The sequence below is a fragment of the Bactrocera neohumeralis genome, chromosome 2 (genome assembly GCF_024586455.1).
Source record: "Bactrocera neohumeralis isolate Rockhampton chromosome 2, APGP_CSIRO_Bneo_wtdbg2-racon-allhic-juicebox.fasta_v2, whole genome shotgun sequence".
NCBI lineage: Eukaryota > Metazoa > Arthropoda > Insecta > Diptera > Tephritidae > Bactrocera > Bactrocera neohumeralis.
The window spans coordinates 91,551,343-91,813,982 of record NC_065919.1 but is presented as its reverse complement, the minus strand read 5'-3'; the positions used below and the strand labels follow the sequence as shown (position 1 = coordinate 91,813,982).

Here is a 262,640-nt window from a genome sequence, read left to right as displayed (position 1 = left end):
TGGGGGCAGAAGCAAAAGTCAAAAGAGAACAAGTTACCGACTATTGCTTTGGAATCGTTGAAGAACTGCGATGAAGACCTATACCCCATAATTCATAGTTTTCTTCGCATATTCTGCACACTTTCTGTGACGAATGCGAGCTCTGAACGCTCTTTTTCGACACTTCACCACATGAAAAGTTGAGGACGATCATGCTTCAAAATAGACTGATCGGCCTGGCATTGCTGCACACGCATTGAAGTCACTACAGAAGAAGTTCTCGGAATATTCTCAAAACTTGGCTCATGTCATTTTGTTTTGTGAAATCTTTCTATTCAATACATGAACTCACTACAGCATTATACATTGGAATAAAGTATGTCACCCGCTCGTCTACGATTTATATTGTGTTTTTTTCAATTTTCAACCATGATTTTAAACTGTATAAAGATCTCTGGAAAATTTGATGGATGGAGAAACTTCCCCTCAAAACAGGACGTTAAAAACCACTTAGACCAACCAGTTTTTTCCTGCAAGCGGCAAAAATTTTATGAGCGTGGAATCAATCTGTTGTCCAAAAGGTGGCAAAATGTATTGGGTCAAAACAAAGAATATATAATTTCATACAATTTTTTACATAATAAAAAACCGTGATTAATTGTTCCAAAACCAAAACTTTTGGTTTTTTATTTAGTATTGATTAGCTGCTAACTTTTACATACGCAGCCATTTTTGAAGTATGTAAAAAATTAGAAATAGCAGTAACTCACGGTGTATGACGGATTAGATGCAACAGATGTGTCGGTAGCTAGTGGAGTGTGGAAAATATTTAAAAAATTGGGTTTATAGTAATTATAATATTTTTACATAATTATGTTAATTTATAATTATAATTAAAGTTAAAAATTTTGTTGTTATGGCAAAATAAGCCACTGGGATTTTGTATCTTCTAGTAAATAACACCATCTGCTTTATTTGAGTTGATGGCAAGACCGTTTACGACTGTCCAAGTTTTTTAAGCAGGTCATTAATGACCACGACCCATAGAAGAGGAGAGAGAACTCCACCTTGTGAAGTTCTCCTACTCACATTTCGTCGAACACGTGCGTTTACCCATTCCGTTTCAATCACTCTGGCTCACAGAAGTTTGAAAATGAGATGTTTGAGATTTGATTCAACCCAAGACCGTCCGGAGCAATTACGACTGCTTCTGGCCGGACGTTATTGAAAGCTCCCTCCATATCAAGGAAGGTCCCAACAACGAAATCCTCAAGCCATGACACATTAGTATGCAGTGTCCACTGACTTGCCTTTACGATAAGCATGTTGTGCTAATGATAAATAATCGCTCGGAATGCGCCTCCTTATGTACCAGTCCATCAGTCTTTCCCAAGTTTTTAGTAAGAAGAAGGAGAGGCTAATTGGCTTGACATACTTAGCCTTAACGTGGGAGCCCCTACCAACCTTCGGGATGAACGTAACTCTGTCGCGTCTCCAGGCCCCCGGAATGTAACCCAGTCTTATGCATTTCGTATATATATGTATGTATGTAGGTGCTCTGAAATCGATCTCGTACTGTACTAAATACTCCTATTTTTATGTTGAACGAGCTCTTTAGTATATTTTACATATGTAAACAGATAAATAAAATTATGATACATATGTATGTTGACTGAAAATACATTTGTATTATTAGTGTTACGTAAAAATTTAGAAAAAAATATTTTTGGTTATTGAAAAATCAAAGATTCGTTTTTCATATGGACACTTCTAATTTTATACGAGTATATGTACATATACATACATATGTATATGTAAGAACATATGTACATATGTACATATGTATTTATTACAGCATATGGAAAATGTTCACATAGTCTGCGCCAAGCTAGCCAGTATGAGCGACATACGATTTGGTTTGCACATTAGAGCGGGTCGAATTTTTTTTTCTATAAAATCATGTATGCTGGAAATGTTCTGAGGATCATTCTGAAAAACGTTGCCTAAGATAGTTTCAAAAATCTGAACAATCGGTTGTATAGGACATACATACATATGTAATTTAGAGTCCGATCTGACCGAATTCGAAAATAATCAATAGAATATCAAAATGCTCCTACGTATTCAATTTCGCTCGGATGCCTCAAAAACTGACGAACAAATTTTCATGATCTCTAAAAAATTTCGCCTTAAAAATCGATGATCAAAACTGGTTTTAGACCCATAATCACTCAGGCAAAGTTGTTCAGAATGATCCGTAGAACATCTCCTCCATACGCAAATTTTCCGTTTTCTTTTGGATCCGTGTAAATCGACCAACTGTAATGTATGAGTAGCTAATAAAAATGTGCATAAACGCGTCTTTGTTATTTGGCTAAACACATCAAAAAAGCGTCAACAGTAAGTGTCAATTGTCCATGTTTATAGTTTTGTTTTGTACATACATATGTACATACATACATATGTATGTATATAGGTTACGAATTGTTGTATCGATTTAAGTTTTTCTGTTGATTACCAACGATATACTTACACAGAAAGACATTTAATTGTCGCAATATTCTTAAAAAACACATCAACTCATAAAAACAGATACATACATATGTATAATACAGTAGGTATTTGTTCGTAGCGCTTGGAAACAGGCGCATATCTACTGTTGCGCATACTTAACCTCATTTACTGTTGCTAATGCCCCGTCAGTGAGTGGCATATCTTTCCTTTGAGAAAATGGCCTCAAGTCTATTTGAACATTGTTTAGAGTTTTTTGGATAAATTATGCCAACCTTTATATAGGCTGCATTAACATAGGAACCGTTGTGCGTCCAGAAAAGCAAAATCTGGACAGCATGCTGAATATATGCACAATTGGTACAGAACATACATACATACATATGTACATATGTACATATGTAACTGGTTGACCTGTTTGCGCTAATAATAAATATTGATACGGATGCAGGGATCTTGCTTTCAAGACTTTTGTGCTGATTTCGTAGAGGACTATTAAGGTATTAACAATTCTGTTATACATACTATATGCAAATAGATTCTCCACTGGATTCAGTCTGAGATCACATTTTTTCAAAAAGCAGGGTCGGCCCGAGACAATTTACCGCTCTAGGCAAATGCCAAATTTTTCGCCCCTTCTAAGCCTATTATAATTATTAATACAATAAAAAAGTTAATTATTTAAATATTTTCTTTATTATTTGCCTCTAATTTGAAAAAAATCAGAAACTGGCATTCTTTTTTGACACATTGTAGAGTGCGGGTAAAGTTTTGATAAGTTTTAGTTTAGAAAAACAGCATCCTCAAGTGCTGAACACATAGAACACAACAGGCAGCAACAGCACGACAGTGAACTGAAAACGTCGTTGTGCATCTTACTACATGTACATTTGTGAGAAGCAGCAACAACACAATGGCCGGCATGTACACAAAACAACGCAGTTGTCCATTTTGTATGTATACAATTTCGTTGTGGCCATACTAATTCCTTTCGCTTCAATGAAATTTTAATATTTTGTTCAAAGTGAAATTTTTTATGCAAAAAGTAAGTAAATATTTTTGCTTTAAATTATCAATTGTTATTACAAATGATATAATTGAGCTATAATAGAGCTATTTTATGCTTTTATTTGTAAAATAACTTCAAGTTTGTTAGAGCTGTGAATAATTTTACATTTTACATATTAGTGGCATCACCATCTACCTCATCTCTCTATCTTCCATTCTACTGTCAACTCTACTGTCGTCCTACTGTCGTTGGCAAATATACGATTAAATTGAAGTTAGCGAGAGCGACAACTGTCGGCCTGCAGTCGTGTAGTCGTGCAGCTGTGAAAATAACAGTGTCCATAAGAACGTGTGTATTTTAATATTTGACAGATGTAGTTTGCAGTCTGTCGCGCTCTATGTGTTCAGCACTTCAGTAGTTACCTACACAAGAAGTGTTAGCAACACCCATATTAAGGGGATATACACGACATATGTATGTATGTACATGTGTGCACACCGATCGTAAAAAATCAAACATTTTCGCGAACATGGATCGGTATGCGCACGAACCCATACACTAGTAAACCGCAATCGCTCACATACCGATCGAACGCACATGTGTGTCGTGTATGGCCACTTTGAATAAATCAGTTTCATGAACATACAAACATATGTACATATGTAAGTATATCCGTCAATTTGCCGTTAGTTAATAACATTTCTATCTTTTTACAATGTTCAAAAATAACTGCGTCTGTAAAAGTTTGCAACTGATCATTATCAAACAAAAATTCAAATGTTTTAGTAATTTGTCTCAACTGGTTGTATTTTTTATCGACTGGAGACAATGCAGCTTGAATAGCGTAAAATTATAAAGTAGTTTTAAAATTTTGCTGAACGGTTTTTTATATTTTCTCAAGCGAACTGGTGCTGTTTCTGACTCATATCATCAACTCATAGCAACTTATGTCATGTAACAACAACCGCAGGTTACTATTACGTAGGTTGCCTACTACATTTCGGGATTAGAGAACAAAACCAATATTGATCATCGAAAAACGCTAAGATTCCAATTAATAAATTAATCCATCGTTAAGGGGACCATGGTTTTGGCATTGAGCTTAACCCTTTCACGCTTATGACCTGAGCCACCTCAAAAGTGTGAACGCGGCCGCTTTAGCCATTGTTTTATTGTTATCCTTTGATCATTGAGAATTGTTTACGCAACGCATATAAAAGTGTTGAAGAACTTACACTATATTAAATTATATTTACGATTTTTTTTAATATCACAGAAATTATAAATACAAATCTAAATAGTCATGCGCATCGATAATTCATTTAAAAAGTTTTGATTTAACATTTGCGCCTTCTCTATTCATAAACATTCTCTGACAAAGCATGCCACCCGACCACGAGAGGTTTGGGCAACATAAGAGTCCGTGTGTGAAGTGACAATGAACGGTTAATCCAATAGTGGATGACTTATTATTACGGCTATCCGGATACTGCGAATCGAATATTATTATTCGGATTCCCTATCCGGTTAGTCGAATACCAAGAGCTGTAGTTGAAATCTTAGAAAAATTTACATTTGAATTATAAAATCAAAACAACACAAAAGAAAACACTTGATTTTGTCATTATGGATTCAAACAGTTTTGAAAATTTGCTGTTTCCGCACTATGGACGCAACCTTATATAATTGAATCATGTTTTTACTGTTATGCGCTAGTGTACGTAAAAACAAGAAAAAATTATGGCTGAATGACTAATTCTTACAGAACTTTTGCTACGTTTTGCTTTCACAGGAAACTTCGATGTTAACTTTTGTATAACTGCGGTCACATCGAAACGCTATACGCTTTGCCAAGAAACAGTCGCCATTTTCATTATGTGTAACACGGAATCTTCATTCTGACATATCGTCTGCTTTTTTAGCTTTGTTTTTAAAAAATGAATTGTCAAGCAAAGCGAAGAAAGTTTTATGTGAATGTTCCATTATAGTTGTCAACGCTCTCAATGGAGCTTATCGAATTTTACATTTCAACTGCTATCGATATTTGCGATAATAATAGTGCCATGAATAATGGAACGTCATCTGCTGTCAATGATTATTCTTAAAAGAAGAAGAAAAGTGCTACAATTTGTGATATTTATAAAGTTGTGCATAAAAATAATTAATTAAATTTTGCTAAACTGATTAAAAGTAATATTGCATGGCCTCCACAATACCAGAATGTTCGATGTTGAATCGTATGTCTTTAGACAAATGGACAACAAGAGAACAACTATGCTTAGCATCTGCGGTATCATGCAATGGTGATCAGAACTGGATGTCAGTTAGTCGTAGCCTTAAACATGTTTGTGGAGATGGGACGGTCATCCGTCCTAGTGACTGGTTCTCTCAAAAAAACTGTGCTGCACAATATGGTTTTTTGCTAGAGAAAATAGAAACGCCGAAATGTAAAAAACTATCGTATGAAAGCTCAAGTCCCTCTGCTGAAAGTTCTTCAGCGGAACTTATTCTTCATCGGTTAAATGAAGACCGACAACATGAGTTAAAGGCGGAAATTCAGAAGGAACAAGAGGAATTCGCTGAAATCTATAGAGAACTTAAAGCATTGCAGTCAGGATTTTTCAATGAAGAGCAATTACGAGAGATGTGGTGCGATATTGAAATCCAGCAAGAGCAGGAGCGCGTAGAAGAAATGAAAATTGAAAATCAAATACGTGAAAGAGAACAACAGAAACCGGAAACGCAATGCAGTTGGAATAAGTTATCCCCGGTAGGAACACAAAATATTTTACCAGCACATCGCACGACTGATACTACTTCAGTGGATATGGATGTAGAAGACATAACCGGTGCATCGAACCCAGAACAAATATCTACAATTTTCAATCAAACGAAACAAAAACAACAGCCAACACAATCTGGTATTTCACCATTATTATCATCTTTGTTAAAATCACCTACACCTGGCACCAGTTCGCCTACATCTATGTCCACAAACACCTCAACTAGTGCAGCGAATAACTCCACTCGTTCATCTGCGCCCACTATCACTACGCTCTTAACTTGTGGGTCCATACCGAATAAAAACCAGCCTGCTATTACTTTAAAATCAAGTATACCCCCACAAAAGGCTGCACAATTGTTATCAAGTCCGATTAGTGGTCCGCCATCTATGTCGTCAGTACCCGTAACAAGTATCACTGGACAAAATTTATTGAGACCTTCACAGGCTGCTCCCACACTTTCTATGTTGTTAGAAAGGAATAAAGCACTAGACATTACGGTAACTAATGCCGAAACTCGAAATGCGGAAACCCTCCAAGCCGGACTGAATGGAGCTGATAAGTCTCAAATAAATGCAGTTCAAAATCAAGTATCTGATTCTAACAATGATGAAGTCCCTATGGAACTTGACGAAGATCTTACCACTCATTTGAGTGATTCTAGGAACAATGGAAATGATTCTGATGAAACCGATCCTAACGAGGAACAACAGTTGCTTGAGGTTTTCAAAAACATTGGGAACATTGATGAATTGGATATAGATGTATCTGCAGTTATAGATGGTGAAGAAGTCGATTTTCTCAAAGACATGGAGGCTGATTCGCCTAATGATATGAGGAACGATGAAGATTTTCAGAATAAAGATGATACACCAGTGTCAAAACTAAGGAATGTGGCAGAAAATGTTTTAGAGAGTGAGAGAAAAAATAATGATATAAAACCTCTTGATGACAAGATATCCTCCAACGAAGTGATAATAAGCCAGGTCGAGGAAATCAATCCCACTATAGTAAGTAATCAACGGAAAATGGAAACCACATCAAGTGATGACTCAAATGACAACATTCCATTAGCTGCTGTTGCCACCCTAGAACAAAGAGCAGTACACGAAAAAGTTGTTTCCAAAGATAAGATGGGTTTGGAAATAAATAATTCATATAAAGATGATGGAATTGAGTCCAGCAAAAAGTCAGACTGCCAAGAATTCAAAATTTTGCAGACGACTTTCGAAGAAGATAATAAAGAACACGATAAGTTAGAAAAACAGTTGGCCGATTTGGTGGGGGAAAATGAGGGTGAGGATACAAAAAACTTCAATGACGATGAAAAATCAGCCGCAGCAAGTGAATATTCTGATGTGATAGTCATTCCAACCGATGATGATGATTCTAACGGTCAAAAAGAAAAACAAAACGTTGAAAAATCCAATGTAGATGAAGAAGCAGAAAAAATTAAAAAAGATTTAGAAAACGATGTAGGGACACTGGGTAATATACAATAAATAGGAACATTTTTCAAATTATATACTTGTCTTTAAATAAAAATATTTTATGTATTTCAGAAGGAACGAAAGATTCGACGGAACATGAGGAGGAATTGACCGAAATGGCAATTAACAATTCCCGTATTGGCCAAAAAGGGGCTGTGCCTATACCCCCGACCATATCTATAGCTTATACCGATGAGGAATCTTCTACCACAGACATTAGTTTTGTTAATCGCAAAGATGATAACTTAGGAAATACTTCAATTAAACAGAGAGAAACTGCCCAAGCCCGTAGAAGTTTAATTGAACAAAATCGCCAAGATCAACATAGTAAAACAGACGACGAATCTACAACACAATTTTCTTCATCTTCATCGTCCTCCGTTACTTTAGCGCGACCTCCAATGCTACGAAAATTACGTGATCGTGATCGCTCCGAAAGTCCTATGATCGATGGTGATGTTCATCCGATGAACAATAACGCTAGCGCATCGACTTTAGAAAACTTGAATAACCAAAGACTTCGGAGGCGATACTCATCTACACCTGTTAACGACAGCGTACCAAATTCACCGGCCTCAAGTGATCGCGAGCGAGAAGATTCCGAATCACGCGTTTCGAAAAAGTCGTTATTAAGTATTTTTCACGCACTGCAATACAGTAAAAATGCAAATATTCTGCAGCGCTCCTTTAATGAAGATGTCCAATTCAATGAAATTTGCTTGCGACCATTAGATATGGTTTCTATTAGAAAATGCATTGAATCCGGTACCATACGTAATGTTACCGAATTGCAACGCGATATTATGCTAATGTGTCAAAATGGATTGATATTATTTAAGCAGGATACCAGCGGGTTCAACGCAGCTAATGCTTTTATGCTGGAATGCCAAGCTATACGTGAGTTTGTTGCAAATACGAATATCACCGATAACAATATACCAGTAAAAGATAGTAAAGACGGAAGTAAAGTATTAAATATAAGTGGAACAGGCTCAAAATCTCGAAGTGGATCTAGAAAAAGTCAACGCATCTCCTAATAATATACTAATGAACTAAATAGCAACAAATCAACACATTTCTATGAGCATTATTTCACACAAATTTATAAAAAAAATTATCAATAATTTAACAGAGTTTGTACGACAAATCTTGTCATATGTTTAATTTTTATTTCTTTGTTTAATCCTGTTGGAAATATTTATTTTGAAAAATATAACAATTTTAATATTTACTTATTTTTTTCAGTATAACTTTTTGTGTCAAAGTTTTTTTTTTAGTACTAAAGACGGAACGAAAATTCAATCCATAGCTCTTATTGTTCAGCACCGTTCAATGCTGCCTTTTTTCAGTACCAGAATACCAGCAATTGATTTATATAAGTTTTAAGGACTGTTAAATGAAATATTGAAAACACGCTTTGTGAATGTATTATATTATAAATCTAAAATGAAAGTAATAAATTTTGAAAACGCCTAGCTTTCGAGCTGAAGCATACCGCTTTACGTCTGGGACAGGTAAATCGTCGTAAACAATGAGACAATTGAATATCACATTTACACAGTCGCGCTGCACATGATCTTGGGCCTCCAAATTCACCATGGTCTAAAGCGCATAATGGTTTTCGTCGATAGCACTTCCAAATGTAGGGTACAAAATATTCTAAATAGGATATACAATTACTGTTTTCGTAACATATGTCGTGGATCCTGCAGCAGTTATCTATGCCATCAACAGGAACACCAGAACCTGAAAATCCACAGTAACAACCGTATCCTTTATATACGAGTGGCTTACAACCGGTGGCACATTGAATGATGGAGTATAATGTAAGCACGTCGCGTTTTGTCCGACCGGTTAAATTTCTGTAGAAATTAAAAAATATGTATTTATAAGCAGTGTACAAGTAATTTTTTTATTTTAAATATAATTTAATATTTTTATTTGAATTATGTATAATATAAGGGCCATCATTAATGAGGTGATTTCATTTGGGTTTGAGTACAATACAAATCTACTTTGATAGCAACAGATTATTACATACATACATTCAGTTTAGTAACGGTATCTCAACTTTAATTATCATTGTTTAAATTATCGGACGCAGCCAGGCTAAATAGTTACTCGAGAATTCCCTTTTTTTGTAAAACTCATATTAATTTATTGTGTAAAAAATCGTACATATATTTTATTTTAGATTTCAAACCAAAACAAGGGAAACTTAATTTCAGTTGCACCTAAGCTATCATAAAAATCAAAAATAAAAAGTTCTCCTACAAGAAGTTGATTTTGGGTGGTCAGTTTAAATGGTAGCTCTGTACAGTTGCGTGCAACAAATTAACAACGATATTAGATAAATCAATAATATGTTGATTAAAAATCACTGGATCGAAATCGTTTTTAGCACTTAGTATTTTTGGAAAGGTTTTCGGAATGATCCGTAGAACATTTCCGCATAAGTGATAATTTTTCCGATTTTTTTTGGCTCTCTGTAAAGCAACCCGTCTATATGTAAATACACGATATTATTCTAAACTCACTTAAATGCCCATTTGACGGAGATACCGAAAGGATCATTAACGCGTGCAATATATACGTTCTCATCATCGGGGTCCTTCCCTCCATTCTCCAACCCTAAAAGGATATCGCTGTTTGGATATGCCTCCTGAATATTTGGCTCAACAACCGCTGGAGCAACAGCGCCAGACCAACCATCCAATCCTAGTGAACTCCAAGTATTTGCACTGCTTTCGGCACTTACTTTAGTTGGCTCCAAATTATCCAGACTTTCGTTTGTAAATAAAGTGGACCGGGTTTTATTTAATTGCGCGCGCATGTACTCCATTGTTAAATTAGGAAAAACTGGGTCAACTAAGTCACTACGCCGCATCGTCAATATTGAGGAACCGTCCTTTACACTGCCGTCTGGTATTTTGAATTGAAAAGTAACATTGGATGAAAGCGCTACGGGCTCGTACATCTGGGGTATAATACGATTTATGAGATTTGTATTGTTTGTTATGGTTTTGAAAGCATTACGAATGTCACTCAGAATTATAGCGGTAGTTGTGTGTACATTTCGCGCTAATACGCCGTTTTGGGACGGACAATTTTGCATTAACAGCACCACAAACTGCATCATAACACAATTTAACTTCATTATATAACTTACATATGTATGTACATATGTTTATGTCTTAATAAAATTAATACATTTGTATGTATATATGGTTGATTTAACGTAGTTGATTTTCGCGGACTGCTAAAGGATTGCTGCGTCTAATTTCTTACAAGTTTACTGTTAAAGTGAAGCTGGCGGAATAAAACTATTTGACTCATTAAAGTAATATAGCCAGCAGCAAAATAGTGTAGAAGGATTATACAACAAAAACAAAAAATAAGCTTTGATCCGAAAGGTAAAGGTAGAGAAATTACGGCAACATTCGTATAGAGGTAGTAATGGTAGTTATGTATATATATGTATGTACTTATATATTTGTAAAGTTATACACATGTTGCATCTATTATACATGTACTTATATATGTATATTTTATATTTATACTCGTACATGAGCATATTTACGTTTACGCTTATACAATTGAGCATAGTAGAGTAATATCAGCGTCTTCCACCAGTCCGAACCCAGTCTCATGAACAACACAAAAATTGCACATAGGCATACATATGTATGTATAAGTATACTAACAGGCATATACTATATATACAAATGTATGTATGTATGTATATATATATAAAGTTGGATGAATAAAAATACGCAAGTAATTAATTAGAGCCGAATTATTTGAAATATGCTCATTGCAGACAATGGATATAATTTTAAACAAGTAAGGAAGGGCTAAGTTCGGGTGCAACCGAACATTTTATACTCTTGCAACTTGCAGGAATCAGAGTCAGGTAAAATACCTTAAGGTGTAAAATGTCAACCAGAGGATCGGAATCCAAGCAACTTTATATATTCATATACTATTTACAACTCATACACTGACCGACATATTCGGCATAAGATTAAACCTTATACGAAGTAAATGGGAGTTGGGGTAGTATCGTCCGGATTTTATCTATTAACTTTTATCAGACAACATACTAAGAAGTATTCCCTGTGTTTCATTAAGATACCTAACATAAAATCACCAATTATTTGGAACAAAGTCAGCCGGATGTTCGAAAAAGTTTTCGCACACAATCCATATTAGGCATAAAAATACGCTGTTACGAGTATAAGTATAAGCATCTCGGATTATTGTCTCTGGCGTATTTAGTTATTGAGTTATCGCGCTTTTAGTAGTTTTTAACCGTAACGTTAACTGGGAAGTAATCAGGGTTATCATCCGATTTCATCCATTTTCACACTTTCGATAGGACTTAATCTTATAATATTTGCGTTGGGCAAATTTGGTTGTTGTAGCTTTAGTAGTTTAGGATATACATATGTATGTACATTAAACTTATTAGAAGGCGGGGCCAAGCCCACTTTTAAAAAATTCTTTGCTCACAGATACCCCTTGCTACTACGATTCTCTGTGCCAATTTACAGCTTTATATCTTAATTTATTGCTTGATTATGGCACTTTATAAGTTTTCGGTTAATGGCGTTTTGTGGACGTGGCAAAGGTCCCATTACGCCCATTTTCGAACTCTTAATTTTTTTTGTACTAGGATGCAAACCAAGTTCTATCGAGATATCTCAATTTTTACTTATGTTACAACTTGCACGGACAGACAGACAGACAGTCGCCCGGATTTCAACTTCTCTTGTCATCCTGATCATTTATATATACATAACTGTATCTCTCATTGTTTTAGGTGATACCTACAACCGTTAGGTGAATATAACTATCTGCAGCAACAGGTGCAAGAGTATAAATAATAAAAGTATATATTCGAGTCTTTAGAGATGTTGGTAAAAGGTGTGTTACCACTTGAAGTTATTTTTTCTTGTATCCTAAGCATATGACTGATTGTTAAGTCGAATTTGTGGAAGTTGAGTTAAAATGTTCAAGGTCATTATAGGCATGGTCTATCAACATCCTATCCAAGATCACAAATATTTAACAACCAAATCGACAAATCTATAAAAAAATTGATATTAGGAGCGTGCGACTATGAATTAATAGACGAGCGAAGCATAAAACTTTATATTTTGTACAAATTTAAAATGATTTTAAATTTTACATTTAATTTATTATGAATATTATTCAATATATTGCGTGTACTAACAAATGTATAAAGGACTAAAGGCAATAGCAAGAAGACATTAGTCCCGAGAATAATAGGGTTCGATAAGTTCTGAAGTTCTTCTCTTGATCGGCATGAAAAGGCTCAACATAGGCTCCCCAGGTTATTCAGTCTTGGTACCGATTGTATAATAATATTTATATTAAGGACACCTTGAACCATTTATTACAGGATTTTGCTGGCTAAGGTTTAATGTTTTTAATAAATCAAATTAATCAATCAAGATATTGCCAAGTACATACCACTGTGATCAAATTGAAAGGTTTTTCATTTTTACGATTATTCATTTTAGAAAAAAAAAAACTAAACGTATGGAATTAGGGCAAAGTTTATTGAAGCGTGAATTTTTAATTTATACTTTGCGTGTTATCAGAATCGGTAAATTTTTTTTCGCCACATTTTCAACTAATATCGTTCCGCAACCACCGCATTCGCCTGATTTACCTTCGTGTAACTTCTGGCTATTCAGCAAATTCACATGACCACTCCGAGGAAACCGTTTTGACTCAATTGAGGATATAAAAGCTGAATCGAAGAAGGCGCTGATGGCCATCACGACGGAGGATTTTTCCAAGTGCTATGATGACTGGAAAATTCGTTGGCATAAGTGTATTGCAGCGGGAGGGGATTACTTTGAAGAAAATGAAAGGGACAAAATTCACCTTTCAATTTGATCACAGTACTATATACAGTTTAAAATTAACGATGAAGAAAAAAAAAAATTGTGACACAAAAATATATATATAATCAATTTTAACTTATTTCCTTATATTTGTAATGATAAATAAATAAACAAATATGTACCAATTTAGTCGACAACTTCTTGCCATTTTTCCGCCAGAGACATTATTCCATCAATGTAAATCGAAATTTCGACATTTCCAGAACGGAAGCGAGCGAACCGTCGTTGTGCTACACGAACTGATACAGTCTCCGTAAACTTCACAAACATCATTGGTGGCTTCCGTGGCATTCTTCCATTTTTTATACAAAAATTTCAAAATATAGCGAATTTCTTCATTATTTTTACTCATTTTTGAACAGCTGTAACTTTTTTTCAACTTCCCCAAATTTAGTTTTTTTTCGTTAAATGAAGCTCTTACCTTTCCAACAGCATATGGTATGACACAATGTGATTGATAGCACTGGCGATATACGACTGCAACATCATTTGTTCATTTGTTTCCAAACTATCCCTAAGACTGGAATGAAAAAATTGATATCTTTACAAATTGTGGTCTAAATACAAACCTCCCTAACGCGAAATTTTAAGTTTATGACGATTTATTTTTGCCCTTGTAGTAGTATCGAGCACAATCGGAGGGCGTGGTTACAATTCCATTGCATCCATTTTTGCAATGAAAGTTTAGAACATATGTATAGTTTTTCAATTTATCACACCTGTAAGCTATTGGAGGGCGAAGCCATGTCCAATACTTCATTTCCAAAAATTGTTTTATTACAAATATACAAATATCCCTCCCAGCAGGTACATTCTGCACATAGTTTATAGAATTCATGCACATAACATGTCTTATCGCCTTGTCAATTTATATCGTGTAGTGTAACCCCTACCTGTCTATTGAATTAATGGGTAAACGAATACCGTTACTTTAAAAATCTTGCAACTCTGACAGTGACATGCGATGAGCGAAATAGGGAAATGATTTTCCTGCAAGTGGAAGTTGAGCGTAATTGTTTAGATTTTTTATTCTCATTTTAGAAATATCAGCACGTGCATGATACAGAATCTATATACAAGTGTGCATTGTAACTCCAAGAACATTTACAAGGCTGAATTGCGAAAAATTTGACATACACAATATACAAGCCTGTTATAACTATTATAGTGCATGTACTTGTAAGCGCGGGAAAAGTGCAAAGTTGTGTGAGGTGTTCAAGTGTTTTTGCGGTTACATTGTGGTGATTATAGCTTAATCCGCCTTGTATTAGGAATATTGGTTGACAATAGTGTTAGAATTAAATTTAAGGAGGCAGATACAACATGTTCTACTTAATCGGATTAGGACTTGGTGACCCGACTGACATTACAGTGAAAGGCCTTGAAATTGTAAAGCGCTGTGCACGAGTTTACCTAGAAATGTATACTTCCATACTTGGGTGCCCGCAAGAAGAACTGGTAAGTGAATTTGTTTAATTAATTATATATGTATATTTTCTTAATGATTTGAAATTTTGTACATATATAGGAAGCTTTCTATGGACGACCTCTTTTGTTAGCCGATCGGGATTTGGTAGAACAAGGTGCAGATGAGATATTATCGGGTGCTGGTGAGGAAGACGTGGCATTATTAGTAGTTGGTGACCCATTTGGTGCAACTACACATACTGATTTTATACTCAGAGCCAAAGAAAAAAAAATACAATACAAGGTCGTACATAACGCATCCATTATGAACGCTATAGGATGCTGCGGTCTCCAACTTTATAAATTTGGTGAGACAGTGTCGATACCTTACTGGGATGAAACATGGAAACCAGATAGCTTTTATGACAAAATTAAATTAAATAGGCTGCATAATATGCATACACTATGTTTGCTGGACATCAAGGTTAAAGAGCCAACCCAAGAATCGTTAATGCGTCGGCGAAAGGAATATCAACCACCACGTTTTATGACTGTGGCTGAAGCTACACAACAGTTAATGACGATTGTAGAAAAAAAAGATGCACTGGAACGTAACACGATATTAAATGAATTGTCGCTCTGCGTTGGACTCGCTCGAGTTGGTCATGATAGTCAATCTATAATTGTAAATACATTACGCGAAATGAGTCAAACTGATCTCGGTGGTCCTTTGCATTCATTAGTGATACCTGCGAAGGAAATGCACCCACTCGAAGTGGAATTTTTGCAGCAATATACCACATTGAAGTTGGAGGACTATAATCACTGAGAAAATATTTTGGTACATAGAAGATTTTTGGAAGTTAAATTTGTTTACCTAAAGTACAGCATTGTGATTATATATTTTCAAATTAAAAATCTTTTTTGTACCACCACTATCCGTGTGTAAAAATAATCAAAAGCAGATCCTTTTAAATGTAATTAAATATAAGAAAGTCAATTCATTAAATGCTATTAAATGGCATTTCACTTAGTTGTTTTTTATAATTATGTGTCGTATTTTACGATGAACAATGTTTTGCGTTTGTTTAAATTAATTTATGTAAGCCTAAACGTATTGAAAGCACTGTTTGAATAGAGGAGTGTCTTCTATCTCCTCTATATAATGTAATTGAACAAATAATAATGATTTTCCTTTTTTTAAAAGCATCGAATATTTGTTTCATATATGAAGATAATTTATTTTACAGCACAAAATACTCGGATTAATTTAAAAATATAAACCACGAGCTCGTCTTCCAGATCCTTGGCGATCATAAAGTACATTAAACTTGTTGACAAAATGGTTCATATCGTTGCAGCCTTTGGTCATTGCGCCCAAATAGCTAATAAGGGCGACATCGTTGCATTGAGTGTATAGTTCTTCCTGGAAAGCATGACCTTTCATAACAGGTAATCGATGACTTAAGGCATATGCATCGCGCAAAATTTCCTGATTTGCTGCCACTTTGCCACTTTCAACATCTTTAATATATTTTAAAACTATTTGTATTCGTTTATTTAACATTTTAATAGCGCTATCTTGAGCCACTAAGTGTTCTGCTACTACAGATTTTTCTCCAGTTTCATTAGTAGACATACGAGCCACATGATCAATACCGATTCGCTCAGCTTCTTCTGTAGCCAATGTGTAAGTTAGTGGAACAAACAACATTGTAGCTTCTCCCCCTACCAATTCGATAGTGGATTCATATAACTTTAACGGTAGTTGGTCAACACTACGTGACAATGGGTTCAATTGCAGTAAGATGGGACATTCATTTATCTCTGCCATTTGCTTTTGAATTTGAATGTCAAGGAGTGTGGGAGCTTCATCTGTAGTATACCAACCAATAAAATCTAGATCACTGAAAACCTAATAAATAACTATATTTGAAAAAATCTTTGCTGATTTGCCATTATTAACATATACCTGCTTGAACTGTTGCTCCTTTGTTTGGTAGTATTCTCGGTTGATGACTACGTCTGCCCCCACCCTGTCCACTCTTAATTCAAAGGAATTCATCACTTCTATATTGCGACCTTTTTGTTTTCCTATCAAAGCACCAAATACTTGACAAGTTTCACCCGCTTGTGCACGAATACGGGTCCAGTGCTCGGAAATATTCAATATTACCAATGGATGGAGAGAGGCGGTGACAGATGGTGTTGTTCCCGGACCTGCCATTATGCTCGTATTTGATGCTAGAACTCTACATTTTGGATGATGGCTGCATGATGGTGCAAGATTTAAATTAGCTTCCGAATCAACGTCCATTCGCTCCATTTTATTGTAGTATATATTTTATTCGTAGAATATATTTGCAAATTTGTTTCTCGCTTAGGGTAGCCAACTCCTCATTTCAATTTATCCGTTTGAAAATTTATGAACATTCCCAACAATTATTGCCAACCAACGCTAAAGATTTATTGTTTGATAAAACTACTATCAATGGCAATATATTTGGAAGTACAGTTAGCAACTTGGCTCATTCATTAATTATGTGGTGTTGTAATTTTCAAGAATTTTTAGCTAACTCTTAATGAGAAAATCAGAAAATGAAATGCCCGATTTCAACGGCAAAAAAAACTTTTTGAAGAAAAATTACTTATTATTTTTTTTTTATCTTAAACGACGATATTATAACAATTACAATAAAAAATTATCTATACGTATGTATATGTTAAGGACATACCTACTATTTCTTAGTTTCCTCGTATATCAACATCAACGCCGACGGAAACTCTACAGTCTAAATTTTAATTTTATTTTTATTTTAATTTATAATTATGAATTAATGTTGAAACTTCCAAATTAAGTTTATTGCCAACAACTGTTTAAAAAAAATCCGAAATGTCTAGATAACCATAAGCAGTTGGTTATCGTGATAACAACTATTGATTGTGAAGACATAAAGAAATGGCTAATACAAACATTTACCCAGTAAGCAATATGTTTCCATTCATTAATTTATTTATTTAGCTAAAGGCCCGGGCAGCCAGTGCTTTATATCTATAAGTGGAACGATTATTTATAATTATTTCTCTTTTAAATAAATAAATAAATAAAATAAAATTTATTTATTATTTCGATTCTAATTTTTAAGTTCAGCTTGACATAGCCAAATATTTCTAATACAGTTTTCACAATGTGTGTATGATTTTTTATTGATACCCATGATTACGCTTAATACAAAGCTAACTTAAAAATATTGGAGATTGTACGAACTATGACTATACAGTTTTAAAAAAATTTTCTCGGTAATATTTTAATTCTTCAATGCTATCTTGTAAGTCTTCTAAGCTTCGATGCAGTAGACGTTTTTCGGGAGCCGATTTTATTAAGTCGGATCTCCATCGACGGCACAATTCCTTTATACTTGAGATATCGATAACACGGTAATGCAAGTAATTATCAACGGATGGCATGTGGTGACGTAGAAATAGCCTGTCCATATAAATAGAATTACCAGCTAATGGACATTTACCCTCAGGAACATGTTTCTGTAGGTAATCCAAAAGTATCTTTTCCGCACGCTCTGGTGTGATATTTGATTCCAAGCACTTTTTAACTAAACCGGATTCGTTATGCTGCTTCACGCACCAGTCGTTCATTTGCTCGAAAACTTCTTTGGGATGTTTAATAGCAAAGCACAAACCCTCTGTTAAAACTTTTAAATCCTTGTCGGTAATCAAACAAGCTACTTCGATTATTTTGTCAGAAATCGAGTTTAATCCAGTCATCTCGAGGTCCATCCATACAATTGAAGATTTGTCAGCTAACAATCTTGGAACGTTCTCCATATTTACAGACAATTTTGAAAGTTTTGAGTGATGATTTTCGCATTGAAATTTTGAAACCCTTGATGTTAACGAAGGAATACATCCACGTGAAATGAATTTTAGCATTTTAAGAATTTAATCAATGCAGTGTTACGAAATATGTATGAAAAAGACTTGAAGAAAATGTCAGTTTGGATAGTTGCCAATTAAACCATATTCAATAATGACAGAGACAACATCCGACAAAATAACAACTATGACGTCAGAAAAGGAAGATTTGGATGTAATTTGTGAAAAAAAATTCTGTTGAACTCGAACAGTAAGGTTTAACTATAAATGTTGGCACAATTTTATCACATTTTTTATGAAATACCAACGTTCATGAAAATATAAGCGCAAACTTTTCTTCGACAGTCGGGTTTATGTAATTGGTACGGACACGGATTTTTTATCCGGCCAAGCAATGTCACCTCTGCTTCTTCAACAACAACAACGATGAGCAGAACTTTTTTTCAAAACATATCTTGGGGCAATCAATTGTTTTGTTCCTGGATAATAATAAATAAAATTTTATAAACATACTCTTCAAGTTATCTATCGGTGAATCACCTGTTAGTTACCCAAAAGCGCTACTAGAGATTGCTGCTAAGATTTTGAATAGTTTCTAAAGGCCCAGTTGACAATTCTAATAGAAACTCATGTTTACGTAGGATAGTTACTCTCTTTCTTACACAAGGACCCTATGAGTTGCAGGGTGTATATGTCTCATTTTTCTGCGCTAATTCTTTTAATATATTGAAGTTTGGTTAGCTGTATCAATTTTAAAATGTTTTTAAACTTCGTCCTCACCCTGCGTTATTATGACATTTGGTGTACGGATTTTGTGGTAAATAAATTTTATACTGTAAAATTAATTGTATGCAAGTGCTTACTTCCTTGAAATATAATAACAAAAGGATTTAAAAATATATTGTCAGTAAATGCGTCCTTAATTTTGTGATACCTAATTGTATAAATAAAAATGTCTTTTAATGAACGCCCCACCACATCGAAGGATACTTCATTTGACTCTTTCTATACGGAGGTAAGTATATGCTTGTAAAAAGCGGCAGCTGAATACCTATGCTACATGCGCTCTTGAAACATAGTAGCAGGAACAAGGTTGACAACAAACAGGATTGTTGGATATTCACTATTATTGTTTCATATTCTAACATATGTAAACAAATAATTCAAGAATAATAAAGCTTGAGAGGATAACAGTAATGAAAGTTGGAGGACTTCATAGAATATCATATATATTTGTAATCAGGGATTAACATAAAATTAATAATATTTTGGACATTTCCGCAGGTTAAAGAAATAGAAAAACGCGATTCTGTTCTAACCTCTTCTCAACAAATTGATCGTTTACTTCGTCCAGGTTCAACATATTTCAATCTCAATCCATTCGAGGTACTACAGATAGAGCCTAGTGCTACTGTTGAAGAAATAAAGAAACGTTACCGCACACTCTCCATACTGGTACATCCGGATAAGAATCAGGATAATAAAGATCGTGCCCAGACTGCTTTTGAGATTATAAATCGAGCTTGGAAGACACTGGAAAATGATGTCACGCGAAAAAAATGTCTCGATGTTTACGAGGAAGCGAAAGAAAGAACGGATCACATGGTTAGAATATATATATTTTGTGTAAAAAATTGTATTTAAAAATATTTCGGAATTGCAGATTGCAGAGAAAAGAAAGAAGCTTCGAAAGGAGAGTAAAGGTTTTGAAAACATCCCTGAAGATGACCCTGATAAATATAAACATGCCATATATGTGATGGTTATGAAATTGTTTGCTGATATGGAACGGCGTCGGCAACAATTAGATCAACGAGATCAAGAAGAGCGCAAACGTAAACGCGAAACCGAAATTGAGGAGGAAGAAAAAAGAAAAGCTGATTTAGAATGGCAGAAGAACTTTGAAGAGTCGCGCCAAAGTCGTGTAAATAGTTGGCATGATTTTCAGTCCGGTGCCAGCAAATCTAAGAAGTCAAAAAAACAAAAGCGTATGCATGGAATGATTGTTCCTCCCAAGTTTAAGCCTGAATCACGATAAGCGCGTATGCAAATGCATATCTATAGCAACAAACTTTATATCATTATTTTTTATACTTCAAATTAAGTTCATAAATCAAATAACACGGATTCCATGTGCGAAGGCTGAAAATATGTTATATATAACATGCCTTTAAATGAGAAATAAGTGTTCGGAGTTCGGTTAAGTTGTCATTTAGTTGCCGCTCATTAAACATACATATGTAACTAAAAATAATAAAATTGACATTATTACATTTTGTAAAATACAGCCAAATGGATATATTTTAGAGCAACAAATTATTTATAATATATGAGTTTGTTTTTTATTATTAGTTAGTTAGTTATCAACGATGATATAACCCGAACAGCTCACTTTCCGTTGGGAATCACAATGCTGTATACAAGCTGGCAGTAAACACTATGTCTCTTTTAATGGCAGTTGATGCTTCTTCCATTTTGCTTTGCAAGACGGGATTACCTATTCGTATGGCTGCAGTTTTGACATCACGTAGGGTTTCATCCAATTGCTGTATACATCGCACAATTATGCCTTCTTGAACTTCAGTTAACTTCATTATTTCGGCAAACGGCTAATAGAAGTTATAATTAAAAATTAGAAAATTTTGGAAATTTCGTGGTTATAAACTAACTAAATAACTAGATATTAGTATTGACCGAAAGGCAATAGCAATTATAGAAATTTAAAAGTTATAGGTTGCCTTCATATAGACATATGATATTAAAATTAATCACCTTGTTGCGTGCCCATTCGTACACTACTTCGAGCAATCCAAAGTTCAGCCGATTTTCGGATTCTATAATTGTCTTATTTCGTAGTTCTTCGGCTAAAATAGTGTCGTTGATTTCTTCGAACTCTTTAACGCACTACATAAAAAATATTTCAATTGTAGGAAAATATATCAATTTAATAGTAACTACTCTGACTTTTTTTAACTTTTCTGGAATCACCGGCTCCCCTTGGATTTTTCCTTGAAATACTAAACTCGAGAGTAATGCGGCGATTTCAGCCGGTTCAAGATCATTGAACATGTTACATAGTATTAGTTCTGTTATTAACAGCTCGTTCTGTCCCATTTCACAAGCAACTTTTCCTTTCAGCGTGACTACAACAATAAATACATTAATATAATTTAACTATTTATATTTTTGTGTAGAAGCATATTTAATAGTATAATACTACTCACCCTCGTCCAAGTCATCAATGTATTTTAGTGCGCGTAATACTTCCAATTTGTTGCAATAATCTGGATAAAGTGAGAGGTTTTTAGTAGAATTCTTAAATTTCAATTCCTCAATACGTCGTTCCAACACTTTACGCTCGTAAACTGTAGCGAATTCCTGTTCAAACCCAGCAATATTTGTATGGGGTAGCAATGTGTGTAGCTGTTTCCACAAATGTTCTGTATAGCGAATTTGAACCAACTCATTTTCTTCACTTATATTAACATCTTTGGAGAGGTTAATACACTTAACCGCATCGGTGTTGTCAATGTAGTTTTGATTAAGTTGTTGTAATTCACTCACCGCCTTAACGACAGTTGCGCCCGGTGGGGAGTCCTTAAAACGTTCGATTTGCCGTTGTTCCCAATTGCGAATTATAATGTCTCCATCAACTTTAATTGTGCATTTTGTAATTTCAACTATATCAGCGGCTTTTGCATCAATTACACAATGGCCACCAATGCCTTCGGGCTGAAATAACTTGTTCTGTGGGGTCAGCGACACTATTTTGTAGTACATTTCTCCTCGATGAAAGTTATTATCCTTTAAAGAAAGTGTCGTAACAGTGTGATAATCTGTAGGAAAATGTGCAGTATACCTTTGAATCACTTGAAGAGAATTGGTGGTCAAGCACCAATAATCTGTAGACAGTATCTTTTCCTGGGGTAGACTTTATGGCAAGTAATATACCCAATTTGTTGTAGTGTCTGCCTTGGGTAACCACAAGTATACGGCCAACCTTCAGCTCTTTCGCTATTTTAGGTTGAGATAGTAAATATTTCTATAGAAAAAGGTAATGTTAACAACAGTAATGAAGAATATCTTAGAGAATCTTACCATGATACGCTGTTTTTCAATAATATATTCTTGGGCGAGATCATAAAAGCGACATAGAGGCTGTAGTTGTTCTCCCAGTTCGGGTAGTTGAGAGAATTTATCAATCGCAACTTCCAGTTGCTTTTGCTGCATTGGTAATTGCAGTTTTTGATTAAATTCTTTGAAACTGAACTGTATTATGTCCTCAACTTTAATGCTCTCAATGCGTAAACAAGTAAGAATTACAGCATATCGTAATATGAATTGTGACTGCAATTTTTCTGGTTGTCCAAGTATCATGGAGCGTAGATCCATCGAAGGCGGGACTTGAGATTTACACAATAGTATAACAGTACCATTTTCATCATGACCTCGTCGTCCGGCACGTCCAGCCATTTGAATATATTCACCAGGTTTTAGATTACGCACTTCAAGTCCGTCATATTTACGATGTGAGTCAAAGATCACAGTACGCGCTGGCATGTTAACACCCATAGCAAATGTTTCCGTAGCGAACAGTAGTTTAACTAAACCCGATTGGAAAAGCATTTCAACGATTTCCTTCAGTATGGGTAATATACCACTATGATGCACACCGATTCCGCGTTCCAATGAATCCTTCATGGATAGAACTTGTGGTAGTTGGCGATCTGGTGGCTTTAGTTTCTGTAAGCATTGTTGGAAAAATTTCTGTACGGAACCCTTTTCACGTGCAGTATTTAAGTCAACTGATTGTAATGCCTAGAAGTAAATAACATGTGCAATTTTCAAAAATATAGGAAATATGTTAGATGAATTATAGTACCTGCAAATTAATATCGCAGCGATTACGCGATAATGTGAATGCTACTACAGGCATTTTGTTATTACGCTTCAAAAAGTCTATTAGCCCAATCCACATGTTCTGATCCTGTTTAGCGCTAACGAAATTTTTTGGCGGCCGCACACTTTGTCCCCCTTTTGATTTGGCCTGCATATCTTTTTTGCGTTCTACTGCCTTTACATAATTTTCTTGCATAAATTTACCGTTCCCGTCGACCAGTAGGAATATATCATCTTTGCTTTTACCACCACATCCAGTATAAATATAATGCATTAGAGGAACAGGCCGTTTAAGCGTACTTATTACAAACACTTTCCTTTTCTTGGTACTGCCAACCCAGTCCGCTAATTCCATTGTATTGGGTACCGTAGCGCTTAGCATTATTATATTAACATGATCTGGAAGTAATATTATAACCTCTTCCCATACATGCCCACGCTCTGGGTTGTTTATATAATGCACTTCATCGAAAATCACATATTCGAGATCTCTGGTTATTTCACTACCACAATAAAGCATGGACCGAAGAATCTCAGTAGTCATAATAAGACAAGAAGCAGTGGGATCAATCTGCAGGTCACCCGTAATTAATCCAACGTCCTTAAACGTTTTTTTAAAGTCTCTATATTTTTGATTGGACAATGCTTTTATTGGAGAGGTGTAAATAGTACGAGTTAAATCGCGCTGCGATAATGCTATTGCATATTCCGCTACAACTGTTTTACCAGCGGATGTGTGTGCTGCTACAAACACATACTGTCGTTCTTCTAATTTAAGAATAGCTTGCTTTTGGAACACATCTAACTCAAAGGGGTAAGTCATTGCGGGACATGGAATTTTCTTTTTGAAGTCCGTAATAGGATGTGATATGTCAACCATTTCCGCCCATTCGCTTCTAAAAGTGGATTTCGAGTTTGTATTTGAAATTTCCAAAACTGGTTTAAGGTCTGGTCCCATAATATGCTCTTCTACATCTTTAAATTCTGTTGAATAGTTGAATGTATCTGCGCTATGCACTTCCGTTGATTCTTCAGTCAACTTCAACCATTCCTGTACATCCATGTCCTTTTCCAAATTTTCTAAAAGATTGACATTTTCATTATTTCTTAAATTTGCAACATCTGAATTTGACTGTATTCTATTTTCTTCGAATATATAGCCTTTGGGGAAACCAGGTGGCACTGTCAGCAGTTCTAATCCAATATCGAATTCAACACCTAGCTTTTTTATCTCTCCAGGTGGTTCATCAAATCCACCCGGCCAGAATGGAAAATTCATCGATGAACCTCGAATGGACTCTTCCAACAGTCCAGGTTCTCGACGCATTGAGGTGGAATTGCTTGCGTTGGCACCGACATCTTCCAAATCTATCTCATCAAATTCAATTATCGCACCAGTGATATAGTCGCGACGTGGCACTAATTTGGTGCTGGCAGAACCTTTTGGTAAATGTAGCAAGCGTGTTTCATTGTAACGTCGCGGAATGGTGTCCGGTAAAGGATTATTTATTGGTAATTCCGGACAAATAATATAGTTCTGTAATTTTTTAATATTTTCATCCATTCTACTCGTTAAACTGGTTGACATACATATATGCACGTATTTGCGAATGTCATGTGGAAGCACATTCAACAATTACACTAAGCGACAGTATTATGGAAATGTACTTCGAAAATCGCTAGCTAGCAATGGATGGCATGAAAACTACTTATTTAGAATCAATTGCTAAACATTAGAAAATTACTTTCCAAAATATTATGAGTACGTAAGAATTAGCGCTAAGAAAATAACATAGCTTTTAAACTGTTCACTTCACTTTATACAGAATTCATTTGTAAGATATCTTAATAAAATATAATTTCATTGGATACAATAGGCAAAAAAACTAAATTTTGGCGATATTGCCAGTCTTAAATATTAAAGAGAGAAATCAGTAATTGAAAGAACTAAATTGCAAAATGATCAAAAATTGATTTTGCACACTCCTCCATTTCTTCAAGACTTCCTTTTCTTTTAACCACTCCCTAAACTGCTTTTTAGAGGTCAGGCGAGCGTTCATCACTACAAAAAATTTAAACTTTCACTTACCTGCCTTCAATATCATTTTGTTCGCTTATTGCGGAGGCTTTATGTATTTTATCGATATACTAAGAAAAGTTGAAAAGTATAATAATAACGACTATTTGAAGCAAAACTAAAGTAGTTTCTTTTTCATTTGATATGGCTAATATCAATTCCTGGCACTTTCCATCTTATTTCAATACTTTCAATTACAGTTAGATCTCATGATTGCCATTCATGACTATTTCTACAAGTAAGTTAGTATAAACAGGAGCAAGAAAGTATGCAATTTTAGAACTTTTGTCTACCAAAAAAACTATCAAAGCCATCAATTGAAACTATCAATTTTGGCGGCAACGCTTCTCAGAACTTTTTGACGTAAGAGCCTAGCGCTTGTGTTGTTTACAGTAACTAAAAATATTCATATTTTAAACAACTTTCGGCGTCTGTAACAGTGCGTCGATGAACTTAATTAAATTTTTGGCGCTGAAGCTGCGTCAAGGACCAGTGTTAATCAATAGGAATCGTACATCACTCCAGTCATCATATTGCCGAATGCGACGGAAAAAAGAGCATACATATTGTGACCATCATGGGTGATAGAACAAAATCGAATCGTCGACAAACGCCTTTTATTTGACAATCCGGTGGTCGAACTGAAGAGGGAGTTACAAGGTGGATGATTTGTCGAGTAATCCGTAACAATATGAATAAATCGAATTTGCCCACTTTCGAATAAGGATACCCCGTGCTAAGAGTGGTACAGTGCACACTTAGGTTTATTAAGACGCCTCATTTATTTTACGGTTTTTTATGTTACCTTATGTATTAGTACGAATATGAAAGCAAAAATAAAAGTCGATGATTAGAAACAAAAATACGACAGCAATAATAAATTCTATTTCTCAGTAGACGCCATTTATATGTGGAACAGGAACACTATTGTCCTGTGGTTCGATTCGTCGTCTTGCGTTGGACGAGGATGCGTTAGATGCGATAGCAGTGACAGTTACCTTTTCCGCCTCTATGCGACCAGAGAGAAAAGTGGCTAAGCGTTCCTACATAGATAATCAATATTGTGAAAACTTCCCTAAAAATTTCTGTAGATTTATATGTTACCAAATAGCTATTAGTGATGATTTGAAGACCACCATAGAAGGTCAAGGCGCGCTTAATTAGTGATTCAGCTTCTTGCTTGGACATATTTTTAACCTTATCCAATTTCGTAATGCTAATAATGCGGTTATTCAGAATTATAATGTGATGAACGACCTCAGTGGTGGTGTGGGACAACTTTCTGAAAAATAATAGTGAAAAAGGGAAAATAATATATGAGTAAAAATTATAATATTTTCCCCTTTTTTTTGAAAACGCATCAAATTGTATTATTGTATATTACTTTGGGAGGTTTGAAGCGATGTTTGCACTAAAATTCACAAGATGCACTAAACGTCGAGCTGACTCCCGTGTCAATAAGACAATTAACTGTTCCAAACTGACTGGCCTGGCTTGGTTTTCTGGCTCGTCTTCACTCAGATAGTCCCAAAGTTCTTTGGCTTTTTGTAGAGCCAACTTTGGATCCGTTGCAATCTGCAAAGGCAACAAAAAAGTTCAGCTTTGAAGAAAAATAAAGCAAATGAAACTGGAAAATTACATTGATCGTTTTTGAAGAGTTTCAAGCAACACTTCATTGGCGATGTGAGAGAAAGTCAAGTTTTACAGACTTGTTTTATTAAAAATATGAATAATATATTGCTCTTGAATTAAGAGAAAAACTTGCAACGCAAATTGTCAAAATGTGATAAATATTGCCAAAATATGTCAAATATTCTTGTTTTGTCCGCACTTCAATTTTGGCAATGTTGGCTACACATTTCGGGGGAAAAAGTACTTCCTGAGTAAGCTCTAATGTTTAGATCTTTTCATTAAGTCACATTGCAATCAATATTCATGGAATACGAAGTGGTCGGTTGTCACAGTGTTTTTATTAATTTTTGTGTTTTCTTATCTTTGAAACAGCTTAAAATATTAATCATAAAAAGCTATAAACTAATAATTTACTTCCAAGCAGTTAATAATAATTTGTATACAAGAAGTTATGAAGTAGTTTTGCTTTTAGAAACTGATTTTAGTTTTCAAAATTATTATCTTTATACATACATATGTATATAAAAATTACGTGTCACGTAAACTACTGAACAGATTTTAGCAAAATTTAGCACACCGTGTCCAGTCTGAAGCAACTTAGAAGATACGATAGTCAAAGCAATTCATAAATAAGAAATACAGTGAAAGCTGTATTAAATGGACGCTCTATTAAGGGGACATATCCATTAACATATTGACCGTCCCACAATTTCTTGATATTTATTAAGTACAATCTATTAAGCGGACAACTCTAATAACGGGACAGAAAGGCTGATTCGTCAGTGTCTGCTTATTGGAGATTTAACTGTATGTATTACATGTTATGTAATACAGCTGAACTTCCATAACTCAAGCTCTTGAATTAGCAACAGAAGTCAAATTGCAAACAAATTTCCTGCCATAACTCAAAGTTTTTTTTGGATTATGGTGATTCGAGTTAGGGATGTTCAACTGTAATTATAATTTTCAGTAAAAGCCAAATCTTTAAGGCCATTTTCTCAATGTCTAGTTAGCAGCCATTTGTCAGTTAAGTTCTGCTAAACATAACAAGATTCCTTATTTCGTTAAAGAATCTTCTTTAACTAGATCTGACAGATGCTGTCACAGCTGTTTACCTAACTGATAAAACAGCTTTAAATTCGTTATATTTTCGATTGACAGTTAGTATGAACATATCAAAATTTAACCTCAAGAACAATTCCCTGGATTCTTATACCAACAAAAACGTTTTCGCCTTTATTCGTAAATGAAATTTTCCCTGTATTGAAGAGTTTATTATATGAATAATAGTCTAAAATGTAAACCACAGCAAGGCGTGGCCGGATCCACTAGTTTACAATAAATTTTTAATTTATATGAAGAAACGACATACTTAAATAACTCAAGCCCGTTATAAAAGTTGTAAATTAGAAAGCCAAAATGTTTTCAAAAATCGCTTTTAAAAATTCGAAAAGTGAATGAAGTGTACAGTGGGTTGTTCTTCCCAAAGATGGGAACAAACTTCGTGACAGTGTTATGAATGATATGAAAAAATTGATTTATTATATCTGGAATTGGACGATCTAGGGCATCTGATATGTAAAAATTGAAATGAAGTGGTTGAGTGTTCAGGGATACAAACTATATACATGCATTAGTATGACAGATCACGTGGGATTTCAGACATCAAAGAGAAAGATGCTCAGTATGCTTTGACATTTCATCATGAATAGGCAAATCATTGAATTTTATTACCAAAAAGTGTTCGGTTCGAAATGTGTTTCGCGCTTTACGTCCGATTTATGGTCTACATAATCGACCAAGTGAGCAAACAATTAATGCGATTGTGACCAAGTTTCGCACTCAGTTTACTTTATTGGACATTAAACCAACCACACGAATGCGTACAGTGCGTACAGAAGAGAATATTGCGTCTGAATATTGCAAAGATCTTGGTGTAAAACCGTATAAAATACAGCTCGTGCAAGAACTGAAGCCGAACGATCTGCCACAACGCGACACAGCTCGCGATTCTATGGCCATTTTGAGGGCGGAGTCATCTCAAGAAATGGACCCGTAAGTTGGCCACCAAGATCATGCGATTTAACGCCTTTAGACTATTTTTTGTGGCCGAAATGCTCGAAAATGTTGCCCAACATTGGACTTTCCGAATGGACCACCTAAGACGCAGCCGCGGTCAACATTTAAATGAAATTATCTTCAAAAAGTAAATGTCATGAACCAATCTAACGTTTCAAATAAAGAGCAAATTTTATGCGTTTTTTTTTTTAAAAAAGTTATCAAGCTCTTAAAAAATCACCCGATGATTGGGAGTGAGGGAGGGCGGTGTGAAAAGAGATAAATGAATAAATAATTTTAATATAAAAAAGAAATTTCCATTGCGCTTGTCGCACTGTATATGGATCGTGATTTTGTCATTTGACACTATGATACCTATTCTTCTTGATGACCTGGTAGGGTTAGCCCCGGCAATATGTCGGGAATGAGTGAGATTTCTTGCAAGAGGTATTATATTTGAACGCTTACCAACTCGGCTGCATAGATGAGTATATTAATGGCTTCTCTGCTTTGTTTCTTTAAGGCTCTTGCTTCGGCGAGGGTGCGCTGGGTTAGGCGACGCTTAAGCTTGCGTGAGAATCGTTGACCGTGATGTATTGCCTTAATGGCGCCTTTCTCGTTTTCAGCGACAGCACTCTTATCTTCATCGGCTGGTGCTGAAATGCATATACATATATATATTAATATATATATATATATATTAATGTTTAGCATCTAGTTTTTAGGTTACGCGTACTATAGAATAGTTAAACATTCATGAGTTGCACAAGAGATCATCTTTCACCTTAACGAATCTCCTTGAAACATTTTGGAGAGACTCGCTTATCAGTTTAGTGATTTGTTTCTTTATTTGATTTTTCGCCCGAAATAAATTACATTTATGATCTTAACATTATTTTCATGAAGTTAATCAAATGGCAAAACATGATAACCTCGACATTTAATTTAAATATGTGCATACTTATGTATGTTTTACCAACTGCTACGGTTGCTTACAGTGTTTGCAAAATGAGTGTTTATTAATTTATTTTATTTTTGAAATAATGTGATTTCAAGACTATGCAATAATTGTTAACGTAAAAATTGTCTTACCATCCGTTTGATCGCCTGGCAGAGGCACTAAGTATTTATCCACGAATTTATCCCCAACAGTGAAGGCTTCGTCTAGCCGATCCGCTGCATATGCTGTTAGTGAACTTTCCAACACAGTGCTGCCGATCTGTTTGACGGAATCGGCGCGCTTTAACACCGGCCGCACAAGATGGTCCGACATGTATTCCTTTGTATTCCAATACATCTTCAAAAACTCTTTTCATGAAATATTTTAACATTGAATTGAAGTAAATCATTACCATTTCTGGTGGCAAATAAACGAGTGGTATACGCTGTTCCAATAAGTCCAAACTTTTACACATAACGCCATCCAGATGCTTCAGAGGCGCTTCGAAAAGTTTGACTGCCGGCTGCACAGACTCATAGGCGGCAAAAATTGTAGATTCAGCGGTTTCAAAATACCAATTAAATAGCCGATTATTGTGTTTAACTTTGCCATACAGATCCTCGATACGCTTAAAACTTGTCTCGACCAATGGAATGCTGACAATTCTATCGACAGATTCTAAGTGCAGTTTGCTGATTGGTGCATTAGCTTTGAAAGGAAATTATTTAAAGGTTTTGCAAATATATCTATTTCCCATTTGTTTACAACTAACCCATTATGAAAATAGTTGTATAATGGTTTGTTTTTTATCTCCACGACAAAACCAACACATTAATTCTTTGCAGAATTCTTTGTTTGTCACTTTCCGTTTTCAATCGTATATTTCTATTGACATCCGCCCGAAAATGAATCTGTATATTTCTACATGAAGACTAAGAGTCGACTGCTTGGCGTTGTGCTTGCAAGTCGCTGATATTTTATATGAAATAACATTTTCGATCGTTGCTCATTTTTCGAAAAGTTGAACTAAACAGTAATCTTTAAAGATTTGACCTTTAATGCCTGACAACGACGGCGTCCACATCGTAATGCTGATAACAAAGCAGCGTAATTCGATCATTCACTCATATTTTCTTTCCCCTGAGCACGAAATACTTTCACACATACATATGTGTGTAGGTATTCAAACGCGCATAGAAGGATGTCCTATCGCGGTGACTGATCGCGCACTTTAAACTCTCCCGGCGTGTGTTTAATAATGTAAAGAAGCGGGCACGAATGGAATGTGTGTTTGTCAGTCGCGCGCGAGCTTACGCCGCCAACTCAAAGTTCACTTGCTATAAATTAAGAACCGATGCATTAATAACTCATCCACTTAAAATACACTATAACGGTGAGTCAAATATTAACATTTGAACAAAAATCTGAAATGCTTTTTTGGAATTGAAGATTATTGGAGTGTGCAATGAATTGTATTAAGCACAATTAGAAGTCCATAAAGTGTGGGTGTGGGTGGGCACCATAAGGTTTTTAATACTATTCTGTTTCCTATATGTCAGATTAATCTTTCCATCATAAATAGAAGAAGAACTTCTAAAACGACTAATTATGGATCTTGCCGAGATTTTCATCCGCCGCAATAGTATTTGGAAAAGTTTAAACATTTTAAAACGGTTACCAACTAGTTTAGTAATTGAATACAAAAGTAGAGAAAACGACTTGTATATATTGTACATGGGCTTTGTATTCGATCGAAGCTTGCTATATGATCTGCTTGCTTCATTTATTTACTTATTTAATCAACAATTCTCTCATTTCTTTTGTAAGCAAGCGTGCTTATTTATAAATTGTATTTGCGATAAATGCAGTTAATCAGCCAGACGGTTTAATTGCGAACCCCGTTAAAAATCGGTGTATTCACCCACAATATATGATCCATCATTGTATTGAATCTTCTACATATTATGTAAAGGGTTTTCCACTTGGGGCGGGCGGTGAAACAGATATACTGCGCTTTAAGCACGAAAATTTAGTTCAATTTTCAACAAGGTTTTTGTCTCACCGTTGCACACTGGTCGATTTCATGGGCCAAAAATAAAAAATTATAAGTTTTGAAATTTACCACTGTTTGTATCAAAGCTACTTATTTCTTAAAAACCGAACAAAACTAACGGTAACTACATGTTTGCTCTATCCCATTCGTACACGCAACAAAAAGCGAGAGAAGTGAGACAACAGAAACACGCGGACTGTGCAGTGAAGATAGCTTAAAATCGTGTTTAATCCCCATAAATCGAAATGAATATTGAGAAGAAAGGTATATGTTATATAACAAAGTGGTTTTTATATAATAATATGTTGTTTTATTATTTTAAAACAATTGTTTTAAAAGTGCCCTTTTGAGTGGTATGTTTTTCTTTATACATCGATTTAAGGTATACAAAAAGTTGTGATCCCCGTCTCGCCCTCAAATGAATCAAGTTTGTTTATATTAGTTAATGTTTTCTAAGTCTATGCTTTTGATTTCAGCTGCAACCTTTCGCAACTCTTTTTGTTATTCATGTGATTTTTGTATTTACGTGTACATATGTACATATATTCGTGCATATTTTATTGTTTTTTATGTTTTTTTTTTTTCATCATAAAACATATATGTATATACATATTTGAGCTTTGGTTTTCATTTTATCATTTTCTCACTTTTATCAAATGTTGCTTATTAGAAGCTTCGTTAACAAAAAACTTGATATTAACTTTTTACCCTGCTATGATAACATTTTAAAGGAAAAACAGTTATCCTGAGCAAATAAAGGTCTCAGAATCTGATGTTGAAGTTGAGATAAAAAAAGGATTGGACAAATGTAATTAATGAAAGGCATGTATCCTCTAATTACCTGTTATCAATAGGAATATGTGGCTTTGATGGCAATTCTGGTCAGAGGGAATATAAGCAGAAATTTGAAAATAATAATTTCGAAGACAATAATTTATTTGTCACCACATATGTCCCTGTACAACTGATAATAAAATCGCAAAACTGCAGATCTTTGTCCACCCGCTATTGCCGTCCTGTTCGAATTCAATTTCAAAAAGAATCAGTTTAATCAACCCTAAATACACTAGATTTGCGCTAGATCCTGCAAAGGAATTAACTTTAAAATATTCCTGGTATTATCTTCCTTCGTCAGTCCGTAAAATTTTAATTCACCGATGTTATTCAATATGCACCAGTTTCAATTGGAGAGCTCTCAGAAGAATCTGCTGAGTTAAGCAATAAGGACGTTAAGATGTATCGACTCCATCACACACGAAAGAACTAACGGATCGCTACAAATCAGGACTTGCTAAACCTACTGGCAAAAGTTTCACTTTTATATAAGCAGCGGAAGTATTTTTGGCTGCTGATTCCATACAAGACCGACCACTGTGCGTTGCCATCAATTGTGAACGACTCCGAATGTTTTTAGCAATGCCGCAGAATGTTACGCGTCAATAAACATTTTTGTCCACATATATTATATACTTATGAATATATCAAAGTGATCCATATTACCGACTGTTCATCTAAACGATGGCTGAGTTTTCCTGGACATTCTGAGAAGTTTGATATTGCAGATTCCTCCCTCTTGATACAGTTTCAAAATATGTCACAACAGACCACTTGTCTTATTTTATACAATTAAATATAATTTATTCAAATAAAGGGCATATTTCATCTGTACGGTGTTTATTTGACTCAATTGACGAAATATTTACAAAAGGTAATAACTATATTAATTCTCAGTAAGAGCTTTGAAATAAAAAAAAAACAGTAGAGTACCAATATATTAGATATACATATGTATAAAAGTTTGAGTTGAGAAATCAACGAGGCATAAACGTGTTTTATTGAGCTTAACGAAGGGAACAAATTAACGCTACATCGAGTGATGTCTCCCATATGTGTGCAGTACTTATGTCTGAAAAATAAATAAAGAGAAAAAGTTACAGCAAGCGTTACGTTTGAGTACTATTTTAATATTGGTATAATTTAGTGTAAAACAATTTTCTATATCAAGAGTGCCCGTTTTGGATATTAGATTAGCGTATCATAAGTAATACGTCTACTTCATTTAATTTTTAATATACTTATGTGCTTCACATTCTGGCCTGTGGATTGTATATGACTACTTGAAAATTTATATATATTATATATATTTATATACATATATTGATATACTTATATTTATTAATACTTCAGTTATCTAGATATTGTTTTCTATAGTTCTAATATTTAAGAGATAAACACATTAAATATGTGAATACTATAGGATTGTTATATTTGGTAACCTTCTCAGAAATAGAAGGAATACGTAAACGGAATTACCTCTAGAAATCTAATTTTTACTTAAGTTACCATTTGATGGGATGTAGAGACTAAATTACAGTTATGTATGTATGTATATGCTAAAATCATCAATAATTATATACCCAAATTGATTATCTTTTATCCACTTTGTTTTTGTGTAACACGGTGCAGAGGTATAAATAAATGGATGCTAAATTCTGTTTACATTTGTATATATGTATGTAGTACATAGTACGTTCCGTAATTGAGGTGCGAATAAATCTAAAAAGAATCCCCAGAATTAAAAGTATATAAAAAAATTCAGTGTCAGTAAAAGTTCTATATCTCTATATAAAATCCTGGCTGGTGGCTAATATAAATTTATAACCATTGCTGTTAAATTTGGATTACGATTAGTAATCAATTAGATTAAATTTGAAAAGGAATGGTATTGATTACATAATTCTCTTTTTAACAATTCCTGATTATTAATTAATTATGATTACAAATAATCCAAAAATAATTAAGATTAGTTAGGATTACGAGAAAATAATCAAAAGTAATCAAAAAAGTAATTGGCTACTTTCAAGGATTATTTTTGATTATTTTCGATTATTTTTAAAAAAATTTGAAAGCTTATCATTTTATACTTACATTTCGTTTTGAAAAATTTGCATTGAAAGCATTCTGAACAAATAAAACAAAATTAGATAGTTTTTGTATACAAAATAAAGGTGTAATCACTTCAATAACAAAACAACCAATAACATTTTAGTCCTTCCTAAATCAAAAAAAAGGGAAAAATACGTGGAAAAATAATAAAGAAAACAAATACATTCAATTCACAAAAAAACAGTTTTATAATTTACATATAGTATTTACAATTGGCCTTCATTACAACTAATTTTTCAAAAGAAAAATCAGACAATGATTGCCGCCTTGGACTGTTGACAATCCCGGCAAATAAAAACAGTCGTTCAACTGGAGCTGAAGACGTTAAGGGCGTGTTAAAAAAAATAAATGCTCCCTTAAGAAACCATATTTTTGGTAAATCTCGTCAGCACTTGCATTGTCATTTAAATAGCTGAAGAATTGCTGTTTTATTACGGATCGTTGGTCAACTTTAATCTGTTCTTGTGGAGAAGAACTTACTTCAATTTCATCATCTGTAAAGTTAAATCTTTAAAATGAAAAACAAAATAAATGTACGCATAAGCCGCATAAGCTCACCATCACACTGAAATCAAAAAAATCCATAGTTAATGTTGCTTTCTCCTTGAAGAAAGTCCAGGGCTACCTTTAAGGGTAGTGCAATTTGTTTTTCAATATGAATAAAGGTTTAGTGATAGTGACATTTTTTCCACTATCACTAAATTTTCAGTGATAATGGATTTTGCTGTTTAACTACCAATGAAGAAATAGAAACCTTATTGTACTTACAACACTCACAAAAAAATGTACGCAAAAGAAATATTTACTTTATACAAAATGCAGAATCAAGAAGAATGCAACAGGTTATCAATTATCAAATTGATGAACATCAGTAGTAATAACAAAAAGTGAAAAACAACAACTAACATGAAACACTAGTGCCATAATTTCGCAAAAAAAAATAATAATCAAAAACAATCAAAAGTAATCTTTGAAAGTGGTCAAATTATTTTTCGATTACTTTTTATTATTTTTGATTATTTTTTCGAAATTTTTATTAATCTTGACTATTTTCCGATTATCTGTAATCGGAATCAATTTGTAATCTTCCGAATCTGAAAATAATCGTAATATAATCATTACTTCACCTTTTAAAAAAAAAAAAAATCTAATTACTAATTATTATGATTAGTAATCATTACTTAACAGTTTTGTTTATAACATACTACGAGGGGCGTTCCAAAGTGAACAGGAGCGCCCCCTGGTGGCGCCATCTATATGTCGACTGGTGCGTTAGAATCTGCTATCTTTGTCGATTATCCAGTGAGAATTTCATGACATTTCATTGATTGGAGGTGAAGTTATTGCGTTTTAAGTGTCAGTATGTTTGTGCCATCGGTGCGAAAATGAGCTTCGAACAAAGAGTCAACATTAAATTTTGTTTTAAAATTGATAAAACTTTTACCGAAACATTTCAATCGATTAAACAAGTTTATCGCGGTGATTGCCTATCCCGTAGCAGAGTGCACGAGTGGTTGCAACGTTTTCAAAGTGGTCGTGAGGACACAAATGACGATCAACATGTGGGCCAATCAAAATCCGTGATCACCGGAAATTCCATCGAAACTGTGTTACTGACGACCAAAAATTGCTCAGAATCCAACACTCGAAGGACATCTTGTGACCGATTATTTGACCAAAAATCACATTTTAACCATTAACCACTCCCCGTTTTCACCTGATATGGCACTGTGCGACTTCTTCCTTTTCGGAAAAATGCATTTGCCCATGAAGGAAAGCGTTATGCAGACGTAGAGGCCATTCAAAAGGCTTGCAGTGGCATACTGGCATACTGGTGGCCATACCGGCCAACGAGCTAAAACACTCGTTCGATATGCTTTTGGACCGTGCAAAAATCTATATTGAAGCAGAAGGAGACTATTTTGAATAAAATAAATTGATTTTGCCGAAAAACCCATTAGTTCCGTTTTTTTGAGTTCCGTTTTCTTTGGAAAATACCTTGTACTGTGGGAAAAAAATAGTAAGGCTTTTTAATTTAAATTTGTCCCTGAAATCCAATTCATCGAAATATTTTTTTCTAGGTTCCAACCGGTTGGTATGTTTGTCAATGACATCTGTGCCAAATTCCACATCAAAATAATCATAAGTATTTAGTATACGCTTGTCTTTCTGAAGTACACAAACTGAATTCAGCGATTTTTCCGATGAGTGAAATTATTCAACAAAGAAGTTTATTTGGACCCAAGAAAAGTGAAAGCACGATTTGATCACTAAATTTTTTCGAATAACAACGTCGGGTTAACGACTGTGAAACAATGCTTTCCGACTACGAGAATGTCATGAAACGCATTGTAACTGTCGATAAGTCTTGTATCTATGCTTGCGACCCGACAACAGACGATCAATCGGCCAAACATCTTGGCAAAGGTGAGCCGAAGCCGAAGATACCACTTCAAAACAGGTCGAAATTCAAGGTTATGTTGACGGTTTCTTCGATTGTCGAGGTGTGGTGCACTCCAAATTCCTTACGATAGGCCAAACTGTCAACAAAGAATACTATTTGAGTGTTATGCGTCGTTTGCGAAAAGCTATTCGTGAAAAGAGACCAGAATTATGGGTCAACAACTCTTGCTTTTTGCACCACGATAATGCGCCGTCGCATACTGCATTGATTCTTCGTAAGTTTTTCACTAAATTTGCAACCAATATTGTTCCGCAACCACCGTATTCACCTGATGTGACTTCTGGCCTGTCTAGACTCCTAGTCGATCAGGGGAAACCGTTTTGAGTCAATTTAAGATTGGGAAAAACGTTGGAACAAGGGAATTGTGGCCAAGGGGGATTACTATGAGGAGAACGATATAGATTTTGAAGATAAAATTAAGAATTTTAAAATTATGAACAAAGTATTACTATTTTTTGCTTATACCAGTACATACATATGTACATATATCTCTATGAGTGAGAGAAAAAGTTAAATTTTCGAAGTGTAACATGGCTTAGTAGGAAATATGAACTTGAACATTGCAGAAACAATCGTTAGAGGCATAACTCATAATTTGTTGCAATCATTTGTGTACCCACATCCATGGACATATGTACGTATATTTGCATATAGAGCGCCGGCTTTCTCTAAGTGCAAACTGATTGACGGAGAAGTAATATTTGAAAATTTGAAAAATAATTTGAATGAAATGTTTTCATATACTATATTTATTTATTTTTATTCAGATTAATTCGATTGTGGCACTGACCTAGCTAATCCTCTCCTATATAATCCTCTTAATTAATGCATCTAAATACATTCTTGTACACCTATAGTAAAAATAACGACGATTTCAGACACTCATATAAAACACATACAAATACATGTGTAAATGCATACATCCTTGTATGTATGTATTTAACTGAGTGTCTGAATTATTTGAACCCTAATTCAAAAATTGTTTTTGGTATTTTAATGTTTTTTTGAACAAGTCAAGCAAATAAAATACTATTTCTATCTTTTATTGACATATGTATGTATGTAAATATGTAAGACTTTTGTTAAAAGTACATACATATGTTATATCCCATGGTGCCTTACATCCTATTGTGTCTTTTGACGGTTAAATTTGATTTCATTTAATCACAATAAGCGAATTATGACAATATGATAATTTCTAATTCTTTTTAAGGTAATTTAATTAGAAAACAATTGAGCTCGACACTGCTCCTGGCCGTGTGAGTGTATAAGAGAGTCATGCGGGAACGAACGTTTGAGTTGATTATCGGAGTAGTTGTGAGTATAAGTATTTTCGAGATTAAACAGAGCCTCAGTAATATTAACTATTCCTGTTGTAAAGTGAGTTATTTAACTATTTTTCGTGCTCCCATAAGGATATTAATAATGACATTTATGAATTAGTACTTCCAAGAGAGAGAAAATCGAAAGCATTGCAATGAAAATAAAATCAAAATGCATGGGCCAAAGAAGAAGAAGGAAAAAAGATTTCCAAAATTCCCACTAAGTCAATATGGGATGAAGCGTTAAGTAACTGTTAATACAAAAACAAAACTAACAATATACAGTACAAATGACGCAATGAAGTGAAGTTCATTATTTTGGTGATTGTTTTCATTTTGCCTTCGTGTGATTACGTGACGTTGCCTCCGCCACTCGCAACAGTGTCTCCAAGAGACGATGAACTCCCGCTCAGTGAATTCACTGTATATGAGAATGGTAATAACATCAAACAGAAAAGAGCAACAATGCCGCAATGGAAACAAAAGCAAGAACAATAACAAATGAAAGGACAATGTTGCAGCAATAATAGGAGCAACAAATGTTAGCAAAGAAGAAGAAAAATTAAAGGATGAAGATGCACAAGCTGTGGCAGGAGAGGAAGTGGGAACAGAAACTCACTCGATTGATTACATAGGTAAGCAGCATCCCTCTTGACTTCGTCTAAGACTTCATAACAAAATATATACATATGTATTCTGCTCCTACATCTTAAATCCATTGGAATTTTAGTATGCTTAAGTATTTTTAATTGACTTGCGAATGTACACAATGTTCTAACACAATCTTGATTTCATGATAGTTAATGCTCTGTTTTAAGACAGTTAATTAAAAACGCATAAGTCCTCAAAATAAAAACTCTTTCGAAGCGTTTACGAATAATTTAAATTTCGAAAAAAGCGCTTTTCGGATTGCTATCAGCTAACGGAGAACTACCTTAGTGAAGGTATGTATGTATGTCTAAAGCAACTAAAACAATGTTGGTAATATGACAGTTAAAAATTCAGGAGAAGCTCTGGCGCCTACAAATGGCTATCACGTTCGTACAATGGCATTCTGTTGGCAGCAGCGAATACGTACACATCGACGGTACCGTACGGACGGTATATACGACTCGAGGTATACACATGCTTGATAATACAAAGATGTGAGAGTGCTTTGACACTTTGTAGCGAATAAACAAGACAACTACTAAAGTACACTTGAAATTTGTTTTATGAAAATAAAGGGGAAAACTATAAGCGCCCGAAACAGGTGAAAGTAACGTAAAAGTGAAAGGACGTAACCGAAGTAAAGACCGTACCTCGGCAGCGCCAAAACAACAGGAAGGTTAAATTTAGCATACTGTTAGGCGACCAACGAAGGTAACTCCACTTTACTCCTACATAGCCATAAGGCTTTACACTCGTATTTCATCGTTGACGGCAACGACGGTAGACTTCGTAACGCCATTATTCGTCGTATCCTTGCATACTGCCAACAGTATTGTCTTGTGCTTTGTTCGTGTTGCATGTGCGGTTCGCGCGTCAATTCATACTAAGAGGAAAGGGATTTGTGTTCGAAATTTTTTTATTGCTTTGAAAAGGTTTCATACATATTATATATAATTGTGAGCTTTGTTGGTGTGGAGGCTAAGAAAGCCAATTTTTTTGAAGTGGTATGGGCGATTAAATTTCATAAAAAATTTGTGTTCACTAAATGGCATTCGTTATCACAATGTACAAGTACTTTACTGGCTCGTTAATTTAGTGATTCATATATGCATATCCATATGTATATACATACTTGTATGTCTTATATGTGTATCATCTTTTATTCATATGTAATTTTAGTTTAGATTAATTAACTATTGGCCCCTCTGGTTTTTACAAATTCTGAATTAAATCTTTATGTTGGTGGGAAAAATTACCGTTACCTGCTTTTAAATCAGTGGTTTCAATAGCTGAAAGTTATTGTGTGGCTCTGAATTGTTCATAATCAAAATCCGCGCCCACCAATTTATCGGCTGGAAACCAAATATAACTGTAAGTATATTGAATTCCTTTAAAGCATTTTGCAATTAATTTATAAACTCGGGTCGCTTAAAATTGAGTACCACATTGCAGTCTAAAAGTATTAGGTACTTTTATGTAGACAAATATATATGTAATGCTAGTAGCATTTTTTTAAATTGTTCCAGTTTTTAACCATCCAGAGCTCTTGCTCGCAGGTTATGCTTGAGCCTACAAGTCTTCTTTGTGTAGACTTATTGTTGTACTTATTGTTTGTGATGTTGTGTCACAAATTATATTCTGATATTTATACTGTATATAAAACACGAGTCTTAAGACATCGAGACATGAGAGTAGCTCAAGCTTTACGACTAATGATACCTGACGACAGAATGGAACTGCTGCTGCCGTTCTAATACCCAGATTTCACGTGGCGCAAATGAGATACGAAAACCATTCAAACTTTTTTTTTAAATTTTCGTGGTCAATCTTCCTTAGGCATTAAAACGTTCATTTGCGTTGCTCTACATTGCTCTCATTGTGTAGCTGTAATTCACACGTATGTAACGTTCACTTAAAGCCCGTTTTGCGGTGTTTAGGGAGCTTAAAGAAAAACACGGTGGAAGCCTCTGTATTTTCTATTCGCCAAAAGTTTGGTGAGTTTTACAGCGTTCTTACGATTGGTTATTTTTAAATTTTGTGTATTTGTCTGTGCAAAAATGAGTATTGAGAACAAATAAATGTAATATGGCTGGTGTGTTTTTGAATCTCAGGGAAAAACTAACGGTCGTGGAATTCGTAAATTCAGATTGATAAATTAGAAGATGATGGAAACATATAGCATGCCGCTTATTAACAAATTTTTACAAAGCAATAAGGAGTTCTGTACAGGTACTTCAACGTTTGAGAAGTAATCCTCTAATAATCGCCTATGATAATTGTGTGTGGTCATTATCGTCCTTTGCATTATATCTAGTTTGTCGTACTTTGTGTGCCTTTGTTTCTTTTATTCTGTGACTGACTATGACTTATTTCGGAATTTTGTAATTTTTCCAGCATTTAACCTTGAGCACATCCTTCATGTACATATGTTTGCTATTGACTTATCCACAGAACTATTAACAATTGCTTGCGGTTATCATAACTGTCTTTTAGTAGAACGTTTTATGGCTTACTGCCAGTCGTTATTATCCTTTCAATTGTCGCTTTTGTTATTTTCGAAAAGCACATCCTACAGTTATGTAACTAAATATGATGGTTTCGAGAGCAGCTTTACCAGAATGATTGCCACTTGGAGGATGGTGGAACTTTTAATTCAATATGAGAATGCCATGTGCAATGCATCATTATTGTCTTATCTTTCAAACTGATAGACAAGCGAACTTTGCGTCCTTGAGAAGGATATCGCGTATAGACAACTTTAAGTCATTTCCATGAGAGGGCGACTATATGTATAATGAAATCCATATGATTCGTAGTTGGAGCCCATTTTAAAACCAAAAATTTGTAAATATCAAAAACAACGACAAACTGCTGTTTCTAAGCTGTGTTTGGAGTTGTTCCGTAATATAAATCCCGAAATTCACGCCGATATATGACAATGGATAAACATGGTTCTATAATTTTTTCTTGGTAACTTTGTCCTCGACGTCTTGTTTTGGCATGAACATGGAATATTATTCATTCACTATTTTAAAAAGTGAAAAAACTGTATCTGGCTATTTTTGGAGTGCACAGGCCGACTCAGCCGACGCTGATGCATCATTACAATCTCATTCAGAGCAGGTCGCCAGTTTCACACTCATTTGCGACGAAGTTTGACGTGAAACAATTTTCCGGCTTTGAACTGTATTTAGAAGAGAGAGTTAACGCAGATCATGATTAATACTAGACCTTAAAATATTTTCATTAATAATAAAAATCGAAAAAAAAATTTCTTACTTACTGTTAAGTTGAAGCTTCTATCTATCTCTGTGACAAAATTCAGATTCATCAGATTCCCTTAGGGGTATAGGATTCCCTTACAGGTAAGCGCAGAAGGCTAAATGGTATGAGGTGTGTTCAAAAAGTTACGGGCATTTTTGGTCTTGTGAAGGAAATAATTATTCATTCGTCTACATTAATGTTGTCGTCTTTAAAATAGACCCCAATTGATAATATGCATTTATGCCATCGTTTCTTCAAATCGTTGAATCGTTGAAACACTTCTCGATTTTCGGGATAGCCTTTAGCTCTTTCAGCGATTTCCATGTATCTTGTAAAACGACGGCCCTTTAAGGTTCTCTTAATTTTTGAGCCATGTCCGACGAATGTGGAGGCTAGGGCATCGTTACAGCATTGTTTTTGGCCAATAATTCGTCAATAAATCCTTTGATCAATTTCTTTCAACAAACGAAAATCAGCAAACTAATAAAAATAGGGACTACAGACAAAGTAAGCAATAAATATAGCAGAAAATTGTATCATACTTCCGGAGCAGCTATATCAACCTAAAAAAAGTACTGACTATTAGGCTCTGCAAACCCGTGAAATTTTAAATTTTAAAATTCCCGTTATTTTCTGAACGTACCTAGTACATGTGGTGTCCATGTTGGCACGTAACGGGTGTACGAGCACAGAGGCTTGACTGCTTGGGGCTAAAAATAGCTGTATTGCAGGAAAGTAGCTTATCCTTGAGTAAGCTTTCACAATGAAAATAATTTGTGCTACATGGCTTAGCCATTAGTCGTGTGGCTGCTTTGTTCGCTGCTTTGTTCGCTGATTTTATTGAGATTTTTGTTATACCCGAGTGCGACTTTTTTGGAATATACAACAGAATTGCGATTCCTTTCGAGAATACGTAAGTTCGTTCTGCGTTTGCAAATATACATACTTGGAGTTCTATGCAAGAAGGCGAAAGGAGTCCGGCTCAACGCACCTGTAAATTGCTTTTGAAGTGAAATTTCAGTAAAAAGCTTCGCTATTTTTCAATCTTTAGTACTTTAACTGACAAAGCGAAACATACTTAAATCTGTTTGAAGATTAGTATCGGGCAAAAAGACTTCTGTTCAATTTATTGTCGACAAAATAATTTTTTATGATTAGTTTATATAGATAGAATATTAGTTTTTTATTATTTTGTTTAGAAAGTAGAAAAATTGCTCAACAGGTATTTGAATTTATGTCATTATGCTAACGCTGTTGTATACATATGTACGCATATCGATGAATGCGATTAGAAATATTGCTGGGTTTCGTAAAAAAGAACTAACTCTCTCAAACACACACAACTTGGTAACACTGCTTAAAAAGCATTTTAATTATTCTTTGAAAAATACTTTTGCCGAGAAAAATATTGCTGATGTCTACAACCCTGAACGAATTCAAACGAACGCCAGGTCATCCATATGTACGACAGTCACTCCGCAATTTACGCACGTAAGTTTCTTGACTCAGATTTGTCGGTATTGGCATTTCTACCATCAAATTCCATATTGTTCTGTACACTTGTCTTCCATTTCACTTTCGCATACATTTCCCGTAATCTTCTCTTAAATTGTACATATAAACATTATATGTACTATATACATATGTATATGTTACGCCCGCTGTAATAAACATGAAGTCTCCTTAAATATTTAACAAAACTCTGCTATTTTTATATTCAGCGCACGTGCTTGCCGCTCATTTCCGAGGGCTTTAAAACAGATACTCAGCGCACGTGGATGACTTTATGAAAACAGAAAATAGTAGCTGGGCAAGAGTTGTGTCAATTTCACTGTCCCCTACTGAAGAGTTGAATCTCAAAATTCTCAGAGTTTTACCAGTGAAATGTTGATTGAAACACCTACATACATAAATATAGGTAGGTAGGTAAGAGTGCTGTCCCTTCGGTCTCAATTAGCGCTGGCAGCGGCATTCTAAGTAATACACTATCGAGGGACTTTATTTTTATATCACGTTCCATTGTTTTGTTCAAACCATTTGGTGCCCTCAGTGAAACTACTTATCTCAAAAAATCAATTACCACTCACAGAGGAAGTGAAACCCCGTTTCTTTGCTTCCTTCGAGTTCGCAGCTACGACAAATGCTATTGTAGGGTATACCCATTTATCTTTTCTTTCGTGTTTCTTGCGAACACGATATTACTCTGCCTCGGATTCGTCTAGAGAGACTCCTGACTTAGAGAACTCAGTTGCTTTTTCGTTACTGCATATATTTCTTTCACCGGGAACCCAAATTATGGATAAGTCGAATTGTCCTTCCAGTTAGCTTAAAGCCATCTTTGCTTTCTTTGAAATTGATCCTTGGCGACAAGTTTAGTAATACAGCCTATTGTAAATGGTTACTTCCTTTATTCCTAGTTGTTCAATAGAACTTTACAGGCCTTTTCTACAAGTAGTACGTTTGGAAGATGCTAGCTGAGTTTTGCAGATGGAAAGATAGAGAGATATCACGCTCTTCGTAGTATATCTGTGTCCCTACACCCCAGTCTGTTTTGGCTCCGTCGGCATAGATTGAGGGGTTTTCTCCTCCTCTAAGTCTCTTCTCCACCCAAGTCTAGAGGGTATGCTCACCTAGAAATCCTTATTGAAGTCTAAGCTAAGGAGGTTATAGCCTGATCTATTTAGATTTGTTTCGTGCTGGTTCAGAATTTCGCTATGCCCATAAATCTTCGTGTTCCCAGCACCAATCTCCTTAGCTTTTGCAGCAGAAAGTGCTGTTACTTTCCGTACGAAAATGTCTATGAGCAGTTGGTGCAGGAGCATGTTTAGTGCAGCTTTTGTACATGAGTTAAAAGTCCAGGTAACTCCTGCTGCTCCTCGGAATTCCATTTAATTTTCTGCTGTGCACCACATGTTAGGATTGGTCTATATATACTCATATGTAGGGAGACGTTGACATCCTATAGAATACTGATCTTATTGAGTGAGTTGATCTACATTTACATTCTATTAGACCATTTTATAAATGACCCAAAATAATGGACCATATCCACATACCTTACGCTCTGAATTTTATGTTGACTTTTGGGCTATCAATGGCACTGATGCCGTAGTCTTTTCATCTGATTTCATGCGTCTGTGGAGCTGCAATCTGGTACCCAGCAACCAAATTTCGCTGCTCCTTTTTTACATCTTTTGCTATATCTTTCTAATCGTTGTACGCTCCATGTACTCGCGTACATACATATATTGTATTATATCTGTATGTGGATATACATATCGCAAATCTATTTATTTTTTCATCCTCTTCTACTGTTCCAATAAAGCGATTTATAAATTCGTCCATTTTTGATACATTTTTGTCGCATCATTACTATTTATTCTTTTCGATTGAATACTCTTTCTGTGAATATGTGAATATAGGTAGGTACATATGTACATAGAGTGAGAGCCTAAAATGGGTTGCACGGTAATGATAATAATAAATCAATAATTGTTTATAGTATTAGCAAAGGGTTTCTCCCATTTTGTAGGTAATTCTACTTCACAAGGTCAATAAACAATGTGAGTTCTGAAGAAAATACAACTGTAAATATATGTATATGTATCAGTGAAAGATATTAATACTTTCATATAAAGTTTTAGTACTATTTTATTTATTATTTGCACTGGGTGCCAACATGATATCAGGGAAATAGAAGATGCCGTACATTTGAGGCGGTGTGTTAAAGTGGTTGGGCTTTATGCGAGACTTTTTCAATGTTTGAATCCTTTAAGTGCTTTCTAAGACACAGCTAGTGTTCTCTCAGGTTTGAACTCTCGAATCACTTGTCCACGGTGGCTAATAAATGCTTATAAATACGAAACTTTTAAATGTTTTGTGAGTTTTAGAATTGCTTGTGAAATTTTTGGGTACCCAAGTCAAGCTTGTATGTAATGATCCGAACTTTTGAGCCCATTAATGCCCGAGGGAGGATAAATAAAGAGCCAGTGGGTGTTTCAACTTCTTACCTGGTTCTTTCATGATTTTACTATATATGTAAATATTTTATTTCAACTTAATTTTTAATACATATATAAGTATGAGTATTTGTATTTATGAATATCAGTTGAATTCGCATATATTCTTTGAAAAAAAAACACAAAACGAACGCTAAAGATACAAAGTATAATAGTTTGTTCGCTTAACGTACCGCATGAAATATAAAAATCTTGTCAATTTTGTTTTATCTTTGTCATATATGGTTCAATTCTTCCGAATCCAAATTGATTATTTGTTCTGATTACTAAGGATAGCTTCAAGATGTTCAAGTTGCCAAACTCTTTGCTTACAGTTCTTTTTTATTAACGCATATTTATGTGTTCATATTTTTTAGGTCGAAAGAATTTCATACAGAAGAATTTCATTCTTACCTAATATTTTGCTTGATAATGGGTAATAAGGATTTCCGATGTTTACTCATTTAGAATTCGAATTAAAGTCCCACAAAAGGACACTTGCCGAAAAGGAGACAAACAATACCAAATAAAATCAACGAAATCTCAACACTTTGTTTGACACGCTTTGCTTTGATACCACAACCGCCGCACGGATTGTCACCTTCTCGAAACTTTCAAGAGCATCTTTGTATTGTTTGTTTACCCAGTTTTTGCTCGGGAACACTTGCCTTCAGTCTTTCGAGTATTCGTCCATTCGTAACAGTACTTTATTTACTTCTTTTGGGTTGGTGCTTTGCGTCGCTTTGGATTTTCTCTTGATTCAATTTTCGCTTTTTTACGTTGCTTTGTTATTGCTTTTTTGCTTTATGTGTGGGTATACATTTTTTCATTCAATCCCACCGGAACGCGTATTTGACTTTATTGCATTTGGGCCCATCGACACGTTGTCATGTGTTTTGTTTCGTTTTATTTTCTCGCCGCGGCGCAGTGTTTGTTTTCGGCATTTACCGACTATCTCCTGCCAATTCCACTGTGTGCCAACACTTTGTCATCTTTTCAAATTCGATTTTTGTTTTTCCTTCTCACTGAAGACTTTTCGATTGTTGTTGGCGCAGTGGGCCCCAAACGTCACGGTCGCGTGTTTTAATCCAATAATTCCAATTTAGATGTGCTCTGCACAAATGTCAAGCTTTCGGTGGTGCTCAAGTACCTTTATGGAAGCGATTTTTTACAAGCATTCACAATATTTTGGTCCGGATTGCTTAAAAATGAGATATAGGTACACATTCATAAACATATATATATACATACATACATAGGTCGATTTTTGTATGAGGACATCCACCGGACGCTCCCTTCATGCGTTGCCCTATCCTTCATCAGCACGCGCCTGGGACTGTGTCAAGCAAGTTACGATTGCGAAATTTACGATTATCTACTACACTCGGCTGCGCACTGAACTCGTGGAACTACATTAACCAACATTTTGCGGCCTCGTCTCTTTTCAATGTCTCCACATTCCATTTTGGCGTGCGTTTGTCGGGTGGTTGAATCATTTATTGGCCTTTTTTGTTTTGCTTTTGCTCGAAGCACCGATAAACAATGGTTAGACTTTATGTGATGCACATAAATGACATGGTTATGCGGCTATGGAAGTGAGCAAAGGCCAGTGGAGCCAAAGAATATCCCCTGCATTAAGAGCAATAAAATTTCGAATTGGAAACGAAATATTTCAAATTGACAATTAATATTTTTAACTAATAATCCATTAAAATTTACAACTGTAAATGTTTTACTTTTGCAACATGTTGTATATATTATTTGCAACATCAGAAAATAGTCGAAGTGAGTATCGAGTTGATTTAATAGGAATTAAAAGCTTCGCTCATTGTGGATTAAATTTACTTCCTCAGGAAAATCCCTAAGAAGACATGATTGCAGTACCTGCTACTTCAAAATTTGCCAACAACCAACTTAAAACAACTATATGACAAATTACTAATGGGAGTAAAGAGTAAATAATATTTATTTATAAGAGAAATTGTAGTACCATGAACGTTTGGCACCATCTATTTATAAGTGAACATTTTTATGTAACAAAGGACATTACAAATTTTTAACAGAATTGATAATAACTTATAATATATACGCCTTAAAGTTTTTGGATCGTTCTACATTCATATAACTAATGCTAGGATTTAAGTTTGATTGAACTTTTTGTTGTCCTAAAACTTAATCTGGATTAAATTTTATGTATATGTATATCTATACATATGCGTACATACATTCAATGCTCTGAAATCTACGTCCGTCAGGATTGGAACTGGAGAGTAGACCTAAGCAAGCACTACATTACAAATTTACTACTTTCAAACATTGATTGATGAAATACTTAGGCCAGTCGTTTTTCGCTCATTCGTTAGATTTATGAAGATCTGTTTCCATATTCATGGGAAACGGACTAAGAGGAAGCCACTTGGGCTGCTATATTGTATATAATTATTATTAATATTCGATGGAATTGTTACCAAAATATGAAATTTCATAAATACTTAACTTTTTTTGTTAATAAAGTAAATGTAAACTAAAGCCTTTTGCATATTTATAGACAAACAATAAATAACAGCCTACTTCATATTTACGTTGTATAACGAGTTGATTGCTGAGGAGCAGTGCGAGCTGCTATAGTACCTTTATGTCACATCATTGTAAATGTATATATATGTATAAGAATGCCTGTCACAAGTTCAAACTATGAAGCGTTCATTAGCGCTTAAATCGAAAATAAATTGCCCAACCATGAGAACGTACATACCTCGACAAGAGAAAATAAAGCGAGTTTGACAAGAATGGACAAAACGACAAATTGATAGTTTCATATTACCAATGAAGTTTGATTGCTTTGGGCTACCAATTACATGAAAATGAAGCAATTCGGATTTCTCCTCTAGAATATCCAAAATTAATGGGGAATATTTATTTCCACTTCCGAACACAAGTTAAAGGCTATAAATTCTTGTAGTATGTGTAGGAAATTCATGGATGTGTACGATTGGGCGAAAACGCTTCGGAAACGTACGCTAAAATGGTAAGAGTGTATGGTGATAGTGCTCTTAGTCGAGCCCAGGTGTTTCGATGGCACAAAGAGTTTAAGGAGGGACGTGAAAGCGTGGAGACGAGGCGCGGAGTGGGAGACCAGTCGAGGCGCGGACTGACGCGAATGCGCAGCGTGTTCACGCATTAATCCGTGAAGATCGGCGTTTAACAGTTCGAATGTTGGCCTCGGTACTGAGTATGAACCGAAAGATTGCGAAAGCGAGTCAACAGGGTGCGCCCAGACAACGCTCGTAACTGGATCCTTCATCACAACAACGCGCCGTGCCACACCGCCCTCAGCGTGTCCCAGTAGTTTGCCTCTAAAGGGATCGCCGTGTTGCAACAGCCGCCTTATTCGCCCGACATGTCACCCCGTGACTTTTTTTGTTTCCTAAAACAAACGGTGGTCAAAGGAACCCATTTTGAGTGGATTACGGATATCCAGGCGGCCGTGACGAGGGTACTCGCGGACATCCCAGTCGAAGCGTTCCAGAAGTGTTACGAAGCATGGAAAACGCGCTGGAATCGCTGTATAGCTGCCCAAGGGGACTACTTTGAGTGGGATGGCAGAGTTGTAGAATAATTTTCAAATATACGGCTTTTATAGAATTAGTCTCATTACTTAATTGTCATACCACGTATTGTAAGCGCTTACCTCCATTCAGTAGTTGTGTACAAGTGTTTAAGGGTTTAAGGATTTCTGAGTATTTAACTTCAGTACATAAGGAATATTATGGAATTATTATACTTAATATTTTTGGGTCAGAAATGGAAAACATTAATTATACTATACTTACTACAATAATCTTTTGGGACCACCTCCACGTATACGTAACGTGTATATTTTCCAGTAAAGAAATGGAAGGACGATCGTTTGCAAATAGAAGGTTTGTCCGGAAAGTAATAAAAGTGATTTTCTTGCGCCGTTACTGTACTTCGGAGCGTGTGTGCACCGACTGTATTCGGTAGAGGGCGTTCCTAGTTAACGAACGAGTGGCTGGTCAGTTGTCTCCGAGCAGCTGGAGAGTCATAACAAACATTCTCGCTCGACTTTCTGTGAGTAGTGGAAGCCGAAAATGCAGTGTTCGTTAGAGCAGAGGTACACGATTAAATTCTCTGTGAACCTCGGAAAATCTGCGACAGAGACGTTTGATATGATCCAGCAGGCTTAACCTGATGTTGTTTTAGCAAGAAGTGGTGTGTTTCTGTGGTACCAGGTCTTTTTGGAGGGCCGGGAGGAGAACGCTGATGAAGACCGTGATGGAAGACCTGCGACTTCGATAAACACCGACAATGTGACTCCTGTGCGCAAGGTTTTGAACTCAGATCGTCGACTAAGTATACGTTTAATTACCCAGATGTTAAATTTATCAAAATCTGTAGCTCATGACATTATGACGGAGCACTTGCATCACGACAACGCCTTGGCTCACACCGCCTTTTTTGTGAACAACTACCTAAGCAAGGCCGGCATCACAAAGCTTCTGCAGCCACCCTACGGCCCAGATGTGGCCCACCAGGACTTTTTTGTTTCCTTGCCTGAAAAGGCCGATGAAAAGCAAGCATTTTGAGACGATAGAGTTGATCAAAGAAGCATGCCCCTCGGCTTTTCAAGACTATTCCGGAGAATTCGTTCCGTGACGCCTTCAATGCTTGGAATTCGCGCTGGCAAATTAAAACGACTTAGTCCTATTACTTTCCCGACAAACCCTGTAAATTATATAAAAAATGCTACAAAAAATTACAGTTACGTCATTGAGTTTTAAATGAAACAAAACTGTTCAAATGCAACATTGTTCGCCTAAAATATTCTATTAAACAAATTGCGGCAATGCTCATTAACCTTCTCAAATTTCTGAAGCAGACAACGGTTATTAACCTCCAAAAGTCTGATATAGAAAGTTTCTAGGATAGGATTGGGCAGCTATTAATAGGTTGTATCAGGTTGGATTCCTCCTGTGGTAGATGAAGCCCACTCAATTATTTGTATAAAAGACACATATTCTTATTGAATAATAACGTAATAACAGTGATAATTATAATTAAAAGCGGGGACTGAATGCCATTTTTAAGAGTGCATTTACTGCAATTGGCCTATTGTACAAGTGGACCCCTTGTTGTTTTGGCAGTCCTAATTTTTTGCAATAGAAAATGAAATTCTAACTTTTACCATTATCACAGCGGTAGCTAAGCCAATGAATGTTCAAAACACACATACGATAAAGCCGTTTATGAAAGCGAATAATAGACAAAATGTCTAAGCTCTCACTTACACTCGTATTCACAGAACAACCCTGGTGCAACTCAATTAGTTATAAACTACTCTATGAACCGCAACAACTAGTTGTACATGAGCTATGAATTGTCAGCATTTCGTCAGAAATATACTTGTCTAGGTCAGTTTGTAAGATAAGGAAATTGAGTTTCGATCACATTCTCATGATTTTATTGAAGAACACTCATTCACCCACATAACAGTTATTTCTGAACAACTTTTGATGCTTTAGTTTCGGGTGCATGCTTACATAAGTTCACTTATACACACAAGAGCAGTTTTCCGCAGTGCCAGAGCGTCTAAGTGTGTCCAGCACATCATAACCAGGACGAAAAAAGATATTTCGGCATAAGAATGTACGTAGAATACTCATAAACCAAACAAAAGAAAGGAAAATTTTGATAGTACGAGTTAGTACATGCATATCCGAAATTGTAATGTGGAATTTTTGTGCACATGAAAGGATTTGAGACGATTTAACGACGACCAAGGCATTGCTTCAGTTGATTGTGCAGCCAAGGTCGTGAGTGAATGTGATAAATATTTACTTTTCGCTTGGATGCTTGAATACGTGGTGTCCTATTTACTATTCATAATTTCTCAAATAATCGAATCGAAGGTAAGAACGCCGAGAGTAAACAAGTATGTGCACCAGTTTCCGAGCAAGATAAGTATCTGCATTGAAACACGTAACAACTTAAGAAAGGTAAAATAAAGGAAATGCGAACAAAGCAGAATAAGTTCACTGTCGTCATATCTTGATTGTCTGCCATATTGGACACAAGGTCACCTTTATTGGAGTATTTTAAACTTCAAAGCGATCACTTGTTTGCATTAATCAATGGTTCCGGCTTGTCACTAGATTCTATATATTGTAGTTACGCTATGTATACCTTATAATCTTATTCCTTAACATATTCTCTCAAACCTTTTGAGTCTCATATATTCTCAAAATAGCAGATTTTGTATAAGGCGCGAAATCGACCCGTCTCATATCGAAATAATACTGAAATCATGAGAATAACTGTAATGTGATGAACCTGTCTTTTTTTGAGTTGAGTTTTCGAAGTGCTAATAATGATGAGTGTTGAAGAAGAAAGAGCTATTTTCTAAGCAATTTACAATATTAAAAAGCCATTAAAAGAGCGAAGAAAGTTTGTGAAGGGAAGAAAGTAACTTAACCGTTAACCGTTCGACTTCCTCCATAAAGATTATTATTTTCCTCACCTGATCTTACGATTATTTGAAGCTAACTTTGCGCTGCTGGAGGAAGTACGGCTGCTTTAATATTTTTTTTCTGCTGCCGTGATTGGCGAGCGTGTTGGCAAACAATTTAGCAACGGTGCAACTATGAAAGCCGAGAAACGTGATTTTATGCAAATTGCGAGGCGAAAGTTTATTTAATCGTTAGTTATTAGCAAACATTTGCTTGCTGCTACTTTCGGCAATTTTCTTTTGACATTAAGATGAAGAAGAAGAAAATATTTCATAACTTTAATATACATACATATGTATTTGAGCACATATGTACATGTATGCGCGTGGTAACGAAAGTGTGTGGTGGTGTGGTTGTTTACTTTTTGACAATGATTTAAGGATAATGACCAACCCCGTGATGTTAGGCATGCCTTTTCGGTTATGGCGACGTTATTAATCGCCACGTGTGAATTGCTGAAATAAAGTTGTTTTGGTGGCAAAAGAGATATTAAAGTACATATACGAAATGCTTTTAGTTTCTACCACAGTTAGTCAAGGTCTTGAAGGCTGAATTGTTGTATTTTCGCAGCGAGTTTTTGTATCTTATCAATATGGTATCAAATTTTTCATATGCCTTGGTCTCCATTTAATATAAAGTGGTTATTTACCTTCGTATGTGGCAGTCCAATAAACTTACAGACTTATTGCTTAGTTGCCTCATGCCTCGCTAGTTTTCGAACTTTGGCTGTATGTAAAGAGCGTGGCTGGATACTCGTATCATTAGACAGCAATTTTCTGCTTCGTTTAACTACGTGCCCAGTTCATTAGCTTCAAGGTAATGGCACCAGCCATGAGGTGGATTATTATTGACGAACTGGTTAATACAACAAAATCGTTCGCTTGCTATGTGGGCACAGCTTCCTCCAGCGTTATTCAAAAGCAGCTAGATGAATTTAATTATTGTAATAATACTAGCAATAGAAATAGGAAATTTTTGATTATATATTAAAATAGTAAAAATGTTTTTAGCATAACGGACACATACGTGTTTACTGGGTCAGCTATTAGTACCATGATAACTACTATGTAATATCCCTGAAAAACATTCTAGGTGAGCTGCATTAATGACCGGCTATCTCAAAGATCCATATCTGAACTAATCAGCCACGAGCAGAATGCTGTGAAAAGTCTGCAATTTGAACACAGAAGAAAAATGTTAGGCAAGTTAGTCAGCATCGGTATGATCCTTAATTCTATTCCAAGACTCAGGCTGATTGGAAATGTGATAGCTAACATCTGAAATAAATTGATAAACCTTTAATGCTATTTCTAATATATAGCAAAGGCTATCTCTTGCGTCGCATGAGTTCTCCCTCAGTAAGAATCTTACAGCAGCAAAGTGTGGGACGTTATCTTCGTTAATTGCCGAAGACAAGTTGTTCCTTGGACATAAATGATCACAACAATATTATACATTTGTATGATTTCAGTGTGACCACTTGTCATCAAACCGGTTATTCAACAGATAAGTACATATGTACATATGTGCCAGTCATGAGTTGACATCCAAACTATTATAGAAAATGCAAGTATAAGCTAGATTATAGACGAGTTGATATTAATGAGACAATCTCCTTTTTAAATGAGCCTTGCCACAATACTATATCTACATTTTATATGTTATATATTTGTGTGTATTTTTAGTTTACTTACCAGAATATTGAATGTGAGTGGAAAATGCTTCACTGATTAATTTCTCAACAATAGACTATTCATAGCCTGATGTTGTCTGTGAAATTGCCGACAAACACATTCTGTTGCAAATGCGGAGAGAATGTATGTATGTACATATAGTACACACCCATATACAAATTTTTAACATTTGATGAGCATATTATGGACTAAAATGCCGTTAGCTATGAGGGATGCTGCCCATTTTAGAAAGTTATTTATGGCCAGGAAGGAGCTCGCTTTGACAAACTGGGCTGGAAATATTTCAACGTTTCTGACACAAAAGAATAAGACGCTGCTTTCCCTTTAGAAAGAAAAAAAGCGAAAACAGACGAAAGCCGCTCTGGCGCACAAATAATTCCTGTGACTCTGAGGTCATCTTCTCTACTGTAGCAGGAATTTTAGGAAGCCACATTTTTCGTTTGTATTTAAAGCATTACAGAAACGATTTAAGGATTGCTTAAACCAAATAAACTAAGTTGTTAATAAGTCAAATAAACAATTTATAACACGCAATGTTTTTAATAAATTAAATATCGTTTTCGTTTAATATATAATTTTTTTATTTGTATGGATAATTGTTATTAGTTTAGCTCTTTTTTAATAGAAAAAAGGAAATATTTGAATAACCGATATATTATATATGTGTGTTTTGTTTAAAGATTTTAAAAGACATATTTTTACTTAAATCGGATTACGTTAAGTCTAAGGATTAAAATTTCTTACTTTGAAAAGAAAATATGTGGGCAAACAATGCCGTAGACTTACAGCATTTCCTGCATGACCAAGTAACAATCGCTTTCTTAATTCCGCTTTATGCCGACTGTGAACAGCTAGAGGAGCAAATATGCTATTTCCCGTCAAACTTAAATAAAAACAAGAGAAAATGTAATAAAAAATAAATTTATGGCATAACAAACCATCATCAAACTTACAATTATTCAATCGGGAATCATTTTAGATCCAGAAAGATTTCAAAGTTATGTAAAAATATTGAATTCTGGTAAATAATTGACTTCGCGGGCCTTGAATGCTATATCCATACCATCATACCTATGGCGGGTTAAGTTCATAGAAAGCATTCCACTTTTCGTGGGTTAAAATTTCGAGAGTTTACTCTCTCAATCTTCATTTAAATGAGTGGATGTACATTGTATTTTAAAGACGAAAAAACTTTTCCTTACTACATATAAATATGGTTAGCGTTCGCAGTGACCTTGTTCGCCCAACCGAAGATTTTGAATCTTTTTTCAGGTACGTTGAACATGAATATAAACCCCGTTTTTGCCAATCAGCACAATTTCCGTTCACTTCTTTCACGCTTAGCAAGCTTACTGCGCCACATTACGGCGACGTTTAAACGCGAACCAAGTTTTGGGTACAAAATTCGATGGTATTTGGAGCAATCCTCCTGCTTCTGGCCGTCTGTCTACTTCAATTGCTAAAAAAAACAAAGCACAACGTCTGTAATTATATATTTGCTTTCACTTTCAAATACAGTTACCCTACATAGTGGAACCAAACCCAAATTTAAATTCGCATGCGTACATCAGCCTTAATGGTTACAACTTATTATGTACTATATTATGAGAGTTTGATAAGCACCTCGCCGTATTGTGTTGGAATAATGCGAGATATATGTACCTACATTTATATGCTTTGTACATAAATATTATTTAAATAGCATTTGATATAAAACAGACATAGACAGACCAACGCTCGCGGCTACTTCGTCGCATTTCATGCTATATTTGAGTCTTGCATCCACAAATTCGCAGTGTGTGGTAGCTGTAAAAGACGCCATGCCTAGCGAATATTTTATTGGAGGCACTTATTTACGCGGTTAGCCGCAGACATCGTTCGAAATGAATAATCCTCGCAGGGCTTCTTCTCTTTGTCAGTGAGTTTAAATGAATTATTACTTTTTTAGTAGCCAAACAAACAGACGAGCGGTGGGAGCATATCATACTGGAAGTTATACTTACTTGGCGCCCCATCAGTTCCTCAATATTCGCATGCGAATACTGCTCTCCTGCTGTTACAGAAAGACGTCTGCACAGTTGTTCATCCCGCTTCGATCTATTGTTGCAAGGTCATTTGTTATACTAACTATCAGGCTTTGCATTGCGATATATACTGTTCTACATATACAGTGGTTCGAACACGCACATTTACACATATGCTTAAACTGTTGACCCATTTTCGTTCTGAACATTCAATTCGGTGTCTGTTTTGGCGCGCAGTTCAGTTAAGCAAGGCATTACCAATCCGCCTGCGCTGGAACGCTGTTTTGGCCTCCGCTTACTTGACATTCGCCATTTGTTGTCTGCCCTCATCCATTTGTCATTTTTCGGTAAATATTAGCCAGTTAACGCAAATTCAATTCCTTAATGTCGGAATTTCCATTTGTGTTTGAAGATACGGTGCACGAAATTTGGCGGAACAAGTTATTTATGAGAGCAGTTTAATCGAATTATTTGACATTTTACTTGTGAGAGCGTGAGCGTGAAGTTTTTGGTGTACAATTTGAAATCGACTGCGAGGGGTATAATCAGCTTTTCTTTGGGCGACAGTAATAATTACTGCGATTCGTCTTTCTTCTATTTATGGATAAAGTTTTGCTAGCCTAAAGGAGCAGATGCTCTTCGCTAGCCTAAACTCCGTTTATAAATCGGAAAATTTCAATAGTAAATAGTATTTATCCTTTTTAATAAATGACAAGGCAGAAAAAACTCTTAATCGAGAGCTTGTCTGTGCTTTAAAAAGAGTCAATAAGTTTGTCCACTTACTCCAATTGGCCATTACCACAGAAGTGCAAATGATACCCTTTGAGTTCCTATTCCATTCACAGTATTTTGTAGGCACAACTAGTCGGGAGCTAGTTTCTGACTACATAGTAAATAAGGGCGGGTTGTTTGGAAGAGTGCGAGCAAAAATCGTACTGGCTATTGGCATCTCCATTGCACAATGTCAAGTGCGCTGGTTCAATGATTCGATCGGAGTATCGAGAAATTGGAAATTTAGCAAATCTGCTCAATTTTCTGACACGACAAAAAATCTGAATTTTATTTTGTGAAAAGCCGTATGTTCGGACTTGTAATTGTCAAGGCATTGTTAACACATCATCCAAAAAGATGGGCAGGCCTAAAATGCTAACTCCTGAAACAGTAAAGACTTTACGGCATCTTATCACGACTTATGCAGCTAAAAACGCAGTGGAGGCTAACATAGTTTTATTATCGTCTTTAAGCGCTAGAGTATGCATCAATACCATTTAAAGTTCGCCGAAAAGAAGAGGATTCACCTATTTATAGCCTCGCATTTCTTGCTCAAAGAGGAACACCAAAAACCATTGATGAACTCTGAACGCATTAAAGCATTAATTATTAAATGATAAAGGAGGCCCCACAAGTTATTAGTTATTGAACTTCAACCGCCACTTTACCTGTAAGTTCAAATATTGTTCACGTGCGCTTATGGATTTGAACAGAATTTATTCAAATTTAAATAAACATGGCAATCAACCGAAGTGTGCTTTAAAAACTAGAATGTCGAAGCTATAAAACATCAAAAAATTTGTTGCCATATTTGGATGAAAAGCAAGTAGATAAATATGTATATAGATGTTTGCTCCTATAAGTATGCAACACTTGTGTATCGCCTCTCCGTCAATTTGTCGGCGCTTTCACTTATCTGTCGACGATTCACAAAGAGCAGGAAGCATGTCTTACACTTCGACACATAAATATATATATAAAAACACACGTAGTGTCGTAGTGGGTATGAATAAATGAAATTCTCGTAGAAAACTAGAGATATGTTTTATTAATTTCCGAAGGCAGGGTTTGAAATATGAGCGCTTATCCTACTTATTTGCATACCTACGTATTTGCATGATTACATTTGCATAATGAAGGATGTTTTCATGGGGGACCCACTTCTTAGCTTATGCTCAAGTGAAGTAGAGGCATGTCAGGCTTTGCAGAAGTTGAAAATCATTCGGCTCGCGCAAATATCTGTGCCTATGCGCATAATTGTCGAATGAACGGCGGAATGATTTCTGCATTGCCAATACGGCAAATGGAATGAAATTGCAAAGCAAATATCGTTTGGAAAATGATGCCTTTGTTGATGTGCGGGGTGGTTTTGCGGGTTTTGTCTGTTCAAAAAGCAGTGCAAAGATCTGCGAACAGTTTAAACTTTATCTTGCAAAGTGCTTCTTTTAATATTAATTACTTTTCATTTTAACTATTTTGATGTATCATATTAATGGTGGGTGTGGGTCTGATTTTGCTCCAGTATTGTTTTCTTTTACGCAAATTTGTTTTTACTCCGTTGAAAAGTTGTTATATTCAAGCTTCGCCGAATTTTAAATTTGTTTGTAAATCTTGCTTTACACGGGTTCAATTGTCACCTTCGCTGCAACTTGCACACAGATTTCAATTTTATCACAAATTAGATCGACTCATATGTTGGTTGTTGCACTGTTCTTCAGCTGGTGTTCCCATTATATTAATGCCACAGCATGCGCAGATGAGATGAGAGGATAAAGTAATATTTGAGGTTCCGTTCTATTTTGAGGCTAAAAATACATTTTCCAATTACATCCAGGATACGGACATTTCGTTAAGGCCTTCTTTGTTTAGGCACGAGTAATGACTTTGTACGTGCCCGGGAATTTAAGCCAGATAATGTGTGTAGACAGGGGCGCTTTAAATGGGGTATCGTTTTCATTCGCTCACACACCCACACAGCCACACACATAATAAGTGTATTAAAGGTATCTATTTTATTTTCAGGACCGCTTCAAATGGGATATCGACCACCGTTAATATAACTTAGAAATTGTAGTGACTAAAAAAAGACAACAACAACAATAATAATGTCATAAGTCAAAAAGCTTCAGCGCAGTTAGAGAGCAATTTGTATTGTTGCCTCAGAAACCACCAACGTAGCGGTGTCTTCAAATAGCGCAACCATGCATTGGTATATCAGAAGGCCGCCTTTGCTGCCGCTTACTAATCCCGTTCGGTTTCAAAGCACATGGACGTAAGGTTTCGCGCAATCACTATTTAAATTACGCACACAATGCGCGCCGTATGCCGTCAATGCTGTTAATGCCAACAGTAACAAAAGCAACAAACATCAAGACTAACTGAGGCGAGCGCCAACGACCAATACAATCAACGCCAACAGACGCAATGCCACAATCATTAGCCACAACAAGTGCCAACAACTTTGCGCAAATAACTGCGAGCACAATAACGGTGATGGCTGTGACGAACACAAAAACTGTAGTTCTGCTCGCCGTCGCCATGCTCGTTCTGTTTGTGGCCTTCTCAGGGAATGTGGCTGGTGTGGCAGCAGCGGCGGCGGCGGCCAGCAACACGAACGACGAGCACTTAAGAATTATCGCCGGTGCGGATTCTGGTGAAGCGACGGCCACAAAAGCCGCAATTACTTTGGAAAAGCACATTGGTATAACTGCACCTGTTGTTGTTGTAACATCTACGCCACCCTTGCAGGGCGATCAGCCGATGTATTTGGGTTTCATGGCGAGCGTGTTGCTTAATGATGAAGACGGCAATGGCAGTGGCGGCGGTAAGGGCACAGACAGTCGGGCCGGCCTTGGGAGTGCAAATGGTGGCGGCAATTTAGTTCCTATAAAATCAGCGGTGGCAGCTGCCGCGACCGCGGCGGCGAAAGCATTCAACGACTCGTTAGCGTCCGCCGTGACGGCGACGTCGACGGCTGCGTCTGCTTCAACACCCGAATGGTCGACACACTTGGCATTTGTCATATTCAAATGTTGCGTTATTATACTCATTATACTCGCAGCCATACTCGGCAACGTGCTCGTGATTGTGTCCGTTATGCGGCATCGGAAATTGCGGTGAGTATATATTCTTAAATTGTGTAAAAGTGAAAGAGCATCGGCCAAGGGAGTAGGTTGAGTGGAAGTGTTCCTCTATTAACTCCTTAAGTCTTAATGATGGACTCACATTTGAGGTTCAGATGAAGTATCAGTAAAAATATTGTGGGTATGGACTAAGAAAAACCTAAATAAAATTCATAATAATCTCATAGATAAGCTTTTTCCTGACAGAAAATGAGCGTTTTCTAATATATATTATCGCCCAATGTGTACCCAGATATTGCTGATATTGATTTTTTCATAACGATCAGCGAAAATATCGAAACTCTATAGTTGTTTGAAGAAAGAAATTAAGCCATTAATTATGTTACCAGATTTAATGGGGAGATCTAAAATTCATCCAAACTTCGCATTCAGTTGTTCATTAAGATTACTTGTGAAAAATACACTTTACATACTCGAGTACACTGCCCTTGGCCTCTTCTCTTCTTCTGTGGGGCACAATTTATAATTCATAATATATAACTATGTAGCCAAGCAACAGATGCTGTTCTCTGCGGGAGTAATTTAGTTGCGTATACGCCATGAAAGCCGCGCTCATGTTTTCCTTAACGATTACGATTATTACTTTACTAAAATGTTGACTAGTGTTCATGCTTAATGCAGTGATAAAATATAGTGTTACAGAAAATTACACACTTGAATACTCGCATGTTTTGTACACTCGTTCCGATTGTATAAGAGGTTATATAGCCAAGCGAAATAGAAGAAAACAGGACCTAAATACATAAATTTATGTATACATATGTATATGTATATGAACACATATGGAGGCATATATTTTTGCTTTACTTTTCAGAGTCGTGTTTCATGAGTTTGTTATTAACCAATTAGGCATCATCGGGTATGTTGTTGGAAGAACAGTAGACGTAGTTACTTACTTAAACTAAGATATGTATTTGAATCTATGAAACATTTTATAAAACCTGCAGAAAATATGGAGTGTTTAAATTTACTAATTTCCCAAAATTTACCACCCCAATTGTTTCAGAGATAGCCAGCGTAGCCGCTGTCTTTTAGTTCGCTGAATGTCGTCGTATATCTCATACAGCTCGTCGTTCCACCAAATGCGGTATTCGCCGTGGCCAACGCGCAAAGGACCATAAATCTTTCGCAGAATCTTTCTCTCGGAAACTCGCAACGTCGACTAATCAGTTGTTGTCATCGTCCATGCCTCTGCACCATATACATAGCAACACAGGAATAATGAGTGGCTTATAGAGTTTGGTTTTTGTTCGTCGAGAGAGGACTTTACTTCTCAATTGCCTACTCAGTCCGAAGTAGCACCTGTCGACAGGAGTTATTCTGCGTTGGATTTCCAGGCTGACATTATTGGTGGTGTTTATACTTACTCTCGTTCACTGCCAGACTCATTTGCTTTGCTTCCTTGTCCAGTCAGGAGAAAGCAGAACTAGCGGCGCGGGTGTTGAGATCGATGATATTAATATCATCGGCTCTTATAAAAGATTGTACCTCCTCGATTAAGTTCTGCAGCTCGAATTATTTTCTCCAGCAGCAGATTAAAGAAGTCGCATGATAGGGAGTCGCCTTGTCTGAAACCTTGTTTGGTATCGAACGGCTCGGAGAGGTCCCTCCCGATCCTGACGGAGCTTTTGGTGTAGCTCAACGTCAGTTTACACAGCCGTATTACTTTTGCGGGGATACCAAATTCAGAAATCGCTGCATAAAGGCAGCTCCTTTTCGTGCTGTCGAATATCGCTCCATAGAACCTTATACGCGATGTTTAGGAGACTTATCCCACGGTAGTTGGCGCAGATTGTGGGGTCACCTTTTTTGTGGATTAGGTAGAGCACACTTAAATTCCAATTGTTGGCCATGTTTTTGTCCAACCATATTTTACAAAGAAGCTGATGCGTCTCGCTTCCCTCTTGAACCCTCGATATCTATCACATCCCGCACGTGTTGTGGTCGATCGTAACGTTGCGAGGTAGGTAGTCTGTTTTCTCTCCGCTGCGACACGGCACTCCTCGTTGTACCAGCTGTTCTTTTGCATTTTCCGAAAACCAATGGTTTTGGTTGCAGCTGTACGTAAAGAGCTTGAAATGCCGTCCCCAGTTCCCTTATACCGAGTTGTTGACGAGTGCTCTCAGAGAGAAGGAGTGCTGGTCGAGTAGAAAATCGGTTGGCTGTCTGTTGTGATTGCAGCGTCTCGACGTCGAACCTTCCTTGTGTTTGTTGACGTGCGTTTTTTGCTGCGCAGAGGTGGGTGCAGCGACAAGGTAGTGATTCGAGTCGATGTTAGGACCACGGAGCGCACGCACATCTAAAACATTGGAGACGTGTCTTCCGTCTATCACAACATGATCGATCTGGTTGGTGGTTTTTCGATCCGGAGACAGCCAGGTGGCTGGATGAATTTTCTTATGCTGGAATCTAGTACTACAGATAACCATATTTCGGGCCCCGGCGAAGTCGACCAGCCTCAACCCATTTGGGGATGTTTCATTGTGTAGGCTGAATTTACCGACCGTAGTGCCAAAGATACCTTCTTTGCCCACCCTGGCGTTAAAGTCGCCAAGCACAATCCTTAATTCGTTTGCCATGGTCGTCATCAAAAGGAGGGGTCTCTCATCCGAGGCTTGTTGTTCTTTTTCATTGGGTGCGTCTTTTTAAGTGGCGGGTCCCAAACCCAGCGCACAATAATGCGGAGGAGATGTTTCGCCTTCTCAATTTAGTTCGCCTTCAAACGGATGTTCTTAGGCTACCCAGAGGATACTTGGTCAAAGACCGGAAGCCGTGAGCTGCTTCAGCCATTTGTAAAAGAATAGTTTCTGGCCACTCTACTTCTACACATGACTCCATCCTGATCCTCCATTAAACTCCCGTTGCTTAAATTCGCAAGCATTAACATAAAATTTACATCTGCTGGAGGACAATTAAGAAAGGTAGTTCTGTAATGTTTCAACAATTAAAATTAAATAATTTAACTAATTAAGCGACTACTAGCTATCAGTCTCAGTGTGGGTCCACATTAGCTTCAACATGTAATTTAAACAAATTCAAGGCATAAACCTTATGTACCTTCTGAATAATTGGCCAGCTGCCAGAGCAAAAGCCTCATAAATTCTTTAATATCGTGTCATCATTTATTAATGGTATTTGTAATTTGCCATTTTTATACACGCAACCCGAAAATAAACACCTTACTCATCCACACACATATTTGCATGGGCTTCCACGTGTGTTTTATATGTGTGTGAATGCGTTTGAGTGGGAATCCTAATACTAATTAAGCTTAATTTCCCATTTCTGCTTGGCGGCGTGCTTCTTGCTTGGATTACTTCCTCGGCGTCGTGAGCACAACGTCGTTACGGTAAGGTTAAGCACGAGAATTCTGGTGTAAATGGCGCAACAACGAAACGACCAAATTCACTGTGGTAAAAAGTTTTAGGTAACAGGATAAGCCTTAAGAGCTGCTATTTAACTTGTCTATTTGCCAGTTCGTCCTCTATCATGAAGCACGCTTGTTCGCGTTAATGCCAAAGCAAGAGCTGCACTTGCGATGCCTGGGAGTTACATTTCCATTCAACTCTGTCTTCCCACGACTTTTTGCTGTTTTACACTACGTTCGGTCTGTATGCCGCCCGCTTGCCAATGCCCAACGCCACATTAAATGTGTATTCAAATGTCACAATGCCAGATGGTACAAGGCACACGAACTCGGCTGTGTCAATTCAGACACAACTCCTCTTCAGGGCAGCGACCGCCAAAGCAGTTAACACTTTGCTGCGCACGCCTTCAAAACGCCCATTATATAAGTATGTGGTGCGTATACCTGGGGGCATACTTAGTACATCTGAAAGTGTGCATGGTCTTCTAATAGCTTTGGAGTCACCTTTCGGGCCAACAAAGATTTGTATGCTTTCTAGCCGCATACTTATATAAGATCAAATACTAACGCAACAACAATACCGCTGGAACCCGAACGGGATTAAAGACACAATTCATACAAAACGGAACGGAATGACAGCGAATTTAACATTTGCATTTACAATTTTACTTGTTTAATTTTATTCTTGGCTGCGCCCATCCGCCCTCTTTGCTTGTTCGCTTACATACGGTGTTATCCATGTCTGTGCCACGCCAGTGTGTCTGTATGTTTGCGTGCCGTTATCGACGTGAAAATTTAATATCAGTTCAGAAAATTGACAAATTGCTAACGGTGCACACAGCAAAAAAGGGAAATTAAAATAAAGCCAATTGGAGTGAAAGTGTGGAGGAAAAGGCGTTATCTGCAGACGGTTGCCGGTGCGTATGAGTAATCAAGTGTTGAGACAGCAATCGCTAGCCTCAGGCGGAATAACGGCGTATTACGTGACTACGTGTTGTAAAGTTCACGAATTGAAATAAAATCGCCTTAATGTGTATTTTCTGCTTGGATTGTTCAACATAACAAAGCTGGCACATTATTTGCCCACACGGCTGTAATTTAAGAAACCGCGCTCACCTCTTGCTAATGCTTTAGATTTCAATATTATAGACTTCACTCACCAACAATGAAGTATGTTGGATCCTAAGTGCACAGGTGTCATACTATATTAGCAACGAGAAAATACATTTTATATAGCAATTAACAATATTTTTCTCCTTTTATGTAAATTCTTTTTAAATATTCCGTAATTCGTAAAGGATTAGCGGGGATTATTAAATACATTCAACCGGAATCTGTTGAATTTTATTTAAATAAGGTTCAAAAGTGTATCGAAACAGATGTGTAGATTCTAAATAAAAGAAATGCTGACATCTTCACGTTACCATCATTTTATCAAACAAACATGTGGATCGAACTAGATTTTGAATTGCCTAAATTTTGTTTGATATGCAAATAATCAAGACTTAATATTTTTGCCGAGAAGGCCAATAGAAGAACAAAGCTTTCCACGAAATTTAAAGAAACAATTTACCCAACATGCATACATGCATGAAGTCTCGTTATGTGACGTATAAAACATTATTAATTTGACAGTAAGGAACATTTAAAGGGAACCGAATTCCAACCATAGCCATCCATCAAGTCGCTTGTTTAAATTCCGAAAAGAGAAAGTTCGTCTCATTAGCTACTACAGACCTTAGGCTTCAGTTTAGACCTAAGCGTACACACACACACACATAAACAGCCTGAAGGTGCTTATGCTTATAGACAGCGCAATTGCAAACATTATTAGATGTCACTTCTCATGACCGTATTTGTAGTGCTTGCGGAAAAGAGAGCTCAAATCGATGTTTGCGTATTTTGCCAATGGCTTTAGAAATAAGCGCTTATTTACTGGCGCGCAAAAGTGACTACGCGTGATGGCAATAACGGCACCACTTACAACACTAACAAAAGCAAAACATCCAATAAAGGCAATCAATAAGTGACAGTTTTCACCAGCTTAATGACTCAATCAGACAATATTTCAATGTAGCACCAAATGAGCTCTGAAAACTTGACAAATGTCATTGCGTCTCTCTGCACCGAACGCTCCGAACTTTGGAAATTTTGATATTTCAATTCATTTGATGCGTGTTTCGTCTGTCTTGCTTGACTTCGACAACCGTTATTGATCTTAACTTGGTAGCAAATTTAGACGCATTTTCATTCTGTTCCGCCTTCTTCTTTTGTCCAAATAAATTCAACTCTACACTCACATTTCAAAAATATTGAGCCCCTTTCTATTGAATACCTTCATTTTCATTTTTATGTAGCATTACAGATGAAACACTACATACTTTTAAGTTTTTATTTTGCTTTGCTTTCGTTTGCAAATTGAGGTATATAAATAGGTAGCTAAACAAAATAATGTTGTATAATTGACATAAATACACCTCTCATATGTGAAATTTCCACGAAACCAATAAAAGGCCCAAGTCCCTCAAACTCATAATCCACCCAAATGCCTCCGAGATGTGAAACTCCGCCTGAATGCTGATTCGCTTCCCATCGGGTTTGCTATTTTTATTTGATATTTGTTTGCTATTTATATAAGGACATTGCAGACAGATGTATGTATCAGGTGCATATTTACTCATGCAGCGGAACAAGTGAACAAACACAACCGCAAAAAGAAAAAAAACTTTCTATGAGAGGCTGCTGGTTGTGAACTGTTGTTCTTGTAGTGAAGTCAGAAGGAAAATAAATCTGATGCACAGACATACTGACTTCCACAATATATTCATTAAGTAATTTTCAAGACTCAAATACACATTCACATCAATTGCTAAACTTTAGCTAACAAAATTAGGAGAAAACGTTCTCTTCACAGGTGTATTTTGTATTTTTATTGATTTTCTATCACGTTGTATGAATATATGAATTGAGTTAGACTTATTTGTAGGTGCTTTCTAACACTTATCTATTCATACCCTAAATTCAAGTAGGCGAATCGGAACATTTGATCTACGAAATCTGATCATAAATAAGAACGTTTCTTCTACATAAGATCGGAATGTAGATAAATCCCGCTTTAATGATATATAGTATATGTACATATGTATATGACAAAGGAACATAAGCCGGAATTTATTCAATGCCTTACTGTATTTCAAATACTTTTATTACCAGTGTCAGTCACTCGAGGAAGCTGTACTCGAAATTTTCAGAAACTTGAACTTTTTTTGCCTTATGCTGATTTACTATTTGTTTGCTTTGCGTTCCATCCACAGCATTATCACGAACTACTTTGTAGTCTCGTTAGCCGTCGCTGATATGTTGGTGGCCCTGTGCGCCATGACATTCAACGCTTCCGTCGAGATTACCGGGAAATGGATGTTCGGCGCCGTAATGTGCGATGTGTGGAACAGTTTCGATGTTTACTTCTCAACGGCGAGTATTATGCACCTCTGCTGCATATCCGTGGATAGGTAAGTAGCAATAATCAGTTCCCACAAACACTTACATATGTATGGATTGAGGGTTATGACTAGAATTAATGTGGTATTTTACGAGACTATTTGAGATTCCTACCATTGCAGATATTACGCGATTGTGCAACCGCTCGATTATCCACTGATTATGACGCAGGGACGTGTGTACTTTATGCTCTTGATGGTGTGGCTGTTGCCCGCGCTTCTCTCATTTCTACCGATCTGCTCGGGCTGGTACACGACGGAGGAAAATTGGAAATACTTAAAAAGCAATCCACACGTAAGTAACACTTATTGACCATTTATATAAGTACTTATACGAGTGAACCTGAGTGAAAGAAGGATGAGCAAGAGAGAGCATGAAATGCGAGTGTGAAATTGGAAAGCGTATTGAAGGATTGACGGTGCTGCGCTGTCCAGCAGCCTGCCGTCAGTCCTTGCATGAGTGGGTTATTGGTAACAAGAAGTGTTGCCGCAGCTGTCTCAAATGTAACGGAATTTCACATTTTGAATTGTAAGTTTGATTTTGTTGTAAGCAACCTTACCACATCACCCACAGGAGTCTAACTTTAAAAGTTACAAACTCCTTAAGATGAAAACGGATACATTTGAGATCATAGGCCACAAAATTGACCTTATTTCAAAATTATTTACGCTCAAGTGAAATTGGTGGACCTTTTAAGAAAATCTGGTAAATGAGTTTTTAATATTTCCGGTAGACTTTTTATTACTTATACAGCTTGTGTTATTCGTAATTTCATACTAAACTTCATTTCTACCATCCTATTGAGGAATATCCACTGGAAGCCATGCACTTATGATAAACAATTTCGAATTAGTTGCATTTCCTGTTGGATATACATATGTATATTAGGGTGTTTTTTTTTTTTTTTGAAATATTAATTTTTTTCAATCCCATCATGAAATTTCCTTGGAAATACCCTAAACAAAATTTGAGCCCTTAATACATTATTAACATTAAGGACTGGACCAAGGCGTGTAAAAATTTTCCATTGAAAACGCACGACAATCGTGATTTTTTATCTTTAACTTTCTATAGCTCAGAGGCATTTTTTGGCAACTGGCAGCCATCGCGTGCACATATAATAACCTCCGCAGAATAACCACCACAAAAAAACGATTTTTTTCCATGTAATTTATATGGAAAACAGAAAATTTGAAAGAGGCACCTCTTAATATTAATATTAAGAGCTCATCTTTTGAGTGACTTTTTTTTTACACATTTCGAAAGTTTTGAGCCTGTTTTTCAGTTGAAAAAAAGGGTTGCCTCAAAATGGCACACCCTAATGTGTATATGTATATATTATTGATACAGACTCTACGACTATAAAATTGCTTATGCCTTTTTATGTTCTTAACGTGCACGAGTAAGTTACTTAATGTCAATTTTCCTCGTTTTCCACATTTTTCGCTCCAAATGTGATTTTCCGTTATCCTGCCTTGCTGCAGCGCCATTACCGCCAAAGTGTGTTATGCTTTTTAAAATGTGTGTATTACATATTGATATTTGCATTACATGCTCATACTTACTGTACATTAACAAGCAAACTCTGTAATAATTCAAACAAAAATGGAGGACTTCCTGACTGAAACGTAAACTCAACTCGGAGCGGCATCTAGTCGCGGTCTGTGCAACTATTTTACCTCGATACTTCGGTGTAGTGCGTATACAATATATGTACGTGTAATATACTAAAATAAATCTATCATTGAAATAGTTGCTTTTTTACGTACAGATCGCTGGCAAATCGCAAACTTTCGTACATTGCCTTGGTGCTCAAGCACAAACTGTGAATTTTGCATATATGGATGAATGGTATTTATAATATGTATGTATACCAAATGGCTCTTCAGAAAGGATTTGACAAAATTTAAATCGCAAACTGACAATTTTGAAGGCAAACATCCAATACTTTTCACATATGTTTTTTTTTAGGTTAGACTTAAATAAATCCCAGCTGGCTTTTTATCGCCATATTATTAGTGTGATATACGTATGATCCGTTATAAATACATTCCTTTGAGTTGAGTCTAAATTAATTTGAGTTGAAGAAATTTTCCCGAGTGGTCGAATGGGCTAGATTAAATCAATTCTAGAAATTGTTCAATGTGAGTCAATATATCAAAAATATGCAATAATATTGAATGTAAGCTTAAAACCATTGATTGACTCACATTATCAAGAAAGTAAAGGGTATCAGGAATAATAGAATCTAAAACACCTTATTCTTGATTGAGGGTGGGCGTTCCAACGCTTTCTTCTGCGTCAATAACGAAATTTGTGTTAATTTAAATTCGATTACAAAGTTTGCAGTTGACTTATTTTCTTCTTCCTCTTCCTGACATTATGTTAATGGCAAGAGTGCGAAAAATGCAAGCAGTCTAATGCATTCACCTTGAATTTTACCTGTCAAGTAGCCTGTCACAAGAAGTGTCTCAGAGTGGCATTTGAATTTAATTACGTTAGCATATGTTCTTATGTTGGTATGCATATCTTGATTGAAAGGCGTGAAAGGACATCATACTTGGGAGCCTGTGGTGGGTTTGCCAATTCGTAAGTGTATATTTTACCCCTGGATGACTCAGGTTTGCGGCACTGTCTGCACAATATTGTATTCCGGGCTTAATGAAAGATATAGGTCTTTCGAGCAAACTTAAATTCGCATTAAATCTCACTTTCATTGCACTTCAATATCGATGTATGCGCCATTATGCATGGCTCTTTAGATGAAATTATGTTTCCTTTGTTTGCCATTTAAATTGATTATGCAACTCCACACACTGCAACCCACTTAGCGGCCCACAGCCGCATCAACCTAAACATGCGCAGCCACTTGCCTCACTAACTGCCGACTATACGAGCATAGTAATTGCAAATGGCATTGTGAAATTATAATTAGCTTGGCTGACTTCCGCAGCGTGTCAAAATGCGGCGTCGACATCCTGTTGACTCTTTGCGTGTGTGTGTATCGATGTACATATATGTATGCATTAAAATCTTCATTGCGTTTGTTGTTTGCTGTCATTATGTGGAATCGTGGTGAACATATCCTTTTATGTGCGAGTATCTACGGACGGGTGCTTGAGTGTGTGTATTATATCAAATGAAACGGTTGGTTGCCCGAGGCATTTTACATGTATTAGCATAAAGTTGCGCCATAATTAGTTTTAAGTTACGTGTTTCTCTTGACGAAGTTTTGCTTTTTATGGTTTTGCAGCAGAAATTTTGTTTTCCTAGTTAACGCCAATACCTTCTTAGGTGAATTCTCGAACTGGTGATTAGTTATATCCACAATAACTATAACTCACATTTTCCCGTTGATTCTCAATCCATAATTTTGATTAAATTACAATTAAGTTAAGCCAGAATATTTGTTTTTGTTGCATGTGATTCGAACTGATTGAATATGGTCCACCCTTCCAAAATTACGAATGTATTCATTTCTGGATATCCCAAAATGAAGCAAGATTTAAGTTCACCGCCATTTCAATTAGTCTTCACAGTTGACGAAGTTAAAACACGAGTCCAACCATATTTTCAATGAAGTTGTCGAACGCTCCATTTTTTCTAAGCCAAAACTGTCAGTTGTCGACTTTTTTAGGGTTATCAACACTTTACTACACAGATGGCGGCAAACTTATTTTGCAATAATTTAGAGGCACCCTGTTTATTATCAGCACGTGGATTTTCGAGTTGTGAGAATTTGTATTTTTTTAATTTTTAGTCCGATATTTTTTATAATTAAATATTTCTGATTTTTAGTTCTTTAAAAGATGTTAGTTAAATGTTAATGCAATTTAAGCTAAATTTTTTATCTAAATAATAATTGCGTTTAAAATTTGTGGTGTGCGTGATTTAAACGAAGAATGAAGGCTAACAATTTGTGTATACTCGTTTTACACAGCAAAGTTCACTAAACAAACGATTAGCGAGTTTCAATTTAAATTAACTCAAATTCACGCACACGCGTGCTCTCGCGATAAAAAAGCACATCGGCAACGAAATTATCTATTAGCGATTAACTAGGGCTCTGTTTAATTAAGTCATAATTGCATAATGAATATTTGAAATAATCCAAAAGCCCTGACCGCACCACGCACGCAGCCTGGGCTCAGTCACAGCCCCTCCAGCGGGAAATCGTAGTGTTTGCCTTTGCGAAGAACGAATTGTCAATCAACCCAGAGCGCCGAGGCATTGACAATCTCGTGGATGGTGTCGAAGTTTGCTTTAGAATCTTCCAGTGCTTTGTGTAACTGCGACATAGTTCGAATTAATTGTATTGTTCCGACAGCAATTAAAACTTTTCATAGTGCGAAACATTTAACTCGCTTGTGGTTTGCACAATGTTTTAATCAGCAAGGTTGGGGAGGAAGGGAGTTAATCGCGCGAGTGGTAATTTAACTCGCAACTAGAGCAAAGACACTTTAAGTATCATTCTAACAGGTTCACTAAGTGGCAAGGCAAAGAAGTGGAGCACTTTCGACTTTAGTATCAGTACTTTGCTTTGATTTTGTTTCTTTTTGGTGCCTGCCGCATTGCTCTAGCAAAAATACTTAAAATAGAAACTTAGGAAGTTGTGAATTTCAAGCTCAAATTCCAACCACTTGCACTAGAAAATAGTTGAATGTGAAAGTTGATAAGCATGAATGAATGCTTTCTCCGCCCAAACAAGGCGAATTTCGCTTGGGTATTTTCTTCCTTTTTACTCTCCTGTCGTTCGCTTTGTAGGCGCGAAATTCAGAAGAGGTATGCGATATTTGCACCCAATAAATGGTAGCATTTCTTCTGGTGTTTTACTATTTTATTTCTTTTAAAGATTTTCCGGGACTGATATTTCATTGAATATTCAAGCAAGCTGGTTGACTCGGACAAATAAGTGGGCTTGAAAAGTCCGACGTCTCGCTGTGATGAAAATTTTACAACTCCTTGTTTCTTTCTTATGCTAACTGGTTTGTTATTAAATGCACTAATCAAATCATGTGATCTTTGATAAATGACTCTATGTACAGATTCGAGATGCAATAAAATATTATTAAATATTAAATCGCAATGTTTTTGTAGTAGGATAAGCCCTGATAAATAATAGAATATTTTCTTGAGTAAATGTTTGGTGGAGAAGTGCTTCTATCACCTCATCAGCTTCTTTCTCGCCTTCGTTGCATATGCTATGCCTAAAAGTTGTTAAGTTTACAGTAAGTTCGGGTGTCACCGAACATTTTATACTCTCGCATGGTAAAGTGATAATCGAGATTTCATTATCCGTCATTTACATATTTTTCAAATACCGTATTTGTGTAAAGTTTTATTCCGCTATCATCATTGGTTCCTAATGTACTATATTATACAGAGAAGGCATCAGATGGAATTCAAAATAGCGTTATATTGGAAGAAGGCGTGGTTGTTAACCGATTTCACAAATATTTTGTACATGTCATCAGGGTGTTAAGAAAATATTATATACCGAATTTCATTGAAATCGGTCGAGCAGCTCCTGAGATATGGTTTTTGGTCCATAAGTAGGCGACGCCACGCCTATTTTCAATTTTTAAAAAAAGCCTAGATGCAGCTTCCTTCTGCCATTTCTTACGTAAAACTTAGTGTTTCTGACGTTTTTTGTTAGTCGGTTTTATCACTTTTAGGGATTTTCAACATAACCTTTGTATGGGAGGTGGGCGTGGTTATTATCCGATTTCTTCCATTTTTGAACTGTAAATGGAAATGCCTGAAGGAAACGACGATATGTACCAAAAACTTAGTAGGGGGCGGGTCCACACCCACTTTTGCAAAAAACTTACGTCCAAATATGCCCCTCCCTAATGCGATCCTTTGTGCCAAATTTCACTTTAATATCTTTATTTATGGCTTTGTTATGACACTTTATAGGTTTTCGGTTTTCGCCATTTTGCGGGCGTGGCAGAGCCGATTTTGCCCATCTTCGAGCTTAACCTTCTTATGGAGCCAAGAAATACGTGACCCAAGTTTCGTCATGATATCTCAATTTTTACTCAAGTTTCAGCTTGCACGGACGGACGGACAGACAGACATCCGGATTTCAACTCTACTCGTCACCCTGATCACTTTGGTATATATAACCCTATATCTGACTCTTTTAGTGTTAGGACTCACAAACAACCGTTATGTGAACAAAACTATAATACTCTCCTTAGCAACTTTGTTGCGAGAGTATAAAAACCCGAAAGGCTTAACTGTGTATTTTGCTACAACTTAACAGAGGTTCAGTGAATGATTGTATGTAGTTATGGGCGCGTGGTCATTCCATTGCTTTAGTCATTCATTTTGACTTGCCAGTTTGACCTTGTTGTCACGTTGAATTTTCCTCTTCAGCGCATGAAGTTGAATTCGAGTATCAAAAGTGATTAAATTGACGGCAAAAAATGGCAAAATTCATCAAAATCCCTCATCACGTACGAGCAACAACAATTGCCTCACAGAGAGTCGCAGAAAAGGTTTTTAGCTAAAATAATGTTATCGATTTTAGAACATAGTAGAGGGCTGGCTCAATAGGTCAACATGAAAGAGTTTTAAGCATTTTTGGATAATATGAATGATATTCTGCTGTCCTTTGCCATCTCGCTCATTAAATAATTCAGTAAACACATCAATGTTTGTTGTTCGACTCAGAGAGTATGCACTTTTGACGAAGGCAATGAAAGGTGAAGAAAAAGAGCAAAACAATAATGTATAATTTAGAGAACTAACGGCATTTTATTTATCATGGAGGATATTATATTTTGGTGTTTATACCTTCAGTTTCTACATGGCCGAGCTTTTCCTTCTGCTTTAGTTTTCTTCGACAAGCGAAGTGTTCTTCTGGTTTTACTGCCTAGTGGCCGAGTTCAATCATGCTCAGTAGTTTAGCACACGCGCCTCTGAGTGGAATCAACAACTCCAATTATTCGGTTGTGGCCACTGTATTATAAATCTTAAAGTAGTCCAACTCCTCAAAAATAAAAAAAACTGGAAATAGAAGTCGTATTCGATGAATTACTTATGCAGGAGCAAAGGTTGAATCTTTAAAATGTGTTAAATGTAACATTGAAAATCAATTAAAAATTTCTTATGTTCTCAGCAATGCAATGGGAGTTTGAAAGGACGAATAAGTAAAATATAAACCGCAAAAAATTCAATACAAGAGCAAGGCAAAGGTTATAAAAGCGCAATTCATTGTTTACCAATCGTTTTTCCTGCAAACCAAATAAAAGAAGAGAAAAAGTCGTTAAAGTAAATTAAATAAGTCCATTTACACAAAATGGCTCGCCTTAATTAATTCGAACGCACTCAAATGGATTTCGCTCGATGTAGGTATAACTCGATGTGTGGCTGCCAAAAAATCGCTAACCCAAAATCACAGGCGCGTTCGGAAGCTGTGAGCAATGCAGCACAAACTTTTGGAACATCTTGAAAGTAATGAAAATCGACGCTTCTTTTAATGAGCGCAAGAAACGACTGAAATTGCCAGTTATACACTGCGTGCAGCATTCTCTCTCAAATCACTATCAATTCCGTTATTTTATTGTAATATAAGGTTGAATATTTGAGGTGGCAAGTGTGATGTGGCACTTATTTAGAGTGCATCTAGTCTAAGTTAGCTAAATATCTTTGAACATGTTTGTCATCGACAAGTCCGAGTAAATATAAAGGAAATAATGAATTTAGTTTCGCTCACTGAAAGGTCTTTAATTTCCCCACCAGCGGTAAAATTATAAAGAAACCTCATTGAGTTTTAATAAGCACCGTTAGGTGTTGGTTGGGCTTTATAAAATAGTGTGACAAGTATTCATTGTTTTAAAGAGTTGCAACCCTTTTTCTTTGCTGCTCTCTGTATTTTTTTTTTTTGTGTTTTCTGTTAAGGGGTCTAATCCGTTCGCTTCTTCACATCTTCTACACAGATATGCGAATTCAAAGTGAACAAGGCGTACGCCATAGTTAGTTCCTCGATGAGTTTCTGGATACCTGGTTTCGTAATGGTCTTCATGTACTATCGCATTTATCAAGAGGCTGTACGACAGGAACGGCTTGTCTACAGGTAAGTTTTGAATCCATGAAACCAAGAAGTATTTACTTACTTCGTGTCTTTTGGTTATACAATATCTTTTCTGTTATTCATTCCTTCTGTTGAAATATTAACATTTACTTTTACAACCTATCTGCTTATGACTTCGGTATTAGTTAGGCAGTTAATGTATTCGGATTCCTTTTTAATTCGCTGCCTAAGAATTTCGTATCATACACGAAATATATACCTATGTTCTCTATCTTTTGTTTAAAATTATAATATATAAGTGCACTAGTTTTGAGTTGCTTATTTCATTTTTAAGTATCTTTGAAAGCCTAATTCTTCTACAATTCATTAAAGTGTTGTCTTTTTTCTCCACGTTTCAGATCCAAAGTTGCTGCCCTCCTTCTAGACAAACATTTGCAGATTAGCCAAATACCCAAGCCGCGACCAAGTATCCAAGTCGAACAGTCGACCATTACAACAATGCGCCGGGAGCGCAAGGCCGCACGTACGCTTGGAATAATAATGAGTGCTTTTCTACTCTGTTGGGCGCCATTTTTCCTATGGTAATTGAAACAAACTTAATTGATTTAATTGTAATGCAAACAAATACGCTCCTGATTTCAAATTCACTTAGGCCAAGTTTCAATATAGTTAAGATTTGGTATATTTCAGGTATTTAACGTCCACACTTTGCTCTAGTTGCACCACACCGCGCATTGTTGTTGGTATACTCTTTTGGATCGGCTACTTCAATTCGGCTTTGAATCCTATTATTTATGCCTACTTCAATCGTGATTTTCGTGGAGCTTTCAAGAAAACACTGAAGGTAAGTCAGGAATTCCCTAGATTAGATTTTATATGCATATATATGTATATGCTAAAGTACATATGTATATATCGCTTGCCGCTAATAAGCAACACGATCATTTCAGCAAAAATATGGCTACATTCTTATTTAATACCTTTTATAACATATATTTGCTCTATAGAAGGTGATTTAATGCTTTTTTGCTTTCTTGACGATCTTGTGAAATGAACTAATCTAAAATACCTGACATTTATTTGGAAGGACCGTGACTGCCACTGTGGAATAAGTTTGCATACTTGTGAAACTTTACAACAATACCGTTCCACTAATAAATCAAAGGTTTCAAGCTCCGATTTTTTCATCTTTTTCTTTTAATTATAATTTTATTTCAATATATATATATTAAAAGGAAACATGTAGATCTCAGACAAACTCTTGACTTCTAAAATCAGATTTTTTGTTATTACTAATTTTTCATACTTTTAGTTTTTATAAATTTGAAATTGTTAACTCTATCCTTTTAAACTTATTAAGCAAGTGCACAAACATAAAAGCGATTGGACATATTTATTGCCAAAAGTTCCATCAATCATTGTTGGTGGGACACAGATGTGCAGACACAGAAAATTGCATTTGCTTGCATGCTACAAGTGAGGTTCGCGATATGGAATTTCGGTTGGGTAGAGTAGTTTGGCTTAGTTAAGTACTTATACTTCAAGCCCTTTTCTGTGGCTTTTAAAGAAATTACAATTTCATTAACATAAATAATTTTGAGTTCTTAAATAATTTGCTTGGAGTAAAGAATTTGCTGGAATAGGCTCTCTTACTTACGTACTCTTACTCTCACATTAGCCTTTTAATATCATTATTAGTTTAAAGATTAAAAAACTCAAGCATCCGACATACAGTTGTGTAATATCTTTGAATCGAAGCTGTTAGCATTTCCTTCAGCATTTTAGTACTTTTGCTTACACATATTTGCGCTACCAAGTATGCAAGGCAAGCAGCGTTCAAGGTTACTTCATTTTTATTTCTTCAGAGGCATTTCAGCAGTCTTTGAACCATACTGGTAGCTGTCTCTCATATTTCACATAGAAATGAGATTAAAACGATTGAAATTCCATTGAACATATGACCAACGCATGCTTATGCGCGTGTTAGTGTACATATATGTATGTAACACTTTGGTTGTGGGCTCCAAGAAAATGCAAATACAAAATACACTTGTGTGCGCGCAAGCAGATGCATATAATAATTTAAAAAATATATCCAACAAAACATTAAAAAAATTATCAAAAAACTCATCAAAATTTTCCAACTCGCAGCTGGCATTCACATTTCTGATACGTTGCCTCTCACCATCCAAATGCTAGACACAACAACATTTATTAGAAACTTAAGAATGGGTATGCAAACAAATCGAGACATCTTTGATACATACACATGTGTATTACATTTCAAAGAAGTCTTATTTAATATGTTCCAATATTCTAACGCACTTTTGGATCGACCTTAGCCTTCAAAATCTAACCCTCATTCATATCGTATTTACCGTAAACTTTATGTATATGGCTTTCTTGCTTTGCATTGATTGTTGTTGTTTGTACTCGTGACATGACACACACAAACATTGCACTCACAACTTCACATACTTTCAGGCGAATAAGCTCGCAACATGCACCTGCCACTCACTTACGCGCACACAACCATATGCGCATGTTGTTGTACACAAATTGTATGTTGTTGTTTTCATAAGCACGTATAAGCGTTTCACACAAGCGCTTTGTATTTGTTTATTTTGTGTTATTATTCGATTTCTCCACACTTTTAACAATGACATCTTTTATTACTGTGTGCGCACATCCATATGTATGTATATGTATGAGTGCATTTGTGTACTTTGAATGGCTTAGCAAAAAAATGTATAAAAATCTTCTAACCGTTTCCAATATATTGTCTGCTTAATATACATTTATACGTACGTATATATACTACATGTAAATGTATGAATAACATATTTTTGTTTGTTGGTGGGTGCGCGCATACACTGACTGACTATTGAAAGTTTCCGGCCGCGAAGTTAGTCCGCGTGGAAGTCCTTATATTTGATTAAATACATATTATTTACATACATTTTTGAACTTATTGAGGACTTTCTAAAATGTATAAACAACTACGAAATTGTGTAGAAAGTGCGAGCGTGAGCATTCAAGCGTCACTTGGCGTATGCGTTGCGTAAACGGTTGCATGCGGCACAAACATGTGTATGGTGACATGCAACAGTCGACACTGTCTCAACCTTCGTCGCGTAATGCCGCATTACGCTATAACATTGTATTATATTTTTTCCAGTCCTGCTGCCCATATGACCTCATAAATTGTCGCGTCAGCGCGGGCGCTGACCTGCCGCCATACATCAACTCCACCGCCTCCTCCGAAATACACATGAACATTATACGAACTCGTCAATACGCCACGTCGTCATCGAATCAGCTGCAACCGCTCTACCAGAACTAAAAATAAAATTAAGTTGAATAAATTTAACCAAGGAACGAGAGTCCACACAGGCAAGGGAAGGGGGAAGCGAAGCAGAAATAAACTCGGCCATGCCTGCGATGAGCGAAGCTGGCTACCAGGCCAAATAACTCCGCCAAACAAAAATAGCAACCAAAGGAGCTCGAAATAAACAATAATATTAACAAAATAATAATAAATTTTACGTGTATGTGCGTGTATGTGTGTAGTTTGTTGTGAGAAATACCCGTAAGTAGGCTAAACACTAACATACAGACTTCTCTGTAGAGCTTAGCTATTAAGAACCAGAAAACAAAGTAGAAAGCTGAACAAAATAGGAAATACCAATATAGCAAAATAAATGAAAAAAAATAAAAGAAAATGAGAAATAGAGTACTAGGTGTTCTATTTGTTGTAATAAATATTAATTAATGTTTGTATCGGCAGAACATTAAGTTACAGTGTGTTTACGAGAATCAGAGACAACAGTTTAAAACTATAAAACATCGTGACAATCCCACAGAATTGAAAAAGCCTTGAAAAACTTGGAAAAATAAGTTAAGTACATTCTTGAATTATGGCATACACATTAATTTATGTGTGTGCCTAGTAATTAAGTAATTAACAATTGTATGGAGCAAACAATACTGACCTTTGTAAGTACAATTTATACCAGCGCGACTTCTATCCTACATACTTCCAGTATACAAGAGAGGTAGAATTATTGGAGAATTGATACTAGAGCACCTCACTGGTTATATTTAACACTTTTGCAGAGGTTTGAGAAGATAGTAACTTATTTCGATGGAGGGGTTTGTTATACTTTTCATCTCGTTTCAACTTCTGTTGCTCAATGCTCGAACTGATCCACCTGAGGGGATGAAGAAATTAATATAAATTTTTCTTGACTAACTAAAAGCAAAAACGGTAAAAATGGGCACAACACATAGAATTTTTCGATAACAAGACGCTGCGTATACGCAACGGAAAAGGGAACGGATTAAGCGTATGGGTCAGTCTAAAGCCCTCCGGAGCTACAGTTAAAATTACAAGTGAATGCTGAAGCTGACCGAACTAAAAGCTTTGACACTGTAGGGGATTAAACAGGCGAATTTTTTTAGTATTTTACCAAGTGAAGTTTTTGCGCTTCTCCATATTGGAACGACGAGAGTATAGATAGACACCCACATCTCAATTCGATATATAATCAACCGTTAGGTGGCAAAAGCATTGTACTTTGTGCAACATGTTGCAAGAGTATGAGAAAAAAAATAATATATGTAGGAATGCGCTGGTATATAATAAACATATCCTTTGTTATTGAATAATAAAAATAACCTGAGCAAGAAAAATAAATTTAAGTAAGATTAAGAAAAGAAGAGTATTACAAAATGAAATGTGTAGTAAAAGCGATAGACATACATATATGTATATAAATGCCCCAAAACAATATACTTATGTAAGTATATACCTACATACATTAACATATACACTCATTCAAACATAATTTTCTATACGAATGCTTGCTGTATAAAATAACCATTGAAAGCGTCCTCGCATTGAAAGCAAAGTCGTAGAAACTACTTTAAAACTGGTGTGATCTACTTAATAGTCGTAATATTAGCAAATGCTATACCTTTGTGTATGTACGAGCGTGAATTCGGTCAGAAGTTGCCAGTCTAAGACTGGTACTATTTTAGTTCTAGTTTAAATATCTAATTTGGTTTCAGACCGCAATTTGTGTAAATTCAATATTGTTTTATAAATATACTTGGATATAATATTATAACTCGATAGGTCTCCCGACTAGTTTAATTCTTTACTGCAAGGGTTTATTCAATTGACCAGAGTGAAACCCTTTGATGATGGTGAAATAATTAATGAAATGCTTCCAATAAGTATTAGAATTTATGTACTTCGGAATTGAATCTTCATATAATATATGATATAAGTGTATGCAACACAGATTATAAAGATCCGAAAACATTTTGTGAAGCAGTTGGAATAAGGCATCATGATGACAACGCGAAAGATCCATAAAAGAAATTTCAAGAAATTGCAAATTTTCTTCCTTCAAATTTCATTTCTTCCTAAGTCGTAGGAAGATTACTGGTGTCAGGAACATAGTGTGTATGGTGAACTACAATTTAAGGCTGCACAACAATATTAAGAAAATAATTAAAGAACTTGTGCGGTTCAGTCTCTCAATAATAAAAAAATGAAATGTAGTAAGGAAGAGATAAGTACGTGTGCAGGCGATACTCCACACTAGATTCTCTAGTTCTAGGCGGGCGAACATTGCTATTGCACTTATTTATTGTATTGTATTAAGTTATACATTGTCCAGCGACTTACTTTGTTGCAGCACTGTATGTCAAATATATTATATCCAATATTTTTACTTGACCGCAGCTTTCATCATATTTGTGCGTACTCGATAACGAAAGTACGGATCGATGCCGACCTTTTATTCATGAGAGATATCACGTGTCAGAAGTACTATTTGTGATAATTTTTTTTAATCCTTTTTTATGCTATGCTTATCTGTTGTGCCGCTTAGAAATTAATGTTCTTTGATTTTGTGGGCGTGGCAATGTCCCGATTCCACTTATCTACAATACCAGCCACCTCAGAGTGATACGGTTATCAATTGCACGGAGGAACGGACGGTTGGTTTGACAGTCAGACAACATTTGGATATGACCACTATATCCTGAATTCCCCATTTGCTACTTTGCTGTCTGTCTATATATAAGCGACTCTGTGGACCTCTCAGTTTTTGCAATATCGATCTGAAATTTTACACACTTACTTTTCTTCCCAGGAAGCCGCTTATTTGCCGGAACGCCGATATCGGATATTATAATCTATATTTAGCTGCCATACAATCATAACCAAGTTTTCGTATGTAAAGCTTTCTAATTTAACACGATATCTGCACGCTATCGTAGCTTCGGAGCAGCCGAAGTTAGCGTTTTTTCGTGTTATATCTTATCAAGATTAGTTTCAGGTGATACCTATGTACAACCGTTAGTTGTTCAAAACCATTACACTCAATGCGATTTGTTGCGAGAGTATAAAAAAGGCGTTCTGCTGTTGTTGGCGCACATTCGACGTCACTCGTACTTGTAGCTTCGGTTTATTTAGTTCGCTGGCGTATTATCTACTCTGACGTTCTTACAACAATCGTAAAAAAATGTATGTTTGCATACGTGTTTAGCTGTGTACAAAATTAATATAGGTAACTTCGATGCTGTTTGCAAAAAGTCTTAAAACGCATGTCACCTGCGAGGTCGAGGGAGCTGGGGGCTGTCAATGTAAGGTTTTAAATAAAGGCTAAAAAACGAAATGCAAACGAGCTAAATAAAATTGACAATAACGAAAAAACATTTCGAAGGACAAGTCAGCATGCGTATTTACTAATACACATACACTTTTTAAAACAAAAATAACAATAAAAGTAAAACAAAAGTTCGGTAAAATGAAAGCGTGAAACGTTGTGCTTATTGTTGGAGCTTTTATTTGAGGGAAACAATAAACACTCGGAATAAATGAATAAATTTATGAAACAGTCCATAAATAAGCAAACTCGCATGTATATATATATATATATATATATGTACATATGTACATAGACAAATACATATGTTCACATTGTGCATTTGTAAAGTGAGTTTGGACAAGTAATAAAGAGCTAAGTTCGAGTGTAACCGAACATTTCATACTCTTGTAACTTGCAAGGTCTAAAGCCAGGGAAGTAGCCTTCAGGTACGTAAGCCATGTTAGTCATAGGCGTCTAGGGCGAGTTTCCATCCAATTTTATTCCTTCTAAACACAAATATGCGCCGTTATAAGAAAAACACGCTCTCTCAATTTTATTAAGATAACTCACATATTGGCCGATATATTCAGCATAAAATCGCCCAGAAGTTCGAAAATCTTTATGTCGAGTATATGGGAGCTGCTTCTCGATTTGTACAATCTAAAGGAAATATGTAATCAGATGGGATTTAAAACTATGTTATGTAGTCCTATTTTGAATATGGTTTTTGTAGCTTAAGGGGTTTAAGAGGTATTACATTAAACTTATTAGAAGGCGGAGCCACGCCCACTTTTCTAAATTTTTGGCCCACATTTATCTATATCTTAATTAAGTGTTTCGTTATGGCACTTTATAGGTTTTCGGTTAATCGGTTAAACGCCCATCTACGAACTCATAATTTTTTACTAGGAAACACGCACATCAAGTTTCATGAATATACTATATCTAAATTTGTACTCAAGTTATAGCTAGCACGGACGGATGGATCATTTATATACCCTAGCATATATGTATGTATAACCCTATATCTATCTCGCTTAGTTTTCGGTGATACGTACAACAGTTAGCTGAACAAAGCTATTATACTCTGTAGCAACATGTTGCAAGAGTATAAAAACGTGATGGAACAATAAGCAGGAACCAGCTTTTGGACTTCTGGTATGCTCTTTAAGCCTGTTGATGGCAATTTATATTTCACAATTTAAGAAATATTCTCCAATTTAATATATGTTTGTATCCATGTGATAAGCATTGCGTCTCAGTGAGCTTAAAGTGAAACAATTTTTTTCTAAATTTAATAAGTCTAATTAACTTGCATATGACAGAATATGATTTAAAAAAATATTCTTGTCGTGATTATAGCCGAGTTAACAATAGCGCGCCAGTCGTTTATTCTTTTCGCTAAGTGGCGCCAATTGGATATTCCAAGCGAAGCCAGGTCCTTCTCCACTTGGTCCTTCCAACGGAGTGGAGGTCTTCCCCCGGAGGGTACTGCGTCGAATGCTTTCAGAGCTGGAGTGTTTTCGTCCATTCGGACAACATGACCTAGCCAGCGTAGCCGCTATCTCTTAATTCGCTGGACTATGTCAATGTCGTCGTATATCTCATACAGCACCTGTTGGAAAGAGTTATCCTGCGTTGGATTTCCAGGCTGACATTGTTGGTGGTGTTTATGCTGGTTCCTAAATATACGAAACTATCTACAACTTCAAAGTTATGACTGTCAACAGTGACGTGAGAGCTAAGTCGCGAGTGCGACGACTGTTTGTTTAATGACAGGAGATATTTCGTCTTGCCCTCGAATTGCAGTCTTCGATTCACTAAGCATTGGAGAGGAGCAAATCGAACGAACTATTGTCTAACGTAATCTGATGCCTGTGCAATTATGTTCTCTCTCTTTTTTTGCTGGAAAAATACTTGTTAGGACACAAAACACATTTTAGCAACCCTTTAGTTTCGAGCAGCGTCCATACCTTTCATTTCCTACTAACAATTACTATCTATAAGAAGTTTTATGTTTTTTAAATCAATGAAAGCGAAGCTGAGACAGTTGATATACAATTCGCATAATTATATTAAGAATATTTACAACCGTCGACCGATGTCAGGGCTTTATTAGAAGGAGAAAATACAGACAAATTCTTCTTGCAAAAATTTACAAATATTTTTGGCTATTTTTTTAACAGAAATTCCCAGATTAAACATCATATACATACACATGTATACCAATGTATGAAGGTATACTCGTACATTTCTACAGATATAAATAATAGACGAATATACATACATACATATGGTAAATGTGTGCAGCTGAGTGATAGCCATTTGATAGCCAATAAAATGTGTGAACAATTTACCGATTTGTATGTCGATCGTATATTCGACCGAACATTTATTGCCACTGATTTTTATTGGCATTTTCTTCGATTTCATTTCATTAATAAAATGGCATAGAAAAAGGGGGTGAGGGCAGGAGATCGAATGTATTGCTGATTTCAGGTTTAATCGTTAAATAAACAACTTGCGAAGCTATTTATGACACCGCGTTATGAGTGTTGTTGTTGGTGACCGGTGGCACTCAATGAATTTGGTGGAAACATTGCTGTAAGATAATAAGCTAACAAATGAGCATGAAGCTACAAGTGTTTCTAAAGGAGCGCGGGGAGACATTTTTTTATTTTTTGTTTGATTTTAATTAATAATATCTTTGCGCACTCCAGTTGATATTGGTCAATATGTTAAATGTCTTAAGGACCTGAGATAAATTAGTTTTCTGGAGGATAGTGTAAATTTGGATGAAATAGGTTTAGACCATTCTTTAATTCTGCAAACCTATAAAAATTATTCGGTCTTTCTGGCCGACTTTGGACCGTTCATATGTGTTAGATACGCAAGAGAAACACTTAATTCTTAAATTATTGATTTCTGTTAGCCAGTAGTTTTAAAGTGAATATCTCGAATACAAAGCAGAATGAATCTAACTACATAAATACGTGATCTATATTATTAGATCAAAATGATAGAAATTGAAATTGTTGCTTTTTAGTGAGCGCTTGACCGGAGAATATATATGTACATACATAACTAGGTTCGTAAAGTCAGTGCGAAAAGAAAGCTTTGTTTATTCCTCATAGTGGTCACAGTTGGTTACGTTTATACGTCGTCTCACAATCTAGTCTCTATCACTCCCGATTTAAGTTAATACTCGTACGTACCCGAGATGTGTGCAATCATTATGCAAGTTCGGCTAATATCAATAGTTTCATTCATAAGCAATGTCTGTTAAAATAAAGATACTTGAAAGCATTTTATTCGCATTCTTCTCAATTGCTTAACAATGCTCAGCTACACCCGAAATTAGCCCTCTTCGCACTTTACGCGTTTCATACACATTTCTTGTAAATTCCTCGAACAAGTCTCACAAAAAATAGTCTTTATTCTTTAGTTTTATATACTTCCATTTTATTTACCGCTACAAATAGACATATATGTATATATACTCTATGTACTTACTCTCGACAGTGACGCGAAGTAGAAAGTAGGGGCGAATTAAGACATAAGTTCCTTATGTTTATATGTATAAGTATGTAGTATGTATGTATGTAAGTAAATGTGTGTTTGTTAATTGTCAATTCAGGAATTGAAATACTAAGAAGTTTACAATAGAATTAATGCAAACCAAAGACAATTATAATGTAATTATTGTATGTATTGTATGTATTGTAATTGGGCGTTATATATACGTAAATATTAATACGAACGTTGCCAATGCAAATATTGCGGGCATACACGCATACATGTATGTATGTAGTAGATCCGTTATGCATATACATACATATACATTGTATACTTTGTGTAGATGTACCAAGGTGTATATATTATGTACAACTAGGATAAAATTCTATTAAAATATGTATAAATAAAAATACGAATACAAATTATGTCTGACATACAAATATAAATACAACATGAATGAGTTAAATTGAACTTAATGAAGAAAACAAGCACAACTCTACTTTATTTGGGGAAGGAAGCAGTGGCTTAGCGCTGAACCCGAGGTGCTGTCTTCCTTATATGTTACAACTGGAACACTGTGACACAATATTTATTCACCTAACTGCCGTTATGTGCTAAATAATCTGTGTATGAAGGTAAGTTGTAATATGGACCAATGAACTAGGAGCTAAGAAGTCCCGTGTGATTATCAGTGCGAGTTTTGCTGTCCATACGTTTCGCGAAATCTCTTCTGTATCAACTGGTAAGCGTTGTAGACTCTAAAAAGATTTGAAGAAAAGAAAGCGCGTATGAGTTAGGTCTAAGTGATCACACAATGAATGGTGGTCGAAAAGATATTGGAGAATAATACAGTTAAATGTGCTTTTGTGTAAATTCTACTGTTGCACGTACTTCTCTTTCGCCGCTTTGAATGACTTCTTGCGTGGTTTCTTGTCGACGGTGTCTGTGCCGGCTTCGGTGTTTGGCAGATCATTTGGTGATATCATAGTTAGGTTATCTGAAAATCAATACAATTATTAAGTAGCTGCAACTCAGCAGGGTTGTGATGGGTCTCACTCACCGGGATGGCAGAAGAATGCTATTGAGTGGCGTCCTCGCGAACGTATATGTTGCTGCTCCGGTATCACAACACGATGAGGCTGTAATAAAAAAAATTGTTATATTTGTTTTGGTCTCATATCAAAATGTTCTGCATAATTAGCTGTACTTTATTTCTCTCTGATTAAATTATAAGTTAAATTAAGATGAAACTGTGCTTACCAATGCAGGATATCTTTCTTTTGTCCATATTGAGAGGATTTCACCGCAGTTAATCAATATGGCACCGGGCAGATGACCAACGCGCTGCCACTTTTCACTTCCAGGCAATTTCACCTCCAGGCCACCTTCTGAGTCTTGTGCCAATAATGTGAATGTGCCATAATCTGTGTGCGCACCACAACGTATCATCTCACCGTTGGGCAATTGGCGTACAGTGGTGCTCGTGTTCTCTTCATTTCCATCCAGTTCGTTAATTTCATCACGCGGATTCGATTCGGGACGGAAATCAGGCTGATCTGACAAGCAGCGCTGATAGCTGTAAATGCAACTTCCTTTGACAAAGTCATTCTTATCATCGGTATCTTCAATGATGGGAGGATAATACAGGAGGCGCAGTGTGGACTCATTGTCGTGATCACCAGACAGCATGTGTGAGTGCTTCTCGAGGAAGAACGATTGTGGTATGTCGAGGGAGACGGCAAGTGCCTGCAGGATGAAGCGCGAAAGGGCTTTGAAATCCTGTGCCAACGAAGATATATGTTCCGCAAATCCGGGCAATGGCTCTTCAGGTAGATTTGTAGCATTTAGTGTGCATATGTTGAAAGCGTGACGTAATTCGGGTGTTTTGCCATCGAAACGTTCAACGCCAGGACGCACGTATCCATGATTATCATCACCGGTGCGTATATAAAGCTCTCTTACGTCATTCGGTAGATCAACAAAGTCATCTAGATGATCCCAAGCGGTTTTCAACTGAAAGTACAGAGGTAGCAAAAAGATTAAATGATAAGTTTATCCAAATAAAAAATAGCTTATATTTTGTGGCTAACCTTTTCATCGGAAATACCATGATTTACAAGCAAGCAGAGTCCCTTCTCGCTCAAACATTTTTGTAACTGGTGCCCTACTCGATTCACAACTGAACGGACTGGCGCCTCCTCAGTCCCTGTGGTGGAAAAAAGTGAACAAATTTTCAATTATAAAACTATGAAAATAATTGATTATGATGTTGAAGAATGATTTTTATAATGTTTGTGAGAGAACTATATGAACACGATCTTAAGCAAGTCGCAACACGCCAATGACAATTGATTCATATGATGATTTCCTTCGAATTATAAATATGTATGTATTGCTCATGAAAACGTTTAGTAACAAATTATATACATACATATGTATGTAGATACAGAACGCTACACATCAATCAATTTGATCATTGCAGTTGTAGATCCATCAATAGCTCAAATCAATCAAATTACAATCGACAATAATCAATGGCTTTGAATTTATGACATCACGATCTATCGACGATTATTGATTTATGCAGGAACTAAACGTTGAAAACTGAATAATTCGTTACGAAAAACGTTTGTATTTGTCTTTTGTGTCTGGGTTGGTTGTTAAATGTAGTTCACCTACATATTTGATGTTCCTTCTGTTATCAATCGAAATTTCCTTGGGTGCTTTATCAGAGAGTCTTTCCAGGCAACTCCATTTGATTATGTTAATACTATTTCTACTATTATTCTATTAAAACAAAGAGAAAATATCCAGAGAACTGCAAGATATTTCCTGTTATACATATGTATATGTAAATACATATGTTTAAGAGGTACGCAGCCAAAGATAAACGTAGCCACCCAAAGTTGAACAAAGGCCATGACAATGTAGGCAACGCAAAGGAAAATAATCAAACAATCGATTCCCAACGACTTTCGAAGTAATCAATGACGACTTTGTATTGTTAAACTGACTCTCACATGTAGACACACATACACAGACCATACCTACATATGTATGCGTTTTCGCGCAGCTAAAGTGCTTAAAAATTGACAATTTTTGTTAGCATACAACAAAATTTGACTTTTGGTTTTTCGTGCCACGGGCGCCGACAATAGATGTGCCACATATACCATGTGAATGATAGGAACTTAGGTGGGGAAACCAGCTCAAATGAAAAACTGTGTATGTGACATCCAGAAAAATGTTTGTGAAGACGTTCTGATGATTTCCATCCTATGCGAAATAATTTCGAATGCTGCCAGAGGAATTTTCTTTATGGAGCTCGTATCACAAAACTTAATGTACAGTCTAACGGCAATTTGTTTTATCTGACTGGTGTTTTTCCTATTCATGGAGGTGATAATGAACTTGAAATAATATCCGAGGTGCTCCTATTATTTTTCATTAGCTGTGCGAAGATAAATAAGTCAGCAGTTGTTGTTGCTGCTGCTTGCTCTGCCTTAAAATGATTTGTTATTTTGCTGATGTTTGTCTATCTAATAAGCTTTATTTGTTTGTTTATTTGATCTTCTCGTGCGCCTCTCGTTGCTAAGGTGGCGTGTTAACGGCTTTTCGTCTCGCCGAGCTGAAACAGCATTCGAATACCTTCTGTTATTGAACGGAACTGCATGATACATACGTTTTTACATAAATTTTTGTATATCCAGTCAAACAGAAAAGGAATGAAAGTGCTCCAAAAATAAGTTGAGAGGGGAAGTTTCTAAAGCTTACAATGTTTGGCGGTTGATGATTAACAATACAAGGTCCATATATGTATTATTCGTAAGAGCACCAAAGAGAACTAATAGTAGTAGAAAATAAAATGCTTGAGACACCGCTGTCAGTTCATAATTACATAGCTCAAACCAGTTATAGAGTACAATCACCTAACAGTTTTTAGAAGCACACATAATAGTTTCGATTCGACAATAAATAATGGCTAATCAATCCAAACATTTCCAACTGAAGACATCAGCTATATTTGTTATTCGGTCGGTGACTTCAATGGGGCTCGATTTCAAAACTGCGATGGGAAATATCGAAAAAGCATACACACACTCATGTTCAGCAGTAACTACAGTTGTACTAGGAAACTATAGAAAAAAGCATTGGTTGATACAAAGAGAACGTATTTCTGATTACAGAAATTATTTAAAAGTACGCAATACATACAAATTTTATACAAATGTGTGTACATGTGAATACAAAGTACTCGGCTATGTGTGAGTGACTGCGCTGTGAAGTTGGCCTTCAAAGCTTCCATTCCGTAGGTTAATCACACGATAATAGCTGAACAGTTAGCAAGTGCAAGAGTGTAGGTACGCGTGCGAACTGCTCGGCGCGCCGCGTCCCTCGCGCCAACACCGTGTTCATTTCAGACCGCGCAAAGTGTCAGCAAACAAAAGGTAGACTTCATTAGTTTAATATTTTTAAAATTCCTGACGGTGGGTAATTGTTTACGGCAAATATGTTTCTCTTACCTTTTGCTATTTCCAATATTTTTTATCAAAATATTCCTCAAAACCTTTGGTTTATTTTCGTGATCTTCGTTCTCGTGAAGTAAGAGCCTATTTGTCGCTTTATCATTTAATTTATCAATTCGCCATTTGTTGATAGTCATGACTATCGAGTCTTCTTATACCGAATGTATAAGTATATTCATGGCTTTTCGCACCTTACTTTAAACCTTAAACCTTTAGGTAAACAAAACAATTGTGCTCTTTATGAGGCCTTATGAGTGCCATTTGTCCAATTCGAAATCGGTCCTCTAACATTATCAGCACTAATTTCGCTACTTATGCGACGACACGTACTTATGCATTTAGCAGTTATGTAAGTAGACATGGCCGCTCCTCTGCGGCGCTTACGAGTGTTCATACATACCTACTTATTTGTTCACATACTCGCACTGCCGCTCTCGTTTAAATAATTTATTTGCGAGGAAATTCAATTGAAATGCGCTCAATTTGGAATTGAAATTTACATTTATGCTTCTCTTTGTTGCTGTTGTTGTTACTGCTCTCGTTTATCTAGACACAACTCAATTAGTCGGCGGGCAACGCGTTTCCATTTTCATTTATGGTACTCACACATTCGGCGAGCGTTGACTGCAAGCGCGTAACTTATTCAACAACCGACTGACAACGAAGACAAAACAATTTATGCAACTTATTTTCTACAATGCAACAGAGTAAATTGCGTTCGGAAGTAGGTATAACCTACAAGCGCTAACCAAACAATGCTTCATTGAGTTGGATTTGAATGACTCTTGATGCAAAATCAAACAAATTTGAAAAAATAATTACATTTCATTGCTTTTAGGTTATGACGAAACCAACAACCATGACGCGAACCAAGGAGAAAACTACCAGACTCTCGTCTGGAGGTTATGATGCGCCGCGGTGTGCTTAAGACTAACAAAGGTCGATGAAGTCAATGCAACTGAATTCATCTGATTTAGTTTGATTTAAAAATTCACAAATATTCCTAGACAAATATTGAACTTTTCGTGCTTTTAAGAAAACTTCAGTAGAGAGCCGTTCTGATGCCACTTTAATCACACGATAACGGGTATACTTTACACGTTTCATTACCATTTGCAATGGACAAAAAATTTAAAAACTTAAAATTTCAGCGCCTCCAAAATGTGCATGTTAATGGATGCTTCTCTGCTTTAGGTGCTTCACAGAAAGTCTGATCGCCGTTATAATGATAAAATTGTATAAAAAGGGTACACTGAAGTCAGCTGTAATGCATTACGTTAAAAATAATCATAATTGGATAGTGCAGGAAAACAATGATCCCAACATAGGGCCATACTTTAGATTGATCATCACAGTCATCGGACGCCAAACCAATAAAGACTGTTTAGACTTTATTGAAAACTAAAATATAAGAACTCATTTAACGCCAAGGAAAGATTTCATTCGGCTCCTCCAATATGCTTGGAGGTCGCTTACTGTGAAATATGCGGAAATTTAGCTGAAAGTTGCCGTCAAATATATCAGGCTATAATAGATAGAGCGGGAGATTGGAGCAAGTATTCAATAAATGTTAGCTACACAAAAACAATTATTTTCTATAGTTGAACTATTTTTCCAATAAACGCTACCTATACTTTGGTTAACGAAAACGTTATTTTTTATTTTGAATGCGCTGCTTATACTTTTTATATAAGCTTTAGAATTTAGCATTTATCAACCAAATATAAATGTACTATATATATGTATATGTGTATATGTATATGTGTGAGTACGATTTTTTCTACGAACGTAGTCAAACGGAACGGAATGTTGGGACATAAAAAATCGGACGAAGATCGATTGCATTTCCAATGACAGACGAAATGCCGCTGCTCAAAGTGATACTGTCAATTAGGTTGTTAATTTATTTGAAAGTAAACTGCATTATTCAATAAGTAATCATAAAAATTGAACAAAATACTCCAGCACGGACACGAGAACATATCATATGTATGTATGTTTTTGTGTGTTTTGTAGTGTTGACAAAGCCAATAAATAATGGAAAATTGTGAAATTGCGTTTAAAATGATTTCGAGTATCTTTTCCGGCGCTGACGTAGCGCCAACTAATTGCAGCAAATATGGAGTAATGTGTCATCACTGCGCTCACGTGGTAAAAACTATCTCAAATAGATGAGTACAAAGCAAGTTGACATAACAAACGCTGCGGCGGTGATAATGAAATGTCAACAGTGGTTGTGATTAATAGATAATGCATAATACAGAAACCGTTTTTTATTCGAATAGGCATGTTGGAGGCGCAACGCTGGGGACAACTCGAAAACTAAGTATAATAATAATAGCAAGAAAAGGGTGTTGGTGACTCTGACAGGAAGTGGTAAGCAGCCAGCAAAGAAAGCGGATCGTGCGACCAGGCATTTGCGAGGGAAAAGTCAAACATTTGGGCGCCTTTGGCAGGTGAGCCGTACCAGACGTCTAAATTTGTACGCGGGTTTATTGCGCAATAACGTTTACGCTATCAGAATCTGATAACGAATGTCCAAATGACAAAGCTGCCAAAGCACACAATGGCAAAAGCAAATTAATAATACTTATATTATTTATTAATAGGAATGTGAATTAATTTCGCCAACTGTTTGACTTACTGCTAACAAGGGCAACCACAAAAACACACGCCTGAATTGAGGGTAGCCGAGTGAAATATGAGAAATTTGTAATGAATTATGAACAAACGCACGAGCACTTATGAAGCAATGCTGATTAATCCAGATAAGTCCAGATGTTGATAATTTTTCAATAAAAACGCTATGAAACAATTACATGCATTGCATATTTCTAGAGGCGACTGACATTTAAGAAACCTTTGGCGTATGATTTGCTCACAATCGCCAAAGTTCTCTTGTATGTTTGTATGTCAGTCGTCGTAGGTATTTATAATCCGTATCTGATATCAGGTGTCAATACTAAAAATTCCTTAAAACCACTTTGTAAAAGTTGAAAACAATAAATATAGTTTAATATTAAAAAATTATTATATATTTTATAAAAAAAACATTAACAACAACATCCATGAAGGTGATTCAGCACCTAAGACTTGTAACTTAAAATGGTTAAGTACACACAATGGTCTTATGTTTACCTTTAGACTAGACTTTAGAACATTAAACGAGGCAAAAATAGAGAAAATAATTAGGTTCCGTAGCGGATCGGTAGCAAAGATAATCGAGCGATATATGTAAAGAAGTTAAGCAAACAGTTTTTTTTTATTTCAAATTTCTTTGGACACTTTTAACAAATTCAGACGGCTTTGTTCGTTGTTTTTAATTGATTTCTTTTGACTCGTAAAATCTTCGGAAAGTAAAAGGTGTTATTTTAGGATTTTGATCGTTTTGAGGTTACTGGTATGTGGTCATTGCACTCATAAAAACTGCCCTTGACTACATGTTGTATGTATGTATTTAGGAGAGCTATGAACTTAAATTCAAACAAATGAATGCAAAAACGACAATAATATAACCTCACATATAATAAATAGTAGTCACACGTCGGCGACATGTGATGGATGGGTGATTAACGGATGGGTAGTAAATATGCAACAAACATACATACTTAAGTACGTCCACACGAATTTGAGTTTTGAGCTCGTACCTTTATTGCCAATTTACACTCTTAAAGTGTCGCCATGAATTGGACGGACAAGGAACAAAGCTATTAAAGATAAAAGCGCTTCGTCAGCCATTTTTCCAATGATTAATAAAATATCGAATTAACAAATTATACTTCATCAAAATATGATTGAGTGTCAATTGTGGTTTCGAGCTTTGCCGAATCTTACGGTATGGTCGTTAGCCGACGACTTTATTATAGACCACAAAAATGCACACACACATACATACACACGTAGCGAGTCAAACACCTGAAGCAATAAATAACAAATTAATGAAAGAAGAAAACATAAACGCGTCAGAGTAAATACAAATAAAATATCGTCCATTAAGTTAAAAAACCAACGCACACACAGCTATCCCTTCTAGTCGCCAATAACAAAGAAACATTTCAATTTTTGCATTTTCGTTGTCTTCATTGGAATTCTCATTAAAAATTGTGAGGATTTCCATGTCTTATCGAAAAATGTGCGGCATTGAAATGAGGAAAATCACACGCGTTTTCCGCAATTCCAAAGAATTTAACCCTAGTCCCTGTGTGCGAACATTCCTATGAATGCCAATCTGCCGATATTTTATGTGGTTTTATTTGCGTTTTTTCCACTTTTTCATTTTTTGTTCATTCACTTGCTCAGTCTTGTTTTTTATTTATTGTACTTGTGTGTTGGTGTAAAGTTTTTGTTTTTGTTTACTTTGTACAGTTAATGCTTAATTGCACACAGACGGTGATAAGTTAATTGCGGCTAGAGCAGGCGAAATAAAAATGTTCGGTCCAAATTCTTAAATAAAAACTAAAAATTCCAAGAATCGAACAAAACACGCTACCACAAAGCCAAACACTTCACTGAAATGCGAAATATACAAGCACACATACATACATCCATAAGTTCGATATTAAAACAGGTACTTATGAAAGACTAAGATTATAATAAAACTGTATAAGAGGGAACAGTTAAAAATAACCTTTCAATTAAGGAATATACTTAAGTATTTGCGCGATAAGATTAGCTTTCGCATAAAAATCAGAAAATTTAGTTGTTTAGTGGCTTCAAGAGAGTTGGAATTGCGAACAAATCTACGTCAGTTGGCGACATAGTGGCTCTCCATCCTTTACTGAAAGACGGGACCAGCGCCTGGGATCTTCGATGCAAAACGAAATGGTCCCATGTAACATAATATGTGTACCCAGCACAGTATTTTGCTCGCGGGTATAAAAATTCAATAACAAAGTCGTACGTCATCGACTGGTGCAAATACGGCAATAACAAGTTCGTTAAAACATCTTGCTGTTTAACCAAAACAAAGTGAATTTCCTGAATCAGAATAAATGATCGCGAGTGCGCCAGTGCTGTACACTTTTTATACCCCAAAAAAGAGGTGCGTTCTGTGGAATGCCAAAAAACAAAACAAATTTAATTGCACATGCATATGTATGTACATACAAATATTATTTTTGATACTTTCAAACGAGATTTTGCTCAGACTCGGCATGATCGCGCATTCACACTGTTCTTAACAAGCTTGTTACTAATTTGATTCACAGTTAGTAGTTTGACGTTTCTTGTCAGTGAACAACAACAAACATTCCAGGCACGTAAAATAATGATTCCGCCCGATTTGAGAAAAACTAATAAACAAACTATCTGAATTCCATAAAAACTTATCTTTAAAATCTTTTGGTTAACACGATGCAGTTAAATGCATGCCAAGGCCGCAATCCTAACACAGTCGACTGAGTAAGCGGCCGCTCAGGGAAGCCAAGCGCGGCTGGTGACGCATTCACGGCAAAGGCAATTGAATTACCTACGTCACAAATTTAATTTCTACTTCTGCTAATTTGTTTAATGTGAATGCTAAAGCTGGGTCTATTGGTTACTCACATACATATGTGTATGAATAGTGCAACTTGTGTGCACATATACATACATATCTCTGTATATACATATATATTATGCAAACATATATTTAATAATAGATAGCTTTATCAGCCTTAAAATGCATGGAAGAGTGTGTGTGTGATTTTGAGAACAATCGGATCGATGAACAATTTCAGTTGGGGAAATCACTAACGACGAACTTCAATGGAAGCCGCTTTTAACCGTAAGTGGATTTGCTAGTTTCATCATAAAATGTTTTATTATTTTCATTGCAAGTTTTATTTGCAGCTTAATTTAGTTGTTTCGAATGCAAAGCCATGTAAACCCCCTCAAAAGTAGCATCGCTCTCAAATGTGTCAGCTCACGTGTTAGGCAAACTAAGCTGGAGAGTGTGTAGGAGATGAAGGTGCTTCAAATATACTTATATGTACTGACACCGAGTATTTACATATAACTCTGGCATGTATTTATAGAAGTTTATGGCTAAAAATAAATTGTTAAATGAAAATTGTAGAATTGCTTATATAAAGGCAAAGTTCTATAGCGGTTTCAGGAATTCGGAATGTAAATAGGAAAATATTCGTGAGCAATTTTGCTTCTTAAATTGTTCGACACTTGCTTTCAACACGTGTATGAAGAAACACTGTAAAACTAAAACTCAACAAATAAAAAAATAAAAAATAAAAATAATATTGAGCAAGTAAGAAAATGCTAAGTTCGGGCGTAACGGAACATTTTATACTCTTGCAAGCTTCAAAGCCAGGGTAAAACCTAAGGTGTAAAATGTCAGCAAGAGAAATATAATATAAATAACTCATACACTGACCGAGACATAAGATTTTTTAGAATAACGGTGTCGGGAGTAGTATTGACTCAATTTGTAGCTGTTTTAATCAATACTATATCAATTAACATACCACGGACTAATAAAAGCGCCCAATGTTTCATCAAGGTTCCCCGCATACCATCAGCAATCATATAGAGTAAAGTCAGCCGGTTTTCGAAAATGGGGGCTATGTCAAGTTTTCACCGACTTTCTTCCATTTTACGCAGTAAAACACCTTCTCTTATTTTCATTGAGATAACTCACATATTGGACGATATATGAGGTACAAAGTCACAGCAAGTTCGAAAATCTTTATATTAGGTATATGGGGCTCAGGGAAGCACTGAACCGATTAAACGATTTTTGACAAACCGTCGTAATATTATCAGGGAAGGATTATCCTTGAACTTCAATTATATATCTTACACATTGGCCGATATTTTTGGAAAAAGTCAACTATACTTACTGGATTTCAAAAATTCGGTACGTCGAGGCTTGAACGTTTTTTGTTGGATTTTAATAATTCTTGCTCATAAGGGGGCAAAGTTACAGCTTGCTCGGATGGATAGACAGACAGTTACACGAATGACTCTTCATATCACTATCTATATCAATAAGTTGTAAGTGATACGTATAACCGTTAGGTGAACAAAACTATTATACTCCGCAGCAACATGTTGCATGAGTATAAGAAATGTTAAAACACTTGTGATGCTATTATGTATATTCGTAGCTGATCGCAACTTGGCCTCGAATTAAGTCAAGTGGAAGGAAGTGCCAATAACATTTTTTACTGGGTACACAGCATGCAACGCCATACATATGTTTGCTTCAAAAATAAATTCAATTGCCGTGGATATTTGCTAAAAACATAAAACATTCAAGCCAGAGTTCAAGGAGAGAGAGCTTAAAGCCAAGCTGTTTCAGATATTTTTTCGAGGGAGGGAGAAAAGCTCAGTCACCGCAGAAACAAATTAAATAAACAAACTGAATCGTGAAAGTTTTAGTTTTTTTAATATTCATAAGTATTTATAGTATACATACATATGTAAATTGAACTATGTACATACTATATCGAAATTAAAAGAATTAGTTATTGCTTTTGTATTTATTTCGAAGTAGGTCCAAACTGGTATATTTATGGCCGAGATCTGGCAGCTGCCGTCTCGTTGGACACAGAAACACGAAACCCGCCATTTATTTGTATGGACAAATGACAATCGGATAACTAGTCGGCCCGATAGGTCGTACTATTCGTAAGATACTTTACGACATAACTAATTGATTTCAGTGAGTAAGTAGTATATATGTCAGTACATACGCGAATATGTAATAATATAACTAATTATAAATCCATAAATAGCATAAGAATGTATATATGTATGTATGTGTGTAATCAGAAATAGATACTGAATGAGGTTTTGCGTTGAAATGGAATATTCTATTCAAACGATTGATACAAATAAATGGCCCATTGAAAGTGCGGATAGCTTCAAGGTAATGGTGGCAACATGCAATTACAACAACCATACAAGCATGAATTGCTAATATTTTCATATACATACATAAATGCTTAGGTATAAACATAGAGACATACATATATAACGCTTACCGCAATGAGCGAGATCAATTATCGGCACCAGACCCTTGGTCAGCAAAGTATCCACTTTGTCATCATTGGCTTTTGTTTTCAACATTTCTGCTGCACTTTGTTTGTCTGTTTGTGGTTGAGTACTTTGCTCTTGGTGCTATTACGGATGCTGCTGCTGCTGCTGCTGTTGTGCGACGACAATCACCAAACGCCGCTGACACTGGCCCGGTTGCTGGCTGGTTGCTTCGACTAGTTATTCGCTTAGCCGATAATGCGAGCACGAGCTGGGCACATTGACGGGCGCTGAAGAAATGCTATGATCGTTGTAATAATTGCTGACCGCTGCCTTGTGATTGCTCAACTGCACTGCGGATAGTTTGGACGCGGCGCGGCAATTATTGGTGCTGCTTATCGCTGCTTATATTGCAACTGCTGACTTCGTGGAGCACTTTTTCGATTTGAACTGGTGGATTATTGCACTAAATGGAGTGTGTGTGCGTGGTTGTCTTGCAAGTTCTTATTCTTATTTTTTCTGTTTCTCTTTCAGCTTTGTTGTTTTGCAGTATTTTGCCTTTGTTGTATATCAATTGCGGGGCGATAGCTGTGAAATGACGCACACAAATATGTAATCGACGTTAAGAACTTGATTTATTGAAAAATATTTTTGTAAAGTGAATGCAAGAAATAAAATATTGCTAGTAAATAAAAAACACTGACAGTTCGTTGGTGAAAAATAAATCAATTTAATAAGCAGCCTAATTATTGGCAATGCTTGTGACCGGAAAGCAAACTGCTCGGAAATTAGATAGATTTGCAAAAGCCCTTCCAATAAGCGATCGAATTTGTCACTAAAAGCGTTTACGAAGCGTCAACCTATCGTACATACATATGTATATCTTGAAACACACAAACGATGACCTTTCTCTATTTTAAACAACTTGCATTATTTCATTTGAAAATAGTACTGATATTTTGGTTTCACAGTTTTTTACCGTAATCTTAAAGAGGTCGTATGCCTGTTTTAATGATTTTTCAATTCATTGTTAACTCTTTTCGGATATCGGGGTTGCTTTACTGCAGTACCGTTTACCACGCGAGAGCTGACTTTTTACTACTGGCATACGCTCGCCACGAAAAATTCGTGTAGTTGACAAAAATTGGCTTGCTTAACAATGTGATTGCGATTGTTTTATTTCTATTTGTTTATTATCGACTGTTTTTGCCATTTTTGCTTTCATTATCACCAACCACAGCAGAGCGCTCTGTTACGTGCGCGTTCGGCGCTTCGCTACGCGACACAGATAAAGGCTTCGCTGTTTAGCAGCTATGTACATAGATGAAATGCATGCTCCCATACACACACACGCATGTGTATGTGTTTGAGAATGAGCGTTGTGCGAAAATTTCGAGTGATCATCTCGCGTTGCGACACACGGAGCTAGTGATAAGCGAACGCACTCTCGACTGAATTGCTAGGTGATCGCCAATAATTATATGCCTTATATGTATATACTACATACATATGTGAATGTACATACATATGTATGTATGCTTGTGGATGTAAATGTTCATGAATGTACGTGTGCGTGTGCAAGTGCCCCTCAGAGATTAACAAATTGGGCACGGAAAGCGAGCGTTCTTGATGAGCGCATTCACGGGTCGATACCTCGATCAGACCGACTTGTGAATGATCGCCAACAATGTGCTGTTATCTAGCACACGTACACTCATAGATACATATGTAAATGCGTTCGTAATGATTTAGGCGTCTATGGCGGTGACGGTCACGCCAATTCACCGTTTTGCTTATTGTTTTCATTTTAGGTGTGCACATAACATACATACATATGTATGTACATTCGTTGCCTTTTTTGCTTTTAACTTTTCGTATTTGCCCATATTGACACGGTGTTCATTGTCATCTATATTTTTATTCAATCTTTCAATTAGGGCAATTTGTATCCCTGTCACATCTCTGCGGAAACTCAATGAAAAATAATGTTAAAATTGCATTTCTACGGAATTTTTTTTGTACTCAGTCACCTTTGGAGACGTTTCTAACTTAATGCGCTAAATGATAAGGAGCAAAAAGTACAGCTCAACGGGACTTTATGCACCCGAAACAAGGTCGGTAACGGAAAACTTATACATATGTAACCCTTGGATCGACTATCACGTCAGAACTAATAAGAAGGATAATACTTGTAAGTGTTTTTCCAGTTATGAAAGTCAAAGATATTAAATACAAATTCTATAATTAATCGAGTAAAAAGTTACACAGGGGGTTTCGTGGGAGGTCGTGCTTTTCAAATTCGAAACGAACACCTGCTCTTCTGTTACAGGATCCAGGTATACATCAATCTTCTGATAATTCCGTTATGCTGTACATTGACTTCAGTTATAGCACCCTTGCGAAACAGGTTGTGGTCTGGTGGAGATATTTGTTTGACAAATGGCACAAAGAAAATTGTGATAACCGCGTTAGCACATTTACACCTAGGCGTAGAGCGATACGCTAATGAACAAGCGAGTACAATTGAGACCTTAGTAAGTATGAGTGAATATACGAGGTAGTCACTATGTTGATATATACATATGTACATACTTGTATATCTTGCATGTGGTTGGAGCGTGGAAGGCAACTCGATTTTTAGATAAAATTTATATGTACATACATACATATACATATGTACATACATATATTTTCATACATATATTTTCATACATACATACATGTGTATGTACATACATATGTGTTTGTTGATGCGCTTGCAGCAAAATGAAAAAATAACTGAATATCAAATGCTTCAGTTTTATACAGATCTCATTTTACTATCCATAGTCCAAAGAATTATATGGTGAACAAGCGGAATTTTTGTTTTTGTTCTGTTTGCAAGTGAAGCAGTGCCTCTCTACAGGCCTACTCTTCTCATCTTTCAAACCTTTGACTACTTGATTTACAAACTCTGTGCCCAGGTAACTCACGCTGAAAACTCGAAGTTTTTAGAATCGGCAACGACAGGCAATATTTAAGGAACTGCTGGGTGAACCTATGTATACAGGTACATATGTATATGTATGTACATATGTATGTACTTTGAGTCGACTAATGAATTTTACGAGAGACTTTTCACCATAGAAAAACGTTAGAAGCTTTCTCTTTGTGAACTGTTTTATTATTAAACGCATTGATGATGGAATTCAGATCTATCACGACTGCCGTCACTTTATCAAGACAATCAAGATAACAGTGACAACAGTTAACTATCATGAAATAAGCGCGTGTCTAACCATGTTCTGTCATCCTTCGTCTACGACGACGTTCGATTTAAAATTCGTTTGAAGACAGGTGTTTCCCCTTTGTTTTGTTCTGATTATTCTTACAGCATCAACTAAAAATTTACATATATGAATTTCGCTACTTTTTGATTGAAAATAAAATAGGGAAAATAATAAAATCTATTTTGGTTTTGTTTTTTCCTCTCGAAAAATGACGAGGGATGGCCTTAGTGCACAAAAAATGAGTATTATGTTCCAGGGTGAAAAACTTAACCACACAAAGCATTAAGTACTTTCATTGTTAAATGTAAGCCTAGACACAAGTTTTTCCCTGGGAATATACAAATTTGGTTAAAGTACTCGTAGAATATTATTCACATTTCTTGATGCCCAGTAACCGCCCATGAAAGATAAATAAAACTAAACACAATCAGGTTTTGATGTTTTATTTGAAATCAGCACGAATCAACAAATCCCAAACCTAAATATTATCTATAATCACAAATTTTGCTTTATCGAAGGTCAAATACTACAAAATCTAGAAGAACTGTTAACATTTAAGGTGAGGTGAAGTGTAATTAACATTTACACTGTTAAATGCACTGTCGGCCTCTTGAGTCATTTACGGAAACAAATCAGGTAAATTTTGCAACATTGCATACAATACACTCATCCACACATTCATATGTATGTACATATGTATGTAGATATGTGTATATTGCACGATTTGCTTATTGTGAAACAAATTAATCATGAAACATTTAACTTTATTCGTGTCTACAGTTCGAGCATTCGCATTTCGAACAAAGGCGGTCTGTGTACCTAACAGCCCTACTGTACTTATGGAGTGACTGTGGCCGTATCTGTTCGATTACTCAGAGGCGAAAAACGGGCTTTCTCAGGAAAGAACGTTTAAATAAGCAATTCTTTTTCCAAATCGATGGCGAGAACTATTCAATGAGACACCAAGCATGCAAATAACTGCACTTTGTCCACTTTCGCAGAAATCCGAATACGTAAGCGAGCATATGAAAAAATCAACAAAACGAGCAAACGAACACTCCTTATGATCACATTGGAGGGGACCCAACTGAAGGTAAATAAAACCAAAAATCTCCATTAAAAAACACATTTCCACACCGCACCGATATTACTAACGAGCCAAGGAGGAGGGGCAGAAAACGGTTGCACTCCTAGCAGAGCCCTAAATTATAACAACCTATACCAAGCGCTGCGACAACGGTGTGTCTACTGACGGCGTTTTCGAGGGCGCATGAGTAAGCGACTTTCACTGACTGTTCACGAAATACATATGTATGTATCCATACACACAGATTTATGCATACCTATGTACATATGAACATTCATGCACTAAAAGTGTTAATATAATGATTATTTCTGCAACGCTTTGTCACAACTAAAATCCCCGACGCAGTGCCGCCCCCCGGCCATTCAAACTCCTATCCAATCACGCCGCTTCCACATGATATTTATGTGTTGAGCAATCGTCAACTCGTTTTCAGTCTTAAAATAAGCTGCAACTTGGAGCTGCGAGATCCCGGTTGTCGAACAGACTCTTCAGCCACTATCGGCCAGCCGCGTTGTTGGTGGTCAACACGCAGACGTGGCGTGCCAATCGGAATATTTAGTTCAGTATCTGCAGCCGCAACAAAACTCAGCAAACGAAAAAAAAGGAAATGAAAATCAACTCTGACGCCTCTGCTACCATTTGCATGTTTCTACCTGTTACTTCCAAGTAGTACAGATTTAAAAATAGAGTTTCGACACAAGCAGATTATGCATGTAAAAATCTGCAACGCTAGCTATTGCACTTATAGTTCTTTACTTTTCATACTATCTGTTAACACATTTAGTTTGTTTTTGTTCAAATTGTTCGAATTGATGAAAGTGCATCAGCCGTTTACGGGTGCCATTATATGAATTAACCCAAATTTATGCAAACAAAAATGGAAATTAGAGAGAAAAATAAAACTCACTTCACTCCACTCCACAAATGCAAACAAACAAACGACGAAATGACACCAGCAACAACCAGAGGCGGAACTAAGGCGGAACGGCGGTATTGGGAAGAAGGATTGAACTGAAACCGCGAGCGCGATCACTGCGACGGAACAAGATGGCAACAACTGTGGCGCTGACAATGGCGAACTGGCAATTTGAACGTCACGAACACACTGTGAACTGCGATAACGAACAATCCAAAAAACCAATCAAATAGATGGCAGAACGCACTGTACGCGTGAGATTGTTGAACTCGAAGCGGCACACTACTCCACTCTACAACATCGTCCCCAACACTGGCTCCACATGTACGAGGAAGAGCAGCAGCAACAGTTTAAACGCTTCCGTCAAAAGCTGCACACTTGCCATCCCGGTATTTTCCGTACGTGTGCTTATTGCTTCCCGTTATTCTTTTGTTTATTTTGCGCTTGGCAGATCGGGGAGCACGGTTGTATCCGCAATATTTCAATTGATTTTCTACAAGCAATATTTAAGTATATTTCGAAGACGAGTGGCAACTCTACAGATCGAGTTTAATTAAAAGCAAACACATTACGTTTTTACGAAAAGAGGATACGACAATTCCTTTCGTTCGCAACCAAAAAGAAAGAACTTACAAATTTATAGTGTTTATTGCAGATTCATAAGTATGTATGTACATATGCACATATATTCCCAGAAGTAGTATTGCTTGTTAGCAGTTGAAATTTTTTGATACTCTTCTCAACCCCACTGACACAGAGTTGAAAACCGTGATACCCAATTGCAAAACTCCAACCAAATTGCAGTGGGATTGGAAATCGTAAAATAATATAAGAAATACACAATCACAAAATCACACAAACTTTAAATTGTTTCCAAGTAAATTGATTAATAAAATAATAGCAATAATTTTGGGCAATGCACCTCCTGTCCCTCTTTACTGGTGATTGTTCAAACTGTTATACCCTAAAAGTAAAAGGAAAGAATTGCTGAAAATTTGCTTGGTTCCTTCTTAGAGTGACGTAGTTTGTTGAGTTGCCTTAAAAAATGGGGAATTTTGCTTTATGACGTGGTGTAATTCATTCATTCATTCATTTCCGAACTTTCGCTTTTACGATTTTTTGATGTTCCTTCAAATAATTTATACAGTAGAGGCCCGCTAATCCGGACACGGCCTAATTCGGATTCCACTGTAATCCGGACAGGGTTAAAAAATTCAAAATTTCTATTATGTCCCTTGTAATCCGGACCGACATTCTCTATCCGTATTCTCTAATCCGGATCACATATTTATTATTCACTACATTCACTTTTATGCTTTATTGTTTTAAGTTTTTTTTTTTTTGGAACATGTGTATTATTTGTTATAATAAACAAACAGAAATTTATAAATATTTTTTCTAATACAAGTACATAGTTCTGATATGTCTTTGGTAATCCGGATTCCCTGATATTCCGGATTAGCGGGCCTCTACTGTATTTTCGTACAGCTAACATTTGCACCTTCCATATTTATTAACATCTCGTTTGTGTCTTCTCTGTTCATTAACATTCTCTGCTCTTGTCATGGATGGTGTATAGCTGAACTAATCTAAGACACACACAGAGCGCGGATAAGCTCACACCCAAAACAAGAACCAGAGCAGAGAATGTTAATGCAGAGAACCAGAGAACATGAACAGAGAACATTTAAACGTTCTCTGAAAATACGACAATAATTGCAATTCACAGATGAAAATGTCTAGCATAGACAACAATCCACTATAACTGTCAGTTAACACACATGCAACTCTGGTTTTGGTCACATGACCACACGTGACAGTTATATTGTCACTGTGAATATTTCTTTCTAAACTTCAGTGTGAATTTTTCTTCGTACTCCAACGACGTCGTAACGCGCAGCTGACTGTCCTCTACCACAAAAAGTATCTGGCTCCAGTTGTAGAGAAAAATTCTTATTAGAAAACTGTGCGTATGTGGAAAAAAATATTTCATTGAGTATAGTCCAACTATAATCAAAAACTTTTGTTGTTTTTCTTTAGATTAATTGTATAGTTTGTGTGCCAACAAACGATTTTGTGAGACTCTAATTCGGAGTGCAAATAAATTGAGGGCAAAATGTCTATATCTGCAAAACAAGCTAACAGGGAGCACGTCCTGGCTGTTTCCAGGGATTTCATCTCTCAGCCACGTTTAAGTGAGTAAAACAAATATAATCGTGAAGTTTATTTTTTCTAATAGTATGACGGAGCCAATGTAAAATTAGGTCCGCCATGACAGACGAGGAGCTCAGCGAATATAAAGACAAAGAAGAAGTGCAAAAATCGATACAATTTCAATGTAGTTGCATTGAGGGTCTAGTTTTTACATAGCTCCAATTTTTTCCCTATTTTGTTGAAAAGTTCACTTTTATTATGATGAATAGTATCAATTTTGGTCATGGGACTCGTAGTAATGCTGAAAACTATGAGAATTACCATTGACATGGTAAAAGCGATTTACAATTGAAAAAATTGCAATCGGGATAGTCATGTGACATCAATGTGGTTCCGAATGACAGTAACAACCAAATGGGAAGGCACCTGACCAAATGAAAAACAATTGTCTGAAAGTTTTGATACTATTTATTAACATTTTGCCAGTTTAAAAACATTTTAAAACTTTTATCAAATATTAGATTTTATATATTTTGATGTTAAAGAAATTATATTTTACTACAGCATCTTCTAATATTTATATTACCATGATCTGTAATCTAAAACAAAGTTTTACTTTGCGAAAAGCAAAATTAACTACGACTTTTATGTAATTTATCAGTGATTTCATTTTCGCTGTCATTTTCGGTATTTGTCATTCTACTGGTTTTCGTTATTGCTCTGATATACAGTCAGCTGACGTTCAATACATTCTTTATGTCGTTGGATTTTCTTATCTCACCGATAAAATATCGCTAATTAACGTCGTTTCTCTTAGCAGAAAACTGTTCATGTGCCACACCACGAGATCAGTGCATTTTAATGTATATCCTTTTTAATTATTTTTTTTAATCTAAAATGTGAAAATTTATTATAAATTTACAGCCTACAAAACTGTTTCTGGTGTCAACGGTCCTTTGGTAATTTTGGACGAAGTGAAATTCCCTAAATATGCTGAAATTGTACAATTGCGCCTTGCTGATGGCACAATTCGCTCCGGACAAGTGCTTGAGGTGAGCGGTTCCAAAGCCGTCGTCCAAGTTTTCGAAGGTACTTCGGGAATCGATGCGAAAAACACAGTGTGCGAATTCACTGGTGATATTTTGCGTACACCTGTGTCTGAGGATATGTTGGGTCGTGTGTTCAACGGCTCAGGCAAGCCCATCGACAAAGGTCCCCCAATTTTAGCAGAAGATTTCTTGGATATCCAAGGTCAACCTATCAACCCCTGGTCACGTATTTATCCCGAAGAAATGATTCAAACTGGTATTTCCGCTATTGATGTGATGAATTCCATTGCTCGTGGTCAAAAGATTCCAATCTTCTCAGCTGCTGGTTTGCCACATAACGAAATTGCCGCTCAGATCTGTCGTCAAGCCGGTTTAGTTAAGGTGAAAATTCAGGAATTGATTGTGAAAGCATTACCTAAAATAAATATATATAAAAAATTTTGTAGATCCCCGGAAAATCTGTTTTGGACGATCATGAAGATAATTTCGCCATTGTGTTCGCTGCTATGGGTGTGAATATGGAAACTGCTCGTTTCTTCAAACAGGATTTCGAAGAGAACGGTTCTATGGAGAATGTGTGTCTTTTCTTAAATTTGGCCAACGATCCAACCATCGAACGTATTATTACACCTCGTCTAGCCTTGACCGCTGCCGAATTCTTAGCATACCAGTGCGAAAAGCACGTGTTGGTCATCCTTACGGACATGTCTTCATATGCTGAAGCTTTGCGTGAGGTGTCGGCTGCTCGTGAAGAAGTGCCCGGTCGTCGTGGTTTCCCCGGTTACATGTACACTGATTTAGCTACCATTTATGAACGTGCCGGTCGTGTTGAAGGTCGCAATGGTTCCATTACACAAATTCCCATCCTTACTATGCCTAACGATGATATCACCCATCCAATTCCTGATTTGACTGGATATATTACTGAAGGCCAAATTTACGTTGATCGTCAACTACACAACAGACAAATCTATCCACCAGTTAACGTGTTGCCATCGTTGTCACGTTTGATGAAATCTGCCATTGGTGAGGGTATGACTCGCAAGGATCACTCTGATGTCTCCAATCAGCTGTATGCCTGCTACGCTATCGGTAAGGATGTACAAGCCATGAAAGCTGTCGTTGGTGAGGAGGCGCTGACGCCTGATGATTTGCTGTACTTGGAGTTCTTGACCAAATTCGAAAAGAACTTCATTTCTCAGGTGAGTTAACTCGCAATTATATGGAATTATCCCCAGCTAGCCTTTGGAAAATTGTATTGTAAATTGTATGTTATATACACAGGGTAACTACGAAAACCGCACCGTCTTCGAATCGTTGGATATTGGCTGGCAGTTGCTGCGTATCTTCCCCAAGGAGATGCTGAAGCGTATTCCAGCTTCGATTCTCGCGGAATTCTATCCCAGAGATTCCCGCCATTAAATTTATTATCAAATATGTTGCTTTTCATTTTGTTTTTTTGTTTTTTGGGTTTACGTATCCGCTGCAGTTTTAAACGCAAAGCGCCATCAACTTACATCCCTATCAAATATACTATTAATTATCAGATCATATGAAAAACATCGATAGTAAGTTTAACTATAAAATGGGAAAAATGTGAAATATGCTTCAAACTGCAACTGAAAGTGAAAATCCTAATGAAACTAATTAATTATGGCCGAACGAAGATATTTAGCAAAATAGGAGACAATGAATTGTAATTGTGACGCGCTTGATGATTCACACGTCCGCTATGTGTGGCGTTAAAATGTTTTATTACAACTACTTAAATTATAAATGTGTTAGATAAATTGTAAACACTTTGTAAAAGTCATTAAATCTAAAATATTTGCTAAATTGAATGTTATGTAAAGCATAAATACCGATAACACACCTTACACCGTAATAAGAATGTAAATAACTAATTGTTTAGAAAAGGCGAATCACTGTAAAAAACGCAGCATAGATGTGTTACTTCGTGTTTTATCCGTTCATTGTAAGATCTTGTAAATTATATCAGGTTTTTGTGTCTGCTAATTATACTTTTGTTTTATTTCTCCAAAAAACTTAAAGATTTCTCTGAACCTAGATAACGCAGCCCATCACCAGTCGCAGTTGCGATAAAACTTGTTTATTCTCACATGTTTTAGTTCTTAAGTTTTCAAGTTTGAAGTCACAGCTTAAAAGCACACATATACACACTTACATATAGAGCATTCCAACTTAAAGTTATTTTTAATTAACGCAATAATGTTTTGTTCATGCATACATGTTACTCAATGTTCAAGTATTAAAAAATCTATCCCAACTCTACTCACACGCACACAAACCCGAGTTTTTCTTAACAAACCCACACTTGGCGAAAATCTATCGTAAATGTTCGACACAACTCGCCAACTGGCCTTTCAGTGAGAGTTGATGAGTCTAAACTTTTTTCTTGTTTTTTTTAGAGCTTTCAAATTGCTTAAATTTTTTTTTCACTAAGCATACTGTAAAATTTGTTGAAACTAACCTTTGGATGATAATAATGATAATAATTCTTAACAATGTTTGTTGTAAACTAGAACGCAATAGCGGGAGCAGAAATATAGAAAAAAGTCTATAATATATATAAATTTAATAATACAATTTATGTATGTATAAAATAAAATTTATGAAACTATGTATATCAACTACAACAATAAAGTGAGAGACAAATGTATTACTCTGTTAAATTTATGTTTTCATTGCCCATTGGTTTGCTGCTTTTGATGCCCCTTCTGTCGTGGTGCTATAGAGAAATGAAACGTAAAAGCGAAAAAAGTCGTTGGGGAGTTTTTCCGTATTTAAAAAATGCATTGCTTAAAATAACATTTCACCCTCTTTTTTAAATAACGGAAGTTAAATTATAGATTTCATATTTTAAGTTTGATAGATTTCTTAGAAAATAATTAACAGACCTTAGAGTAAGAACCAGAATTTCTTTACAGATGTAATAAGTGCCTCCAGCTCTGTTAAATGTATCATCGATCTTCTCTTCAGAAAAGCACTCGGAGTTTTATATTTTACGGTTAAGGGGCGGACGTTATTAGAACAGTATTTTTAAAAATTAGATTTTGAGAAAAACGTGCGAATCTTTTTGCCTGCGATTAAAAATTTTCTTATTGGCAGCCACAAGAATAGGTTATTAAAAACGAAAATAAAATTTGAAAGAAAAATTTACGACTGATGTGCTAACAGGTCTATCTTCTTGACTGGAGTATACACCGTTTACGCGGTTATAGCCGAAGAGGTCTATGGAGTTTACAATTATTTTTGTCATTTTAGTACATGGTGGTGGTTTGACCTCTACACACCTTGACTACAACACAAAAAATCCTACGACTTGGGACAGTCGCAAAATGACTGCAAACTAGAGTAATTAGAGAGCGTGGAAGAAGTAGTACGTATCTCTAAGAACACATTAATATTAAAAGAGTTAGTAATAAAGGTAATCAATTCATTATATTTTTATAACCTAAATAGAGTATATTACATTTGCCATGAAGTTTGTAACACCCAGGAGGAAAAGTGGGATGTATACACATAATCTGCGTGACCTGCTCGTTTGTGTATACGCCGTCGCTCAGTTTTTGAGATAGCGGAATTTTCCCCTCACTTTTTCCTTCAAGAAGCAGCTCATTTGGAAAACTTACGTCACAAGACAACTTTACGAAATTTTGTATGGATTACTGTTTCGATCGGATTCGCATAAAAATGCAAAGTAACCGATGAAAAATAAATGTAGACAGTTTTATAAGAACCCGAGTCAAAATTGGACAATGGGTGTGGCACCGCCCTCTTTTAGGTAAAGTCACATATCACCTGCTCGCACGATTTCAATCAAGTTCGGTACATGACATTATTGTAACACGTTGGCTGCCATTGCTTAACGCCGGTGATACATGCTAGGCCAGAGCGTAACATGTATTTTTTTGATTGGTGGGAGTAGATCACTGTGATACACTGGCAGCCAACATGTTAATATTCCTAAGTCAAGTTGCCACGCCTACTTCCTACATAAAACAATTTTAAATTTTGATCCTTTCACTTTCCGATATACAAATCATGAAGCAATTAATACTACCTTATGTCCAAAAATTGTACACAACGAACCCGGCCCCAATGTACCGTGGTGTGTTAATTATATGTAGTCTTGATTAAAATTGGAAAAATTTAGTCAATACTACCTCCAACCCCATATACTTCTTACAATGATTTTCGCTATTCTAACCAGTTTTGTGCAGAATATGTAGGTCAGTGAATATTATTTATATGTATATAAAATTGTGTTCTCGAGTGTGCCTGTGCAATGTCAAAATTAATGGAATCAGCCCGAAATTAGAAAGTAATTCTATACCTTTGCCTAAACCTTATATCCGCTGGTTGTCGTTTTCCGCATTAACTCAATACGAGTATATCATAAGTATATTAAATTTAGCCTCTACGGCCGAGTTGATGATATCACATATCACACATACATACCTCATTTGAAGAGACATTTAATATAAATTTAGCTGACGCGAACTAAAATAACTAGTATGTCTATAAAACTAAGCCTAAGTGTATGGCCTTCATATAAGTCAAGAAGTTTAAAAACAACAAGATTTTATTTTACTAATACTAAGTTTTTTTTTAAGTTTTGCCAGCACCTGAAGGAATTTCGCCGGCTTCCTGCAAGTATAAAATGTTCGGTTACACCCGATCTTAGCCCTTCCTTACCTATTATACACACTCTTATGCTAAGAAATGCACTTGTGAAGGCCATTTTAGCTTCGGTGCAGCAGAATTTAACCATTTTCTTTTTTTATTAACTTTTAATTTCACAATCATTAACTAGGCGTATCCAAGTTAGTTAATTTTGATAAGAATATTTGACATAAAACACTCTGATCACGAGATAACTTTTCAAATACATATTTTCTCATTCCACAAACTAAGGTTTTATATTAATTGAGCTTTTCCAATTTGCTGAATAATGTTTAGGCACTGCGAGTCCTTTGAGCTTCCCAATTTAATGCATGCATTTGCAAACCCGTCATAGCCAGTATAATCCACAGCAAATTGTTTTTAACGTTCACACTTGAGGCCGTGGACGAGCAAGGTACTTGGTTTTTGAAGCCAAACCGGCAAGCACATTCGCCGTGATCGCATTCCATCAACTGCTCATCCTCGTCCTCAGGTCCATTGTGGCAGTGCTCATTAAGCGTGCAATACTGGCCGACTTCTGCAGGTGATGTATAGATTAATTGGAGGGATATACATACATCACTCGTATGCAATTTCTGTAGATACTTACCCGCTAAGGGCGTGCAGATTTTTTCCAAAGCAATACTATAGCGGTTTTCCTTGGTCTTTCTCGTCACAATTGAATATTCTACCCTACACTGACATTTGCCCTTCTCACAGGTAGCACCTGGTCCCATAAAAGCATAGCATTGGCTCGCATCTTGACAGTCTTCGTGGAGTTTTCGTCCCGGTAGACATTCCTCCGAAGTGTTTGCACTTACATAGCCCTGTTCGCAAACACACTCGCCTACTTCTGGAAAACAAATTTTGTGCGGTCCGTGTTGGGAGCACCTCATTCTGTCGTCACATTTGGCTCTGAGCTCTTGCGTAATGAAATAGAAGCATAAGAAAGTATATACTCGTATTAGCCTTTTAAAACAATGTCGAGTTATGATTCGCTGCGGTATTGTTGTTTTGATTATAGACGCAGATGCTGATGAACATACAAAAATAAATCAAAACGTTAAGAAGAACCAATAAAAACGATCTGCTCGTTCTTCCTCAAACCTCGAGCATATTAATATTACTGTTGAAAACGTGGGACTCAGTTAATCTACTATAAGAAGTTCTGGATATTGGCGGTGAAATCATGTGATTCTCAAGCTACCACATAATTCACAAATGAATGGATCATATTAATCTCGTCGCGTCAAACTAATTTAAGGCCTTAAAATATTGCAACAGATTATGTGGGTATCTTGAGAATAAATTAACAGTTTATGAAAGCAGTACACCCTTTATACAATTTATACACTTTCGCCTAAGTGAAACAAAATCTATCGCTAGAGATATGAAACTTTATCCTCAAAGCTTTAAAATATTCTTGTAAAAAAAGTTTGCTCGTTCTAGAGCGTTTCCGAATGTATGGTTAGTAAAATAAGAAGAAAATTATCTTAACAATCTACCCACTACATGTACTTACTGGTTTGCGATAGACATATGGAGTCATTCCTTAAAAAGCCAGCGTCGCATGAACAGGTTTTTGTGCTCCCATCACAGTGACTGAATACAGTTGAAAACAGACATTGTTCATCAGTTTCACATGGTTCGCCCAATGGTACTTGTTCTACAATGAAAGAGTTAAATAAAATAACAAGAACATGGAATCCGTTTAACTTATTTTCTTACTCGGTATGCACCGTCTTCTGTCTATTGTGGGTACGTAGTCGTCCTCGCAGTAGCAGAGATAGTCCGCTTGATGACATTCGGCATGCGGGAACTTGCAAGGACAGTTACCACCGATTATGTTATTCGTGTGGAGAATCTAAAAAGCAATTGTATTGCTAGATTATAATCACTGCTTGTACTTACTGAGGCCCCATAAACGTACATTCGGTTCACAGGTAACATCCACATTTGTTTGGTTATTGTAACAATGGCACAAGCCATGAACGCAGGACGATGTAACATTTTCCGTTTCGTAATAATGACAATGCTCATCCTCAGCGCAAGCGACCTCCATTATTTCTTAATTTTAGGAGTATCATAGTTTGAAAAAGAAAAAAGAAAAGACATTCTTAGGTTAAAAATTGCACTTAGGTCATTAGCATCTAAATCGGGGACTCCGTTACACCTTCGGGTATCATAGCTACAGCTTGGCGCAAAACTAGAAAAACTCCAATGAAGATCCAAACGATCCATCCGATTAACTTAACCATTTCAAAGTGTGCAGAAAAGTAATCCTTATCATAAATAAAAAGACAAAACTTTGATGCTTTGGTAAGAAAATAGTGCGATGCCTTGTGTCATGCGAATTCTATTCCTCGTTTTGGTGCTAAGAAACTAATTAACTTTGACAAATGTTTACAGTTATTTACATATGAATATCTATGTAAGTTATTTATGCTTTATAAGCAACAACAAAGTGACTGGCGGACGGTCGATGGGGCATTCGCAGAGCCGATCAGCGATCTATTGCGAAAGGGTCGAGCAGGGATGCTAAAATTCCTACTCCTATTACGCATTCCTTAATATTTTGCTGATAATACAATAAAAAAATGGTTAAATCACTGATATTTTGTCAAAATTACTATCTACAGATTTTCGTTTTTTTAATGTGTAAATAAGTTTTCTATTTGATTCAATCTGTTTGTCAGTTAATGCGATCATTTTGTGGGTTAAATAAACCGTTTCAAACATTACTGCATTTACACAAAATTGGCTGTCAATATCGCTTCAGTAATCATTTCGAACATTCGTTTTTGTTTGTTTTATAGTGAACAGAAAATTTATTGTTGAATTATGAAATTATTTGTGTACAGTTCAGTTGAAACTTCAGATGATGATGAAGATGAAGAAGTGAGTGCGGAGGAATCTCAAGGTGATTCGGATGAAGGAGAAGAAGAAGCCGATTCTGATGAATCCGATGGAGAAGAACAGGCCTCAGACAATACTGACAATGAGAAGGAATCTGGGACAGAGAATACCGCAGGGAAATTGACGAATAAAAATGCAGATAACTCCGAAGCATCCTCAACTACTGAGGTCGATACTTTATTCAAAGGTGTTAATGGTACACAGAAAATCAATGGTATAAAAGAAGAACAACTATTGAAAGGGCCGGAATTCAATATAGCCAAATCCCCAAGTAAGACGAAACCCATGGCGAATGGCGTAAGTTTGCCTGCGCGTCTCAAAAATGTCAGTACCGAGATCATGGTTCTTGCTGCGATAAGAAGTCTAAACGAGCGTGGCGGTTCCTCGGCCATTGCCATAAAAAAATACGTAATGAACAATTATCCCCAGTTAGATGGACCACGGACAATGAAACTGATCAAAGCCTACATTAAGAAAGCATTGGTTAGTGGAAAGTTGGTGCAATCGAAGGGCACTGGGTTGGGTGGTTCATTTAAGGTATCGCCAGGTACAAATCGCTTGGAAGAGCAGAAAGAGCGACAGAATCGGAAAAAGTTAGTCAAAAAACCTAAAAGTGATCAAGTAAGTACCAATGGTTTCACTGGTTTTTAAAAATTTTGAAATTATTTAATTCAGGCTGCTGACAAAGTAAAGAAACCACCCAAAGCGGCAGCAAAAAAAATTGAAAAAGGAGAGATAAAATCAGCAAAAGAAAAGAAAGCAAAAGCAAAAGGTTCGAAAAGTGCGATAAAATTGAAAGACGGAAGTGAATCAACTACGAAGATGCCAAAAATATCCGTTGCCCTAAAAGCGAGCGATCCACTACCTGCGAAGAAAACTACCAAAACGAAAGAAGCGAAAGTAGGACCGCTTGCTAATGCTAAACCGGCGAAAAAAACCAAAGGGGCCGAACAATACAAAGCTCAAAACGTGGAATCCACTACCAAAAAAACAAACAAAAATAATAACCTGGTAGCTCCCAAGTCAGCGACCGCTATAACGAAAGAGGAAAAGGGAAAAACAGCAACGACATCAAAAAAGAAAGCAATCGCCAAAGGTAAAGCTACCGCTATGGAAAATGTCGAAACGGGCTCTGGAGATGCATACGTCGTCAAACCCAATAAGAAGACTGCAGCAAAGAAAGTCAAGACAAAATAACAACTGTATAGAGCGGCGGGATATGTTTATGATTTTCACGGTTTCTCCTTGGGATGAATAAGTATCTATTATGTAGTGTTAACATTATACTTTGTATGTGATTTTTTACTTTTTTGGTTCTACAATAAATGCTCCATTTTGATGAGATTTTTATTAGACATTAATTAATAAATGCGATACATATTAACATGAATTTTGGAACAGGGTAGTTTTCTTCCAAATACATCAGTCTTACAGCGAGAGAGAAGAGACACACAAGAGAATGCAATATGACCCACAGAATTATTTATTTTCTAAACGTATCTTTGCATCTGATGGGCTTATCACAAAGAACGAGTTATCAATATAGTACTTCTTCCTTGAGTCAACTGGAGCAGCTCATCCGTTCGAACACAAACATGTACATGTGAAATAAAAATAAATATTTATCGAAACAAATTCGGGTTTCATCTAGTAGATTTGCTCAAAATATTAAACATAAATAAATATTAAAAAACGTTGCGTTGAAATTCTTAATAAATGTAAATAAATAAATTTTTGTGAAATTCGTAAAATAAAGTCTACAAACAAAAAAATTGAGGAAAATGAAAAAGCATCATAAAAATATAGACAAGCCCAAACAAATGCTCAAAAGTGATCTGGAGTTTTTGAAAAGGCGTCCAGCTAACAGGTCCGCTCACGAATGTGTTCAAGATAACAGTTCGGGCATAACGTCTTGGAGTTCGAATGCCTGTTTGCAATATCGAAAGTTTAGCGCGGAGGCCCTGGTGCTTCGAGCACTGAAAGGTCTCTGTGAGCGCAACGGTTCATCGGTGGTCGCGGTCAAGAAATTCATAATTAACCACTATCCATATGTGGATGGAAAGTTTACACTGCCTGTTATCAGGAGGGTCATTAAGAAAGCTTTGCTCAAAGGGAAAATTGTGCAGTCACAGGGAAAGAACATGGAGGGACTGTTCAAAATATCAGCTGGAGAAATACGTGCAGAGCAGCAACAGCAGCAATTTAAGCACCTTAAGGAATGTATCAAATTAAGAGAGCAGCAAAAGCAGGAATTGGTAAGGCTTTAATATTGTGTAAATAGAGAAAGTGTGCTAGAATAACACCTCCGATGTTTAGCAAAGGAAAATGATGAAATGTAGGGCGAGGGATATTCAGAGACATATAGTCTTTGAAGAAAATCAAGCAGCTCAGCGGAAACGACGAAAAGAAGTTGCGAGTGCGGCCAAAGCAGCAAAAGCCAGACTGACTGCCGAGGCTGCCAGGGAAATTTTGAGTTTCGCTCAACAACAAACGGGAGATTTCGTACCTTCCTTACGGTTGGATGCCGGCACTTCGAAGGGAATAACACAAAGGCCTCAGATCGTTGATTATGCGGACGCAGCCTTGGAAACGGCTAAAGTGATCAGTTCGGAACAATTAAAACATGCAATCATTAAAGCCACCGAATATGTACCGCATATAATAGGTATCGATAATAACTCCTCAAGACGTACCCCATCAATTAGGCACATGCCTATAAAGTATGAGAGAACATTAAGAAGTCCGATATCAAGTCCAGTCCCTGTCACAAGAAAAATGACGTCCGAATACCCTAAGCTGACGGATTTTCTTAGAGACAAAAAGCAAATTCCAGATGTAGCTGTAAACTTTCGATCCCCATGTGCTGAATCAGTGGTTGTAGGGAAGAACCGCGCGGCTGGAGGAAGGAATGCGCGGAAGGTCATGAAACGCACCAAGGGAAGTACAAAAGCCAATACGAGACTTCCCAGATAAGAATTGTTTTATATTTATTTCTAAATTTCGTTAAATTTTTCGAGTGTATTAAAATTTGTAATTGTATGTGGTTCATTTGCTTTGCTAGGATCTTTAGGTATACAAATCTACGAATACCTAGACTATTACACACTTTAATGTGTGGAAAGTATTACTGGTCTGCATTAACACCCTAAGTCATATGACCTCGCCTCTAAAATTTGCTACTGTGCAAAGTGCAGCAATGGAATCCTATTTTATTGTGTTGAAAGGATATTCGACTTTTGGAACCATTTCTTCGGCAGGATTATTTTTATGAACCTAACGTACCTTATTTAAAATCCTCCGATAACAGCATGATATCATCTAAAATGCTTCTTATGTGTACGTCTAAACCATTAATTCGGGTAGAAATTTCATCATTATCCAAATTAGTAATTTTTCAGTTTAAAAGCGCTTGTGTCGGTGGGTTTTGCCCTTAATCAAGGAAGAGGCGAGCAAATGTTAACATTTAAGTAACGGCAGTTACGCCATACTATGAACGAAAACAACAAGGCGGCAGTGATGAAAAAAGGACGGAACCTTTGGCTTGAATAAAAGTCCTATTCGCTAATCTTGCGGATTTGCGTGCCCAATGAAGCTGTGAATAAATGGGTCGCGGTAAATGGAGAAGAATGTTTGCTTTCTTTAAAAAGCAACAGTAAAAAAGAAAGAAATGGAGTTCGAAAGGAACTTTTATCTTGCTCTTACCGTTATAAAAATCGCTGCATGCATTTCATTAAATCCAGCAAGAAACGCCGAATTCTTTGGTCCGATTTAAACTATGCTTTCTCTGCCAGCTCAGTTCAAATAAGTTACAAATATTTTCGTTTAGATTCGAACATGTGCGCAACTTATAGTGGTGCTTCGATGAAAGCCAGTTCTTGATTGCAAAACATCGGTGATTCAGTGTTATTTTGCTTTTTCGTGGTAATATCAGCGATTACTTTCAAGCCCTTGGCTCGGAATGACAGTTTCACATTTGCCAAGAAAACGAAGTAAATCTTCATTTGATCATTGTATTTACAATGTACAATATAATAATAATAAGCTTAAACCGCTCCGCAATCAAATTATAATACTATAAACATCCTTCTATTTATTATAAGTGGTTTGGGAGGGTCGAGGTACCCAGTGTCCCAACAGTTTAAACCAGCCTTGGCCAGTGGGTCCTTTTATTTGCCAATCACTTGCTTTTCACAATCGCTTTTCAGCTGCTCAGTTAGACTTTATTACGTCTTTACATACTTAGATGTGCCGTTATCTGATTTTTTTCTTTCGTAACTTTCGCCATATTTTGCTCCATTTCACGATGTTTAAGTCTGTACATGTGTGGGTACATATGTGTGTATGTTTGTATGTGTTCTACCATTTTCTCCTTTATGCGTCCATTTTGAGTTATATTTTGACACTAACAACATGAAGAGAGTTTGTCCAAGTGTGAAGCGTGCAAATATGACAAACAGCTTAATGAAAAGAAAGTTTCAGACACATTTGAACAAAAAGGCCTGAGGGAGAATTTCCTAAGAATGACACAAAAAGCAATAAAACAAAATGTATGGCAAAAAACTTGGCGAATGAATAAAATTTAAATTTACGCATAATGGCACATTAATCAGTTTTTAGAATAGACTACCACGATGGGTGCCGCTTTGAAGAGCTCTAAACAGCATGGAGCATTCTTTGAATTTCAAAAGTAGAAATGAATGAGATTTCAAAAGACTGCAATTTCTCATTGCATTTGGAGTACAATACCACAGGAATATACTATATTGCCACGGATGAGACCGCAAATAAATTTTCGATTTTCTATAGAGATAGATACAGATATACATACATATGTATGTATGTATCATTCATATTCAGATGTTTGGTGTGCTCGAGAACACAAATTACGGAACAAAGAAAAAAGAAAATGAACCATAGGTGTCTACTAAGCAAACTACAAATACAGGGTTTGTCCGGAAAGTAATAGTAGTGAGTCGATTTAAAAAAAAAATTATTGAACCAATCGTTACAAAACTTTCGAAATAGGCTCCTTCTGCGTCGATGCAGCGCTGCCAGCGCGATTTCAAAGCATTGAAGGCGCCAGGGAAGGCAATCTCCGGAATAGCCTCGAGAGCCGAGGTGCATTGGTTCCCCTCTGTCATCTCAAAATACTTGCCTTTCATCGACCTTTTCAGGCAGATCCATGGCCTCACCTGTGATTACGTTATTCAATAATTGGGGATCAATTTCACGCAAGTTTAAGTTTTCTTGGAACACTTCCACAATGTCGTGAACCACAGATTTTGATAAATTTAACATCTGGGCAATTAAACGAATACTTACTCGACGGCCTGAGTTCAAAACTTTGCGCGCACGAGTCACATTGTCGGTGTTTGTCGAAGTCACAGGTCTCCCAGCATGGTTTCATCAGTGACTATTGCAGAATCACTAGTTAAGAAATCTCCGAAGGTCATACCTTACTTTTTAAAATAAGCAATTCCTCATTCCCTTTGAATAAACACTTCTCTGGCAAAATTAACTCGGAATAAAGAATTATATTAACATCCTTGAATGACAACAACAACTATAGGGGATTTTAATAAAAAACGCCAATAAAAACAACAGAAATTACTACAAAATGCATGAACGTGAGCAGAATGAAGGAAAAAGTTAGAAACTAGATAAAAGCAATATAAACTTGCGACAACGGCGTGCCTACTCACTTTCAACATCATAAAACTTAAAGCGCGCCAGATTATTTGCTTTTGTATTGCTGATAACAACGGCCACGATGACGAAGTCAAGGGCTGCTGTGCTAGCGACGCTGATAATGATAATTATTGCGATAATATTCCCAGCCTATGTCTTTCTTAAGAGCAACGAAAGACATAAAATAGGTGTAAATTAGGTAAATAAATTCATTTCTCGAGGTTGCCTAAGACTAGCCTACCCCAAACCAAAAGTCAAAATATTGAAACACATACATATGTATATAGGGCGGCACAGACGATAGGCTGAACACTCAACCGATTTAAAAAACAATACGCAAAGAGCTTTGCGGGGCAACTATCCCTTAACGGTTATGAAAGCGACGGCTTTCGCCTTGACACCTACGCTCAAAATTGCGCCAAATGCTGGCAGTGGCCTTGAATTACACTCAGCAAACAGTTAATTCAAAGGCAGGCATTCACTCGTCAGTCGTGGGGCTTTTTACTGTTATTTACACTCGCAGTTTAACGGTTTATGAGTAAGAGCGACACAGTTGGAGCGCAGCAGAAATATCTCAATCCTTAGCGTATAACATAGAAGTGTATGTTTGTATGATGAAATAAGGATTTGAATAAATTACATACATACATACATATATCTGAACTTGATCGTTTTGTCACCCGACTCGTCGTATTGCTTTATCAAGTTTTTGAACCGGGCGAGGGGAATTGCAAGAACTTTTTATTTGTCGGATGAAGAAGTTTGGAAGTCGTGTTAGCGTCAGAGGTATTGAAGAAAGTATAAGAGTTTGTTGTTGTTTTTTGGCGTAGGACTCGCTCATTCATATTTAAGAGTTGGAATGATTAAGAACAACATTAAAAGAAGTAAAATGAAAAAATAAATAAAATAAAAAGATCAGGCATGGAGTCATCTATATACAGGCCTGGACAATGATTAAGTCACTAATTTGGTGCACTCTGTGAAGAACATTTGCATACTGACAAGTATAACAACAACAACGCCGATAAGTAAAGAGCGTAGAGAAGAGTATGCGCATACGAACCAGTGAGAGTAAGAGACTCGAGAGTATATGCGTAATTCACATAGTTGGTGGTGGGTTGCGGTGGGTGGCCTGCCACTGGCTTGCTGATTTGCCTGCTGCTAACCTACTCTGCACCGATAGTCGGCTAGTGGGACATGACGAACGCTGCAATAACAGTACGCTGTTATTATCTAACCGATTAACACAGATCCCCAATTTCCATTTCACACCCGAGTCGATGTTAATATTTGTGCCTCGGTCATGCACTTCGGCGCGCCGAGCAACGATTCATCCAATTGTATTAGTGACCTAGCGATGCTGCGCTGCTCGATACGAAGTCGGCCGCAAGCTTCCTCCCGTCAATGTACAGAAAATATGAGCGACGATGAGGACGCTAGCGCTTCTGCCCACGAGTGCTATTTTCTGTTTGAAGCTCGGTGAATTGTTGTGTACGCGTTCGTGCGTTCTGGTTGGTTCACTCTTTCGTTGCGGGCCGTTAGAGCTTGCCAAATGACCTTTGCTGTTATCTAGAGGAATATGAGCGCATGAGAACGTTACTGCACACGTACTCACACGACTAGTGAATTTGTTGAGGTAGGACTGAGTCTAAGAGTTGAAATGTGGTGAATTTAAGAGAAAGTCAATACCAAAATTCTCAAATGAGTTCTCCAAAGTGACATACAACGGTATTATATTGCAAAGCCGATATAAACACATACATACATATATGTATGTATATTTATATACACGTCATTATCGTTACTTTAAAAGAAAATTAACCAGACTTTAATTTTGACAAGTTTACGGGAGATAAGTTTACAGCGAGATCTAGCCCATATATGGATCAACTTTGAAGATTGCTAAATCAATGTTTTGAAAATGCTTAAAATTTAAATAGATCTATAACAAGAGAGTAAAATATTTTCGTTTTATTTAGCAGAATTGATATCATTTGAACTTCAGTTTTTCTCATAGCAGAAGCTAGAGATATTGATTTTTGTGGAATCGTGATCAACAAAAAGTCGAACTCGAATTTTTATTGATCAGCTGCCTTCCATTTTGGGTGGAAATAAGTATGTCTTTACTTAATATTTTAAAGACATGGCATACTTATAACGATTACAATGTTCGTAATGATACATACATACATATGTATAAGTATGTAAGTGGTTCACTCAATCACTCAAGTTATTTGCGATTATGAGTGACTCAAACGGCAGCTACCCACTCAGTGGGTGGCAACGCCGTTGCGCGGAAAAATGTGCATTACTGTCGTACTGCTTATGCGAGGCGCGACGTCTCGCATGCTGCTGCTGGTCGTCGATGTTCGGCTCGACGCGGCGCCTAATAAACATGAAGCAGAGCTCAACGACTGCGCTGCCCGCTTGGGTCTAGCGACAGCCGCTGCTAAATTGGTCAGGCATGCGACAGCTCATTCGTAAGTGAACTGTTTGGTGTGCTGCCACGTCGTTTGCGGATTGCGCGCAATTTGTGTATAACAAACATAGATAATATTCAGTGCAGTAAGATAAAAAAGAAAATATATGTGAAAGCAAAACACAAACGATGTATGATAAGAAAGAAAAGCTGTAAAGTTAAGCGGATGATACAGCACGCCAGTGGAAAGTGAGTGACAGTATTCATAGCGCTCATTGTCGTCCGCCCCGTGAGTCTTGTGTCGAGCGCGGGTAATTTGAGAACGTACACAGAAGTCCCAATTGAACGTCAGTCGAGCAAACAATTAGAAAATTATCCCAACAACCGACAAACTAACTGGCTGTAATACAAATGTGCCGATTGCTTTCGTGCGACGTTGAGCAGCAGCCCAAATGACAGTTAAAGTTAAATAAAACCAAAAAAAAAAAACAAAACAAAACAAAAACCACTTCAACTGATTAAAGTATGAGAAGTGCCATTAAAAAGCACTTTGACGGAATATTAAAAACAAATCACAAGTGGCGAAATAAATTTAATTAAACATAACTAATACGCATACTTCCATATAATAATGACAGTGTCAATGTAAGGTAAACAAATTGTCGAGTGCAAGTAGCTACAAATTATAACTATTATAAGAACAAAAATGCTTAACTATTTAAAAAATAATTTACGAGTTTAGTAATAATAAGTTCGCCAGAGTGTCGATAAAAAAGTAAAACTCAAATGCCGCAAAACCTCCGAAGTAGCTTATTCTCGGCGTGTTGCGTATACGCCCGCGGCACCGCGAGCATTCAAACGTGATGTTTTCCATTTCTAAAGTTTTTTCGATTTGTTTCGGTGTGGTTGTTGTACATGGGTGTTACAGTTGTTGTCGACTCATCTAAGCAGTTCTATTGCAATTATATTTTATGGGCGCCGTTTGTGCGCCGCCGCTCCCGCCGCGTCAGTCCATTTTTGCCATGCAAACCCCCGACTGAGTAACCAACTGCGAGGGCTAGCCGCAGCCACGGCGACACGTGCACTGCAAATATGCGCGTTCAAAATAGTTTATACTTTTAGCACAACGCGCATAAGTTTAAAGTCCCACATTCAAGGAGTTCTCTAGTCAGTCGAATTTCGGGTAAATAAACGTGATTATAATAAAAATGAATCGAAAAAGTTGTTAATCAAAGTGCACTGCGAAAAACTGGCTTCCAAAGAAGACCATTAAGCGGCCAAAAGAAGGTGTTTAGAAAGTGAGTTTCGAGTGACCGCTTTTGGTGGTGAGCAGTTTTGCAAGGCGGCGATTGAATAATTAATAAATAGTGAAACAGAAATTGCAGTGCAATTCAAAGCCCAAGGAAAGAGAATTACCCAAAATGGGTTAATTTGAAAAAATGAAATAATAAATTTGATTCCTATTCTAACAATTTCGGACGCCTCAGTTGCAAGCCGCTGTTGCTGTTATTGCTTTTGTTGCTACATATAGCTGTGCCACATATGTGTTATGTCTAGTACGTCGCCGCTGCCACAAATATCAACCAGTCAGCAGCTGTCATGGTCAGGGCCAAAGCCGCAGAGCAAATCGCGGTTTTTGTAACAGTGCCTGTGGCAGTTGCTCCTGCTGCAACGTGTCATTACTATGTGGTAAATCTGCGACTAGAGTCATCGGGAGGAGACAACTGCTGATGTGCTGTCATCAAAACTGTTACGCAGCTCAGTTTATAGCGCCAGTGAGACTGCGCTCTCACCGACAACTGATTCTGCGGAAGTGACTACAAAGTGAACCCACGCATACATACCAACATTGTTTAGATATATTTACTTACATTACATATTACGTAATGCAACTTTGCTCAACAATAATTGTGGTAAGGGCCCTGGACCAAAGTGCTTTAGCTTGGTGACCCGTGAGTTTAACTGAAATGAGACTGCCTCGGTTAGTACCGGTTGGCGGTACTCGGCTTCCCATGGGCTCTTACACTATTACCACATATTTGAAACCATTGAAACTTCATTTATCTATCAGTGGGCTCGCCACAGGTGGAAGAAAGACCTGAACAAAGACAGGGATCTCAAATAAATATTTATTTGAAAATAACTGGTGGAAACTATGTAACTTTATACAACTTTTGCTTTCACTACTCATGTATTTTGTTATTATTATTAAGGTTTGGTTTTCTTTAGCTTAAGTGGCAAGAATTTAAGGTCATTTTCAATACAGAGGATTCTGGCGCAATTCAAAGGCGCTGGCAAAGAGCTTTCAAGGAAAAAAGAATAAATCTAAATTCTCTGCTCACAAATTTCCAACTTCTATCAGTTATTTTAACGATTTCGTTATGTGTGTCTGTCTGTCAGAGCTTCCCCACACTGGAAGCAAAACACTTGCCACCGTTTGCGTTTACGTTTGTGAGAATTTGAATTTATTAGGCCTTTTCTATTGTATAGTCTGCTTCAAGTGAACCGCCCGCTACATACACACTCGCAGTGGGTGTGTATGTATGCAATGCGAACATAAAAACGAGTTGCCTTTTCTGGTTGTCTCACAGCTGCTGCTGGCTTTGTGTTAGACTTACCCTCTTCATTGGGGTTAAGAAGCTGCAAAGCAGTGACTTTCTGTTCCAAAACCCCCTTAAGGAATTTTCAATTGCACCAAAACGTGGTATTTTTGTTTTTTTATCGGTGCAAATCTGCTTCAGTGAGCAACTGCTGCAGACGGAAGGGATGTCGTTGGCCGCGTCTAATCGGCAATAGTAACGGTTGTTTGGCACGGTTTCACTGGCGGCATGAGCTGAGCGGAAGACCGCGCTGCCTATTGCGAATTTGGTAAAGGTAAGTTGAAGTAACACTCAATATTGCTTTAAAATTAAAACAAAAATTTTAATATTAGAAAGTTTGAAAAAAGATATAAACGACAAAAATACTCTATATCGTGAACCAATTTCTGAAATATCTATCCCAACGCTGTGTTAATAATAAAAAAGGTCTGACCATTGAAACTGTTGTTTTGTTTGGATCGTTTGAAAAATCAAAACAGAGGAATTTACGGAAATAATCATCGCCATAGACTTTTTTCATCAATTGAAACGTTTCGGCAAAAGTAACTTCACTTCCAATCAATGAAATGTCATGAAATTCTCACTGGACAATCGATAAAGATACATAGACATATAGATGGCGCCACCAGGGGGCGCTAGATTCAAAAAGTCCTATTTACTTTGAAACGCACCTTGTTTTTGTAAAATGAAATATAAAGATAAGAAAAAGGCAAAACCGCATTCGATTTGCTTAGTTTTAATGTTTTTTTTATGTTGTTGCGCACATTCACGCATTTTTGGCTCTTGACTGAAATATCGTGTTATGCTTGTGTTAATAAATACTTGAAAGGCTAAATGTCCAGCGCTTGAACCTCGTTAGCAGCGCCCAGAGCAACAACCGTACATGTACTTCATTACACATACACTTACACGGTCGCACATTCACACACACACTTGTAGATGCACAAATAAATAAAACAAAAATGGAGAACGATTGTGGGGTGTCTTTAAGCCGAAAATTCCCGCTAAGGCAACGGAAATTCAATTAGAATTTTCCCAGCTTGAGACGGGTAACTCCTTGGTTCCACTCACATACAAAAACATTCATATGTTTGTGTGTGCACGGGCATGTGTGGTCACATACGAATGTATTGAGCTGGCAGTTTCGCTTTTGCTGAGCGTGCAAATGTTTTATTGAACTCGATGCTGTATTTAACCCGCAGATGTGTTTGCATGTAAATATATTAGAGATACAGGCTGCAGGCTATAACGGTATATATACACATACGAGCGTCTGTACTCCTTTGGAATTTCAGTCGAATGCCGTTTGCTAACTTAATCCTTAAGAGGATTTTTACACACGCATACAACTCAATCAAAAGTCTTAAGACTGCTCGCCCCACCTCACGGAACGTTTGCGCCATTTAGGCAGTGATACGCCATTCTGGCACATTGGACTTGTCGATAAAGCCTTGCCGCCGAAATACTTACATACGTGCATTGACTTTCTACTTTTATGATCCAATAGGCTACGAATGACAGCAACTTGCATACCAAACACCCCACTGCCATAATCGTTCCTCTATTCCCCTACCTCGGCAGGCGCACGGCTACACAGAGGTAGATTTCTTATGAGTTTTGTATAGCACATTCTTTACGTTCGTCGGTCCTCTCCTGCCGGCGATTATTTGTGGCGTTTATTTCGGTTCACACGACCGAAGCTCCATCCACGTTTTTGTGCATGGTTCAGCATCTGTACCAGCTATATTTAACCAAACAAATGCTGCCTAAAAATGTACGGGAATCAGCTGCAAAATCTTCAACTTGAGCTTCAGGTCACCGGCAGCGATGGTGGGTCGTCTGCAGCCTTCTTTAAGCTCCGTTCAAGTCTGCCGATACGTGAGCCTACGAGCAGCTCAGTTGCCTTTGGCCTCGTCAGACCGCATGTCAAACATACCGATGCCGTAAACCACGAACCCTTTTATCGACAATTGCCTTTTGTTGTGTATACGTATGCAACCCTGTGTGGTGCCCGCGGCTTTCTTGCTTATACCCCGACTGATTGGCACTTAGGCATAGTGCATACCTCATTGTACTCGCCGGGTGCCTTTATTTTCCCTAATTTTTTGTGCATCCGGGAAGAATAAATATATAAGAAGGAGTAAATAAGTGTCTGTGCCCTGAATGGTGATTTGGTTGAGTGTATTTATCGTATAATATTTTGCTTCAATTGTATTGAATCGTTTCGCGTTGGACACGAGAAATTCACGGTTTTATATTGAAGGAAAGTGGTTTTAAGTGTGGTAAGTTAAAGTGAATAAAAATATGAAAGAGTGATTGTACGAGTTCAAACCCCTTGAACATAATTTGGGAATAAATTTGCTTTTGAAATGAGGCGTGCTCCAATTCTGGATGAGCAATGGTTCACCTTGTGGTGATCTGGGAAAAGCAAGGCCTATTTGCACCACGTGGCAATTTGTCAGTAAACAAAAGTACAGTCTTAAGTAAATGTAATACTCGCACAAATTTAATCTTTCTTAACAGGCGCCCTATTAAACTACTTAGACGCTTTCAAGCTCAATCTGAAAAAATAATACTCCTAATTAACGATGGTATTAGGTCGTCTGATATACATATATTTCAAGTGCTCGGTCTTCGATAGCATTGACCTTGCTTTATCCGCCTTCTTCAAGATTCTTCCTATTACCCACACAACCATCCTTTAAAAATATTTGATAAGCTTAAGCATGATTTTTCAATATTTTTCAATATTTTTCTCAATAGTAACTACTGCTTGTTTGTTTGATGCTAGGAAAATTCTAAGTTCTCTTAACGCGGTCACACTTTGGCATCCGTTTTACATTTTGATGTAGGAAAATTCATGCGAGACCGAGCCGAATACTCATAGTCCTAACTGCGAGTTAAATATGTGAGTATATACATCAGTTGATTCTATTTGTTTTGAAGTTTGCTTTCAGAAAACTTTATTATTTATTTGTTTTACAATTTCAAGTTGCCACCGCTTCTCCTTGATCGGAACTTTTCGTTCATTTGTATCCACCATATTTACCCCTTTATATCTCGTCCTGCTATAACTGCTTGATTGGGAATTTCGTAGGAAAATGTCGCAGAAATCAAGCAATAAAAGCAAACTATCCAACAACAACGACAGCGTCTACGATTATAAAGTTGAGTCCCCTGGCATCTCCACTTGTACCCCATAGAGCTGGTTAACTGTCTCAAGTGTCGCTTTGCGGTTGTTTTTATTTTATGCGCATTTAAAATGTGCGCTTGTCTCCCTTGACATCGACCCTCCTACTCCAGATGCCACTGACATTTCGCTCGCTTGATATGGACTTTCAGGAATCCGCACTTTTCCACTTAACTGGTGAGTTTTGGCGTAGTTTTGCTTTACTAGATACGCTTTGTTGCAGCAGTGCAGGGAGTAAGGCATTGCGGCGACAGCAGCAGACGACACGAAGCACAATCAATCAAACGAAGAAGTTACACGGCCAGACAGTGGCGCTGAAGAATTGCTGCACCGTTCCTTCTGTTTGAGGACATTTAAGTGCAGAAAATTAATTAAGTGTAAGATCTACAACGGTGTCCTGCAAGAAGCTTCCTGAGAAAGGCAGCAAGAAGTGCAGTTAGTAACGGCTCTCATTTATGCATTTTATGGCACAATACCGATGATGGTGATGGCACTTTGCTTAGCACTTGCCACAACTTTGAGCAAGTATACAGTCGAACCACGTTTATTCTCTCAGCGACGCACGTTAAAGTAGAAGGGGTGCGTGCTGGCCTTTAGAGATTTCAAATCGAATATAATAAAATCTTAAGCCGAAGTGTGATGAGTAATCCTTAGGTAATAAAGCGAGATGATCACGTCAATCAGCGCCTGCCAGACTGATGGCCAGACTGATAAGTTTTCTAAAGCGTCCAACAACAACGTCATCGTTATCGTCATCGTCACAGTGCGAAATGATGTGAGAGAATTGAACTCACTCAAGCAAATACGATTTATTGAGGCCTTGCATTCAACTTGCTACTTCGTGTGGGTGTGTATGTATACACGTTTTAGCAAAACGATAAATATAATAGTTTTTGCCAGAAAAATGTTCAGTTGTTCCATCAAGAAGCGTGTGTCCTTAATATTTTCATAACAACGGAAATACTTAGACGCCATCAATTATTTTACTTTCCCTGGATGAAACCAGACTACTTAGTCATTTGCCTTTTCACTTTTCGCAGGCGATGCTCTCTGGTAATGGTAAATTTAATCATTAATGGTTATGCTTAAATTACAGCCAAACTCCAACAACAGTAATGGGCGCTTTTTGAAGGAATGTTTTATTTAAAGGACTGAGTTTATCTCCGCAATGAATATTTCATTGATAAAAGTTTCAGTTTTGATATTATTTGGTATTATAAATGAACTTAAATACAATTTACATAAACGAGCGAGACACACGTTCTCCAATAATGATTAGATTTGTCAACTATTTCCAACTAGTTTTTTTAAATTAAGGCAATCGTATCAACTCCACTGATTGCCTTAATGTGTATTCGTATGTGTTTAATTACACCCAATTTGTTTATCTCACCATATTTCGGTTTTGTGATTCAGTTTCCGGTTGAAAAATTTGAGAGATATTAGAAATGTATTGTGGGATTAAGCAGGCCTTATGACTGGAGCTTTAATTAAATTCGAATTATGTTGTAATCTGTGAGAGACTGTAGCGAATTTTCTGTGTTTGTGAAGCCTTTAAGTTCCGTTCTGCAGAGTACGATTAACGGTGCGTGGCCGTTGTTGCACATATATAAATTAATTATGTTTTGATTACATACTTACCATATTACCCATTCAAATCGTATTTGGGGATTTCAATCGCACATTACGAGAGTAAACCGATTGCGTGAAAACTGTGAATTGGTAATTACCGAATTTCAGAATTTTCCACTGAATCGGTGTTGCGTATGCCCAATGCAGAATATTTTTATTTGTATGTACCCGAACGCTCTTGTAGAGGTGACTGACTGTAGGTGTATTTGTGGATTTGAGTCGGCTCTTTAACGCGTACGTGTGTGTGTGTTTAGTTTAGAATTCGAGCTAATTTTGCATTTTACGCATTTTTGCTGTTCACGTGTGCATACAAACACATACATATGTCTATACGCACATATTTACATATATGTTTAGGTAAATGTAAATGTGTGGGTAAATGTAAATGTACATGTCATTGATTGCAGATGACAGCGCGTATAAATATGCAAATTAAGAATCAATTATTGCATGCAAATATTTATTTTAATGCAATAGAACTCGCGGATATGCTCGCTTCTTGGCGCTGTTTATTATTTACATACATACATACACACATACATGCTCCTATATTTTTGAGCTTGCGCCCAGGTGGAAGTTTATTAGAAACGACATGTAGGTGTGCACTACATACATATCATCAATTGCGAAACTTATATTCCGTCAATGACAATTTGTGTTGTTGATTTGAAGAACACAGGTTGTATGAAGAGCAGTCTCGATCCTTTTTGCAGTTTGTTTATTATAGCTTCAATGTTTCATTTCTGACAATTATACATCATATTGATACCAATTTCCAAGCTGCGATTGATTGTACTGTTGAGTTGATTTTTATACATAAACAGGTTTCATAACCATATATGTATATACATACACCTGTACTTGAGTTTGAAGTGGTCTTCAGCTATCCGCGTTGAAAAGCACATTTTTTTGGCAAAATTAGATTTTGTTACTCATCAAAGTTACGGTTTAGTACTCTTTTGAGTTCTGAAAACAGGTAAAAGCCAGTGTAACGGGTCCAGAGAGTACGGTGGATGCGGAAGTAAGTTTGTATTTATGCCAAGATGCTCATTGTGGGCTCTCGCGACCCCAGCTTGCACAGATCGCAAGATCAAATATTTAAAGACGAGATCTGCAGCACGTTCCTCAATAATTTCACTTCTATCATTTTAAGGTCATCCAAAATCATTGGCACAGCTTGGATTGTATCTTGGGTATTAGATCTAAATGTAAAAAATGCGGATTTAGTTTTAGCGATGCCCTCTTCAAGGAAGGATACGAACTTTCCACACTGCCTGGTATCCTACAGGCGTGTTTGGAAATAATGGTGGGAAATGGCTAACTTGGGCTGTCGGATTGAACACCAATGTATGAATGTAGCTCACAGTGTGCGTGAAATGCGCATAACAAATAGCTAATTACGTCGAGTTGAAATGAAATTATTCGCATGAATTGCGAGCTTATTTGTATGTTTGCAGCGCCGGTTTGGTGGGCGGTGATGTGTGTATAGTACAAACTCTTCAAGGCCTTATTGCACATGCCCGTGGAAAGTGTGTGTTCAAACTGATTTGAAAGTCGCAGAGGACGCACACGTTCACATAAACATATCTGAGGGCTATATTATTACGCTAACTGGCACATATTTTTCGCTCAAAATGCAATTTGCATAGAATTTTATCAATAACGCCGGCGGATATTTCATTTATACAGTTATACACAAGTAAAAACAGACAGACGAGCTTGAATGCTCAAACAAGCAGATATAAATTTGCAATAATATTTGAAAAATAGGTACAACGTAAATCACGACAGTGTCTAACCAAATACACACACACACACAAGCATACGCACATATTAACCGAGACTGGGTACTCTTGCACATCGCAGCCGCCATGCGAGTTCCAATTTGTGTGTGTACACGCGTATATCTCTATAACTTACAATATCTGACAACCCATCCGGCCCCGTCAAATGTTGTCGCACCATCCACGGGTGTGTTGCGGATTGTATTTGTATAGCCACGCGTACTCGTATTTACGCAAATCTCGTGAAATGAAAACGCGAATAACTGTATATGTACGATGGAAAATATAGGCGCGTGCCCACATATACATACATACATATGTATGTACGCACAGGTAAGCGCACATAAGTCCCGCAGGCTCAGCGGCGCTCTCTGTAGGCCTACATGCGGTTAGGCGGTTCACACAGTCGCCCCAACGCACACTTCGCCGAAAGCACAGGCGTCTGTGTATTTTACACTCTCCGTGTTGACTGGGCTCTGCGGTGTTCCACAGTCATTATGTCGAAATGACACCTTGATCACATATTTATGTTTGTACACCATACGAGTTTTCCCATTTAACGTCTATAGCGATTTTCGAGTGTGAGACTTTAAGGTACAGATGCATTTTAATAGCGCTGCTTCGTCGGTGGGCAAAACCAAAACATGATTTGTAGTTCTAACACGCTCGAGCGATTCACAGCAGAAATAAGAGGAAAGGTCTGCCTTTTCCAGCTATAAGCTGAGTGGAAATTCAGATATCTTGATCTAGCACATGAATTCTTTATATATAAAATGTAGTTTAGTGAGTTTAAATCAGCATGCACATATTCTTAAGCACTATGCTAATCGTTGCTAACATTGTTACATTTATCCATAATAAAGTGATCTTATCTCGATTTGAAAGAGATCCTCAAAATTAAGCGAGCATATTCTCTTTAACGAATTCTTATTTGGCATGTATATATGTATATACATATATGTATCTAGTATTACTGAAACTATTAATTTCTTTTTATCAGCTTTCAATTTATCATTTTATAGTATATAACCTCTGAGACTAAATTTTCCTTTTTGGTTTTCGATGTCTTATTTGAAGCTAAAATAGAAACTTCATTTTAGAGATAAGAGAGTTTAAAATTTCGGCTATACTTGTATAATAAATCTACTTCCTCGTAGTTTAGTAAAGATCAAATAATGTAACTATGGTTGGCATCAGTCTTAATAAATACGTCGTGATCGTGTTTCTGTTTTCAAAAGCAACATTGAAGCCATATTGACTTCCTCTTCTTTTATCACGAATCTTTCATTCACAGAGGAAGAGAACTCTATTTGATTTTCTTACGGAAGCTGTAAGCTTCGCTTATGACTTAAAGGACTTATCTCTTTAAACTCTTTTGAGAATTCACGGAAACTACTTCACTTAAACGTTTGAGAGCTTTTGGTACGACGAATTACCTCAATCTCAAAGCATCCACAATCATTTAAAGTTCAACCTTGAGTCAAAACTTTTATCCAACAGCCCTTTCGTATTCAGTTCAGCATGTATGTATGTATGTAACTATCTATGTATATATGTATTAATTTATATGTGCCTCTGTACATTTATGATGGTTTGTTAACTTTACTTTTACACAGTTTTTCGCATGCTTCCCTCGGAGTTGGTGAAAATTGGCCAAAAGCGAAATCACTTTGTCTGAACAAAACGCATTTTCACATACATTCCCATGTATTTACATATGTACATATGCACATATATGTATAAATGTACTGGCGTGTTGGTGGTACACTTTTTTGCCTCTTACAAATTTAGTATTCGTAATTTTTTGTTGTTCCCTTTATACGTTTTAAGCATCCATTAATTAATTAATTAAAGCCAGTATAAATGAAATGAGCTGCAACTTGTAAATGTCAAAAAGTTTCATTTCATGTGAAAACGATCCTCTCCAGTGAGTGCTAAAAAACAGTGGAGGGTTATGTAAACAGGTGAGTCCATTTAAGTTCGGGTGAGAATTGATAAAAAATATACTCACGCGATAAAAAAGACATAATTATTTTAAGGTCATCTGGAACTGTGAAGTCTAAGCGAATAATTGGCAAATTGAGTCCTCAGGAGCATACACGGTTCCGCCCTATCAGAGGTTTGAAATGAATACTTCGTAAATTAAGGATACTCGAAGTTTGTCTTCATTTTGTATCGCTTCTTTGCATTCCGTAATTCTCTGTTCAGACTTTTACACATTTCGTGCCTCAACTCGCTTAAAAACAAAATAAAGTAACGCAATTTCATCCTCGGTTACACACTAAATATAGTTAAAAAAGAAATAATAAAAACAGAAATAGACTTTCAGCAGAAGGAAAAATAAGCACGAAAGAGAAATCGAAAACTTTTGACAGTTAATTTGTACATTAAGTCATGGGAAAGAGACGAAGGCGTCTGAGCAGCTCAGTTTCGCAATTAGCAAAAGTTGTCAAATTCGAGTCGGCGACATCCAAACCTCCATCGGATATGCAGCAAGGGAAACATTCAGACTCTCCGATTTAATCGTTATTATTGGCAAAGCTCACTTAATAACGTTTACGCTCGGCGAAGAAGAGCTAAGAAAGCGCGTTGGACTTAAACATTTCGATCTCTTTCTTGTCCCGAACACTTTGCAACGAACGAAAATGCTTTAATTCTCAATCCTCTTATATTTAGAGCTAATTAGTATGAAGAAGAAATTTCTCTAAAGTCTCATGTTTTTTTCAAAGCTTAATTATTTTTCTTGGTCTTTCCTAATTAAGCTTTTAAATTGAAAGTATTCGTTAATTACATCGAATTATTAGTTAACAAATAAAGTTTAATGAAAAGCCTCGAGCCTCGGTCGTCCAAGGAGAAGGTTTTGGCTAGTCGTAGTTTACAGCGAAATTATCGAATGGGAAAAGTCATGTAAACGTTCTACAGCCTTCAGATAGGGTTTAAAGTTTGTGAATCCCTTCAGAGAGCTGAACCCCACAAATGTACTGAATTGGCACTACATACTGCCAGCCCAGCTACATCCAAGAACATTTCGATACCGTATGAGAGCTTTCTCTACAGCAAGGCTTGCTGCTTGTTAGTGAAAAGGATGTGAATGCTACAACGCCACGGTATACCAACCCATTTCGCTTTTCGAACAATGCTCATGAGTTTCCAACATCCTTGCTATAATCATATTATTTTATATATTTGTGCGAGTGCTTCTAGAGTCAGAGAGGAATGATAATGTAATGCATATTGTAGAGGAATTATATCGGCCAGATATTGTATCATGTGCGCTTAAAGCTTTCCTGCAATTGCTCTCAGAAAATAATTGAATATCGTTCAGTGCTCGTGTCGAGCGATGGCTATTTGCATATTTGGAAAACGTATGAACTTATATAATTTAGTTAATTAATTTTCGGAAATGGCCAAAGCTCGAATACACAAGCATGTGCTGTGCAAATAAACGAAATTAATTACTAAATTAGAGTGCATTCATGGAGCTTAATGTTGGAATAATAACATAAATGCTCGCTTGGCGATGTCCATACCGCAACGTTCGTGAAACAAGGTGAAGCCGAAAAGTGCAAAAAAAGAAGGAAAATCGTGAAATTGCTGCTGCTAGGAAGGCCACGGGGCGAGCTCTATGGTATTGTGTAACACGGAAGTGTAATCTGGGCAAAGGATGCGCGTGAGGTTGCAGGTTCAGCGAAAGTTCGTGCAGCGATTTGTGGAGAATGAAGCGTTTTTCAAATCGTTAATCTCAAAAGTTCACCTGCATGCGTAATTGAATATGTGTGAGCGGAGAAGGAAGCAGAAAACTATAGCGAACGTGAGAATTCAATTAAAATTATTTATCGAAGTTTAGTCGTCCGAAGTCGCAGCTGCTGCCTTACATTTTAAGCCATCTCGCAGACACACGTGATGACGGAGGGATGCTTTTAGGTTGCACATCCGGTTTTAAATGCCTTGCTTTGGCTGTCGGTGTGACTGAGACATACAAGTGCGATTCAGCCGGCAGAATGCCGCAGCTGTGGAAGCAACGCTTGACGAATAGTGGGTCCGTTGATCGCAGAGGAGATAATGCAACACCGAACAGTGTGGAGCCAGCCCCTTTGGTCACACTACCATTTTGCTTTCGGATAATGCTAATCTGCTAGTTCTCTAAGTCGTCTTTGGGCTTTCAGTTCTACTTTGCGAACACACAAGTTTTAGCAGAAAGCTGCCAATGACACAGCTATCGCTCGTTGTGTATGTTCGCGTTATTGTTGCACTACCACATGCAACCAATGTAGCTAACCTATAATGGCAACACGGACATAACAAGCTGGCAATTGCTGCAGCTGCAGCCCTTCTGCGTGCGTTGCATTCGCCCAGCCTCCGCTCGGTGCTGCAAGGTGCGCTTGTGTTCTCCAGTGGTTGTTAGCGTATTGTTGGTCTCTGTAGTTACTGTTCTAGTTTACTTCTGCTGCTGCTGGTGGTGGTGGTGGTGGGGCGGCAACGTTGCTGGCGCATACTAATGCAAACAAGTTCAAGAGTCACTTGTAGCTGAAGGACGAAATGCGCCGCTGCACCAAGGGGCGGAAGAGGCGGCTCAGAAAATTCAAAGCACAAAGAAGGCACCAGCGTGAGTATGAAGATAACTTGTGTGCATCGGTTGGTGGTTGCGTTGAATTACTTACTGCTGTGTGGCTTAGCAGTTCTGCTAAAAATACGGAATAAGCGAATTTTACGGCAAAGCGAAAAACCGGTGGAATGATATTTACACTACTACAATGGAGCGTAGATACATATTTATGCGAATATTCATGGCTACCTACAGCCATGCAATAATAACTCTATGAGTTTCAAAATGAATGCTGTTTAAATAGAAATTTGAATGCGTTGGTGCTGAATGTGCAGCTGAATGAGCCTCGGGTGAAAATGAGTAGAAAAATAATAGTGTGAAATGTTCTATCAGTGGATGGGCAGGGCCGGAGGAATTTGAATACGGTTACTGAAGATAGAAAATTAAGACCATCCAAAGTGTTGATTCAGTTTAGGAAAAAATTAATTTTCCTCTTCTACGTTTACTTCAAACATTTTCAGAATAAAATCGGTGTCTTATGGTATAAGGTATGAGCAAAATTAGAAGGACTGATGACCTAGATATCCGTTGGATCGTTAAGACTTTACCAATAAAAATGAGAATTTTATTTTTATAACAGAAATAGACTCTCCTGAGTATTTATATACAACTGGAACCACGGAATTATTTTTATTTTCTTAAACCGACTTTAGTTAAATATGCCAACCCGGAAACATTTCGGTGGCAAGTATTTCGCTTTGCCAATCAAAAATTTGACTTTTTACATTTCGTCGCCTTTCGTCGCTGTTTGCAATTCTAATGCGGGCTTTCTTCCAGCGCCCTTTAAGTACTTCGCGGCTGCTGATTGGCGATTGCTTAGTTTCTCCCACTACTTTCGCTTTACTTGTGTGTTGGAGCACTTTTCGTTGTTTGCGAATAATCTGCATAAATTGTCGATTGACAACAACTGCTTTATTGTACATACCCCCTCTCCCCCTTTCATCATTGCAAGGATAATCTTATGTACAGCATATATTACACAAATGTAAATCGACTCTTCCAAGGTTATAGTTTATGGCAGTTTAGAAAACTTTCTGTGGCACGGGGACCCACGGTAGTGTGCTTTTGCTCAAATGTGTGAAGGTATTCTCCGGAATAGCCTTGAGGGCCGAGTTGCATGCTGCTTGGAATCCCCCTCATCGGTCTTTTCAGACAAGGAAACAAAAAAAGTGGGCCACATCTGGGCTGTAGGGCGGGAGAGGAAGCGTTGGGATGCTGGTCTTGGTTAGGTAGCTGTTCACAAGAAAGGCAGTGTGAGATGGGGCGTTGTGGTAGTGCAACTTTCAATCCGCTGCGATGTCTGGTCGAACCCGATTGACCCTTCGTTTGAGTCTCTTGAGAACTTCGAGGTTTGTCCAGGAGGAACAAATTCATGATGGACGATGCCTTTGATGAAAAAAGGGCAATGAGCATCGATTTATTTTTGGATTCTCACTTCCCGCTAAAGTAACACCTGGGTAAGCCTGCTTGATCAGATCATTTAATCACGTACCTTTGATCTAACGAACGCTTCATTTTCGGCTCGCACCACTTTTAAAAACACGTCGCGCGTAAATGTTTGTCTTGACTCTCCAGGTGCTCGAAGACAATTGTCCATTCTCGGAACATCCTCTACCGAATCCAGTCGGTGCGCGCACGCTACGAAGTACAGTCGCGGCGGAAGAAAATCAGTCCTACTTTCCGGACAAACCCTATATATCTTCTCGGGAAAGCATGCAACTTTCCAACTAAACTAGGAAGTTTGTATTTCTTCAACTAATTTGACATGCTTTGTCTCACCTCTTACATTCACTTATGACTCAGTTTTAGAAATCGACATCGATCTCTTTTCAAAGCTTTTCATTTTCTCTTTCTAGATTTGCGTAAGTCGGTATAGAGCCAACTCATCCGAATTTACATTAATTCGAAGTAGAGAACAAAATACCGTTTCAACCACAACAAATCACGACTTCACCTAACCCACCGTTTCTGTTCCTTCACTGCGAAATTACTTCCTATAAATTTTGCGTGAGCTGCGCGGAGCATCAGCGGATGCAACATTTGGGGAATGTCAATTTGTTTCGCTCATATTTTCGAAATTCTTCCTTCGCCCAAACTAGTTAGCGGCAGTAATGAAGTTGACGCGTGGCTCGGCACCAAGCGTTGGCATTGCACGAGCACACCGCTGCGTCGCCCGCTCGTTCCGCCACAAATACGCGCTAAAGTTATTAGCGCTGTTTGTCGGGGTCGGGGCCGAGGTGCGAAGCCTAACAGTTTGCCACAGATGTGCAACAATTCATGTTTTTTGTTGTTTTCAGCGAAGTTCTAGAAGCTCGCATAGTTGTTAGCATCTGGTTTTACTCAGCTCGACTTCGGTGGTGCGGAAACGCGCTTTGCCCGCTAATCGGAAGTTTCAGGACAATTTGTAAAAGTTGTCGCGTCCAACGTGTTGCAGCGTGTTGTAAATAGTTTGCCAACTTTATCGAATGTGTTTTTCGATCGAAATCGCAAGATTAAATTGTTTGTGTTTCACTTGGTCACTTTATACTTACAATGCAGCCCGGAAATATTTAAGGTTGGCCAATATAGATTTAAGAAGAATAATATTATTTTCAGCAGAAGTCGGAGGATACTTACCTGAGTAAATAACTGATGAAATGAAATATTTTACTGAATTGGAATTTAATAAGTTAATGCAGCCGATGGAACCGCCACTCTCTGATTTTGTTGATTTAAGGAATATTTCCATCGTCAGTCGAATTATATTTTTGGTATTTTTCCTTTCACTATTTTGTCTCAATGCTTGAAGAAGGAAATAAAATAAATTTACTTTGTAGCCGTGCTCTTGCAGCGGCCTCATCGCTATCATCATGCGTGCGTGCTTTTGTAACTATGTACATGTAAATACATACATGTTTTCATACATATGTATGGGGCGAAGATGCGAGCGCCGGTAGCCATAAACAAGTATATTTCTTCATTGGAGACCGCACACGCGCAAGTCTTACGCATTTGCACATTTCCTCACCACAAATTTCCTCTTTCGCCAATGACTTATTTATCACCTCACACATTTTTATTGACTTACACATACACCTGCACACAGCACATACTCGACGCTGATATTGACATTCTTGCCATTCCTGCCATGGCTGGGGCCCTGGCCCTTCTTGTTGGTGTGCGCTTGGAACATGTGCAAATGTTTTCGATATCGTTGCTTGTTGTTATTGCTATCATTCCCGGAGCCATTGTTGAACGCAGTTAATACGTTATTTACGATTGCGCCAAAACCCCGTAAACAAGAATACAAAGGGAGTTGCCACGCTTATCGAGGAATAGTTGATTGCGCGTTAAATTTTTGGCAAAATGTGGTAGCGAGATTGTTAAATTTATTATTTATTGTTTTACACTTTGGTATTAATTAAGCTATTGTTCCCTGAAAATTACGGTACCTGTAGTTAACTGTTAGTTAAGCGTTGAGTAAAAAATTATTTTTTTGTTGTATAGAGGTTCGTCAGGAAATCTTAGTAATGACAAAACTGTATTAAGCTTGGATGCTGAATGAGACCGAACAGTCCACAGCATGACTTTGAAGGCAAACATTTGTATAAGCATCAAAAACAGATTGTGAAGTGAGAAAAAAATCCGTTCAATTTTTGCTTACATGAGGATTTTGTATATAATAAGCGCCATTTTCTACGTTTTGCCTACGGTAGTGTGCGTGCGAAGAAAATTTTGAGTTTTAATCTTAACTGTAATCCATACACTAATTCATTGTTATTCTCTTTTCGTGAGTCCAAAGGCTCTTTTTATTCATCTGATAAATTTCATAGTACATAGCTCCATCTCATCTTTTAACTGTTTTTCTTAAAAATCAATTGTATCCTCATTTATTGTTTTGTTTTTGCATCATAAAGTGCTAATGATTGCACCAAATTTTTTGTTCTTAATTTTACTGATATACATATGCATGTGTTTGAAAAATAACTGCCATTGTCAAAAATGTGTTCAAACATACTTTAGTCAGTTTCAAAATCCACTCAAAGAGTGTATAAAATGGGATTTTACTTCGCTGCTGTTTGACATAAGATCTTCCGTACTAAATAATCTTGAGTATGAACTTCTAGTAAGCAGTGGTTTTGCAATTGTTTTAATAATATAAAAAATTTGGTGTTGGTCTGTTGGTGCTCTTTTAGTTTTATATATTTTTGAAATAATATAGTTATTACTATTTTTATACCATGTAATTAATAAATATATTTGCTTACATTTCAATTGTGTTTCTTTCTCAAATTTTGTATATCTGTCTGTTTGTTCCGAATCAATAAAGCTTTTACCACAAGTTGAAAATAAATAATAATTAAACCAGTGGCGGATTCTCCCATTTCCGCCCTTAAGCGCTAATTGGCTTACATAATAATAATTTTACTACTCTGAGAAAAGAGTATTTTATATATTTTTTTAATTACTAGAAATAGATGTTCCCTGAGTTTCATTAAAGTATGTCACATACCATCAGCAATATATGAGATCTCTTTTATGCTGCAAGATGCACCGTTATTTGGAAAACTTGTTTCATCTGTAAATAAATGATGAAAGGTAACCAAACACTTCAGTATAAGTTCTGTGCAAGCGCTTACGTTAAGTCAAAATTACGATTATTCACTAGACTAGATTAAATTCGTATTATAACGTTTTTGGTGCGACGATTTTTTTCCCGCACTTATTTAAATTGACATTCTTTATCTTTATGATTCCTGCAATTCTTTGCGTTTCAAAAGGACATGCTTTAAATTCTTGATATATTTAAATATTTAGTAGGAAAAACAGATCTCCCAAAGGGAACGAGTACTTAAAGAGCTTTGCAAATTTATTGAGGCTTTCTTTGTTAATACCGTAATTTTACTCGTCATCGCAAGCAGCGGCAATTGCTGATGAAAGGCGAAATAATTACGAATGACATTCGAAATGTCAAATGAGGGCTGACAAACCAACTGTCAAGCCTTTCATCCGGCTCGCTCTCCGTGTCCTGCCGTTCTGCCGCCATGCCGCACAAACTGTCTTTGTATCACCCCACTACAAGCCTACTGACCTTCGACGCCCTTTTCATTCTTTCATATGCATTTCTTGTTTTTTTTTTTCTTTTTCATATTTTCTGAGTCCATTTCCCTTTCCTGTGTGAAAGTAGGCCTGTGTATATGTATGTGAGTGTGTGAAAATTCGTGGGCGGGCTGGCTGAACGCAGGCTGCTGGTTGCTGGCCACGACAAGGACATCACGTGCATAAAAAGCTCTCTTTTTAGTGAGATATTTTCACATTTTTATTTGCTTTGTTACTTTTGTTTGGTTGTTTGACATTAAATAAATGTAGCCGCTGGCGTTGGCTTACCAACCTGGTACAACCGTCCCGCAACCCAGCGTTGGTGTGTATGAGGAAAGCGAGGGGAAAGCACAGGTGAATACAAAGGACTGCAACTGAAACGTAATGCGAAGCAGGGGGAGGCGGGGTAGCCAGCATTGTCGGAAAAATGAGTAGAGAGAGACCGTGCGAGAGTGTCGGTAGCCTGATGAGTCGGTGTCATTGATGGAAATTGTGGGAAGGAAATTACGATGCAATCGACACGACCGCGAAGAGATTAAAATGCGAACACACACGAGCACACTTTCACATGCACATGAAAACGCTCTTGTGAATAAGAAGAAGAGGGCAAACACTCAGCATGAATGATGCGAAACTGAAACTGAAATAAAAAGAGGAAATTTTTCGTAAAATATGAAGACTGGTGAAATTGAAAGAGCGAATTATTTAAAATTATCAACAAAATCACCTAAACTGTGTTTTAGTTTTTAAGAAACCACAAATATAAAAAAAGCTCAGCTTGGGCGGATCCCAGTATTGTCTACCATTAAACTACATTTTAGAATTTAGTAGTTGGGAATCATCATTTTATAGTTACCCGGGTGGCATATGTTAGTTCTCCTTTTAAATTTGATTCTCGTCGAATTTTGCTTGGTTAACAATTTTGAAACTCAATATTTTTTTTTGCATTAGCAACCAGAGACTACAAGAAACCGTTTATCCTAAAGTACACCAATGATGCCAGCAACAGCATAAACAAGAGCAATTTCGTTGTGGCGATGTTCTCCTCCCATTGCAACTGTGAAGTAAAATCCCACACCCGGCAGACCCTTTATTCACCTCTACAAATAAGCACAACTACGGCAGACGTTTACGAAAACTGACATTTATTTAATGTACCGCAAGGAATTAAGCACAAAGAAAGAGATGGAGAAGGACAGCTTGAGTCTGAGCGAAAAACCACTTAAATCTCACACACACACTCACGTACAGGTGTAGCAATGTACGTCCGTTGCACATGAACAACAGAATACCGTTACACACGTTTAGCTCAAATAAAGTGCAATACAAATCGGCAAACATGCAGTCGTAAGTGCAGTTATAAGTATACGCGCACACATTCAAACATAGACTTTTAGTGCCGTTGCGTGTGTGTCCCTTAAACGAACTTGAATTTCTAAGCTTCTTGCTATCATTGTTGCCTCACAGCCCGTGTGTGTGTATATATACCCATACATAGGTTTCCAAGGCGAATGAGTGAAATGTATTTAAGCAATTAACTGTTATTCATACCACCTGTACCACTCGTCCCATACTCTTCGCACCACCCATCACTGCTGCTGGTTATAGTTTTGAAGAACCTGATGTTTTTGTGTTAACCATTTCTTAAAGACACTAGAGTGCCGTTTCCTAGTTGAGCAGGCTTTGTCGAAACACATAACACCAACACACCCGACGGCATATGTGGACTTCGCAAACACTTGTTGTTGTCAGTATAACCTTCGAAATTATTTGATCTTCAAAGGATTGCTGCAACTGCTCAACTTTCATTCTATTCAACGCAAATGCACGCCGTCATACTGCCATGATTGCTTATTGTTATTCTTCTGACAACTTGAAGATTTTCCGCTAGAGCGTAGGGAAATTTGCCAGCTTGTTGCCGACATAATGGGGAATACTTGGCTGCCAAGTGCAGCGAATAAAGGTACGTCATTTTAGCATGTGTTGTTGTTGATTGCATTATTCTCTCAGTAAGTATACTGTATGTTAAAGTGTGGGAAAGGTTGTTGTTGTTATTGTTGTACATCTGCATTGTTAAACTTTGATGAATTGTTTGTATTCAGCGCTTGCTTCGTCACGGCAGCATTCGATTCGCTTTCTGCTAGCAAAACAGTTGCAATTGTTGGCACCAAGTGCGCCATCACTCTCCTTACACCGCCGGCTCATCTGATTTCGCGCTCGCTTCTGTAATTTGTTCCTGGCAATTGCTAATTCGTTTTGGGATTTCACTTCCTTTCGCAGCTTTTTGCTTCCGCTTCTCATTTTCGCTGCGAGTGAGTTTTGTAAGCACACATTCATAATTTTCTCGAGCAAAATAAGGAACATAAAAGCGACGTCATTTTCATAACCAGAAATCTTATGGAATTATACCTTTTATATGCCAGACTTAAAGTCTTTTGAATTTGTGACATTTTCTTCGAACAAGTGAACTCCCTGATGGGAGGATACTAGACAATGGAGCAGACGTTATATTGCCCGACCATGAAGAAGTTCGAATAGCAATTACCCGTCAGAATCAACACGCACCACCTCCTCGTCGATTTCAAAGCTGCTTTTGACAGCACAAAAAAAAGCTGCCTTTTTGCCGCTATGACTGCATTTGGTATCCCCGAAAAACTAAAATGGAGGTGTAAGCTGACGTTGAGCAATACCAAAACTCCGTTCGGGGAATACCGCAGTCGACAGAACGATGGTTTGTACGAGACATACGACTTCATTAACATAGTTCAGCGAATTAAGAGAGCTAGGTCATGCCGTCCAAATGGATGAAAATACTTCAGCTCTGAGAGTATTTGACGCAGTACCTGCCAGTGGAAGCAAAAGAAGAGGAAGACCTCCACTCCGTTGAAAAGCCCAAGTGGAGAAGAATAAGAAACTCTTCCATTGCTTTGGTATTTGGGAGTAAATATAATCCGACATGAATGGAGTCAGGTTAAACCTCTGATAATGATTTTCCGAATCGAAATCATTGAAGCATTCCACGGTGAATACTGGTGAGCAAGGCGACGTTATATTGAATAAATTTTTCGCCACTAATGAATCAACGTAGCCGCGAAGTGAGGAGGTAATGAGGACAACGAAGAAACACATTTTGATTGCTATGAGTTTTTTTTGTAATTGCAGTCGCTTGTTTACAGCGGCAATCATGTGCTTGAATGGCTTTGCGCTGCTGGGCGTCGGAAGTCGCAACTGCATAAGTGACGTTGGTTGTCGGAGAATTTCAATGGCGGCAAACAATGTGAATTTGGTGGACGCGTTGATGTTGCCGCTGTGCCTTCAAAGGCCGGTGCTTGTGCTGCCACTCCGGGTATTGCAGTAAAATTTAATTGACTAGCATTGTAAAGATGACTTTCCATCGGTGGAGGGCACCTGCCATTGCTTCGCAGAGCCGCCTTCTTATCGGTCCCGTGTAGACCCGTTGCATGCATCCAGCACCTGCACGAAAGTAATCACACCTCAGTTGGGTCTTTGTGCCGGCGTGTGTTTCGTAGGCTATCCTAACACCTCTATTACAATAACAACGCAATTATTGCGCCATTACACGCACGGACAAGGTGTTAAAACGCGCTGCGGCATGATAAGCAGCTGCAGCGAACACCAGTTATGTCACTGCAAGAGTCAAGCGGCTGAGCCATGGCCATGCGGCCTTGCCACCAGCACAAGGTGCGGAAAATTAATTTGACGAAATTGCGACACTCATTGAACGCGCAATTTGGGTGGCGAGCAGGCGAGCAGGCGCCAGTCGCCTTAGGCCCTGTCAACCAAAGGTATTTTGCATGCAATGCACCAAAGTATCTTGTTGTTGTTTTGAGCAAGCAGCCATTTCATTATGTTTCATTAAATGCAATCCGGGAGCGTGCTAAGGTTATGGATACAGGTACATACACATTGCGCATTCTCTTTTCGTGCTTACAAAATGCTTTAAAGAACTGTCGAGAAAGAAATTACTTCTGGCAATCAAAACAACGGTAAGAGTACAATCTAGGTGCAGAAACATGTTGCTAAGAGTTATAAAAGTTTTGTTCACCTTGCACCATCGGACTACCATTTGTTTCGGTCAATGCAAAACTCCCTTAATGGAGTAAAGTTGGCTTCAAGAAAAGCCTGTGAAAATTACTTGTCGCAATTTTACACTGATGGAATAATGTCTCTAGCGGAAAAATGGCAAAAAGTGGTTGACCAAAATAGTACATATTTGGTTCATTAAAGTTTATTATAAATATAAAAAAATAAGTTGAAGTTTGATTAGAAATATGAAAAGATTTTTTCGACTACAAAATAAGTTTGAACGTTCACAAATAAGTATGAAAATCTTTATTACATTTAAGTTGTACTCATTTTATAACATTTCTAACCTAACTTTTAGGTGAGGTGTTTCGAATTTAATGAAGCTTTTCACTTTTGCAATATATTTCTATAGCATATTGTAGGATTTTTGGCCTAAATTGCGCAATGTTATCTCTACCAAAATTGCATATACTTATGTACATATATTGAGTATAATTCACTTCCCATAATAAATTGAAATGCGTTTGAATTTGTTTAATTGGATTAGCATGACTCTATAAATTGCATAGCTTTCCATTTCGATGTGAATACGAGCGCAAACGCCACGATCGTATGTGGGTATGTGCGAGCTAAAGCGCATTTCATTCAAATTTTCGCCATTGTATTTTAATTGGCGCAATTTTATTATGAGTGCGTTCCATTTCCTACTTTTCGCGCAATTCGAAATTCTCAACAAATTTACATGACAAAAACGCTGGTCCAATAGACAACAAATTGAGTTTTCTTGCTTTGTGGTTGCCTTAATTTTGAGGTCGCGAAAAATTGTGCTGCTAATTTTCAAATTGCTTGCGCTTTTGAGTTTCGTGGGCGAGCGCGGCGCAACAAAGCCGGAGAACGAGCAATCAGCGGCCGCATTCAAGTTGTTGTCAGTGTTGTTGTTGTGCTTGTAAATGGCTGCACCATCTACATATACATATGTAAACTTGTGTGTGGGTTCTGGACTTGAGAGCGATTCGCCGGTGTTTGACGTGTGGCATGCGGCATGGGGCATGGGGCGTGTGGCGTGGCTTTGAGGCTGAAGGAAAGGTCAGTTATGACAAGTTCACTTTATTTGATGGCGGCAACGTCAACAACATAAATTGTGCCGAAAATGGCTTGAGGGTGGGTGGGTAACTCAAAAAATAACGCTTATTCATATATGTACATATGTATTCCCATATGCCGAAGTGTAGGCGGACTTTTTGTGCGATATCGCGCCACGTTGGGGTTGTGACTGAGAGGTGAGAGTCGAGAGCCGTCTCATCCGTGATGCTCAATAATTGGCGGTTTTCTTTTGAAGGTTTTTTAATTGCGTACAATTCATCGTGCGTAATTTATTACGCTACTTGGAGCTGTGCGCGGTTGATCGGGGAACAAGTGACTGCTAGGTGGGAAGTTGAGTATGAAGTGATGGCAATCGGACATTTCTTGCTTGAGTGGAATCTAGCAACGAAGCGGAAGAAATTTTTTTTACGCAGGGCAAATGTGGGTCCTTTAATAAATAAAAATTATCGTATTTTTTCACTAAAAGATTAAAAAATGTCCACATACAATTTTACACTTAAACAAACTTAAATTCATAAGTAAATAGTTTTAATTTAATCCTACAAATCTGAACTTTATCATTGTTACTAGCTCGTACTACTTTTTTCCACATCGGATTAATGTATTGAGCGGGCACAGATGAGGCATAATCCAACTATTTGACACAGTGGTCATATGTATATACCATACGTGGATAAGAGGTGCATTAACTGCCGGTTCTGCGACTTGGAGCCTGAAACCCCGGAGCACCTGCTGATTGACTGCACAGCAGTCTGTAGACGCAGGACTAAGGCCCTCGGATCAATGTTTCTGGATAGGGATCGCATAGCCTCACTAGGCCCTCGGATCAATGTTTCTGGATAGGGATCGCATAGTCTCACTAGCGCCCAGAAATCTATTGAACTTCATCGATGTGCTGGGGCTAGGTGAGTCTATGTAAGTTAGGAGAGGGCACAATAGACCAAAGGTCGCGGTGCATTCCTCATATTAATCAATCAAGAGGTGGAATATAGAAGTACAGCTACAAAAGTGTGAATTTATCAAAAATATTTCTGTTACTCGGAGTCAGGTTAATATCATACTTTAGCTGCAATAATTTACCGATTCTTCCTAAATACTACGTGAATACTACTAGATTTTTATTACAACTCATAAAGTAATAATTACCAACAACAACAACAGTTATCTTTTCATTTTGACTTCCTTTTGCTCATTTGTATACCGTTAACGCGACGTGGGGTATATAATGGAAACTCCAACACAATTGGTCCATGAACTCTTACAAATAGTAAGAAAAATTAATATAAATAATGGCAATAACAATAATAACATTACAAGTACTCGAAAGGAGGAGCGAAAAAGGTGAGAAAATGGGAAGAAGATTCAGCATTTTGATTTTTAACTAAACTTTTGCAAATGAGGCAGAAAAACGCCACTCGCTGGGCAAATGAACGCTGAGCGATGAACAATAACACAGCAAAAATATGAAACTAAAAAAGCAGCAATAACAATGAACAACAATAAAGTGAGTATTAAACAACCTGACGCTGATAGAATTGTGAAAAAGTTAATAATACTCATATACATGTGCATGTGTGTATGTGTAAGTGTGTACATGTGCACTGTATGTCTGTACAATGTGTACATGAAGCGCGCCGCGGGCCAATAGGGCAAAGCGATATAAAATAAAAGCGAAATAATTAAAAAATGCGCATAATTATTATGAAGTATTAATTGAAATGAGCTGAGAGCTCCGGCTCGGGCCGCGGGTACGGCCACAATGGCATCGACTATTTTTCTCCGTGTAATTGCTTGAGAATTGAGAAAAGCGTCTGTTTGCCGATGCTTCTGTAATTGCCATGACCGTGGCCGAGTCAGTGGCGATTGCTGGCTTCTTGTCAAATCGTGGATTTCAATTTGTAACTGTATTGCAATTACAATAAGCTTTTGTTTGCCATTAACTGCAATGGAGTGGTTGGAAGAATGGAGGGTGGGCACTTGTAGAGCGCAATAAATGCTGAGGAATTGTTGAAGAGCAATAGCACGCCGCCAATACAGTTATATATGTAGTTCATTGAATGAAGCGGCGAGCAAAGTGCTAAGTATACATTGATCGCCGAGTATCGCGATTGGTATTATTACTGGGCTACCGATTAGTGATTATTGTAATTTCTACACTAAGTGCAATTGTTTGTATTGTTATGGGGTCATGCTTCCTCCTGCTTTAAATGCGGATTATAGTATGGCAAAGAAATCTTCATTCACAAGAAGTCGCCGTTAGACTTGGAGAAGAGTGAAAGAAAAGAAGAGCGCTTGAAAAAAACATGTGGATTAGATATTTACTTATTATGTATTATATATGTATGACTTCTTTTCTGCAGCATTTCAATATTCGGTTACAAAATCCTTCAGTTATGGCCTATACACAAATTTAGATTAATCTCAGACTTAAAGCAAGAAAGTATTTATTTATTAATGTTGCTACGCTTTACCCTTGCCTATTTGTCTCCAACTCAGGTGTCCATGAACACTGACAATAACAATCGTTTAAGTATTGTCGTTCTACGTTGGCACTTGCCAGTGACGGGTTGTCATCAAAGGCAATTATAAACTGTCAAGTGCCGATTGTGCGGCGAACAATAGATGTAAAGAAATATGTGTTTTGTATGCATAATAGCCGATTGTCGCTAATAAACTGAGTTTAGGGGTTGTACACTTAATTGTTAGATCGCGACATATGTGAGTGAAAATGTTCACAGAATGTCTAGATTTGGGTTCCATTCGTTTTCCAAAAGCTAATTTAAGAGACATTAATCAAAATATAAATCATCTACATACTTTGACAAAAAATGTTTACAAATTGAATATCTTTATCATTACGTAATCAAAAGTTTATTGAAAATACTATTTCTAATTAAATTCATGTTCTCTGGTTATAATTGTCTGGAATTGCTGAGACTTCTATGTTCAATTTTCAAAATTATTGTTTCGAATATCTGTTTACTATTTGAAGCGCCAGCTGCTCTGCATTCGCACCGGCAGCCACTACCTCCTCTCTTCCATCAAGACGATGCCGCTAATATTTAAGTTGATTTATAGACTTTTTCCGGTGTTTTGATTATTTTGATTTCTCCGAACACCTAGGTACATATGTATGTATTCTTTATATGTACGTTAGACCACTGAATTCAAATATAAATATTTTCTCAATTAAACGTTATTGGATTTTAAGATCGTCTGTGGTTTATTGTTTATTTAGTTTTTTTTATAAATAAAATTGCAGCTGCCAGTACGCTAATCTCATTGAGAAGAACAAGATCAGAGACAGATATGTATGTACGAAAACAATTTGTAATATCTGTTATGTTTGATAAAGTTATAATCTTCTTCTCTTCTTCTTTACTGGCGTAGAAATCGCTTACGGGTTATAGCTGAGTTAACAACAGCACTCCAGTCGTTTCTTCTTTTCGCAAGGAGGCGCCAATCGGAGATTTCAGGCGAAGCCAGGTCCTTCTCCGCCTGGTCTTTCCAGCGGAGTGGAGGTCTTCCTATTGCTCTGCTTCCTTCGGCGGGTAATGCGTCGAATACTTTCAGAGCTGGAGTGCTTTCGTCCATTTGGGCGGCATGACCTAGCCAGCGCCGTCTTTTAATTCGCTGAACGACATATATACATATGTCAATGGCCAATTATATTCTCATGGCCAATCCGCTGTTTTGGAGCAGCGAAGTGTTTCAATTGTTGCATTAAACCAAGATGATTACTACTAATAAAGAGTAAACTCGACTAATTGTACCGAATTAACCGCATTTCGCTACAGGATTGCATGGGCAATTGCAGTTGTGCGAACGTGTATGCACCTGCCACATGCTTTCTATTTCGCAGCAAGGCTATTCATGTTGGCATATACTTAGGTAGACAGCCTCATTCATTCGATATTCTCCTCTGGCAATTCCATATTTCATTTTAGACATTATGAAGTTGAATTTTTATTTCAATTTCCAGCAGCACGTACTGTATCTTTGCTTGTAATGGGAGCCACATGCACATTGGAAATGATTTATGTTGTTGCAACAACCACAGAAGCAATACTCATTGGAGTGAGAAGGACGCATATGAGCAAAATTAATGTAAAGCACTTGTACTTTGGTGCTGCATTTTCAAAAAGAATGCCCCAGTATGCGTTACCCGATTTTTCAGAAACTCACGCAGACACTTTGACCAAAAACTTTTCTTACTTAAAACACTCAATTTAACAATGAATTCCATTTTTCAGCTGGCATATGTTGCCGTTATAGAACAGTATCTAAATATACCAGAGCTACTCTCAAGTCTCTCTCTCTCAACAAGTGCAACCAGATTGTGCCTCGACCTTTTGTGAATGAGAACTGCGATGTCTAGACCGAGAGCGAGCGATATGTGGATCTTTGCTTAGATAAAATTCAAATTACTTTCATTCTATATTTTTGTTGTTATGCACGTACACTTATCACGTACGTACGTATGTCGCTGAGCAGATGCAATTGCAAGCTCATATTTGCGCATCGCATCGCATCATATTGTAGAACGCAAACAATTGATTGTGAATTTTTATTAGCATGATTACATTTTATTAATGGCCAGAATGCCGATTTATTTATAATGTCGATAGTAATGCGGGTTTTTATTATCACTTTACAGTTATAAGCACTTCACCAGCCAACATGGTTGGAAATTGCCGTATTAACATTTATGCAAATTGATATTTTATGCGCTCATAATTCACTCACATATTGTTGTTGCTATAAATAGCAGCACTCACATCGTCGCCGTGCCACTAATATTAATCGCCTGTGTACTACACCACATAAAAATGTGTGTTGCTTTGGCATCGTATGTGCGGGTGTGTGTGCTCGATGTAATTATGAATACCTATGTATGCATAGATACTAGATTTGCGCCTGAGCCGTAAAAGCTATAACGAGTGAATATACTTATATGGCCCGCTGCAGTGATTTGTTGAGACGCTGGTACGGGCAGTGTCGAAATCGGTGTTGTGAATGAATGAATGCATGAATGAACGTTCTATTATATAACACCGGATTTGTACTTGTGTTGAACTCGATTATCTGATTGGCGATAAGTAAATGAATAATTACCCGGGAGTACAACTGATTGCAACTGAAGTGCTAAAAAATAATCGCCAAATGGAAGTATTGTAAGCAAATTATTATACATAATTACTTCTATGGATCCATGTGTGTATACAAATATTGTGTGAGCTGCTACTCAAGGTAACAGCCGATAATTCCTTCCCTCAGTGTTTGGGTTGAAGGGCAGGGAAGAATCTAAGCAGTGAAAACAGAAGCACACGAATCTTATCTTTCTTATGCTCTGCCATATCATTTAATGAAGGGTGTTCCATTTAGAGGTTCCTTACTTTTTTAAAGAAAAAAACTTCAAATAGAATGCGGAATGTTTATTATCATTTGAAAGAACATTCTTTGGCAGTTATTTTTTAAATAAGATCTCTTTCAAATGTTGGCTGCGGCTACGTGAGACGTATGGATGATCCATCCGTTGAGTTCAATTTTCGATGACTCGTTCGACTGGTAACTGGCGAATGATACGAGTGGTCATTTTTGAAGAAATATGGACCGATGATTCCGCCGGCCCACAAACCACATCAAATCGTTGCTTTTTCTGGATGAAATGGCAGCTCCTCAATCTCTTCAGCTTTCTTTTCCATTCAGCCAGAAACGAGCCTCATCTCTGAACATACAGGGTTTGTCCGGAAAGTAATAGGACTAATTTTCTTCCACCGCGATTGTACTTCGGAGCGTGCGCGACTGGATTCGGTAAAGGGCGTTCCTAGCTAACGAGCGAGCGGTTAGTCAGTTGTCTCCGAGCACCTGGAGAGTCAGGACAAACATTTTCGCGTGATGTGTTTCTGTGAGTGGTGCAAGCCGAAAATGCAGCGTTCGTTAGAGCAGAGGTACGCGATTTAAATTCTGTGTGAAACTCGATAAATCTGCGACAGAAACGTTTGATATGATCAAGCAAGCTTAACCTGATGGATTTTTGAGATTGATCCCGAAACAAAGAGGCAATCTTCCGACTGGCACACGCCGGCGTCTCCTTCCCAAAAAAAGGGAAGAACGAGTATTGTCTTTTTTAACATCAAAGGCATCGGCCACATGAGACGACAGAGGGGATCCAAGAATCATATACCTCGGCTTGGAAAGGTCGTGCGGCTCCAGTTCTTGCACCAGCAATATCTCAAAGTAAAATGCGCCAAGTCATTCCATATGTCAGTCCGAGTTACACTTTCATCCAAAATGCGAAACAAAACTGAAAAAAATAACACGGCAGCTTGACACGATTCACGAGTGATTTGCCAAGAACAGGCTATTGAAAAAAGTACCTCTATTTGGATTACCTGTTATAATAATATTAGTAGTAGTAGCCACAAACGAAATATTACCATCAATTGCATTTATGGTCTAACCATCATTTTGTCGGTTTGAAGAGTTTCGTCATTATGAAGAAAAGTATAGGACGGTCTTCTCATTTGTTTTACTTTCTGGGGTACCTGCATTAAAAATGTAAAAAACGATATTTTGCCGGGAAGCGAAGTCGGTCCACCCACCTGATGCGTTCCACCAATTTTTGATTAAAGCAACTGTTTTGTGTTTTATTTGTTGTAAATTAATTTCGTATTATTTTATTTCGCATTTATTTTCGAGATGCCCCAAGATTGGCCGCTTCTCTGCAGCTGCAAACAAAACTAATTAAAACTCGCCCTGGCTTGCTGCCTTCGCATCACCGGTCAGTCTCTGCTGTCAAGACCTGTTGGCATTTGCGCAACTTGTGTTCATATTGAAATTACAACTTACATACTTTGTTTGTTACTTTGCGCAGAATTTCTTGATTATGACTTAATTTTGTTGTTGTCGCTTTTGTTATTTTTGCTATCGTGCTCTTCATATTGTGAGTCATCTCGGCCGTTGCTTGTGCAAATTTCATAATATCTTCTGACTTACTTGGTTTACTTTTTGTTTTTTTTGTTTTGCGGCTTCAAATGCATAACTGCATGTTTCTGTCATTTTTTTCATAAAAATGCAGCGTTAAAGTTTTCACTCTTTCGCTCCGGTCAGTATCCGTGTGAAAATTTTACTTTGCTGCACTTTCATTAATTGCCGCTGAAGTTTTGCAATTTGCAATCTGAATTCCATTACTTGGCAACGTATTCGCTTAATGCATTTCTCGGCGTTAAGATTTCCGTTCGGCATTCTTTTTCTTTTGTTTTCCTCGTTTCCTTTCACCCTTCCTTGCAGTTTGCCACACATTGGTTTCGCCTTTTTGTGTGAAATTTCACATAAAAATTATTTATTTTTCATATTTTTGCTTTTATTGCTCTTTCCATAAGCATACGTAATAGCATTACACGCTCCTTTAAGTCCACCATAATAACGCAATACTCGATACTGACACTATTATAGCTGTTTGGTTACGCCTTCAAGATCGAAATTAATATGGCATCCATCCAGTATCCTCGATAATATTTTTTTGAGTTATAAAAGACATTGAATTTTTCTTTTTGAATATGAATGCCAAAAGCGGCAAATATGTATATGGTCTGATCTAAGTTGACTGTTTTTTGCCAACTTATACTTCTCTTCAACCCAACTTCCCATGACTCTCTCGTTTGATTATCGGCATCTGAAACGTTTAACTTTTGCACTTAACTTTCGATGTTTTAGGGATCTGTGGCAAGGCTGATCGCTAGTCATAGTTAATCACTTGGACCATCACCAAATCAAAAAGTAGCTAAATTCAGCTGAGTTGTTATTTTTAAGCTTCCATAAACGCTTTATTGCTCCGTCGAACGAATTCATAACTATTTTCCCTCATAAATAATATATCACTCATGCGCACATACGTAGAGTGCATCCATATGTCGTTTATATGTAAGTATGTGTGCAATGTGCGCGTGGGTACGAACGATTACATGCACCGCGGCGTATTAGCGAAGGCTAAACTGGAATTAGTGCTGTTGATGTGGCACTCGGCGAAGCGTTAAACTGCAAGATTTACGAGTATTTGCTTGTGTGACTTAAGAGGCTTAGCGGGCGCTATTCTTAGCCGACAACAGGGCGGAGAGGCAATGTGCTGTGCACTTGTGCCCATATAACGGTTGAAACTCTTCGCCTCGCTCTCAATGCAGCCCATCAAAGTCATTGTTTCACTGTGATGAGCCAAAACCTGAAGTCTCATAAGTAATTGTGGAGATTTATTGCATTTTTATTGCTTGCAACGTGGTAGACGGGGCCTCAGACCACTTGCACTCTCAACATAGTGTTGAGTTTTTGGTAACAAAGTTTAAAGCAGAAGAGTTAATTGCAAGATAATTAAGTGTCATCAAACACCAAATATAAATTGTTGTTAGGTCTCCAGTAAAAAAGGGTGTGACTTGATGGGACCTTGAGGCGAAGAATGTACGCTTGTACCGCCTATTCTAAGTATCATGTATGTTAACCAAAAAAATAATAATACCGAATCATTCTTCACCATGAGCAATTAAGTCGAGTCAGTAGCCGATAATTGAATTTGACAAAGTGAATCTGAGAAACATTGTAAGTTAAAAGCTAAGCTACCACTGTACAAAATGAATGAAAAAAGGCAATTCGAATGAACCCGACAAATATATGGGATTGCCACAGAACAATTTCTACATACTATACATACATATGGGAGGCTGCAAAAGCAAAAGCTCAAAGAGCATTTTATTTGGGAAATGTGGATAAAAAGATGGAAATGAGCTCTGCATGCAGGTTTATTAGAAAGTAGGAATGCCAGACAAATGAAAAAGCGTGTCAACTTGGCATTCCAACGAAGTGACAAAGCAGAATGGTTGGTGGCAGCTCGGTGGCGAGCTAATGCGGGCGGATCTGGGCAAATGTACTTATTCACGAGCGCATAACTGAAACTTCATATATTCCACTTGTTTTTTGACCCTTCTAACGAGAACGCTTGCTCGTCTACTGGGCTGAAATTCAATCACGTTTGAATATATTAAAATGGCTCAGCAAAAGGCACGCAGACTACAGAATGCATAATATTGTAGCATGTGGGTAGGAGATCAAATATTACTGTCTGAAAACACCACCAGTAAGTGTTGAGGATGCTGATGGCTGGATGTTCCCCTAAAAAACCTTGGTCAGTTTGTTTAGAGAGGCCTCAAGAAATTACGACAAACTGACACTTTGCCGAAAAGTGTAAATAAAGAGCAACAAATGCCAGCAATCAGTTTGGTCAACTGATACAAACCGTCCACCTGGCGCTGCTGGATGTCACACGAGGGCCAAGTGGTGCGAGCACGGACAACAAATTAAAATTCCTAAGCGAAGCAGTAATTTCATTTCATTTACTTTTGAATGAAAATCAACAGGAAATTTATTTAAATTGCCAAGGGAACCAGAGAACAGTATGTATGGCTCTGGCTGGGAAAATTAGACGCAGATGCCTACATACAAATTTTGGGGTTAAGAATTATCTGAGAACGTATGAGTTCTTACTTAATTCGCAAATCCAAATAACTCAGTGACCGATTAAGCTACAGATTCTACTGCTAATGTTTTTATAACGAGACTCCGTGGAAAAGTTCAACTGTAATGGTGTCAAAATGAATGAAAATGGTAATAGCGACGCCAAAATTTGTAATGTTTAAATAAATATGTATATTCTAAGGCGTAATAGTTTCATTTGAAAACGAAAGCATCGCCGCAAAAGCATCATTCTTCAAGTTAACGGTCAATATGATGGTTTCATTCGCCAAAACTCCATACTAAGAGCAGCTTCGTTTCTTTTGGAGCTGTAAAATTCTGGTTAACTAACCGTGTAATAATAATTCCACACATACATATGGTACACACAAACAAAGGAACTAATGCTGCAAATCTGACACCCATTTGTTTGCTGACACTCACACGTCGGCATGAATTCCCGGCTGGAGTGCTTCATTAGCACCTGAACATTACTGCCTTCAGTCGGAAGCAGCCAGGCGTATGAGTAATTTCTGATGGCACAAATGTGCTCAACATGGCAACTCAGACACACATACACGACATTGTACTGATATATTGTATATGTATATGCTTCAAGAAAATTGAGTGTTTGCCTAAATGGTGCCATTATCAAAGTAGATTTCTGGGGTTATTCTTGTTACTGTACATCATAAACTTTTTATGTGACTGAAACGGTAGGCGGCTTACCGCATGAGGTGAGGAACAATAAGCGGCTGCTATGGGCGTAATATAAATAAATGAAATTTCATTAACTCACACAGAGAGAACAAGACTTAGGTATATGCACATTTTCGTCAGTGTTCTCCTCGTGCAAGAAATGCCATTTCGCAGAAGTGGCGATATGTAATGACCATTTTTACTTAGCTGAGCATTCTTTGCCCATTAGAGCTGTATGTGATCTTAAAAACTTAGCTCCCAACATTTTTATACTTCAAGCGACTAGTTGCCTTCTTTAGGAAAATTCGGGTATCCCGTATTTATCATATGTGGCATTCCCGTGAAAAGTGAAAACAATGGATTTGGTATGAATGATTTGAAAAGCATCGAATCATGTAAGTGTTGTAGATTTCGCCGCGACACTTGGCTCTTTGTTGTTATATCTGTGGCATTCAATCAGAGCCGCAATACGACCGTCAGCCGTGAAGTTGCCATTATTTCGACCTTTTCGTTTTCTTTGAGTTTTCTACTTTTATGTCTTTTGGAATAACGCTATATAGTTTTATCTGCATGTTCGAAGCAGTCAACAGCCGTTTAACTACCCCAATTTACATGATTTTGTATTTCTAATCGACCTTTTCGTTCTCTCCTCACACTTGGCTTGCATTTGGTCTAAGCTTTGTTGTCTTATATTTTTGTATTTCACTTCGCTTTGTTTTGCTTTATTATGTTACTTCATACCTACTGACACCGCATTCTATTCAGTTAACTGCCTCTCCGCAGCGTTCTCCTGGCGTCCGTGCTTCGTTGACCTTTTATTTGCGTTTCTTTGTTATCTTGCTTCGTTGGCCCCATACACCATTTGTACTTCTCAATTTGTGTGGCGTGTGAGTGTGCTTCTATTGCTTTGTTTCAGCTCATAAACATAAAATGCTCAAGTGGAAAGCAAGCCAAGGTGTTTGCACCGGCGCCCAAAGTGGTGCAAATTCACACTGTGACACGCCGCTTAATCGTGGCTATCGCAGCTGTTCCTCATCTGCCACTGCGCCCTCGTGGCAGCAGATAAAAGGCGCTGAAGTGGTCCTACGGGTTCACAGCTCAAATGGTGTGCCGTGTGGCATGTGGATGGCGGGTCGCGCGGCAACAGCTGGGTGGAGTGTGAGCGCTGAGCGGTGTTTGGTAAATGAAATCTGAATGCCATCATTCCTGGGTGCGAAGAGTTTGTTGAAGTTTTTCTTTTCATATCCAATTTTTTCTATTTTATGTGGTGAGGTGTGGCTTTACAGTGATTTTAGATTTGTTCATTGGCTGATAGTAGTAGTACAACCATGTTTGCTTAGCCTTCTGTAGTGCTTATGGCATAGTTTTTTTTCCAATATAACTTTATTTATTGGATCTGCTTAGTAAAGCCTAACAAGTATTCAAATCTTACATCTATTTAATACTAAAGAAGCTCAAGAATATAGTTGAGCTTTTTGGTAGAACGTTGCTCTCTAGTAGCCTAGTAGATCACTTCTTTTTAAACGTGTTTGATTGCAGGAATTTGCCAGGCATTAGCCAATGGGTTTGGATGTTCGCGACGTTTAGAAATATATCTCATTCTGCTGTCCTCTATTTCCTTCTTTACCATAGTCATATCAAGATCTTTATGAATGTTTTCATTACGCATGTACCATGGTGCTCCCGTGATTGTTCTAAGTATTTTAGATTGGAATCTTTGTATTATATCAATGTTGGTTGCACACTTCGTACCCTCAATTTAAATTTGCTGCTTTTAACTTCATGCAAGTTATTTTATTCGCTATATGTTTTCGCAAAGTGGGCATTTGACCCAGGTGAATCCCAAGATAAGTTACTTCATTCGTTTGGGGTACTAGAACATTGTTTATTTCAACTGTCCGACACGTTTCTGGACTTCTGGATACAAATTGCATTCCAAGTGAGCAGGACTGAATTTCAATGATGATTTCGGATTTTGATTGGCCCACATGTTGATCGTCATTTGTGTCCTCACGACCACTTTGAAAACGTTGATACCACTCGTGCACTCTGTAACGTAATAACTTGTTTCATCGATTGAAACGTTTCGGTAAAAGTTTTACCAATTTTAAAACAAAATTTAATGTTGCCTCTCTGTTCGAAGCTCATTTTCGCACCGATAACACAAATATACTGACACTTAAAACGCAATAACTTCACTTCCAATCAATGAAATATCATTATATTCGCACTGGACAATCAATAAAGATAGCAGATTCTAACGCAACCAGTCAACATATATGTAGATGGCGCTACCAGGGGGCGTTAGAATCAAAAAGTCCTGTTTACTTTGGAAAGCACCTTGTAACATGTTTGCATTTTTGCTCATCAATTTTTATACGCCAATTGGCTAGCCATTCTTCGACAAAAGTGAAGTGCTGCTCTAGTACTATTGATGCTTTGATGGGGTATTTGTTACGGGTTACTAGAGCTGTGTCATCCGCGAAAGTGGATGTCAATACGTTAGTAGCTGTTGGAATGTCGGCTGTATATATTATGTACAGAGTTGGGCCTAGTACGCTACTCGTTCTTCTGATATGAAGTCTGCTACTTTAACTGTAAATTTCCTGTTTCTTAAATATGGCTCCAAAGTTTTATGTATTTCGTAAGGTAAAACGTTTTTGATTTTCTATAAAAAACCTTCATGCCAGACCTTATCGAACGCATGAGCTACATCTAAGAAAATAGCTGAACATTACTCTCTGTGCTCGAATGCTTTTCTGATTTCGTTCGTAATTCTATTTACTTGCTCTACAGTGCCATGTTAGCACGAAAATCGAATTGGTGCGTTGGTATTATATTATTTTCGTGGAGGAAAGGAGACATCCTTGATAGTAACACTTTTTCAAATATTTTGGAAATACAGGGTAAGAGACTTATTGGTCTGTCATAGTGATTTAGCAATTTTTTTAATATTACAGCTTTTTTACTCTGCATTCACCAACTGAAAATAGAAGCGATTCCAAATTTAATATTTGTGTCTTATAATACGGGAATTTTGAACTTAGGCGCCAATAAGTCTTTGAAGTTATGTGCGAAAATTATTCATTTCATTTCTCTTCAGAGCAGTCTGCAACATATGTATGTCCATAACTTATCTGTCTTCGGAAAAAGTGCAAAGTTCCGTATGCGTGCCTCTCACTTTTCATAGAACTAAGTTCGCAAAAATTGCTCGGATTCTTCTTCAAGTGCAGTCAAGGCTAAGGGCTGAGAAAGGCAGGTCTTTTTCCAAATATTTATATGAATTTATGTACGTAAATTTTACAAAGCTTTTCTCAGTACACCCACATTTGCACACACTTATATATATATACTGAGCAACTTACCATTTCAACAACAAGCAAGTTATCATCGAAAGAAATGTGACAGCTGTTCGCCTAGTAAATCCGTCCCCCTCGAAACCTCACCAGTTGATGTGTTGGTCTCGCTGTGTATTTACAAATTTCTTCGTATTCTCGCTGATTCTATCACGCACACCTTGCACACCAAAGGAATTTCGTCGAAAATCTAAATAAGTTATACATTGTGACAAAAAAGCACCCGGGAATTGTGATTAAATTTTCCGGGTAAGTGATATTTCAATAAAATGTATTTTGCTGAGTTGGTAGGACTGTTCTTAATTACTAAGTCAAATATAGACGCGATCTCTCAACCAGTTTGTTTACAGCAGTTGCTTAAGTCGGGACACCCTTCGACCTCTTCAACTGATGAAAATATTTACAAAGTTAAGGATATGGTGCTAGAAAATCATCAGGCAAGTGTTAGAGAGATGGCAAGAAAGCTCGACATCTCCGTTCGAACGGTTTTGGTGGATATTTTGGGTATGAAACGCATTCTGGTTCGGCACGTCCCGATCAAGCTGAATCGAGCCACCATTGTGACCTAATTTAAAGTCAAAAACGCAAATAATACTATCGATCAACCGCCGAATCCCGCAGATATGGCTCCGTGTAATTTTTGCTTGTTCCCCAAACTGAAATTGCCGCTCCGTGGAATTTGTTTTTAGTCGATCGAAGAGATAAAACAAAATTCGATGAAGGAGCTGAAGGCCGTCCTAAAAAGTGCTTATGAAAAATCGTTCGCATAAGTGTATTACATCTGGTGTGGATTACTTTGAAGGCGACAAAATAAATATTAATGGAGTATTATATATTTTGCGCTTTATTTACAACTAGATGACCCGTCCACGCTTCACTGTGGCTGATACATAGATAATACTACTACTACCATCTATTTAATTTCTATTAGTTGGATTATAACTATTAGTTAATGAGATATAACATTTTTGTGAAGCAACTTGTGTTAGTTTGGAATGGATCATAAAGCATTTCGTATGTTAATAAAGCATTGCTTTTTGGGAGAAAATACTGTTGAATTTGGGCTCGAGAAAATCCACCGTTGAAAAGATATTTGCTAGGCTGGAAACAGGTGAAATAAGCACCGGGGACAATGATGCTCTAAAGAGGCGAGGGCTCTGTGCAAAGTGGGTGCCTCGCAAGTTCATAATCCAACAAAAGCAACGAATAACTGAATCTGAGAAGTGTTTGAGTGCTCTTTAATCGTAATAAAACCGAATTTTTACGTCGGTGTGACAATAGAAGCATAGCTCCATCATTTCCTACTGGAGTCCAATCGACAGTCATTCTAGTGGACTGCACATGATGAACCGGTTCTCAGGCGTGGAAAGACGAAAAAGTCGGCTGGAAAGGTTATGACATACTCAACGACTGATTACTGAGCCAGTTATAATCTATTTCACTGCGTATTTGGTTGCAGTTCTTTTCTACTATTCCACATACTTAGCAATTGTATTATTTTTGAGGAAGAATCTGATTAAAATTGTACGCTTATATTCAAATGATTCCTGCAAACATGAATTTTGAACAAATGCTTATGATTTGAAATATAATTTTTGTATTTATGAGTTGAATTATGTTTTCACATAAAGAGATAAAAAGTGTCCTATGTCCTTACCCTGGTTCTAGGCTACCTTCCCACCAATTTTCAGCTAACCCGGTTCAGCCGTTCTTGAGTTATAAATGGTGTAACTAACACAACTTTTTTTTATATATATAGGATTTCGGGTACTTGTTTGACACAATATATAAAATTTTTCGGCTTTGCGAAAATTACAATGTTCTTGTTATTGTTATAATCGGTGTTGTTGCTATACTGGCGTGGCGTGAAATGCTGCAGTAAATTACAGTTGGCAAGTATGTATGTAGGCTTGAGCAATTTAGGGGCGAATGCGAAGAGGCGTTCGTTCTCACAGCCATGCAGGACCATGGTTTGACCAACCATGGGCTATTCTAAGTTTAACACAAATTATGCTTGGAAGGGAAAATATTTTCTTGTATAATAATAATAATTCAGTGTTATTTTTCATAATAACAGTTACTCTTAACTAACCGCATGACAAAATTCTCTCATTCATATCCATATGTGTTGTGTAGTGTAAATGTATACACAAAACTTAGGCAATCAAACTCTCATGACTAATGCCCACAAAGGAAAGACTCATCCAGAACCCAAATGTTCACATGATTTTAAAAGCAACGAGCTTCCAATTTTGGATTAAAAAAATTGAAGTTGTTAGAAATTTTGGAAAGCCGTCCGGATAAATCGGCAAATTTATTACAATCTTTGTGAAGCTGTAGATGGGCCCAGCAAACTCTGTCACCAGTAGCCTTATTATCTAATCTAACTAAGCTAACGGTAAATACACAAATTGAATTGAATGACTTCTAACGCCACAGCAAAAGTTTGCTTTACTTTTAAATATTTACAATTTAATGCTTTTGAGGGCCACTCAAACAAAGTTCACATTTTCATTACAAATATAACATTTTGAAGAGGGATAAACGTGCTGGTCCACTAAGGCTGCAAAAACAACCACAGAAACCTCACAAAGTTCAGCTTGCTCTTGAGTCGCATTGACACACAAAGTGTAGATGTGTATGTGTGCCTGTGTGAGTGTAAAGAAATGTGTATCGATGCATTTGGAGCAGTTTGGATGGCCCGCATATTGGCCGAAGGAGGGCAAACAGCCGAAGTAAATATGTGCACACAACTGCACAGCGCCTCATTTTATTTATATATACGTGTATGTGTATGTATCTGTTTAACTGGTGCACAAAAAATTGATTTGATGTCTTGTAAACATTTTGCTAATGTTTAGTAATGTTAACAAGAAGATTTTTGATTTATGCGCCACTTGTATTTCATAGATGGACGCCAAAGTTTCATGGAACCTGGCAGTTGAGTGCTGCTGTAGAAAATAAATTTTGAAAGCTACAACAACAAGACGCTTTAAGTACGTCAACTTATAATTGAATATCGTTCGATCCTTACAACTTTGCAGACAGTTTTTTTATTTTTCTTCAAGCAAAACTCTATCGAAAGCAAAATGTTTGTAAACAATGATGATTAAGGTTTTGATGTTATTTTTCCAAATTGCAATACTCAAAAGTTAATAGTCTGGTCAAATTGGACAAATCGATTTTTTTGGATTAATATATAATTACTACCTAAATTATTTTAAGACTACAAGGGTGGAAAATTTTGGAGTTATACGCGATTTCTGACGGCCTTAAGAAAGGTCTTCCACTTGCAGTGATTCCGATTTTCTCTGTGAAAGAAACCTAACAAAAATTGTGACTAAGAGATATTGTTTGTTAATGGCCGACGGTCAAAATATAATTTCGAGAAAAAAGCGGGTGAAGATAAACTCACGAAGCTGATTGAACTGTGCGGTTACATTTTAGAAGGCTGTAACTGAAAAACTATTTCGGTTCGTCATATCTTATAACTTTATGAGACTATATGAAACCCCTAGTAGTTATTTGAAGTTTTATATTTGGTGTACCTCCCTGTTTTTTGCTAGCATTTTCAGTTCGCTTTACGATTTTTCGCATTCAACGGTTTCTTTTTGTAAGGAAGTAAGGAGATAGTTCCTCCACGTGGCCTTAGGGCGCCCTTTCTTAAGACTTCCTTGGAAGTTTCAATCCAGAGCTTGTTGGTAAACTTCTGTAGTATCTTTTAGCGGTGCTTGACCTATCCATCAGTCCAAAAATAAAACATGGGCTAGCAAATTTTGAGTTGTATCTTCCCCGCCGAACGACTGCATATGACGACTCGGCTTTACTTCCTAACTAGCAACTGGTCATCTAAAGTAAGGCCTCACATGTTTAAATTCAAAACAAGCTCCTATTTTTGATGCTGACCTCAAAATTTAATAACGGTCAGTGAGTTGTTCGCAAATCGCAGCTTTTTGATTGCGTCATCTTGCTTGAGAACGCTCGTCAGAAATAAATATTTTTTTAGGAAGCGAATATTGCATTGCTTTCGCTTATTGCACACATGTATGGAATTCGCAGTGAAGCGTGCAAATAAAGCAAACAATAATCGTACTTTCCGACAATTTGTTGTGGCCCTATATCAAATGTCAATTGCAATTCTATTGTACGATTACTTCAGCTATTAAACTAAATTAGCATCAACCTGTTTGCGTTTGCTGCAAGTCATAACTTTTTTCCATTTAAACGCACTAATTTGCATTTCAACATACACATCTGGATATAGATACTATATATGTATCTATGCATATACATATACAGGCATATATGTAAAGACTTACATTACTTAAGGGCGCGCGAGGACGGGCGAAATCGAAAATATGTTTCAAAGATTCAGAAAATTTCTATTTGAGATTCCAAAATTTCAATGCCATTTTCCAAGAGTGCGTGTTCTGTCTTCCCCAAAATATGCGCTCTGTTACTGCCCTGTTTTTCGTGCTCTTAAATCAGTCGGTACCATTTGTGTCTGTCAAAAACGGCGTTTGGGAACTGTGTGCACGAAAGCGAAAATAAATTTTAATGCAAAATAAATGCTCACAACCGCAAGGCATCAAAAAGCCAATAAAAGAAACATAAATCCGCGAATATCAACAAAAATATTTGTTCGAAGACACTTAATTGACTTAATTAAAAAGGGGAAAATAAACAGTGGAACACCGTTGAACAAGCGCGAGTCGGGGATGAAAGCACACAAATATCAAAGCGCGAATGCGGGGAAAGGTTTCGGGTTGGTCGACGCTCGCCAAGAGCCAGTTCAGTTTCGTGAGCTCACAAGTGCACAGCGTGTTTTATTGCCATTTTGTTGTGTTTGTGCTGTTAATGTGTTAAAAATAAATCTGGGCCGTTTCGAAACTCAAGTTCATGTGTACAAATGCCCTCATGTGCGGATATTTAGGCATTTCTTGTCGAAAATTTCTGTTCCGAATTGTGCCGACGTCTTTAACAGCGCTGGATTATTATTATTTCATGTTTTGGTAGGGAGGTCTTTTCAGGTGAACTTAGCACCATAGAAGAAAGCTTTAGTAAAACTTTTATTCGAGAAAAGAACAAAGCATTCGCTGCAAAACGATTCACTATCTTCAGTGAGAGATCTACATAGCATCTGTTATGTTACAACTTTTTACAAGATGGAAGATCACGCCTTCTTCTTCGGAAACTGCTCTCGGGAGTTTGAAGTGAATGTTTTATGTAACCGTTACAGAGAGGGTAACAGGAGCTGCAGACGATGCAACTAAGGTCACTTGAATTAAAGACTTTTTTATTTGTCTAACTTATTTAAATACACTATTCCCTAGAAGAAGCTTATAAATATCCAAATCTCAAAAATTTTCGTTTCATTTATATTTTAAAATATACACTCTCAACTCTCAATAAATTTTCTAGATTTTCAGTACATTCCACCAGCAGTTGAATTTTGTTTTTCCGATTTTAGAAATTTATGGCTGGAAGCGAAATGCATTTTGGCCAGAATATTTTTTAGCAACAACACAACAACATGAGTTAGCAGTTCATTGCTGTTTCATACACTAAGGTTTGAGAGTGCAATCAAAACACACAACAAACGGTAAACATCAAAAACCAAAAACAACAAATGCCTAGAGTCGCAAAGAGGGTATGGGTGAATAATAAATTGTTTTGCAGTTAAGTTAAGTTTGGCAATAAATCACGTTTGACATGCGAAATTGCGAAATGACGTTGCGTCAGTGCCCAATTCGAAATTCTCAACCACCTGAGGCAACTAAATGCAATGAGTTGCTCGCACAACACCAACAAACAGCCGTTCTCACTAGTTTCAGGTAGCGATTCCAGACTGAAATCCAACTGGTCAGAAAAATACTACAAGCCCATACCTTAAATTTCATAAATGAAATCGAACTATGTAGGAAAGCGTCGGACTTATACGAAATGTAGGCAATTTATTCATTCATAATTGAAGCAAATATGGGCTTGACTATTTTGAACCGGTACGATGCTGGTATACATATATTTGACTGAAATTCCATAGTTGTCAGCCAGTGAGACAATCAGCTGCCTGGTTGAGCTCTGCCCGCATGTTACTAGTTGTAAAGTAGTTCATCATTACTGTTCGGACTTCGGGATGTGTTTGCATGAGCGTCTGTGTTAATCAACAGAAGCTCTGAATCGCCCGACGTGCGCAAGGTGAAATCTACCAAATACATAGTAGCCAGTATTTATTTATACATTTATTGTTTCACGTTTTTTGCCCGCGAACTAAATCGTAACATATGTAGTTCTAATTTTATCAAGCCGTTGGCGCAGGTTCATGGCGTGAGCTTCCCTATGCGATGCGCAAATGTGTTCGTATACAATGTAAGTGTGTATGTATGTAAACTCATGCTGTGCAATTTTTGTATTCTTAAGCTCCTTTGCCGAAACGGTGTGTTTTTTGCATTTAAGAGACTTTCGATTTTATGTTTTACTTATTTTTTAAAGACACGGTTACACTGAGCAAATTTCTCTACGAGTCGCTTTCCTCGTCACACGCTTTAAAGTAGTGAATATACTTTCGAAATGAGTCTTCACCGTTATGTATTAAGCGTCAACCATCCATATTGTAACATATTCAGAACTATAAATAAATTTTGGGATAATAACTTAATCCTCGAGAGAATTTCACAATAAAGTTGCACTGTTGAAAGCAAAAATCGAATGAGATAAAAGTGAAAAGCATTTATGTTGTAAGGGACCGTCTCAATGTGGCCCTCCGAAAAGTCACTGATTTTCGCGGTTTTTTTTAAACGTTGAAATTAACTAATCGGTCCGGTGAAATTTGACAGAATGGCGGCGGTTTGAACAAAAATGCGATACTTTTTAGCTCTTTAGCTCTTTTTTCGGCAGTTTTTCGTTAAAAATGTTCGCTCCAAATTGGAACTAGATATCTTCAAAACTCTTGTTTTGAGGGTGGAAACTGTTTTGAAAAACACCATTTGGAGAAAAATGCATTCAAAGATTGTCTTTCTACGAGAAACGCTGTTGCGACTGTAATAATTTGAATTTCGATTTGAAAATTTGAGAGTGTTTACTACAGGGTATACTTTCCGAAAATGCAACAAAAAAATCGATTTTTTTTTAAATTTCACTTTCAGACGATCCTTTAATAAGAACATAACTGAAGCTCTAAGTTCCATCAGTAAATAGCATCACAGCAATCTGTGACGTTTACAAATATTTACAATCGCGCCGATTACGTCGGTCAATATTCTTGGCGGAAGCGAAATGCCGGTGTGCATCTGCGAGAATTCCTCCGTCTTAATTATATGGTTTTCTAGTGAAACCTGTACTTTGATGTGCCCTTAGTGATTTCGATATGCCCCTGCGCTCTTCGGAGCTTCCGTTGTCATGTGGTGGCAACTGCGTCAGTCGCAGCTGTCATTGCTCTTGGTTGGCTGACATTGAAAATGCAAATAAATTCGTGTTTCCACACCGACACACATACACGCACACGCCGTACATATGTAATACATAAATGGACACATGCTCGCTGACAAACCCGTAGTCGCTCTTCTCTTGCCACCTCAAGCGGCATCGGCACGCTGTCGCCGTCGTTGAACCGATTTGCAGTTGTGTTGATTACATGATTTTCATGTTAAAACTTTACAAAAAACATTCGGGCTCGCTGCTCTGGCTATGGCGTCTGGTGGTGCCTGTGTGTTTTGTTGAGCAAGCGATGCAGGAAAATATTTTATTGTTGACATTTTGTTTGGCTCTTAACGAAATTCGCAATTTCTTTTGTGATTCTCTCGTCGCACAGTTGTTGCAGAAAGTTGTAAGTGTTATTGGACTGGCGAACGCTGTCAGATTTCCTTGTTATTCTTTACGTGTTTATTCTATTATTTCTGGCTTTGATCGGAAAAATTAGCGACTGCCACCATTTCCATTTCCACGCGTTTCTTTTGTTTATGAACTCGATATTAAGAGATTTGAAAAAAAATGAACTATTGTGGGCTACTTTGAGGTATTTGCTTGCCTTATTATAGAGAAAGTATCGATGTTAGAAACTGTGAGTTGCTTCAAAATAAACTCAAATATGTTTGCTAAACAAAACGTGGCACAAAGCGGTTCAAAAGTGGGCGGTACCATGCCTATGATCTGAAGTTTCATCGCAATAAGATTTGACTGCATATAAACTTTTCCTAATGTCTCCCTGTGGATATCTACAATTCTTAATGTTTATATGTACGTACGTGTGGCGGAGTGTTCTCGAAATTATTTTCGCCCACAGGTGAAGCCTACACTTTCTTATTCATTGATTCTGCTCAAATAATCAAAGAACTCATTTCAATGATTTATGAGTTTAACGGTGAAATTGGCTATGACAAGGTAACGAAGATGACTACCACAATTTCATTTGTGGCAATATTGAGATCCACGTGTAAACTAACGGTAATGGAAGTTTTCGGATTCTTGCATTGGTTACTTCCTTATCAGCTCAATCGCCTTTTTGCGGGTTGTAATTAATATTCTGGTCCACAATGTGTGTGTGTGCCTAAAGATGACAGGCGGAGCGGGGTGGTGCGGACGGGAGTAAACGGCCCACTTGCATAGAATGTGCTCTTGCGGTGTTTACCACAACATTTGCTTGAAATTGTGCATGACTTAGCGGAAATTAAACGAAAGCTCAGAGTCTGGCATGATTTACTCAGTTGCTCCCTTGAGAAATGTTTTTTATTTTGGGAGAAGTGATTGTGTTTGTGTTCAAAATGGTCTGAACATCAGTCATAGGGTACATTGATTAAGCGTGGACCATGGTAAATCGGCTGAGTGATTGGAAGTAGGCATTTGCCTTAAACAGATCATATTTAATGGAATGGGAAAGCGTTTCATCAGCCCTCGTTGTTTATTTGTGGATTGTATTGATATCTTTTACTACTCGTATCGAGTACTTCCAATTGAATACTTTTGCAATTCCGATCGATGTTAGAAATTTATTTGGTGTTCAGTGATCTTAAAGGGGTTTCTTGGAGGAAAACTTAATCTCAAAACCTTTGGCAGGTATAAGCTTTTGTGTTACGAGACTGAGTAACTTACTTCTAACTTCCCACTGGAATATTATTGGCAAGAGACAAATATTTTCTACAAGCAAAAATGTGCATGATAAGGCTTACCCGCAAACTTATGCCAACGCAAATCCAAATTATACAAATTTGATAGTGAGAGGAGCTGGTTTATCCGTTTTGTTGCTGCTTTATGTCCAGCAATCTGCCTCTTTTCTGTTGTCACAAATAATTAATTGAATTCACCCTAATGACCATAATTGAATTATTCAACTTTTGTGCGGCTTTGCGCTCGGCATTGTTGTCTTTGGACGACCGCAGCAGCGCAAATGAAATTGTTTCGGTTTTTGTTGCTTTTCGCTGCTAATTTCTCACATTCCGCTCAGGGGGGCCTAATCCGAATGTCTTAATGGCTTAGCAATAAAGGGATAGCACAAATGTTGTCGAGATCAAAGTGGAAAATATAAATAAATATACTCGAACATGTTTTTGTAATTCTCTCTCTGCAGTGGGCCATTGCTTTTTCGCATCGCTTTCAGTTTTAGCAAAGCTGACAGCTGTCAGCGATAATGAGCTTCGACTGCACTGACGCGAAATTCCCATTGGTCATATCAAAACACTAGGGCTCACTGACTGAGCGCTTGAACAGTTTGTTGTTATTGCTTATTAGGTTTTTCGGCACTTTGTTATTGGTATAATATGAAAATCTTTTCATTTTGAGGAGTCTGAACTTTCGCGCTTATGGATTGAAGATATGACTCTTACTGGAATAAGAAATTCAAATAGAAAAGTAACTCCACGAATGAACCCACATATTTTGCGTTTCCCGGTCTGTAAGTGTATTTGTACTTAGGTTCTGCGCCATATCACGTCACCTGATTAAAGCGTATGGTGAGTGGAACCTCATTAAGGAATTTACGATCCACAATACTGGGGAAATGTGTTTATGTATTTAAGCTTTGCTTTTGAGCAAACAAATTTGACTAGCTTCGCTTGATTGCCGCTTGTCATTTGTCAACTGTAATGTGCTCATTTACTCACAATCATCGCCGACACGGGTAATGTCAAGGCGCGCTGCCGTGCATTCCCCTTCGCCACTTCAACTCTTGAATCGAATTACCGATGTCCACACGTACATATGTACATACATATATTCGCAGTTGTTGGTTGAACCAATGTTGCTTTCGAAAAAAGTTGCTTTACCGAGGGCGCACGTTCTGCACTGCATTCGCCAGCAACATATCGTTATGAGTGCGGATCGCCAGGTAGCGAAGCACTCATAAACAGTAGCTGGTTGCGGGCGCAGATTTTAAGGCAGTGAGCCACTGCAGACTCCACGCTTGCTAAATTGGTAATGTGATGCTCGGCAAGCAGACATCGAGCTCATGGCTCAATCAATCAATTGGAGTCCTTTCAACTTTGGCATGACCTGCAAAGCGCACAATGGAGCACCACTCTAATTTGCTATGCACAATACACATGCTACATATGTATATGCGAGGGTAAGTGTATCTATAAATGTATGCACGTGTGTGTGAAACTAAGCAACGCGTGTTCGCATCCGCGCATGTACATAAGTATATCCATGGAATTGACGAATTAAGCATTTACAGGAGATATGAGATATGTGTGTGCTTATTGTGGTACCTATTTATAGGATCAATGGCAAATCCATGGCTGAATAATCCATATAACGAAACTGGTGAATTATAGGATTTTAATTCGTTTTTGGCGATTCTTGGGAATCGTGTCTGCTAAGTTAAATGGAACCACTTTTTGACAGTCAGCAAAAGAAAGTCTATTTTATTTCTCTTGGGACTTTACTGATGTACCCTTTTCTTCATTTTGGCTATATTTATGCATTGAATAGGCAATTTCATACAAGTCGTCATTGATTCACCATTTCTCGCTATCTTTATCGCTATCTACTTGTCAAAAATGTTCAAAGTTAGAGAGCTGAATTTCATAGACGAGAGTTTGCGAATACTTCGTTAAAAAGTACAAGTAGGATCCCTAGGCTCTAACGCTTGGCGAATCAAAGACGGCTATAAGTAACTTATTTGTATAATCGGAATACACAACAATGCTTAATTGCATATGTATGTATAGCTGCTAGTAGAACTGCAAGCGTGTTCATTTGCAACATGCTTGAGATGCATAAACGATCGCTGGAAAGTGAATTTAACGAACGCAAATTCCTTAATGACCCACTAAATCGCGTGGGAATGCGCAGTTGTGGGCTTATTTGGGTTGGCATGCGTCCACATGGCACCCACACAACCCCAAGCAGTCCCTCTGTGTTTTTGTTTCAGTCGTCACAACTAATTGAAATGGAATTTAATTGTGGCAAATGAAATGCGTCGGCGGGCAGCGAAACAGAGGGGAAATTAAGTAAAAAACAATGGCGTATATCTGTGAGCTTGCATGTGTGTGTGTATGTGGCATGCTGTCGCTTGCGTGTTTGTTAAATTGTGCGCCTGTGGTTTTAATTGCAACATGCAACGCTTCATTAAACATAACGCCTGAGTGTAATCTTAAGCTTTTACTGCATTTTTCATTTGCTGTTTACTGCACGCGTCGACATTTGTTGCTGTTGTTATTACACGTGTCAGAGGCATTAAATGAGCAGTCGGAATATGGGTAGAATTTATAGCAGCACAAAAGTATGCACAAACAAATGCGCATCAACGAGCAGAGTTCGGATGCCATGCAACACAACTACAACTGCAAACACACGCACATACACACATACATGCAAATATGCTAGTGCCATTAGTCGGTCTGCGAGAAACCTCATGCTGGCTTGATCACTTCATACACATATACGCATGTGTATGTGTGTGTTAGTGCAGATGTTATAATTTATTTTATTCAATGCTGCTGGCTACAGTTGGAGTGCGTGTGTGTTGGTGATAGCTGTGCTTTGATTTGAGCAGGTTTATCTTATTTAATTGTAAGCAATTTATAAAGTTAATTTGATCCGAGGTGTAGCTTTTCTTTGCATGCAAGCTCTCTTACGACCAATGCATCAGCACAAGTGTGCATCTGGTGTATATAAGACTTTAAAGTGTTAAATAAATATATTCACTGGTATTGATTCATGTTTTGGGATTTGGTTTCCATATTTACACAGAAAAATATCCATTTCATGCTGATTAATTTTATAAGCCATCTTCAGCATACATATATGCACTCCAACGTCGCCACTTGCCTTTTGAGAAATTACCAATATTTATTTTTTTTCGATTCCTATTTAACCAGTACACTCTCTTTCACTAACACAAACCCAAAAATGCTTTTAAAAATGTGAAAATGTTATTTCCGAAAAGAGGCGAAAACGTAATAGCCGGTACAAGAGTATAAATGATTGTACTTGTGGTTTAATTTCGAAACTGATTGATATCAATGAAAAAATGAATTGAATTTTTTTCTTTGAATTTTGGAAACAGGCTTGCATTTAGAAATATGTATACATATATATACATATATATAGTATATATTATTTATGAATTGTTTTACTTTTAATCTAATTGAGATATAAACTACCCTATCTTTCAAGTCGAATCAAACTGAACACAGTGTGCTAGTTTTTATTAAAAACGTTTTAGTGGATTAGGAGTTAACTTCGGAGAAAACGTTACACATAATACTTCCACATGTTTATGGATATAGTCAGTTCAAATGCTCGAATATCCAATGATTACGTTTGCCAGCCTAGTTGAGTGCGAAGCAGATGGCGCTAATGGAAATGTAATTGTGTCTTTTCACGTCATGTGTTGGTGCGCAAGCTCATTCAAAATGGACTTCGGATAGCTGGATCAGATGTGCTCAAATAAAAGTTAATTTGCTAAATAAACATTAATTAAACGCGATGTAATAGTGCACCACATTAGAGAGCACACATGCTCATTTCCACTCACTTTACTTATTCTAAATGCAACAAACACGTGAAGTCTTGCACACTCACAACCGTTTGGAACAGCAACAACCGCTCGAATACAGCAGTTACACAGACCGCAAAGTTCCCAAACCAACCAACTGGCAAAGCGTGCACCCACACACATACATATACCTGGAAAATGAATAAATGCTGCTGAGCAACAAAGCTGCAGGACAGTTGAGTGGGGGTTGAGCTAAGGGGGCGAAGAGGGACCTGAAGCATTAAAATTAAATCAAAGTTAAGTACGTGGTAAGTAGGTTTGGAAATTGGCGATGAAAGCCATAGAAGTGGTCGTATCATTTCGCTTCTTCTGCATTGAAGCCAAAACGGTGCGTGGCGTATACGTAACCCAATCTTTCTCTACAATGCATTACTACTTTGGGGAAAATGTTCTTTGAGCAGAGAGTGGATTCCAGAAAATATTGCAAATATCAAGTGAATAAAAAGTATGCAACAAATGACTATAATTATTGTTTTTAAGTTTTATGTAGTAAGAAAAAAACCGGAAATTTATTAAATGAGCGTTTTTTTGGAATTTTTTAAAAGAAAACTACTGTAAAGATTGTAATGACACATTCATATATGTTTATACATGTTTCAAGAATACACATTTTCGAAAATAAATTAAATATTTTTTGAGTTATACGAAATCTCTGACGATGCTAAAGCAAAAACGTCTTCCACTGCTGCAGTGATTCCGGTCTTCTCCGTGGATGAAACTTAAAATTAAAAAAAAATCTAGTCAAATTAAAAGATATTCTCCACACAAAGACCAAAAGAATGATAAAAAATTGCCAAAAAAGCGGCGTTTAAAAAAAGTAGATTTTCACCCCAAATTTTTGCCGTTTTCGATTATTGATCAGATAAATAAAACGATACATTTGATGTTGAATCTTATTCTTCTTCTTTATTGGCCGGGTTAACAATAGCGCGTCAGTCGTTTCTTCTTTTCGCAGGGTGGCGGCAATTGGAGATTCCAAGCGAAGCCAGGTCCTTCTCCACTTGTATGTTAAATTATATACAGAAAATAATGTCATGATGATCAAATCAGATGTCTTGCACTGCAGCATAATCGAAAAATGCTGTTTCGAGAAAAACGCGTTCAAAAGGTCAGTTTACACAGCCGTATTAGCTTTGCGAGGACACCAAATTCAGACATCGCGGCATAGAGGCAGCTCATTTTCGTGCTGTCGAAAGCAGCTTTGAAATCGACGAAGAGGTGGTGTGTGTCGATCCTCTTGCACGGGTCTTTTCCAAGATTTGGCGCATGGTGAATATCTGGTCAGTTGTTGATTTTCCACCTCTAAAGCCACACTGATAAGGTCCGATCTGATTGTTGACGGTGGGCTTTAACCTTTCACACAATAATAGAACTTTATATGAAATGGTGAGGAGCCTTAACCCACGGTAGTTGGCGCAGATTGTGGGGTCTCTTTTTGAAGTGTATGCGCTCAACAAAAATCTAAAATTTTATTTAAAATTTTGGTCCTTTTCAAAAATTCTTAGGTATATGGAGTTACGATTTTATTTTTAGCGATATCTGCGTGAGAATGGACGGATTCCTGCAATTGTAATACCGTCTTTAATCATCCGGAGTACAGATTCTCTGCTTCACTCCTTTGATGAAATTGTATCGCTCCCCTCACCTCCTCTCTGTTTAGCATGTGGAATGCTTCCTCATTAACGTTATGTGAAAACAACTGAAAACTAAACAAAACTGGAGACTGAAAGACCGGCATCCGTCTGTGATGGAAAATCGCTTCAATGAAACTGTAATAACACAACAATGCTCGGTACGCATTTATACTATATAAATACATATGTATATATATACATTACTTTGCTAAAGTATATATATTCGTATATAAAAATAAGAACAACAATGCGATTGCAGCATATGTTGTTATTGTTGCGTGTAAATTATTCTGTTGATTGTGCAGCGAAAACCACAAAATCAGCTTGTCGTCTCCCTCGACGCTTAACAATCGCGACCTTGTTATTAGATATTCAATACCTTTTATCTCGCCCTGCAATGCGTTATGTAATACATGTTTTGCGCAAATATAAATTCATTTTCATGTAGCAAAAAAAAAAAAACAAATGCACATTGCTGAGTGCATGAATATGTCCGTGATCAAGCCATCAGTTTCCTCCTTTTCTTTACAGACTGTCTCAACGCAAAATTGAATGCAGATACTTACTCGACGTAGATATATGCGGATGGGTTGACCGTGATAGCTACCACTCCATTGGACTACAAAGCAAATCTGAAGCTTTGATTTATTCAGAATGTAGCGCTCTAATATATTGGATCTTATGGATTATGTATTTGTTACATCGATTTTTCAGAGTTCCAGCTTTCATTAATAGGTACCCGGCACATCCCGAGATTTAAACATTTGTTCCGAACTCTACACTTCGTTCTTCTAAATTCAACACATCTATGCCGAACGAAGTTATTTGGTCCAACTGATCGCGAAATATTATAAAAAAAATTGTATTTTATCACCTCACAATGCAATCCATTCTCTGTATATATTTATTGAAATCTGCTCGAAAGTCCCACCTTTACGTCTTTGATTCACAATTATTTGATTTGTTGCATATATAATTATTAATGTGGCGCTGCTTCCAAAAGCCAACAATCAAATAGCAATCAGTCAAAAAGCTAATCGGCTGTCTGGCCCCAAACTGAATTGAATGAGCAGCGAATAGATTTACTCAGCAGCAGTGTTTGTTTATAAACATTTGAAGCTGTAATGCTAGTCAATTAACATTAGCGAATTTATGGGCGGGAAGTGTTAATTCGAAACTTGTTATTGGCAATTATTTGACGAGATAAAATCAATAAAATGTGTGATTGACCATTTCGAATGCCAGATGCGATTCATCTTCAAATCTCACTAATAAATAACTAATATGCATGCACATTTGCGAACTTGCACGAGTACAGACTGACCTGTGGTGGCAAATGTGTGCGTGTGTACACCTGACGGGTTGCTGGTGCCCAACGGGTTCGGAGACTATGGGACGAAACCACTTAACAGAAGTGAATGAATTCGTACCAAATGTTTATGTTAGGATTGCTGTGCTTTGATTCAGAGAAGTTTTGGTTGGCTTCGATCGTTTGGGTTTGGGCGTTGTTTTAAAGCGAGATCGGGTCACGTTTCTTACGCCGATGATAGTTTTTCATTGCACCTCATTTTCTACTTATTTAAAGAATAAATATCAGACAAAATCAAGGTGTGTGCGCATGTTGTTGTGGCATCGGCTGTCATCTGGCTTGTCAATTCTTTTCCATGTAAACTGTGTTTTAGATTTTTGTTGTAATAGGATATATTTTGTTTCATCAAAACCATCTCAAAGACGGTGTGGAACGACTGTGTGGCCTATAACAAAGTTTTTTTTTTTTAATGGAATAGAATATAATTATTTCATGAAATTTTGGTCTATGCTCGTGATTAGATAACCAATTCCCGAACATACAATTTATATTATCTATTCCTTCTTTAAACTATCTTCGAAAATAGACGAGCTTTTGGACGATTTGGAATCTTTCGGTGAGCGTACATAAATAGTACATTCGTTTTTTCTTTATTATTATTATGCATTCGATGGCTGTTACAACTGATTCTTCTTTTAATTTTGTTCAACTTCATTGAATTTGAATTTTTTGCATTTCATTTATGATAATTTCGATGCGACGTGCCATTTTGCCGAATAATCACTGCTTCTGAGCAAACACTCATCAATTTTATGCGTATTTATTTTTTTTTTTATTAAATCTCGCATTATTCTTGGCAGTCATGATTGATGCCTTTAACGGATTTAGCGGAGACTTCCCTCTTCCTTTTGGAACCACTTATCGAGTTCGCCCAAAAATTCAATTAATTATGAAGTGAATGCGAAAACGTAAAAAATAGACCGGGCTGTAAATTTCCATCTGCGGAATCATTGGGTTCGTTGCACCCACTTTTAATTGATGCAAATGGAAATTAAATTTCATTTGCCGAAAGTACTTGCGGCTGGATTTGTCTGCTCTTTCTTTTTCAATTCATTCATCGTCGGTTTTTGTTAAACATTTTTACTTTTTAGTGCTTTGCTTAATGAAACGAAACTCATAGCTCAACAGCTTTGTTCTATAAATATTTGGCGTGTATCAGCATTTTAGTGGCTAATCAAGGCCGTGGAGCAGACGTACGCCATTGAATTCAATTACCAACATTCCTTACTTATTGAATACATAGTATTCAGATAATCTATTTATGAGTGCACGAGCTCTTGATATCACTCAGTGACGAGGGTAGTAATTTTTGACTGTAGAACTCTCAAATGTTGAAAATATCAAAATGATCAGAATGACGAAACGAATTCTTTCGGATGGATGTCTGTACGGTCAAACGGTATTTTTGGAAAAAAAATGAGAGGGACACAAATGAAGGCGAATATGCGGTTTAAATGTGGTCGTGGTAGATGGGAACGTGGTCTCTAACAAAAAAACAAGAAAATTAGTCCATATTTCACCTAACTCGGTTTGTAGATATGAGTATACCCATCCTCTCAGCTGGTCCTTTACATATGTATATTAGTATAGATGAACAACGTCAGTAAGATCGTCTTGAGCATACCAATATACATGCATGCCCATACTAAATTATGTTTATATACACAATTAATGTATGCCTATGTACATATGTAAAAAAGTAGGTATGTAGAAAGGCACCGTTTGCAGTTGGAATTGCACAGTTATCGCCGCGGTAGAGTTGTGAGAGCATTTCAGTTTCTACTTGCGCTTGGGTGGCGAGGTTAGGTGAGAGGTGTGCGGGTGGGCCAAGTCATTGAAAAGTATTTTCCAGTGCACCGCTATGCTCGCTTAATCATTCGTATGCATACAGCAACAACATCATCATTGTAACAACAACTAAAGCCGCAAAGCAACAATGAATAATGCAAATGCTTAAACTAGCAAATTAGCGTTCAATAGCTCAATTCACTCGACTGTTATTAGTTTCTTAGACATGTGAACTCATAAAGCACCGATAGAGTTCGCGTGCTGAATGCGGAATTTATCAATATCGCACATATGTAAATACCTTACATTACATTCTCGAGTGTTCATTTGCATGTGTAGTTGTAGTTGTGAAATCTGAAGTGAGCTCCCGAGCATTTTCAATATCTTGTAATGAGCAAGTAATCCGATTAACATTCATTTAATCAAGTATGTGTGACTAGAGAAATTATTGGAAATATAAATATGTGATCAACTTCACATTCGGGTGCTCTAATTAGAGTGTTGTTCACTGAATATTGGTAAGTCATTTGGAAAATGAAGCGTTGCGAATGCTGACAATTCAGCCGAAATTGTCTTTAAGAGACGGAAAAATGTTTTTCGTTCCACGATTTTATAATATGTCATTTTATAATTCAAATGCTTAAGTTCGTTCAATAAGTTTTCTTCTCTTCTTTTCAGGTTCCCTTGAAATAATTACTCAAACAAAAACGAAAATCGGTCGCATGCCTTTATCGCATTTGCCCCCAAGCAGGCATAATAATGATTGATGTTTGTTTCATGTTTGTGGTTAATTAAAAAGTATGCAATACCAGACCGAATTTTGTAATAGAAAGGGAACTATTTACCTCTTTTCGACAGTGAAACCATTTTAGGGCATATAATGCCATGAAATGCATTATTCTACTTGCCGCACAAAATCAAGGAAAATTGTGCCTTTTTTGAAAAGCTTGTCTTATTAACTTATTATAACATATACCGTTGCTTTTGGCAGATATTTGTGTAATAATATTGTAAATGCTCTGAAAATGCAGGTTAAAACATTGGGCAGTCGAAAAAGTCTTTTCGTATTTTGTCAATAAATGTCGTTGCAGTCGTATGTCTCCTGTGCTACCAATCCCATTGTGTTAAACCATATAGTGTCAATACGAAAAACTTTTTCGACTACCCAATATGTACATACATATATATCACCTATGTATATGTGGGTAAATGAATCTCACTACGAATTTTTTTGACGATGATTAGTTTACAAAAACGATTTTCACAGCAATAATTCCTCAATTAGAACCGGTTCTGAACTGGTGCCATCTTATGTTATGGGGTCCAGTCATATCACTCATAGAACACTTTATAAACGGTATTCTCTGCTCGGACTTCCGTAGATTATTGCATTAAATGCACATTAAGCTCACAGCCTCTCCATAATTGTGCGCATATAAGTATTTTCCTAAATTGTGGAGTATACACATATGTATGTACATAAGTATCTCGGTAGCTCTGTTTATGCAATCTCCTCACTTGCCGCTTTTTAACTAAATTATAATATTAATAACCATTTCATAGTGGTTAAAGTATTTGTACGTGCAGCGCCTGTAAATCGCCAACAAATGTCATTCTTACACAAATATGTATGGCACTTACACACATGCATGCATACTACATATGTATGTACATATGTCTATCTGGCGCAGGCTACGGAATGGGCACTAATAGCTCAGCGAACATACAATCAGTATTGTTGCGTATGCCGTAATGTTCGTAACGACTGTCGCGTGTGTCATCGTTAAAAATACAATAACAACGACAACAACAAGAAAATAAAAATCATCAACGTTAACATGAACATAAACATAAACAAAGGCATCAGTCGCCATCGACAGCTATCACGAACGCCTAGCAGCAGCGGCAATTAGAAGGCAGTTTATGGCTATTACTAGGTGTAATTTATGTTTTCCAGCCCATACTGACGCCCAAGTAGGCAACTGATACGCGTAAAGTAAGAATTAGAATGAGCAGCGGCCATGCATAGCTTATCTCTGCTCCCACTGACAAGACATTTTATACCAAAGCAACAAAAATTATATTCCAGTAATTAGAACACATAGGAAAACGACAGCACGTATCTTTGGAAAGCATTTCACTCCACACAACTCTTAACAATGTCCTCTTAAGTGAGATTTTGCTACATTTTCATATTTATTTCTTTACCAATGCTGCTTAAAGTTTTCCCATTTCTGGCTTTCTAGCATATTAATTAAGCCAACTGTCAGCTCAGTAAAGCATTTCAATTTGTTCTAATTAAGAATTTAGCACCCGAAGAGTTCTTGGGCGACAGCAGGAAGTGAAGAAGTCCTTGGAGAGTAGGTGTCACTTATGCAAGCAGAGGACAAGTGCTGAAGTATTTATCTTCAACACAATCGAAACACACTTCTTGGTGATAAAGTCACTTGAGTGTTTTTGTGTGGTCATGTTGTGACTTCTTGTCGATACTCGACGACTTGCAAGCGACCACAAATTTATTCTGGAAGAGTTTCGTACATCACAGATGCTCATTGATTTCAATCACAGATGCTCCAAGTGCACCTGAACTTCAAGTTCTTCGGTTTGATTCGAATTTTGTATTGAGTAATATGCAGTCATATCAATTCATCAGAGTGACAGCTTTGCATCATTGATTACTGCGATTTTATGAAATTACATTGAAGAAGCACCACCGATCCGATTTCAAGGCTAAAGAAGACAAATCGTTTAATTAAAATTTTCTCGTTCGCCATGCGACATATTCACAATGCTCTGTAGCTGTACTTAAAGTCTGATTACTCGATTGTGTGCGAATCCGTATTCATCACTTTGGTCATCATCATCAGCAAATGTTGTCTTTGTCCCAGCTGACAAAGCAAAATCATTTCTGGATTACAGATCAACATTTGCCTGCATCATTAAATGTAAGATTTGTTGCATTGTGTGAGAATGGATGTGTGCGTCATTTATGTACATTTGTAAGCGTAGTTGCAACCTTGCCGGTAAACGCACTGGCTCTAAACAGGAGCGGATTTCGGGCATTCGAAACCAGAACTTTTGACTTGATAGATGTCAATTCTCACCCAAGCATCGCTTCTACTTGACAGATTTAACTGTTTCGAAAACTTGATGCAACACAAAATGAGTTTAAAGTAATTTTTAGGTTTTTAACAATTAACGGCATTTTATGCATGATTTTGACCCAAAAATTAATGGGGACTCTGTAATTACTATTTATAGCTATCTGAGAATCTTTTTCAAATATCCTAGTTTTATTGAGGCTGTATATACGTACATATATTATCCTACTTAATCCGGTTTTTAAATAAGATATTTATTTTGATTTTTTTTCGCTCGATTTCTTCTTTTTCTTTCGTGGGAAGCGTGGTGTATAGCCGTTACCTCAACATCTGTCGAGTAAAAGAAGACTGCTTTGCTAGTAATAGGCTCGTCAATGTTTGAATATGAGAAGGCTGGGTCTGAGTTGGAGCTGGCTAGAGTGCAATTTAGCTGATGTTTTTCGAATAAGTAGTAACGCATTGCAATTTCAGTGCGCTGCAAGCTCTGCACCGAAATTACATAAAGCAAATTTAATGGGCACCCACACACGTGCGCCCTCATAGAATTATGCATATGAACGCCTAGGTAAACACTCTTAACGCAGGCAAATACTCACTTGAATCCAACGAACAATAAGCGTGAGTACAATGAAACAATTACCAGCACTCGCACACACATTTTATAAACAAGTTGACACAAATACATACAAACACACACACACACTCGCATATACATTTGTATGCTTTGAGCTTGTAGTTGCCAAAATGTTGACTCAAGTGACGTTTTAAGCACTTCAGAGACAGACAGACCAGAGCCGCACGCGCCGGCAGGCTGCCGAAAGCGACGCGAACTCGGAGTCAAGCAGACAAGTTGACAAATATGCTGAGCTGAGAGTTCCATAATGGAAATTCGATATGAAATTAAATTTTTTAGCTGCTTAACAGCTGAATTATATGGCAAATTTGTTGTGAGGGTGGCAAAGCAAAGTGCGACGTTCGGTGTCCGAGGAGGGCGGGTGGTGTTTGGTATGCGAAAATTGTCAACAAATAAAGTGGAGGCAAAAATAATAAATAAACAACAATAGCGCACGTAAATAATGATAAATAAACATCGAAAGCCAACAGCAAAACTTATTTATGTGCGTAAGTATGGGTGCATGTGTGGCTGTTTGTGTGTGTTATGTTTGCTCCACTAGTGGCCCACCGGTGAGAGCAAATAATGGCATAGACTCCGCTGCCCGCCTCTGGCGCGCTCAAATGCTGTTTACTCGGGAGCCGCTTTTTGTTTGTTTGCTCTTTTGTTACATAACACCGATTGACATATTAGGGATTTGAGTTAAATAACCAAAATAAGCCATTGTTAAGTTGCGTACTCTCACCACACAGGGTCCTTCCGCTTTAAAGTTTGGTTGGCAAATGTACTAAATAAGAGTGACAGCCGCGCCAATCCCTGCCCTGTCCCTGCTATATTTAAAGCTTGTGAAGACTCGCAACATTAGCCCTTCTTGTTGTTCGAGGCTTGGTGGAGCAATGTCCCAAAAGTTTGGTAGCAATTTATTCCTCAAATCAAGGAGGATTTAAGTGAAGCCTTTCTAGGCAATAAGTGCGTATAATATTTTTATATGAAACTCAGAAAGGTGTCGATGGAGTAACTGTAAATTTGCGTATAGCTGTTTATGTGTTAGCTCGGGCTGTTTCTATCTTCTATTTAAGGCAAGAGGGTACCCTGCTATAACACACTGGCTGATTCTTTCTGAATTTTATAAAGAATTCCCGTTCATTCATCAATAGATGCGGCACAAAGTGAACCAGAAGTTAGAAAATAAATATGTTTGGCATAAGGGGGCTAAGGTAATTCTTTATCCGATTTTATTAATTTTTGTAGGCGTGGCAGTGGTATGATTCTGCCTATCTGCAATACAAACGGACAGACTAATGGACGGATAGACAGTCTCGTCATCCTGATCATTTTTATCTTTATAGCTCTATATCTATCTGGATTACTTTTTGGTGATACAAATAGCCGGTAGAACTATTTTACGTTGTGACAAAAAGTACCCGGAAATTGTAACTAAAACGCAAAAAATTTAATTATTCATCAATATTTATTTTGTCGCCTTCAAAGTAATTCCCACCAAATATAATACACTTATGTCAAGTATTTTTCCTGTCCTCGACTTTTTTCTTTTTTAATACTTTTACCAGTTAAACAGGTCGAAGGTCGTCCAGAACGAGGCACGACTTCAACGATATCTCGACCGTCTTTGGATTGTTGTCGTCTTTGGAGGATTTGTACCACTTGTGTTTTTGATAAAACTGAGTCACCGTAAGCCTTTTCCAAAACGTGCAACGATTCCTCACACAAAATATGGTTAGATATATTAAATTTGAGACACATTTTTTGCTTCATATTTTTATTTAAATTAAAGACAGTCCTACCAACTTAGCAAAATTCGTTTTTTTGAAATATTATTTACCTTTGGAATTTATAGTTACAATTTCCGGGTGCTTTTTTGCCACATTGCAATTACTCTTTAGCAACATGCATAAAAATGTATTTCATAAATATAAATACTAAAGCTGGAAAATAAATGTGGCAACCTTTACCTCAAACTATCTCAAAGCTGCAAACCTCCTTAGACTAACTTCCAAAAGTTTATTAGAAGCTCTTTATACTGTTTTTGGCTTGGTGCACTTTTGTTGTATTAAACCACTGAGCAAATAAATGCCATCTGCGGCATACACAGAGTCACTGCAACTTTTCTGCCCTTGAAAGTTCTTCCAATTTTCTTTTCTATTGAGTTTACTTCAACTTCATTAATCTTTCACTCGACTACTTTATGCGGACCCCAAAGACCCATCCTGTTGACTCTTCACATGGTAGTGCATTGCAAATTCAATTTTTCGTTGATGCGTTGCGCAAAATCGAAAAGTGTGGCAGTCGCCTCTTGGCTTCCTTTTGCTCAATTCCTGAAATTCTCTCCGCACCAAGGACGTCTGAAATGTTCGATCCAGCATTCGCAAGTAAAATTTAATCATGTTTTCATTGCTTTCTAAGCAGATAAATTATTATTGAAAGATGGGTGAAGCTTCAAAACTGATTGGCCCTGACTTTCATTCATGAAGCTTTCTTTTACTGAGCATCTGATTTGCTGCTCTGCGAACGTTTGTCCCGCACGTTACTAAGTGCATAAGTATGTATGTATGCATTATAACTGAAAATATTGAAGTTACTTAGTATTGGAGAAGTGAAGGAGTATTTAAAAAGTCAGTTTTCTTAGCTTGGCGCATGTTGCTTGGCCAATACTTCAACTGAATTATTTTCTGCAATTTATTTATACTCTCGATGTTGTCGGACCATCTTCATTTAATATTCCAATTAACTATTTTCTATTAACTTAGCCCCATTGGCAGCTCAACCCCACCTTGTTGCTCTTCTCTATCGAGGTTTTTATTAAACAGAAATCCCCTGCACCTACAAATAAAGTTTACATTGTAAGCTTGTAATTGGAAGCTGAACATCTTCCCTCAAACTATTTACATATACATATGTGTATATTTTAAGTAGTAGAGTGCAAAATAGATTTATATTTCTTTACTAAAGCGTCGTTGTTTCTTATTTGCAGCGACAGTGCATCCACACTTTATGGCAGCGAGGGGTGCTTGCGGTTTTGGCAGAAGAAGGCAATTAAAAATTATTTACAAAAATAGTGAGGTAAGTGCAACATTGTATAACTGTACTCTGCGTAAGCTAAAACAACCGATCAGTGTGCAATATATAACGGGTTTTCCGGAGCGTGCACTCGTAGCCCGCTTTGCGTGTTCATAATTAAAATTCGTAGTGTTGACCTTGGAGCATTCAGGGCAACTCTTTGAAATCGCAAAATAAACGAGTTGGTGTTTTTTACTCTCTTTGTATATTAATGAATCAGATTTGTTCTCCCTGCCCTTCTGCCCTTTTGCTGTATTAATCCCAAATATTTCCATTTAATGGGTTGCAAATATTTGGCTCGGCTATTTTCGAATGAACACCAACATTTACACAAATGCATATCGATGCCTTTACCATTGACAATGTTACCACTTGTTTGCGTGTGGGTGAGTGTGGTTTGCTTTTTGGCACCAGTGAATATTTTGAATTAAAGCGTGTGCGAAGGCAGCTGCAATTAACAGTGAGGCAAATCAGTTCAGCCAGAGCCCTCGGGGTATGCAGAGCAGCACAACATGTGGCAGACACACCTACATACATATGTTGCCTGTATGAGTTGAAATGAGTGGGACAGGTGCAGTCGCCAGTCACCACACAAAATTGGTTTGTCATATTGACATTTTGTTTACGAATTTCAAACCTGCTGTCAAATCAAAAACTCTGCATTTCGGGCTAACGGGGGATTGCATATGCTTCTCTGCTCACCGCCACAGGGTCATCGTTAGCATTTTGATGTTTTTGTGTTTGCACTGGTGTTGCGGTAGTGTCAAAATAAAACTTTTTAAATAAGGCCATTACTACACAACAATAATGTTATACATTAACGGTATTTGCTAAGTCCGTTATTGATGATGTCGCCAGGCCGCTCACTGCTTTCGTTTATTTATTTATGGAAATTGTTTGGCTTTCGCCGAAACGCACTCCCGACCATACCAAACTGAATTAGATAAACTCTGCACATGTGAGCTGTCAAACAAAAAGGTTTTCAGAAAATGTAAATTATGGCGCTAGAGAGTGTAAACATTTATTATTAGATTTTTCATATTTTCTAAATTTAAAATGCATTTGAGAATTTTCATATAACAAAATTTATTTGCGAATTTTGTGCTGGTGGATCGGCGAAAGTCGCCAGTTGTTGGCTCGTCAAGGTTTGGAAAATTGATAGTTCTCATTAAAAAAAAGCAAACTATTTATGAACATTTATAAACACTCGCGATTTCGACGGTATTCTCGATTATACATATGTCCGTGAACTGGTCAATAAGTTTCGAGATACTCGTATAGACCTACAAGTCCTATTCACTCCAAACAGCTGTTCGTTTATCGCAACCCTCGATATCGAACCATTTAAAATGTAATTTGATCCATCAAAATAATTTTTTCTTCACAAAACTTGGCATGGATTATTGTCCATATAACGCCATAATCTTCAAGCAAATTCTTCAGATCGCGATATTTGATGATGAACTGACCGATCAAAATCAAATCAGCATTTTATACCCTCTTATGCTATAAAAAACACGCCTGTAAAGGGTATTATAGTTTTTTAATTGAGTTTGAATGAACGGATGCAAAGACGCATATCGTGACATGTTAGAGAATTTCAAGGCGACTTTTTCCACGAATGCCCTATTCGGGGTATATACCAAATTTAAACTCAGAGTTGAATATGTGGTTACAGATGGTGTCTCACTCTGCACTCAGTAAACTGTTCCCTTTCAAATGGCAACCACATTTTCTCCACTACCACAAACCCACAGCCCCTAAAAAAACAAACCATAATCAAAGCAATCCATCATCGCTTACTAGAGTATCCTTATTATTTGAACTCAACAATATTAATATTTATGGTAGTAAAGCATATTATACATAAAGCTCGTGGACTAGTAGCCATCCTTTCAGTTGCATACATACATACAGCTGTTGGCAGCTAATTAGAAACGACACCTATTTTGAAGAAAATTATGTTATTTTCCAACAAATCACGTATATTTATTGTTTTTTCACTTATTTTATTGAAACGCATGTTAAACTTAAACTCTAATAGTAAAAATTTTGTTTAAAATTCGTTTTTGTTTTGAAAATTTTAACAAAAACATTTGGAATCAACGATTTGAGTGCGACCACTAATTAGAAACGAAAATATTTGATCAACAAAAATAATGATACGGATATTACAAATACTTGTTTCCTTGCAGTTAGCATTTTGTTGGTTATCTGTATTACTTTAATATTGCTTCACATTGATTCCGAATTAACGTTATAAGAATCTGCCAGCGCATCAATGGTGTAGTTTGCCATGCCGTTCTAATTTCATCACAGAGAACATCCATATTTGGGATATTTTTGGTGCATATGACTCTTTTAACATCCCTCCGAGATGTTCTATAGGGACTAAGTCTGGGCTGGAGGACTCCCACTCCAAAAAATTGATTGAATTTTCATTAAAAAACTTTTGCGTCTACTAAGACGTATGCTTTGAATTGTTATCTTCCTTATAACAGGCAAATTTTTCTCAGCCCATGGCAACATGACATTTTTAAGTATGTCGACGTATTTCTCCTTGTTTAAAAATCCATCAGTCTTATAGAGTGGACCAACACCATTCCAGATAAAAAATCCCTACGCCGTGATTGATCACTATACTCAACTAAGCGTGGAACATAGCGAGGATCAAATTCTTGATTTATTGGACGGCGAACATACCTTCGCCCATCAGGGCCGTTGATTTGTTGTTTTAGATCAATAAGAATTGGCAAAGTCTACGCGTCGTTTCTTCGAATTTTAGTCAGAAGTGGGTTCCTGCGATCGTTCCCACGCAGATCGCTACCCTGCCGTGAAGTCCAGATTTAAGCAAACGATAGGGAAATGTTCTTTGGATATTTGGACATTGTATTCGGCTTTAATTTCGAGTAGAATGTGGAATGTGGAACTCTTTTTTTACGTCTTTTCGCGAGATAGTATTAATTCTGCGGTCTATTTCAGATGCAGTTTTCGAGTTTTTTCTTTGCGTGCAATATTGAAAATAGTTTTAAAATTCTGTATATGCTTAAGGACATTCAAAAAAATGTTTTTTAAGCATTTGACCTTACTCGAAATTTCTTTGTACATCTTTCTAGACCGACAAACGTCAAAAATGTAGCTGCGAAGGGTAGGTGTACAGCTGCAGCGATTCTCATTAAAAAACTTGAAGAATACATTTCAATTTATTTTAAACCACAACTTTGAAACACACCCTTACCAGAAATCTATAATATTATTAATAAAAATTAACACCTTGAGGGATTTTAATTCTTTAAACAACTGTTTCTAATTAGCTGTCACACTTAATTCACTTTCTATATCGTAACGCATTTACTATTTGGGCAAAAATTAAAAACTTTAACTTCACAACTACAAAAGAGAGTGAAGTGACTTTTAGGAATATAAATAACGGTATATCAAACATTTTTATCATTATACTCATCAACCACCTACAAAAATGGGAGCGTTTCTAATTAGTTGTCAACAGCTGTATCTACATATACACATTCCATAATCCATTTTTCATCAAACCAGCTCGAGAACTGAATCCAATGATCTTAAGAGTAAACTCAAATACGAGTAGGGAATGTGAAGTTGATTTCCCCTTGAGGAGCTCTGCACTTTACCGTTTGTTTCACGCGTTCCCACGCAGATCGCCTCGTAGCAAATTTAAGATTTATGCGACATCGTAATTAATACGCACCTTCTTTAAACACCTCATCAGCACAGACTAGGGGAAAGGCTACACACTCAAGAAGAGTGCTGTCGGTGGCAAAGCAGGGCGGTGCAAGGCTTTCGCACAGAGAGCAGCAGCGAGAGCAGCGAAAATTACGCGTTATGTGCAACCGTGCGCACTTAATGTCATTAAGTATTCAATTTAATACGTCAATTTACGCTGAATGCCGGAGAGTGGGCTGAGTGAACTTGCCTGAGAGCACATACATATATACTATACGCATCATAAATATGACTTGAGTATGCGAAAACTTACTGCGTAAATATATAGGTGCATCTCCTTGGCTGTGTGTGTGTGCGTGTATCCCAGGTGGCAACTTTCTGTCCTCATTTTTATTGCAGTCGCTGTTGCTTTCGTTATCTTATATGTATGTGTGTCAGCCACTGATGTTGCACATTAAATTAAATGTACAAGCTGCGTCATCCGACCGTCGCACTCGGCGAGTGCAGTAGCCAGCAGATCAGAAGCTTGCGGAAGAGCACAGCATGAGCCGTCAGCTGTGGCAGCTAAGCAGCACACTTGCAATCAACGATGATGGGGAAACGTTTGCCATTTTGAAGCTAATAATGCTGGCGATAATCAGTTATGTAATGAACTGTCACAGCAGCAGCAACACTTATAACGGCATTATTATTAGCAATAACACGCTGACGTCTGGCGGTGTCCACAGGGCTGCATGGCCCTTTGTCTTTGTATTGCTGTCCGCAGCGCGTCAAGGCGAGTGATTAGAGATTTTCCAATCTACGACTATTTTATGGGGGAAACTCTCGATCGTTAATCGTCGGAGTTTACTGCTAAAAAAGGATGACATTTCCTTAATTAAGGACGAAATAAATAATATGTCAAAGTTTGTGTGGGAAGACTTGGCTTTATTGTATTTTTTTAGTTGCTATTCAAGCACTTACCAACAATGTTCCCCTGGTTGTACATGTGTTCGTATTTACCGTTGCACTTTTGTTGGATGCTTCACGAGGCTTCTCAAGAGTTTCAACTTACGACATGTTGCTGTTGCGCAGCGCAACTCGAGGCGGTTTCCGGCACATTCTTAATAAACTCACTTATTTGTTGCATGCAGCAGATGCATAAACTTTGCTCATAAGAAAATGTATTTCGTTGTCTGCAATTTAATTTCGCCGTGTGGAACTTTCGGTTGACTTCACTACAATTTTAGCTTTCCTATTCGCAGACGTGAGGGTTTGAAGTTTGTTTGCGCGTGTTCATCTCCCAGCCGGTTCTCCGGTGAAAATATACTCATTCTCTTTGTGGAACCCTAACTGCGAGAGATACGTCATAGTTTACCCTTAAAAGTAGTGAACCTAGTTTTGACCGCGTACAAATAATATTCGCCGCATCTTCAACCCACCGATTTTGAGGATGGAGTTTAATGGAAAATGCATTTGCAGTAAATTGCACTAAGTGCGTTAAAAGCGCTTAGATCCCAACAACAAACAGTTAATAGGTACCATGGTATCCCCATACTTCCTTCTCCCTTCGTTGTTGCGTCGCTGATGGCAGTGATGGAAAATAGCGAAAGCTCATTAAGTGTCAAAGGTGCCACGATGCATCACCTGTGCTCACGCACACACACACGCTCACACAGGTGGCGGCAATTGGATTTTTGTTGGTTGTTGTTGAAGTTGGTCGGCAATTGTGGCACTATGGATGGCGCTTGGCCGCCGAGTCGTGATAACTAGCCACTCGCTAATAGCACCATTTACCACATAAACTGCAATCCAATATAGAGGCAACAAAATTGAATTCCAGTGTCCACAATTAGGGAGCGCTTAAATACACATAAGCACAAACTAATGGCGAGCTCTGCAGATATCACCAACACTTTACAAAATAAATATTATTTTGAATGAATATTATTTCCGACATAAGAAACATGCAGTTCGCCCTTTAGTAGGTTTGCGCTTTTTCATTTCCTTCCTGTAATATATCGACTCAAAACTAAATGCTTTTGCTTCTAACCGATTCATGAGTTGCAAGCCTGCAAGCTGCATTTGTCAGAGCCACTCATGTTTGTAATTACAACAATAACAAGTTTGCGAGTAAAGCCAGGAGAAGCTTTAAGTCTATTTAGATTAAATGATTTTCCCTCACGATTTCCTCTTATTAGCAGAGTGGTGGCACTCCTTACAAATTTTTCTCCGACAATACACTCCACCACTCACTTTTTTTACGACTCTGCTTTTAATTTTCGTTTTTAGAGCTTATATGTGTTTATTTTTATAGCCTGCTGCTCCACTCTTATCACAATAGCCACCTACTGTAAGCTGACTTCCTGCTTGGCAACATGTTGCGAGCTGCTGGCAACATTGGCAAACGGTGTTTTATGGTTGTCATGTTGAGGACGACGTGTAATTTATGATGTTTCACGCTGCTGCTGTGGTTATTGGCGCTTGCTGGCAACTGACAGCCGCTGCCATGGCCTCGAGCCTCCTGCCGGGACGAGTGTGCTGCTTCCTGTTGCCACCGCTGTGCCTGTGTTTGTTGCTAGCGCTTTGATTACGCGCTTCAGTGGCTGGTTCATCAGATTTTCCATCATTTATTATCCACCGAAATGGGCAATGCTGCTACAAGGCTTCGTTATGGAAACAACGTTCAGCGGTTCTGTCCATCTAGCGAAAAGAGGGAAATGTTGAACAGAGGCCTAAATGTTTTGGAATTCAAAAAATAATAAACAATATCAAGATATCTAAAAATACACCTTTTTTATTCTTTAAGTCGCAGAATCATTGTTTCGCCTAAAACGAATGCTTCATTTGGTTCCATCACTACAAATACCCTAAGTCTCGGATGTTACGCACAGGATTCTATTTGATTAATAGCAAGGAAGTGACTATGGCTTAAAATACGCACAAATATTTGTGGAAAGAACTGTTTGCCAATACGCTTTCGATTAGAAAAATTCGCCTGGATATGGCGTTACGAATAGCACCAGTATTCGAGTAATCCAAGTCGTTTGGGTTAAAAAGCGTTCACTCGAAATTATATTTAAGTAGCGGTTATATTTATAAGCTCATCGCATAAGCTTTGAAGTTTTAATTCCCATATTTACAGCAACAATTAAAATTTAACGGGACAAAAAGGCTAGACATTCGTTTGGAGCAATCTCTTCCGAAGAGCAGAGTAATTTCATTATAGAAATTATTCAAAATTTCTGAGAATGCATAAAATCGCTAAAGAATGTTTTAACGGTACCAACTAAAAGCTAACTCATAAAAGTCACTGTTGACTAATTAACGCACGAGCGACAATGCTTGTGATTATTTAACTTTGCATCCTTTCCACGAAAGCTCTGTAAACACAATATTTTAATGAAGCATTTCGCTGACTGATGGGGGAGTAAATTGAATGCCGTTAAGTGGAATGTCCCTTCAGTAGTTTGGCGTTTGTGGTCTTATTTTATGTTAGCGCCGCTATTCGTGGGTTATAAAAATTAAGTACGCGCATTTAAGTAATAATAAATAAAGTAGCTTGTAAGCTGTGCTCTTAGAGAACGGGGAGCAACTGGGTTCTAAAGAAACCACAGCTTAAAAGTAGGAAGGTTACGGACGAAAATTAAGAAACCCGTAAGGATCCTTTTGGTAATTGGCATGGCGGTTGGTTTCTTATGTGTTGTGTGAGGCCTCACAGGGACTAGCGTCCCTAAACCATTTATAGACAGTCTAAAACTTCAAATGGCGAACAAAGATTGCATCAAGCATCAATGAGGCATTCAAGCAAAGTAAATATTCCGAGCAATGATTTTCTATTAAAGAACTTTGCATCCATTTCAGTTTTCCGCTTATAGTCGTGGTTAAGCCTTACGAAACGAAGAAAAAACTGAAAAAAACAAGAAATTAAATTGCTTGGTAATTGAGATCGCGAGGGTGTATCAGTCAAAATTCGCTTAGTTGGACAAATGGTAAAGAGACAACTCTCCACAAAAGCAGAATATAAAATGGCAATGAAAAAGTAACGCTAAGACAAAAGAAAGAAATATAACGGTAATTATGTGGGATAAAAATATGAAAGAACCCAAGCGTGATGGCATAATATAAGGAGGAAACAAAAACAGTCACAATTTTTAGCCAAAACCGAGCTACACAGAAGATAAATATACATGTATATATGTATATCTACATATATCTGTGTACGCATGTAAATCGGTGTGCAATTTATGTGACAAGCTCAGCGTGCTCGACGACGCATTGAAATGAAACCGAGCATGCGAACCTTGCAAAAAATATCACATTAATATGCTCTGCCGTCCACAGAGCGTGCCACAACACACGCTCCCACATTCATATTTGGTGATTCAAAAAATTCGCGTGGGGGACAAGTTATAGAAAATAGTGAAAATATTTTGCCTTGCAGCTTTTTGGCGAGAAAGCAGCCGCTGGCGAAGTCGTAGCATGCTTTCCGGCGCATAGAAATGAACCAATTTTGCAGTGATAGCATGAGTGTGTATGTTTACGTGGATGTACCGCTGTCAAAAGTAAGCCTCCCATCAGTTTGCTACATAGATTTCTATAGCACCTGTGTATATGTATGTGTGAGCAAAAGCTGCAACTGGCGCAAATATGCTCGTGACTGAAGCTTAAATGGCCGTGTGTAAAATTGCTAAACGCTTCACACACATGCATGGGTACATATAAATATACAGTATGTGTATTTGGATTCGCACAAGCGTGTCTTTCAGCATCGCTTCCATCTCGACTATTTGCACTCCACTGCATTAGTGTTTGTCACTGCGGCAGATCCTAGAAAATCCTAAGTATCATTACAGTCTAATTAGAATTTTAAATTTGCTTCTTTCTCGTCGTGGCACTTGCTCTTTAGCTCACCGCTGCTCCACTGGCGGCGCTCCTGCTGTGCTGCCTTTCACTATGAGCCGGCGCACACACTCCCAACTGACACACATAGCCACGCATTCGTACACTTGTACATCCATATCCGAAGCTCGTATATTTATGTGCGCATCTACTCGTTCTCAACCGGTAACCGCAGGAGTGGAATTGCTGGTGGATCTGTTAACCGCATTTAAATTTATATCTCTATTCATTTGCACAAACACATACGCACACATATTATATTATATGTTTACATATTTTAATTCGCTGTGGCAGTGCTCACTCGTTTGTGCGTCTCTGGAATGTGTCGAGTGTGGTTATAGTTTATGCTTTAGATTTATTCGCAATTTTATTCCGTATTTACCTCAGGCAGCATTCCCGGCCCTGGAACCGTAAGCGGAATTGCAGTTTCAATATTACAGCTTTATCTTATCCTAGTAGCTCCTTAGTCAGTACATATGTGCACGTATGTATCATGCTTCGTTACCTAAAATGCAAAACAACGTATCATCAAAACTTCGAAAACTTGGTTCTTTATTGACTACGATTCCCTACATCATATTACTCATACATACTTATACATACACAAGATTTTTAATTTCAGCTACCACTTTTGTTTCAAAATGAGCAATTCTATTTTGCATCGTTTTTCGTTTTGCTGTAAACTTTCGATAAGTTTTGTTACCCAATTCTTCACTTTATATGACGATTTGTGTGAACACACGCACTCCGTCCAGAGTCCTTTAAAGGGATGTCTACTGTGAAAATTTTGGAATAATTTTGCATTTGGACGGTTAATCGCAGATTATATTCGACGTTTGCAACAAAAGACTTTAGTGTGACTTCGAATATTACTATATTTTCTTCGCATTTCGGCCAAAAACTTATTACTTGGATAAACGAGTATATGAGCGGATCACACAGCAGAAGCTTTCAAGTTTACCTTTTTTGCCACGGCAACATCATTTTAGCCATTTGAACATCTTGGTTTCGCGTTGACAACCGACAGACATACTTGAATATCCTTGAGCGCATCGCTACGCTTGTCATCACGCTCAGCGCGATTATTCGACTTTTATTCTCGACGCTTTTCCGTGGCGTTTACTTGGCATATTTCACTTTTGCTGAGGAGGACTCCGGTGAAGTTGGGCGGTGCGAAAGTTGGAAAATGCTGCCTTCAAATCTCAGCAATCGATTTCCAGCTCCAGCTTAAGCTAATCCGCATGTCCTTTCTCGGCGCCAACTCCTTACTCCTCACGCATGTATGTGTGTGCACGCCTCACATAATGCGCCAACAGCTGTGTTCTGTAATCGCTGTTTGTGTTTGTATGTTTGTGTTTTTGTTTGCCGTCGAAAGCTACTTGGGTTGCAGCAATTGCTGACAATATTCAACTGGAATGATGTGCGAACCAGCATTCCACGCGATATTTATTTATTCAGTTTATCTCATTAGTCGCTTCTTTGGGACCCCAAATGAGGGATGAAGGTTGTTGGATTACATTTTCGTCCTTCCTTTCTTGCACCTAAATTTTATGCGGTGCAAAACGATATGAGTGACTTCTAATGTTTTATCGCTGAATTTTTCTCTGAACATCGCGTTGAGAATGAGAATGGTGAATGCAGGCACTGGGGTTTTGTCAAGGACACATTATTTTTGAATGTTCAATATTAGACACTGTGTGTGTGTTGGTACGACTAAAACACAGCATTTATCAATGTTTTGATAATTATCTGATATTGGAATCGCTTCTAATCGGAGGACGAAGTTGTATTGTGAGGGAGATTTAATTTGAGCACTATCGACATTTCAACGGAAGCGGATTTTCAAAGAGCTTGTGGATTTTTTCGAAGTATTACATAATCTCAGTTTCGTTTGAACCGTGAAGAGGTATTGTAATTCGAAAATGTCAAAAAGAAGAAATCATAAAATTATGCGCTCTTTAATAAAATCAATACTCTATCAACAATCGGTTGTAGTTTAAAGTGCTCGTGGCTGCAGGTCGGCAGATTAAAAAACAAGCAATAAACTCGTAACGGCAGTTTCTGTTCATATTTAAAACTCTCATTACAAATCACATCATTCGCAACGACAAAACGTTTGCAATTCAATTAGTGGCGGAGCGTGACGGTGATTGGCGTTGATTGAGCAAGTAGGTGGCGCCGAAGTTTCCCCGAGCCCAATCGAACACACCTACGCGCGCTTGGCAAATGAGCGTCTACTTCACTGGCTTACTGCCAGGCCGCCAGACGTGCGCCGCGGTCGGTCGGCTGACTCGGCTTGCTGGTTCGTGGTGTTCGTGGTGTTCGTTCCTTCTCTGTAGGTGTGTCGAGCGCTGGTGGCGGGGTGAGGTTTCATTAATTTTGCGGTTATTTAATTCCATTGTGCTGAATTTGGAATGCGAAAATGAGACAATTCGCGGCGGGCAAAAATACCGCAATATAATTTATTTTTGGCATTTCAATTCATTATTTAATTTATTTGCACATGCATTGAAGGCGGCAACGGCAACGGCAACGGCAACAATTAGGGCGGAGACGCGGGGAAGATGACAAGTAATGCAATTATAATAAACGAAAGCGATGAAACAACAACATTTAGTGATAAACACCGACGGCAATGATTTTCCACTTAATTTCATTTTGTAAAATACATCTGCAAATGCCAACAGCACACACACGCACACCGTCGTAGGCGTCAATGTTTGCGTAGAACACAAAAGTGAAATTGAAAATTCATTTGGGAAATTCTACAATTGATGAATGTAAAACAGTTGAGCTCGGTGCGTAAACACGAACGAAGGCGGCGACGGAGGAAAGGCGCCTCCGCCTTGTTGCATGCAAATTAAATTGAGGCAACGCAGTCAACAACCCACCAACACATACATACACGTGTAAATTAGAATGTTTTCAGTTAGCCCAAAAGTGACGGCGCTTGGCTGGAGTATTGTCAGCATTCGAAGGACTTAGCACAGTGACACGCACACACACTCACACACTTATCGCCCAACACATGCACGTCTTCACGCACATATCGACATGTGAATCGCAGTGCCATGCTTTGCCATGAATTTGGAAGCATTCGAAAATTCGCCCTCGATAAATATTAAATACATTACTATAATACACAAACTAGTAACAACAGCAACAACAACGACAACCAAGGCAAACAAACGAGCGTAACAGCAACTAAATCTACAACACCAATGCCGGATGACAAAGCTTTGGCATTGCTAACAATGACACCGAATAATGGAGACCCCGGAACCCCAGCCGAACGGCAAAGCTGCAAACTTAGATAGGCGAACAGCAATTGCACCGCTATGTGCGGCGTCTCCAATGTATGTGCGAGGGGAGCGAGCACTCAATGGAGTTCGCTTGGCCAGCTTTCAGGAGACAACGCGCAACAAAAGCAGAGTTTGGCACAATGTGAACTGAAAATGGCAAACGGCGAACGGTTAACGGTGAACACCCCGCAACAATTGGCGAATGCCAGCAACGGCAATCTTGTCAATAATAAATTAAATGTCGCGCCATTCTAGCCATTACATTTACATTTATAATTATGCCATTGCGGTGTTGTTAGGTAAAAAGCTCTGAAGTAGACTACACTAATTCAACAATTCAGCCATTGCAATTGTTTAGCAAGTGTCGCCATTTACACAGCGATATTTTGTAATAGCAAAGGTGGCCGTTACTTAGTGTTTGATACCGCCTTCGTTTACTCGTTGACTGTGTCTATCAACCTTAAAATTCGGCATAATAGGTCCCGGTTAAAGGCGAGGAAGGTGTCAGTCTTTTGCAAAGACTGATTTGCAAATTTAAAGAATAGAGGAATACTTAAGACATATGACTAATATTTAATTGATGCATATGAAGAGAAGTGATTAGACAATTAGATTTGAAAATCAGAATTCAGTTCGCAAACTCAGAACAAAGTCAAAAGTAAGGGAAACAGCTTGTCGCTTTTCAAAACAAGAATAATGCAGCATGAATATACCGCAACTAAATTGTAGCATACTTTCAGGCAGTGAATAATGGCGCTCGTGCTTCAATATTGCAAAGTCAGAATGGATTTGTGGAGCAGTAAGCGCACAGCGCCCAAACAATTCTATCAACAGCGCGGTTTAGGTGGCAAAACCCTAACGGAAGTGGCCGAAACCATAAATGGAAAATCAACAAAAGAAATCCAAATGAAAATAGCAAAAACTCGCCATGGTGATCTTTTCTGAAGAGCGGCTCGGTTATATGCCTGTATTTTATGTGAGCCAGGCTGCCATACACGTGCACTTAGACGGGCATAAGAGTCGATAGTTTGCGGGCAAATCGATCCATCAGCTGTGGCTATTTCCTTTGTATTTGCAGAGAATTGCCTGCAACAATAGGCAGACAGCGGATACGGTTAAAAACGGATATGCCATGGTAATTGCGCCAGCCAACACATCCGTCGAGCGCGGCGGCGCTTCGGAAAACTTCTCCTGCACTTTGCTTGGCTTCGCCGTTCTGCAAAGAGTTGCGCTGCTCATTGTTTGTTTTAGGAAAATGGTGAGCCGTGAATTTGTTCTCATTTCGTATTCGCATTCCGTTTGCCATATGAAACCTCACCACTTGAAGAAGGATCGACTGACCAGTGTAAATAAAAATGGTAACGAAGCTAAAAGTACGGGCGAAAAACTTCACCCAACATTGATGGAGAAGAATGGCTTTGCGGCTTCCGCGACCACTCAGTTCACAAAAACGTTTGTACATGTATGTGTATGGGTATGTTGCAATACGAATTGTCAAGTTGAATTACGATCCGACTGTTTTCTATTCCGTTTCACATTTTTCGCTTTTTACTGCTAGACTAACGGTTGTAAACGTGCTACAAAGAACAGTACCTGCACAAGGGGGCTGGCGCGACGGCTTCGAATCCATTAGTATGCAAACTTTTCGGGAACACACACACATATAACATGTGTGAAGACATACTAGTCCACAAAAGTTTATCAACAAATGTGCCAGCAATAAATAGTTGGAAGTTTAACGGTTATCTATTTATAAATCTGTTCGCATTTCCATGGAAAGGAAACTATAAAGCAAACAGCACTTTATGAAATGTTGAATCCTTAAATTTCGTTGGCGGACCACAAAATGATGTGGTCAGTTGAAGTTTTGTACCCAAAGCTCGGTTTGGTAGTTCTGTATTTGTAACACTGGGACTACAGTTCAACTGAGTATCACTTTATAGCCGATCCCAATTTTACTAAATCTTGTAAACTGAAATACTCAAAACGCGCTCAATTTAGAATAAATACCCACCCACTTTCCATATTCAATTCCTGGAACTATCAGGAGTTTTGGATTAGGGCACACAATATAGCGGTCGCTTACGCTTTTCTGCGTCAGATCCTCGGCTTTCTTGCCGGTCTGATCCAAAATGATGCTCCACAGAAAAATCTAAGAATTTTTGGATGTTTTAGTACTTGAATTAGTCAGCGGTGCTCTGAAAATGAGCACTCAACACCCGCTCTGTTGAACACGCTTGCATTGGAATGTTGGGTGGCTACCAGGGCGAAATGCTGCTGGAGCAGCTTTACTTTTATTGCGGAAATTAAAAACCTTGTAAAGTTTTATTTTATGCTGAAATCTCTCCTCTCTGCCACATTTTGCTTTTTATTTTGCTTGTCGTTTTTGTTTTCGCTTTTCTCCTTGTTTAAATCAGCGTTGTTTACTCTGCTGCTCGATAATGAACAAAGGCCAAAGTTAGTTCGTGGTATTGGTGTAACATTTTGTAACGGTACTCGTTGCTACTTACTCTACTTTGGCGCTGGCATAGTTGAAAATAAAACAACGTTGCGCCTGTAGTTATTCGATGTCTTATGCCACCCACTTTATGCTCCCCTCGCCAAGCTATCTAAGTTATTGTAAGGGAAAGAGCAACTTTCCGCGCCATCAACTTGTGTGTTCCTTTCTGCTGCAGGATGTTTATTCGGTTGCCTGGTAGTCTATAGTCTAACCGGATTGGTAGGCGTTCTTCGGGGGTTCTGGGGTTCTCGCAGCCGGTTCCGTTTAGGGCTTACTTACGTGGTTTTTCATTAAATTGTCCCTCAATTAAGTTTAATTTAAACTTTGGTAAATTCGTTTTAATAAGTCGCGCTGCTGTCACTGCTGGTGAAAGTTGCTCGCTCAGCTTGTCAGCCGCCACAAAGTTTGCCACAAAGAACTCCACGACAGTGCGTCTGCATGCTTGTGCCAACTCAGCCGCTACATTTCGCCTCCATTCTGCGAGTGAGCGGAAAAGTTTTTGCCGGTGCGTCAAAAGCTCGTTGATATAGGTACCTCGATTTGTATTTACTTAGTTTCAGAGAGCTGAGGGTGATAAATACTTAAAAATACCAGTAATGCGTTCGTAAAACACTACTTAAAGAATTATAAATAATTTTGAGTATTATTATTATATTTTATATTTTAGGTGGGGCCACTGGCGGGACAAATTTCTTTTCGACCCAGCTGTTTTCAGCGCAAACCAAATATCTTCTTGTGCTTATTTTGATTAACCAATATCCCTCATCCGCCATACATATGTTTGTAGAAATTTGCATATGCGAAATTTCACATTATTTTTACCTAAAAAGTTTCAGAATTTATCGCCTGCGAGCAATCAAATAATAACAAACACGCTCAATCTACTTCTGCAGTTCGATGCATAGCTCGGAGAGGAAGTGCTTCCAGTTTTGAATAACACACATGGGAAGGATGAAATATTTGCGCACCTGGGTGCACTTGGCCATTGTTAGCCGAAATAAATCGAAACAACTTTGCACCACAAAAATTCAAGTTTATTTTTACAGTTTGTTTTTAAGTGGATACTCTTACTTGCTCTGTGCGAATGTTCGGGTGGAGTCTTTTTGGTTTGCAGAACATAAATTCAATAGATTCCCTCCGGTTTTTCGGCTATTAACGTTCAAATACTACATCCGATGACAAGTGAGTGTAACTTATACGCATGATCCAGGAGATTGTGATTATGTTCTCTAATGCTAAGATTTTTTTACTAGAAAAAACTGCTTCGGTAGAACAGCGAAGAAATAAAATAAAGCTAAGAGTTATAGCTGCTTCAAACTGCAATAAAGAAATTATCCGTGAATTTTCCACGTACCTAGAGGGTTATAACTGTATTTGAGTTCTTGTGTCTTGATTTGTGTTTAGAAACCGATGTGCCTTTGCAGTGTTTTCTTAACAACATATTATCTGTGTTTGGTAAAAATAAGCCTTCCTTTCGCCTTATCTTGTTTTAGTTGTTTGTCTTGAAATACGAAAATATAAACGATGTGCGAGTACGAGGTAGAGCACTTTATGCCGCAATGCGAACTCTTCTCACATTAAGCGCCGCAAATTTAATCTTCGAAATGCTTCTTTTTCTCAAACGACGAGTTGAATATTAAGTGGCTCCTTGCACAGCCAAAGCGTGCTTTTGTATTTATTTAAATGCAGAAACATGAAGAAAAATTTATACACATACATACATATGTGTGTATACACATTTATAAACTGTTCGCATTTTTCAACTGATTTATTTTCATATTTTCATTTATTTGCGGAATAGGCACTTTTACGGGTGCGAGGTGGAGAAATTCACTTTCGCTTGCGTTCTTTTCTTTTTCTTTCCTTTCTTTTTGCAAAGGGTTTTTAAGATCATTGCTTAATTTTTTATTAGGTACTTTGTTAAAGGTTTACCTTTTGAAAATATATTTATGAAGTTACAAAGCGAAATGGTAAATATTTGAAGATGAAAGGACAACTCGGCAAAAACAAAGGAGGAAGGAACAATGGAGCTAACCACAGAATCTGGCCCGAATCCCAAATGTCCACAATAAAGGATCTGTGGAATGCCAAACTCCTTGTTTGCTTTGAAAGGTTTCCTCTTAGTGAAAACAAAACTCGTTCACTTTAACTCATAGAAGTTGTTTGGACAGTGACATGAAAGTCGACTTCGAAAAACATGAAGTATTGTGAAGAAACTGGCAGCAGTGCAGAAAAAATCTTAATAAATAAAATTTGCGTCATTGATAACAATCGTTTCAAAAGAATACTTACTATGTCCAGATGTAACTGTATTTGTAATGGATTTTTATTAAACAGCGAAGACTGCCCTTGAGACTCATGGTCACAAACAGTGTAAACCAAGAGCGGAAGTTATGAAATATCTAGTAAGATTCTAGCGAATAAGATACACAAAGAGAAAATAATCTTCTGCTTCGCCCAAGGGTACTAGACAGACCCTTTAAAATGAACAACTCGATCATATGGTAATCAGCTCCCGAATTCGGAACTTAAAATTACGTCTGACCAAATTTAGAAATACTCAAAACAAGCAACATTCTAGTTTTACTTACCGCTCACAGTGCTTGCCAGTCATTGTACGTCCAACTGCTTTCGACTGACAACTCGCTTATGAAGTCATATTTCCAGATATGAATTCTGCATTACTTATTCATTTATGCGTACATAACGGAACCCTTGTCAATGCAGCGGCGCCGCCGTTGACAGGCTGTGCCTTCCAGCTATTCGGTTTATGTGTCAGTGCCGAGACTCTCTGCACTGTCTCATTGGTACCCTAAACGCTTAGGAATGCTAAGCTCAAGAATTTTATTTACAAGCGTCGTTCACTCATACATTTATATGAAGCATTCACTCGCTTAGTGCGACATCAGTCAACGGCAACTGGAATGCTGGTACCACACAATACACACACAATCGCACATGAAGGTCACGGAGTGCCTGTAAAGTCATCGGCAAGTAACATAAAATTAAGACAATAAACAAGCATAGCAAAACACTAACCAGAACTCCTTTCGAAGCACCGAGCAGAAATTGGTCAGTACCCTCTCTGACTCTTTCATAATTTATTGTGGAAAACGGTTTGTACAGTAATGTGTAACGCAATAGGACCGATCGGAGTTTAGGAAATTTAAGGTAGATGCAATGATATTGGATACACACAGCCAATATATTTGGAAAGTTGTATTTATTGATTGTGGATTCAATTTGAATTTATTTTCGGAGAGCGAGAAGGTATAAACCAAAAAAAAATTTTAGGAGCACAAGCCACAAGATACCTCATCTCTAGCCATAAGCTGGCGACGCAAGCAACTTTCGCAACTAGAACTCGGTTCGGCTTGCGGTTTCTTTTTGAGAAATAATCAGCTTCAGCTTTTATTGCATGAGAAGAGAGAAATGGAAGGTTTATGAAAGAAAAACGAAAAATATGCCCTGTCGTTTTCAAGAGCACTTCACAGAAAATAGTCAAGGAGAATGTGGAGAGCGCTAGCCAAGTGCGTCTGCCAGAAAAGTGGCAAGCAGCGACGCCTTTGGCCTTTTCCTGCTGGCATTTTTTCTGTAACTCCGACCCACTTCTCTGGCTGTCAAAACCGAGTGAGCAATTTTTGGCATCAAAAGCGCAACAAAAACAATGTATTGTAGAGCGAAAGAGGCATCGCTTTCAACTTTCCACAGACATTGCCGTCGTGTTCGCAGCATCAGCTTTAAAAGGGTGGCTGGAGCTGCGGCGACATCGCTGCCCACTGTGTGTATTGATTTTTGTTTTTTAATTTTTCATTTTTCTTTTCGCTGCTTCTCGGATTTGATTTGATTTTGGCTTTATTGCATATCTTATTTCGCTGCCTCTGCTTTGCGGCAACTTCTCCTGGAGCCCATTTATTGGTTTCAGTAGCTTTATACTTGCGAATTCTCGAAGCCCGCAACGCAAGCTTTTCTCGCCATGAAGCTACCGCTACAGCAATATAATGTAGCCCATTCTTGCGGCTTTTCCAAATTTCTGCCAAATTTCGCATCTTTTCGAAAATGTGCGCTCACACTTAGTACACAATATGGATACACTGCACTGCAACTATAAACACTTATTCTCATATACATATATAAATATATTTATATATAATTGCATTGTATGTATATGCTCTTATAACTATTTGGATCCTCACGAAAATTTTGGAAGTTAGTTCGCGAACTTTCCTTTTTATTTTATATAAAACACAAATTCGAACACATCGAGAGCGCGCTGCTTTTCTGCTAAAATATTTATTGAACCAAATACAAGTAGGTATATCAGTACTTTGGCACGTTTGTGTAAGATTTGATATTTTTTTTGAAATCTCTTGAGTTCGCAAATACATTGAACAGCGCTGTAGGAGCTGATATGTGCAGACTTCGCCTAATAGTTTATACCTTGATTCGTCCCCATTTAGAGAATATGAGGACCTCCATTACGGGCTTAAACCAATAAATCGTATATTCCAGAAAATAAAGAGGTCAAAATTGAAAAAAATCGGTTCTTTTCTATAGCCTACATACTATATAGCCAATGCTGATTCTCTACTCTTCGATTGACTTTACATAGTTCATTTTGGTTTTGATTGATTCAGAGCATCAACATTGTCCACTATTTAATAAATGGGCAAAACAATATTTTATATAAATCGGACTACTATAGCATATAGGTAGGTAAGTAGGAGAGCAGCCCTGTTTTATTTCGGGCTCAATTAGCACTAGCTGTGCCATTTTGATGCACTAGTCGTAGATTCGATTTCGATGAAACTACTAATGTCCGGTACGCTTTTTGTAGACATCCATTCAAGGTTTGGTGCTTAATGGATTCCAAGTGTTCTGTGTCGGATCTGCGATTAGGCTGAGTATTCACAGAGAAGGTGGTAAATTGTTTCCTTATTCCTTACTATTTTGCAGCTTCGGCAAATGTTGTTGTAGGGCATATCCATTTTAGGCGCATGTTCTCCAAATGGCCAATGCCCTGTTATGGTAGCAGTTAGTATGTAGTTACTTTTCTTGGACCTATTTAATAAGTCGTTGGTTCTTTTCTTCTTCTTCTTTTCTTGTTATATGTTGGCCATAACTGCTTAGTTATATTGCATTTTGTTATATCTTTCCATGTGTTATTTGCAACTAGTTGGAATTGTATATTGAGCTCTCTCCTGATCCATTCTAGTGGGCTTGGTATAAACTCTGTCTCGGATTCGTTTAGAAAAGCTCCTGCCTTTTCCAACTCGTCTGCTTTTGTTATTTTAACGTTACGTCTTTACCGACGCTCAAATTAAGTCCGGTATAATAAATCAATGCCGAGATCGGAATTTATTAATGCAGTAAATTATATTTTGCTGCTATAGTTAATGGAACTTCACCGAAGGTGCACTAAACTAAGACTCTCTATACTGGAGTGCGTCGCTTCGTATTCTGCGCTTAACTCAAGGTTATACGAAGGAATGTTGATAAGAATGAAAGGAAGTACCAGATGGTAATATTATCCTCCTGGTACACCATGAGATCTTGCAAATTCGCAAAGTCACGATTTCGCAATGATCCTAAATAAAGTCATAGAAAAAACGATAGGCTCTTGGTCAATTTTTTCACTGAACACATTTATTTGATCGTAAACCAATTAGAAAACATTTTCCTTTATTGGCTTTCCCCGTTGCATGTTGAACTGCACGACTTTTCGTATTCTGAATGTTTCACCAGAAAATCGTTCTCTCGTCGTTCTCGTTTTGCACTTTCCAACAATAAAAGTAAGAGCACTAAACAGTTCTGTCTGGGTGTGCTAAACGGGTGCTAAATGTAATGACGCCCCTAAGTATGCTATACTTCAATAGCTCAGTCATTTTCAATTTTTCCCAATTTACTTGATCCTCAGTTAATGTTCAGACACCCGCTGGTCTATTGCAGTCACCGCTTCCTTCGTGCAATTCTCATCGCCATTTTAGCAATTTTCTATTTTAACCTTTAAAGTTCCCTTCATGGCGCGTGTGCGGGGGTGTGGGCGTGTGACTGCGCGCTTAAGTGTATGCTATAAAAAATTTACACTTTTGTCTTTGCTGTTGCTGCTACGTCGGTTGGAAAGCGAACAACGGTGGCCTTCGCCACAACTCTTCATACCCTTGCGAGGGCACATGGGGATGTGAGAAGGTTCTTGTGAATATGTGCGTGTGAGTGTGATCCAGCGCAATTTAAAGTGGAATTGCTCGAGTTCAGATAACTGTATCCGCTCGCTGATCGCTCCCAAATGGAACATTCAATTTTAAATTGCATTACTTCACTTCATTTGTGGTCCGTTATGCGTGTATGCCAGCGGTGTATGAGAATCTGACTACCCAAGCGTGTGTGGCGTATGCAGTGCCACATCCACTACTGCGAAGTATTCTAAAAAATAGCTTTAGTCTTATTTATATAATATTAGCCTATTAAAGTAACTCCATCTAACATCAGCATGTTTAATGACCATCGGACAATGCTTCTTTGGGTTGTCGACCCATTTCATGGCATTCAGCATAAGCTGTCTGGTAAAGTATAGTCTGCTAAAAAAACCCACTTCATATAGTTTTTTCCAACAACACTAACAAAAACATTAAAATGTAATATGCTGTCTACTTTATGTTACAAGCCTCACTGACAGACACACACACATGTGAAGTGTATGGAAATACTTTGGATTGCAAAAAGGCGAATGCTCAAGAAAAGAAGCTCAGGAATCTTTGTTCCATTGAAACAAAAAATCTGCAGTGTTGTGTGTGTGAGCTTGTGTTTTTTTTTGCTGTCCATCTGTCTAGGATACTTGCGCAGCTAATGGACTGACTAACTAAATTAAACGTCTTGGCAACAGCTGTCCCTGCGGCCTCCTCCACTTGGGCTGGCGCTGCCCGAAGCATTCTTGGCGATCTCTGCTGAGCCCGCCTAATGAAATTACTTAAACACTTATTGACTGCCTTTTTATGGCAAAACAATACATATATTGTGTTAACTTAACGGTTCAAATACAAATGCGCACTTTTTGATCTCTCACCGCAGCCATCGGCGTTGCGCCCGCTGGGCCGACGAACTGAAGTGAAACAAATTGATTTAATGAACTTGGCGTCGAGCGTTGGTGCCAAACAAGCGAAAAGATGCCTTCGGAATTTTTTAAATTATTTAAGATAAAAAAAATGTTGCAGACAAAATGCTAATTCCCAAGTGTGATTTAACTACTTTCCATTCCAGCATCAGTGATGTGCAAGGAGAGAGCTAAATATGGGTGTACGGCGACATTTGTATTCGCGTTTGTTGACATTTGCTTGCTGATTTAATGTCAATTTAAAACCTCCTTTGCAACATCTATCATAATTTCAAATAAATGTGGGCTTTGCACAATATTTGTGCGTAATTATGCCACTTCGCCTACATTGCCTGCACATACCAGCTGCAGTAATAAGCTCCAAGGTCATTGCAACCATGTCTGCATAACTTATCATTCCATTATTATGCTGAAACGCGCCGCGAACACACAAACATACATATATGTGAAGGCTATCACCAATACCTTCCCAGGTACAAGCCATCGTCGTGGCCACGTGAGCATTTTCTCTATTTTGTATGTGAGGGTGCGTCCTCTCCGTGTCGTTGCATAATGTCATCTTTCCGAATTTGAATTTCCACTTTTTGGACGTCCTCTGTTGCTTCCTGCCTCTTCAAATTTACGTGAAATTGCATCAACCTGATTTATGCATGCCAGCATCCATGAACAATGCGCACCTCTGTACATGTGTGTGCGTGTGTGGGTATGGACTAGTGTGGACCAGGAGCGGGCTCCCACACCGAAGATGCAGCAGGTGGATGCGCTCCGAATTTTTAAGTGGCAAATATGTAAATGCAATGAAAGCGAGAAGGGCTGTGAATGTATGTGTGTCATGTCTTTGTAAACAAGAATATGTGTTGGTGTGTGTAGTAGTAGCAAATTTATAAAAATGTATTTAAGGCATGCAGAAACACTTTTTTCTAAGCAAACTACAAATTTGTGGTTTGAAAAGGAAGCGAGAAGAAGTCGGAGATTCAAGAGGGAGCTCAAGGGCACATATACATATAATATATCCGTTAGCATATCGACCAGTAATCTTTGGTAAATAATCGGTTTAATTACAAAGCATTGCTGCAATCGCGGCCCTGCTCAAAGAGAACAAAAGCAATTCGTTTATGCGCAATTATTTGTTTATGAACATTTATCTTTAATCTGCAAAATTGCTTTCCCACTCTCCTCTCTTCGCTTTTTCAACTGCAAAATCAACAATTTATATTTATGTTTTGCTTTCAATTTAATTTTGCTAATTTTATTTGCATTGCAGTCAGTTTTTCTGCTCTGCTAGCTTCCAAATACAATGGCTGCTACAAAAATAACAACAACAGCATGTGGACAGAGAATTAGTCCGTTTAGGCTTCCGAACACACTGCACACACACACACACGCACACGCACACATGTAGATGAGAGTGTGAGCTTCTGTAATTGCTGGGATTTATTTAAAAGCTATATCCGCATTTGTAAAACAATAGAATCCATTGTTTATTATTTTTATGATTTCATTGTTATTGCTATTTTATGTATTTTATGCAAAAGGACCGAGAATAAGTTTTGAGAATTTTCCCATTTAAATGCTTTCAACTTTTATGGGCAGAGTTTGGTTTCACTAGACGCCTATTCCAACAATTATTGCTGGAGGCTACGAGCACGAGAGTGGGCTTTGCAAGTTTAGTTGTGGCTGTACCAATTTACTGGCACACTTACATATATTGCACGCGAATGAGAGTTTCTGAAAGGCTCGAGCTTGTGAGCGTTTGAGGTATGAGGCGCGAGGGAGCGTATTTTCACCACTGACAATGGAAAACAATTAAGATGAGATATACGAAATATATCATAAAGAGAACTACACTTGCACACAATTGGTCCAAAAAATGGCCACACACACAAATCATGCAAAATAACATGTCTGGGGTTCGATAGCTTTTTTGCAATCGCCATAAAACCGTTAAAATTTTCTGCCGTGTGAAAAACTTTCCTCGTTCAACTAAATATTTGTAGGAAATGTGACGTTAATTTTTGAGTATGCTTTGAAACTGCACCACATTTTTCAAATATCAAAATTTGCCGATAAGTTCGGGGGTAACCGAGCATTTGATTCTTTCGCAACTTGCAACTTGTTTCAAAGCCTGGGAACGTTTTTCAGGTAAGGGTATATTAAACTAGCGAAAATGACGTCGTGATTTCATCCATTTCATCCAAGAGTATACACTAAGGCTATTCACATATTGACCAATGGATGCAATAAAAAGTGAACCGAAAGTTCTAAAATATTTATGTTAGGAATTTGGAGGTTAAGAGAAGTTTTACCGGTACCCAATTTTGTTACAAGTTATAACTCGATCGCGGCAATTTTTGGACTCAAGATGAAATATTGGGTAGTCGAAAAAGTTTTTTCTTATTTCTAATCAAATTTCAACTTATTCTTTTTATTTGTAATGAACTTTAATGAACCAATATACCATTTTGGTCAACCATTTTTTGCCATTTTTCCGCTAGAGATATTATTCCATCAGTGTAAAACTTTTCAGGTTTCTCGGCGAAAAACTGCGACAAATAATTTTCATAGGCTTCCCATGAAGCTAACTTTACAAAATTAAGGGAGTTCTGCATTGACCGAAGCAAATGGTAGTTCGCAACTTTTTCTGTTGATCAGTTCTGGCCGTGTTTTTTCGATTGCTTGCTTCAATCTCATCATTTGTTGACAGTAAAATGTTGAATCAATCGTTCGACCACGCTGGAGCAGCTCATAGTAGATGATTCCTTTCCAATCCCACCAAACACTCAGCATAACGTTTCGAGGCGTCAATCCTGGCTTAGCGACCATTTGTTGAGCTTCACCACGCTTGGACTATGATCTTTTTCACACATTATTGTGGTATTTGATCCACATTTCGTCTCCTGTTACCATTCGCTTCAGAAATGGTTCGATTTCATTTAGTTTGAGCAAAGAATCGCAAGTGTTGGGGTCATGTGGTACCCAAACATCGAGTTCCTTTTTGTAGCCAGCCTTTTCAAATAGTCAAAATCATTTAATGATGAATGTTAAGTTCCTTAGCGATATCTTGGCTACTTATATGACGGTCCTGGTCAATCTTTTCCATAATTTCATCGATTTTTTCAACGATAGGTCGACCAGAGCGAGATGCAACTTTCACATCGAAATTTCCAGAACGGAATCTAGCCAACCATTGTTGAACTACACGAACTGATACAGCATCGTCTCTGTAAACTTCACAAATTTCATTGGCGGCTTGCATGGCATTCTTCTCTTTTTCTTACAAAAATTCCAAAATGCAAGTATAGCGAATTTCTTCATTATTTTCACTCATTTTTGAACAGCTGAAACTTTTTTTTGAACTTCCCCGATTTTTATTTTTTTATCCAATGGTTTATCGCACTTTTAATGACTTCCAACATAACCATTATCAAGGGAGTGAGCGTGGTTACTATCTGATATTAGCAATTTTCACAGAATTTGAAACCTTCTTTTCTCCAAGTGAAATTGATTTAACTTAAGCGGTTTGGAAAATATTTACATTAAACAATTTAGGGAGGGGCCATGCCCACTTTTAACGCATTTAGAGCGTACAGGTGTATTAAATTACCGCCATTCCTACAAATTATCAATAAAAGAAACTTAGCACTGAGTTAGCCTAGACATAACCACAAATCGAGAATTACCGATACAGCTAGTAAGTGTGTGTGTGTGTGTGTATAATCTATGAAACATTAAATAAGGAAATTATTGGCTTTATCAGCGCCTTATCAATTTAAACGCTAAATTAAACTGTCCCTTTTACAGCTAATTTACGAGACGCATGAATTTAAATTTTAAGAACTTCTTCACTAGCATCCGAGCCTTACGAGTGTGGAACTCATCTACATTTGCTTGTATGCGATTCGAGTCATCATTGCTTGCTCAACGTTACTACACTTAAAATGCAAAAAAACACAATTGTTTGCGCACGTTCGGAACGATCGAATAAATAAACAACTTTATGAACTTGCCTGCAAGCGCCAAGCTACACACACACATGTGCGCGCGGTTATGCATGAGCTTGTATGTGCGTGTGTGCAGTGTCAATAACAATTCCATTTGCGAACGCTCGGACAAGTGTAAATTTGTAATATTTTTTAGCTGCGCACACAATTTAGCGTCCGTGTGCGGGTGCGCGTGTGTGTGTGTGTTCGAGTTTTTTATGGCGCAATGCTCACTTCACATACTTTTCATTTTGTACCCACAACACTCAATTGTTAATAATATTTTATTCGATTGTTTTCCATTTCTTTTTTTTGCCAGTTTATGCGCCATTCCCGGCAAGTTTTTACGGCTCGAGAGCGCATTGCAGAGCATTCCACTATTTTATTTTCATAAAAGTGCCACAAAAATGCAAACGTGTGAGTACCGACATGAATTTATATGAGCAGAGCGGATAACGGAATGTGGCGAGATCCGAAATATGTGGCACACGCACACACACACCCGAACAGGATTATAATGTATGTGCATGCACGCATTTTATTCACAAAGGGAAACGCGCTGATGGAAATTCGTGCATAAACTTTTGTGTTTATTAAATTTTCGTGCATGGCAATTTCCCCAAATTGATAATAACTATCGCAGGAGCCTAAGTGTAGGCGCAAAAGTGTTCAAATTGCTCGTACTTACACACACACACACAGACGCTTTTATAGCCACGAGTGTGGGTGAGTGTGATGTAAGCGGCGTAAAAGTTGTAATTTAACGGAATTACTCTAATTTGTAGACACTTTTTGATCTTCGCCTTCAGCGCCTAGATGAACACATTTTTCGAATTTCGCGTCCTCCTCTCCTTCGCTTAGTCGCATGAATTATCCGAGGGCCCTATGTGCGACTTCATTCTCATTAATTTGTAGCTGGCGGCGAGCCGTATGCTTTCCACCGCGTGGCACAACTACACGTATTTGGAGGTAAATAGGCAAGCAGGTGCCTTGTCTAGCTGCACGGAAACACTGCTTGAACACACTCATATCATGTTGTATCTTATTCTCCTCCCTTTCCTCATACGAAAGTGTAGTATGAAGGCCAAACATTTTTTATATCAACAGCAAGATACATATGTTTGTGGCAAGTAATTGAGGGATACTGCAATGATATGGCGATGTTAAATACGCGTTGACTCCTTCTGTTTGGTTAGGACTATCTTTGAAGCCATTTGTGTTAAGTATGACGACTTTCCAGCAAATTCTCAAGCAACTAAAAGAATATCCCTTATATGCTACACTCTAAATATGCATTGTAAATACATTTTATGTAATGAATTTAGTAGGCAACGAAAATATTAAAAAAAAATATATAAATTATAGTGAAAACTATGCCGTTGAATGAAATATGACACCCGACGGACGCGTTTAATTGGTACAAATGGCCATCACGAGCACACCATAACGTATGGTGTTCAGATATTCGAGAAAAGCAGCAGAGTTTTTCCCAAAGCCCCACTCAAATGCGAGTCCACGTGCGCGGCCAGCAGCAGCCTCGGTATTAACCCACATACACATTCATAGGAGCTCAGGCGTTTATAAATTACTTGGATACAGTGCAGCTGTTGCACATAAATCTCAAACGCGGGCGACGAGCTGCGGTGGAAATTCAGCGGGGAGCTAGCGACGCCAACAGGGCCAGCTGGTGCATGCAACAACTGCAGCCGCGTGTCTACACCATGGTGTGCCACCAGTCAATCACATGTGTGAGCGCGCAGCCTGCCCGCGACGCCTTTTTACGACCAAATAACCATGCGGAGACTATTATTCCGCGGGTGTTTAACTTCAAGCGCAGTTACAACCACAATGATGGCATTTACGCGCGCAGTGCTGCAGCGTTTTTATGTGCCATAAAGTCACTGTTGATGTGGCGACACCAGAGCTCCGAAACGCTGTAATATTTAAACTTTATTAAGCCCAAGTGGCATAAACGCAGAATTCTTCTAATGCTCCTGAAGATTGGCGTGGCACATTCCTTATTTACTCAATTATTTTTTTTTAAATCGCTACGACTCTATTAACGTTATTAACTATGCATCTCTAGCTCTCTTTCGTTGACTACAAAAGATCACTCGTAATGGCCTCTCTCGCAAGATCACTCATAAACCTTCACCTCACATGCACTGCTTTTGAAACCAAGACTGATTTTCCAAATTAGTGTTTGTTGCGGATTTCTCATTTGCAAGTGGAGTTTATATAAGGTATTTTGTGTTGTTGCTTTGTGCAGTTGCTGTTGAAACGATGATTGAATCGATTTAAGCAATGCGTTTCAAAATTGCAGTAGATCCAAGCCGTTATTGTCGGAATGGAGGGCAATTGGTGGTCACCACTGTCCCAAATGTTCATCATACGCACTGGTGTCGCCTCCATGTCGACAGTTATTGCCGCAAGCATATCTACCCGAAGGCATTCGCTCTTAATCGACTTCTCAATGAATTGTACTTCACTGCCATTGTCCTCGTCATCGTCGTCATGGAGCGTCCCTGTTGTGGGAAGCCCAGTTGCAGTGGCATCTTTGTGGTTTTTATTACATTTCGGTTTGTCAAATGGATTTGGTTGTGGCCGAAACGGCTCCGAGCTCCCACATGTACTCACAAAAACACAATCGCATTGCATTTGCAGTTACGTTCGAATGTGTGTGTGTGTGGGCGTTTGTGCGAGTGTGTTCAAGTGTATGCGGTTGATACACATCGATGCCTCCGGAGCGTCGAGTGCAGCCAAACCAAAATCTCGCAATGCCCCACATCGCTCAGCATTCCATTCAAATGCCAATTTGTGGAAGTGCTCTCAAGTCCATCGCTGAATATTGACTGCTTCACACACGCAGCACACACACACATACTCTGTAGTTCGCTTGTGGGCTGAGGCTCTGAGCTGCGCAGTGTTGCACAAAGCTCACAATAAAGTACACTCGACTGTTCTGTTAGTTATTTGCTTTTAAGTGTAATTAGTTTAACTCAACTCCTTCAAGCGAGTATTCCTCCACATTCGTCCGCAAGTAAGAACAGTGCCTTCAAGTAATGTGCAGTTGCTGATAATTGGCTTCCAATGCGGAAAATACGACCTCAATTGGCCTGTTGTGAACTTCACGAAACCGAAGTTCGCACTGCCGGCATGCAAACTGTGCTGCGATTAAAGCTCAAGCGTTTTGACAGAAGACCAAGCAAACAAGAAACGTATGCGAAGACGAAATTCAGCTCAATTAAAATCAAAGTCGGTTCACATAAAACACAGCAGCTCTATTTGAAGAAGCACAATTAACAATGGCGAAATACCAGATAGCTCCTCATTCTAGCTGAAAATGCAAGAATTTCATTAAAAATTATTTTGAAGAGAAATATTCCAGTGAGAAGGTATTTCATTATTTTCAAGTTCCGTGCGAAAAAAGGTGGAAATAATAAATGTTTTATGCTGCAGCTTTCAATCCTCTTTGGTCCTTTTCTTTCTACCTTTTCAAAATACTTTTAAAGAGTTTGAAACATAAATTGAGCGCCTGCATAGCGGTAGTTTTGTCGCAGTTAAGCTGCTTAGGGTTGCAACCCGCCGAATTTCGCTACCATGGAACGTTGATGCTGGCAGCTCTGGCCGGGTGAAGCTGGCGAAACATAAATGAATATATTAATGTGGAAATATCCGCTTTTTTCCATTTCACACACCCACACACGCGCAATTCGAACGCGTTGCAGAAAAATAATTTAAATGAAAATTTCGGTAGTAGAATAACGGTGTGTTAGGAGTTGAGGTTGGCTGGAGGGCAACGGCACCTCCAGGTTGACGAAATTGAATTATTCCTCGAAAACAAGACAGATAAGCAATACAAGAGCAAACGAACGATGGCATGGGCTCGTGAGGGCGTGTGTGCGCACTAAAATGCTAAAATGCGACACTTCCATTTATTCCCTTGTGCCGCAGTTGTTGCGACACGTGAGCGCGTGTGGCTGTGTGTGTGTGTCACAGGGTCCATTGGGGACTGTTGATTTCGTATGCTAAACACATAAACTGAATTAAAAGCTTAAACAATTTACCGTAATGGACATGCCACAAAATCCGTTTAGAGATTAACTTCGTGGCGCGCAAACATGCGAGCGTCTCTATTTACACGAGCTAAAGCATGCAATTAAGTAGGTAAGCCTGGACGCAAGTATGGAAATGCAGCAAATGAGATATGTCAAGCGAAACTTGTTTATGTCGTTGCAGTGAATCTCTTTTACTCAAAGATAAAGCAAATTTTTACTTTTCTTCTTTGACAGCTCTCTCATTCGCATTTTCGCAATTAGTTACGTATACGCCGGGTTAGTCCTCCTGAATTCCAACCTTGGCATACATGTATCAGAGATAACTACACACACATATACTAGGGTGCCCGTTATTTCCAATTTTACTTTTTTGCAATCGTTTTGGGTTTTTTGCTAAAAAAATAATGCAACGTCATTACGTCATCATGCGGTCGGTCGTATGAACAACACAGAATGTATGAATAACTTGCAGAAACGCTCAGTCCATTAGATGCATAACTTCAACTGCTTATTTGCGCAAATATTACAAGGTTGTAATTTTACTATCTTAGTGCAAAATATCTAGAAATCCCATATTATCCTTATGGGAAAAGAAACATATTTTAAGAACGGTCCAAAATGAAATATAGCGCTGAAGCGGTTGCCAATTATTTTTAAATATATATTTTTGAACGTAATGTAAAACCGATAACAAATTTGTTCTTTTAGAAATACTTCGAATTCTAGCGCTGATTGGTGAGACTTTGTTGCCCGACTATTATGTTTTTCTTTTTTGTGTGTTTGGCTTGAATAACAAATTATTTGGGCGAAAATATAGGAACTCGCAGTTGCAGGACGCCAAGCGGATGTATTTGAGCAGTCTTTTAACTAGTTGTATAGACTTCGGCAAGAATTTCTCAATAAACTCGGTTACTATAGCTCTGAAGATATTGACTAACCAGGGGCTATATTAAGCTCTTTTTATTTGGTGAGAGCAATCACTCAAAAACTCATTGCTACTTATAAAATCAAGCTAAAATGGTTATTAGAATCAGTAGGAAATAATGATCGGAACTATTTCTTTCAGTAAGTAATTTTTGAGTCAAACCAAAAAACTCATTTAAATTGACTCAACATCTCTCCTCTTGCCGATTTCAATTGTCCGAATAAGAATTTTAAGCTTGTACAATGAAAGTGAAGTGTGAATTTCTTCTCTGATTAACTCTGCTTGCTCGAATAATCTTGTTAGCGTCACTAAAAGAATACACGCGCTCGCTTCGGTACAGTGATACAAAAGTCGCATATCAAGCCGGTTTGTGGGAAGGACATGGTGAGCCAGACATTCACGTTTGTGAAACACCGGCTGCTTTGAAGCTAAAATGCCTGCTTCCACAGCGTTATTGCCACATCCGAATTCTGCTTCGCTGCATTTCACCACCACAGGTAGTTTAGCTCGTGCTCTGTGTTGCGGTCACTATCTTTTCGCACACTTGCTTCTTTTGACATTCCATATTCCACACGCTTGCACACTCTCTGCTTTGATGTTTGGTATTTGGCAGCATGGCAGCATAGAGCCTGGCGCTCGTTAACGTCAACTCAAATGGCTCAAATATATCCGCTTGTCCGCCTGAGAGTGAATACATAGCGTCCATAGGAATGCTTTGCAAGTGCATTTCTCTTTTCTGGAAATTTGGCACGGCAGCTGCAAAGTGAAACAGTAAATGTACCGCCACATGCTCATGTGACTGGGTCTTTCGCATCCTTTGAATAGACATAGAGCTCCAAGTGACCTTAATTTCTGCATTCAAACACTTGTAAGCTTTAACGTGACAAGATTTCCTAATTTTTAGTTTATCGTTCCATTCCGAGATTTATCCGATTTGAAAAAAATACTCGATTCGGTAAATAGTTACTACCGATTAATGGCCGTAAACTACATGCATGTGTATAACAAATTGCGAAGACGGCCAATTAAATTCAACACTGGAGTAAATTAGTGACAAAACTTGGTCCGTCATGCGACATTAGTCCTCCCTCTGACAGTGCAAACCAGTAACAGCTGATAGCCTACGAGCATGTCACAATCACACCACATCGCTCATCGCTCGCCCCGGCTGCGCTCGCAAACGCTAATGCTAAAGCTCGAGCTGCAAGCACTTAAATTACTGCAATTACAGTTGCCATAATTCTTCCAGTTAATCTATGTTAATGTTTAGCTGCGCAAAGAACGCAATTAATTATGGACTCGCTTGGCAAAGACGACCAACGCAAGCGAGAATATCTGGCAAGAACTCAGACTACTTTTCGCAAGAAATTAACGTTTGGGGAACAGAGCTCTACAGCGTCTGCTCTGCATTTTTGAAAAGCAAATGGAACAAGTAAGGAAGGGCTAAGTTCGGGTGTCACCGAACATTTTATACTCTCGCATGGTAAAGTGATAATCGAGATTTCATTATCCGTCATTTACATATTTTTCAAATACCGTATTTGTGTAAAGTTTTATTCCGCTATCATCATTGGTTCCTAATGTTTATACTCGTATTATACAAAGAAGGCATCAGATGGAATTCAAAATAGCTTTATATTGGAAGAAGGCGTGGTTGTGAACCGATTTCAGCCATATTTCGTACATGTCATCAGGGTGTTAAGAAAACATTATATACCGAATTTCATTGAAATCGGTCTAGTAGCTCCTGAGATATGCTTCTTGGTCCATAAGTGGGCGGCGCCACGCCCATTTTCAATTTTTAAAAAAAAGCCTGGGGGCAGCTTCCTTCTGCCACTTCTTCCGTAAAATTTAGTGTTTCTGACGTTTTTTGTTAGTCGGTTAACGCACTTTTAGTGATTTTGAACATAACCTTTGTATGGGAGGTGGGCGTGGTTATTATCCGATTTCTTCTGTAGAGTTTGGTAGACATAGCTATAGTAGTTTCCGAGATATGTACAAAAAACTTAGTAGGGGGCGGGGCCACGCCCACTTTTCCAAAAAAATTACTTCCAAATATGTCCCTCCCTAATGCGATCCTTTGTGCCAAATTTCACTTTAATATCTTTATTTATGGCTTCGTTATGACACTTTATAGGTTTTCGGTTTCCGCCATTTTGTGGGCGTGGCAGTGGGCCGATTTTGCCCATCTTCGAACTTAACCTTCTTATGGAGCCAAGGAATACGTGTACCAAGTTTCATCATGATATCTCAATTTTTACTCAAGTTACAGCTTGCACGGACGGACGGACAGACGGACGGACGGACGGACAGACGGACGGACAGACGGACGGACAGACAGACATCCGGATTTCGACTCTACTCGTCGCCCTGATCACTTTGGTATATATACAACCCTATATCTGACTCTTTTAGTTTTAGGACTTACAAACAACCGTTATGTGAACAAAACTATAATACTCTCGTTAGCAACATTGTTGCGAGAGTATAAAAATGTACTTTTAAGACACGCTGAAAGCACTTAAGTTGGAAACCTGAAAGTGTAAACCTAGTCTATTTCAATCCATTAACGCCAACCTTGAAGGGGGCGCTCGCGTTTCTATGAGTTTTTGTGGACTGACGAAGGAAGCTGTAGTGCCTGTGCGTGAACCTGTTTGAAAAGAGCAAAACCAGCTTGTGCGTGCTTATACTGTGCCAACTATCTAACCCACTGCAACTAGTCTGTGCAACTGAACAAGTGATTTTGTGGCAAACGTGCAAGTTTTTGGCAGAGCTCACATGTTGCAATGTCATTCAGTGAAGCGATTGTTCTTTCGGTCAAAGAAATGGCCTTAGCATGCTTGAACAATGTGAAGGCGCTTTTCGGATAATGCAGTTTTGCTTCAAAACCTGTCGAAGTCAAATGGGTTGTCGATGCACAATGGCTGCACCAACTCATTAAGCCACAGCGGGAAAGATGTCTAAACACGCTTTAAGATATTTACTCTCCCACTTTTTCTCATTTTCTTCTCGGTGCTGTTGAGAAGAGCCACTGTGCCGTTCTGGGATCCACTTCAATCGCTCATCATTTTCAGCTCAAACAGTTCTGTTCGGGAAAATTGTTTCTTAAATGCTGCTGACAAGCGCCTAAATGTATGCTGTGCATTCAAATCTAATGCATAACACCAGCTGTGCGCCTGTGTGCCTGTGTCCCAGTTGTGCATGTTGATGCATATTAATGCATGCAGTCACCAAGCAGAACCAACCCATCCTCAGGCAGCTTAAGCCAGTCCCGTCGTTGGTCTTGGCCTCACTAAATTTTCGGGGAAATTTGTTGGTGCACTCCTGCAATTAAACTCAAAGAAATGGAAATGTGTCCGATAGGCGAAAGGACTCGCTGCAGCAAAATGAAAGTGAAGTTTAAGGTTAGGTGTTAAATCCGAAACTCTTTATGATTTTCCAGTATGGTCGCTAGTGTGACTGCAGTTTTAATTGTTTTCTTGCCAGCAATTTGTCTCTTTGGGTTTAGGGAACTACTATTTAACGAAAATCGTGACAACTCTGTCTCTTGTTACTTTAATTCTGCAAATCTGGTTAGGTCCTTTTTCTGCTGGTTTCGATTTCCTTGGTTAGACAGTTATGTTAGATATTTGCCTAAATAATATTAATATTTCATGGAAGAAAGAAACGCAATTACACAGGAAATTTATTAACGTTTAAAATGAGTTGCAGCAAAGAATACATTTGCATATCAATTATTGTTCCGTTTGTTTGAATGATGTATTTAAGTGCTCGATTATCGTTAATTAAATTGCTATTTTACATGTTTTACATATAAATAGTTGATTTCGCTTTGAAAAACTAGGGCATATGGGAGCTCTGCTCACTCGTTTTTTTTAGTTTTTACAGTAAATAGCTCTGTCATCGGCATTTAAATAAGTTTTTTATTATTTCGTCAATTATTTCATCGATTCACAGATCGTTGACACTAACTCAAAAAGGCGTTGAATTGAAAAAAATTGTCACATATAAAAAAAGAGAATTGAGAGCACTGAATCGGATAGATGCACGGAAGCATGAATACATTGAAGAGCTATAGCTCCAAACGGATGTAACTGTGTAATGCGTGCTAACAATGAGGGAGTTAACAAAATGGATAAAAAGAAGAATTAGACCCATCAAATTTGCTGCCAAACTAATTAGAAAGAAGTGTTGGCCTAACCATCAACTCAGCCCATGGCAGTCGAATCTAAGTAACCATCCGTGAAATGACTATCAACTCAACACCTTTATAATAGGACTGAGTCGATTTAAAAAAAATTTATTGAACTAATATTTACAATTCTTTAAAAACTTTTAAAATTGGCTCCTTTCCAAGCATTGAAGGTGTCGCGTAAGGCATTCTCCAGAATATAATATATAAAATATATATTATAATATAATTCTCAAATACTTCCCTTTATCGGCCTTTTCCGGCAATGGAACAAAAAAGACCGGGGCCACATCTGGGCTATAGGGCGGCAACGGAGGTGTTGGGATGACGGCCTTGGTTAGGTAGCTGTTCACAAGAAAGGCGGTGTGAGCCGGGGCGTTGTCGTGGTGCAATTTCCAATCGGCTGTGATGTCTTTTCGGACCCTTCGTTTGAGTCTCTTGAGGAATTCCACGTAAAACTTGGGGTTGACGGTTTGCCCAGGAGGAACAAATTCCTTTGATGTCAAAAAACACACTGAACATTGTTTTCACTTTGCTCATTCTTCCCTTTTTTGGCGGTCTTGATCAGCGACCTCTTCCCGGCCCTCCAAAAAGGCCATGTGCCAACCAAACACACCAGTTCTTGCTAAAGCAACATCTAGGTAAGCCTGCCTGATTTACCGAGTTTCACACACAATTTAATCGCGTACTTCTGTTCTAACTAACGCTGCAACACTCAAAAAAAATGTTTGTCCTGGCTCTCCAGGTGCTCGGAGACAACTGACCAGCGGCTAGCTAGGATTTTCATCCATGCACGTTGCAAGAGTACAAAATGTTCGGTTACACCCGTCATTAGCCTTTCCTTACTTGTTACTATTTGCTTCTTAACATTAAGACCAAAGAATTTTACTTATTTTATGCAACTCTAAGATTATGCCTAGGAAATGTCAAAATTTTGTATTTTCTGATCTTCATCGCAGACTCTTCAAATAGCATATCCCAATTTGATGATATTTCTGATATCGAACTTGGATTGGACGGCTACTAATATCCAAGTAGTAAACAAGCCAAAGGCCGTGCTTTATTGCCTGTTTTGTTGTTGTTGCAAGTTGAATTGATATCAGCAGCAATCTAACCACTCAAGCAAGTGCCGGCGAGGGCTAATGAATGCAATTTACTGTAGCCATCAACAAGTGCACCCGACCAGATACGATTACTTGCATATGTCCATATGTAGACATGTGGGTGTGGATCTTCCGAGGATATGTGGTCGTGAGAATTGCCTGCATAGCGACAATGATTGTCCTATCAATGTGTTGCTAAGTGACTAGTGTCAGAGCTAAAAATGGACGTTAAAGTAACTTCTGCAAGAGGATGTCGAGTAGGAATTTGTGTAAATACCATGCATGTGTGAGCGTGTGTATGTGTATGAGTGGATGGGCGATAGCACGACAGGACGATATCAGCGCCGGAGCGATTCCGGAAAAAGTGCGATTGATGATAACGCAATGAAAACGTGCAATCACCGAGTAAATAGCAGAATGACCAGAAAAACTCCCATAGACTGCCGGCCACGTTGAATGAGAGGAGGGCAGAGACACGAGCAAAAGCAACTCAAAACAAGTAAGGAAGGGCTAAGTTCGGGTGTCACCGAACATTTTATACTCTCGCATGATAAAGTGATAATCGAGATTTCATTATCCGTCATTTACATATTTTTCAAATACCGTATTTTTGTAAAGTTTTATGCCGCTATCATCATTGGTTCCTAAAGTACATATATACTCGTATTATACAGAAAAGGCATCAGATGGAATTCAAAATAGCGTTATATTGGAAGAGGGCGTGGTTTTGAACCGATTTCACCCATATTTCGTACATGTCATCAGGGTGTTAAGAAAATATTATATACCGAATTTCATTGAAATCGGTCTAGCAGCTCCTGAGATATGCTTCTTGGTCCATAAGTGGGCGGCGCCACGCCCATTTTCAATTTTTAAAAAAAGCCTGGGGGCAGCTTCCTTCTGCCACTTCTTCCGTAAAATTTAGTGTTTCTGACGTTTTTTGTTAGTCGGTTAACGCACTTTTAGTGATTTTGAACATAACCTTTGTATGGGAGGTGGGCGTGGTTATTATCCGATTTCTTCTGTAGAGTTTGGTAGACATAGCTATAGTAGTTTCCGAGATATGTACAAAAAACTTTGTAGGGGGCGGGGCCACGCCCACTTTTCCAAAAAAATTGCTTCCAAATATGCCCCTCCCTAATGCGATCCTCTGTGCAAAATTTCACTTTAATATCTTTATTTATGGCTTAGTTATGACACTTTATAGGTTTTCGGTTTCCGCCATTTTGTGGGCGTGGCAGTGGGCCGACTTTGCGCATCTTCGAACTTAACCTTCTTATGGAACCAAGGAATACGTGTACCAAGTTTCATCATGATATCTCAATTTTTACTCAAGTTACAGCTTGCACGGACGGACGGACAGACGGACGGACGGACAGACAGACATCCGGATTTCGACTCTACTCGTCACCCTGATCATTTTGGTATATATAACCCTATATCTGACTCTTTTAGTTTTAGGACTTACAAACAACCGTTATGTGAACAAAACTATAATACTCTCTTTGGCAACTTTGTTGCGAGAGTATAATAAAACCAAAGTGAAGAGGAAAGGAAAAAGTCAGTATAGCAGGGCAGTAGGAGACATCAAATATGTACATATTGAAGAATTTAATTGAAGGCAAGTTGTGTGAAATGTGCGATGAAAAACAAGTCCTCTTTTTATGGACGAGCCTTTTAGTCGCTCATTTGATTTGTTAAAAGAGAAGAGGAAGCTCTTCAGCAATTAAGCGCTTTGTGAATAGGTTTCATTAAATTTTCGTAATTATTTCGGCTTTAATGAAAATAGCACAGCCAACTATTTGAAAATTAAAAGAAGGCTGCGTACAGCTTTCTGAACATTTTTAAATCTTAAAAAGTGCTTAGCTTTTTCCAACAAAAAGCAGGTAATGTTTTATCTAACTCTATTTTTCTTAGGACAAGTAGGAGCTGACAACCAAAAAGTCCAAAGACACGAAAGGTGTTTATTAGCGTCATTATTACCCACGGCAATGCATAAAACGTGTGAGTGGATATTTTTGCCACACGTTTGGCATCAACAGCGCTGAAAAGTCGAAAATGAAGAGTTGCTCATACACGAATGCATCAACCGCTTGCTTTGTTCGCCGACGTGCTGGAATCAGCTGCTACCACAAGCACATTTGTATTCCACGCACAAATAAACACTTGTTCCCCCACCCGTGTTCACCAACACACCAACAAAAGCAAGTACAGCTGGTATTCATTAAAAAGTAACAAAACATCAACAAAACGAAGATTTTATAGCCGTACGAGTGCTCTGGCATCGTCAGCTAACCAGCCGGGGAGGGTACGCAGTTAGCAGCAATAAATCCTCTGCTCAGAGCTTCACACACACACCCTCTTCTGCACGGCTGCACACCAGCGCTCGCTTACGCAGCGTCACTCCGTCACAACGTCGTCGAATAAGTGACACCTTCAAGGTGTTTATAAGCGTTGCTGGCTTTTGGCCGACAGATTTCAGCAGCGCGAGTTGCGTCGTCAAACGACTCCACCACTGTCAAACTCGTCGACACACAAAAAAAAGACAAGTATTTTTTAAATATTTTTATTTCTCTGAAATGTAAGTTGAATCTTCAGATTCAACTACATACATATGTACATATAAAATTGTAATTTAAGATATGCCGGGTCGTTGATGCTGAGGAATGTCAAGTCAGCACAACGGCTTCAGGTAAATTTAGCAAGTAAGATTTTTATAAAGGTTTCAGGTAAATTTAGGAAATAAGATTTTTGTAAAGAATAAAATGATGATTAATAAACTGGACGGCAAGCCGCTCAGTACGGTAAACCGGAGTTTTATCATATCGTAATTCGCGTGTAGCCACATCGGCTCACAAGCAGTTGCAGGATGTGATAAAGTTCGGTGTCATAGATTGGACATGAACGCAGTTAAAATCGCACTCCACAGATTTAAGGTTTCTTAAGAGAGCGTGCCGAAAGCTTGAACCATAGCTTGACATTATATATGTTGTTGCTGGAATGTGATTGTATTGAGGTTGGTCCAATGTGGCTTTTAGATTGAGATAAATTGGAATTCCTTCGTTCCGGCAAAAGTGGAAAAAATTTTGGTTAGGAAAAGATCAAAGTCCAATAACCTACCACTAATGGTGAAATAAATTAGAAATCAAAGTTTCCAGAAATTTGAAATCTGCACATTTCCGTGTCATGAACTCAAAACTCTTTCAGTCTAGCAACTGAAGCTCCAACTAAAGGTATTGTAAACCTTCTTGAGTTCTTAAGTGTAATAGCAATAGTTACATACTCGTATATTCTTAATTAATATGCCACAGATATACTATAATTAGTCTGTCATAATTCAAACCAATGGCCTCTAAAGAAAAACTTCTAATGGAGGCTTCAGGCACTTTAGAAAATTAGTCGCCTTAATCGGTTCTCAGCTGAGCTCTCGCAATGACAAGGAAGGACGAAATTCTGTGATGAGTTATCCATAACTGTTGTTATTTACATCGCTAAATTCATCTAATATTATTTATTTCCTCGTTTCGACTGCAGAAATCATGATGGAATGGGATAATTATGTAAGCTTTAAATTTAAATTAGCGTTATGGAGTTGAACACTTTTCTTTTGCTTCTGGACAAATCCAAAAAAAACTCTAATACGAAACTGTGGCCTCTGTGAGCAGCAATATTTGCTCTTATTCCTATTCCTCGGTGCTCTTTGCGTGCGTGCTTTCAGCCGCAATTCCGTCATTAGCATTCAACTTTGGCTGACTTATTCAATTCTCTCGCAGTCTCCTCACTCTCTCTTAATAGCGTCGGCTTCTTCTAATTTGTTGGTTTTTCATGTTACCGGGCTCACGGTTGTTTTGCGTCGCATCGTCGTTTTAATGATTGCATTTCGCTGTGATTATGACAAAGTGGTATTTGGCAAATGTTCAGCGGGATTACCTGGAAGATTGATGGAAAAAAATGTGCAAAACCACTACGCCGTAACGCCAGCGTAAATCAGCGTTAACGTTTGTTTGCTGTTCTTGCCGATGGAATGGCTTCTTGGAAAATGCATATTTTAGGAATGCACAGGAAGGGTTCGCTATCACGAGGAGCTTGCGACAAGGCGACCTGAGGTAAAAGCGCAAAGGCGATGAGTTAAAAGGAGTCCTAGCTTTCCTGTCGCTTAGTAGCCACGGATGATGGCAATAAATTCAATTTAAGCATTTTTCAGCCACCAACGGCATTTTTAGAATTATTTTGAAAAACTTGATTAATTTCTCTTATTTAAAAGGAGATTAGTAAGCATTTTTATGTGTTATGTATGTACATATGTTCGCAACTTGTAAAATAGGTGATGCGTAGTATATCAGTCAGCAAATATTTTAAAAATATTCACAAAATTTAGCGGAATTGTTTCGTTTATTACAATGTATTGAAATAAATTGTTTCGAATCAGAACACCTAGCCTCAAAACACTCAAGTTTTGTCTAGCAAAAATACTTATTTTCTTATTTACATTCCCTTAACACCATCTAAATCCCGGAATTCCGGTGCGACCTCAATCTACTTTCAATCGCTTTTGGTAATTATTCTTATAGAATATTACGAAAATAAAAATGGCAAATAAATGCAAAAAGTTTGAATTTAAATCTCTCAAATTGTCAAGTGCCCTTCAAAAAAGGCGAAACTGATTTGCTTGCACAGTTAATTTCGGCACGAGAAAAACTCTAGGCACTTGCGTTGTAGCCAAATAGGGGCTTAACTGACAGAAGGGGGGAAATCAACGCAAAAGTTACGGCAATAAAAGAGCACAAAATGGACAACAACACGCCATTAAAAATTCTAATAATGGCGAGGTCGTTAAAATAACAAAAACAAGTGAATGAAGTTCAAACCCTGAAGAGTGCCAGCAATTTACAAGCTTCTCAAAATGTCAAGGAAGAAGAAATACGAACATTAAATTCGTACTTACATTAAAACAAAACCTCCAACTCGGTACGTGGCCACCGGACTTATGAGTGCGTATGTATTTGTAGAATGTACATTTCGCCACACGGCTCTCTCTGTGCGGTTTGATGATATGTGCACTGCCCATACGTACATACACTTGAGTGTTTCATTAAGAGAGTGTGTGCGTGCGAAAATTGCAGGCTTACCTCTTAAATGCTTTGACCTATTGTGCTTGAAAGGTTAACCTGTTAGTGAAAACATTTGCTTCGTCGCAGACACTGCGGCACTGGAGCGTACGAATAGCGACGTAAATACTTCAGCTCGACTGAGTCAAAAGTCAAAAGTTTCACACGTCCAACCCAAATCAATCCAGCTGGCATGCACGTGCGGTGCACACACTCTCAAATTTCATATCATACTTCCACACCAATACATATACACTTCCAATGCCGTTTTCTTATTTTCTCATGGCTCAAGAACGGCTGCACCGATTTCATTTTTAATTTTGGTTAAGTAACATAGATGAGCTTCTCATTGCCTAACGCAATACATGAATGAATATGAATATATGAATTACTTATTTGTAGAAATTGTGTGTGGGAGTCTTATAAGAACGACTGTTGCTGACAAAGGCCTCTCTAGCATGGGCGGCCACATAAAAGCGTTACTTACCCGATCACAAAACGAGCGTGCGGATTTTCAAGCGGATTACTGCAAAAATAATTAGCTATTTGTAGCAGCAGAAGTAAAAGGCGCTTAAGGAGCGAAAAGTCTTAAAATTATTGAAACTTTTTGTAGTCAATTATATGGGTCTTATCATACGAAAAATGGTCAGACCGAAACCTTTGTGTGTTGTTATTTCATGTCTTTTTTAGTTTTTACTGAATTAACTCATGTGTTTTACGGGATTATCAATAACGAGAGCTTTTCATAAATTGAGTGATTATTAGCGGAGAAGTTAAAGAAAAAGTATTAATTAGCCGCAAATAAATATTGAAATAAGAATAAGTGTTCAATACATTCCAGCCAACACAAAATTAGACTCAAATGATACTCATATATTGTGGATTTCCGCTTCCGTCCATTTGACACCCACAGCTACTTGGCCACACGCCTTGCTTAGGTGCGGTCCGTTTTGCTAATCCCCAAGCTGTCAAGTATGCCCATTTGTTTGTATTGTTTTCTTATGTGCTCTGATGTACACAAGAATAAAGAGAATTGCAATTGCTCGACAACGAAGATTATTTCCCTTGAAACTTGCTCTTAAAGCAAAATGGTTTATCTACTTTAAAGCCGCTATAATTGCACATAAATGTCTTGCGTTTGTCAAAAGTGTTTCTTCTCTTTCTTATGTCACTTTTAATTTAGAAGCGATGTATCTACTACACTGCTGGGAAAAGCTCATTGCGGCTGAGGCAAAGCACGAAGAATGAAATTATTAGATTTAAAAACACTCACACACTTGAATATTTCTTAGCCCAAAAAACCCTTAATTATAACAAAAATTACATACATAATATTATATTAAAGAATTGAGTTTAGGCACAACACCAATATTAGCAGTCGTCTCATGTTCAATAACAGCGTGAGTTAAGTAAACGCTTCCTTCATTAACTTTGTCATTAGTTTACACGAATTTCCGATTTTCCCGCAAAAAACTTCCAATCAACGAGCCCCCACATCCCTCCTAAAGCCCTTGAATTTTTGTTGTTGTTTCGAACAATCTGTTTTTTCGCCTAATCCGACTGAAGATGATTTTAATTTAGGGTAGACTATTGATTACGTAGGTATGTAACCATATGTGCGTATGTTTGTCTATTTGTGAAATGAATCGTTGTTTGTTATTGCTTCGCTTAGTTGCTTGTGTCCTGTCAATTCTCGCTACTTTGTGTCCATCTCGCTTAAGTACCGTCTGCCTTCATGGTGTGGCTCTCTTAGTGTTGCCCCAGCATTGATTTAATCAATTACATTAACGCTTGTTATTTGATTTATCTATTGATTTCCCAAGAAAGACAAAGCGTCAAACCAACACATGGAACTTTTCGTTGATTTGGAAGGGTAATGTAAACCTGTGCGTGGGCGTGCCTGGTCACTTTAAAGACTTGATATAAAATTTTGAAGTGCCATTGAAGTTTTCTGAATCTGATATTTGAAAAAAAAAATATAAATAATAATAAAAAATAGTATTTCTTAAGACACTATCTCAACCAAAAGTAACTGGTTAACGGAAAGCCCAAAGCAAAGTTTTAGATCAGCGCACCCACCTAATAATTTTCAGCAAAATTTTAGTAGTAACTTAATATAAGCAAACATCCCTCTGAGTGCGATACAATCTACGACTACTAAAGATACAAACATTAACCTTCTTCTGCCGCTGATTCTTCAATTCTCATGTCTGAGCAGAGCCTTAACGGTGCACCGCATTCCAGTTCACTTGTCACCAGTGGCATAGTTGATCCATTAAAGCTTATCTAACAACAACCGCTGTCAGAATTTTTGTATGTATGTATATATATATATATATATAAGTATAAATATTTTAGCAGCCCTGTAGGAAATGAACAGAAGAAAACAATTTAGAAGATACGTGAAGTATATCGTTAGGGCTAACTCATAATATTGCTTTTTAAGGACAAGAAAATCGGGAAAATCTAATAATGTTAATGTTTCTATGGCACACAGTAACTAACTGTACCTCATTTATGTATATATGTATGTATATGTAAGCACATAAATCTAGTACCCATGTATTTACAAGAAATCTTAAAAATGTTTCGCAAAATATCAATTAGAAAGTACCACTCATAAGAAAAACGAAGGAACATCCGAACCGAAAATGAAATCCTAGTTGAGTTAGCACCCGCTTTTTATGATTATAGTTGAATATTCCAGTAGGGAACAAAGGGAAAAAATTGTTTATATAAAAGTTTTTGGTTCAGAACCTTACACCCGCCGTCATCGTGTTGTACCCCTAAGCATGCGAGCTTTCCAACCAACATTATACACACATATTTTATATTCGGAAAATCTTTCCTTCTTGAAGCGTCGCAGTCTTTGGCCTCATTGGGTTATCCAGTTAACCAGACCGCATAGTTTCACACGCACAGCGAGAACAATGAGCTGTCTAAAGCACACATGCACACACACGCTGCCATGTATGTCTACAATATACAGGAAAAGCACACTAAATAAATAAAGTTATAGCCAGAGAAGACAATAAATGCTTATTAAGCAATTTCCATTTATACCAGCACCCCCTCCGACCATTCCAGCAGCCGACATGACTAAAGCGCTCAAGCGCGAGCTCCTAGAAGCTTATGAGCAGATGTGGGTTCTAGCATTCACTCATGCCTACATGTTTATATGCTTTCATATTTGCTTACTAGGGTGGTACGGTGCGCGGGTATACATTTCTTAGAAACCCAAGTAGTTCTTTACCTCCTCCAAGTTTTGCCGCAATAGCGGTTCTTTCATTCTAATCCATGCATTGCCCACCTTTCTCACAAATCTTAAAGGCAGACAAGCCAATAATGAGAACTCAGGGCTTAGCTGGCTTTATTAGCCGTAAGTTATGGGACTGAGCCCATATAGGAACCACCCTGATGGAGAGGCTTTTCCTCGTAGAAGACGTGTTCAAATTGAGTGTGTGTGTGTGTGTGCGTGTGTGACATTTTATAGTTGCGCCTGAAATGCGAAGGAGCGAACAAATAATGGCTGATATTACAAATTACAACAGACTTTGCTGGGCGGCTGGGCGACAACTGATTTTTATACCCACGTTTGCACAGCGAAGGCACAGTGAAGTGAAGAGAGTAGTTAAGTAGGTGTTAACGGGTGACTCGCTGTGAATCGGCTCTTGACAAGCGCACACAATATTGCTTGGCATTCCAGCAGTCAGACAGCCAAAGTCTTTGTCAATCGAATGATGTGAGCTTTTCGGCTTGTGTCAGCCTTTCACTTTCATTTTAGTTCCGCGAAGGCGTGGCAGCGAACGTGTCACTACTTGATTTGGGCAATTCTGTCGCTGACTGATAATAGAAACTACACCTCATACACATATTATATCGGTATATGTACAAGAATATCATTTCGGTTTTTATACCGTTTTAATATTTTAAAAATCTTATTTCACATTTAAAGTTTTTGAGAGAACAGACAGATAAGAAATGAGTAGGAGTAGTCTCTACTTTTAAACATACGAAATTCTAAGGCGCAATCGCGTATATTTCTGCCAGTCTATAAATCAAATAAATAAATTTTCAAATAAAACCATCCAGATTCATCAAGATAAAATTAATTTCTTGATAATTATGTCGTTGTTAGGTTTTTTCTCGTACTTCCATAGACCCCACTTACCTCCTCCCTATGTCCCGAAGTTTTCAGCTTTTAGCTCATTTTAGCATTTCAATTTCAAAATTTGTTATTGCTACACATCTCTCTTAAGCCTATTGCTGGTTCTTTCATTTTATCATTTTCAGTACTCATAAATCCACAGCTTTGTTAAAGCAATAAAGATGCCGTTCGTACCATCTGTCGCCCTGCGAGTAATCCCTCATTCACGACTCGTGTCCTTGTTTTATTAGTTAAAATTCTGCTTCCAAGTACAGCAATTGATAAATATTTTCCTTCTCTTATTGCAGTAATATATAACTGATCTGTACTCGTATAGGTATGTGTGTATGTACCAGAAGATGATATATTCATTTAAGTGTTCAAGTTGGGCTCAACTTTATGTGTTAAATTTTTATTAACAATCTTGCACAATTTTGTACCATCCCTTTCCCTTTCAATGCTCGTATTTGTATTGTGCTCGTTTTATGGGCGCGGCAATAAAATTTAATATGCACCGAGATTTCACTGCTCAGCGGTCGGCTTTGTGTTTCTTTGCTGGTTGATGTCATCACAAGGTAAATGCAGAAAAACTCATAGAAAAGTATTAAAAGCACTGTGCGAATGTCTGTTGACAATGAGACAGAAAAATAATTTATTGAAGTGATGGAATTGATGAGTAACTTTTGCCTACAAAGTGGAGATTTAGTCATTTTAAAAAAGGAACACGAAATTTAAATGAATCCCCCGCCTTCGCACTACTAGATTAATTTAATTAAAGTTTATACTAAAATACAATTTTGAAAATGAATTCCACGAAACCAAAGAAAAGTCATGTATAAAGCTCATAAGACTCAAGGTCATTGGGCCCGAGTACTTTCTGAATAAACTAGGAGAAACAACTACTAAACTACTTAAGTCATATTTGAGAAACAGACAAATGCCAAGGCAAACAAAATAAAAATAAGTTTATCTCATGGTACCTCTCCGAAGCCAAGCCACATTCATACGCTAAACAGTAATATTTGGTTTCACCTGGACCCCACCGTCAGACAGAAGTTCCATTATATCCAAACTAAATGCAAGGAGAGAAAAAGTTGTCATGCTGATTTATTGTGAAACTTGCAACTCTTGCAATCCAGAAATCACACACTGGAAGCATTCCGGATTATTTCTTTCTAAGCATTCATATATAGCCCTCCCCACTCTTTTTTTGGCTTACACTTACACACATGTGCATGCGAACTCATATCAGCTGTTGTTGTTTTTTCAACTGGTTGGCGAGTCACGTGCAGTCGAATTGGCCTTGTTGCAGTATATGGAGCTACCTGCACACCACGCACTCACTGGAAGCAATAGCAATAAAACCAACGAATATCTGCGTGTACGTGTGTGCACAAATGTAAACGGTAAAATTCGAAAATTCGCATCAAATTGCGAAGTCAAATAGCGGGGTGCAACAAATTGTCTATCATTTTGCGCATCAATCATTTTTATGTGGCTGCGCAAAAAATTGCTGCAGAAGAAATTTACGACGCCGACATAAAACTCAAACCTGTAGATTCGCATTACGCGTTGTGCAAGTGAGAACATCCTTTTTACTGCACAAATATTCCTGTAATGCACACACATATTCATATACAGACATACGCAAGAGCGCCAAGCGTTGGATGCCACAAGAAAGTTCGCTCTGCGTATTTAACCACAAAAAACGCAGTAAATGTCGAACTCATGCAAACTTCATGGTTCGGTTCCGCACTATTTGCATTTCAAGCGAAAGTTTCCCGCGAAAAAAATCAACAAAACCGGCTCCATACGTGCCGTTAATCCGTTGGATTGTTTGCAATTGTGGAAGCCGGTAAACAACTGCAGAGCTTGACTTTGCGCTCATTACTCTGTTGGAATCAACTCTCCTATTTTCTTTTCAAGTCGCCGGGGCGTATACGCAACATGAATTCATTGAAATGCAATGTGTTAGGCGAGTTTAATCAAAGGAAAACACCAACAGGTAGGTTGTGATTTGGAAAAAGGGGTGATGGGAACCTCGTTGCACACTTTCAATATTATGGCGCTTATATTTATCGCTTAACTTATACAAAAATTAGAGACGTAGAAAACTAGAAAAGAAACTACTGTGTTACTGCTGTGTCTTTCTTATGCTAATATCTTAGGGTAAGTCGTTGGCCATAATATTTTTTTTTGCAAATAAAAATACATTTAGAGGATTTTTTTATTTTAAAGTCACTGCGATTCAATTAAAATTTGTAGTACTATTAGCTTAATTGACTATTTAATTGCACTTAATTGGAATCCTTCGCAATCAAACCAAGAAAGCAACACTCAAAGAAGGTATTTCCCTACATCACCGCAAGCACTACCGTCGGTCGCATATACGAATGGTTGCCTGCTGGGGGTCGGGGTTAATCTTGTTATCCACAAATTGCCCGTATTCGCTCACGAACAAACGCAGATGCATACAACGCAACTCGGTGAGCGTATGTGTGTGTGTCCAATGTGTTGCGGATTAAATTTGCGTGTGTGTGTGGGCAGAGGCCAATGTGGATAATTGTTTGTATTTCAATTAACATTTCGCATGTAGGCAAACAATGATAATAAACACAACAACAGCAACAAGCGCATTCAACGCATGCAACGCAATAGCAAAGCAAAGCGCACAGCACCAACAATAACAACAATACAGGTGGAAACGTCCATTGTTCACTGCAGCCAGTTGAGAAGAATCGAAATCAATTCAACGCAGGCTTTAAATTAACTAAAACAATTGGGCCGATAAACTGTGGCAGCACTAACATACGCCCCCAACTCCCCATTTCACCATGGCCCAAATCGGCATTTTAACACTGAGAAGAGTTGCATGACTTCCAGCTGTGCTGTAATACAAGTGAAAGGGAGTCACACATGAAAGGCCAATTCAACCGCAAAAAAGTTGTGTCAGAAAGCTTTATACTTAATTTCATCTAAGACCGCAGTAAATTCAAACCCGCAATTTGCGCATACAATTCTTCTTAAGATAAGCTGTCGGCCGAAAGATAGGAAACAGATGCACTGATAAGACTCTTTGACTAAGTGCTCTTTGAGGCCATTCTATCGACAACTCCGGCCTTCTGGGCGGCCAGCTCGCTCCCTCTTTGATGCAACTGTAAATGCAATAGAGCAGGAAATAGAAAAAATTGTTAAAATAAATATGCTGGCAGCGCCTAAAACTATGCTTTGTACAGAATATCTCAAGCATAGAGTGAATATTTGCCATGCATACAAGAAAACAAACAAATACTCGACTGCCAGCAGGCAGAACATAAGGCATTGAAATATTTCAGAATAAATCCCGATCACAAGCAACTAGAATTTATCAGAAATCTGTGAGTTTTCAATGGCCGAGAAATGTTTGTGTTTCATAATACTTTTCGAGCAAATCAATTAAATGGAATATTGTGTCAAACAGAGAGCTGAGTATATAGTTTATTTTCATTTGGCAATATTTGGATTTTAAAGCAAATTACTTGTTAAAAGCTCGCATAATGTTTATCTTTTAGTCTCGATAAATTTCAAATATGCATTATGTATGCAAATATTAAGGCAAGTGTGGACAGTAACCATCCATCACTCAATTAACATACACACACATACATACACATACATATTCACATGCGTGAATGTGTATTTTAATGAAATGCAAACATTTTCAGCGCGCAAAATTTTAACAAGTAATGAGGCCACTCGAAATTGGCAAACTGCTCGAAAATGACTTGCCATAACAACCAAAAGGAAGCCGATCGCATTTGCAGCTGAAATTCGCTAATCAATGGCACGGCTGTGCTTACAAGCGTTTTTATTCGAAACATCTTCATCCCTGTGGGATATACTCTTAAGTGTATTGAGAAGCATGACTCTCAGAGTTGCATAGTAGCTTCTAACGTCATGGAAAATTTATAGATGCTCGAAAGAATGATCTCATAATGTTGTCTTGATCAAGAGGATGTTGGGAGAATAATCAAGTAATTTACTGCACCTCCAGATGAAACAAGTAACTCGCAATAGTACATATTTGAGAAAATTATAGACCGTTTTCCCGCGGTGTTTAGGTAGAGTGATACTTCCGCTTCGCCCCATATGGAAATTCTTCTAAAAACGGCAATAAGAACATGCGTAATAAAAATTGCAAGAAGAATACAAAGCATTTCACGTTAAAGATATGCGTTGCTCTGCAAAAACGTCAGAAGAAAACGAAAACCCATCCAAGCACGCACCAACACACTCCAACATCTTCTTGTCATCCATACATACAAGTTCATGTTTGCCATTAGTAGCAGGTGGGCGTGTCCTTGAGTAAGCTCGCATTCGGGCAATATATGAAATATATATAATATTTATGTTGACAAAGAATGCATATTTCATCTGCGAAGAAGCGGAACATCGTTGAACACTTTCACAAAGTGGCATTTTTGAAATTCGCATTTTCACACAGTACAACAAAAAGCCAAGCAAAACGCGCCAATTTAAAATAAGAATTGTGGAAGATAAATTATCCCACTCTCACACGCACACACACACTCGCACACATTTCGAGCAATGCCATTGACAATGGCAACAACGAGTGCCAACGGTGAGTAGCTGCGTCAGCGCCGCCGCGCGCCCCTACCCTCACGTACATACGCGCATCACGCCGCTTCCTTGGCAGCTGCCAAATTGCCGCTCGCCTGGCATTGCACTTGAACGCACGCAAGGCTATTTGCATTGCAATTCGACGGTTTATCCACTTTTACCTCAATATTGACACTTGCACACCCAAACATACGCACGGCTTTCTGTGTTTGTATGTATTCTGCTGTGCAAACACATGCACGTTTGTATGTTTCTATATTCACATGAGATAATGCATTTTAGATGTGTCTTTCATCTTAAACTTGAAATAGCAAACTCGGATATTGATACACAGTTCTCTTAGCGAGGAGCGTGTGTATCAATAAAAATAATTATTATTATGAATCTGGATTTGATTCAACCACTTATGACGTTTGCACAGAAAATGTGAAGAAAAAAGCCAAATATGGACACTTCTCTTTGGCTTTGCAGTAAAATTTAGAACGGAATCGCCTACTGAAGAAGCTCAGCTACTAGGGCGCCGATATTCAGCAAAACCCTTTGCTCTCTACTCAAAACATTTCGAAAAATATTGTCATTTCAAAATTGAGAACTCAGTTTCCTTTTTCAAAGATGGAAGAAAAAGCATGTCATAAGCCAGGCTTGAGGATACTGAGATGTAAAGCGAACCCTGTTCACGTGCAATAACATCCTGGATTCAACGAACCAGACTAGCCTGGTTTCTAAACTCTTGACTTTATTCATACCTCAAATGATGATGCCGATACTTTCAGACTTCAAACTAAAAGTATTACAGCGTTGCCGTTCCTCATACAATTTTCATAAATTGTAATAATTACAAAAAAAATAAAATATTTAAGCGCTTGTGTACTTGAATAAAAGCGAGAATGACAAAAATATACCACAAATGAATGTACGTATGTACGTGTGAAAGGTTTTGCGTTAAACGAATTTTTACTTTGTCATAAAATTAAATGCAAGAACACTCAATTTACATCACACCCAAACTGCAGTCATTAGTAAGCAATTTACACTGATGAGGCCAAAATTAATCGCCCTGGATCGTGGCCAAATTTTGGGGTCTAGCTTCAGGCGAATGAAAACCAAAACTGAGCAAAGAGGAAAGGGAACAAACAGAGTTCCGAAACACTTCGCACTTCGAACTAATCTTAAGCATCGATAGTGGAGGGTTCACTGTGGGAACATTTACGTAAACAAATAGATTTGTGCCAATAGATTTGTATATGTTTTACTTCTGGATATTTCACCCAAATTCAAATATCAAAATTCGTTGCTGAACAGGCACTCTGTAAACGTTTGCTTCATTCTTTCGTTTTCTTTTAGATTTCGCATTTATTGGCCAGCAGCAGTTGGTCCAACAGACTCACACATTCAAACCATTAGCGTAGTGTTTTTATAAAAAGTTGCATGGTTGTATTTATGTGACTTATAAAATAATTAATAATATAATTTATTAATAGCATTTTCTGAACGGTTCTCTTTCTCTCTCTTCCCTTCTTTTTCATCTAGTACGCCAACGCCTTGGACGGCTGCCAAGAATCAAGTATAATATTAGCGACTGCTATGCTCTGCTGTGCTATGTGCTATGCTATGCTACGAATGGCCAAATGCTTAATTACGATGCCAATGCCGATGATAATGGCGATGAGAGGAGGAAAACCAAGTGAAAGAGAAGGAAAAAGCAGTGGTCGCAGGGAGGTATTACAATTATTGGACAAGCGTGCTGACATACACATATACATATCTATGTATGTAATGGCATGTAGCAATGACAAAAGTAGCAGCAACAACAACCACCGCTAATAATATTACAAGACGAAATAACGGACACTTAAAGCATCAACCGCAGAGAACTATCCAAGCCCAACAACTGGCGCATGAACGAAACGTTTCCCAATTTCTTTATTCCGCTTTTGCATGCGTCCATATGTTTATGGATAAGTGTGCAAATGTGCGTGTGTTTACCTGTAATACCATTTCATTAGCGCGGAGGCCCCGCAGAGGAGAATTTGGGTTTTGTTTTCGTCGTTGTGTGCGTTCGTGCGGCAATTTCGATGGCCACTTGGCTTTGAGAATCATTTCACGGTGACAGAGTCCTTTAATTACCAAGTTATATTTGCTGACCGGGGAAGAACGCGCGTGCAGTCGAGCAGCGCGGATGGTGAAGTTGGGATGGAGGAACGTGAACACTCACACACACTCACTCATACACACCTTCAATCTGTCCACCGCTGGATGACAGAACTGTGGCACTTAAGGTCAACATTTTCATAATCGAGCTTAAGCAAAATTCATCCATTTAAATTCATAAATCAAACGAATGCAAGAGAAATGATGTGAAACTTGGTGCAGCGCTGCGGGCGGCGGCGCTTTTTCCTTTAATTAGTGAGCCAACGAAACAATATTATTTTTGAGCAAATGGCAAATGATTGAAGTGTCACTTAAGTGGCGACATGAACACACACCACATGTACATTCATACATACACGCCTAGAACACACACAGCGCATTATATATATATATATATATATATGTATGTATGTGTGTATGTGGGTGCTGCTGTGTGTACATTTGATGGACTCGCATAGAAATAAACAAATATCAGAGCGTGGAAAACCGTTATATCAAAATATTATCAAATGTAAATGATTGTATGTATGATGTGGATGTGTGTGTATGTGTAGAAATAGCTCGGAAACGCTCCGACAGAAACGTGTGAGTTTATAAAAAAGAAAATAGCAAAGCGCGACATGGCATTCTGACACTCCGCCAGTCGGCGGTGCCCAAACCGACAAACGCTTTTAACCGCGTATACGCTGTCCCACGCCGGGAGCCTCGTTTGACGCATCGACGCGTTCGTGTGGCGAAGTGCTGTCAGCTGCCAGGCAAGTGCCAGGGCATGAATATGATTTGCGCATCTGCCCAGAATAAATCAATGCACAGTCGAACAGGGTGCTGCTGGTGATACTTTTGAAAGTCAATTATATCTGCATAGAGATCTTTTCAAAATCGTGCTATTGTCGAGGCGCGATCTCCTTTAGGTACTGTTTGAGTGCTTTTGATTTATTAGGCTTAATATTAGTTACAAAGATTTCAAAACAAAGCTTCCTTTAATAATGTTTGAAACTGTTAAATTATTTTTGGGTGAGTTACTCTCACCGAAATGATAGTTTTTTTTATAGTAGTACGAAGCATCGAAATCCGGAGTACGGATCTTAAATCCGCTAAACCTAACCTACTGTCATCTCAAGACTCTCCGATGAAACCACCAGATAAGATATTACTTCGTAGGCGTGACAAGACATTTTACATCTCCTCTATAGCACGGACGGACTGACGCCTAGTCTGCTGCAGCGGCCTTAGAAATGAGGGTATCCATTCGCTTCTATTTTTATATTTTCTTCAGTATTTCTACATATTCTTCTGGACAGCATACTGATTTCATCTGATTGACTTCATATTAGATATTTCGGGTATCCGAATGGCGTCTTATAAATTATATCTCTTGGTTGTCCATTCAGATACCTAAATATCTTACCTTTAAAGATGAGTACGTAGTCTTCCAAAGAAAATGTCACCCTCTGAAAGTCCAATAAGTGCGAATTTACGGATTTCGCTTTCGCTGTTATAAAGGAACGCATAAAATTCCAGTTAGACAAAATTTTTCAAAAAAAATTTTAAAGTTTAGAAGTGCAGATTGTTGCTGCACGAAGAAACTTGCAGAAATGCAACATTGATATATGCACAATTTTCAAGTAACAAAACCAAAAACTAGGAAATGCTTAATGTACGAACGAATATTTATTTATTTATTTATTCACATTTGAAAAAGAAAATGAGAAAAGACAAAACGCTTAGGCAAGTGCAAGAGGAGAGGCCACGAACAAATGCGAAAAAGACACAACAAATTTTCAATTTCAGAAAAACGCCACATTCATTCATATATAACACGAAAATGACTACAACAAAACCAAAAAACAAAGCACAACAATAAAATTGAAATATTAAGAGCAATCAAGTAGTGGCCAAGAGACAGTGATCATTAAAAGCAACAATAACAAACCAAAAATACAAAAAAAAAACAAAAAAATACACCGCCAAAGTGACAACATAGGAAAGAAAACAACAACTAGCAACAACAACAATAACACAACAGGGACGAACACATCCAGCGCCTAGCCTAACCGCAACCTAGCCACGTTCGCGGTGAAGGTGACGGTGACAACTACAAACAACAGTTTATCAACAACACTATACTACAACAAGAACAAGAACAAATCACATAAATAACAAAAAACGACAACAAGAAGCCAAAGATTTCTAGCGTTGGTGTTGTTGATGGCGGATGGACTGCGATGGCGGTGAGGGCGCGTCGGCACGACTGGCAGCGCTGGTGACGTGTGACACAACGACCAGGCCGACGGCCGACGGTGGACGGTCGACAGACCACTTTCCACCATGCTGCCTGCAGTACAGTTCGGGGCGTAGAAAGCGAACCGCGCGTTCCATCTGCGAACATTTCTTCTGCGGCAGCTCGTCGGCGGCAATCGAACGGCCCAAGTGATAACAGCAAATTATTGTATTAAAAAAAAAAAAACAAATAATACCATTTCAGAGAATATATTGAAGTGGAATTCTAGTAAATTGCAAATTAATTGAAACGGAAAAGCCCGCAACGAGTTCAGTGCAAGGCGAATTAATAAAAATTAAGTAAAATTAAATTAAATGAAGGAAATGAATGTGGTCTGCTCATAGAAAGTGAATAAAGTGCAATAGATATCTGAAAGCAAAAATAAGTCGAAACATTTGTGCGAAAAGGTTGAAACAACATGTCTACCAATACTCCAACAATGCTTCCATTAACTGTAACAACAACAACACCCAACCAAACCGCAATCAGTCAAACAGTGCAAAGAACTAAAAACGCATTCGCAACGCGTCGAAAAAGACGAAATTTGTGCAGTGAACTTGAACAGTGCAACAGAAAGCGTGTGGTGTCTAATGCCACAACAGCAACAACAACAAGAACAACACGAATTGCAACGAGCAAATTGGCAAATTATGCCGACTTCCCAACGCCAACGACTGCGCTACCAACAACGATGGCGGCAATGGCAGCAATGACAACAAGAACAACCACAACAACAATACCTGCAACGACAATGCGTGCGGTAGTGACGCAACTTGCCACAAGGACCGCAGTGTCGCGCACAGCAACCACAACACCACCGCCGCCGCGATTATCCACTGCCCCGGCGGCAACAACACCAGCAACACCATCAGCAGCAGCGGCAACTGGTGCAGCCACCATGCACCCACGAAGACATCACTGTCAGCGGCGCGCAACTATAGCAACAACACCAACAACTGCTGAGGCCCACAACATAACAACAGCGTTGCCGCGTGCACGCGCCGCCAGCCTCGGCTTCAACCTGAGCACGGCCTTCGCGACCGCTCTCTTCCACACCAGCGTTGCAGTTGCAGCCGCTGCCTCGACACAGACTCAAACGCAACTCAGCGCCGCTGCCAAGCACCAGACGCCCCAGGCACAGGCCGTGCTGGATAGCGGCATGCTCTCACAACTGGACTCCAATGCCACTTCCACGTTGCTGGGCTCAGCAGGCGCCACCATGACGCCGAGCAATTTCACGCTGCTGGACGACGCTGGCGCCGATGGTGTTGAGGGCATCAACGATGTCACGAATAGCAGCGAATGGTTCGATGTTGTGTACTTGGTGTTCAAGGCGTCGCTAATGCTCTTCATCATAATTGCGGCCATTTTCGGAAACCTTCTTGTCATTATTTCTGTGATGCGAGTTAGAAAATTAAGGTAAGTAAATGTCTTATTTGTCCATTTCGTTCATTTCCAACTAAAGACGCAAGCCTTCGACCAAATTAAATGAAATCACATAAGAGCATGAGGGACAGAAATAGTAACAGGTCCTGCGTGAAGTTCTCCATCAACAAATACATTAAGTATTAGGTCTACAACTTTGCTTCCGCCGTTTTTTTTTTTTGTAAATTTAAGGCTTTATTGTATAAAAACGGTTACAAAACTGTTATTCAAAATATTGGCCGGCGCTAGCTACTACTTTTGACCATCTTTCTGGCAGCATGTGTATTCCGTGACGAAAGAACTCCTCATCTTTCGAGTCGATCCTAGTATCAATCCAATTTTTGACTTCTTCATAAGAACTGAAATGCTCGTCAGCTGGGCAATTAACAAAATCGCCATAGCTAGCTTTGGTTAGCTATTTCCAGGCAATCATAAGTGTTAATTTCATAAGTTCATCAGCCGATTGTTAAATCGCAAAACGAATAATGCCAAATTTTTATATCGCTTGGTCGCCCTTTTATGCACTTAATGTGTTAATCTTGGATCTGATATGATGCATTTATCCGTCCTTTAATGGCAATCAGACAGGAGATAGAAATCAAAATGTTTATTTGTAAATTTTCTTGTGTGAGTATTCATCAAGGCCGCCATTTATTGAAAATCTTTATTGAGTAATTAGTTGAGATCGCATTTCAAAGATGCAGCTGCCTTTTTTCGGACCGAAATGAATTTCGTCGACAAGCGCGTCACATTAGCGTTAATTAACAAAGTGAAATCCGGCTTACATACTTACATATTGATACTAAAGACCTTAAAGGTTCTTGCCATCTCAGAATGAAACTTTGCAACTTCGCTCAGCAACGCTAGCAATTTCGCTTATTAAAGCTGCAGCGGCAGGCAGGCAACGCCTTAAGCGCGCTTCGATGGCTAAGTGACTGATTCGCCACGGGTGCGGCAGGCGCTTCGGGGGCTTATTTTGTGCGTGCTGTCTCCGAAACACACACAGGCTTTAAGCGATAGAACGAGCGCAGGCAAATTCAAAGGCCAATTCCATTTAGGAAAGAAGATTCAGCGGCTGAAGTAAACACCGGCAATGCATGCAGCCAGAAGGCAGAAGGCAGAAACAAAAAATAGGAAAGCATAAAATGAGCTAGCAGTTTATGGTATGCCGAACGCGGCGTAAAGGATAATTAATGTAGCCGATTATTTTGGGGGAGCGGCGTCGTTTTTTACGACCTTGAACAGGAGACTTCAAGGAGGTTTCATGTCTCAGCTTCGGTTCTCTTTCATCAATTCATTTATTACTTTCTTGCAACGCATTTGCTTGCTTTGCTCATTTGTTCATTTATCTTTGCTACATATCTGCTCTTATGAATTACATAAATCATCGGGATCACGAGTATGTGGAAGACAAGTGTGCACCGCACATTTTTTCACCAAAGCGGAAAGCCTCTGACAGTCTTATCTCAACTAAAACTCTGAATTTTCGCCTATTTGCTGCAGTGGCACCGAACCCAATGGGGCTTCCGTATTGGTGGTGAAACTTTCAGGATTTTGGTTCTCAAAATGAACTCAGAACAATGAAACTTGATTTCAAAGGAGCATCCTTGTTATATCTTCAGCGAAACACATTCAGCAACTCGCATAATTCCTCCGCAATACTGTTCAGCTGTGCAGATTCTCATGTCAAAATACATTTACACACACATTCGCATATTAACTGTACACCTAAATAGTTGCTCAAAGTTAATTAAGCAGCTAACAAAAATTTGCCTCAGATTTATGCAAAGCAGTATTAATTTTCTTCATATCTTTGAACCAATTTCATTTTGTGTTGTCAATAGCTGTGGGTGGGAAACCCATAATATGCATCTTAGAGACCACAATTCCCACTCCAGTGACATGGCATAACTGCTATTATAACAAATATAGATATACAATAATAATTATTACAATCTGCACACATTCTACCACACGATTCTAACAGCTAAAAATAACCAATCGAAAATCTTAAAATTCACTTTTTGCCGAACTCACGAAACGTCGAGTGCCAGCAGCAAATCGTTTGTCAAATCTGGTGAAACATTCAAGGCAACTGCCGTCATGTCGTCCGATGTGTGTGCGCATCTGTATACTTATAAAAAATTTGCTAAAAGTTAATCAGTGGCGAAAAAATAAATAAATATTAATATTTCATTTGCCATGCCCAGAAAATGCCAACAAACACCAACAACAACACACTATCTGCAGATCGGCCGTGGTTTGTGATCAAAGAGACTTGGCAGGCGGGAACAAGTTTATGGAAATTTTAGAAAGATTTTCTAGATGAAATCTTGTCTCTTACGCAATTTAATAATTCCGCACTTTTAATGAAACATTTTTCATGAGAAGCTTTGGCAATTAAACACTTTTATTAAAATTCACTTGACTCACGCAACACATTATACTTAAGATATTTGAGATACAATTTAGCATAAAATATAAATTTCGAGAGCTCAGCATCACATGACTTTTAACATTGTCGGCTGTGGCTACACGGAACTAGGCAATGTTGCCTGGATTCCTAGAATAAGTATATTGTAGGGAATAAGGTTTCGGTCGAGCGGCATGCACGGGTAGTTAAATTGCTTAATGAAGCTGCTGCGCGTCGCAAGCCACGCTGCATGAACTACTCTCTCTTGTGTAGATAGCGAACTGTGGGACGGCAGTATTAGCGGTTATGAGCTCATTAACAACGCACTTGAGAGTACAGGCTTTACGCCTCAAGCTATATTCTTCGGAATTCTTTCATAATTTTCCCTCTTCCACATTTTATACAACTTTATACTTTATACTAAAGAGCAACTTACTGTGAATCTCGAACGGTCCTCAGGCAAATACTATGAACTTGATATCAGTTCATAATACATTATATATTTATGTGTTTACTAAATGCGCTTTATGGATTGATTACTTTTTCCTTGTCTTGTCTTTGCAGAATTATAACGAATTACTTCGTGGTGTCGCTGGCTATGGCCGACATAATGGTGGCTATGATGGCTATGACGTTTAACTTCAGCGTTCAAGTAACTGGGCGGTAAGTAAAAAGAACAATTACAAGAAGTACAGTGTGAAAGTATGAGTGGCAATTGTCGCCGCACATTTGGTGTTGCCACAGCTGTGGCCTCTGAAATCTCGTTTATTTTCCTTTATAATAAAAGTGTACAAAAACTGAAAGACTAACGAAAGAGCTATAAGAGATAAGGAAAATGCACCTTAAACTGTCTTTCCTCCTCCTTTTCATTTCTGCTCCCTTTTAAGGCTCTATGCCATTTATACGAGTGATGCTTAAGGAAAATTATAAGAAAAAGCTGCGTTTCGTACAAAAATTTCAGACTTTACTAACTCATAGTCTAGAACTATATTTCGTTTCACTTCTACAGCGTTGCCAAATAAAAAAAATTGCATCTCAATATAAGTAGAGACCCCCAATAGAGGCAAACCTTCAGTTTTATCTAGGACTTTTCATGCGAAACATTCAACAGTTGGGAATGCTGACTAGATGCCGTGCATTTCGGATTTGATGAAAATTAGAAATATTTGTGGGCGGTCGTTATTTCTGAAGTTGATTTTTATAGTATATGCAGGAAGTTTCAGTTACGCCTTAAAACAAGTTTCAACTCTTAAGATATTCCAATTTAAAAGACTCTCTTTGAATTTTTTGATTGGATTTTGTACATGTTCGACAAGGTTTGTCCGCAAAGTAATATGACTGATTTTCTTTCACCGCGATTGTAATTTGGAGCGCGCACCGACTGGATTCGGTAGAGGGCGTTCCTAGCTAACGAACTAGCGGCTAGTTATTTGTCTCCGAGCACCTGGAAAGTCAGAACAAACATTTATGCGCGAATGTGTTTCTATGAGTGGTGCAAGCGAAAATGCTGCGTTTGTTAGAGCAGAGGTACCCGATTAAATTCTGTATGAACTGCGGCGAGTGGAAGTGTGCCAAGAAAATTTGAACTTGTGTGAAAGTGACAACCAAGTTTTGAATAACGTAATCACAGGTACGATGCTCATTGCCTTTTTTGACATCAAAGGCATCGTCCACCATGAAATTGCTCCTGCTGGACAAACCGTCTACGCCGAGTTTTACGTGGAAGTCTTCAAGAGACTCAAACGAAAGGTCAATCGGGTCCGAAAAGACATTGCAGCCGATTGGAAGTTGCACCACGACAACGCCCCGGCTCACACTGCTTTCTTTTGAACAGTTACCTAACCAAGGCCGGCATCCCAACGCTTCCGCAACCGCCCTACAGCCCAGATGTGGCCCCCGCACTTTGTTTGTTCCCTTGCCTGAAAAAGCCGATGAAAAGCAAGCATTTTGAGATGACTGAGAGGATCCAAGCAGCATGCACCTCGGCTCTCACGGCTATTCCGGAGAATGCCTACCGTGACGCCTTGAATGTTTGGAAATCGCGCTGGCAGCGCTGCATCGACGCAGTAGAATCCCAATTTGGAAGTTTTTAAGGAATTGTAAGATTCTCGTTCTTTTTTTTTAAATCGACTCAGTCCTATTATTTTCCGAACAAACCTTATATAATAATTCACTTTGTTCTGGATACTTGTAATTATAATAATTGAATACTTCTTTTAAGTTGTAAACTTCAGAGTTCGCTTATGATGAAGCACACGTGGGTTTCGAAAAGTAAATGTGCGTGTTCCAATTGCCTAACTTTTGATGTTTTAATCTAACTTAGCTGCTATTCAAATTAGCTTACGTGTAATGCGGCTTAGCACAGGGGAAATTGCCGCAATCAACAAAGTTTTAAAATCCAAATAATATTTGAGCAAAGTTTAATTACATACAATATTTAATTGCCGCACCGCTTGCGTATTTGTAGGTGTACTTAAGTACAGTTAGCGGCAAAGAAAGCCAACAGGCTTGCCACATGTTTCAGTTTTTTTGAAATTTGCAAGTGGTTCATAAAAGCAATAATTCAACTCTGAAGGCATTTCTAAAGCAACGCTTTCTTATTAAACTTGTTTTTTTTCAATTGCAAGTAATTTTGAAAACGAGTGAAACTTCCCCACTGAAACGGATCTAGCATTTCAAAAACTCCGTTGGCAACCTTGGAAACTGTGCCCCTGCACACTTACGCAGAATACTCATTTGCACCGCAGCCCGTCGTGTTTACAAAAGTTTCATGTTGAATTCATAACTTTTATCGCAGATTCTCAACGCTTTCAGACAACACTTTGCACAACATCTCAGCGAAATCCCAACACATTCGCTCTCAACGCAGAGTCGTCGGGTTGGCGCTGCGAAATAAAAAATGCAAATTGCAAACAGCTGCAAGTACTTACTATACAATTCTCCCCCACCTCACACAGATATGCAAGCGCAAGTGAACGTCCATTGAAACATACCAACAGTGGCACACGAATACCAACACACCCACTAAAAGGAAACCAGCTCGTGGATATGTTACAAACGAGCTTTAAGTTGTGATACAAGGACGCCAATTCACCATTAGAGGCACTGTGTCACGGCTTTCGATTCGGAAAGAAACTTATTCAAAACAAGTGCTTAAGTATTTATTGTTTAGTTCAGTACCTCAAGACAAATCTCCTTTTAACATATCTAAGTGGCATTTGCTGTGCGAATCCCGGACAACTCCCAATAGTTTAACATTACAGATTCGGAGGAACCGAAGTTTACGAGTTTTCTGGTTTTTATTTGATTTTAAATGGTTTTGTGGTCTACAAATTTATTGTTGTTCACAGACCTGGTGCTTATTCCTTAGTCTCTGATATTTAGTAAATTTAGTACTTGATATACCGTTCTTCTATGATATAATCATCGATAATTAAAAACAAATAAAAGTAAATACTCAGAAACTTATTGACTGTTAGAAACACATTTCTCGCATTTCCACGCATTATCGCATGAAATAATACAGGTGCTTATAAACTCTGCTGGCGATAAATCCGCCGGTAAGCTTAATATTTGGCACACATTTTGGCCTCGGCTGAGTGCCAGACCAGTCACATAAGTTTGTTAAAAAAACATAGCCGCAAAGTCTGAGCTACGTTATCAGCTCTATTACAACCTGCGACCCAATTAAAACTGATTTAAATCAAGACTAACTTCTTGCGATGTGTCATAGTCACACACTTAAGAGGCAGTTCCTCTCCCCTTGGCAGGCAAATTTATTATCAAAGCATTGGCACGTCGCTGACAGCAGTCAAAGAAATTTTTGCTAGACTTCATATGCCATTACCGAAACCCCCACATACTCGTACTTGAACACAGCACACTTGGCTTACACATACTGTGAAGTGTCTTCTGCAGCAATGCGCGTTAAATGCCATTGTCTTCGTTGGGAGAATGTTGTCTGCCCGCGTTCTCTTTTCTATTTCCTCAAGCTGTATGTGTGTTCAAGTAATCAGCACCTGCTTGTCGCCAGGTGATGAATGCGCGGGCACAAAAAACGAAAATGTCGGAACGTGTTCTTGCAATTGAGCCTTTGGTAGTAGTTCGAATGCACATACGTACACGCACACACACCTATAAGTGAGACAACGTATGTGTGCGTTCTTTGGCACCGTTTTCGGCGACCCAATTCCTCTGGTTGCCTTTGCAATTCAGACTGCGCCAACTTTTTTCCAAACAGTCCTTAAACTTTTCGCTCGTACAATTTGGTTTATCGCCACTTTTTGCTTCCTTTGCTTTTCAACTTTCATGCGATTCTCGTTCATTTCGCGAAAGCAGTGCTATAGATCGCAGATAATGAGTTGTACGAACATGCTGGACTGACTCCATCGAGGACAAGAATGCAAATTGAGGCGCGTAATAAGCGCAATGGAGGAGAAAGGTGCAGCCAAGGGGAGGACACGCTGGGTTTGGGGCGCGCCGTGCACCAAATGCAGCGCGGGCTTTGCGGTGCTTGAGAACTTTGGCAAATTAAATGATTATGACATTGTTGGGAATTCTCCAAAAGCGTGAGCACATAAAACTCTCACTTTCAGCTGCAACTGTGGCTGAAATTACAGTGACATAATGAATATAGTCATAAAAATATTTCTTGGCCAAAATATGCAAAAAATACCCGCAGCTGAAATTGGCGAAGTGATTCTAGCTAACGAGTTGTTGGCTGGCGGAATGAAGTGGCAAATGTGATTGCATGATAGTAGAAAGTGGAAATGGAAAGCGAATAGAAGAGCCAAGGAGTATGAACCAAATGCATTGCATTTGTACTGGACTAAAACCAAGCAAAAGTAGAGGGACATATACGTATCAATTGCAGTCACCAGTTGAATACTTCTATGCTATAGTGATAGACCTGAAATAAAGAATATCAATTCCTTTTTTTTATGAATGGAATGCGTAGAAGTATTGATTTGGTAGTGATACAATAAGTCAATATGCCATCATAGTAGTACCAAAACAAAACGCTCCAACTAACAGCTTTAAAGAGGAAGAAAACATTTATTAATAAGTAACTTAACTTTTCAAATAATTTTTTTTTCACATAAATGAAAAAATTGAAAAAACATTTCCTCTCATGAATACATAAATAAACAAAAGAATACAATAGATTCGTTACAACTTGATTTTTGGCGGTCAGTTTACATGCCAGCTATATGCTATAGTGGGTCCTACAAATGAGCAGTTTTTGGGGAGAAAAGGACGTGTGCGAAATTTTAGTACGATATCTCAAAAACTAAGAGACTAGTTCGTGTATACACAAACACACGGTCAGCCCATCATCCTGATCATATTTCGTATTTCTAATGAAGCTTCAACTTGTTTTTTTTTTTTATTTATAATGAGCTTTAATGAACCAAATATAAACCATTTTGGTAGACCGCTTTTTTCCATTTTTCCGCTAGAGACATTATTTCATCAGTGTAAAACTTTTCTGGTTTCTCGGGGAAAAACTGAGACATGTAATCTTCACAGGCTTCTCTTGAAGCCAACTTTACTTCCATAAGGGGGTTCTGCATTGACTAAAACAAATGGTAGTCCGATGGTACAAGGTCAGGAATATTTGGTGGATGCATTCGAACTTCCCAGCCAAGCTCTCCCAGTTTTTGCCGAGTCATCGAAGAAGAAGAAGAAAAGTTTGGTCTAGCATTGTCCTGATGGAAGACGAAGCCCTTTCTGTTGATCAGTTCTAGCCTTTTTTTCGATTGATTCTTCAATCTCATCAGTTGTTGACAGTAAAATGTAGAATCAACCGTTCGACTAGGCTGGAGCAGCTCAATCCCACCAAACACTCAGCATAACCTTTAGAGGCGTAAATCCTGGCTTTGCAAGCATTTGTTGAGCTTCACTAGGCTTGGACCATGATCTTTATCGCACCTTTTTGGTCGTATTTGATCCACTTTGCGTCTCTTGTTACCATTCGCAGATGTTATTTCGGTCCATTAAATTTTTCACAGACAATTTATATGATACCTAAAGGTCGAGCTTCTTTCTGTAGCCAGCCTTTTTTAAATGGTTTAAGCCCCTGGTCCTGGTCAATCTTCTTCATAACTTTATTGACTTTTTCAATGATAGATCGACCAGAGCGAGGTGCATCTTTCACATCGAAATTTCCAGAACGGAAGCGAGGGAACCATGTTGTGATGTACGAATTGATACAAAATAGCCTCCGGAAACTTCACAAATTTCATTGGTGGCTTGAACAGCTGTAACTTTTTTTAACTCCCCCGAACTTAATTTTTTTGGTTAAATGAAGCTTAAAATCTCACCTTTCCGACACTATATGGTATGACAATATGTGATTGGTAGCACTGGAGATATACGACTGCAACGACATCTATTGACAAAGTACGAAAATAGTTTTTCGACTGCCAATATATTTTCATATATATTTTATAGAGTTTCCGTCGTTTTCTCTGGATGTTACAAACTTCGTACAATTAAGTGTAATATACCCAGTTCATTTTATTCGATATACACGGCGTATACGTAACCTCAGCGAAAACAACAAATAATTGATTTTTTATCGGTACTCTACTCCTGCACAAATTATCATTTTGTGATGCCATTTAGTTTGTATTTTGCCACACGGCTTTGTTTATTTCATAATTTGCATTTGCCTTCGTTTGTATATAATTTCTCTTCTACACTAATAAGTTCAAACGTTGGTAATAGTCAACATCTAGTTATCTTGGGAGCAAATGTGGCTTATTGCTGAGGTAATGGATTTGTATTGATCTGAGCCCAATCGCTATTATGCTTTGGAAATTAAAAAAAAAATAATTATTTAAAATTGGAATGCAACAAAGATTTATATATATATATACACATAACTAAAATGAAAACACATTTTCGTTTAAAAACATAGGGAGCTTTGCAAATATTTCGACAGACCATGGAGCTCTTAATGGCAAATTTAATGACATATATGTTATTATTACCATTTGCCTAACTTTTGTACATCAAACTAGAACTTCGTGATGCCAAATTGAATTTTCTGATCGATTTCCTAAGATTTGCTGAAATGTGCTTGCTTCTTTTAAACGTACTCCTTGTTAACTTACTATTCTTTGAAGAAAAATCAATCATCTATAGCATTTATAATTTCACTACTTTTATATTTCAGTTGGAATTTTGGAATATTTGTCTGCGATCTGTGGAACAGCTTGGACGTGTACTTCTCAACCGCTAGCATTTTGCATCTGTGTTGCATATCGGTGGACAGGTGAGTGTGACAATTACTGCTGACCTTACGAAAGGTTGGATTACTTCATGTGTTTCAAATGTGAAATGAGATTTGGCACTATTCTGAACAGAATTCTCATTTAAAAGAGCAAGAGCTGCTCACAAAAAAGACGATTGTTTCTAAAAAAAAGCTTATTAGTAAATTTCTTCGATATGAAATTGAAGCGTTGTAATAATTACTAAAGATTCCAGTCATCATTGCGACAAGCCCATTCTTGAAAGCTCTTGCCCCTACTTGAAGACTGAAGAATTATTCACCTCGGAACATTTTTATTGTGCCATAGTAGAATTGTATTGTTTTGTGCAAAATGTACACAGGAACTGACTTATGAACAATCAATATAAAGGCATTACTTATACCTCTAACATCTGTTTCGCTTAACATCAAAGAAAGAGTTCGTCAAAAGCTCCTTAAAACCAAGTCCTACGGGCCTTACAAAAAACAACAACACAAAAATACATCGGCGAAATCAAAATGGAAAATATCTACTTAGTTTGTATTGCATCTAAGAAATTCCATTTGTTCACATTCCCAAACAAGCTAATTTTGATGGAGTGAGCCGACAGGGGTGAAATAATTATTTGTTTCCCACTGGAATTCTTATGCAATGGTCTTTTCCATTTAGCGCAATTTCCTTTTTAACCAATTTGTATTTATTTCAAATCTCAAGTTTCTCTATATTTCCAACGTAAGACTTTCCCGAACTCACGGATGTAGCCTAAAGACTGACAACCGAATACAATTGACCGCAATTCAGAAGTGGGTCCAAGCAGCTGTCATATGTCAAGCAAAAATCCGCGCCAAATTCACCCATTCATCAAAATTCAATTTCATTCAGACATATGTCAAAAAGCACGGAATTTATTATTAGCATATTTGTCAAATATGTACCAGCGAAATGTATTGGCATAAAAGTGTGTGAAAGTATATGTCTGTCAACAGAATCAAATTTCATTCGCCGCGCAAGTGTTGTAGCTATTCGCATCCAAAGTGCGGCGAAATAGGGGAAGAGGAGTCAGTAAATAAGACGATCATTTTCTTAACCGAATTGAAGTGCTCACATATGTCGACACACACACGCTTGCACATGCATGTGTGCACAAGCGAAGTGGATGTAAGTGGATTGAAATGGAGTACGCCAATTCATAAGACAGCAATGTGACCGAGCGCAACTGCCGCACTTGCAACATGCGTCATATGACACAAGACAACGAAAAATATGACTTTCATGTTCAAGTATTTTTCCTTTCGATTTAGCACACACATACAAACACATAGGTTATTATATTCAGTCAAATAGACAGACAAATCTTTAAATGCTTTACTCAACTTTAGGCAGTCAACCAAGCGTAAATACACAACTAACCATTTTATGAATTGAAAATGTCAAACAACTTTGTTGCCATTTAATTAAAAAGCCGCCACCATATGTGGGTTCCATTCACTCTTTCTTCTCGCAAGGAACTTTGGAGTGCAGACTCTTTGAGGCGTTTTTAGTTTTAAGTATTTTTTTCTATTGGCACATTCTGAGATTCTTTGTGTAATTTCGAAAATTCTTCCTACTTTTATCTCTATTTTACAATTTATCATCTGCAGATATTATGCGATTGTAAAGCCGCTCAAGTACCCGATCAATATGACGAAACGCGTTGTGACCATCATGCTGATAAACACGTGGGTCTCGCCGGCTCTGCTCTCCTTCCTACCCATATTCATCGGTTGGTACACGACCGAAGAGCACAAGATCTACGTGAAACGACATCCCGATCGCTGTGAGTTCATCGTCAATAAGCCGTACTGCGTCATCTCGAGCTCGATCTCCTTCTGGATTCCATGCACGATCATGATTTTCACGTACTTGGCGATATTCCGCGAGGCCAACCGTCAGGAGAAGCAAATGATGGCGCGGCAAGGCAACGCGATGTTGATGCACCGGCACTCAGAGGATGCCCGCGCCAGCGTGGGAGTAAGCAACAACACAGGTATGTCAACGCACCTTTTGCTCCCTCCAGAAAGCCTGAAAACCAAAACTTCTACTCAAAATTTGCCTCATGCCACAAACTTTCGAAGCTGTGTGGAATCTGTACGGCCTTACACGTTGCAAACACAACAAATGCTCACATCTAACGTAAACCTAATATTTTCCATACTCCTTCTAACTCTTTAAGTGAGTGCAAGCAGGCGTGTGCGCTTGTAAAAGCAAGACAGCATCGCTGCGAGTTTTGCTTTAGCTAATGGCCAGGTGAATTTCTTACACGATATGGGCCGCATTTGTGCGCTGCCAACATTTAATGGGCAAACTTTTTCAGGCTCAAAATATTTCGAAGATATATTACAAACACTTCGCCATAAATATTACCAGCAGTTAGCTACACGAGTGCGCCGGCAGGATATACTCCGTGCTACACGGCGTATACTCGACATGTAAGGCGCACCTTCAACGCTTGGCGTTCACAAACATTTTTTCCGAACACTTCATTGTGTAACGGCTTAACAGTCTAGGAAGCCGAACAAAACACTAAACGCCAAAACAAACAACTCGACGGCTAGTCAAACGGCAACAGTCGAGCACAAACGGCCAGCAAAGTTTCACTATGACCAAAAAAAGGGAGACTATGGCGCTTCCCAATGGGTGGCTTCTGGTTTGCCCTTTGGCAATCATAATTATGTGTAGCTCCCAGACAAACCGCTCGTTTGCTTTTTCCCTCCTTTTCGATGGCCAATCGCCAAATGCCAAAATTTGTTGGGAATTATCGCAAATCGGAAGTTTTCGCGTAACTACTTCTTGTATGTACTTGTATTGATAAAGCTGCCGCGAATATTCCCCTTTAAGCTTATCTTTTGTTCCATTTTATTTCGCTTTGTTTTCCATGTTAACCGCTTTGCTTTGATTGCCGCAGGTGAGGCGCTCAGCGGCTCCGGCTCGTCGAAAACTTTGACGCTGCACGAAGTGGAACAGGACCACACACCGACAAAGGACAAACATTTAATCAAAATGAAACGAGAACACAAGGCTGCGAGAACTTTGGGCATCATTATGGGCACGTTCATCGTCTGTTGGCTGCCATTCTTCCTTTGGTAAGTGTGTGTGTCGTTAATTGCAACTACCTTTAATCCGTTCCTTTTGAATACGGCACGTATCACGTACTTACTTATGTAAATTTGCGAGCGAACCGTAAGTGAAAAAGACTCGAAACAAACGCATCATTCGGCTGAAACTTTTCACGCATCGCAACACACCGATAACAAGTTTGACAACAACAATAAGAATTTTATAATATTTTAGAGCTCATTAATTGTATCTTACACACCTGCTATCTCACAACGGTTTTTTGAATCAAAACAGCGCCATAACATTCAGGCAATAAATCACTTACATATTGACAGACTCTCAGTGGGAATACACGAGCCCCTTCCCACATTTTTTCGAAGTCTTCTTCTTCTTAATTGGCGTAGACACCGCTTACGCAATTATAGCCGAGTTAACAACAGCGCGCCAGTCGTTTCTTCTTTTCACTATGGGGCGCCAATTGGATATTCCAAGCGCAGCCAGGTCCTTCTCCACCTGGTCCTTCCAACGGAGTGGTGGTCTTCCTCTTCCTCTGTCTCTCCGGCGGGTACGGCGTCGAATACTTTCAGAGCTGGAGAGTGGGGTCATGTGTAGAAGTTGGATAGTTGAGTGCCAGAAACGACTCTTTTACATATGACTCAAGCAGCTAACGACTTCCGGTCTTTGACCAAGTATCCTCTGGGTAGCCTAAGAACATCCGTTTGAAGGCGAGCTAAAGTGAGAAGGCGAAACATCGCCTACATGGGGTTGTGCGCTGGGTTTGGGACCCGCCACGTAAAAAGAAACACCCAATGAAAACTAACAACCAGCCTTTTTTTCCAAATACTCCGACAGGCCCACAGAGGCACTTAGTAAAAATGAGAGGCTCGATTACCACAATTTTGCCAGAAATTCCAAATTATGGGATCTTCCTTATTTCAAATCTCATTCCCCCTACCCTTTCTTCTACTGGAACAATATGCCTTGTTCCGCAAATTTATTCCAAAAATACTCTTCGTGCATATAAAGCTTGTTTTTTCATAATATCATTAGACTTGCTTTGTCATCTTTAAAAACTCATTTCCTTTGATAGTTACTCTCTTTGGGAAGACTGCAGTGCTTACTTCTATTCCCAACAAATTCCCACTAATTAAAATACTCTGCAACAACAACTTCAGCTGTTTTAAATGAATTCGAGATAACTTCCACTCGACTTACTTTGAATTATTTAAACGGCGCTAAGAAGCGAAAAGGCCGCCGGTCATTATTAACTGATCAAAAGCACTACTTTCCTGTTGTAGTTCGGGTGAAGAAAGCGAAGGAAGGCAAAAAATGCGTAGGAAGCTGGTGGAAAAGAGTAAAGCGTGAGCGGAGCGTTCTTCTCAAACTCTCGCAACTTTCTTTCCATTTCACTGAATTAAAAATGTATCGAATTTCACTTTTGGCTAAAAGCGTGTGTACTGGCGGAAGAAAGAAAAAGTTAACTTTCTGCAATATTATTAACATTCCGGAACAAGAAGAATAAGCCAACGAAAGAGTTGCTAAAAGGAATTTCTGTGCAAGACAATATTTTTATTTGCTTTAACAACTTTATTCTCAAACAAAAGAAATGAAAATTGTTCAAATTATATTTACAGTTACACTGCTCACAACTAGCGCAAGCCTAAAATAAACCCTTCCACTTTTCCCCTCATTTCAGGTACACCATCACCAGTCTATGCGACTTAACCGCGCCGGACATTGTGGTCGCCATACTGTTCTGGATCGGCTACTTCAACTCAACGCTCAACCCACTCATATACGCTTACTTCAACCGCGAGTTTCGAGAGGCGTTCCGCAACACCCTACAATGCCTCTTCTGCAACTGGTGGCGGGATCGCGGTCTGCCGCTCGACATCGACATACGACGCTCCAGCCTGCGCTATGACACACGCGCCAAAAGCGTCTACTCCGAGAACTACTTGAGCGCCAGCCAGCCACCCAGGCGTACCAGTCAACTGGTCGACAGCTTATAATACAGCCGGGATGACTCGCTGTTGTCGGTGACGCGCACACCGCCGCAGCGATCCACGTCAATGCAACTGCTGCCAACCCAACAGTCCGTGCAGATGACTGACTCGACGCCAGTACGCGCTGCCGGCAGTGGCATGCATCAGTTGGCGCCACTCCCACTGCCGTCGTATGTCGGCAAGCGTTTGCTCGAGATCAAACCTGGCGCTGGGCACGATTTGAATGGCGGCGATATGCAGGCCAGGGCTGGCGCAGACAGCAGTGTTGGCGACGATGATGAACCGCAACAGATACAGATCGAAATACCGTTGGCCTATGTCAAGAAGTGGAACAAAAGCAATAAAATGACAACGGCAGCAACAACTGCAACAACTACAACAGCGACAACAGTAACCGCGGCCACGGTCAACAGCACAAGCACAGCGCTGACTACAATAACAACAACAGTAACAACACCCAAAGGCACTGAAATACACGAACACACACACGTTTAGGGCAAACTCTAGCACCCACCGACCACTAACTGAATTGTTCAAGGAATCCGTGCAGTAATCGAATAGAACAAGTTCTGCGATAACTTCGTATGTATGTATGCATCAAAAGAACGCCGTAGGTGTAAAAAAAGAAATATAGAATTCGTGCTCAAGCATCCTCCATTTTATTTGCCAAAAGTTATAGTTCTTACTATTCAGCTCTTCGAAGGAGGCTGGGTATATAATACGGATCGATTAGACGTGCGCCTATCGTTCTCTGAAGTAGTTCATGGCCCTCCAGCCCTTGAATGAAGTGAATATCTTTAAGTTCCCAGCGGGATATGGTAGACATTGGTAAGCGAGCGAGGTAAACGATACATCATGATTGTATCGCTTTCTCCGATCGATGAAAATTAACACGGCGATGTCCTAGGAATAGTACAAGATCACCCTTTTCTCTTACCATAGGGACGAAGAATTCTTCGATGCCAAGGTTAATAATAGAGTAGAAGAAATTGCATATTAATTTTGCCTTATTTATGAAAGTGCGTGTATGTATTTCGTTATGAAAATAAGTATTTATGTATAAAAAGGAATAGTTTACTTTAAATTTTGTGGCTGAGTCTCTTCTCGTTTTTTCCAAGCAACGAGACTTAAAGAAACGGCCTTTGACAAGCCTGATCATGACTTTCCGCGAAAAGTTTAAACACAAAAATAAGCAACATTTTTGATTAAAATAGCAGCTCACCTAAACACAACCAACTTTCTGCAAATTTTCTTCAAATGCTTGACGATTTGACGAAATAATGAAAATATTTTCTTATAAATTCTATTGCATCAACTTGTATTTGTTGTTTTGTAACGTTTTTCATGTACTTACTTGATTGTAAATATGAACGCAGTAGAATTTAGCCACAAAGGTCACTTTTATGCATTACCTGGTATCGAAGAATTCTACATAGAATTTTCTTCGAAGCATTCTTCAAAGAAAAATGTAAGCGGTGAACCATTATCCCGCTGAGTTATATTTTAATTCTGAAATAACAAACCAAAAATAATTTTAAAAAATTAACAAAAATCGATAACCATTAAATGATATTTTAAAGTAGGAATTTCTTCGTGTTTCGGCTTTAAGCCCGCCGGCTTTATCGGAATTAAAGCACATTTGGATCGAATTACTTTTTCATAGAATAGTCGGTATATTCATATGCTTCGGCAAGTAACATTAAATCATTAAGCGCAATAATCAGTAATGCAATTTACAATGCTTTTTCCAGTTGCACATTAATCCGCAAGAGCGTCCGTTGAGCTTCCCTCTGCCGCCGTGCAACATATGCCAATATCATAGATATGCGTTTTTTGCCTCCGATGCCCAATTAATTAGTAAATGTGCACCTGAATTAGCATCAGGCGCGGCATCTGTGGCAGCAGCTGGCGCTTGCATCGGCAAATTTTAATCAGACAAAAGCTTTTTTGCGGAAATCAATCGTCAAACATCGTCGCATGCAAAAAAAGGCCGAACACCGTGCACAAACCCGTTATCGCGCGCACTTTCCGATAGAATTTATATTTTATTCAATAAGCACTGCACTGGCAAACAAAAACCATTATGCAATCACTTGCAATTAAGCGACGCACAAAAGTGCGTGAAATTAATTCTCACCTTCTCCCAAAAGACTTTCGATCATTCGCCCTTGTTGATTTAAACGCTTTCCAATTGTGTTTAAAGCTAAAAAGCAGCAGCAAATTTGCTCGTGGCAAACATTTTTAAATATTATTATTATTGAACAACACCGAAAAAAGCCGAAACGGACAAAAACAATGGAGCATTTCGCAAATAAACGATTTTATTTTAATGAGAAAATTACTTACACACCTGTTCGCCAACACAATATATTCATACATTATTCCTACATACACACATATAGTATAGATGTAGATGTGGATGCATACATACATACGCAATATCCATGTTTAAGTGAACTGCAAACAATGTTAATTAGCTAATTAAAAAAGAATGTGAACTAAGAGGAAATGTAAATTACATTGAGGAGGGTTCGCGCAGTGGCCAGTCCGGATGCGTGCGTGTGTGTGCTGGTGTGCGTTATTTAACATTTAATCAAAATGTAGCACGTTAACTATGTGAAAACATTTAAATATTTGATGAATATGCCAAATGCCAAATCAAAATTACTTCATTGAATTAATATTATAAAATGTTTATAGTTCATGACTGCTAGGAATAAGACTTTTTCACTGCGAATATAATGATTTGTGAGCAATAAAAACCCGAAATAAATCAGCAAACTTTAAACATTTTTAAAGCCAATTCGACTCGCTCAACTCTCATATTTTTGATAACATCATTTCATAATTTTATTTATTAATTTTCGTAGTTTTTCTCTAGTGATAATCTTGATAGTCATCCATGCGGTTTCCCATAATCTTTCGCTTATTTTTGATTTGTGCTCAAGTTTTTAAACAAATGGTCTTAATGGGCGGAAGTTGACATACAACTAAAGAAAAAATCTAAGCTTCCACAGCTGCTCTAATACTCAGTTTCTGTAAATTAATTTTCGACAAATACATACGATGTGAACATCGAGCGAAAACGGACATCGTTAAAGAAGCGAACTTTTCGTTATTCTTTATGGGAAAAAGAGGAGTTCTTTACTTTAGCTATGGGTTCGTACAAGTTCCATTGCACCGAAATTACTGAATTTTTTTCGGAAAACATATAATTTTATATTTTATTTAAAAAGCTCATTAAAAGCTTTCAACTTGTATCAATTCATATTGAGGAGCTTCATACATTTCTCAAATACAAAATAGATATAAAATTGACAACAACAGCAATAAAAATTAGCGTATAGAAGCGCAAGTGACGCAGTCAAATGCTTAGGAGACTTATATTATTTAGCATTAATCACTATACAACTACAAAATACAAAAACAAACCAAAAATTAAAAGAAAAAGAAAAAGAAAAAGAAGCATAAATATCCAACATATACGAATGTAAGTAGGAAGAGAAATGTAAAAAACTGAATTAGTGACAATCGAAAGCAATAAACATTAGGCAACATTGTTTGTGTAATCTGTTTGTACATATGTTTGTATTAGTACCAACTAACTAGTTATAAAAGTGAAAAAGAGAGACTAATAACAATTAACAAAATTTACGCTAACTAAATATTACGAACATACATATAAATGAGAACACTAGGCAATTATACCAAGTATTCATATAACAATTACAAAAACAAAAACAAAAACAAACAAAAATTACCACAATGAAATATTCAAACATGTACCAAATAGAAATCAAAAACCATAAGTAGATTAATTCTAGTGAAAATTCAAAGTAATAAAACCGCGAGCGATAGAAAATCAAATCTCAAGCAATCCAAGTACGTAACTCACATAAATGTTGAATGTGCACGAGAAGCGAACCGTCGAAACAAGCTCAAATGTGGACTGTAAAATAATCAGATTCAAATATTCAAAATTAGGCAACAGAAAAATGTACTTACATAAGCGCCACTGACTGCTCCGTTGGTGGTGATTCGAAAGCAAAGCCACGCAACAAAATACGTAAAGTAGAAGCTCTTCCAAGAAACTCGGAATTCTGCTAGATCCAAAATATTGAAATTAAATTTTCGAAATCGCAACAAATCAAATAAGCAATAACGGTTGTTCCACAACAACACAAAACAGAGCGTAAGCATTAAATTAGCAATGACAATGCAATAATAAATAAATCATTAGAATACAAGAAAGACAAATTAGACACCAAAGTAAATACAAGTAGTAAATGTGACTTCCAAATGAGTTTCGAAAACGTTCCTTCTGCTATTGCTCTGCTGTCTTTTCTGCAAGTTATGTCGACACTTTGAAGTCTTCCCTACCGAAAATGACGTAAAAACTCGCTCTTGATTTAGTTTATCTTTTTCACAAAAATTTTTTGCTTGGCATCTTCTTCCGACAAATGTTTTTAGAGCTATTTTTGATATGAATTCCGCTTGTTAAAAAAACCATTCCACAAGCTCTCATTATATTTGAAAACGCTTCCACACAAGATACATTTATAAGGCGATTTCAATATACCCTTTGCTATTTCATCTCAAATTGCTAAAAAATTTCAATGCCCAGAACCCTTCGAACCCTTCTATCATTGTCGAATATTTGGATCGATGAACTGGTCTTTTTGGCCTATGTCGAAGTGAAAATCAACAAACATACTGCGGAGAACTTTCACATTTTAACGCTCTATTTAACAACTTAGGAAAACTATGTATACATTTTTGAAAAACAATAACATAACGCGGCTTTATATTATATTTTCCTTCCTTTCATTAGGTCCATCTTAATAAAGTGCAATAAATGTGTCGAGTTTGGAAATAAGAAAAATATGTTCATTCAATCACTCAGATTTTTTCGTAGAAAGTGTTAAGTGTTTCAAACACATTGCAAAATAAAAATAGATTTAAACATCCCAGGCATTAGCAAGAAGTTTGCGTTGCAATTCCTGGAATTAAGTTGACTGGGTGGCCATCAAAGCACGGCTTGCAAATCGCTTTATAAGTCAGCAACTTGATTCCAGCAAATGCGATGCCAAGCGAACGACAAAAATGTGAATGTGTGTGTGCGAAAAGATTATAAATTTTGTGGCAAGTGACTCGAAAGCTTAATGAAGTGAAAGTTTTGAAATAAAAAAATCCGTTTTGAAAAAACGTTTGGACACAAGTTTCGGCAGTGACATGTTTTACCGGTTCCAGGAAAACCATTCGGAAATAGAATATCACTATGAATTCTAGTTCTAAATTGTCATATCAGTTTTATAATTTATGTGACGACAGATCGAAAAATAAATAAGAAATGACCACATAAATAGAGCAAGAGACCCTCGGAAAAAAATTTTAGGATAATTTAAAAATAATATATTAAAATTTGACATCCACAAAATCAAGTTGTGCTCGCTTTATTTATTTTTTTTTTTTTAATAATTTCAAAAGTATCATGTAACTCGGCACGGCCATCAATTACTCAATGATTCATTTACGAAAACCGCCGAGTGTGAGTAGTTTGGCCAATGGATTACTCGTATTTTCATGTAAACATTTGACAGTTAATTATTCGAGTGTTTTTTAGAAAGCTCTAAACCACACTGTGAGTGTGTGTGTTTGCTCACAATGACAATGATTTATGCAAATATTTACACCGGAAAAAATAGTAGTGAAGTTGGTATGAGCGCTAATCAAACAGCTTTCCGCAAAGCGAAGCCAAACAATTAAAGCGGCACCATTTCACTATTGAGCATAACTTTATTTATCAAATAGTATTTATTGTGGAAATGTTGTGTGATTACAGACAAACACTTTTCATCGCGTGATGCTAGTCGCACTTTAACTAACCAAATAACCGGTATAAGCGGTTAAGCAAGAATAAATAGGAGAACAAAGCGCATTCAATCAAATTGTTTGAGTTGTACCTTAGGTACGAAGCTATGCTTCTGTGTATGTATAAGTATGTATATATGTATACGTATGTAGATATTTTTGTAATGTACTTTTTATAACTAAACTTAACTAATCTGAGGAGCAAAGCATCCACTAAAATGACACAAACATTTGAAAAGTGGAAAAAGTCTAAGAAGTCGGAAAACTTCCCCTGCTCGTTGTACAAATATGCGTTCATTAATATTTACTGAGATAAGTGCAGATATTTTTAAGTGTTACAGACATTTTGTTTATATACGTACATATGTTAACATTAAATTATTTATTGCTATTCTAATATATACACATACACATGCATATTTATTTTGTTAGCTGTAAATTTCTACAAATAAGTGAGACAAATTACTAGCAGTGGAGTACTATTTAACTATTAAACTATAAAATTAACATATACAACATTGAATTAGTGAATATATGTGTAAAACATCAAGAGAATACAATAATTAATAATGCAAAACAAAAGGAAATTAATTAATAAAATAAGGTATAAAAGATATAGAGCCGCTATTTTACTTTCTAATCTACATGGGTAATAAAGGGTCGAATGATGTAGCTTGGAATTTTGCTACGTGGGAAAGATGGTTTTTGGTTAGAAAAAATACAGATTTCCGCCTAGGGACGGATTTCATTCCAATGTTCCAATAAGGGGTGAGAAAGCCTGGTAAAAGTACATCAAATGAAATGTAGTACTGAATATTTGGTTGCATTATCTCCATATAACCCCAAAAGAAGTGTCTAATTGTCTAATAGTTCGAAGGGCATTTAATGTATTGTCAAGGACTAACTCACGTCGAAGCTCTATGGCCAGGAATATTGCCATAATATAATCATTTCAAAAGCCCTGGTGACAAAGACAATAAAAAATCATGTTTCAGTCGGTATTTCCTCCATTTGGAGAGAAATTAAATAATTTTATAGACCCTTCTAAAAAGTATAAAAGCTATATTAATGTAAACGAGTACACAAATTAAGCAGATAAACTT

At 37.7% G+C, this 262,640-nt stretch overlaps 15 protein-coding genes and 4 long non-coding RNA genes across 29 annotated transcripts; 10 read left to right on the top strand and 9 right to left on the bottom strand.

The window, feature by feature from the left end:
* The first annotated feature begins 5,591 nt into the window (after positions 1–5,591).
* On the top strand, positions 5,592–9,261 carry LOC126752385 (bromodomain-containing protein 8). Its single transcript, XM_050463133.1, has 2 exons — positions 5,592–7,770; positions 7,845–9,261. The coding sequence occupies exons 1-2, from the start codon at positions 5,700–5,702 to the stop codon at positions 8,807–8,809; spliced, it is 3,036 nt and encodes a 1,011-aa protein (XP_050319090.1). The 5' UTR covers positions 5,592–5,699; the 3' UTR covers positions 8,810–9,261.
* On the bottom strand, positions 9,208–14,220 carry LOC126752502 (uncharacterized). 3 transcript variants are annotated; one of them, XR_007666002.1, is made up of 3 exons: positions 14,130–14,220; positions 13,831–14,000; positions 13,364–13,612 (listed from the first exon to the last, which is right to left on the bottom strand). XR_007666002.1 is itself a non-coding variant. In XM_050463346.1 (2 exons), exons 1-2 carry the CDS (start codon positions 10,927–10,929, stop codon positions 9,214–9,216), a joined length of 1,041 nt encoding a protein of 346 aa, XP_050319303.1. In that variant the 5' UTR covers positions 10,930–11,138; the 3' UTR covers positions 9,208–9,213. The 3 variants fall into 3 exon arrangements, 1 of the variants encoding a protein (XP_050319303.1); XM_050463346.1 differs by lacking the exons at positions 13,364–13,612; positions 13,831–14,000; positions 14,130–14,220 and adding exons at positions 9,208–9,634; positions 10,310–11,138; XR_007666003.1 differs by lacking the exons at positions 13,364–13,612; positions 14,130–14,220 and adding an exon at positions 9,545–9,634 and having other exon boundaries at positions 13,831–14,123.
* Positions 14,221–14,666: 446 nt separating this feature from the next.
* Positions 14,667–16,311, top strand: LOC126752524 (diphthine methyl ester synthase). The gene is made up of 2 exons (XM_050463396.1): positions 14,667–15,166; positions 15,237–16,311. Exons 1-2 carry the CDS (start codon positions 15,032–15,034, stop codon positions 15,942–15,944), a joined length of 843 nt encoding a protein of 280 aa, XP_050319353.1. The 5' UTR covers positions 14,667–15,031; the 3' UTR covers positions 15,945–16,311.
* An 18-nt stretch (positions 16,312–16,329) lies between these two features.
* Positions 16,330–17,521, bottom strand: LOC126752513 (COP9 signalosome complex subunit 6). The gene is made up of 2 exons (XM_050463368.1): positions 17,088–17,521; positions 16,330–17,030 (listed from the first exon to the last, which is right to left on the bottom strand). The coding sequence occupies exons 1-2, from the start codon at positions 17,439–17,441 to the stop codon at positions 16,386–16,388; spliced, it is 999 nt and encodes a 332-aa protein (XP_050319325.1). The 5' UTR covers positions 17,442–17,521; the 3' UTR covers positions 16,330–16,385.
* Positions 17,522–18,216: 695 nt separating this feature from the next.
* Positions 18,217–19,485, bottom strand: LOC126752549 (probable oligoribonuclease). The gene has a single exon (XM_050463443.1). The coding sequence runs from the start codon at positions 19,061–19,063 to the stop codon at positions 18,389–18,391; it is 675 nt and encodes a 224-aa protein (XP_050319400.1). The 5' UTR covers positions 19,064–19,485; the 3' UTR covers positions 18,217–18,388.
* A 344-nt stretch (positions 19,486–19,829) lies between these two features.
* Positions 19,830–21,336, top strand: LOC126752528 (dnaJ homolog subfamily C member 8). Its single transcript, XM_050463410.1, has 3 exons — positions 19,830–20,021; positions 20,291–20,611; positions 20,670–21,336. The coding sequence occupies exons 1-3, from the start codon at positions 19,959–19,961 to the stop codon at positions 21,042–21,044; spliced, it is 759 nt and encodes a 252-aa protein (XP_050319367.1). The 5' UTR covers positions 19,830–19,958; the 3' UTR covers positions 21,045–21,336.
* Positions 21,272–25,513, bottom strand: LOC126752358 (helicase SKI2W). Its single transcript, XM_050463104.1, has 7 exons — positions 23,889–25,513; positions 23,105–23,824; positions 22,866–23,048; positions 22,231–22,810; positions 21,971–22,149; positions 21,779–21,910; positions 21,272–21,615 (listed from the first exon to the last, which is right to left on the bottom strand). Exons 1-7 carry the CDS (start codon positions 25,491–25,493, stop codon positions 21,412–21,414), a joined length of 3,603 nt encoding a protein of 1,200 aa, XP_050319061.1. The 5' UTR covers positions 25,494–25,513; the 3' UTR covers positions 21,272–21,411.
* A 1,227-nt stretch (positions 25,514–26,740) lies between these two features.
* Positions 26,741–31,582, bottom strand: LOC126752477 (lipid storage droplets surface-binding protein 1). Its single transcript, XM_050463298.1, has 7 exons — positions 31,385–31,582; positions 31,025–31,320; positions 30,765–30,969; positions 30,141–30,328; positions 27,367–27,557; positions 27,087–27,264; positions 26,741–27,025 (listed from the first exon to the last, which is right to left on the bottom strand). The coding sequence occupies exons 1-7, from the start codon at positions 31,386–31,388 to the stop codon at positions 26,873–26,875; spliced, it is 1,215 nt and encodes a 404-aa protein (XP_050319255.1). The 5' UTR covers positions 31,389–31,582; the 3' UTR covers positions 26,741–26,872.
* A 2,740-nt stretch (positions 31,583–34,322) lies between these two features.
* LOC126752576 (uncharacterized) lies at positions 34,323–48,727 on the bottom strand. Its single transcript, XR_007666007.1, has 3 exons — positions 48,566–48,727; positions 47,725–48,511; positions 34,323–34,571 (listed from the first exon to the last, which is right to left on the bottom strand). It is a non-coding gene; the product is annotated as an uncharacterized LOC126752576 (long non-coding RNA).
* LOC126752419 (octopamine receptor beta-1R) lies at positions 40,896–87,044 on the top strand. Of its 5 annotated transcripts, XM_050463237.1 has the most exons (10): positions 40,896–41,052; positions 41,228–41,419; positions 60,349–61,442; positions 68,151–68,348; positions 68,460–68,631; positions 76,284–76,420; positions 76,777–76,959; positions 77,069–77,222; positions 78,530–78,610; positions 79,557–79,616. In XM_050463237.1, exons 3-9 carry the CDS (start codon positions 60,751–60,753, stop codon positions 78,575–78,577), a joined length of 1,584 nt encoding a protein of 527 aa, XP_050319194.1. In that variant the 5' UTR covers positions 40,896–41,052; positions 41,228–41,419; positions 60,349–60,750; the 3' UTR covers positions 78,578–78,610; positions 79,557–79,616. The 5 variants fall into 5 exon arrangements, with proteins under 5 accessions (XP_050319194.1, XP_050319169.1, XP_050319158.1 ...); XM_050463212.1 differs by lacking the exon at positions 78,530–78,610 and having other exon boundaries at positions 41,233–41,419; positions 79,557–87,044; XM_050463201.1 differs by lacking the exon at positions 78,530–78,610 and having other exon boundaries at positions 79,557–87,044.
* On the bottom strand, positions 86,729–104,658 carry LOC126752488 (1-aminocyclopropane-1-carboxylate oxidase-like). 2 transcript variants are annotated; one of them, XM_050463310.1, is made up of 7 exons: positions 104,317–104,658; positions 99,062–99,641; positions 88,647–88,762; positions 87,817–88,569; positions 87,617–87,695; positions 87,448–87,553; positions 86,729–87,314 (listed from the first exon to the last, which is right to left on the bottom strand). In XM_050463310.1, the coding sequence occupies exons 2-7, from the start codon at positions 99,144–99,146 to the stop codon at positions 87,245–87,247; spliced, it is 1,209 nt and encodes a 402-aa protein (XP_050319267.1). In that variant the 5' UTR covers positions 99,147–99,641; positions 104,317–104,658; the 3' UTR covers positions 86,729–87,244. The 2 variants fall into 2 exon arrangements, with proteins under 2 accessions (XP_050319267.1, XP_050319277.1); XM_050463320.1 differs by lacking the exon at positions 104,317–104,658 and adding an exon at positions 100,033–100,288.
* Positions 88,769–91,548, bottom strand: LOC126752582 (uncharacterized). Its single transcript, XR_007666009.1, has 3 exons — positions 91,080–91,548; positions 90,772–91,009; positions 88,769–90,692 (listed from the first exon to the last, which is right to left on the bottom strand). It is a non-coding gene; the product is annotated as an uncharacterized LOC126752582 (long non-coding RNA).
* Positions 91,721–92,731, top strand: LOC126752585 (uncharacterized). The gene is made up of 2 exons (XR_007666010.1): positions 91,721–91,806; positions 91,921–92,731. It is a non-coding gene; the product is annotated as an uncharacterized LOC126752585 (long non-coding RNA).
* On the top strand, positions 92,953–93,898 carry LOC126752569 (uncharacterized). 2 transcript variants are annotated; one of them, XR_007666006.1, is made up of 3 exons: positions 92,953–93,071; positions 93,368–93,538; positions 93,692–93,898. It is a non-coding gene; the product is annotated as an uncharacterized LOC126752569 (long non-coding RNA). The 2 variants fall into 2 exon arrangements; XR_007666005.1 differs by lacking the exon at positions 92,953–93,071 and having other exon boundaries at positions 93,283–93,538.
* Positions 104,659–106,173: 1,515 nt separating the features above from the next.
* Positions 106,174–110,221, top strand: LOC126752454 (V-type proton ATPase subunit B). The gene is made up of 5 exons (XM_050463260.1): positions 106,174–106,291; positions 106,366–106,520; positions 107,404–107,909; positions 107,975–108,730; positions 108,813–110,221. Exons 2-5 carry the CDS (start codon positions 106,442–106,444, stop codon positions 108,948–108,950), a joined length of 1,479 nt encoding a protein of 492 aa, XP_050319217.1. The 5' UTR covers positions 106,174–106,291; positions 106,366–106,441; the 3' UTR covers positions 108,951–110,221.
* A 2,093-nt stretch (positions 110,222–112,314) lies between these two features.
* On the bottom strand, positions 112,315–114,614 carry LOC126752495 (cell death abnormality protein 1). The gene is made up of 6 exons (XM_050463334.1): positions 114,388–114,614; positions 114,145–114,281; positions 113,943–114,078; positions 113,737–113,880; positions 112,825–113,136; positions 112,315–112,752 (listed from the first exon to the last, which is right to left on the bottom strand). The coding sequence occupies exons 1-6, from the start codon at positions 114,470–114,472 to the stop codon at positions 112,508–112,510; spliced, it is 1,059 nt and encodes a 352-aa protein (XP_050319291.1). The 5' UTR covers positions 114,473–114,614; the 3' UTR covers positions 112,315–112,507.
* A 280-nt stretch (positions 114,615–114,894) lies between these two features.
* Positions 114,895–116,520, top strand: LOC126752469 (histone H1-I-like). Its single transcript, XM_050463286.1, has 2 exons — positions 114,895–115,751; positions 115,806–116,520. Exons 1-2 carry the CDS (start codon positions 115,056–115,058, stop codon positions 116,325–116,327), a joined length of 1,218 nt encoding a protein of 405 aa, XP_050319243.1. The 5' UTR covers positions 114,895–115,055; the 3' UTR covers positions 116,328–116,520.
* Positions 116,521–116,647: 127 nt separating this feature from the next.
* LOC126767187 (histone H1.3-like) lies at positions 116,648–118,103 on the top strand. Its single transcript, XM_050484781.1, has 2 exons — positions 116,648–117,385; positions 117,447–118,103. Exons 1-2 carry the CDS (start codon positions 116,912–116,914, stop codon positions 118,101–118,103), a joined length of 1,131 nt encoding a protein of 376 aa, XP_050340738.1. The 5' UTR covers positions 116,648–116,911.
* Positions 118,104–123,265: 5,162 nt separating this feature from the next.
* Positions 123,266–262,153, top strand: LOC126752400 (octopamine receptor beta-2R). Of its 3 annotated transcripts, none has more exons than XM_050463168.1 (7): positions 123,266–123,882; positions 238,981–240,889; positions 243,873–243,971; positions 250,489–250,587; positions 252,205–252,590; positions 253,509–253,686; positions 255,357–262,153. In XM_050463168.1, exons 2-7 carry the CDS (start codon positions 239,889–239,891, stop codon positions 255,670–255,672), a joined length of 2,079 nt encoding a protein of 692 aa, XP_050319125.1. In that variant the 5' UTR covers positions 123,266–123,882; positions 238,981–239,888; the 3' UTR covers positions 255,673–262,153. The 3 variants fall into 3 exon arrangements, with proteins under 3 accessions (XP_050319125.1, XP_050319135.1, XP_050319116.1); XM_050463178.1 differs by having other exon boundaries at positions 123,266–123,887; positions 239,675–240,889; XM_050463159.1 differs by having other exon boundaries at positions 123,266–123,887.
* Positions 262,154–262,640: the final 487 nt, after the last annotated feature.

Coding starts and splice junctions, on each gene's coding strand:
- LOC126752385 (XM_050463133.1), top strand. CDS start 5,700: ATGGCCTCCACAATACCAGAATGTTCGATGTTGAATCGTATGTCTTTA. Junction 7,771..7,844: donor AAACGATGTAGGGACACTGG/GTAATATACAAT, acceptor TATGTATTTCAG/AAGGAACGAAAGATTCGACG.
- LOC126752502 (XM_050463346.1), bottom strand. CDS start 10,929: ATGAAGTTAAATTGTGTTATGATGCAGTTTGTGGTGCTGTTAATGCAA. Junction 9,635..10,309: donor TCCGTCAAATGGGCATTTAA/GTGAGTTTAGAA, acceptor TAATTTCTACAG/AAATTTAACCGGTCGGACAA.
- LOC126752524 (XM_050463396.1), top strand. CDS start 15,032: ATGTTCTACTTAATCGGATTAGGACTTGGTGACCCGACTGACATTACA. Junction 15,167..15,236: donor GGTGCCCGCAAGAAGAACTG/GTAAGTGAATTT, acceptor GTACATATATAG/GAAGCTTTCTATGGACGACC.
- LOC126752513 (XM_050463368.1), bottom strand. CDS start 17,441: ATGGAGCGAATGGACGTTGATTCGGAAGCTAATTTAAATCTTGCACCA. Junction 17,031..17,087: donor AGGAGCAACAGTTCAAGCAG/GTATATGTTAAT, acceptor GTTATTTATTAG/GTTTTCAGTGATCTAGATTT.
- LOC126752549 (XM_050463443.1), bottom strand. CDS start 19,063: ATGCTAAAATTCATTTCACGTGGATGTATTCCTTCGTTAACATCAAGG.
- LOC126752528 (XM_050463410.1), top strand. CDS start 19,959: ATGTCTTTTAATGAACGCCCCACCACATCGAAGGATACTTCATTTGAC. Junction 20,022..20,290: donor TTGACTCTTTCTATACGGAG/GTAAGTATATGC, acceptor ACATTTCCGCAG/GTTAAAGAAATAGAAAAACG. Junction 20,612..20,669: donor AAGAAAGAACGGATCACATG/GTTAGAATATAT, acceptor TCGGAATTGCAG/ATTGCAGAGAAAAGAAAGAA.
- LOC126752358 (XM_050463104.1), bottom strand. CDS start 25,493: ATGTCAACCAGTTTAACGAGTAGAATGGATGAAAATATTAAAAAATTA. Junction 22,811..22,865: donor TCTCTTCAAGTGATTCAAAG/GTATACTGCACA, acceptor CTTTCTTTAAAG/GATAATAACTTTCATCGAGG. Junction 21,616..21,778: donor ACGAATGGGCACGCAACAAG/GTGATTAATTTT, acceptor AACTTCTATTAG/CCGTTTGCCGAAATAATGAA.
- LOC126752477 (XM_050463298.1), bottom strand. Junction 30,970..31,024: donor TTTATTTGCCACCAGAAATG/GTAATGATTTAC, acceptor GAGTTTTTGAAG/ATGTATTGGAATACAAAGGA. Junction 27,265..27,366: donor ATCGCTTCAAACCTCCCAAA/GTAATATACAAT, acceptor ATTATTTTTCAG/AAAGTTGTCCCACACCACCA.
- LOC126752419 (XM_050463220.1), top strand. CDS start 60,751: ATGCCACAATCATTAGCCACAACAAGTGCCAACAACTTTGCGCAAATA. Junction 61,443..68,150: donor ATGCGGCATCGGAAATTGCG/GTGAGTATATAT, acceptor TTCCATCCACAG/CATTATCACGAACTACTTTG. Junction 68,349..68,459: donor TGCTGCATATCCGTGGATAG/GTAAGTAGCAAT, acceptor CTACCATTGCAG/ATATTACGCGATTGTGCAAC.
- LOC126752488 (XM_050463310.1), bottom strand. CDS start 99,146: ATGTTGAAAACAAAAGCCAATGATGACAAAGTGGATACTTTGCTGACC. Junction 88,763..99,061: donor AATTGATCTCGCTCATTGCG/GTAAGCGTTATA, acceptor TTTCCACCACAG/GGACTGAGGAGGCGCCAGTC. Junction 88,570..88,646: donor ATGGTATTTCCGATGAAAAG/GTTAGCCACAAA, acceptor CTGTACTTTCAG/TTGAAAACCGCTTGGGATCA.
- LOC126752454 (XM_050463260.1), top strand. CDS start 106,442: ATGTCTATATCTGCAAAACAAGCTAACAGGGAGCACGTCCTGGCTGTT. Junction 106,521..107,403: donor CATCTCTCAGCCACGTTTAA/GTGAGTAAAACA, acceptor ATAAATTTACAG/CCTACAAAACTGTTTCTGGT. Junction 108,731..108,812: donor AAAAGAACTTCATTTCTCAG/GTGAGTTAACTC, acceptor TTATATACACAG/GGTAACTACGAAAACCGCAC.
- LOC126752495 (XM_050463334.1), bottom strand. CDS start 114,472: ATGGTTAAGTTAATCGGATGGATCGTTTGGATCTTCATTGGAGTTTTT. Junction 114,282..114,387: donor TGTAGCTATGATACCCGAAG/GTGTAACGGAGT, acceptor CCTAAAATTAAG/AAATAATGGAGGTCGCTTGC. Junction 113,137..113,736: donor CATATGTCTATCGCAAACCA/GTAAGTACATGT, acceptor TCATTACGCAAG/AGCTCAGAGCCAAATGTGAC.
- LOC126752469 (XM_050463286.1), top strand. CDS start 115,056: ATGAAATTATTTGTGTACAGTTCAGTTGAAACTTCAGATGATGATGAA. Junction 115,752..115,805: donor AAAAACCTAAAAGTGATCAA/GTAAGTACCAAT, acceptor TATTTAATTCAG/GCTGCTGACAAAGTAAAGAA.
- LOC126767187 (XM_050484781.1), top strand. CDS start 116,912: ATGAAAAAGCATCATAAAAATATAGACAAGCCCAAACAAATGCTCAAA. Junction 117,386..117,446: donor AGCAGCAAAAGCAGGAATTG/GTAAGGCTTTAA, acceptor TCCGATGTTTAG/CAAAGGAAAATGATGAAATG.
- LOC126752400 (XM_050463168.1), top strand. CDS start 239,889: ATGTCTACCAATACTCCAACAATGCTTCCATTAACTGTAACAACAACA. Junction 250,588..252,204: donor TGTTGCATATCGGTGGACAG/GTGAGTGTGACA, acceptor TATCATCTGCAG/ATATTATGCGATTGTAAAGC. Junction 252,591..253,508: donor GGGAGTAAGCAACAACACAG/GTATGTCAACGC, acceptor TGATTGCCGCAG/GTGAGGCGCTCAGCGGCTCC.